The 223,304-nt window shown below is 36.3% G+C and overlaps 6 protein-coding genes across 9 annotated transcripts; 3 read left to right on the plus strand and 3 right to left on the minus strand.

Moving 5' to 3' along the window:
* Positions 1-1,975: 1,975 nt before the first annotated feature.
* On the minus strand, positions 1,976-7,319 carry LOC132559100 (U1 small nuclear ribonucleoprotein C-like). 2 transcript variants are annotated; one of them, XM_060223816.1, is made up of 6 exons: positions 7,232-7,319; positions 5,631-5,673; positions 5,260-5,368; positions 4,245-4,262; positions 3,086-3,223; positions 1,976-2,426 (listed from the first exon to the last, which is right to left on the minus strand). In XM_060223816.1, the coding sequence occupies exons 1-6, from the start codon at positions 7,237-7,239 to the stop codon at positions 2,326-2,328; spliced, it is 417 nt and encodes a 138-aa protein (XP_060079799.1). In that variant the 5' UTR covers positions 7,240-7,319; the 3' UTR covers positions 1,976-2,325. The 2 variants fall into 2 exon arrangements, with proteins under 2 accessions (XP_060079799.1, XP_060079727.1); XM_060223744.1 differs by having other exon boundaries at positions 4,173-4,262.
* Positions 7,320-7,526: 207 nt separating this feature from the next.
* Positions 7,527-36,385, plus strand: LOC132558373 (nuclear pore complex protein Nup160-like). Its single transcript, XM_060222958.1, has 36 exons — positions 7,527-7,617; positions 8,674-8,785; positions 9,395-9,602; positions 10,325-10,553; positions 11,159-11,225; positions 11,606-11,720; positions 12,295-12,367; positions 14,240-14,328; positions 14,963-15,037; positions 15,939-16,036; positions 16,689-16,845; positions 17,175-17,270; positions 17,666-17,770; positions 18,531-18,596; positions 18,972-19,056; positions 19,446-19,611; positions 20,101-20,243; positions 21,974-22,134; positions 22,708-22,841; positions 23,560-23,633; positions 24,445-24,601; positions 25,429-25,584; positions 26,174-26,306; positions 26,662-26,757; positions 27,139-27,233; positions 28,223-28,319; positions 29,398-29,503; positions 30,172-30,335; positions 32,108-32,171; positions 32,733-32,846; positions 33,322-33,448; positions 34,656-34,766; positions 34,912-35,053; positions 35,277-35,414; positions 35,557-35,661; positions 36,014-36,385. Exons 1-36 carry the CDS (start codon positions 7,527-7,529, stop codon positions 36,083-36,085), a joined length of 4,221 nt encoding a protein of 1,406 aa, XP_060078941.1. The 3' UTR covers positions 36,086-36,385.
* A 4,115-nt stretch (positions 36,386-40,500) lies between these two features.
* LOC132557610 (uncharacterized) lies at positions 40,501-48,017 on the minus strand. The gene is made up of 7 exons (XM_060222153.1): positions 47,584-48,017; positions 47,090-47,218; positions 46,372-46,468; positions 45,321-45,542; positions 43,982-44,181; positions 41,115-41,256; positions 40,501-40,530 (listed from the first exon to the last, which is right to left on the minus strand). Exons 1-7 carry the CDS (start codon positions 48,015-48,017, stop codon positions 40,501-40,503), a joined length of 1,254 nt encoding a protein of 417 aa, XP_060078136.1.
* Positions 48,018-49,907: 1,890 nt separating this feature from the next.
* Positions 49,908-58,663, plus strand: LOC132557967 (uncharacterized). The gene is made up of 9 exons (XM_060222525.1): positions 49,908-49,975; positions 51,478-51,581; positions 52,012-52,129; positions 52,832-52,943; positions 53,704-53,901; positions 54,863-54,972; positions 55,926-56,046; positions 56,277-56,388; positions 56,976-58,663. Exons 1-9 carry the CDS (start codon positions 49,908-49,910, stop codon positions 58,661-58,663), a joined length of 2,631 nt encoding a protein of 876 aa, XP_060078508.1.
* Positions 58,664-61,481: 2,818 nt separating this feature from the next.
* LOC132558272 (uncharacterized) lies at positions 61,482-70,702 on the minus strand. Its single transcript, XM_060222849.1, has 4 exons — positions 70,626-70,702; positions 68,530-69,487; positions 67,237-68,213; positions 61,482-65,406 (listed from the first exon to the last, which is right to left on the minus strand). The coding sequence occupies exons 2-4, from the start codon at positions 69,475-69,477 to the stop codon at positions 63,213-63,215; spliced, it is 4,119 nt and encodes a 1,372-aa protein (XP_060078832.1). The 5' UTR covers positions 69,478-69,487; positions 70,626-70,702; the 3' UTR covers positions 61,482-63,212.
* A 309-nt stretch (positions 70,703-71,011) lies between these two features.
* LOC132559270 (uncharacterized) lies at positions 71,012-198,552 on the plus strand. 3 transcript variants are annotated; one of them, XM_060223981.1, is made up of 6 exons: positions 71,012-71,098; positions 72,215-72,382; positions 73,118-74,115; positions 83,606-83,653; positions 85,475-85,522; positions 87,491-88,686. In XM_060223981.1, the coding sequence occupies exons 2-6, from the start codon at positions 72,224-72,226 to the stop codon at positions 88,146-88,148; spliced, it is 1,911 nt and encodes a 636-aa protein (XP_060079964.1). In that variant the 5' UTR covers positions 71,012-71,098; positions 72,215-72,223; the 3' UTR covers positions 88,149-88,686. The 3 variants fall into 3 exon arrangements, with proteins under 3 accessions (XP_060079964.1, XP_060079898.1, XP_060080036.1); XM_060223915.1 differs by lacking the exons at positions 83,606-83,653; positions 85,475-85,522; positions 87,491-88,686 and adding exons at positions 131,049-131,121; positions 197,353-198,552; XM_060224053.1 differs by lacking the exon at positions 85,475-85,522.
* Positions 198,553-223,304: the final 24,752 nt, after the last annotated feature.

A 223,304-nucleotide genomic window follows, 5' to 3' on the forward strand; every position in this document is an offset into this window, starting at 1 on the left:
GGGCGTGTTATTACATAAAGTAGGGTATTTCAGCATTTTCTACCAATTATTTCACCTGATAAAGAAATTCAGCAATAGCAGAATGAAAACGTTTCTCACATACATTGTGGTTTAATATGGAAAGCTGTCCAGGGTAAAACGTGAACGGGAGTCCAGGATTTCCAATTATGATGGGGTGTACTGTGGACAAGGTCAATAAATTCCCTACTATTTTAAAACACTGAAAATTAAAAGTCATAAAAGAGGAGTTGAATGATAAATTCATGACAAGTGAAATATTCCAATGTCACATTAGCCGCTTATCTCAACCTTTTACTACAAAAAAACCAACACGGAGAGCTTTCCGCCGAATTGTATGATAAGCAGAATGATTCTTATTTCCATGGTCGTCAACTGAAGGACAAACACGTAACACAAGATTACAACAGATGCATGTTGATGAAGATTATAGGGGAAGTTTTATGGCCTTCATAGTGATCTTATTGAGAATAATTCGATTTCTTTGTGCGATATGAAGCCGGGCGTTTTTGAAGCTCGTTATTTACCTGTTGGTTTCATTGCTGTATACCTTGTTCTTATTTGAGAACGTGACTTTACTTCTTGGATTGACAAAGATTTACATGGCGGGTGTCGTCGATGAAGCAGAAGACGCTTATACTGCCATGAGTGCATTTTCATGTTGTATTGTACATGGTAGATCGATTTTATTGACGATGCACTTAGACTCTTCAGTTTGCTAAAGTTAAAACCAGGGAAAATAAATCACGCATCCAGACCGAGCATCGACATCATGGATTTGATAGTAACCGAGACGAGACTTTTGACTATCAATATTCCATGTTTCAGTGACGCTTTGGCAGATCTATGGGTAATTCTCTTTATTTCATCATGGCGAATTTATCGAACACTAAAGAATAGAGCAAAATTAGATTCTGTCTCTTTCCACTGAGTGTTGACAAAGCCTGTGGATACAATTTTCGAGCACATGTAAGGTTTGTAAAACACACATCAACAGCATCGTTTTACAATCATTCCAACAAAGGACGCACAAGTGAATAGTACCTTTCAACACGAATCAAGTTCGCGTGTGAAAAACGATAAACAGTATTATATCATTCCGAGAAGCATCCCTATTATGATGGACTTTCCTGTATTTTAAACTACATACTTGATGTGCAACATTCTCAGAAATCAAGTTCTAGGGGTTTTCCATGCCACATCCAGACTCAATGTCTTCACTCTAACAACATTTCTAGTGAATGATCAAACTTAATACAAGGTTCAGTTATAGAAATACTTCAGATGAGTTTTCCATTATTTCAATGTCGAGGTGATTGCCAAGCTTACAAAAGTAAACACAGTTTATGTGCTGGTTTTGGGTCCATGGTGCTGTATTTAGGATGGTACTAAAAATATCAGGGGTTTCTGAAGAAGTAAGCTGACTTTGCTATCTCACAATCAACTATGGAAACTTTCTTTAGTATTTGTCAGTACTGGATTTTAATTTTGTCACTTAACTAAAACTTTCTTTTTGTTTCCAAAATATTTTCTGGAAAATGTCTCAGAATGAAGGACAGAACTCGCTTGTTTCCTGGTAATATTCTTTGGGTGGTGGAATGTTCTAATATATAGGACAATCATCACAAAGTAAATAACACAAGCACAGTAAGATTTACAATTACTTTATTACACACATAACAAAAAATCTTCCTTACAATGAGTAAATTCATGAAATCTTTCTTACAATACATTCATCAACCAAGCTCTTTTTCACACGTTCTCTCACTCTGGCATTCTAACCACAAACAGACACAATCATTTTGCAGAAATACAGACCAACTTTGACACTAGTTTCTAAACTCCAATGATAAAAAGACCACTTATGCCAGATCATTGAAATAAGCAGTAATTTATGATATTACAAATTTCTGCTTTCAGTAAGATTTACAATTACTTTATTACACACATGAGTAAATTCATGAAATCTTTCTTACAATACATTCATCAACCAAGCTCTTTTTCACACGTTCTCTCACTCTGGCATTCTAACCACAAACAGACACAATCATTTTGCAGAAATACAGACCAACTTTGACACTAGTTTCTAAACTCCAATGATAAAAAGACCACTTATGCCAGATCATTGAAATAAGCAGTAATTTATGATATTACAAATTTCTGCTGTAACTTCAAGCTGTAAGTCATGGCAAACCACCATCATCAAAAATGTCTTGAAACTCTAGAAACAAAGACAATTCTCTACTTCTTCATGAATGATCATTCCTGTAAGTTCTTTCTCCCAAATGAGTTTGATAAAGTGGATGTTTATTTTCGTGGCGGCCCCTGAATTAAGGGTCCCGGTCGGATGGCCATGCCCATAGGATGCATTGGAGGTCCCATCATTGGTCCCATGGGTGGTCGCATACCTACAAAACAAAATACATACCATTATACACACAACAAAAGTCAGTTTTTTTCCAACTTGGTTCAGCTGTAATGGTTATGTCCCCATCCTCACTTTTTTCCATACATAACGAGGAACCTCATAAATTAGCTAATATCTTGATACGGAGATAATAATGGATGTCATCATTACAACGCCAAGAGAGATACCTTTATAAAATAGCGTGTATGTGTTACAGATTTAGACTAATTAGGCACAACGGATATACATCTTACAATAAAGACCTGGAATCAGAACCAGATAAAACTTTTCTTAACACTTGTCTCAACAAGCTTTATCCATTTCTTTGTAACCAATAGTTCTATCACAATGCATGATAATGTCACATTGTGTTTTCTTTCATGTTGGAGGTTCTTCTCTACAAGTCAAACCCCATCTGCATACCTACCTTATGCCAATCCCAACACCCCGTAAATGTGGCTACTTACTTCATTCACTTTACTAATGAGAAGTAACAATTCAGCTATGAGTCAGGTTTATAAGTGGAATATGACAATAGCTTCAAATCTCTCAACACATTTTTACCATTCATGTGGCTATTATATCACTGATCTTTGAAAAATTTGTTTCTGTAGCCCAATTTTTTTTACTAAAACAAAGAGAATTATTTCAAGACCATACCTGGCATCATAGGAGGCATAGGACCTCCGTGAGGGGGCCCCATAAGGGGAACTGGACCACCCATGGGGCCTCCCATAGGGCTTGCCATTGGGGGTCCAGCAGCAGCTGGAGCATTCTGTGGTTTGGATGTTTTGTTACCTGAAATTACAATAAGGTTTCATTAAGAAAAGGAACAATAAAGTTCTATACATACATAAACATTTGAGTATTATATTGTTCAACACTCTACCAATACTAATGTCATTATTGTACTGAATCTTTTTTTCAGATCAATACTACGAAAACATTAAAAGTTTGTGAAAGTACATATTCAATATCACAATACTTTTTCCAGATAAATGACACAAGCATAAAAAGTCTTGATTGAAGCAAACCGTATTTTCCGGACTATAACCGCATTTCAATCAGACGTCTGCGGTTTCATTATATGTCCAATTTATTACGTTTCATATCATAACACTAGATCATGTAATTATGTTCTGAGTATGAGTGTTCAGTTAATATGTATGTTTAAATTTTTTCATTTGAAATGAGAAATTAATGACAAACAAAATAACTGAGTAGAAAAGAAGTGACAACTTGAAAGTTTAAATAAGGAAATCAATATAAAAAATAAACAAGGTAAAGAAAAAGATAATAATAGATTTATTCACCTTTGTAGATGTTTCCACTGTAACTGGGCTGGCAAAAATGAAATCTGTTTAACTCAATTTTTTTTAGTTCTTACAGTCTCATATAACACTGCCACTGTACCAGGTAAGCTGCACTAGGTATACATGGCAGGTTGTCACGATGTGGAACCAAATACAAAGTCAACAGTGTCATATAGATACAAAGTCAATCAAAATATTTACCTGACTTTTGTCTACCTGGTACCTTTAATTGTGAAAAATAAAAGAAACCATGTTACCTGTCCGACATCAGTCGGGGGAGGGCTTGAGGGCAAAATGGATATTGTAGGGGTCAAGAGAGTACACCAACGCGCGTTTATATTTGATTCAGTTTTACAAAAAAATTGTCCAAAGAAATTGACACGACAGTAAGCGAGTTATAGCCCGGATAATACGGTGTTCAGTGGGAGATATACCAGATGGGGGTGGGGCCATGGCTCCTCCTGCACCTCCCCCTCCCGACTGGAATGGGTTGGACGCTATCTTACCAGCTTTGAACGCAGCAGCTGAAACAGAGAATTAAAGTCCATTAAAAAGATCTGAATGATTAGTGCTTTCTGGAAAAATCAATAACTTGAAAAAGAAAAATGTAAAATTTACATATCTACCATTAAAAAATGCAAAGTATACTATCTTCCTTTGAAAATGAAGAAAATAATTTCATTCAAAATGTAACAAATCACTAGAAAACTATTAAAAAAGAACTTAGGTTTTGCCATTTCAATTTGAAGTTGGATATAATATACAGTAGATTAAAGAAGTCTTTATTTATAAATAGATAGCCAACCACACTTTATATCAAAAGCCATACTTTCTAACTATATGTAATTTACATAACTAATAAATAAGATTGTCACTTAAAGTCAGATTTCACCATAATATAATTATTCAGGACTAATCCTTTAAATGATATACAAATTTAAAGTTAGATATTTTTTATCTTTACAATATCGGAATGGACAATCCCTAAACTTCAAACTGAACTTCCTCTTTATACCTCCAGTTGATCTTTATTTAACCTCAACACAATAATTACATATCAAAATGTTCATTGAACAACCCAAGTATATGCTTGCTTTGCTGTACCCTTCCTTTGACACCTTATCATATTTTTCACATACTTTTTTTCAAGATCCTCCAGGTAAATATTTCCTTTGTTTTTATTTTGTCCTTGTTCAATTTTTTTTTAGAGTTTGAATTACTATGAAATCCTTCATTTCTGAAGGGATTTATTTTATTTGATTTTGAGAGTAATCTAAATACACAAACTTATATGTCTGTTAAAATTACTATAAAACTTAATGATTTTTAATAATCCACAAGATAAGTGTCCACAAAACTATATTTTTTTAAAAATCAGCAAATTGAGTTTAACAAAAATATAGGATTTGGCAGTCCATGATCTACTGGTATCTCTAGTTATAATTTCAAAACTTAAAACTCTGACAACTTCAACTGGATGAAACTCTAACATTTTCACTAACACAGAAGTAGATGACTTACTTGTATCGTCCACCAGCTTTTGTACCTGCTCCTCTAACCACTTCTGGTAGAATAACCTCACATTTTCTTTGTGTTTTCTTCCATTGCAATGTGTTTTTCTTACTGAAGGCTGTATGAACAGAATTCAGGTAATCAATATTCGAGCAAATATTTAGCTTTAAAATCACAATGTAAATTTAATCATTTTAATTCACCTACAATGATACAACATTCATAGGGTTGGAATTGTGCAACATACATATTGGATCTCAAATGAAATTATAGAATTTACTCACTGGATAATGTATATATCCTGTCACTTATATAGTAAAATAGGCCGATTCATTTGTCTAATGGACCTATATTAAAACATGTACATTCTTTATACTTACTGAGTCATGGGTCAGATATGTATCACAATAATCACAGTAGTATCTGGAAAAAAAGAAAATATGGTATGATAGCTGTAATTAAAGAAACACAAAGCTTTCTTTGTTTTGCCCAGGGTTCAATTTCAAAATTTTGGGGAGTCCCATTACTTATTTGTATAATATATTGTAAATACCAAGCAAAGACTGGGGTTGCAAAAAGATGGATAGTCCAGAAATATCCAGAGTTTCACAATGCTTACTGTCATCACTTTTTTTAAAATTAAGATTATTGGATTTATTGCCCCATGAACAGCCATAATGATTTTGATATGGGGTCTCCTTTAAGTAGCTTCTGGCTCACTGAACAACATGCAACAAGCCATTCAGAGCAATATGAGTAGAGTGTCTTGCCCAAGGACACAGTCATGTCAGCATGGGCCAGTCCATTTCTCACAAGCTTCTTATGAAACACAACTACTATGGGTAGACAACATATAACCCCCCACCTCAGATCTTCATGTGATGCGATGTAAGCAAACACTCTGACAGAGCTATTGTGTCCCCCTCTTACATTAAGAAGCATAGGCCTTTGTCACTTTTGCATTAGTCCAAGATTTCATATGTAAGAGAACTTTTTCAAAAATTTAACATTCAGGATGATTTTTTCTTGAACAACAACAGCACTAGTTCAAACTATTTAGGCATTCCATTAACCTTTTGTATTGGTTTGCAGTTCATGAACTCTGTCAAAACACAAATTTCCATACATATAACAGTACAAATCGAAATCATGCAATACCTCCTTATATTTCAAAGTATATAACTTGAGAACCATGCCTCTAATGTTTTCACTCATCTGTAATTACTAGAGTTAAATCTATGAACATAAAAATCAACAACTATGTATATTGAAATCAGTGTGGTTTCTTGCTATTTTGATAAAACAAAAGCAAAAATGTTTATATACATCATGAATGTCATGAAGAAAAGGAGGTAGTGGGACGGTCTTGCTCATTCAACATTTGGTAGACTGGAATCAAGGGCTAAAATACATTCATGGAGTTAAACTGTTATTCTTCCTAACTGCTTCAATTTTAACCATGCCCTCACTCAGCAGACAGGAGATTTTTAATTTCGAATGCTTCAGATGTCAGTACAGCAATTACTGACATTTTACTTTTGTCATAATAAAATATAAAAGAAGTTTATCAAATTGAATAACCTAATCTTGAACGAAAGCGAATTGATTTCAGTCACATGAACCATCTAACCAAAGCAATTAATGTTTTTAAATATGGGGCGAATCGTCCGACAAATGATATAAAAATTGGCTTTGTGATGTGATGGTCACATAAATGTCTCCATAAGTAGCAAAAAAAAAAAATAAATCAAAATAAAACAGAATTGCAACTTATTACTTGACTAAAAAACGCATATATGAATAAAACAAACTTCCACGACAACTAGGAAAAGAACAATCATAAAAGCTGGGACGAATAATCCTACATCGTCGGTCCTACGACTTTGTGCACGCGTCGACACAACTGTGGAAATGACAGAAATATGCTGGTATTTCTTTATGCAAGGAAACGTAAAATAAAGGATGAGAGTAAGATACTTACTTTGGCATTATAACTGTGCCAATGAGTAAAATATGAAATGCTTAAAAACAGCAAATTGTCACAGATATATTCCTTATTATCTCCATCCACGCCGCAAATGGTAACAGGAAGTCGTCGATAATATATCCTCGCACCAAAGTTTATTTTTATGTGTTTTTGGAAAATATGCTGTTTTAATGTCGTTGTTGTTATTTACCTCTGTCGATAAAATATATCTGAACTAGCTGCATAAAATACATATATCTTTGATGAAGAATAAAATAATTCATCTTCCGGTAGTTTGAGAGTTTGAAAAATGGCGGAAAGCATGAGTGGGAAGTCTTTCCGAGAAGTCGTTGTTCCCTCAAGCCCCTCGTCAAAATGGAAAGAAATTACGGTGAACACTGGTTGGTAACAGTTCATTTTCACGGTTTGATTTCGATCCATTTCTGTCATCAGTCATACTTTGGGAAGTTAAATCCTTCTTTAGATGTCGGGCACTAAAAGTTAAGAACACCGGCCCCTTTATTTACTGATGTTTTCATTCAAGGCATCCAATCGTTAGCATGCAATAGCATTCTATGTCATATTTCATCCTAAGAAAATTCAAGACACCGTCATTCATTGTTGTGTTTAAGTCATCATAACAAATGGTTTCAACAACATGCTGAATCGTTTGCTCTTGTTGGTTAACTAGCCATGACTAGTGAATCAAGGAGTGAAGAAAATTTGGCCTGCTATATCGAGGTATCAATCATTCAGTTATCGTGACGCTATTTCTTTGTGATGTAGTAAAACTGGTTGTTGTAAAGTAAATAAAATTTAAATCATGCCCATTTCATTGATGCAAAAACATCGTTATATTCAGTAAAACTCTTTAAAAAGTATGTCAAATAAATTCAGGAAAGCAGAAATTTTGTCAAAGTATTTTTCATTAGCATTAGCTTTGGGTAGTGCAGAGCACTTACCTTCCATGCATTTCTGCTTCCGAGAGAATCTTTAACCTCTGTTGCATCAATTTCTGTTGTTTAAACGAAATGTCTTGCACATTATAAATCGTTGACCAGGCACCATTGACTTACAATTTTAGGCAAAAACCATAAATGATCAGGATTATAAAGTGGCAACCAAAAATATATTCAGAAAAAAATGAAGAACCATGCATATATGTATAAAACCTAGATTGATGTTGTAACACTAGCTCAGATATGGAAACCCTATAGGTCCTCATAAAGCAGTTTCAATTATTGATTTTCTACAAAATTGTTCAAATAGTCACTGTCCTATCAGATATTCTTGTTCACCTCTCTACAGGAACTTGCTTCAGTCTTTATTCTTTACAGACAACAAAATCTCTTAAGAACACTCATACTGTGGATGAGTCCACATACTGTCAACTCTACCATGAATTAATATATAGGTCCATGAATCAACTCTGAATCATTTAATGTTGACTTTTTAAGGTGCTTCAGCCAGCACACTGCAAGATCTGAAGGTGCCAGACAGTTGTGGTGGCTTCTCTTATCAGGACAGTGGTCTTCCTCAGTCAGCAGTACGGAACCGTTTTATCTATTGGCAAGTATAATTTATTCATTATATAAAGGCAGGATGCCTAAGCCTGACAAAAAAATGTTGCCCTGTAAAATGTGTTAGTGGTATGTGTTTTCACTAAATGTTATGTATGAGGGACATTTTTATATTTCAACGGTAATATAAAAACATCTAAATCTGGCTTATATCTAGGGTTTTTGTTGTTATCATTATTCTTTTTTGTGGTATAATTTTTTTTCATAAAGTTAGTGCTTAAAAGCAAATATAAAGTTTATAAAAAATATTTATCTAAATACCGGTACTGGTGCCTTATTTTATTGAAATATAATGATAAGAAAAACAAAAAGCTAAGAAAAAATTGTTTGTAATTTATCTTAGGAAAACTAAGGTATAAAGTTGCTAACACATTTATCTGTTTTTTCAACAATGTATGAACTTGTTCAATTGTATACCATGAAAATTATTGTTTTTGATAATTTATGCATATGACATGTTTCACACTTTTTTAGGCGATTAAAAAATTATCAATAGCTTTATATAGGGAAAGAGCTGTTATTACAAGTCACATTATCATGATGTTATTTAAGTAATCACTGATAACATGGTCATTACTGGAAAAACTGTCTACTTCAGGAGAACAAGTAATGATGTGCTGGAGTTGGTGGAGCAGAGTCTGGACTTTAACCTCCTGGGGTCTCAAGTGAGATTCAAGTTCCAGGATACTCAGATCTTTGGTGGTGTGACAGTGTGGGAGTCACATGGCAATGTCATCATCCTGGTGTCAACCGTAGCCAGTGTTCACCGCCTCATCTTCCCTCACCCCTCACGTCTGCAGAGAATGGCAAGTCTGATAGAAGATAATTATTGTGTACATTTCAATAATAATCACAATCATTGTGCTGCTGGTCATTCAGTTGACCTTTGTCATTTGGCAATTTTAGCAGTCAAACTACAAATCTTAAGAATAAAAAAAGTTAGACATGTCCCATCAAACTCATGTCAAAACTAATTTTAGGGGGTCAAGAACATACGCTACTAGTTTACTGAATAACCAGGTTGTGTGATAAGAAAGAGAAAGGTTTTGCTGTTTGGAAACACAGTAAAATCATTCCCACTTTAAGGAATTCTTTTTAAATGCTTTGTTTTAAATGGAACTAAAATTACATTTTGGGCAAGGCTTCTATTTTCTTGGCATGTAGGTATGCAAGTAAGCCAAGTTAACAATGATAAAATATTGACCAAAGAACCATTTATTTTTTTCCAGTGAAGACAAAATATCTTTGAATTTTGACTTTGACTTTAACTCAGTATTGGTTTAAGGAGATATTGGTTTAAGGAGATATTTCAACAGAAGAGTTGTCTATATAAATAGTAGTGCCATGTTTTTACATAGCTGCAGGATTTAACATAGGTATTTAAAAAAACTGCATTGTTTGTATGTATAATCGATTAATGATTATTTGACATTTCAGATGGATTAATGAAACATGTCTGCTTTTATACAGATTTATTACATTACTAATAAGGATAGACAGGTAATTTATCATTTGTATATATTTACAGGATATTGGCTGTTCATCAGATCAGGTTGTACAGTCTATTTTCTTTGATGCCTCCCTGATGACTGCAGCTGACTCCAAAAACATGCATATGTTGAATCCAGGGGGCAGTGTGACTTCTCACCTTCATAGTGCTGCCACCTTCCTCAACAGTGATGGAGATGCATTGTTTTCATTTTCAAGTAACACAGGAAACATCCTCCTCATCAAAATGCCACCCCCTCAGGTCCAAGGTACAGTCCTGAAGAAATCATGTTGGTTTTCCCTTGTTGTTTGTAGGTTCTTTGAGAAAAGACTTAAATTTGTCTGGGTTATATGAGTTTCAAGGCTTACTATAAGATTTTGTATGGTATATTGCCATTAGAAGTAAAAATGAAGCTATTTGGGTCATCGATTCACCACTGTGCATGCCTGGTTATCGAAAGAGGAGAATAACAATACACTATTTCAGCAATTTATTCAAAAGTAATGTGTAGCTATGTGATATAATATTATACAAAATAAAGAAATAATACTATACCAGTTAGGAGCGAGTGTTAGCTCAAATCTTGTGTTAAACATATGGAAGATTCAGACTGAAAATAAAAGTATGTAAATGCACCAACCAAAACAAAAACCACTGTGTTGTCAATGTAGTTAAAGATATGTGTTAATCAGTTGTATATCTGAGTCTTTGGAAACATTTTTGATTTTATTTTTAAGTTTTAGAAAAAGAAGAATCACTTGTTTAGGTTCTGATTATCTTAACCATTTTTTTATGGAATGGATTGGTGGGATGAGGAGGAAATCAATTTACTGTATGATAAAGTACATATACTTTGTTTTGTTTGTCTTGAAGGTGTTGTTCAACAGTTTGATCTGCGACAGTCTTCCATGATGCAAAAGTTATTTAGTGGACTTATCAGGTAAATGAATAGTATGTCTATTGTAGAATGAAGTTTGGAAGACATGGGTGACATATATATGTCAACGGTCGTCCTTTACGGTTAAAAGTTAAACTTTTATCCCCTTTTCAGGTCAAAATGCTATGCCCAGGACTTTTCATGAACACTTCTCGAAAAGAATAAAGATTGAATTTGTATATACTTTTGTACTGTAGTTTAAGCAAGATTAAGTTTTACACTTAAAAATTTTAGGGTCATCATTCTAATTTAAATGGTCAAAAGTCAGGTTGGAACACGTTTTGAAAAGGATTTTGTATTTAAGATAAATAATATTGGTGGACACCCAAACCTGCTGTAGTTTGTGTCTGTATGAAGTGCCTTCCAATGTAATTTTCCTACAGGAGTGGACAGGAGGCTACAGATTCCGCTACCAGTATGGTCATACAAATGTTCCGAGGAGATGTCTACATCTTCGCTGTTTGTAGGGACCACAAATTGAGAATATGGTCAACCAAGGTATAAACTCACTATTACTTTATCTTATTATTATTGTGAAAAAATTGATGATTTAGAGATCAATTTTATTTCTTAATTGGTAATTACCACATATATTTTTGATTTTGTTTTATTAAGGATGTATGCCTGTGTATCTTAATACTTACTGACTAAAAGCTTCGTTACATGTATCAGGGTTCCAACTCTTGCTGTTTCAATATAATTTAAATTCAAAATACACAAAGTAATGTAAAGTCAAATATTTTCCAGGGTTAAAATTTCGTAGTTTTACAAAAATGTTCAATTTTTATTGGCACTTAACTGTGTAAATAAATGTAATGCACTAAGTCCACTTGTACTACGGTTGATGTCCTTTATTTTTCCTGTGGACAGACATTTGTGGATTAAAAGTAACCATAAATTCAGTGAAAGTAAAACCCCCACCAAAATTTATACTCTTATATTAACAGGGATTGTGTATATCAATGTTTTGGAAGGTAAATTTCACTTTTCACATTTTCATTGCTGGATCTGTAGCTACTACACATTTGATTAAGATGCATTCATTGCCTGTATCAAACTTGTGTTTTCCTAGACCAGAGAATGTATCCTTGCTTACAACCTGCTAGAATGTTGTCCAGACCTTCAACATGTTCAACCAGTCACAGGTAAGTCTAAGTTAGTGAAGTACCTTACAGGCAAGTCATAGTTAAAGTACCCTACCGGCAGGTCATAGATAGTAAAGTACCCTACAGGCAAGTCATAGTTAGTAAAGTACCCTACAGGCAGGTCATAGTTAGTAAAGTACCCTACAGGCAGGGCATAGTTAGTAAAGTACCCTACAGGCAGGTCATACTTAGTAAAGTACCTTACCACCAGGTCATAGTTAGTAAAGTACCTTACAGGCAGGTCATAGTTAGTAAAGTACCCTACAGGCAGGGCATACTTAGTAAAGTACCCTACAGGCAGGTCATAGTTAGTAAAGTACCCTACAGGCAGGGCATAGTTAGTAAAGTACCCTACAGGCAGGTCATAGTTAGTAAAGTACCCTACCACCAGGTCATTGTTAGTAAAGTACCTTACAGGCAGGCCATAGTTAGTAAAGTACCTTACAGGCAGGTCATAGTTAGTAAAGTACCCTACAGGCAGTTCATATTTAGTAAAGTACCCTACAGGCAGGTCATAGTTATTAATGTACCCTACAGGCAGGTCATAGTTAGTAAAGTACCTTACAGGCAGGTCATAGTTAGTAAAGTACCCTACAGGCAGGTCATAGTTAGTAAAGTATCCTACAGGCAGGTCATAGTTAGTAAAGTATCCTACAGGCAGGTCATAGTTAGTGAAGTACCTTACAGGCAGGTCATAGTTAGTAAAGTACCCTACAGGCAGGTCATAGTTAGTAAAGTATCCTACAGGCAAGTCATAGTTAGTGAAGTACCCTACAGGTAGGTCATAGTTAGTAAAGTACCCTACAGGCAGGTCATAGTTAGTAAAGTACCCTACAGGCAGGTCATAGTTAGTAAAGTATCCTACAGGCAGGTCATAGTTAGTGAAGTACCCTACAGGCAAGTCATAGTTAGTGAAGTACCCTACAGGCAAGTCATAGTTAGTAAAGTATCCTACAGGCAGGTCATAGTTAGTAAAGTACCCTACAGGCAGGTCATAGTTAGTAAAGTACCCTACAGGCAAGTCATAGTTAGTGAAGTACTCTACAGGCAGGTCATAGTTGGTAAAGTATCCTACAGGCAAGTCATAGTTAGTGAAGTACCCTACAGGCAAGTCATAGTTAGTAAAGTACCCTACAGGCAGGTCATAGTTAGTGAAGTACCCTACAGGCAGGTCATAGTTAGTGAAGTACCCTACAGGCAGGTCATAGTTAGTGAAGTACCCTACAGGCAGGTCATAGTTAGTGAAGTATCCTACAGGCAGGTCATAGTTAGTGAAGTACCCTACAGGCAGGTCATAGTTAGTAAAGTATCCTACAGGCAGGTCATAGTTAGTGAAGTACCCTACCGGCAAGTCATAGTTAGTAAAGTACCCTACAGGCAGGTCATAGTTAGTAAAGTACCCTACAGGCAGGTCATAGTTAGTAAAGTATCCTACAGGCAAGTCATAGTTTGTGAAGTACCCTACAGGCAAGTCATAGTTAGTAAAGTACCCTACAGGCAAGTCATAGTTAGTGAAGTACTCTACAGGCAGGTCATAGTTAGTAAAGTATCCTACAGGCAAGTCATAGTTAGTGAAGTACTCTACAGGCAGGTTATGGTAATGAGGCCATTATATTGAGAACATGCAATATTTATTGAGCAATAAGCCACTCCACACCTCCATCCCCTGCTGCGCCCATACTTATTTTTGTTGTATAAGATTTTACTACTGTGCTGCCTTGCAGTAAATACTTAACCCTGCTTTTTTAATCAGAATTTGTATGTTATCTCCTTATGGTTACTTTAGGAGAATACAGTAGTTTCAGAGCACCATGCTTTACAGTATATTAATATATGCATCATAATGATAAAATTCTTTTTCTGTCTTTTCAGGAAGTGGACATACAATAAAGAAAGTTTTGAGTGGTGATGCTATTGATTTAAAGCTTTGTGTGTACTTAAACTTCCCTGACAGAAATCAGGTAAACATTATTTAAACTTCCTTGCAATTAGGTAAACATCAATGATTTAAAGCTCTTTGCACACTTAAACTTCTCTGACAGAAATGAAATAAACATCAAGAATTGTTTTGAGGGAGGGTAAAAACTATTTGTATGTTTTCTATATTAGCACAAAGATAATTTTATCGTAGATATCTGTTGGCACTATATCCATTAATAAGCTTGCTCTTCAATGGATATAGTTGTACATGATAATATGCAAGTCAAGTTCAGATTTCTGTGAAGAAAAGAAATTCAGAGTTATGGCCGTTTAACTGTAAGAATCTTAGTTAGAATTTTCACAAAATGTTCAGACTAATTTTGGAGAGCCCTGCCTAATGCCAGTTGGTATTGATTGAAATATCTGTCGCCAGAAATTCAAGTTTATTTCATGAATCACGAGTTCCCCTTTTAACAAAGTCTCATACAATAAAATGTTTCAAACTTCTCCTTGGTTGCCAATGGGAGTTGCCAATGGGAACAATGTGGTCACTATTTCACATCTACTTTCATATTCATTTATGTGAAGAGAACATGCATATTAAGTGGGTTTTTCAAACACAAATTACGGATTTGTGCCAAGAGCTTGAAATTAATGGGATTTTGTTTATTTCAGTTTTGTTTTGTACAAATCCATATGGTGAATGGTCGCCTGGAGGTTTTCCACAATGCTACAGTGTTTGGCACACCAGTAAGTAGGACTGGATTGTCAGAAAGCAATCCAGAGCTGTGTTCTGCTAATCTGTCTGTAACCAGATAAATCTGTTTTCTGTATTTTATCAACTGAAAATTAAAGCTTGAAACAATTCCAAACACCTGATAACATAAAAAAAATTAGCAAACAAAAAACAGATCATTGAAAGAAAAGATTTCAAAGGGAAGACTTGACTTGGGTGACTTCTTATTGAAATTAATTTTTCAAGTAGATTTATTCTATTTTTGATATCGCATGTCTCCATTAACATGTCTCCATTTAGACATCATTCTAGGTTTTAGTTGCATGCACAGCCTGCAGGAATGTTTATTCATTTATTATGAATGATTACACTGATAAAAAGTGAGACATCTTGTAATAAACAACAATTTTAGAAAAATTTTCATTGAATGGGCTCAAAAATTTGTGAATTCTATATCAGATAATGATGATGACTTTCATGTATTATTAAGTCTCAGACAGATAATTTTTTACTTTAAATTATCACCAAAAGTGAGTTAGGTTATTACGGTATTGAATGCTGAGTGTCTGTTATCAGAAACTTCAAATTATCACCAAAATTGAGTTAGGTTATTACGGTATTGAATGCTGAGTGTCTGTTATCAGAAACTTCAAATTATGACCAAAAGTGAGTTAGGTTATTACGGTATTGAATGCTGAGTGTGCGTTATCAGAAACTTCAGATTATGACCAAAAGTGAGTTAGGTTATTACTGTATTGAATGCTGAGTGTGCGTTATCAGTTTTCTAACTAGCAAACAGTAACAGGAATGTATCAAATCATTTAGCAGGATTCTAGAGAGAAATATTTTATCTGTATTCGATGGAAAGTTGATCACATGTACAGAGTTGGGGATTGAAGTTTATGTTTGTTTTAGGAAGATTTGGTGGATTATTCTGTAACAGAAGAACACCTTTGGACCCTCTGGACCAATCAGACTGGAGAAAGTGTAGCCAGGGTTCGAAACATGACAGGGTAGGTAACTCAAGTAAGACCACTAGGTGACACTACATTGGATAACCTATATACTCATTCACTCATTCTTGTTAAAACATTCAGAATATACAATTAAAATTCAAACAGAAAATATAAGTGTTACCTTATACTATACATCTTTTATTTGGCTGCTAGCACAGGTAAGGCGGGTTCTATTGTTTACTGCCCCCACTGATCTCAAGTCATCCTTTGTGTATGATGTATACCTGGACAGGTGTGTGGATGACCTCAGGCACTAATTAGTGTCATAATGGGGACACTTACTTGAGATTTACTTGAGATTTTGGCTGATCAAAGTTTGATCTTGGCAGAAAAAATAACATAATAACCGATATCTCATGTTGTACTATATCATTATAAACATTTATTTTTATTTAATCTTCAGAGGAAATTTATTAAATGGATTAAACATTATGATAAGTGCACTCCACTGTACCTCTTTTGGCAGATTGTGTCTATAGGAATGCCAGGCAATTTTGCAGACAGTTCATGTCCATTGTTACAAGGCCATGCTGTCTCTGTAGGCAGATAACTCAATAGACAAGTTGTCAACGTTGAAAGTTGATCTCGGTACAGAAGTCATCTAAAAAAATATATACTAATTATACTTATTGAATGTCTTCTCACATAGCCAATTAAGGGGAGATAACTGGAGTGAGGTCATCCTTCAGCCTCAAGAGAATAGCGATATCCTTGTCCCTCGTCATGCTGATCCTCGAGAGGTTTACTTGGCTCGTATCTTCCATCCTCGCCGCTTCAACGTCCAGGACATTAAAAAGGCACTCAATGTAAGTTTTTAGTGATCCATATTAGGGTACCTGGTACTTGTGTTGTCCATCTGTCCCTCTCCAACAGTCACTTGTCATTACGCAAAATGGGTTATCTTTAGTCTTTATATTGATGAAACTTTTTACAGATATGAGGAACTAAAACATCTCTGACAAGTTTGCATTTTAGACAGGATATTTGTAGATCTCAAAGTCAGTCTGTTAACTGCTGTGGACGTTTTCTCTAAATCATTTTAAATTAGTTATTTCCATTCCATTTTAGTGAATGCATTTTTCCAAAAACAGAAAATGCTAAGGAAATTGTATAATACCGACTTTCTGTGTTGTAGGTTTACCGTCGATCAATGGACATGACTGTTACTGGGGAGATGACACTACAAGTGAACACACTCAAGGAGGAGGTCACTTTAGCTGTAGAAGATGCTGTAAGTAAACACATACCCACATACACTGTAGAGAAGTTTCACTGCACATTTCACTCATGTTTATTCATCTGATACAATTGCTGAGATTTGTAGTAAAATGTACACTGGATATCATGTTTTGTGCTGTTTTTTTCCCCAAATATTTTGTCGTTGTTGTTGTGTTTTTTTTTATCTTTTAAGCAAAGAAAGAAAAGCAGAAACCTTTGGCCAGTTATTCAATTTCATCTTGAAAGACTAACAGATCACTCACTTTTATTAAAACAAAACGAAAGCAAACTAGAAAAAAACTGAAAAAAAACACACACAAGAAGAGCAAAGGAAAAAGGAACGAAATAAAATACGGCAAAAAATATGATAAGTAGTCCCCTTCCACTTTTTTTCTTTTTGTGTTATAGATCAGAAATTCTGCAGCATCCAATGAACTTGCAGAAGAGGAATACTACCAGATCCAGCTTGACCAGTGGACAAAATTCCACTCCTGCTGTGTCCAATATCAGGAGGTAACAAAACAGGTTCACAGAGTCACAGTCTAACAGTGGCAAGGGCCAGGATTTTTTATCTGAATAACTTCAAGTGGGATTCTAGGTTTCGCAGATTTGAAAAAAAAAAAAAAGTATAGATATACATACAAATAAACACTGTACACTGTGTTATTTGGCTGTACAAAATATACACATGTTGATTATATAAAAGATACAGGTTGATTGCTCAAAATATATAGCTGAAATCTTCAAAATGCACACAGAAGAAATGTACAAAACACACAGAGAAGAATTATGCCAAAGCTTTGGGTTTGATTATAGTGATAGTGTAGATGCCAAATAGTTTATATAAAAGCAACAAGAAAATACTACCATGACAACAATATTATAATCCAAACTCAAATTCAATAAAACTAGGGCAAAATTTGAACAAAGAAAAGACTTCTGAAGAATATTAGGAGAATAAAATCAATCATTCCGGAAAAGTAAGCATTTTCTGCTTCATCGGCGACACATGCCTTGTAAAGCTAGATCAATCCATGCAGGTAATGTCCCATTCTCATATAAAGTATACAACAATGGAACCAACAGGTACACTAATGAGCATCAAACAGCTGCTTCATCCTTAATAAGGATTCTCCAGAATGGCAAGTAGTATGAATATATCACTCAGACTAAATTATATATCTATCATTTCATGTGTATTTACATGTTTGAATGTTTCCATGTGAAAGATATATTATTATTGATACTTTTCTTGAACTATTTTTCGTTATAGGTTGGAGCCAAGATGAAGGGACTACTAACTGATCCCATCACAGGCTTGGTTTGTCTTATCAAAAAGGTAAAGTAAGGGTCGGGGTTCACATATCTCAAGGGTCAAGGCCATCTTATGGTCTGGGTTAAGATTTCAAAATTTGCATGTTTTTTCCTGGTTGGAGTGCTGGTATAAAGATGTAGGGTTAAACATTTCATCAAGCCAAACATTAAAAATGCTCTTAATTGCATGTAGTATAAAAAATATTCATGAAAATAAATCTTAAAGTGCTCTAGCAAAATAAAAGGGCATTTTATACTATGCATATTGACTACAATTTCTGCTTATTCAAATTTTACCATCTTCATGCATGATTAAGTTCTGAATGATATGAGACAAACTGATGTTTTCAGTTCTTATTAACCTCTCATTGTTATTGAAATGGATGGTTTTATGTTTTAGGGCTGTGTGACCTACATTCGGCCCTGTGATAGAATTGAGGAGCTGTGTTATGGAAGTGGGGAGTGGACAGACCAACAGGAATTAGGTCTGTTTTTCAGCATGGTTAGGGTCTTGTTCTGAACACAATGATTTTATGTAAATATTGACTTTTACAGCCATTGCAAAATAAATCATTTCAACTGGTATTAATTACTTTTGAGGGGTAGGATTTAAGTGTGCACATGGTCTTACTGTGGAAGGAAACCAGTGAACTCATGGGAAACCAACTCGGTCAAGCAGGTGACCCCTACCTTTCCACATCTGTTCTGGGAATTCTCACTGTGCCATCCAACCACACCTAAAGTATTTTAATTGAAGAAATGAATATGTGTTGGAAATTGGATATAAGAGGTTTTTATATTTATATAGTTATGTGATTGAAGTTTAAATATCCTAACTTTTCCACAATATTTGGAAGGTTGTTTTCTAATGTAGATCATGCTCAAAAGTTTGATGTTGAGATGCTGGGTCGGTGTCTAGAGCTGATCAGGTCCAAGGTCACAGACGAGGCAGGGGCACAATTTGACTACTGTCCTACATCTCAGGAGGAGATCCGAACTCTAGCTAATCACATAGTAGAGGAACTCTTCACAGAAGAAGGGTAAGAAATTGCCACAACATTGTCACAGTACTGGAAACTACTGATTTTTCTTTATATACTCTTATGTTATAGCGTTAGCTTCACAAATAGGGCAGGTATATTTATGAATAAATACAACCTTCATAGATAAATACAAACCTCAGTCAATTGAATTTACTAGAATAAATACCCCAAGATATTCATCTTCAGTTATATCTGTTGTAGTGTTCATTATTCTAACATTCAGAAATTTGTATGGAAATTTTTCTGTTTTCTTTTTGTGTTACCTGCTTAACATCATGATAAGTGTTTGTCATAAAAAAACAAAATGGCATGTGATGCATAAAAATTGAACAAAATACAAGATATTTCCAAGGTTACTGCAAAATGTCTCTGTCTTATTGAATTTTTTATTCTTATGCATGCCGTTTTGTTATCTAAACGCCTTATAGCAGTTTGAGATAGTTATGATGAAGTTATGAATCTAATTATGACATTATTTTTAATCAGTTTGCTGAAAGGATCAACATCAATGATGTCACTTGGGGACCAAATCCAGAGAATCATTAACCTGCCGGACTGTATCCAGATTTTACTGGATTCCATGGACCTGACCACACAAGATGATGTAGAAGACACATCCATGGATGACGGTCAGTTGCTTTTCACTCAATATTTCCAATTTCCTTGCTGTGATAGAGAAAGGTTATAAAATGCTTGCTGTGGATATGTCTTACATTTTTTCATGTTCATAAACTACATTGATTTCGAAGTGAAGCTATTTACAAAGACCTACATTTGGTTAGATTTCATATGTAAGATACATTTTTACTGAAGCAGAAGTGGAGGATGCTTTGATTGAACCATAAAATCAGGCAGGAGACTTAAACTTAATCAGTTTAGATAGCATGCTGCAGGACTCCAACACATAGTACAGTAGACTTAAACTTAATCAGTTTAGATAACATGCTGCAGGACTCCAACACATAGTACAGTAGACTTAAACTTAATCAGTTTAGATAACATGCTGCAGGACTCCAACACATAGTACAGTAGACTTAAACTTAATCAGTTTAGATAACATGCTGCAGGACTCCAACACATAGTACAGTAGACTTAAACTTAATAAGTTTAGATAACATGCTACAGGACTCCAACATATAGTACAGTAGACTTAAACTTAATCAGTTTAGATAACATGCTGCAGGACTCCAACATATAGTACAGTAGACTTAAACTTAATCAGTTTAGATAACATGCTGCAGGACTCCAACATATAGTACAGTAGACTTAAACTTAATAAGTTTAGATAACATGCTGCAGGACTCCAACATATAGTACTTAAACTTAATCAGTTTAGATAACATGCTGCAGGACTCCAACATATAGTACAGTATAAACTTAATAAGTTTAGATAACATGCTGCAGGACTCCAACATATAGTACAGTAGACTTAAACTTAATAAGTTTAGATAACATGCTGCAGGACTCCAACATATAGTACACTAGACTTAAACTTAATAAGTTTAGATAGCATGCTGCAGGACTCCAACACATAGTACAGTAGACTTAAACTTAATCAGTTTAGATAGCATGCTGCAGGACTCCAACATATAGTACAGTGCAGGTCTCCAACATATAGTACAGTAGACTTAAACTAACACAATACATATAGTAGACTTAAACTTAATAAGTTTAGATAACATGCTGCAGGACTCCAACATATAGTACAGTAGACTTAAACTTAATCAGTTTAGATAACACAGTCCAACACATAGTACAGTAGACTTAAACTTAATCAGTTTAGATAGCATGCTGCAGGACTCCAACACATAGTACAGTAGACTTAAACTTAATCAGTTTAGATAACATGCTGCAGGACTCCAACACATAGTACAGTAGACTTAAACTTAATCAGTTTAGATAACATGCTGCAGGACTCCAACACATAGTACAGTAGACTTAAACTTAATCAGTTAAGATAGCATGCTGCAGGACTCCAACATATAGTACAGTAGACTTAAACTTAATCAGTTTAGATAACATGCTGCAGGACTCCAACACATAGTACAGTAGACTTGAACTTAATCAGTTTAGATAGCATGCTGCAGGACTCCAACATATAGTACAGTAGACTTGAACTTAATCAGTTTAGAATGCTGCAGGACTCCAACACCTAGACATTGCAACTTTTTGAACTTAATCAGTTTAGATAACATGCTGCAACAAATATAACACAACTTAATCAGTTTAGATAATTGCAATCATGCAGGACTCCAACATATAGTACATCATACATTAAAGTTGGAACAATAAACACAACAAACAATAATTGTACATAAGTGATAACATTTTACAACTGTAGCATATTTTCCTGATACAGGTGAAAGCACAAACCACCAGCTGGCATGTAGTCGGCTTTTCACTAGTGGCACTGCTGTGGAAATCCTCTCAGCCACTCTACAGCAGGTCTCTGTCACAAGGTTATCTGCCCTTAGAGATCTGTTGATCCTACAGGAGGCAGCATGTCAGCTTGGAGATCGGGTAAGTGAATCTTAAGATAGTCATTGTTCTAAGGTAACTCCTGATCCTTTTTTTTTTTTTTTTGAAAGAGAGATTATCTAGTTTCCAACCTATTAATCTGATATTCCTGCTGCTGTACAACTTACACGGGACTGTAATCCTATTTTGGAACATTTTCTTTGGTTGGTAATGTCAATAGAATAAAAGTGCTAATAATCTTTTTTTACTAGAAGGGTATCAAGGAATAAGACGGTGCCTTCGATTTCTTTCTTGAGTGAATATGGTGCTGCTATAATCTTTTTACCATCTCATACAGCCATAAAATTGTGTTTATTCTGTACAATCTCCAGCGCTCCGGACCAAGTCACTGCTAATATGCTTCACACTGGTCATTTGTCTGATGAATCTGTCAGTGGTGTTATCATAATGTCACACTGAAATATCTTCTACTGGTTGTGTTATAAGAACTTCTATCTTCAGGACTGTGATCCTGACTATTTAGATATAAGAGTTTCCTATATTCAGATTAATAACTTGGCTTGGAAAGTTGAATTATGTAGAATTATTTTTTTTTTTGTGTTGTGTTTTGTTTAGGATGGTATTACTCCTGATGTTACTGGCCGTCTACATCACGATTTAATCCCTCACACCCTAACCTTACTCCAGTCCTACATGCTGCTTAAGTGGGTGTCCGAGTCTGTAGCCACACCTAGTCAGACCAGTACCCTGTGAGTATAGACCTGTATATTGTCAGACCAGTACCCTGTAAGTATAGACCTGTATATAGTCAGACCAGTACCCTGTAAGTATAGACCTGTATATAGACAGACCAGTACCCTGTAAGTATAGACCTGTATATAGTCAGACCAGTACCCAGTAGACCTATATATTGTCCGACCAGAACCCTGTAAGTATAGACCTGTATATAGTCAGACCAGTACCCTGTAAGTATAGACCTGTATATAGTCCGACCAGTACCCTGTAAGTATAGACCTGTATATAGTCCGACCAGTACCCTGTAAGTATAGACCTGTATATAGTCAGACCAGTACCCTGGAAGTATAACAGAACCTGTATAAACTGAACTCTACATCAACAATAGACACACTTAGTCAGATGAGTAGCCAGTAACTATTTTGTACAGACATTGGTACCTGTCTTCACTTAACAGCATCAAGACTACCGATGTGGACAGGTGTCTTTTATCACAAGGCACTTGTATTTATATTTATCAATTAAATCCAGAATGAAGTGGGTTTTGTAAAGTTTTGAAATACATTTAAAGAATTTGTCTTTTGAGAAGGAAATCAGTGTTTTTTCATAAGTCCTATAAAGTGAAGTGGGATATGAAAGTGAATTTACAGTGTTGTTGCTAACTGATAACATTTTCTGCTGATTATTAGGATTTTGACCAAGAAATCAATGTGATTGTTGCTTTTTCTACAGAGAATTTAACGTGAGACAGCTAGCGTCTTTAGAGATCAATGATGGATCAGGACTGACAAGTCAGCAGAGAGCCAGTGAGTGATTAACTTGTGATAACATGTCTGTATTATACCTGTTATAGCTTTTACACAATGACCTTTAGCTCACCTTTCTTGATTATTTTATTTGAAGGGCCTTGTTGCCTGGGTATACAAGTAGTGATTGGTAGAAGCCTATCATACTATATTATGCCTTTAATAAATTGAGTGTTTGATAGCATTTCTGCAAGTAGAATTTTAAATTCATGAGGGGTCATTGGTACCAAGGACAAACATCTGTAGCACTTTTAAATTTCATTTAGATAGCAGAAACATCAGATAATAATACCCTAGGCAAGCTACATAATGAATAAGACTGTACCATACATTTTAATTTTCTGCTAGGAGTCCTTCATTGATGTACCAAAAGCATGTAAAACCAGAGGGAAAGTCATGTAACAAACTCTAAACTGAACTAAAGAAATAGAAACTCAAAGCTGTTAGTGTCGAGGGATTCTGTTTCTTAGGTTTTTTTTGAGGATGGATTGAAAACATGAAAAATGGATTTCTGAAAGAATAAAACTGAAAGGAAAAATAATAATCCATTAGATGACTTTCCCAAAAAATGAGTTCCATTTCCTTCAAAGTTTTGTTACACAGAGTTTGAACCTGAGTATTATTGGTGTTTGTTGATTATCATGTTGGTGTATTGGAGGCAAGCGTCATGTTTAACAACTTAATAATCTTCCCTCGGGTTGAGATCCTTCTGTCTCGCCCTAAAGGTGTGAAAGATTCTATTAGACTGTATGATGTTATTGTTTTATGAGAAGACAATAGAATGTTACTGTTTCTATGTTATAATTGCCAGGTCTACAGAATATAGGTTTGGCAGAGCTGTTTATACAGGCTGTGGGTGGCACACAGGCACGACAAATGTTGGCCCAGACCCGACTGATGGAGAATGAGCCCTGTGCTACCTGGACTTTGGGTATCCTAGGCCTCACCAAGTTTGTGTCTAGACTTGTGTATCCTTTCCACTCGCGAAACACTAGATAATTTCTCTGTAGTTTAGTATGTTACAAAAAACCCTGATGTTTCCAATTATTTGTCACAGAGATATTTCATCAAAGTTGCAAAATTTCTGGCTGTTCTTTACTTTAAGAACTCATTTAAATGACTTTAATAACTATTGTTAGCATTGAAATATCTCACCTGTGGTCAGTTTAGACAGGCAAAATTGGTGGGAATACTCCCAGCCAAGCCATCTAAATATAGCACATCATGAAATCCGGAACGGTAAGGTCACTGGCTCATAGATTTTTTACAGAATATTGGGTATATCTTTTCAGTAAAATTTCTGCTGATGTTACAATTTTTATTACTTCATTAGGCTTATTTTCTGGTGATTTTATAATTGTTTCTGTTTGATGGTCTGTTTAACATCTATATTAGACAAACAACATAATTGACTTGGTCATCTTCAAGACCATCATGTCAATTCACCAACTCTAATTTTTAATGAACTTCCTGTAGGTCAGATTTTGTGACTCATTTCCATTGGTCCTGTGCTGTGTTATGCTACTACAGAACAATGCCATATTTTCATAATCTCAACAGATTTCATTCTTATTTACACCCATAGCATCATAACATAAAGTTCTGGTTTACTGTTTACTTAGGAACGAGGGCCTTCATGTGTAATAGATTTCTTTGTGTTCAGCTCCTTCAATCAAAGAGAAAGAGACATAATCCATATTACAGATATTTAAGTCATATGAAGAAATGATAACATCGGATTGTAGAGTTTATATCAAATATGAGATGTGACCTATGATCCTTGACATTACATAAGCTGGCCAATGAGCCCCTACTTTGTGTTCCCAGAGTTCCTTGTAGGGAGTTGTCAATACCTCCAGCTTCAGGAATATGTTCGTCTGCTGAGCTCCTGGTGCGAGTGGCATGTTGCCTCACGCAGATTTATGTTGGGGCTGTGCTACCTACACTTTGAGTAAGTATTCAAGATAATGTTACAATGGATGTAAGTACATGGAGATTACAGACAAAGAGGGGTTCATGATTACAAACAGAGTTATTATTACTTGAGAAGCTTATTCCATTTTGTGTGTCAATTTAGGCAAGTTATATGGATCACTGAGCTTTATTTTTACAACACATGACAAATTTCATATCTTTGGACTAATGAAGTTCTAATTTTGAAAAGATTCCTTGTTAAACATTTTTGGGTGAGTTTGCAATTTAGTTTTTAAACCTAAAAGTCACTGCAACTTACTAGAAAACAAAGGCTAATCAATGACAAAATTCAGATGGTGGTTTCTAGGTACTATACTGAAAGTACTGTGTATTTTATTGTAAATATTTCCAAAACATAGCTTCAGCTCCTGTTGACTGTTAAAAATCAAACTCTATGTAGTGAATATGATTTATTAAAAAAACTTTGCAATTTACACACAAATGACCATGGTTATTTGCATGCCCATGTGTCATTCAAACATGATCCTCTATTTCTTTGCGCTGATTGGTATCATGTATTTTTTTGTTGTGATTAATATCAATAGAATTTTTTCTCTCATTGTCAGTGAACCACAAAAAGCTGGCCAGTGTTTTACTGCAGCAAAGGAAGGTGTGGCCACAGAAACATTCCTGAGACAAAAACTTCTCCAGACAGATGAAACGCACAACAAACGACTGGAGGTTCTTTACTATCTCAAGGTGATGGACACAAATTATTTCTAATAGCCAAAACAGACATGGAACAGATAATAACAATCTAGACAGATTTAATCAAGTTCAACAATTTTCATTTTCTTTATCACTTTTTATGAAGAATTTTAAAATTTTCATAGCTGAAAGCACTTTTTAATTATTGCCTATGTCCCTAGATATGAAAAAATAAAAATAAAAAGAACTTTGCAACCCATTGATTTACTATGAAAAGACAAAGAAATAGAAAAGTGTCTGAAATAGAGTACTATGAATATTTACATTATTTCATTTTTCCCCACTGGAGATCATATGGGTATCAGATATACAACAATATTATACATTTTTGTCTTCTGTACAACAGGTAATAAAGCAGTTTGAGGAATTTGGAGCTCCTGACATGGTTGTCTCCCTTGCCAAGACCGGTATCAGTATTGCAGAGGATGATGATCCAAATGTGGTAAGTAAATAACACAGATTATGACAAATGTTTATTTTTGAGATGGATTTCCAGCTATATTGTCAGACAAATTATGTTTAATGGTATTTATTTTGTTTATACTTAATTCTGTTAGAATTGAGAATATTTTAGGCAGTAACATTTACAAGGATAACACCACTTTACATTGCTTAGGTCTATAGTTAATTTTGAAATATCTGTATGTAATTATTTAAAGGATATGGTATAAAATGTTTAGATAATGAGATAAGGGATAAAACATTAACTCACAAAAATTGTTTAATGTGTTAAGATGTTGATGAAATGTTTTGTGTAAGGGTAAAATAATGTTACAATGTTGTAAAAATTGGCATTTATCCTCTTCATAATCTACTCTTGTAGCCCACTCTTTGGTCAAAGCTATTCAAGTACCAGCTTGAGTTAGGCCACAACATGGAGGCCTATTCAGCCATGATAGCAAACCCTGATCCATCCAGGTAACTTTACACATACATCATACAATCCAATACAAGTGTTTCACAAACCCTGATCCATCAAGCTAACCATTTCTTTACACATACATCATACAATCCAATACAAGTGTTTCACAAACAATTATCCATCCAGGTAACTTTACACATACATCATACAATCCAATACAAGTGTTTCACAAACCCTGATCCAGCCAGGTAACTTTACACAAACATCATACAATCCAATACAAGTGTTTCACAAACCTTGATCCATCCAGGTAACTTTACACATACATCATACAATCCAATACAAGTGTTTCACAAACCATGATCCATCCAGCTAACCATTTCTTTACACATACATCATACAATCCAATACCAGTGTTTCACAAACCATTATCCATCCAGGTAACTTTACACATACATCATACAATCCAATACAAATGTTTCACAAACCCTGATCCATCCAGGTAACTTTACACATACATCATACAATCCAATACAAGTGTTTCACAAACCCAGATCCATCCAGGTAGCTTTACACATACATCATTCAATCCAATACAAGTGTTTCACAAACCATGATCCATCCAGGTAACCATTTCTTTACACATACATCATACAATCCAATACAAGTGTTTCACAAAACCATGTGTATGAAATTCTTCTATCTTTAAAACACAGTAGTTTAACAGTAACAGTATTATGGTCATGTAGTGCAGATTGTATTTTTTTTTGAAAATTGTAACAAAACCAATCTATGATACATACTTTGAAAAAAAAACCCCATTAAAGTTTCATGCTCCAGATGTCATTATGTGAAGGTTGTTGAACATCAAAGCCAGGTTTTCACTATCAGATTGGTGATGTCAGAATAGTGGTCATTACTCTATTTAGGTTGAAAGATGCAGAGCACATGTTAACTTACTGGTAGAATTATGATCAATGCATAACCAGTGAATGTTAAATCCAGGGGAAGTATAGATGTTGATGCTTTGTTTTCTTTTGAACAGGAGAAAAGATTGTCTCAGACAGTTATTGGTGACGTTGTGTGAGAGGGGCGACCTTCAGGCATTGATAAGTTTCCCGTACATTGACCTAGAAGAAGAGGTAAATCTAGAACTTATTCTAATGAACAAAGTAGGACTCAAACAAATGTACAAACTAGGACTCAATCAATTTACAAACTAGGACTCAATCATATCTACAAACTAGGACTCAATCAAATCTACAAACTAGGACTCAATCAATCTAGAAACTAGGACTCAATCAATTTACAAACTAGGACTCAATCAATTTACAAACTAGGACTCAATCAATTTACAAACTAGGACTGAATCAAATCTACAAACTAGGACTCAATCAATTTACAAACTAGGACTCAATCATATCTACAAACTAGGACTCAATCAAATCTACAAACTAGGACTCAATCAATTTACAAACTAGGACTCAATCATATCTACAAACTAGGACTCAATCAAATCTACAAACTAGGACTCAATCAATTTACAAACTAGGACTCAATCATATCTACAAACTAGGACTCAATCAATTTACAAACTAGGACTCAATCAATTTACAAACTAGGACTCAATCATATCTACAAACTAGGACTCAATCAATTTACAAACTAGGACTCAATCAATTTACAAACTAGGACTCAATCATATCTACAAACTAGGACTCAATCAATTTACAAACTAGGACTCAATCAATTTACAAACTAGGACTCAATCAATTTACAAACTAGGACTGAATCAAATCTACAAACTAGGACTCAATCAATTTACAAACTAGGACTCAATCATATCTACAAACTAGGACTCAATCAATTTACAAACTAGGACTCAATCAATTTACAAACTAGGACTCAATCAATTTACAAACTAGGACTGAATCAAATCTACAAACTAGGACTCAATCAATTTACAAACTAGGACTCAAACAAATGTACAAACTAGGACTCAATCATATCTACAAACTAGGACTCAATCAATTTACAAACTAGGACTCAAACAAATGTACAAACTAGGACTCAATCAATTTACAAACTAGGGCTCAATCAAATCTACAAACTAGGACTGAATCAAATCTACAAACTAGGACTCAATCAATTTACAAACTAGGGCTCAATCAAATCTACAATCTACACTATTAATTCGTTGATGTTGGCTTGATTTTGTAGGTTGTGAATATCCTGGAGAGTCGTGCCCGATCTGTAGACCTGCTTACCCATAACTACTACGACCTTTTGTATGCATTCCACATCTTTAGGAACAACTTCAGGAAAGGTACAGCACACTGTAACTCTATATAATAATCTAAACTTGGTTAGTGATATAACCCAGGGGAACAAGATATTAAAATGACAAAAACCCTATTTTGGAGTTCATATCGATATCATTTTTTAAAAAAAATTGTCTAGATTGCCCTCTTAAGGTAGTGGTTTGTGTAAAAGGAATTTTTCAACAAATAAACGTATACTCCCGTAGCTTCTGGTTCATTGTATGCTAGTTGTTATATGCTTCAAGGCTACAAAGAAACCAGTCACAGCTTGTATAGAGTTGGAACTTTATAGATTGGGTGATATCATCAAAGTTATTATCACTGCAACGTCCATACCCTTAGATAAGCCTAGTTAAAATGCTAATACTCCCAATCATAAAACTTGCCCAGGAATAGCTTTCTTTCTTTGAGATTGTGTATCATGTGAGATGGCTATGTCATGATTATTTATCGTGTACCAGATCTGGGGTCTATATTAAGGTCAAGTCACAAAGTCAAAGGTTAAGTGGGTGTAATTTTTGCCCGTACAGTAAATTCTAGATGGCTGATAATTTGACAAAATTTATTGATTGGATATTTCAAGAATATACAATATGAGAAAGTCTTTTATACCTGTTCATACAGAACTGTTGTTTCTATGGAAGTCTTGATGGGACATGTTTGTTTTTCATAGCTGGTCGTGTCATGTATGAACATGGCACAAGACTTGGAAGGGAGGTACCAGGAAAGAGGGGTCTTGAGCGTCAGGCGCAGTGTTACCTAGCAACCATGAATGTGTTGAGGCTCGTAAAACCAGAGTATGCATGGATTGTGAAACCTGTACAGAAACTGAATAGGGTAAATTTGTTTCTCTTTTCTCTCTTCTTTAGGGCTTCTGGTGGAAAGACTTATTATTGTTATGTTTGTTCTTTTTATTATCTTTCTTCTTTCTAAATTTGTGTAGTCTAGATATTTTGTTAAGTAAGTCTAATTAGTATATTGTAGGCATGGATATGAAGATATGTGTGTAACATTTTTAAGTAGGTCATAAATCCAATATGGGCACCATGACATCGTACATTAAAATCTTTAATATAGCCAATTCTCAACAACCGTTGATTGTACAGAGTTTGTGAATTATATTATTTGTAGATAATTTCCATATCTAACTTTTGCCTATGACGTCTGAATACAAAGTATGCCAAAGAAAAAAGCTTGCTGTTAGGTCGAAGGTCACAAATTTAAAACTTTTTCTTTTTTTTTCTTTTGAAATTTTTTAGATCTATATCACTTACATATATTTCACTTAATTGTTATAAGAAATGTTTCCATAAATGTCCTCTTCCAGTTCGTGACACTTTCAACTTCTTCACAAAAACAAAATGGCTGCCATGATGTTATATCCAATTTTACCTCTAATTGCAATATCTCATTGAGTGCTGAATGTAATTCATGCATCTTTGGATATGTACTGTGAGATAAAAATAGTAAACATTTCTAATAAAATATTTTTTGTAAAATATCAACTTCTAGTTTTTGTAGGGGTCAAAAATTCTTCTCAAATTCTATAAGGCCTAGAAACAAGATGTTTCAAATTTGAAATGTTTAGGACATTGCCCGTCAAGTTTGTTAATATTTCAAAGTCACAGTATTCAGTTTTGTCAAAATGTTTGAAATAGTATTTTCTCAATAACCTAGACATGGTGATGAAATTTTGTCAGATGCATACTGTGATCAATTGCTATTGAATGTATTTATGAAATTTTTTTCTGAAAATTCAACTTCCAGTCCTCAATAGGGATCAAAATTGAAAATTCCTTTTTTGGATAAACATTGAAAAACTTCCACAAGGTCTGCAACCTTGATATTTCACATGTACGATGTCAAACTTGTTAGTTATAAGCTTGAATATTATAAGTAACCTTGATCCACTTTTAAGGTCACAGGGGTCAATTTTGTTAAAATCTTTAAATGCCTTTTTTTCAGTAGCTAAGAAGTATGGAGTGATGATGGTTATTTGCACATTACTTTAAATTGCTATTGATAGTAATAAGAAATGTTGTGTCAAATGTCAAATTGTGGTTTTAGGAACGAGTATAGAAAGTTCTTTTTCAGGTAACACAAATAAATAATCTGAAGATTTACAGTCTGTAGTTTAGATATGTGATATATAAATTGCTTGAACAGTTAGCTGTCATGTTTATGGAAACAATTGATCTTTCGGTAACATAATGTGTATCAGTGAAAAGCCATCAAATTATTGGCTGACAATTTCTAGGTTTTTTTTTCGGTTATTTTTTTAACCTTTGGAGAACAGGAGTTTTACTGGGTATTTGTGTGATGAGGGTAATAAAGTACATGGGTACAAATCACTTAAGTAGCATCCTTAAGCATTTCAATGGCTGTGTATGTGAACCTGTACCAACAGACCATAAGAATAATGGATTACAAATTCTGTTTGTTTGTACCCATTTCTTAGCCTTTATCAGATATCAACATGCTCTTATTCAAATCACAATGGTTGTTAGAAAATAATCATCTCTAACTCAAAAGTTCACCTGTCTGTCCCAGATTTTACTGAGAAAAACTGTTCAATTTGAAATGTTACTAACTGAAGCTTTTGTTTTCAGTCAAAATTAGATGACTCTGGAAGTTCACCAAAGCATTTCTTGGATGGTGAGGAAAAACTAGCAGGTATTCTTCACAGCCTTTTGGCCGATTTTATCTTTTTGTCAGATTTTAGTTAATATAAAGTGGATTTCCACATACTGTCAAATCCTGCTGTTTACTCTTAAGCTAGCTTTCATTTCTGTAAAGAGTGTTGTTTGAAAAATGTTTTCACCTGGCTGATTTCATTGCTGGATTTATTCACACTCACAAAAACATTTTTGATTCTTCAGTAACAATGAAGAAAAGTAACAGCTGTGAGGAATGTGTTAAGCTAAGCTATGATTTCTGTTAAATGAATATATGGATATAGTATTTTGATCATTGAGAGAACTAATCAGAGCCCTGTAAGAACAGACATTTGAACTAGAAATGATGATGATGGATGACAGCATAGTAAATTCAAAAAGTTCAGTTTTTTTCCTTTTTTTTAATAGAATAATTTTCAAGAATGTTCAATAATAGTTTAATTTGCCATGTGATGTATGGAGGGGATGGTGGATGTCTTTTCTCATAGAGGATGATACCGACTACTGATAAAACTGTTAAAGGGCCATAACACTGTATTTTATGATGCTTACGTTTCAGCATCCGACCAAAAGATGGAGATAATGGAGCTTAGTGATATAGAGAAGGAGTTCATGTTGGTGGATGCTCGGCTCAGACTCATACAGAAGGACACTGATCCAGCTCTCTCATCAGGTGCCATTAACTGGACTTTATTTAAACCTTCTGATGTCAGACCTCTGTAATGTTTTGATATGATCACCTTGGTTGAACTATTGAAAGACAAAAATGATCTTTGATCCTTTACTTATCAACAGATTTACAAGTTTATTAAAAAAAATGTTGAAAATATTAAATATTTTTCATTTAAGTAAAGATGAATGCTACTGTTAAACTTTAACGAGTAATTATTACCCCTTCATGTGGGGAGCCTAGTATTTTCCTGAAAATGCATCGCACATTGCTGCTGAATGACAATTATCTACAAATTTTATCAATATCTCAGCATTTAAACCTTCAACTTTGATAATTAAATTAAAAATTGCCATAACATGACTAGGAAAAGGTAGAATCACCTGTGATATTCTAACCTAGAACCTCCAGACTCACAAAATAACCAGATCTTGTTTATTTTCATAGAATTTTTGAAATGTAGAATTTTCTTCTTCAGGTCCAACTCCTGGACCAGATGAGATGGTAGGACTTTTGGTAAAGGCAGGAATGTATGACAGAGCAATCACTGTCTGTCAGGTGTTTGATATGAAACTAGTCACAGTCTTTGAAAGTCTTGCACTCAGGTCAGTGTTTATATCATTAGAATAAATTAGCTCACTATGAGTGTTTGAAACAGGTTATATTGGTCACTGTATTTTCCGTATTATAAGCTGCTCCTTTTTTCCTCATGAGTTGGGTGTGCAGCTAATATACCGGTGGACGAAAACAAAATCAGCAGGATGAAACAACAACAAAAAATCCAGGAAGCATACCAGTACAAGAATGTACTGAGCTTTTTTCTTATGAGAATCAACCCTTCGCATGTTTGTGGCTGAAACAGATCGTCTAGAACGGACATTTTCAATCGTATACAAGATGATTTGAAGATTGAGATAAAAATAACATTCTTGTGGTTTTAATTAATCATACCTCTTCATCTGAATCACAATAATATCTTGTGGATTTTTGCAGTCACTTTGAAGCCATAGTGTAAATGATACAGGACTATAAGAATTTGGTCAGCATGCATGTAAGGGCCTTCTTTATATTTAACTGTACAGATATTGATGGAGATATTGTTTAGTAAATTGCATGTGACGTCATGGTCCTATATCTGTTCATAGATAGTCTGTGACGGCATTTGTTTGACTTTCATGCTGTCACAGATTGTCTATAAACAGATATACGGTCATGACGTTACATACGGTTTACTATACAAACTACTAACTGAACAGTTATCACTTCATAAGAAGGGTGTGGCTTATATGTTGATGCGGCTTATAACCCGGAAAATGTGGTTTTCCATTTTAAAATTAATGGTGAGAGCTATAATGTTTACTTTTCCTGTCTACCTATTCATCCTACTGCAAGTCCCTCAGCCAGGACAAGCATTTGTAGTTTGAAAATCATTATGAAATCATGTCACTAGAGCAGTTGAAATATTCCAAATTCTCTCTTTAATATAAAATGAATGAGACTTAAATCCTGAAGGTAATTACTGTCTCTTCAATAAATTATCCATGTGCTTTGTGGAGATATTCTGAAATAAAGCATATGTTATGGCATAATGACCACAGTCAGCAGTCTGTATTTTAGTAAGATACAAGTATATTTTACATCCACTTAAATCAGACCTCATTAGTAATATTATATGTTAGAAAGCTATTTAAAAAGGTCACATGCTCTATAGAGAAGGGGAAAATAGCTCCTCTTATCTTCATCACCAGCTCCATAAATATTCTAATGTCAAAAAAGGATTTCAATTTCAATATGATGTAAACTGTGTGTCAGGTGTGTGAAGCTGTCCCGTAGCAGTTCCTGGGATAACTCTGTTGTGACAGTGACATGGGACTGGTTACAGGAGAACAACTTAGCTCTGTCAAACCTCACCAAGGATACCAGGTACAGTATATGGGTAATCAGTAATAGAATAATTATCCTTTAAGTGATCATCAGGATACATTTTGTCACTTAAATCAAGATATACTACAGTAGCTTGTCATTTTACCAGTAGTGAAGGGAAGATCTTCACCTTCTGTTTCCACAGTGCCACAGACTTAGCTTGGCTACTCCTACAGCACTACTTAGAGACATATGAGGACCACACAGGACAATACCATCGCTGTATAGCAATGAAATTGCTCTCGCAGGCCTTCCCTCTACCAACTTGGCTCATCAACTCTTACAAGGTGATTTATCCCAATGATATCTTAGTGGTAGTATCCTTCGAAATTTCAGCTTTTATTTTCATGGTTTTTAAGACTACAATGAAAGTCAGAAAAATAACTTCAAAACTAATGAAAAAGCAAAACATTATTGAAATATAGTATTTAAATGCATTTATAAAGCATGTGCTGTTGCTGTTGTAACGGACAGGTTTTGTACTGTGGTTTATTGTGCTTGTTATTACAGGGTTTGAACACATCAGAACTACTAAGGGTTTATATTGACTATGACATGCTGGAGGATGCCGTGATTTTAACCATGGAATATATTGATGCAGTCATGGACTCTTTCACCGGACACGGGAGTGAACTTTTTAATTTACGGGTGAGTACTCTTAAGTGAAAAAGTGATAGATATAAATTCAAACAACCTTGGATATAAAATCGTAATTTTTCTTCTTTTTGTGTTTCGCACCATTTTAGCTACAATATTGTTAAACCTACATTATTGTTGCTTTTGTTGACAGGGTTGTCTACAAAATCACACACAGACGGCCTGGTTGCCCTACACATGTATTGACCAGCTGCTAATTGCATTACAGGATCACAAACATGATATCACACATGGAAAGGTAAACGGCAAAAGTCTGCAAAGTTGTTTACAGAATCATTTTACCTGTCATGTCTTCTGATGTAATTGGTGAAAATGCTAGGATAAATTCAAAGCTGAAAGACATCATGCATTTGACAGCTGAATAAGTTTTCATGTGAAGCAATAAGCCCATGGCTAGTAATAAGCTTGTCCTTATTTTACATTTTCAATAAAAATGCCAACAGATGCTATATCATTGTCTTGTAATGAACTCATAAACCGTCTACACAGAATTAAAGGTGATTCTTAAACTCGGATCAGACATGAATCCAGAAGATTGATAGGATATTATAACTGAAGAATGTAACAATCTTATTTCCATCTTGTTTCAGCTGTATGAATCATTACAGAATAAAATGGATACCTACTATAACAAGTTGTCTGAACAAGATTACAATAGCTGACATCGACTCATCTGAATGTGTGTTTGTACTGTCCTAGCTGTCTTCTACAGTCTTCATGTCAAAACAGGACACATCCTCAGTGTCACCATGTGTCAAATTACTCTGAATTAACAGAAATTAATGATGCGGTTTTTGGAACTATCCGATTCACATAAACTAAACATCACAATATCACCGAGGGAAGGCTTCATGTTTTCATGATTAAATATTGAATAAAGGATTTGAAGAATTACACAATATGTCAACTTCAAAATTGATTGCTGCAGAAATTGTGCTGTTTAAGTATGTGTATCAATGCCAAGCAGAAATATTGAATAAATTATATACAATATTACAGCAAAGTTTTGTATGTCATCAATAAATCTGGTTAACAACTGATTTCCCATAGTGTATATTTATACTGAAAGGATAAAGAAACGCAGGGTAATATTTATTCCGATATTTTGAAAACGCGTTCTCCAAATAAAGTAAAACTTTGTGGATTGAGTGATTAGGTCATATTACACCTTGTCATGTATCGAAAATTTAGTCGCGGTACAGTGCGCAGATCTGGTAAATGGAGGAAGGAAACAACAAGAATCTCGTGCACCGTGTTGTTCTGGTCTCATGCAGCGTTGGTCAAGTCACTCTTCATTAGTCTTTATACAGACAAACTGCTTCCCTAAAATTAATTGAGAATTTGATTCGTTTTAAGAATGGCACGACTCACAGAAGTTCAGAGGGGTCAGGCCATTCAGATGCTGATGCAAGGACAGCTGCAAAATCAGGTTGCTAGGCACTTTGGTGTTAATGTTTCCACCATAGAACGTCTTGTAAGACGTCTTCGTGAAACTGGGCGATTGGCCGATCGACCTAGGTCAGGACGTCTGCGCATAATGTCAGGACCGCTATATCGTCGTCTCTAATGTGCGTAATCGCCGCCTTACTGCCGTTGAGAGTGCACTTAATGTTTGTGGAAATCATGGGCGCCCTATAAGTTAAAAAACTGTAAGGAATGGATTACGAGAAGTTGGTGTAAAAGCACGTCGTCCCTACGTAGGTCCACACCTTACCCCTGTTCGACGTCAGCGTCGTATGGCCTGCGTCGCTGCACATGCTCTACGACGGTTTCCACTGAGGCAGTGGAGACAAGTGTTCTTCACAGACGAGTCTCGATTCTGTCTTTATCGATCTGACGGCCGTCAACGTGTCTACCAACGTCAGGGCAAACATTTTATGGACACTTGCGTTGTAGACAGGGATAGGTTTGGGGGCGGTTCAGTAATGGTGTGGGGAGGAATCTCACATGGGTTAAAATCACAATTGGTTGTTATTGATGGCAATTTAACAGCAGCTAAGTATAGAGATGAGATCCTCTGACCCCATGTTATCCCTTTCTTACAGCAGCATAATCTAACCCTCCAGCAGGATAATGCTAGGCCCCACCTAGCAAGGATTTGCCAAGTCTTTCTGGCCAACAACAACATTCAACCACTAGATTAGTCGTCATATAGCCCCGATTTGTCCCCGATCGAGCATCTTTGGGACCAGTTGGATATACAGGTTCGAAAGCGCCAGCCACCCCCTGCTACTCGAGAGCAGTTGACCAGAGCTCTGATTGAAGAGTGGGACAACATCCCCACAAGATGGATTAACGCTCTCATGAACTCTATGACCAGAAGAATAAGGGCCGTGACCACAGCAAACGGCGGACACACGATATTGATGACTCAGTTCAATTTCAATTTCACAATCCTATGGGTCCATTCAATTTAATCGTTAGTACCTCTAAACCAATTGTCAGATGCAAAATACAGACTTTGGAAATTTTTAAGCTTTAATTTATCTGTAAGTATACAAAATTTCATTTTAAATGAAGCCCGATATCATACTTAATTTCTGGTTTAAAGTTCACCCTGCGTTTCTTTATCCTTTTAGTATAGATTACTATAACAACATTATTTATGGTCTCTCGTCATAATTGACATCAATTTTGAAACTTTAAGAAATTAATAAATATAAAAGAAATGTTGATAGAAGTGTGCAGGAAGCTGCCTTGGTGATTAACCCACTTTATTTATGTAAACACTTCCAGGTCCTGCTGATACCAAGAATTAGACAAGGATTTTTGCTGACACATTTTACAAATTTTCTGAGACAAAATTCAGCACTGCCTGATCATGTTTTTGACGAGAGTGTTTCAGATTATAGGTTTATGATAAGAATAAAGATTGGCCTCTTTCTTGCTCATAAAAATGTTTCTGCAAGTCTCTCCGAACTTGATGCAAACATACACGAACAGTACATGCAATGAAATCTTAACACCACAAGAATGACATGGTTATACTCTATTTTGGTTACCTGGTATATTTTGTGAGGGTTTTAGTTTCTCTGGATACGCATCTTCACTAAAATCAGCAAATTCTAAGCATTATCAAAGTACATCAAATATACTCAAGTGTTACCAGTAAGTGGATTTATTTGGTTGTCTTCTAGTATCACCTCAATCGCAGACACCTCATCAGGACTTGATGAAGCCTGTGTGATAAATGTAAACCAGTAGGCAATAGGTCAAAACAAGGTGAAGGGGTCAAAGTCGTATCATTCTTGGCACCAACATCAGAAAAACTTATATGTTTACCAATTTCTCTTTTTTGTGAAATCAATGGACGAATAGATGGGTTAAAGTTATGTCTAGAAATTCCTCTTCCCAACAAATGTTGGGTAGGGGATATAGGAATAGGAAACATGTCATATAGAGGTTTCATTTCTAGATGGATTTTCATGAAACCTCAGAAATTTGTAAAAGACTTATATATCTCAAGAGGTGTTTTAGGGTCAAGGTCACTAACTACTCCAAGAAAATCCATGTCAGCACTACTTCGTTTCTTGAGTGATTTTGATAAAACTTTCACAAACAAAAAGGACTATAATAGCTTGGGCAAGGTCATCATTACTATTTTTAGAAAATCTGTGTCAGCACCTTAGTGGATTCCTTCCTTGAATGATCCTGATCAAACTTCATGCAACTTGCCATCTTTATTGTGCTCAAGTCTAGGCGGAGCCACATGGGGATCTGTATCCTTTGTCATGCCTTCTGTTATTATTTGGCAATGACTTCTGAATAAACTCGTGGTATTTTTGTGAATTTGGATTGATCACAGCAGTGTGTACCAATCTGCTTGTGACTGACATGTCTTGTAAATAGTGTTCGTTGCCAATAACCTGAAATACTGGTAAGTCAAAGAAGGAAAATATAGAAACTAGAAAGCTTCCACACGATATAAAAACCTCTGGTCTTTGGCAGGCTAGGATGTGTTCAGGTGTAGAACCTGATGTTTATAATGATTCTTTGGGGTAAATATAAACCAAATATTTTGAGAAATTCTCAAGATATGACCAACCAGATGGCTGGACCAGGGTGATAACACTTTATGACCCCAGCACCCTTAAAAATGTGGCATGACAATTTTCTTATAATCACTGGAATTTTTCTTTTTACACATTGGCAGCCAAACAATATTTCACAATACTGATTACAGGAAATATATTGCATTGCTATACAATATAAGCTGTGATGGTGAATTTGGTAGTGAATTTACTAACATGCGGAGCTGTAAAACACAAGCGCACACCACATACACAATCCTGCAAAAATATAATCTTACAGATCAGAAATACAGCACTTCCTCATGATAATCTTTATATAATATTTATGGATCAACATACTCAGTATATTGGACAAACATGTATTTTACAAAAGTTATAATCTGAAAAAACATAAAAAGTAATTACTTTGAAATCAGTTACCAGGTATCATAAAATACCACAAATTCTGGAAATGATGCTCAATCCAGAATACCGCTGTGAAGGATTGAAACAGGATCAAGTCACTAAAAAACTTGACTTTTATAACCTTATTATTTTCATGTATCATGAAAATACCAAAATCTATATATTTACAGCTTCTTAGATTTGACACAATTACACAGAAACATTGATTCTTTATCATCTTCAACATTCAAAAACATGTACTCTGTACAATCTTCTGTTCTCACATAAAATTCTTGTTTCAAAACAGTTTGACACATTTTCATACAAAATAACACAGTATCTTCTTCCTTACTTACTGAATACCATGCACACTGGTACCATCATGTTACTTTAAAAATTCAATCAGTGTCTATGTTTTGGTGTCATTAATTTGTTACTTGAGATACTACATATTGTAGTTCGATGTCTTTTAATACACTTTTTGCTAGACACAAAACCAATGAAAAAAAACTGTCAGATATGACATTGGACAGGTATATATCTCAAATTTCAAAAGTATTAAAGCATAGCAAAACATAGCAGTTGTCAGACCAGCATTTTAAAATGTATTGAGTTTCACCAATCTGGACCTGACCAGAAAAATCCACTGATCCACAAATTAATCAATATGGACTGTACTTGATAAGAAATTCCTGCAAACAAAAGGAAAAAAGTGAAATCATTCTGTTCAAATCTGTCAAAAAAGATTTCAGTATTCATCTGATAGAGAAGAAAAACTGAATAAATGTTTAAAAGAATTATGGCCCTTTTATTGTTGATAATCAGAAATAAGAAAGGAAACCGCTTACAAGAGTGATCATCTTTCTGATATGGGATAAGGTTTGTAAAACAGAACAGTTAATGCTCTACCTAAGCTTCTAATACTTTCGCAAATGAGGGATAACGGATACAAAAAAATTGCTTAAAAGCACAGAGATATTATTTAAAGATTTTGCACTTCAACAGCACATGACGTATTTTGAAAGGTTTGGCAATGAAATTAATTCTGGTACCAGTAAGGATCACTTGTATAATCTAATGAGTGAAGTCACAAAAGTAAGCAAAATGCTTCAAGTTAACAACGACAACGGAAAAAACGCAATCATCCATCATAATATATCACATTTGCACTTTATCAGGAAACCTCTTTAAGAGAAGTTGTTGAATGGAACTTAATTCTGTTCACTAAAAGGACAAGTTCATTTACCATTAGCTGAGTATTCCATTGATAATTTACCTTGTCGTGCTTATTTCCAACAAATCCTTTTAAAAAATGGATGTATCTGGCTCCAAACTCAAACACTGTAGCTTTGTCCGTTTTGTCAGACATTCCAGGGACTAGTTTACGCATCACATCACAGGCATCCTTGATTCTTAGTCTACAAATGAAAACAGCAACATCAGTGCTCTTTATTCTTTATATATATAAATACATATTCTGAGAGGAAAAAGAAACGCAATCAGGAATTTCCAGGTCAACTACGGGAAATAGGAAAGGGTTTTAGAATGTAATTATGGTGTAACTGGAAGATAGTTGACCACTCTTTCATCTACGAGAATTTTATTCATGTACGTTAAGCAAACCTTTCAAATTTGACGTTGATTCAAGAGTACCCCACTCAAAATGAAGTGCGTTTTGGACCCATCAGTATCATGTGTGCCCCCTGCAAGCTGCAGTAACTGCACAAACTCTTTTGTGCATTGAATTGATCGGGGTTTTAACCCTCCTCATTGGTATAAGATTCTATTCCTCATCCAACGTCTTATCCTTCTGTCCAACTCGTCCCATTAATGTTCTATTGGGAGAGGTCAGGGCTGTATGGGGACCAGTCTAGGGTGGGAACATTGTTTGCTGCGAGATAACCACGGCAAACCCTCGCTACATGTGGCCGGGTGTTGTCCTGCTGAAACGTCAGTTGACGCTGCTGTACTAGAGGAACAACATGCTGCGCTAGGACTAGATCTCTATTGCGGACAACCGTGAGATTTCCCAGAATAATGACCAGAAGAGTCTTGATACCATGCGCAATCCCTCCCCATACCATGACCGATCATCCTCCAAAGTGGTCATTCTCTATCACGCAACCATCTGCATAGCGCTTGTGGGTACGTCTATAGACATGACGTCGGCCGTCTGCCCGGTAAAGTGAAAACCTGGACTCATTTGAGAACAGGACCCTTCTCCAACATTGCATTGGGAAGCCTCTCACGGAATGACCGTTCAGCCATTGCATTTGTCTGGCACGTCACGACGCATTAAGCTGTGGTCCAACATATGGCCGCCGCGGTCTTAGACCGAAGGCACGCAGTCGAGTACACACTGTCATTGGATCAATTGGAACAAAATGATGCCCAATTGTGTTCCTTGCTGTTTTCGTGGCCGTCAGAAAGCGATTGTGTAGGTGCGAAAGTCACATTGCCCTATCCTGTTGACGCGTCGTCAGACGATGGCGACCGCTTCGGGACGGTCTGCAACCCTTCCGGTGGCATGAAGTCTTTGGATGAGACAGCAAATGTTCGATGGATGGACTCCAAATTGATTAGCGACCTGATTTTGCGAGGTACCTTGCATAAGAAGTGCAATGGAGGCATTCGGACAGTTGTGGATGAAAAATGACCTCTGCAATTACATTAGAGAGAACTTCTCTTTAGCTCGATTGGTTGAGCCCATGATTCCTAGCGGAGGCATTGAGATGAAAAATGACCTCTGTTACATTGGCGCCCATGTAGGGACCCGGGATTAGTACTTAGCCATGCCCCATCGGCATTGCTGTAACCCCTGGAAACTCAAGGACGAGTTATTTCCTGGAGGGGGAGTATGTAACCCTGGTAAAATACTATCCGCAATATACCACTCGGCTAGAGAGAGCTCGAGAACTTCTCCTAGCGGAGGCATTGAGATGAAAAATGACCTCTGTTACATTGGCGCCAATGTAGGGACCCGGGATTAGTACTTAGCCATGCCCCATCGGCATCGCTGTAACCCCTGGAAACTCAAGGACGAGTTATTTCCTGGAGGGGGGGTAACCCTGGTAAAATACTATCCGCAATATACCACTCGGCTAGAGAGAACTTCTCTTTAGCTCGATTGGTTGAGCGTCAGACTAGTAAGCCAGGGGTCCCGAGTTCGATGCCTAGCGGAGGCATTGAGATGAAAAATGACCTCTGTTACATGCTTAAAATGTGGGAAATCAAGACAGATGTCTGAAGATTCGCACACACAGATTTTGAACCAATCCTTTATACTGGTTTCGAGATATTGTGCTTTTGTCTCTTATTCTTTTGTACAAGTGACGTGCGTAGTTTAGTTATGCATCAGTGATCTTAATCCGGTACCATAGGGACCTAACTCAAATGCACACATTTGTCAAGTTTCAAGGGTGTACGTCAAGGATTTAATTTACAATATTAACTTTCTGCTAATTGCGTTTCTTTTTCCTCTCTGTATATATCCAGAAGAAGTTTTTACATGTAATGAAAGGTCTTTTGTGCTTAGCATCTACAAAATTTCAGAAATACTCTGCATAATGGCAATGTAAGTATACAGCTAACAGAACGTGATTAGTATCTGTGATTTGAAAATAGAAATTAATACTGGTTATATACATGTTTAACCATTGATGACTTGAGTAGTATCAGTTAACATTTACAGTATAAATTACATAGCAAAACAAGAACATAATTCTCATTGCACCTCATTTAGTGTGGTCAAAAATCAGATTCAATTAGACTGACTTTTTAATGAGTTGATACTAAAATAGCATATGTACTGTAAATGTTTCACTAAGAAGGAGACTGAGGCAGAGATATAAATTTTCTAAAGAGTATTGTAAGCAGGTTAATAATTCTAGCTTGAACTATATATATATTTATTCATATTTAGTAAATGTTGGAAAGTTTTACTTCAGCTATAACATTAAAATCATTTAAAAATGTTCATCACACTGATGGAATTCTGGGTATAATAAGGACACTGTTATATGTTATATGAAAATCAGGATTCAAGTATTTAATAACAACTTTATTTATTTCTCTGCAAGGACAGCTGAACAAACTCAAAATTATTATCTCTGGACTAGTTACTTCTTTTCCCAATGTGCTCACCTTCTGCGTCTTTCCTTCATATTGTGTTGCTCCCTACTCTCCTCTCCAGGGTTGTTAAATAATGGCAGCTCAAATTGAATGCTGTCGCGGTCTGAGCTCGAGTCCAGAGGAGTTGGTGGACCGTCTGAAGAACAGTTGTTAGAACTGTCCTCATCTTCTCCACTGCTGTTTAATTTCATCACTGGTTTCTTACTGTGGTCCTACAACCATAATCATATATATTCAACCTTTGTCAAACGGTCCCAAAATTAGTACTCAAAATCAATTTTCTATTATTTTGCAAGGACTATGCCTTGTATGGTACATTACAAAATAAACAAATGAAATTGTATACAACTCAATTAACTGCAAGATGCCCAGAGTCTATATTTCAGCATTCATGTCAAACATTTTTGTTTACAACTGCTTTGTTTTACAGTGAAAAATACTTAAAAGGAGAGACTTTTAAAGTTTCCAATCAAACTTTATCAAAATATCATCATCCAAACAGAAGAATGATTTTAATCATTTACCTCCCTCCATTTCCCATATTTGGCCCCACCCTTTTGCCTCAGTGAGATTAAAAAGGTTAGGTTTTTTTGTTTTTTTTTGTAATTGTTTTATTTTCAAGATTTTAAGACATATAAACATATACAGTATTCATATACACACACTCACACCATTACACATCATCCATACTCACACACTCACACCATTACACATCATCCATACTCACACTCGCACCATTACACATCATCCATACTCACATACTTACACCATTACACATCATCCATACTCACACACTCACACCATTACACATTACACATCATCCATACTCACACTCACACCATTACACATTACACATCATCCATACTCACACCATTACACATCATCCATACTCACACACTCATTTTTCTTCTTTGCCTTCATCATCATCATCATCATCATCATCATCATCCAACAAGTAGCAGTTTACAATAATTGGTTATCAACATTTCATCCTCATTGCCAATCAATCATAATAACGTCATTATTCATTATCATCTGTAGATGACAAAGGATTTTAACAAATTTCCACTTGTTCGACCCGACCCATATATTTCCAAGGGGTTAGACCCACTCTTTATTACATCCTGGACATTTATAAGCAGTCTAGATTTTTTGTAAAAAGATGACAGATGGACGATATCAGGCATGATAAAAGTTCACTAGTCCTTGGGCCAAGGAGTTAGTAAATTACTCAAATTGACATTTATACATATAAGACTTACCACGGTTAGATGATCTATCTCTAGACTATTAGACAGATTTTCTGTTGTAGTGTATTGTGAGAAACATAAATATAAATATTTCTACTTACTCGAAGAGTTGGTGTCACAAAAGTAGAGTTGTTTGGGGTATTGACTGTAGGAGTAAGTTGCTGGAACAGTTGAGGTGATGAGCCATCAGGTGGTGCTAAATACAACAGCTGTCCAGTTTTGGGATGGGGTGTGAACAGGCAGTGGTCTGATCCAGTAACTGGGAGAGATTGTAAGGTTCTCTGACTGGTTACAGGAGTGCTTGTAACCAGACTTGTGCCATTCTGAAATCAAGAGCACATGGACAAAGATGAAATAAATTTTCTTTCAGTAAACTACAATGTAGATTTCCAGTGTAATGAAATAAATGTAGCATGAAATATCAAACTTAAATACATCATTGCTCTAAAAACGATATTTTTACCTTTAATTTGATAAACGATCATTTGGTTTCAATTCAAAGTCATTCTAATGACATAATTACATAATGGACTGGCAGTAAAGGAAATGAAGCATATTAAAATATGGCAGCATAAACATGATTGTGGGGTGCAATAAAAATGGCCTTGTCAATAATTTTGAAAAACAATTACACCTTGCAGAGGAATTTGCTAGTATCTGAGAAATAGAAAACTTTTTTAATACAAATCAAATGTAAAGCTATGTTTAAGATAGATTGGGGAAAATGCAAAATGCTTTCTATTTTTATATCTTGTTGAATATCCAGTAATGAAATTAACAACTAACTGTTCGTATTTGACAATATTAACCCCATGACTGATAGTGATTATAAGCCCACCTATGTTGGCTGTATTTTTAGTAAAAATACATAACAAACAAATGACTAAGGTTAAAATAAATCATTATCCTAATACATCTATCCCCTTTCACAAGTCATATGTTATGTGTTGGTTTCCTGGCTTATTGCAAAATGAACTATAGTGTACAATTTTGGGATATGGTTTTATTTTCATATGGGATGCAAAGCGTTAAATCCTTATGGTCTACAGACCACTGGCATACAAAGTTATCCCTTTCAGGATTGGAACATCTTATTTCTTCAGCTTAATTGACAGTTAAACCTTAAAGATTTGCAAACTGAACAATACTAACCTGTGGATGGAGAATTGAACCAGGCAGATGTACTGCAGCGTTTACTGGTGTAGACTGGAGGTTTGCAGTGGCAACTGTGGGCGTCAAACCTACTGACCTTTACCAATGGAAAACACAACTAAACACAGCATCATACCTGCTATCAGAAATGGAATCTTTCCCAAGTCACCTGACCACCTCATAGCATAGCCATATAATTACAGATATAATGATCTTCCAGAGGAAACAAATCAAGATTTTTTTTTAATTTCAATGGGCCTTTGGCAAGCTTAAATGAAAAATTTGTAGTGTTTCATCAATCACATTATGGAAAAAAAATTGGTATACTGTTTATCTTTGGGTGAATGTTACAGAAAATGAATATTTCCCAATCAAATTTGAAGTAATCATTTCTGCTCTATATCTATGATCCGCATTGATACATCACAATGCAGTTTGTGAAGTAATTTTAACATATAAACCTGAAGTCACACTAAGGTATATACATGAAAACGTTACTGTACATTGTACAAATGTATCTGTAATACAGAAAATTCTTTTTCCTTAACTATCAATCTGCAGCTGGGAAGGTAACTGGAAAATCGGATACTTTACCACAGTCCTGTTTCAAAGTAAAATGTTATTTCTGTCATCAAAATTCAAGGAACAACAATTCCAGTTCAACAACAACCATTAAGTTTACACAGACACACAATCAAGGGGCACTTTTATTCCTTACCAAGACATTGGGATATTTGGCTGATTGAGTAGATTGGGAAGTATTGTATAATGGTCATTCACACTGCTTGCACTCACTGGGTCTTCTCTGTCATCAATCTGGTACTGTGGCAAGCCCTTCTCGGTGAAACTGCCAATAAAATACTTCAATTTACTTATTTTATCAGGGAAATAAAATCAATCACTTTTTGGTCATGTTAAATTGTACAAAATATGTTCTGATAGTCACGATAAAATACAACAGATGGAGAAACACGTGGGAGGAAAATATTGAACAAAATATGATTATTTTCTAAACTGTATTTCTGACATAGTTTGCTATTTTTTGTCATGGTTAATCATATATATAAAGGATCTTGTTCTTAAGTTTAAGCCACTTTTTAGGTTTTTATTATCTAAATGTAAACATTTTGAAACATTATAAATTGTCACTATTGACAAAACGAACATGTTTGACTTACAGTGAAACTTTTATAGGTGTAACCTATGTCATACCTTTCTTGTAAGGTTCCATCCATAGCAGAACATAACAATTGTTGTTGTATACCAACTTGTCTGGAAATGTGAGCTAAAAGATTGTCATCGCCCAACGAACTATCCAAGCCTGTAGTGGCTTCTTCGTTCTGAACTGATCTTTTAAGTTTTTCAATGTCTGCTTCCGCCCCCGCTTTGTGGGTACTCCGTTTCTCCATCATCTGTAACTCTTCTTCTGTTACTCTTTTGATGGCGTTGTCGTTGATAATGACATAATATGGTGAATCACAGTCGCCATCTCCTGTTTCTTCATAAACTGTATTTGGAATATCCGCGGTATAAACTATTGGGACCGAAGTACAGCTTGGACTGACGGGCTTTGAACAAATCAAGCCCTGGTCGCCGTCTGGTGGGCAAGCAGACGACCCAAATTCGTCTGTGATTTTGCTACACATTATTACAGTATTACAGAATAAGGAACAGAAATACGAAAAAAAAACAAATATGTTTACTTGTCGTCAGTAGAGGTTACTGCAGTAATAATAACAGATTAAGTTAATAATTAAAGTTAAGCACGTTGATAAGCCTACTGAAGCTACCGACCTAGATGTATTTTTTCAAACTATCCTCCAACACAAGGAAGCCTAAAAATGAAAACGTTCAATTGTTTAAAAACGTACACTGTCACTGACCGTCAAATTGTTCGTGGTAACTTACAAACCGGAAGACAACCAACTGTACAACAGTTCCCTAGTCAGCGGGATTTGTCATCATATGAAGAACGTGAAACTGATTACGAGCTCAGCGCGTTCCGCTAAACTCGTTCAAAAAATCTATAATCTGACGTCATCGTACTGCTTGACGTCATAATTAGAAAATAAGACATGCGCAATATGTCTGATTCGCTAATTGATGTCCATTGATATTTAGCTCTAAAGTTTAAATGCCATTGTAAATTAAGAGGCCAGGAATATATGAATTTCGAAATTAACTATGGCAAATAAATACAATATATGAGTTTTAAGTTAAATAGATCTATCAGCATTTCAAATATTAGACATTTATCAATGTGAAAATGTAGGAATGACTGATTTATGGGTGAAAATAGAATTGTTGAAAACATTGTAATTGTTGATATTTCATGGAAATAGGTACCCGAGCGCAGGCAGCTATATGATCCTTAGAACAAAGGGTGGTAATCTCCAGTCTTTTATGTTTATCTTTCTTCCGAAGAGGTTTTCCCCCCATATTATTGCGAAGCTTACTCCTAATTATCTTTTAAATGGAAACATTCGTGTGTTGGTATCATAGAAATAAAGCACAACAACATTTAATTACTTTAAACCTGTCATGAAAGTTTTTTTCCTCTTTGATTGAGAGCTGTGTATTTTGTTCACTGTTTTGTCAATGTTTAATTTCCTTTTCACAGCTAAAGTAATGAAGAATGATGGTCAAATTAACACAAGGAGTAAAGAAGAGAAATGTCACGGCCTTTAGTTTCATTTTAGTTCATGAGCTTAGTCAACAAACCTTAACTCATTCATGCATACTTGTAAGCCAACATGCACCATCGCTTCCATGCGTAATTCACAATATCAGTACGAATTGTATACATTAAGCTAACTGTAAAAGATCTACGCCTTTACATTTTTCTTTCTTTAATAGATAGACACTTATGATGAACAAAAACAATTGTTCTTTAATGTATCACCCAACGAAAGTTTTTTTAAATCAATTTCCCATAGATGTTGTCAAATACAATGTTTATAAGGTGCATTTGCCCGCCTAGATTTTGACTTTTCTTTCGATCACTTTGGATTTTCCTCGGTCGCCTTCTAGACTTCAAAATTTATATCCTTATTATCCTTGAAGACCCTGCTGTATCTAACTCTGTCTTTCCACCTTTTATCAGTTTGTTGTAGATCATCTATAAACTTATATTCGCTTAAATGACATATTTTCCCTCCTCGTTCTCTCGCTCACACACACATAAAAATGTATATATGAAACCATGTCATCTTGTTTATACAAATTGTAAAATTTCTATTGGGGAATGGCTTCATATAAGTTTGAAAACTTATGGCCATTCCTTTTGTGTATATTGATACAAATAAAATATGTTTAAATCAAACTCTAAATGTAAGAGTTATCTGTCCCTAGCCTGTCTTTCCCCGAAAGACGGCAGTTTGCTTGGCAACAGAATGGTGTTATTCTATTGGTTAAAAACTATCACGTGATCACAAAGTTAGGTTGCGCGCGCCTATACAATCAGTCTTTTCCTGACAACGAAAGTTGTAAGTGACTGTGACTCTAGATCGTATCCATAAATATCAATACACGTCATCATGTTGCCGCAGCATTGCAAAATATTGCTGAGGCATGAAGTACAGAAGCATTTCGAATCTGGTAGAGAGTAAGTTTGAGCATTTAATGTATACAGATGATTTACAATCAGCTAATCGTAGTTTTTGCTGGCATAGATCATTGAAATGACTGGACCTTACACATTTCTCAAATGTTTTAATGTTTAAATTTCAATACTTTTTTATTTGTTAAGTGCACAATGAAATTGCCGTGCTTGTACTCTAAGATCATTTGAAGGAAATCAATTAGTTAAAGTACTTAAATATCCATCATAAAACAGCTGTTATTTGTGTTGTGTAGTCTGCGAAACGGACTTAATGTAAATGACTTGGCATTCAGATTTAGTATATCAACCGTAGTCCCCAAATTTTGACAGTTTTGATAGAACATCGTTATCAAAACAATTATTGATAGAGGATAATCATGGCATACACTACAAGTTTGTTTTCGGCGCCATGTTTACTAGGTTTTGCCCTATCCTATGTCACGTGACGGAGTGGGCGGAGCCATGCTATCATTTGTGAATCCATGTATGAGGGCTAATTGATAAGTTCTGAGAATCATATTTAAGGGTTTGACTCGACTCTATTTCAACATAATCTCCTTCAGTACCTATACACTTTTTCAAGCGATGTTTAAGAGCATTAAGCCACTGTTAAAGAAGTCCTTTTCTTTACTGTTCAGAAAGTCCTCCGCTGTTTTTAACGTTACCTGACAGAAAGTGGGTACTCGGAATGTTATTTTCAATTCGGGAAATAGATGAAAGTCTTCTAGAGTGAGATCAGGCGAATAAGGCAAATGCTCAATCAATTCAAAGCCTTAATCAGTAATGGAAGCCATGGCAATGGCAGACTTGTGAACGGGAGCATTGTCTGGTGGAATGATACATCTTTAATGACTTTTCTGCGATGCTTGAGTTTAAAATTTTCTCATAACTGCCTAAGAAGTGATGCATAATATGTGCATTGATTGTTTGTCCTTTTTGCTGATAATCTACTATCAGAATACTATCAGCATCCCTGAAAACCAAGGCCATAACCAGCTGGTAGTCTTTGCCTTCTTTGGCAGGCTGAACTAGAGAGCTTCCATTGCTTAAACTGTTATTTGGCCTCTGGGGTGAATGATGAACTAAAGTTTTATCTATAGTCACATAACATCTGCAGTTAGCAGAATGTGTCTCTTAAAGGTTCATATAAGCATGTGACAAAGTCTGCCTTGTGTGCTTCAGTCTTAATGGTATCCAATGGGTCTGCCATACTTAAATTCCACCATCCACCTTTTCACTGTAACATATGAATGGATATCATTCCCTAGTGTTTCTACCATATCAGTATGGATATCCTTGTTTAACCAAACCAAATGACACCAGTCTTTGGGTACACAGTCTTAAATAATCAGGGCATAGTAGAGCTGAAAATGGACACCCCTGCATAACTTCTTCAATACAAGGCTCACAACTTATTAAACAGCCCTCATATATATACATCTCTGGTATTATTGATCAAAGATATGTTAGTTACTGGTTAACACTTGTTGTTTTACTGTCTACAGAGTGATAGAGGTAGTAGTGAAGGTTCTTCAGATGCACATTAAGTCCCTTAAAATGCAATCAAAGGAAATGGCTGATGCAGATGGAAGGCTGAAAAGAGTTGGAGGTACTTCTGTTTTGTTTTTCTTAATTTTTTTTTTTGTGTGTGTTTTGTTTGATTGCTGTTGTTTGTTAAAATAAAATGTAATTAAATGTTTTCATGAAACTATGTAGCATCTTCTGTATAAAACACATTTATCTATATATTGATGATATAATTTAAATCATATTTGATCCCATTTGCAGTGTTGTGATAAGTTTGTTTGTAATTTTGTGAAAAGCCTCAGGAATCCTTATACTTTAACAGATTTAAAATAACATTAAAGTTGTCAATCTTATGTTGAGACTATAGTAATATGTGGTAACATGAAATATGGAATTTGTCACACTTCACTGAATCAATGTCGAAGCAGCATAACTAAATGACTTATACACTGCTATAAGATTGGTAAATGTATGGCACACATATTCTTCAAATCATATGATTTTTTCATCAGGTAAGAATGAGGATCTTGAGCAACTTTTGATGACACTAGCTTCTCTACATGGAGACAACAGTGTTTCATTAAAGGATCTCCATAAAAGGATGGATTCACAAATCACCTCGCTGAATAGGTACAAATCATTTCACTGAAAAGATCCTTAAATCAGTAAGTAGGGAAAGTATGATTACATGAGATATAATTATTCAATATATTTAAGGAGAGAGAGAAATTTGAAAAAAAATCAATTGGTGGAAAGTTATCATAAAAGTGATTCTTAAGTAATCCTAGCAAAGGTGGATCATAAAGATTGAATCATAAACTGATTCTTACGTAATCCTGGCAAAGGTGGATCATAAAGATTGAATCATAACCTGATTCTTAAGTAATCCTAGCAAAGGTTTATCATAAAGATTGAATCATAACCTGATTCTTAAGTAATCCTAGCAAAGGTGGATCATAAAGATTGAATCATAACCTGATTCTTAAGTAATCCCAGCAAAGGTGGATCATAAAGATTGAATCATAAACTGATTCTTAAGTAATCCTAGCAAAGGTTTATCATAAAGATTGAATCATAAACTGATTCTTAAGTAATCCTAGCAAAGGTGGATCATAAAGATTGAATCATAAACTGATTCTTAAGTAATCCTAGCAAAGGTTTATCATAAAGATTGAATCATAACCTGATTCTTAAGTAATCCTAGCAAAGGTTTATCATAAAGATTGAATCATAAGCCTTGTTTATCTTTGATCAGCTACCAGCATGTGATGTATGTGTAGTTTTACTGATAACTAAGAAGAGTTATTTTATGTGTTTCATTTGTTTTAAAAGGTTGCTGATTGATCCTTCAACAAAGCAATCAGAGTTGTTTATTTTGGACCAAATTGACAAACTAACAAATGAACATTCTCAAGCGATGGTCAAGTTCTCCAAACTACATAAGGTGCGTTTGAAAAGGATAATTTTCTATCACTGCTGTAAGAATAACAGAAAGTGGTTGATGGTCTTTTTTTCTCATTTTCAACTGTTTGACGTAATGTTGTGTATAAAGACATCCTCTCTACGGCAAACTATTTTCACAGCAACAGTTGCTTACCAGATGTTTTGCAGTCAGTAAATTACTGATAAATTTTAGTTATGATCTAGTTAAGATGACTATGAAACTTCAGCTACTATTCAGCATTTAAACTTTCATTTTTTTCATAGAATCATGGTATGCTAGGACTGCAGCACACAAGTTCACAGTGTTGAAATGACAAAAAAAAAGTTGTGCCACTTTGTGTTAAAACATTCAAAGCATTACTGTATTACAGGAAATATCCAGAATGATTAAAAATTTCATGGGTAGTGTATCATACAAAAATTATAATAGAACATGGTTGTGACTATTAGTGCTGATATAAAGAGCTGCTGACCTGTCATTCATACTTGTTTAATTTTTGTACCAATAGCTTGTTATAGGCAATACTTTATTGTGTTCAAGAATGTTGATGCATCAGACACTGGCATATTTTGAGCTACAGCTCATTTCTCAAACTTTTGGATCAACATTGACAAATGTGATTTGAGTTTATAATTAAACTGAATAAAATTGTGTCATTAATTTCATTATTCACAGATAAACAATGGTTATTATTGAAAATAGCTGTTGATTTTGGGAACTTATCTGTAGAGAATTTATTCTTGCTATAACAACATTTTAGGTGTTCAACAAGAAAAAACGTATGATGCATAAAGTCCAGCAACAAATTGATAGCTGTTCATACAACGGTTCAGAGAGTATGAGCATTTCTGAACTGGAAATGAAATTGGAGCACTTCAAGGCGGAGACTCAGGCTGCTGGACAAAAGTACCGCCATGCACTGGATACTGAACTCAAAACCAGAAAGGAGTTCATCAAGGTTAGATTAAGTATAATGAAAACATTACTTTTCAGTGACATTTTATGATAAAATCACAGCCTGATGTGTCACAGTGAGAGGCTACACAGCTAGTTTGTGTTAAAATGTTGAACAAAACCATCAAACTGCATACTACAATATCTGATAGCCTTATTTAAGAATAGATAGAGAACTTTCAACCTGTTAATTCATTAAAAAAGGTTTTGACGTACAAAATATATAGAAACATACTGAAAGTGATAAATAATTCAAATAAACTAAACAAAAATATGTATAAATGATTTTGAAACATGTTACCATAAACTTCTTGAAGTGGTAAAATTTTATCTAGTCAGGATAAGAGTACATCTGATTTACTGTTTACGTGATGTCTGGTCTAAGGCAATTAGGAATCTTCGTAACTTTCCACAAACCAGAAAATATCTTGTGTTTTACACATAAGGTGCTAAAGCTTCCCTGTAAGGTTTAAGGGCATGAAACATTTCTAATATGGAAATTAAAAAAAAAATCCCTATATACCGGCCCATTTTTCCAGGCAAAAACAGGAAACTTATGCTTATGAAAAATGGTGTGTAAACCACTTGAGAAAAGCCTTATAACACAGGTAGTTTAAAGTGATAGGCACATATATATCAATAAATGTATGTCATATATTTTTGATTGAAGTGTGGTTGTTTTCAGGAAGTGCCTTTTCAAAAGCCTGTTAAAAAAAATTTGACGAGATGTAACATGATATGTTGTTGTCCTTCCGTATGTTCATCATAATTTTTATTTGTCTGGAAATCTTCTCAACAGTTTTCAATTGGTCTTTTTCAAACTAGGTAGGCTTTATCACCATGGCAGTGTTTCCAGCTTGACATATTGACTTAATTCATGTTGCCGTTTCCTTGTTTCCTTTTCATGCCCGGAGTACACTTGTGCCTTTTCTTACAAATGTTGTTTCATGTTTGTTATTTGATAGAATGTGGAAGAATTAGAAAGCCTTTTTGTGAAACATGAAGAGAAGCGTCTGTTAACCCTCGTGGATTGCATTGGGAAGTATTCTACACTTCTGACGGCATACAACCCTAGGTAAGCTTCATTCTGTGATACCATCATCTTACCTTATTTTGAAGTACTGGATTTTTGGAAGATGGTGATTTCTGTAATGTTACTGATGTTCATTGACATAACTTTATCAAAATTCATTAATCTCTTTATAACACCCATATGTATGACATCCTGCCATTTCTTTGCTTTACCTACAACACACATAGAATTTTAGACTCCAGTTTCCTTTTTAATCATTTTACTTGTCAATTTAACTGCCTTTACAAATACCTTAACTTTCATATTGATCCTGCAATAATAAAATGGAACAACACACTGTTTCAAAGTTGGCAGGTTTACTTATTACAGAGTAATAATTGATCATATGTTGTCATTTCTGTTGATAGAACATTAAATGTGGGTAAAAACACCAGAAATGGATTTATTGCTGGATAAATAAACTATGTGTTCATGCACCCAACATAGAAGACTTTTGGAGGGAGGGGGCAAATTGTTTTTTATCTGTCTGTTTAAGGATTTCAAATGGATAAATTTTTATTTGAATCATCAAAATTTGGTATGTTGTTTTTATATGAATAAGATATCTGATGATTTTGATATTGGTAGAAATCTATGAAATTTGCCACTAACAGAACTTTAAAAAATAGATGATTTGTTTATTCCCATCTAATAACTTTAATTTTTACTATCAGAATTGAACCTTATTTTGTATTTCTATATGTCAGTGTGATCTCATATGAGTCACTGATTCAAATCCATCAATATTTGCCAGAACTTTGGGAATGAATCTTGTTTATATTCAATCTCTTTATCTAATTTGTTCTCTTTCTTTCTCTCCATCCTGTATCCTGTCACCATGCTTTTGTGTACCTGTCTGTGTTATGCCTGTTGTAACCTTCTACTGTCAATGCTGTTTACTATTGACTCCATCTGGCTTGTCTGACTGCAACCCTGTGTCACTGCTGTGTCTACAGAGATAAGACATATGCCATCCTGACAGACCTGACTCAACTGTGCATGGTTTATAGTCCAGATGAACAGATTCAGAAATTTCTGGCTCAAGGATGTATGGAACTCTCTTTCCCTGTTCCACAGGTGCTTTCCCTTACTTGCTTTTTTATCTCCTGTTCCCTCTAGTCTTCATTAATTTGTTTCTATTTTACTAGCTCATACCTTTTCCTTTTGTGATGTCTTCATTCCTTTTTACCACACATTGGTTTCTTATTTTGTAAGTCTGAGTTGAGTTGATTTTCTTTGTTAAATCTGATTGTAAAACATCCAAGTAATTGCAGAAATCTTTCATGCAGACTTTGAAGGAAATTGAGTCCAAAGAAGGTCTCCACTACATGGGACAAGTTAACATGAAATTGAACCTGGAACCTGATGGTTTTAGTGTTCCTCCTTCAGAACAGCTCACTAGGATTTCTGATACTTCAGGTATGTGCCTGCCATCTATATACTGTACTTAATAACAAAAGTGATGGTGTGTAGGTCTGAGCAATGTAAAGACCTAGTATAACATGACAACAGAGTTAAGATTAATTCTTAATTAAGTTTATACTTGAACCTTTCTGCCGATGCAGAAAGTTTGAAAATAAATATATCAATAACTCAAAAGTTTACTATTTTTTTAGTTGAAATATGAATTTACATTATGCATTATTCTATTTGGTAAAAGAAACCAACAAAATGCTTCTATTTGACTTCATCTTTTATAACAACTAATACAGGAATCACTTTTCCACACCCATAAGAAAACTAATATTGAAATGAAAATATTTCAAAACTGTACCAAGGGCCATAACTATGTATATAATGAGGCATGACACTATGCCTTCACAAGATATGAAGCATAAGAAGTCAGTTGTATTTGGTACAATAGAAAAGGAGATAAAAATTTAAATCACAGAAACAATTCCATACCATATGATGTGATAGAAGACTCATGTATCATTATCAACAAATTTACATAATTTTCATCAAATGAAATGTTGAAATTCATTCTGAATACTCTTTTAATTCAGGCAATGCCAACAGAAGTCTGAATGAGAGTAATGGTGACAGAAACAGGGGTAGATACAGCCAGGACATTGATAGAAAGGTTTCAGGTCTTCCTGTGAATACTTTCTATGGGAATGACACTGTTAAGAATGGTGAATCAACCATACATCCCAATAAATATATTCCAAATGATATGGTTCCAGAAGAGTTCAGCAGAATGACACCAAGGAATGCCCCAGATTTACCTTTGATACCAAAGCCACACTTGTGTGCAGACACTCCCATCAAAACATCCCCAAGAAATACAAATAACTTGGAGGGACTTCCCCGTATTGCATGTCCAGAAGCTGCAATGCAAAGAATTTTGTCCAGAGATGAAAAGAGACCAATCCAGTTTTCAGAATGTGACACCATGCAGGAAGAAAACATGTTACCTAAACTGCCAAGGTCCATGATTGGAACCCCCGAGAAGACAAATTCACATTACAAAGAGTCTATTAACCAATCTCCTAACGAGCCAAAACATAATGAGGATAAGAAATTGCCAAATTCAGTGATAGCAATCGGTAATAAGGCTGCTCAGACATCAAAGTCAAGAAATGCTTCCTCATCATCTCATCCTATTGTGAGGGCAAAATTGAGAATGGAAGGCAATGTATTGCCTAAGATGCCAACCTTAGGAAAAAATGTTATGTCTTCTGTCAAGGGAATGAGTGAACAAGACAATTCAGGGGATCTGCCACCATGGTTAAAGTCTAAGACTTCCTTTCTGCCCCAGCTGTCAATGGCCAGTAAAGACGGTGTGGAGAGCTCTAATCATCAGTCTGATAATGTGGTAAATAGTGAAGCTACTAGATTGCCTATTCTGCACAAGTCTGAACCTAATACATGTACTGCCACTGCTACTCCTTTGTCATATGCAAAAGCTGACAGTCAGGGTGTCAATCCTTCAGAACCCAACCGGAAAGATGGCTTTTCCATCTTGCCATCAAAACCAAAAGTGTTGATTGACACTGGAAATTCTCAGTCTCTCACGGTCAGACCTACAACAAAGAATGCTACTTCAGATATTCTGAGGTCTCGCCACAGAGTCAGTGTAGTCAAGCAGAGTGGTTACTTGGACAGTGGCATTGCAGCTGGATTCCGTGGGAGTGCAAACAACAGAGATTTTAAATCCCAGCAAGAAATGGTCAGTGGTCAACAGGGACATCAAGGGATGGTGAACACTGCTGTAGGATCACACAGTGTGGTTAGTACTCTTCAGGGATCACACAGAATGATTGATGTTCCTTATAGATCACACAGATTGCAAAATACTCCTCAGGGACCACAAGGAATGGTCATGGCCCCTCTGGGACCACGAGGAAAGGCTGATGGATCCCCAAATATAACCCAAGACTCAAATTGTAATCCAGCAATACAACCCCAGAGAGCTTGTGCTGGTGCCGCTACCAACAGCCGGGTGAAAAAAGAACACCTTCCAGAGGGCAATCTGTCTTATACCGAAGGTAGTAGGAAAGAGAAGTGTACAGAACCAGTCAACTTTAGCAATGCAGATCGCCTCCTCAGTAAATATGATGTAAGAAACCTTGGGATCGGGGACAATGATGAAGAGGAAGAAGACATTTGTAAAAAGGCAGATCGTTTGTTGGCCATGCATGATATCAGGAATATTTGTTCAGAGGATAGTCTCATAGAGAAGGAGATATAAAAACATTTAGCTTTAGAGACTTTAAAATATGTGAAATTTTTATACCTTCAAATGGAAAGCAAAACCTAATACTTCAAGAAGAAGGGAAAAAAAAACATATGCAGAGGTTAATCAAAACATTTGAGGGCTAGGATCCAGGACCATTGTGAATTGTTATAAACATTTTAAGGCATTATAAGATTAGTAGTATCACTTTATCGATATAGTCAAGTCAAGTCCAGAGGTCCAAGAAAGGGTTGCTTCAGAAGTTGGGCAATTCATCAGGTGAATATTGATGTTATTGGAGGTGTTGTCTGTTAGTATTGAAATGAAGTTTCTACATTAAGATGTGGAAGTAATTCAAGATCGGAAATTTAATTCAAAGGGTTGCTTCAAAATGTTGACAGTTTTCTATCTATGCTGCTTCGCAGTTGGTCACAGTAGATTTGTAGTGACTGGAGATGATGTTACAGTAGATTGGTAGTGACTGGAGATGGTGTCACAATAGATTGGTAGTGACTGGAGATGGTGTCACAATAGATTGGTGGTAACTGGAGATGGTGTCACAGTAGACTAGTAGTGACTGGAGATAGAGTCACAGCAGACTGGTAGTGACTGGAGATTGAGTCACAGTAGATTGGTAGTGACTGGAGATGGTGTCACAATAGATTGGTAGTGACTGGAGATTGTGTCACTGTAGATTGGTAGTAACTGGAGATGGTGTCACAATTGATTGGTAGTGACTGGAGATGGTGCCACAATAGATTGGTGGTGACTGGAGATTGAGTCACACCAGACTGGTAGTGACTGGAGATTGAGCCACAGTAGATTGGAAGTGACTGGATATGTTGTTACAGTAGATTGGTAGTGACTGGAGATAGAGTCACAGCAGACTGGTAGTGACTGGAGATGGTGTCACAATAGATTGGTAGTGGCTGGTGATGATGTCACAGTAGATTGGTTGTGACTGGAGATGGTGTTACAATAGGTTGGTAGTGACTGGAGATGGTGTCACAGTAGATTGGTAGTGACTGGAGATGGTGTCACAATAGATTGATAGTGACTGGAGATTGAGTCACACTAGACTGGTAGTGACTGAAGATTGAGTCACAGTAGATTGGAAGTGACTGGAGAGAGAGTCACAATAGACTGATAGTGACTGGAGATTGAGTCACACTAGACTGGTAGTGACAGGAGACCAAGTCACAGTAGATTGGAAGTGACTGGAGAGAGAGTCACAGTAGATTGGTAGTGACTGGAGATTTTGTCACAGTAGATTGGTAGTGACCTGAGATGGTGTCACAGTAGACTAGTAGTGACTGGAGATAGATTCACAGGAGATTGGTAGTGACTGAAGATGGTGTCACAATAGATTGGTAGTGACTGGAGATGGTGTCACAATAGATTGGTAGTGACTGGTGATGGTGTCACAATAGATTGGTAGTGACTGGTGATGGTGTCACAATAGATTGGTAGTGACTGGAGATGGTGTCACAATAGATTGGTAGTGACTGGAGATGGTGTCACAATAGATTGGTAGTGACTGGTGATGGTGTCACAATAGATTGGTAGTGACTGGTGATGGTGTCACAATAGATTGGTAGTGACTGGAGATGGTGTCACAATAGATTGGTAGTGACTGGAGATGGTGTCACAATAGATTGGTAGTGACTGGTGATGGTGTCACAATAGATTGGTAGTGACTGGTGATGGTGTCACAATAGATTGGTAGTGACTGGAGATGGTGTCACAATAGATTGGTAGTGACTGGAGATGGTGTCACAATAGATTGGTAGTGACTGGTGATGGTGTCACAATAGATTGGTAGTGACTGGTGATGGTGTCACAATAGATTGGTAGTGACTGGTGATTGTGTCACAATAGATTGGTAGTGACTGGAGATGGTGTCACAATAGATTGGTAGTGACTGGTGATGGTGTCACAATAGATTGGTAGTGACTGGTGATGGTGTCACAATAGATTGGTAGTGACTGGTGATGGTGTCACAATAGATTGGTAGTGACTGGAGATGGTGTCACAATAGATTGGTAGTGACTGGTGATGGTGTCACAATAGATTGGTAGTGACTGGTGATGGTGTCACAATAGATTGGTAGTGACTGGTGATGGTGTCACAATAGATTGGTAGTGACTGGAGATGGTGTCACAATAGATTGGTAGTGACTGGAGATGGTGTCACAATAGATTGGTAGTGACTGGAGATGGTGTTACAGTAGATTGGTAGTGACTGGAGATGGTGTCACAATAGATTGGTAGTGACTGGTGATGGTGTCACAGTAGATTGGTAGTGACTGGAGATGGTGTTACAGTAGATTGGTAGTGACTGGAGATATTTGGCTAATGATTTATGATATCTAATGATATGATTAATGATTATGTACATGTACATGTGAAATTTGCAGATTAACTATCTATCAGAATTTATTTAACATGATGAATAAATAAATTGCTTTATAAGAATTAGAAAGTACTTGTTTCAGAAGGTCAAGTAATATTTGAAGTACTAGATTAAGGCAGCTTACTGATGAAGATTTAAATCCTAGAGAGGATAGGTATGATTATATGTCAATTGTATTGTATTTTTTATATTAGTTTAATTAGGCATTAAAATGTGAAATCACCTCTCTGGTTGTGGTTTTCCTGATTTTAAAGGAATGTACTGATTATAGTAGTAACGGAATGCCACTTTTTAGGTCCATTTTTCCTCCTTCAAATTCAGGCAAGGTTTTAAAAACAGAACAAATGTCCAATTTTAACATATTTTATATCATTTGTAATTGGATTCTTATTCATACATAAGTGAAATTGACAAACAAAATTATATTGGCACACAAACACAATATCAATTCATCACCCAACACATTGTTACCCAGGAATAGGTCTTTAGGTAATGAATGATGATGCGTAATTGGAACATTTTAAACCTGAGGGCAAGGGGTTTTGTAGATTACAACCAAGATTTGTGGAGTTTTTATATCTCAGCTTAGTTTTCCTTTTCTCCATGACACATATATATGAATATCAATTATTATTCAGTGATTAAAATTATTTCAGTAACATTCTTTGCATTACTTTAGTCCATGTCATTAGACAACCTTAAGTCTGACCCTTGGGATATATAAAAGGAGTTGCAATCTCAAATAAAGTTATCACGGTTTGAATCCTGTCATCCATATCATCAGGCTATATTATCAATCATTTGTATATCATTTCAATTTCTGTCAAATATTGCTTAATTATCGCTTGTGCAAAGAGGAAACACAATATCTTATTATTGGGATACAAGACAGCAGAATATCAGTACTTAATATAGTGCCACATCATCAAATACCAAATATGTCTTTGCTTTTGAACAATCTCTGCCACAGTGGATAACAGTTACTGCAATACATTGTGAGAGAGATTGGTCTTTTATGTCCTCAATTAAACTATATATCCAGTTCCATAATTTCCTCTATTTACAACGAAGCACTTCAACAGTTTTTATTTAATATGTAATTATAAAGTTTCTTGTACAATACAAAATATTTCATCTAGGTTATATCGAGTAAGACCATCAACAAAAGTGTGAAAGCATTTTGTATTCTCACTTTTTATCAAAAACATGTACTCAACTTCCAAATCATTTACTTCTATGAACACATTACTTCCAACTCAAAGTTGTTGGTTGGCTTGTTACTGGACCTCAAGGGGCTAACACATGGCCACTGACTCAAAATATGGAGTGGGCTTATTACTGGTTTGTAGTTGGATAGATACCATAGTGCAAATAAAGGATATGCAACAGTATGTAATTTGGACAGAATAATTCTAGTTTAATGTTACTTTTAGTGGTCTTTGATATCCGCAAACAAACATATCCAGTTCTATAATCAGTGGTACTTGAGAAACTAGCCATCTCGATAGTTTTTCAGATCTGAAATTCAGGTACAGGTTAGAGTTATAAAAATTAAATGTAGAATATGTGATAACATCTTTATCTAATGCTCAAAATGAACACTGAAAGATAACCTGTTGAAGGGTTCTGGTATGAAAATACACCTTAATTTTTCCATAATATTTTTTCAAACATCATTAGTAAACAGAATACTAGTATTTCATGTTTATCCTTGGGGCACAATGCAACTTCAATTTGACTGGACTGTCAATATTTGTGACAATCAGACCATGAAAGTAACAAAGAAATTAAACAAGGTGGAAGTTGACTCAAGTGTGTCTTTCAGTTATTTCTAATTTTCCAAATGATATACAAAAACAAAAATTCTAATGTTTGACACAAATTCTTTATGCAACATAAGTGGCAAAATCTCTGACACATTTAAAACAGAAGACAAGTTTAAGTGACACAACAAAGAACACTGATCTGCATTGAATTGACTGGGACTTTTTCCATCAGAAAAATTTTGCATTTCAGCTACATATAAAATAAAACAGGAAGCAGAAGTTTACCTTATTGTCACGAGTCTATACTGGAAACTGGTAACTGAGCATGTTGGAATTAATAGTTTCCACTTTAGACAATAAATTAGGGAGCAGAACACCAAGCGAGATCAAAAGTTGTTGAATGGTTGGTGATAATACTGGTACAGTGTGTTATCACTGTAGCCCTGTGAGGGTTGAGGAGTAGGCGAATCGGGCAGTCCCTGGGCTTGGGTTGTGGGTAGACCATGGGTATTAGAAGGACTCTGAACTAACTGACCCTGAGACTCAGTATTAGTATTCTGAGAGTTCACCACATATGTTGTCAGTGGAATTTCAGAAGTAACAGGTAAAGCAACCTGTTGGTATGATTCAAGAGACGTTGACACAGAGGTTTGCCCTTCATGTTTTGGTTGTATGGTATCCTTGGCCCTGTCCTGCATGTTGAGAGCCTGTTGGACAAGTGTGACTGGTGGTCGCTCTGCCATCAACAGGGCCTGAGAATCCTGAATGCGCACCTGTCTCTCTGGAACCTGTCCATGGGAATCAGTTTCCATGGCAACTGCTGTCCCTGTGTGAATCTGAATGTGAACTTGTTGACTTACATCAATCATGAGCCGCGGAGATACATTTTGAAGCTCTGTGGTAGAATGTCCTGAATTTTCGTGCACAGATGCATTTTTATCTGGGGTTATAATTAGCTGATCCTGTTGTACCATCTCGTTGGCTGGTCGCTCCACATACATGATCTGGTCGTGACTTTGACGTCGGTTAGTAGAAAGGTTGAGTTGTTCTTGGTCTGTGATTAGAACCTGCTCAGAAGTGATACTTGTGTCCTGGAGCAAGCCTTGGGAATCTTGTACCAATATGTGGGCCTCTTGGCCTCTTGGATCTTGTGTAATTTGGCCATCTGCTGTACTCAGAAGCTGGACTGTGCTTTGTCCTCCATGGTGTGTCTGTACCAGAAAGTGTCCTGCCAGTTGCTCACTACCTTGCACTGGCTGAAGTAACACTGGAATCTGTGCTGTCTGAGCATCTTGTCCTTCAACACCAGCAGTTGTCTGACTTTGTTGTAACTCTCCTGTCACCAATTGCTGGCCATTGTATGACTGCAATATAATGTGTCGATTAGTAAGGTTTTCATCCGTGTAGATAAGCTGACTAGCCTGGCCCTGTTGATTGGCTACAAGGATGTTGCTCAGATTGGAAAATGTATCCTCCCGCTGAGATGACTTGGTGACATCACTATCTATCACACTTGTTGGCAGATGCATTCCCACATGCTCCTCCACTGGCCTCTTGTCAGCAACATTAAGTAGGTTGGTTTCTTCCGTCTGAAGATTAGTATTTGCAATGAGTTCTTGGGGCAGACTCTGCATTTCATATGCCTTACTAAGCGTCTTAATCTGGTACATCATACACTTAATATCTTGTGAATCGTATTTGTGTTTGTTGGTGAGATGGAGTCTCATGTTCCCACGAGTGGTGCTCTTGTAGTCGCAGTCAGGGCAGTGAAACGGTTTTTCTCCGGTATGTATACGATGATGTACCATTAGCTGTGTTTTTGTCTTAAATGACTTTTCACAATCAGTACAATCATGTTTCCTAACAGAATTGTGACGATGAAACACATGGCTATTGAGACATGTTCGACTTTTAAAACCTTGACCACACTTTTCACAAATAAATGGTGTTTGTTCACGGTGTATGAGTTTGTGGTCTTTCAGCTGAAACTTTGTAAAACATTCCTTTCCACAAATGTCACATGTGAATGGTTTCCAGCCTTTCGGTAGTGGAATGCCATGTCTAAAGTACTTGTGATAATGGATGTAATAGAAGTTTGGCTCTTTGGTCTCATACCCACAAATATCACAAACCCTTGGGGATTTTTCAAACTTACGTATTGTAATATAGCTCAAAACGTCATCTGGGGAAATTTCATGTGTGTTTATCAAATGAGTAATGCTTCGTTTAGGAAATACAAATTCATTTCCACAGAGTTTACACTTAAATTGACGTTCACTCTCTGGGATGAGTTCTGCATTTCTGTCCAGCTCAGCGATTGCACTTGTAACCACACTCTTGAGAATAGTACCAAACGACTGCTTTTTCCTCTTCTTCTTTATTTTCTTAGACACAGGTTTCTTTTTGGCTGTTAATTCAGGTGTCAAAGATGCTGACATATCTAATACTGACAAGTCTAATTTACATTCCATGTCTTGAAGTATTTTATCCTCTTCAGATTTGGCAAACTCTCTGGCTCTTTTCTTTGGGGGTGGTCTCAATGGAATATCTTGTTTAGGTGCTGGAGGAACTGGTGTTTTCCTACAAAAAATTGATATTGCTTAAGTTTTGTGGAATATTATCTTTAGATTTTTTTAAGATCATCTATTTGAAAAATGGACTACATATAGATCAATCATAGGGAATTTAAAGATTATAAAGGTCTGACACACTTCAAATTTTTTCTGCTCTACAATTACTATATCATACATTATATATATATATATTAATGAAACAGTAATTCTGACAGAACATCAATGGTAACCCTGACAACAAAAGACTACCACTAGTAATTATAAGGAAAATCCTAGCAATAGCTAACAAGAGGCCCATGGGCCTTAACGGTCATCTGACAAAAAGCAAGCCAAACCTAGAAAGTGGGTTGAGGTCATTCATTTGAACAAACTTGGTAGCCTCTCCTCCAAGCATCTTACAGGCCCAATATCAGCACTCATGGACTTTTGCTTGTTGAGAAGAAGTCGTTTGTATATTTTAACATATTTGACCCCTATGACCTTGAAAGTGGGTTGAGGTCATTCATTTGAATAAACTTGGTAGCCTTTCCTCCCAGCATGCTACAGACCCAATATCGGCACTCATAGACTTTTGCTTATTGAGATGAAGTCCTTTGTATATTTTAACATATTTGACCCCTGTGACCTTGAAAGTGGGCCAAGGTCATTCATTTGAACAAACTTTGTAGGGCTCCATGCCAGCATGCTATGGGCCAAGTATTAGCCCCCTAGGCCTTCTAGTATTTGAGAAGAAGTTATTTAAAGATTTTGACATATTTGACCCCTGCGACCTTGAAAGTTGTTCAAGGTCATTCATTTAAATAAACTTGGTAGCCTTTCCTCCCAGCATGCTACAGACCCAATATCGGCACTCATAGACTTTTGCTTATTGAGATGAAGTCCTTTGTATATTTTAACATATTTGACCCCTGTGACCTTGAAAGTGGGCCAAGGTCATTCATTTGAACAAACTTTGTAGGGCTCCATGCCAGCATGCTATGGGCCAAGTATTAGCCCCCTAGGCCTTCTAGTATTTGAGAAGAAGTTATTTAAAGATTTTGACATATTTGACCCCTGTGACCTTGAAAGTTATTCAAGGTCATTCATTTAAACAAACTTGATAGCCCTTCATCCCAGCATGCCACAGGCACAATATCAGCAATCTGAGCCTTTTGGTTATTGAGAAGAAGTTGTTTAAAGATTTTAACATATTTGACCCCTGTGACCTTTAAAGTGGGTCAAGGTCATTCATTTGAACAAACTTGGTAGTCCTTCATCCCAGCATGTCACAGGCCCAATATCTACACTCTGAGCCTTTTGGTTAATGAGAAGAAGTTGTTTAAAGATTTTAACATATTTGACCCCTGTGACCTTTAAAGTGGGTCAAGGTCATTCATTTGAACAAACTTGGTAGAGCTCCATGCCAGTATCCTCTGTGCCAAGTATTAGCCCCCTAGACCTTCTAGTATTTGAGAAGAAGTCGTTTGAATGAAAAGTTTACGGACCGCGCACGGCGGACGGCGCACGGCGGACAACGACGGACGAAGCATGATGACTATAGGTCATCGGACCCTTCGGGTCAGATGACCTAAAAATCCACAGCCAATCAACAAAAGCATGAAGTAAAAACATTGATAAAACAATTTGGCTGTTAAATAGTTTCAAAAGATATTTCTGACAAATAATTCACATCTTAACAAAGTTGGAATGATGAATGGTTTGAAAATCTTGCCACGACAAATCCAACACTTTGCTGTTATGCATTAGACTGAAGCAATGTTTTAAAGAGGAAATCTGATAAGCTTACAACATTAAATATCCTGGATTATGGTGAATGAAGCAGACTTTCTGTACTTACTTTTGTCGTCCTTTTTTAGACTGCAATTTCTTGAGGCTTTTAGATGCCTGTTTTAGTTGTTTGAACTTTCCAGTAGTACTGTCCTCTTGGTAATCCTCATCACTGTCATCTGTTTCCTCATCTTCTTCATCACCATCCTCATTCTCATCTTTTCCCATATCTTTGTCCACTTCGAACGTTTTGCTGACCAGATCTGTATGTTTGCCTGGGCTTGGTAGTTTGGTAGGTGAGATGTCTTTGACTTCTCTCTGTGGTACAGCTACTTCCTTATCCTCCATTGGATACATTCCTGGTTTCCCTTGATATGTTGTGGCCCCTCCACTCTCATCTGTCTCTGTAACCTGTTTGAACACTTTTGCAGCAGATGCTGCTCGAGTGCCATAAAGATGTGATACCTTGTGAACAGGTGTCTCTATTGGAGGTGACACAATTTCCTCTTGTTTCAGTTTTGTGGGTTTTTTTGGTGTTTTCTTACTGGAGTTTTTCCCTTTAGTACACACAAGTTTTGGCTGTAAAGGTAATGCTGGTGGTTTTTGTTGAGAAACCATATTACTTTCAGTGATTTCTGTTTTTTCTGTCACCTCTGAGACTTCTGTTTCCACCATATTTTCCTCCACACTGAGCTTGAGGTGCCGCTTTTTCAGAGCAACAGGTGATGATCTTGGCTCAGTGGCAGATACACTGATATCTTCCTCCATAACATTAAGCAACGACTCGTTCAGGTTAAAGCAGTCAATGAAATCCTCACAAATGTTGTACAGGTGTTCCAATTTAAACAGATTAGCCACACGTGCAAATTGTGACACATTGTCAGTTGTAAGAGTGATCTTGCCATCGTACAGGTAGTGAACAAGCTGTGAAGCTACCTGTAGGGGAATGCCCATTGGGAGTTCAACACGCAGTGAAGTACTGGGTGTAGTTTTAGACACCTTGGACAGCAGAAAAGGACTGGCTGCAATAAGCACCATCTTGTGTACCTGTTACAAAATAAGGTATCAAAGTTAAAACAAAATGTGCATAAGGTTTCTGGAATATTCATAATACTTATAGCTTTATGTTTCTGTGACCCCATTACAATGAATATACTTGTTCTCAAAGGTCTGAGTTTTTCCTTATGATTACCTAAATACTTCAAACTAAATTGAAAACAAGATCTGAATGCAAGGTCTTACATATGACATAAGTTCAGCAGCTCTGACTACTTTATGCACATACAGCGAATTTTTGTCAGAAACTTTCAAATTTTTCAACCTCACTTCAAATCTTTCTTATCAAAAACTTTTCTAATCTTACCCTGATTTCCTTATTGCCAGCTAGAATGACTGCATCACAGAACATTCCCTCTTTAAGGAGACCAAACATCTTTCCCATGAGTTCGCGTGGCAGATTTCTTTCGGTGTAGTCTTTGGCTGCTGATTTAAGACTACCATCATCCCCACGCTCCACCTCGACACCCTCAGACTTACTTCCTCCTCCTGTGTGTTGAGGTAGACGATGAGTTAAATCTGGAGCTTGTTGACCTGGTAAGGAAGCACCTCTAGCTACGCTGGCAACCATCATGTTGTCATGGGAACCTGGTATCAGAGTGGCACCCTTTGAGCCAGGAGGAATATTGTTTAAATCATTGTGGGAAGAAAGACTAGCAGAGTTCTGTTGTGTGATGGAACTGTTGATAGATCCAGTTCCATCTTCCATGTAAAAGTGCACAGGGGCATTACGCTGTGTCACAGCTGGATGGCCAGACAGTAACATATTTCCATGTCTTGGAGAGTGAATTGTCTGTCTCTGTGCTCCATGTCCCTCCACCCTCATACCATCCTCACATGATGTGTGAAGTCCCATATTGCTAATTCTAATGCTTTCTTCACCCGCTCGAGGTCCCAAAGTATTTGTCCGTATGCCTTCATCACCTGAGCGCTGAGTCATATTCATTATATTTCCCACCATAAGACTTTCTTCGCCTGGGCGTGGCACAACATTGCCATTCCTCATGACGTCATCACTTGGGTGCTGACCAACACTGCCAGACCACAGTGACTCTTCCTCAGAATGAGGTCCCAATGGTCCTGTTCTGGACTCATCGGACATCCGGCTGGGCATGGCTTGGGAATAGGACTGCTCCATCACTCCATGAAGCATATTATAGTTTTCCTGGAGATGAATTGCAGTGTTGTATCCCTGACTAGAGTTTCCTATCCCCACTCCAGGGGCCTCAACCCCATGGCTGGTAGGCGTGTCCATTTCTTTTATACTGCAAAATGCAAATAAGAGATAAATCGAAGATGGCAACCTGATGCATTGACAGTACAATTTCCCATGATCCGTCTCTAAACTGGGCAAGTACTTTATTTAGGGACCCGGGCATAAAATAAGCTTACAATTATTATAAGAGATTTAGCTAGTGTCACATGGCAAATATTATCAACAACAAATTAAATTTCTAAATCAAACAGATGGCTACCTCATAGCCATTTGTTTTTCTTTCTGTTCAGCCTCAAAACCAGCATGCACAATATAATGAACAAAAGAGTACAATGCCCCTGTCAGTTACTTGTACAATCTTGCAGTCTCAAAATTCTCGATCAACATATGTGTACAACTACAGACTGAGGGGTACCTTCAAATGAAATAAAAAGATAGGAGAGACAGATGGGACAGGGGATTTTGCATCAACATCTAATTTCATTTGATATACTGTACTTTGCTTTAGCCAATTTTGAGTTTTCTAACCCACATCTTAGACTTTCACAGATCATGTTTAAACCCAGAGGGGTAAAAGTTAAATTTTCATTCACACATTCCTTAATTAGCAGAACTTATTAATATGTACATGTTATACATACAGACCCATATCAGAATTTTAGGCCTAGGACTCGTTGATTGAACCTCATCTCTATGTTTTAATCTATTTTGTACAGGCCTATTAAAATATTCTGAGAAACTTAATCATAACAAGAAATATACTATATAACAAATGACTGATTAAATGTATGAAATTTAGTACGGACTACAGTTTAGTGACCTTGAGAATTGACCCAGTTTTTCTCCAGAACGAAATTATGTTTCGTATCATATAAGTACTTTGTCTGCCAGGCAGGAATCACAACACTCCTCTAAATACTAATAGACTTCTCAAAGTAACTGAAGTTAGGTTCATAAACACTTAACAGATAAGTATGATCTCATGTAACACCATAATTTACACATTTGATAAATATGAGATGCATTTCTTGTCCCAAATCGACAAAATGGCTTCGTTCATGTGCAATGCAATCTTCTTTCTCTCGGACCAAGCACCAAGTGCACGACAATATACCGGGAAAAAGACCGAAATTATGGGTGACAACACATTTTGTGTCATGCGTGAAACATTTTCGATACAGACTTACCCATAAGAATTCACATGAAACTGATAATCTGTTCATATACAAATATATTCCACGAGAAAAATCGCCTTCTTGAAATGAAGGAAGGATTTGTGTTCATTTGCATATTTCGTATTAAAAAGGAGATTTCGAATTTCATTGGCCGATAATTTTAGTATCGGGGACCGGCTATTTATAAGATATAGTGAAACTCCGATATATAAGTTGTGCTAAATACAATTGTTTCAGTCGCAAACACATATAAAAATATTTGAAGACAATCGAATGATGTCGCAACTATGATATTGAAATTTCATTTTGAATTACCCGTCAAATAAAATTTAGGATAATGACGATTTTCCAAATATTCACAATAATGTCTCCTGAATCTGCGGAACAAAGAAGCAAGATGGCCGACTGACCATGTTCCAAGGATGAAGGAGAAGAGATTTGAGCGTTTGAAGCGCTAACACTCTTATTCAAATAACTGCAAGAAGGCATGCATTTTCAATTTAATATTCTTAATATAATGACAATAGTTGTACTTTGGAAGAATAGTAAATTTTACTCCTTCAATGCTTATTTTCTTGCCCATCTTGCTTTACGCGCCGGAACCGAGATCACCAGTACCTATGTCGATGCTGGGGTTCTTGTTTGTTTCCGGATCATCATCAAACTATGACCAGTAAGACATATTGTCAAGACCAGAACACCATATGCTTCAGGTATTGAAGAGGCATGGAGGCCATCAGCTGGTGGCCGAAAAACTGCAATCCATTTCGAAAAATGCAGTTCAATAGTGCTTACCAGTGATTTCGCCTGTCTAGATAGAAACATAAAGAAAAAGATCAAATACTAGATGGTAACTATCAAACAAGTTCTCAGTGGAGCCCCAATATACAAAACAACTGCCGCAAAGCAAAAAACACATCCAGTGTTAGAAATATGCTTCAAGGATTTGACTGGCATAACCTTAAAGACACAAACTTCTTAAGGGATACAAGAGTTATCATGATGTACAAATTCACATACAGCATGGTTGCCATCAGAAAACATAAATTTCATGTCCAAAAAAGTGGTCAAACTTTTTCACACATTTTCTGATTTGGGGTACCAAATTCATTGCAAGAACTGGTTTTTTCCTGTTCCTTTTTCCCAAATACTGTCTGACTGGATCAGACCTGTGTTTTATACCACTGCCAACTTATCCCTTCTTATACAAAGTTTTGCACACCTCTTTAGTTCTCTAGTTTAGATCTTGATAGGGTCTTCATAATGTTGAAGTTCAGGTAAAAAAATCAATAGAAGTAGAGAGACACTTCTGTAAACATTAGGCAGAGTGGATGTGTGTGGTCATATAAGAAAAAGTCACCTTTACATGCTGGTGTTAATTTCACTGAACTGTTGGAATTTCAGTTGAAGCTCATGGATGGATCTGCGGTGCAATTTTCACACATTTGCAGAGACAGACCAATATCAGATATTGAAATGCATATATCTGACATGATGCTTATGACTTAGCATCCTTGACATATTTTATATGGACATGCATAACATTATCAGTTACTTGATGTTAATATATCCTAATGATTTTTTTCTGCTTTCATTGTTAGGTTTAGACCATGGCCTCTGACGGTGGGAGTCTAACCAACTCTCCAATGCTGGAACAAGTATTTGTCAACCCCGACCACTCGAGCCAGGTTCTGTACCAACTGTCAGAACTGTGGCGGGACAAGAAACTCTGTGATGCCACCATTGAAGTTGGCCCAGTCAAGGTTTATGTATGTATTGACAGTTTGACTTGAAAAAATTTCCTAGTTTTCCTTAGTGATTGTTTCTGGCCCTTCTTGACACACGTCCTTGTGTGACCATGATATTTATTAAAACCCTGTGAAAATAAAACATAGAAAAATCACTTTGTCCATAAACATTAGCTACATTATTTTTCCTGCTTCAGAGGAACTTTGGCAGTTTTTCAATTAAGAGTAAAATCCTACATATTTCTTGCATGGATTTCCTATAGTGTAACAATTGAATATCCAGTTTGTATTTTGAAATTAAGATGAAGTCTGTGTTCCAGGATGTGAATTATAAATCAGATCATTTTAATAATTTGGTATTTTATTGTGATTTGATATTTAAAATTACCTGAATATGATGTTTCAAATTCGTGCAAGGGAAGATAAGCCTTAGTTTTTCTGGCCACTATGAAAGAGTGAGATGTATTCCTCTGGTGTCCACCATGATGTTCAGAGCTATTTGAAAAAATTGTGATTTTTTTTTTATTTTAAGGTTTAGTATACATTCTGTAAGTCGAGGATACTTTGAATTTAATCTTCATTTTTATTAATGTCAAGAAGTCATATTTGGCTCATCTCAGACAATAGAGTCCTAAATCAACCAATTGATATTTTTTAAATCACAGGAAGTACTGGCCAGACCCACCAAACACAGTGATTAGGAATACCAAGGTTCAAAGATTTTGAATTGCATGAACATGCCATTTTGTGTTGCAGGTTCACCGTCTTGTGTTGTTGGCTGCCTGTCCATACCTGTTGACAGTGGGTGGACAACATGAGGTATCCATTTTGGAAGTGAAGCTGCCAATGACAGTGGGCCTGGAAGGCTTAAACGTCTTCCTCACCTACTTGTATGATGGGGTCTTGCATCTCACTTCAGCAAATCTCCGATCTGTTGAAAAACTGACCAAGATCCTTAAGGTGACTAGTATCCAGAAATTCTGTCAGGAATTCCGTGATTCTAATAAAGAAACAGGTACTGCTGATAAACTAGCAACAGACTACAGTCTTAAAATGACAAACTCTAGCTTACAGATCATATTTTCAGAAATCCAAAATGAATTGAAACGCGAAAATATAGAACAAGAAACAGAAACACCAAGTAAACGACCAAGAATGAACTTGGACAAATTATCAGCAGCATTACAAAAAAAGACTAGTCAGTCTGATTCTGTTAAAGACAATGGTAGAGGTCACTCTGTTTCCAATGTGTCATTATCCGGACCCAGTGAGAGCCAGAGTGACAAAAAAGAAGTCACTTCAGATCCTCTTGTGATGCATGTGAAGGAGGAGCCAATGTCTGACTATGAGGATGAGGATGACGCCAGTTACAGTGAAGATACAAGTGAATCCCTCGGCTACAGTGGAACGACAGACTTTGTGAGGCAGGCACCTTATGACACTCGACCATTTCCTGATGAAACGTCTGTAACCAGTGGAAATAAAATGATTGTTGCCATTCCACCTCCCCCATCATTACAGAAACGTCCTTCACTTCGACAAAAATCATTCCCGCCCAGTGCTCAGCACGTCTCACAGACTAGTGAAACAGTTTCAGGTTTACCCAGTGAAAATGTGAACTCAGGGGAGTTGGGGGCTTCAGATGAAGGCAATGTAGATGCAACCAAGGTGCTCAAAAACATTGTTAAGTCTATGCCTGAGATGGCGATGAATCTAGGGACATCGTCAGAAATTGGAGAAGATAACAAGCCAAGGTAGGGTTGATGTACAAATTTGTTGCCATCTACATACACAATCTGATGTGCTACATATCAGTCATGTTAATTTTCACATCAGCAACTATTTGCTTCCATCCAGGGATCTCTGGTACATCAGTTAGTCCTTGTTTAAAGTATGATGGAAAAGGAAACATTGAAATTAGTTCTGAAGGCCAAAGATTCCTAAAATGATGTTCACTATGGTAATCAAAGTCCACATTCTTTATATTAGTAAATTGCAATTAGCTTCACTTTATTCTGCCATACTGAGTTCAGTTAAAGATTTTATTGGTTTAAAATCATCTAAATGATATTGAGATGCTAATTGGTTTTAGAATGTAGTTTAATGGTAATTTACTAGATCTTTAACAAGAACTATTCTGTATGGCAGCAGTATTGTCATCTTTGATGTGAAGGATAACCTGATGTTTGTGTATTGACCAGATTGACCTACATATACAGATTGATATCAGTTAAAAATAAACATAGTTAAGGATGAGTTTCCAGGATTTTTCAGTGTTTTAAAGTATTGTTCATATTTATTTGTTATTGTTATGCATGAAAAGAATTGCATACAAACACTACAGTATTAAAAGAGGAAATAATCACATGACTTTTCATTAGGATATTCCACACTGACAGATTGTGCTTACTGTTGAGTGACACAGGTTCTGATACATTAATTTGTCTGTTTTTGAGGTATGGGTTTTATCATTCCTTGTCATTAATATTTTAATAACATCCCAATCCATGCTTTCCTTTTTATCAGTTACATCTAGTGAATGAGAAGCACTTAGAACATTATAGTTAAAAATGAATTTGATTATTTATGTAACTATACATTATATTACAGGGGGGGTAACTTCTAACATAGCTATGATTTTTAATAGTTATAAATGATACTCTTTGTTGTATTGGACACTCATAGAACTGTAGAATTTTCCTTCACTGAATGTAATTCAATCTTCTAACTTTTTTTTGATGTCTTAACAGGTACTATTTATAACCTTTAAAATATCATTTTTGATTGGTGACAACAGTGCAGTAAGTCTGGTGGGAACTTGTCCTTAACATGAAGTGCATACATGTACCTGTATTAAAAAATACTTTTAAAGCAAAGGCTGTTTTTACCAAAACTACGCAATGAAATATTTTGAAAAAAATCACTATCTTTTTATATGATTGAAAAACTGCCATCTTTCTTAGATGGTTTATTTTGGTACATGTGATGGAATTTCTTTGACTAAGTTTGTCTTGACCATAAAATGTTTTTGATCCTGAAACCTAACTGATATCAATCTGACAACATCGATCTCTTTCAATCTACACAGGTATAAGGAAAAGTTGTACTGATATTGATGGATACATTAAGTTATATGAACACAGTCAATATTGTAAATCATTTAATTTTTGTGGTTTTCTACAACTTCATAAATGTTTTGTTTTGAATGTTTAATCTATAAAAATATCAAATATTTACAAAATAATTCAATAGATAATACAAGGAGTTTGTCTAAATTTATACAACTAATGATTACCAGAAATCTTAAGTGATTTACAGTAGACTTCACTCATCATTGCAGCAGGGACTGTGTTATAGAGGTAGGTGCATCATAGAACACAGCTCTCTTATTGTACAAGCACACTTTTATTAAGGACAAATAAGATGGCTGACCTTCACCTCCAGTCCCTATGCATGCTGACCTTCACCTCCAAAAAATCGCTGTTGATTTTGAATTTTATCTATTCTTTGATTTATTCTTAAAGTACATTCTGTGGTTTTTCAAAGTCTGATCACTATTTTGAAGGACACTAGGTAGTTTATTGTCACATTTGTTGAAAAATATTGAATGTTTCTTTTTTCTGTTAAATGTATTTAGACATTCAGGGGAGGAAAAACAACAAAAAAACAAGGGATGCTTATTTGAAATTAATATTCTAATACATTTATACTTTTGACATCTCAACAAAAATAAGGTTTCAGGAAAATGTTATTATTCTGTTATAGAAAGATCCGTTTTCTATCATATGCACAAGAATATCCACTGTGTACTCTTGTAAAGAGCACGTGGTGATTACAAGTAAATGATGAAACCATTAAATATATAACATATCTGTGAAAGTGTGGGTAGCTCATCCAACCAAAAATAGGCTGGTTGCCATAGTTATGAAATCATTACTTTTTTCTTGTGTGACACTTTTTCATATAATGATTGTTTTCTAAAAATGATTATATGCTGAATACGTGAAATCATATATGATTTGTAAAGGTGCTGAAAATGATACCTCCACAAGACATCATATGGTGAGGATGTGTCATTTGTTGTCTCGGTGGATGTGATGACAATTAAATCAGTGAATTTACAATATATACGCTAGCTACTAGCTCCAATACTTCACCTATATGGTTGTGTAGAGATTGTGATAATATTGGTGATGATGACAGGTTCTACTTTAAACTATTACCTAACAATATCTGTGATGATGACAGGTTCTACTTTAAACTATTACCTAACAATATCTGTGATGATGACAAGTTCTACTTTAAACTATTACCTAACAATATCTGTGATGATGACAAGTTCTACTTTAAACTATTACCTAACAATATCTGTGATGATGACAAGTTCTACTTTAAACTAGACGATAAGGTAATTGTATGATTAAGACATTGATGATGATTGACTTGACAAGATATCTGACCATGTACTGAAAATGGTGTCACAATTTGTTTTTGTGACGAAAAAATAACTGCTGATGAGCTAGTTTATAAAATTTATATCTGGATAAGACATTAACAAAATAAAATTATATTGCTTAAATGTTAAAATACTCTATATTTTCAAGTCACTTTGGAAAAGAATGGATTTCTGTCAAGGTTTTTAATTAAAAAAAAAAAAAGACTTATGAAAGAAAATCTAGAGTTATCTTTCTTGTGACAGAAAAAGTGGTATGTATCTGTTCAGTGAATGTATATTTATATATATGGAATCCTATCACAAATGTTTAATATATGTGTGGGTTTGTGTGTGCTGAAATATGAAGACCATCATGACATTTTCAGGAGAAGTTGAACATTGGTTAAATTACTTTTCAAGATCTGTATGTGGGCATGCCAGAAAGTAAATATGCCATTGTATGTAAGATTTTGTCAAGTTAGGAAAAAATTAAACTATTGAAGAAAAACATATGTGATTAGGAATTAAAGACCAGCAGCATCAAAGATTTTGGTGAACATCAGCTAATCCTGCTGCTATCAGGTCCCAGGAATACACTGTTGACTGAGGTATGGGTTCACCTTGGTAAGGCATTTTGTGATATGTTAAAAGTAGATCACTCTGATCTACAATTGGATCTTTGACCTACATCCAAAAAAAACTCTTTCTCCCACACAAACCTGTCCCTTGAGCTTCATACTTGGGGATATGGGTTCAACTTAGTGAGGCCGCATGTTGTTTATCAAAAGTAGGTCACTCTGACAGACATTTCAACCCTTGACTGAATTCAAAGAAAGAGGTTGTCTGGACTCCATTTCCTTCACTTTTTGTCACTTAAACTTAATACTTTTGGCGTGGGTCAGCCAAAAGTAGGTCACTGACACCGTTTGACCTTTGACCTACATTAAAGAAATGTTTATGTGAGCCTGCATTACTGGTCACTCTAACTTCTTACTGTGGTATGAGTTACTTCTGGTACAAGTTTATTTGTATTGAAGAAAAATGATACTTGCTTTTCCAATAAAATGGATATTATTGAATTACTCCACATTTATACCATATACTGTAAAAACCCATGTAATGTCCGCACTTTTTTTCACCGAAAATGAATCCAAAAAAGGGGGTGCGGACATTACAGAGATATAGAGGAAATGACACTTTTTTCCTTCCGACAATTCATATCATATCTCCTTGAATTGTGTTCTTAAAAGCCAAGCATACCTGATATTATCGTTCTATGGTTTTTCCTATGATGTTTCCTCAACCAAACATGATTATTTATGATTATTTATTATAGTTTCCATGGTTAATTCCTTCCATTTTCTCGTTACAGGTTCGTATTGTGTCGTCCTTCGTAATAGGAAGCCATTTTGTTTGACTTTGTCACATGAATAAAGTTAGAGTTATTCCCCTTTCCCCATTGAAAAACCATACCCATGAGCATATACAAAATAACACAACATTTTCATTCTACATTTTATTTACAAAATAACAATAAATAACATGTACAAGAATAAAATAAATAATCAGACGTTTTATTGATTATGGATCGTTTATCAGAAAGTCTTAATACATAGCAGGCCGTTTTAATCGCGTTTCTCGAAACCCCAGAAGTCATCGTCGTCGTCACTGTGGAAGAACTCCTCGGCGTTGAAGTTGTCTTCCTCTGTCTGGTCGTTGTAATACATGGCGTTCTCGTCGTCTGATGGTGTGTCAGTAGGGTCAGTGGCGCCGTGGGTCATGGGCGGGTCATGTTACTGTATAGTTATCGTTAATTGGCTAATCACACGCTGTCACTCACTCACACTCGAGGTGAGGAGACGACCCAAGCTGTTTATAACACTGCTGGGCTAACCCTTATCAAAACACCACTTATCGAAATGAGGACTTGTCATACTGGTAAGCTTACTGTACCATTATGGAGAATAACTGTTATAAACAATTAAGTGAATTCTTGAATAGTACCTGTATGTTATACACAATGCGACATGCTATCGGCCATTACGACATTAGCGTACGTGAAATGAAATCGGCAGCTTCAATTTGCATTTTTTACCCGCGGACATTACATGGAAAGTGGGTTTTTTCCCCAGATTTTTGTGTCAAAAAAGGGGTGCGGACATTACACAGATGCGGACATTACGTGGGTTTTTACGGTATATGGTATATTTTGATATAAGATGAATATGTCAAACATAGAGTGTCTAGAATTTTTGTTCCTGTACAGATTCATTATCTATACTGTGAATCCATGGCCTATAAATTCTAATTCAGTTTTAGAAACTGTAATTTGTCTGGTTTTTGTTATCATAAATGTAGTTCTAACTTAGCCATCCTCAGGTTACTTGTTTGGTAGGAACTCAATCCAATATGTATACAGTACTGTTTGTGTGGGAATTTTTTCCCAGAGTAGTATATGTGCTAATATCTATCATGGCAAATCGATCCTGAGATAGCATCCTGTAGCTAGTCTTGCAAAATGTGGTGATTATAATTTTCCCGAGTGTGATCACGTTTTTTCCAAGAAGGTTGACCTTTGGAGACATGATTTCCTTAATAATTTTGTCACGAGTTGGAAGGGTACAAATGCCAAAAAAAAAGTGTTTGTTTATAAACAAGGTTTAGGATACCATACAGACAAAAAAGTGTTTGTTTATAAACAAGGTTTAGGATACCATACAGATAAAAAAGTATGTTTGAAGAGAAACTGTGAGTCTGGTCCAGAATTGAAGTGTCAAAACTGCAAAAATGTATTTAAAACACAAAGAAAACTTAAAACAACATGAGAAAATCCATGGTGAACATGCTTGTCATATTTGTGGGAAAACATTCATTTTGAAAAATAAGTTTAAAAGACATGTTAAGCTGTGTGTTTAATGATATGATGTCAATAACACATCGTACACATCAGAAGCAGTGTATTCAGATACATGTATGATATGTCAATAACACATTTACTGTACACATCAGAAGCTGTGTATTCAGATACATGGATGATATGTCAATAACACATTTACTGTACACATCAGAAGCTGTGTATTCAGATACATGAATGATATGTCAATAAGACATTTACTGTACACATCAGAAGCTGTGTATTCAGATACATGTATGATATGTCAATAACACATTTACTGTACACATCAGAAGCAGTGTATTCAGATACATGTATGATATGTCAATAACACATTTACTGTACACATCAGAAGCTGTGTATTCAGATACATGTATGATATGCCAATAACACATTTACTGTACACATCAGAAGCAGTGTATTCAGATACATGTATGATATGTCAATAACACATTTACTGTACACATCAGAAGCTGTGTATTCAGATACATGTATGATATGTCAATAACACATTTACTGTACACATCAGTAGCTGTGTATTCAGATACATGTATGATATGTCAACAACACATTTACTGTACACATCAGTAGCTGTGTATTCAGATACATGTATGATATGCCAATAACACATTTACTGTACACATCAGAAGCAGTGTATTCAGATACATGTATGATATGTCAATAACACATTTACTGTACACATCAGTAGCGGTGTATTCAGATACATGGATGATATGTTAATAACACATTTACTGTACACATCAGAAGCAGTGTATTCAGATACATGGATAATATGTTAATAACACATTTACTGTACACATCAGTAGCGGTGTATTCAGATACATGTATGATATGTCAATAACACATTTACTGTACACACCAGAAAAATAAAATGGCTGACAGGTGGCCATCTTGGATTTTGCCTATGAAATTTCATTATTACTATTTCTTGAGAAATAGAAATTGGATCTTTTTCTTTTTCCTGTGTGTTGATTTCCTTGGGTTCCCTAGTGTGCCTTTTCCTTTTTTTGGACTGATCATATAAACCAAATGGCTGACAGACAGCCTGTTGAATTTTGATGAGAAGGACTGAATTGACCTTTCCCAAATTTTAGATTTAAATCCCTTTGGTCACTACTTGTGCTATTTTTGATTTGAGGACTGATCAAAAAGCAGAATCGCTGACTGGCAGTCATTTTGAAATATGACTATAAAATTGTGATAGTGCCCTATCATCTGTGGACTCTAGATCTGTTCGCTCATGAATGAATACCAATTGACCAAATATCTTAACAGTGGAATGGTATTCAAATATTTGATGTGATATTTACCTCCCTTTAATCCCGTGGTTAGAATTATGGAGAAACATAGGCACTGGGTATGGAAGCATTTCCAGCTGAATTCTGACAAATCTAAAGCTGAATGTAAGCTTTGCTCGTCAGACAACGTAACGTTCGGTTTAGTATAAAATCACATTTATAAAGCAACAATTCTGATATGAATAAAATGCAAAACACATGAATGATAAGATATAAATATGTTTCTAACATGAAAGAGTAAACAAATGTGAAAGTCTGCTATTTTTTATTACCTAACTGTTGTCATGTGCTGGGCCATGTTTACGTATATATGGTGCATAGTAACAGCTGGAAACAAGAATCCCAAAAATTCACATCAACTGATTGGTTCTGAAAACGGAATTTTAAATAACCTATATATTCTTCCTTTTTATGGTAAGGTTTCCTACGAGTTACTCCTGGTGTGTTGGATTCTAAAGAGTAATTTACATCAGTGTCATTTAAACGATTAAGTACTAACTACGTCATACCTAGTTGCAATCGCTCAGTTGACAAAAGAAAATTTTTCCCATGTAGTCAATTGCTGTACTTCTTTGTTGTAGCATTTTGCTAGTATATATATGAATGTATGGCATTGACTCTGAATGTCAGGACATTGTTTGTTTTCTAAAAAAACAAAGTGATTGAAAAGCATGTCTGATGATTTGTGGGAGTCCACTAATATTATTCTATGTGCTATTTATTTTTGATGATTTAGATGATATGTGATTCACATTTAGATTAATATGCCCTCTTATGGAAGATTTTGTTATCCCCCATCCCACTAAAAGGCTAATGCAAAAGAACAAACATATTAATGCATTCAACACCAGCAGTAGTGTCAGCTATATTCTGTTCTATCAGGTGTCAAGGATAAACCTATTTCCCTCACAAGCCAACTGACCCCAGACATTTCTGATATTTAGTAATCATTCACATTTTGGTAAGTGTAACTATGGGTCGACTTATTGATGCATTGCTCTAGCTCTGCACATGACAGCAATTGGTCGATAGCATATTTTCAAGTTGTTAACTATTGCAATAGATTTTTAGTGCTATTTTTTTTTAACTTGATAAAAATACTACTTGAAAGCAAGATTTTTCACTGGGTTATTTCCAAATAGCTTATTTATTGACTTAGGGACTATTATTGAGTCACTTGTCTGTTGCAATAATATTGTAGTAATAATGATAGTTATTTTACTATTGCAACACTATCATGATAGTTTTTGGCTTCACCCCTTATTTTGATGTGCTGTAAGTTGAAGCCCAAATTAATCTACCATGAGTGGTAAACCACCTTCAGGGCTCTCACACCCCATTTTGGGGCTGGGGCACAGGGCCCCTAGAATTGGGAAAAATAGCTGCGTTTTCCTTAGAATTTGGAAAACTTGGGGTCTAAATTGGGAAAAAAAGATACTATTTTGCATTGGGAATGTGGTCGAATATTGGCCCCAAATCTGGCAGATCAAGAGCCCTGAGCCCTGCAAGAACTCAATTTATTATATATGCAATACCAATTCTGTTTTTAACATTTCAAAGTGATTTGTGGAGAATGTGGTAATAAATACCATGACAGGTTGGCCCTGAAAATAAGTTATACTTGCATTAACATGGTGTTTTTGACTGTCCTGAGTGTGATCAGGTTTTTTCATTAAGGCTGAATTCCTTACACATCATTTCTCAATCCACAAGCACGAACAATACAAATGAGATAAATGCCATAAAGTGTTCAGATACAAAACAAGTTTAAGATATTATACAGTAATAAAATGTGGCCCACATTTTGAACTTTTAATTTAAGTAAAAAAAAAAAGTTTGTGCTGTGGGACACTACCTCCTATAGTTCAAGTTTCAGGAGCATCATACTTTGGGTATTGATATGTCAAGTAGCACGGAGATTATAATGAATGTTGATGAATATATGTCTTCTATAGAGATATGGAAAGCTGATGAACATGAGTTTTGTACAGAAATATGCTCATGGAACTTTGATATAGAAATATTTAAGTAATTTGTAAGGGCGTGTATAGTCTTTTTTTGGCCACTTGTCTTGGTGTTTAGCATAATGAACAACAAATGTTTCGCTGTTGTTTAATCTTAGAATGACCCCTGACTTTTATAAGCTAACATTTATACAAATGAATTATCTGATCTATTTTCATACTGTCTAGTTGACTGTTGCATTGGCTGCTGGTAACTGCTTGAATAGCCTGACACTTCAGTGTGAAATTGTGTCAAATAATGATAAAGATTTCCTTGTATGAAGTGTTTGGTCAGGTTTAACGGAGCTTGTCTTTGTGTTAATGAAAATTAATCGTCATTTTAAGCAGGTTCTATCTGCAAAGCATTTTCTGTTTAATCAAATGAATTGATGACAGTTGAACCATTCCATAGCTATAGCTGTGACTGTGATTGTCTATGATCTATTGGTGGTTCGACTTATACGAAAAATGACAAATAACAGTTAGGATTCGGAGCAGAGTTGAATATAAGTTAACCATATTCTGCCCTACCTTGTTGACGTTTTCCCTTTGAACTCTGGTTGATGACAAACTTTTGCTTTCTCCGGTCACCAGGTCCCCGCGGACGACGCTGACTCTGAACCAGAGGATAGAAGTAATCAGGTAGGGATCAGCTCAATTGAGATGTATACTTGTACTTCAGGCCAGTGTTTCTAAATACTGTAGGTCAATATTAATAGAAGTATAAGGTCATTGTTACTAGATACTGTAGGTCATTGTTACTAGATACTGTAGGTCTATGTTCCTAGATACTGTAGGTCATTGTTTCTATATACTGTAGGTCATTGTTACTAGATACTGTAGGTGTATGTTACTAGACACTGTAGGTCTATGATACTAGATACTGTAGGTCATTGATACTAGATACTGTAGGTCATTGTTACTAGATACTGTAGGTCATTGTTTCTATATACCGTAGGTCATTGTTACTGGATACTGTAGGTCATTGTTACTAGATACTATAGGTCATTGTTACTAGATACTGTAGGTCATTATTACTAGATACTGTTACTAAATACTGTAGGTCAATATTAATAGAAATATAAGGTCATTGTTACTAGATACTGTAGGTCATTGTTACTAGATACTGTAGGTCTATGTTCCTAGATACTGTAGGTTATTGTTACTAGATACTGTAGGTCTATGTTACCAGATACTGTAGGTCATTTTTACTAGATACTGTAGGTCTATGTTACTGGACACTGTAGGTCTATGTTACTAGATACTGTAGGTCATTGTTACTAGATACTGTAGGTCTTTGTTACTAGATACTGACGGTCATTGTTACAAGATATTGTAGGTCATTGTCACTAGATACTGTAGGTCATTGTTACAAGATATTGTAGGTCATTGTTACTAGATACTGTTGGTCATTGTTACTAGATACTGTATTACTATGTTACTAGATACTGTAGGTCTATGTTACTAGACACTGTAGGTCATTGTTACATACTGTAGGTCATTGTTACTAGACACTGTAGGTCTATGTTACTAGATACTGTAGGTCATTGTTACATACTGTAGGTCTATGTTACTAGACACTGTAGGTCATTGTTACATACTGTAGGTCATTGTTACTAGACACTGTAGGTCTATGTTACTAGATACTGTAGGTCATTGTTACATACTGTAGGTCTATGTTACTAGACACTGTAGGTCATTGTTACATACTGTAGGTCATTATTACTAGACACTGTAGGTCTATGTTACAAGATACTGTAAGTCATTGTTACATACTGTAGGTCTATGTTACTAGACACTGTAGGTCATTGCTACTAGATACTATAGGTTTATGTTACTAGATACTGTAGGTCATTGATTCTAGGAACTGTAGGTCATTGTTTCTGGATACTGTAGGTCATGGTTACTAGATACTGTAGGTCATTGTTACTAGATATTGTAGGTCATTGATTCTAGGTACTGTAGGTCATTGTTACATACTGTAGGTCTATGTTACTAGACACTGTAGGTCATTGTTACTAGATACTATAGGTATATGTTACTAGATACTGTAGGTCATTGTTACATACTGTAGGTCATTGTTACTAGATACTATAGGTTTATGTTACTAGATACTGTAGGTCATTGTTACATACTGTAGGTCTATGTTACTAGATACTGTAGGTCATTGATACATACTGTAGGTCTATGTTACTAGATACTGTAGGTCATTGATACATACTGTATGTCTGTTACTAGATACTGTAGGTCTATGTTACTATATACCGTATGTCATTGTTACTAGATACTGTAGGTCTATGTTACTATATACTGTAGGTCATTGTAACTAGATACTGTAGGTCATTGTTACTAGATACTGTAGGTCATTGATTCTAGGTACTGTAGGTCTATGTTACTAGATACTTTGATGTTTCCCTTTTGAACTCTGGTTGATGACGAACTTTTGCTTTCTCCGGTCACCAGGTATCCGCGGACGACGCTGACTATGAACCAAAGGATAGAAGTAGTCAGGTAGGGATCAGCTCAATTGAGATGTATACTTGTACTTTAGGTCAGTGTTTCTAAATACTGTAGGTCTATGTTACTAGATACTGTTACTAAATACTGCAGGTCAATATTAATAGAAAGATTAGGTCATTGTTACTAGATACTGTAGGATACTGTAGGTCTATGTGACTAGATACTGTAGGTCATTGTTACTAGATACTTTAGGTCATTGTTACAAGATACTGTAGGTCATTGTTACTAGATACTGTAGGTCTATGTTCCTAGATACTTTAGGTCATTGTTACAAGATATTGTAGGTCATTGTTACTAGATACTGTAGGTCGGTCAATGTTACTAGATACTGTAGGTCATTTTTACTAGATACTGTAGGTCATTGTTTCTAGATACTGTAGATCATTGTTACTAGATACTGTAGGTCATTTTAACTAGATACTTTACGTCATTGTTACTAGATACTGTAGGTCTATGTTACCAGATACTGTAGATCATTGTTACTAGATACTGTAGGTCATTGTTACCAGGCACTGTAGGTCATTGTTTCTGGATACTGTAGGTCTATGTTACTAGATAATGTAGGTTTATGTTACTACATACTGTAGGTCTATGTTACCAGATACTGTAGGTCATTGTTACAAGATACTGTAGGTCATTGTTACTAGATACTGTAGGTCATTGTTTCTATATACCGTAGGTCATTGTTACCAGATATTGTAGGTCATTTTCACTAGATACTGTAGGTCATTGTTACAAGATATTGTAGGTCATTGTTACTAGATACTGTAGGTCGGTCAATGTTACTAGATACTGTAGGTCATTTTTACTTGATACTGTAGGTCATTGTTACTAGATACTGTAGGTCATTGTTACTAGATACTGTAGGTCGGTCAATGTTACTAGATACTGTAGGTCATTTTTACTAAATACTGTAGGTCAATGTTTCTAGATACTGTAGATCATTGTTACTAAATACTGTAGGTCATTGTTACTAGATATTGTAGGTCATTGTTACTATATACTCTAGGTTATTGTTACTAGATACTGTAGGTCATTGTTACAAGATATTGTAGGTCATTGTTACTAGATACTGTAGGTCATTGTTACTAGATATTGTAGGAGTATGTTAATAGATACTGTAGGTCTTTGTTTCTGGATACTGTAGGTCTATGTTACTAGATAATGTAGGTTTATGTTACTAGATACTGTAGGTCTATGTTACTAGATAATGTAGGTTTATGTTACTAGATACTGTAGGTCATTGTTACTAGATACTGTAGGTCTATGTTACTAGGCACTGTAAATCATTGTTACTAGGCACTGTAAATCATTGTTACTAGATACTGTATGACTATGTTACTTGATACTGTAGGACTATGTTACTAGGTACTGTACGACTATGTTACTAGATACTGTAAGTCTATGTTTCTAGATATTTTTAAGTCTATGTTACTAAATAATGTAGGTCTATGTTACTTGATGCTGTATAGGTCAGTGTTACTAGATTCTGAATATTCATTATGTTTGTTTTCATCTTTTTTATTCCTTTGATTGGCTTTCCTTTGTTAGAACATAATAGTGACATGTATGGTTAGCATTTTGATACATCATAATTTTTGTTAAAAAGTGAAAATTTAAATGGTTTTGTTTGAGTTAACATTTTCATAAATTACAACTAGTTGTTTTCATTGCATGAAGACACCACATATCAAAGTTCTGAAAGAAATGGTTCAATTGAAAATATGAAATGGAAAGAAATCAAATATTGGTTAAGGAATACTGTAAATTATAGGGCTGATATTGTTCAATGAAGAAATATGGAAAAAACAGAAACTAACAAACGAGATTATAGTCAGACTTTAAAATTTCACTTGGGAAAAGAAAAACTTTGGTTTTATTTGATAATCCTGGAATGACCATTAAATATGGTGTTGGTATATATTTATCTGCTTTTTTGTCATTCCTGATCTCTTACAGACTATCAGAAAATGGCTACAGTTCCCGCATGCTAGCTAAGCACTTCCAAGTTGGTCGCACACAGATCCTCAGAATTCTCAAATATAAGGAGAAGTTATTGGAAGTGTATGAGATAACTCCAAACAAGGACCAGTGGAAACGTATTGGGCGGCGGACGGAATATGAGGACATTAACAATCGCCTGTGGAGCTGGGTGCAGCAACTGATGGCATCATCTGCTAGTATCCGTATCTCGGGTCCGCTTCTCCGAGAAAAAGCACTGGAGATTGCTAAAGAGACCAAAAACACAGAGTTCAAGGCATCCAATGGCTGGCTGTCATCTTTCTTAAAAAGGAATAGCCTCCATTTAGACAGCCGCTTCAAGTGTCAAAATATTGAGCCGTCAACATCTAAACCCTCCACTCACCACAAACATTCTACTGTTGATCCTGCGGATTTAAAAGATACATTCCAAACAGATGGTTCTTCAAAGGACTTCTCTGGAAATATCTCAGCATATGATTGTTCCCCTGGATCTTTTGAAGAGTTCTCACAAAGCTTTTCTAAAAACGATGTCGCCATCAATGATTCAGTAACACATAATACTCCCACAGAGGACTTCCCTGTAGAACGAAACGATTTCATCTATGATAATTCAGTGAATGACTGCTCCCTCTGACATGAGGATACTGATGATTGATCTATTTCTGCTGAAAGTTGTTTATAATACTGGCTCAAAGTCAAAAGAACTTTATGTATTGGCTGTGATATGTTAAACATTTGTTGGTTGTTAGTGTCCATTGAAGGTAGAATAATGACAGATGCACTCTAAATGAACATGGAATAGTAATTCATCTTTCTGTCAGACAGGTAAAGAATGTCTGCTTACATAGATATATTTACAGTTGCGTTGTATGTTGTTTAGATGAATGGGCTGCGATGATCGAGTGTTTAAGGCGTCTCGCCATCTTTATCACTAGCCTCCCCCCCACCTCTGGGTTGTGGGTTCGCGACCTATGTAAGGCAGTCACCAGGTATTAGCTGCAGGTCAGTGGTTTTTCTACCGGAACTCTGGATCCTGAAGTGACCCTGGTTGTTCGTAGGACGTAAAGCAACAATAAGCCATCTCTAGATGAAGCTTGTCATTGCCTGTATTTATATCAATGATAAAGGTACATGGCTATTAGGTTTGTGCGAGAGTATGTGATCATTTTTTGTATGTGAATGTGAAATGTTCATTTAAATGTGAAGGTACATCTAGATGTAATTTTACAAGATATCAATTAATTGAAATAAGTAAATAAAAACATGAATCATTTACTTTTGAAACAATTTTGTTGTTGTAAGTGTTGTCAAAGACAGCTAAGGTATTGCCAGCTAATGGTTCTACTCAGTATTGAACTCAGTGTTGTTCTAATAAGCTACGTACCAGATAACTTGTTTATTCAGTGTTTTAGGAACTGTCCTCGGTTACTTTCTTCTGTATCTACATCCAAATTTATTTACAATAGTGTAACTACATATTTCACTTGGTAGATTAAGTTACCCAAACTTAGAAATGCTAAGAATAAACAATCTTAAGTTGATCTGTCTTATACTCACTCAGGGACATTATCAAATGATAATGAATGAGATTATTGTGATATTACTGTATACATTAAACTTTCTCAGTAGTTCAACTTTTACCCTTTTGTCAATCTTTCAATTGAAATTGAAATAAGTGTTTTTTATGTATTTTGTGGGAATTTAAAATGATTAAAAAATGAACAGTTTTACTCGAGGTGATAAAAATACCCTAGGTAAATGATAATCTGGAAAGAACAGAGAGCAACCGAGGATTACTTTACAAATGGAGTTGGAAACCATGTTTTCTTCAATAAATGAGAACGATATAATCATGATAATGTAAACGGATTTAAATGATCAGATCAGGTCTTATCCACAGATGAATTTTTTGATGACATGATGTTAGCAAACATGATATCAATACAAAATACTCATCTATAGTCAATTATTGTATAAACTCAATGATACCAACATTAACAGTTCAAACTTGTGAATTTGTGGTTTAACTTCTCCCGGAAAATGGTATGTGCAAGAACCATAAAGATGATCATCATATACTTGAATGCTTAGGAAATTCAATATGAAGTGTAAAATACAGAAAAACTCCAGTTTTTGGACTTCATTGGCTGCTGGTATTTGGGAAAATTGTAAAAACAAATTGGTACTGTCAGAGTTTCTATAAATATCCCCTGTAAGTTTGGTGTAATAAAGATGCGTTAATGAAGCCTGAAGTGATTATCATTCATCCTCTGAGGTTTCAATACCTCCATGATAGCTTGGTGTTTTGACTAGGGCATGGTCATCCCACAGTCTTTAAAAGTAGTGTCTATGGCATTGCTGGATAATTCACTAGTGAAAAAAGTGATCTTTTTTCATAACAGATTGCCTAAAAATTTTGTTGTAAGCAGGTCTTGTTTTAATGCAATTTGATTAAAAATGAATAAATAAAATCATAGTATGGTCATGAAAAGAAATGTTTAGTATGTTTTATTCTAGTGAAACAAGGATTATTTCACTTTTTCAAATCATTTTGATGTATTGGCATATTTATGGTATACTTAAAACTTGATATGGAAGTTACTTGAAAAAGGCTGAATTCTGAAGTGAATAAGGAAACATCAGTTTTATTACTGATATTGAAATGTGCTTAAAAGTGATAGAAACAGAATATAAATACATGACAGTCTGCTTAAAAACTTGTGAATGTTTTTCAGAAACAGAAAGTCTTGTCAAGATGGGACTTCCACTAATAAGTTTTGTATGGTGCATAAATGGCCCTTTCTAAAATTGCATTGCAATATTCAAGATGGCCACCATGACTGCCATCCTGAAATTCTTCCTATCATAATCACTGCCTACCCCCTACAATGAATTTAATGGTCTACAATTGATCTCAACTGTGGATTTAAGTCCACTGCTACAAAATAGACCAAGGATTCCATAACTTTTGAATATTTCATTTTCACTAGTTCCCTTGATCCAGGAAACAGAAGTTGCACCAAGCCAGGACCTTAATTAATGAGTTGTGTATGGTCCAAAGCTAATGATACTGACTCCTGTTCAAATTTGTGTTACTGTCAACTTGACTTCCAAGGCTGCTTCTGAACTGGAGTTGTATGAGACAGATCTTTGTGTGTGGTTTATAAATAGTAGCCCTAACTGAATTTGTGATATCTCGCTGATTCCAAAAGGCAGAAACTCGTACCTTCATTTCTTCTGAATAGAAATTTGTATGGAGACAGGACTTTAACTTGTTCTAAAGCATTTAAATAACAAGCAAAGTTATATACATAACATTAGAAAAAAATGCCTTCGAAAAGTTATTAACCTCTATAATTAACAGCAGGCTGACTAAATTAGCAAATGAAATGTTATGTTAGAGGTAATGTGTTGGCCCCCTGAGACCTTTCAAAAATGTGTTTCATTTGTAAACAAAGAGTGCAAATGAGTCTGAATGACTTTTACTATTCAGCAAATGGACGAAAGTGTCAAGTCAGCTGTCAAGTTGTCTGGACACATTTTCATCCTAATAACACTCTGATGCTGCAGGCAGTCTGGGGGACAGTTGATGTTTCTTTCATTCTGCACCTTATTACAGGCATTAGAGGAAAGATGGCTGTACTTGTGGTGATTTTGTGCAAGAGCAGGTGTTCGTTGGTTGTTAACCAGAATTTTGATAGTCAGGTTCTACTGTGATAAATTGTTTTATTCTCAAAGAAGCAAATGGAATATTTAAGTATTAATGCAATGATAAAAAGTAACACTTCTTGAATAGGTGTTCACCATGGATTCATGTGTAAAATTTCTCTGAAATGAAGAAGTGCCACTAGTACTCTGACCGGAATGACCTCTTTTGTTAATGTGTAATTGTATGAGGAACATATATTTAAGTTTAGTTGTCTTACCATAGTTCTCAGAAAAGTAACATTTTCTCACACCTATAGACATTCTTACATTCTTAATATTTCATTCAACATCTCACAATATTTTTAATTATGTAAAACAATAATTTGATTTGTATATTTCAAATTTACAATACATGTGTTTTGCTAATTTTGTTATTGTAGAATTTTTTTTTTTTTTTTTTGAAAGTCACAGCCATATTATTGTCAAATATTGTATTGCTGAGACAAACGGGGGTAAATTTCACATATTGTATTCGAAAGTTAGAAAACATTGAAGCTGTAGTTGTGACTTAATGTTGAGACCGTCTCCTTTCCTTTCTAGTTTTGGGGATGAGGACTGGGCAATGTACATGGTGCGCCCTCAGGCTCAGAAGAAGAAAACTCGCATGGAGCTGCCACTGGAAAAGAAAATTGAACTGATCCGAGAATATAAAAAATCACCCAAGCCACGTCAAAAAGCCTTCGCCATGAAGTACGGACTTGGACGCTCGACAGTTTCAGATATCCTTAAGAAATCTGATTTCTACATGAAGCAGTATGAGGAAAATGCCGATTTGAATAAGCGCCGGTTCCACAACTCATGTAAGTTTGAACAACTTAATCGCTTCATGTGGAGCTGGTATCTTGAGGCTCGAGCACGTGGGATCCCTGTGTCGGGCACACTCATACAGGAACGCTCTCTAAAGTATGCACACGAGCTCAGAATGCCAGATTTCAAGGCATCCAATGGTTGGCTGCAGAGCTGGAAGTCCCGCTACTCAATCAAATCCTTCAAAGTGTCAAACAATGATACGGTCAGATCACGAGTGGACTTTGTACCAAACAATCCACAGGATGACAGTGCTAGGATAGAAGTGGTGCCACATGTATTGGATATGCCTGCTACAGGTGTGGCACCACCAATGCCTCCAGGAATTGCCTCCACTATGAGCCCTGGGGCCCAGGACTGTAGTAAGATTGGACTAATGCCAGCCAATCTCCTGTACCACAAGCCATCAGGATTGTCAGATGGAGAAAAATCTGAGGGAAAAACAGGAGGTAGTCAAGATGATATATTGCCACAGAAAACAGATATTGGGGTTGATAGTGAAGATGAAAAGGAAGAGGATACTGACGACACTGATACAGAGGATAGCGAACCAAGGAGTCAAGAAACTGTGTTAAAACAAGATTTAACAAACGAAGACTACAATACACCAGCAAGGAGCACAGATATTGCCTCTAGGGCCCAGTATCCTCCCCCAACATCAGCTAGCTATCAAACACAACAGGCACCCAGTAGTTATTTATCAAATACTGTAAAAGCCTATCAGTCAGCATATAAAGAATACCCTGGAACTCAAAGTACAGATTACCACATATCACCCAGCGAGTTTGATTTACATGCAAAACACTACTTAGAGAAAAATTTTCAATCCCCCCGTACTGATTTCCAACTGCAGACATCTTTTGATCCCCAAGGAAAAGCATACAACCTAGGTGGTCCAACAAATTCTCAGTCGCAGCACTTTAAAGTACAGTCCTCTGGCTTTGACAGTCCAGGGCAGCAGTCCTCGCCAGGTTATATAGCTCCCAATACGACCAACTATCACACACCTCACCATTTCAGTGTACAACCCTCAGAGTTTGAATCTCAGCACAAGGATCCGTGTGATTGAAACCCAATCACTACCTGTAAATCAATATTGTGTTACATGCATTTTGTGTAAAACTAATGACTATTTAATTCAAAAGGCCAAGTGATTTGTTTTTTTTACAAATAAGTAACATGTATACATGAACAAATAACAAATCCAAGGACATAATTAATGACTGAATATTAACATGTTGAACAAGGAAATGGGTCAAAATTTGAAATGGGACAAATTCCTTTTTGTAATACTTAAAAGGAAATGTACTGAACATATATATCATATTTATCATTTTAGATTTTGTTACATTTTTTTAATCTAATATTTATGACTTTTTGATAATGACTTTTAAATGACATGAAATGTGAATTTCAATAATTATACAGAGGTCCACTTTGTGTTAAGTGCTGGCACAACAAGGACCTAATTTTGCTTGGCCTTAGCCATTCTTTTGACATTTACTATACAATCATCATTTTATTGTTATTGAAGGTGCAAGAAGGGAAGGAATTAAACTGGTTTTGATATGGTAAAATAATTATTTTTCTTGGGGGATCATTTTTCATTTGATTTGTTGGTAATCCAGAATTTATGTCCACGAAATGATGGATAAAAGTTACCATGAATTGTAGTACAATTGGAGTTCTCCAAACCAACCATGCATGGGACATAAATATTTAGCCAGTGTAGGGAGGTTTTGGTTTGTAGAAGTTAAACCAGTAGACCATTTGGACTCGGATATAATTGAACCAAATCCGTTTTGTACATTACATTAACCTTTCTGTTCGCATTCAGCATTTACACAGCACATGCCAAACTGAATACAGAAGATACAAAAGAGCTTTATAGAGTAAAAATATATTGGTAGAAAGGTAAAACAGTGATAGTTGTATACTTGCAACAGAAAGAAATCTGTGCGTTGTCCAGCGATCTTGGAAGTAACGTTACATGCAGCCCAGTTAGCTCCTGTCCAATGGTCGGCTTGTCTGAAAGTGTTACCAGCTACAATACTGTAATATATTTGATGAATATGTGTTTTTGTTGATCAGTATAAAAGCTTATTTTCTAAAACAACACTTGATTTTTATTCTGTATGTGTTGAAACATCATTATTACCCAGGATTTAGATGTGTAACTGCAGCTTTCTAAGTCAGCACCAGTACTTCATGTTATCTGTATATTGCTGTAGCTGTTTCTCACTTCGGTGAAACAATGGACTTATTCGATATGGTTTCAGTTTTTCATAGGAGATAGTTATACCTTATGTTAATATTAATGGTTCTGATCAGGGTAGGTATTGTGTACAAAGCCTACCCGTGACAGGCATACTTGCTAGAGGTAAAGCCTGTGTCACCACAGTTCTTGATTTCATGGTCCGCTGGCCGGAACTTGGGTCTTGATTGTTCAGGTAAGGTTGGTTTTCAGAAGTGATTTTCAGTATATTTCAATCATTTGGGACACAAAATTGGTTTGGTTTTCAGAATTGAGTGGGATCAGTATTGGGAAGGTTTTCTATAATAAAGAGAAAGTCATTCTGTACATGGCCAGTTCATTCAATTTCAAGAGATGATCAGTTTTGAGGAGTTTGAGGAAGTAACACTGTACTAGCCACAAATTCAAGCCATCAAACTTGGCATGCAGAGTCCTAAGGTTGGTTTATATATACACGTTTTATATTGATAATGAAATAGTATTTTACTTTAATTTTGAGGAATCTATTTTCTAGCTCTAGGATGTAGCTAGACATCAGAATGCATGCACAGGTCTGTACTCCTCGTGGCTGGCCTGAACCACTGAAGAGACCAGTTTGTTATTTGATATCTCGATGATGAAGTGTTGGTTGTACATGCTATTTAGTCGTTAATGAGATCTTAAGATATCTTAATTCCAATTTTAATAGTTCAGAAACTTGTCTCTTCACTTTTGAAGTGTGTCTCCTTCTTTGCAGTGCACTAGTTAAAATGAAAGTTTTGTTCTTAATGAAGCAAATTAATTGCCATTTTTTAAAAGTTTGCATATAGTGTTGCCCTTATGTCAGCTTGTCCTGTTCTTAATTAGTGTTAAATCCTGTGAATCTCTCATCAGATTGGGTTAAATTTCTTAACCTTTTCACATTAAGGTGGTCATCAGTGAGGCTAAAGGGTCAGAAGTCACATCGTGAATGGGAGAGTGGGTGTTTCTGTCATATCAGTTATATTTTCTATTGATTTTATTCTTTTTGTCACACATTAAATTTCCACCTCCTGTCCTATGTTTTAATTTATTATCACTGTTAAATGTGTACCTGGTCTGGAGGGGACACATTAAAGTGACAATAGATCACCCAATATATTTATATACCAACTTTTTGGCCCCAACATTCTCATCCAGTTATCTAAAATTTTCTTTTTTCAAATGCTATTAAGATAGAGCAGAAATAAATGTTGGAATGTTCACAAAGGAAATGTTATTCCATTGACTCTAATGGAGGTCTTTCATCATATAAATTTAAACACTATCACCTAAAATCAGTTTACAAAATTTCTAACAATTCAAATCTTAAATTGTTTTTGATCCTGACTGAGGATTTTCACCTTTTTTTTGTTTTTGATCCTGACTGAGGATTTTCACCTTTTTTTTGTTTTTGATCCTGACTGAGGATTTTCACCTTTTTTTTGTTTTTAATCCTGACTGAGGATTTTCACCTTTTTCTGTTGTACTTGTTGTGTTGTTCATGTTGTTATATATTGAATGAATAAAGAAAATGAAACATTTTGGTATGGAGAGGACAATATTGGAAATGGAGAAGGGGACATATCTGGCTATGAAATTGACACTGATATAATGTACAAGAGGTTCCAGGTTCAGTCTTAAGTGGAAACATTTCAAAATATGTAACCTAAGATATATTTGAAAATGTTTTTCACTGTCAACCATTTCTGTTTTCTTTAGAAAACTAAGTTCTTTTCTAAGATAGAATATGTCACCTTTTAATGTCACCAAGGTGATATCCCAACTGATTCCTGCTGATTTTATAGACGGATTTGGCTGGCTCATTTTGAAGAGGATTATTCTAGTAGTTTAGCCTAAGAGGTCCGAGGATTGGTCCCTATCAGAGGCATTAAGAATGAAAGATGACCTCTGTTGCATATAAAATACAACAAATTTTATTTCATATTTTCAGATTTTCTGCCTTGGAAACACCAATCATTGATGAGGAATCCCATTTTCTCTGTAGCATTTGTGGTACTACATTCCAGACACGGAGTGGTTTAAGGAAACACAAACTGGCCAAACACCAGGACAGGAAATCTCTGGCATTTTCCTGTCATATGTGCAGTGATACATTTCCTGACAATAGCAAATTAACAGCCCACCAGAAAGTCAAACATGGTGGACAGGGCTATACATGTGGTATTTGTAAAAATCACTACAGCAGACGAGATAATCTGAAACGTCACCTTGCAACACATTCAAGTTTGATTCAGACTTTCCAATGTACTATGTGTTCATCTTCTTTTAAGAGAGAAGATTATCTGAAAGACCATATTCAGTCAAAACATCATTCTCTAAGCAGATATACATGCAAGAAGTGTCCCATGATGTTTAAGTGGAGGGCTGGCCTTCTGCGCCATGTCGTCACTAAACATCAGGACCAGAACTAACTTCTTTCTAGTACACCTGAAGGTCACGACACAGTGTTTCAGTCCCTGTTGTATTGATTCCTATGTCACTGTGATACACCTGAAGGTCACGACACAGTGTTTCAGTCCCTGGTGTATTGATTCCTACGTCACTGTGATACACCTGAAGGTCACAATACAGTGTTTCAGTCCCTGGTGAATTGATTCCTACGTCACTGTGATACACCTAAAGGTCACAATACAGTGTTTCAGTCCCTGGTGAATTGATTCCTACGTCACTGTGATACACCTAAAGGTCACAATACAGTGTTTCAGTCCCTGGTGTATTGATTCCTATGTCACTGTGATACACCTGAAGGTCACGACACAGTGTTTCAGTCCCTGGTGTATTGATTCCTACGTCACTGTGATACACCTGAATATCACGACACAGTGTTTCAGTCCCTGGTGAATTGATTCCTACGTCACTGTGATACACCTGAATATCACGACACAGTGTTTCAGTCCCTGGTGAATTGACTCCTACTTCTCTAATACACCTAAAGGTCACAATATAGTGTTTCAGTCCCTGGTGAATTGATGCCTACGTCTCTGTGATACACCTAAAGGTTACGACACAGTGTTTCAGTCCCCGGTGTATTGACTCCTACTTCTCTAATACACCTAAAGGTCACGATACAGTGTTTCAGTCCCCGGTGTATTGACCTCTACTTCTCTGTGATACACCTAAAGGTCACGACACAGTGTTTCAGTCCCTGGTGAATTGACCCCTACTTCTCTAATACACCTAAAGGTCACAATACAGTGTTTCAGTCCCTGGTGAATTGATTCCTACTTCTCTGTGATGCACCTAAAGGTCACGACACAGTGTTTCAGTCCCTGGTGAATTGACCCCAACTTCTCTGTGATACCCCTAAAGGTCACGACACAGTGTTTCAGTCCCTGGTGAATTGACCCCTACTTCTCTAATACACCTAAAGGTCACGACACAGTGTTTCAGTCCCTGGTGAATTGACTCCTATGTCACTGTGATACACCTAAAGGTTACGACACAGTGTTTCAGTCCCCGGTGTATTGACCTCTACTTCTCTGTGATACACCTGAATATCACGACACAGTGTTTCAGTCCCTGGTGAATTGACTCCTACTTCTCTGTGATACACCTAAAGGTCACAATACAGTGTTTCAGTCCCTGGTGAATTGATGCCTACGTCTCTGTGATACACCTGAAGGTCACGACACAGTTTTTCAGTCCCTGGTATATTGATTCCTATGTCACTGTGATACACCTAAAGGTTACGACACAGTGTTTCAGTCCCCGGTGTATTGACTCCTACTTCTCTAATACACCTAAAGGTCACGATACAGTGTTTCAGTCCCCGGTGTATTGACCTCTACTTCTCTGTGATACACCTAAAGGTCACGACACACAGTCCCTGGTGTGTTACTTCTCTAATACACCTAAAGGTCACAATACAGTGTTTCAGTCCCTGGTGAATTGACTCCTATGTCACTGTGATACACCTAAAGGTTACGACACAGTGTTTCAGTCCCCGGTGTATTGACTCCTACTTCTCTAATACACCTAAAGGTCACGATACAGTGTTTTGTATTGACCTCTACTTCTCTGTGATACACCTAAAGGTCACGACACAGTGTTTCAGTCCCTGGTGAATTGACTTACTTCTCTAATACACCTAAAGGTCACAATACAGTGTTTCAGTCCCAGGTGAATTGAGTACTACTTCTCTGTGATACACCTAAAGGTCACGACACAGTGTTTCAGTCCCTGGTGAATTGACCCCAACTTCTCTGTGATACCCCTAAAGGTCACGACACAGTGTTTCAGTCCCTGGTGAATTGACCCCTACTTCTCTAATACACCTAAAGGTCACAATACAGTGTTTCAGTCCCTGGTGAATTGATTCCTACTTCTCTGTGATGCACCTAAAGGTCACGACACAGTGTTTCAGTCCCTGGTGAATTGACCCCAACTTCTCTGTGATACCCCTAAAGGTCACGACACAGTGTTTCAGTCCCTGGTGAATTGACCCCTACTTCTCTAATACACCTAAAGGTCACGACACAGTGTTTCAGTCCCTGGTGAATTGACCCCTACTTCTCTAATACACCTAAAGGTCACGACACAGTGTTTCAGTCCCTGGTGAATTGACTCCTACTTCTCTAATACACCTAAAGGTCACGACACAGTGTTTCAGTCCCTGGTGAATTGACTCCTACTTCTCTAATACACCTAAAGGTCACGACACAGTGTTTCAGTCCCTGGTGAATTGACTCCTACTTCTCTAATACACCTAAAGGTCACGACACAGTGTTTCAGTCCCTGGTGAATTGATTCCTACGAGTCTGTGATACACCTAAAGGTCACAACACAGTGTTTCAGTCCCTGGTATATTGATTCCTACGAGTCTGTGATACACCTAAAGGTCACAACACAGTGTTTCAGTCCCTGGTGAATTGATGCCTACGAGTCTGTGATACACCTGAAGGTCACGACACAGTTTTTCAGTCTCTGGTGAGTTGACTCCTACTTCTCTGTGATACACCTAAAGGTCATGACACAGTGTTTCAGTCCCCGGTGTATTGACTCCTACTTCTCTAATACACCTCAAGGTCACGACACAGTGTTTCAGTCCCCGGTGTATTGACTTCTACTTCTCTTATACACCTAAAGGTCATGACACAGTGTTTCAGTCCTGGTGTATTGACCCCTACTTCTCTAATACACCTAAAGGTCACGACACAGTGTTTCAGTCCCCGGTGTATTGACTTCTACTTCTCTTATACACCTAAAGGTCATGACACAGTGTTTCAGTCCCCGGTGTATTGACTTCTACTTCTCTTATACACCTAAAGGTCATGACACAGTGTTTCAGTCCTGGTGTATTGACCCCTACTTCTCTAATACACCTAAAGGTCACGACACAGTGTTTCAGTCCTGATGTATTGACTCCTACTTTTGGGGACTGAAGAACTGTGAGGTGACTTCATTTGTTACCAATAAGCTTCAACATTCTTTTGTCCTCATCTCTCAATTTAATCAACCTGACCAGAGTGCATACTCCAAAATCTCGTTACTTGTCCAATTATTAGGGTAGCAAAATTCAGCATCCTTTGCCTGAAATGTTTCCTATGATCAAACAAGTTTTAGCTGACAGCAGTGTTTTATTTTGATTGTAAAGTCAGTATAGTTATGTTGTTTCTGTGAAAAATCTTTACAAGTCTTTATGTTCTATTGGATTGTGAAAGAAGATGTTTTATATTATGGAATCTTCTGGGGGAAATTTCTGACGGCGTTTATTGTGACTAGCAAGATAAAATCAGGATGCTTTGTGGTATTAAAAGAACTGATGTCACCATAACTAATGGTTTTATAGTCACTATAGTAATCAGAATATAGAACCACACTGCCTTTTACACCTTTTAATTTACACATTAATGATACGTTTCCTGTTCCGTCATGTCATGATATTTTGTGAGCTAGGATATCTAGCTGGTATGAATGGCACAAGAGAACAATGCAACGTGTCTCTTCCATATCATAATTCAATTTGTCCTCTCCAAACCAGAATTCCTACCTACCGAGTTGTGTGCTCTCGTTTACACAAGTACAAAAGGCTGGGTCCCCAGAGTTGACATATTATCCTTTCAATATTTACACAAACATGATAAGAAATTGTTTTAAAATATGCTAGAGCTATAAAAAGCGATAACATGTTTTCTTTAAAGTTTATTTGATATTTACACAGAAACTGTACGTTATTTAATTCATTGGGTTTCCGATGAAAAAAATCACTATTTTTTGCTTTGAAATACTTTCCAGTATTCACGTTCTGATGTCAGTAAAAGCTTATCGACAATGGTTTCCAGGATTTGTTATCAGTTGTCTCAAACACAGAGATAAATTATTGATATCTAGAAGCATTCCTCACACTTGCAGACAATATAAGACAGTGTTATAGAACAAATTTAAACGATGTGGATAGCTGAGCATTCAAGGGAGATAACTGTATCTATATTATGTGTACTGGGCAGCAGGATTACCTTTCTAGCTGGCCTAGGCCACATGTTATGATTGTGGTATTAGTGGCAGAGCAAGTCTCCGGCACTTGTTTTTATCTGTATCATTCATAATGTGTATTGTACTGCTCATTTTCACATGTATACAAAGTACAGATGTTTATCCGAGCGCATTAAAGCTTTCTAGATTGTGAGAATTGTGTTCTGTTTTTTTAACTCAAAGTTGATATCTAATGCTGTCAATAAGTCTGATCTCACAAGTGATCTAGACTGCTGACACTCAAAGCTCCAAGATTTAAGTGTACATATACATTTATCTCATTGTCACTATAAACGAGCATGTAATTTTAACTTACTGTTTGAAAACAAAACATGTACAAGAGTTTTTGAGACCAGCCTCTGGCAACATATCTATATTGTCAGTAGTTTATCAGAAAATATGACCAACAGACCCAGTGGGCATGTTTTACCTCTAGATACTTATCAACGGTATTACTGACTGAATCAAAATGATATAAAAAATGCAGATTCAGATGAAGAAATGATTGTGAAAAATCATTATATTTTGAGTAATTGTACCGTTATACAAATCTACGTTTGGTTACCTCCAATACATATTACATATACAAGTGCCAAACGTAATGAGGAGAAATCATTCAGTGCTTATCATGGGGTCCAACCTATTTGGTATGCATCATGTATAATTTGGTTTCCACACATGGATGTGATTGTCCAGCTTCGTGCACGAATGGTGATTAAAACATCAGTGATTTCTCTAGTCCTGATTATTAGGTTATAACAATTAACTGATTTGGATTTGAAATTTCTGTTTTTCTCAAATATGCCACAAATCTATTGTATTGTTTATAATTTTTTGTTATTGAAACACAAGGTTTTGACTCAGAAAACAATGCTTTAGATGATAAATATTGGCTAGTACATCATGTATAGTCAGTATGATGAACAGCACTAATATCCATATCTAGTCCTCTTACATTGTGTATCCATACAAGTTCACAAGTGTTTGGTATTCACAGTCAATTGTACAACCAGAACTGGTGCAATGTATTTCCTAGGAATTCCCTTAGAGTGCATTCAATTCTAAATCGTAAACTTAATAATTGAAGGTGGATTGTACCTTTGCTTAGTGTTGCAGCTTGTACACAGAAGAGTTCCAACTAAATGCCAGTGATCTGATGCTAGTGGTTTTCCTCTGTAGTCTGTCTCTATGTTTTAATAAGATTATGTACCCTGACAATGCCAGTGATCTGATGCTAGTGGTTTTCCTCTGTAGTCTGTCTCTATGTTTTAATAAGATTATGTACCCTGACAATGCCAGTGGTCTGATGCTAGTGGTTTTCCTCTGTAGTCTGTCTCTATGTTTTAATAAGATTATGTACCCTGACAATGCCAGTGATCTGATGCTAGTGGTTTTCCTCTGTAGTCTGTCTCTAAGTTTTACTAAGGTTATGTACCCTGACAATGCCAGTGATCTGATGCTAGTGGTTTTCCTCTGTAGAGTAAAGTCTGTCTCTATGTTTTACTAAGGTTATGTACCCTGACAATGCCAGTGATCTGATGCTAGTGGTTTTCCTCTGTAGCCTGTCTCTAAGTTTTACTAAGGTTATGTACCCTGACAATGCCAGTGATCTGATGCTAGTGGTTTTCCTCTGTAGTCTGTCTCTATGTTTTAATAAGATTATGTACCCTGACAATGCCAGTGGTCTGATGCTAGTGGTTTTCCTCTGTAGTCTGTCTCTATGTTTTAATAAGATTATGTACCCTGACAATGCCAGTGATCTGATGCTAGTGGTTTTCCTCTGTAGAGTAAAGTCTGTCTCTATGTTTTAATAAGGTTATGTACCCTGACAATGCCAGTGATCTGATGCTAGTGGTTTTCCTCTGTAGAGTAAAGTCTGTCTCTATGTTTTACTAAGGTTATGTACCCTGACAATGCCAGTGGTCTGATGCTAGTGGTTTTCCTCTGTAGTCTGTCTCTATGTTTTACTAAGATTATGTACCCTGACAATGCCAGTGATCTGATGCTAGTGGTTTTCCTCTGTAGTCTGTCTCTATGTTTTAATAAGGTTATGTACCCTGACAATGCCAGTGGTCTGATGCTAGTGGTTTTCCTCTGTAGTCTGTCTCTATGTTTTAATAAGGTTATGTACCCTGACAATGCCAGTGATCTGATGCTAGTGGTTTTCCTCTGTAGCCTGTCTCTAAGTTTTACTAAGGTTATGTACCCTGACAATGCCAGTGATCTGATGCTAGTGGTTTTCCTCTGTAGTCTGTCTCTATGTTTTACTAAGATTATGTACCCTGACAATGCCAGTGGTCTGATGCTAGTGGTTTTCCTCTGTAGTCTGTCTCTATGTTTTAATAAGGTTATGTACCCTGACAATGCCAGTGATCTGATGCTAGTGGTTTTCCTCTGTAGTCTGTCTCTATGTTTTAATAAGATTATGTACCCTGACAATGCCAGTGGTCTGATGCTAGTGGTTTTCCTCTGTAGCCTGTCTCTATGTTTTACTAAGGTTATGTACCCTGACAATGCCAGTGATCTGATGCTAGTGGTTTTCCTCTGTAGCCTGTCTCTAAGTTTTACTAAGGTTATGTACCCTGACAATGCCAGTGATCTGATGCTAGTGGTTTTCCTCTGTAGCCTGTCTCTATGTTTTAATAAGATTATGTACCCTGACAATGCCAGTGATCTGATGCTAGTGGTTTTCCTCTGTAGTCTGTCTCTATGTTTTACTAAGATTATGTACCCTGACAATGCCAGTGATCTGATGCTAGTGGTTTACCTCTGTAGTCTGTCTCTATGTTTTACTAAGGTTATGTACCCTGACAATGCCAGTGGTCTGATGCTAGTGGTTTTCCTCTGTAGTCTGTCTCTAAGTTTTACTAAGGTTATGTACCCTGACAATGCCAGTGATCTGATGCTAGTGGTTTTCCTCTGTAGTCTGTCTCTATGTTTTAATAAGGTTATGTACCCTGACAATGCCAGTGGTCTGATGCTAGTGGTTTTCCTCTGTAGAGTAAAGTCTGTCTCTATGTTTTAATAAGGTCATGTACCCTGACAATGCCAGTGATCTGATGCTAGTGGTTTTCCTCTGTAGCCTGTCTCTATGTTTTACTAAGGTTATGTACCCTGACAATGCCAGTGATCTGATGCTAGTGGTTTACCTCTGTAGTCTGTCTCTAAGTTTTACTAAGGTTATGTACCCTGACAATGCCAGTGATCTGATGCTAGTGGTTTTCCTCTGTAGTCTGTCTCTATGTTTTACTAAGGTTATGTACCCTGACAATGCCAGTGGTCTGATGCTAGTGGTTTTCCTCTGTAGAGTAAAGTCTGTCTCTATGTTTTAATAAGGTTATGTACCCTGACAATGCCAGTGATCTGATGCTAGTGGTTTTCCTCTGTAGAGTAAAGTCTGTCTCTATGTTTTACTAAGGTTATGTACCCTGACAATGCCAGTGATCTGATGCTAGTGGTTTTCCTCTGTAGTCTGTCTCTATGTTTTACTAAGGTTATGTACCCTGACAATGCCAGTGATCTGATGCTAGTGGTTTTCCTCTGTAGCCTGTCTCTAAGTTTTACTAAGGTTATGTACCCTGACAATGCCAGTGATCTGATGCTAGTGGTTTTCCTCTGAAGTCTCAGAGAGAGAGGGGGGGGGGGGGGGGGGGGGGGGGGGGGGGGGGCTTAAGAAAAGATAACAAGAGGTAGTGTTGGGGTGGGGGGCTTAAGAAAAGATAACAAGGGGTAGTGTTGGGTGGGTCGTGGGGATTGGGGCTTAAGTAAAGATAACTTAAGGGGTATTGTTGGGTGGTGGGGGGATGGGGGCTTAAGAAAAGATAACTTATCTTGACACCAAGTGTTGGTATTATATGTTTTCGAGAAATATTTGGATGTATGCAAATTTAATTTTTTGCTTATAGTTGTGAAAGAGCAATAAGGACATGAAAATTTCCAGTCTTTTCTGAAAGGGGTATTCCCCAAAACTTAGATTGATTATTGCCCATGTAACAGTTAGTGAAGATCTGATGTGTGTGGTTCAATGCTTTCTACCCATGATGGAACTTGTGGTTGTGTCCTTAGGCAGGACACTTAAACTGCTCTGAATGGAATTTGACAGGTTCTTGGATGTTTCTCAGGGAGATAGACAGCAGACATTACAAGCAGATCACACCTCAAAATAAGCAGGCTGTTTATGGGACAATAAACCAAGCAAAGGCAGCAAGGGATGTTACAGCCTCAGTTTAACATCTGATAAAGATTTCAAATGGTTTGATAAAGTAATGAGAAACTTTTGGATTTACTGGTTTTATACTGATGGTGAACTGACCTTACTCATGGTTGTCATGGTATGGTCCTCGAACAGAAGCAGTAATTGATGTAGGGAACTTTGGGTAAAAAATGCTGTGTTGTGTGACTGATCCATCAACAATAAGAATAAATATGGATGCATGTTTATTGCAGGCTATGCTTGTATGTGAAATTGCACACCATACCTACTAAATAGCCTCCCTACATATTTACAACACTTGTGTTTAAAGCAAAAGCAGATTCTAATTGGTCGGAGGTTTTACAGGCGAAAATTATGTATAGCCTCATGTTTTGACGGCAGTTTCCTTTTAAATGATTTTTAACGGATTTCAAACTATCATCAATACAACAATTTCCATCAGTTGTTGATGTGCTTGATGTTTGAGTATCATGTCCGTCTCTTACATTAGGCCATTGTTTCTGTGATTTGACACTAACTCAGATAAGCGTTTATTATTGTATATTTTGGAACATTCATGTTCCGCTTGAAGAAAATGTCATTAGAATAGAAGTTTTTATTACACAACCAGTAGAAGATTTGAGTGTGACATTTTGATGACTACTCTGTTCCCGTCATCTGACATGACTGTTGTGAAACATATTTGTACAGATGTAAGGAATGTACTACATGGTAGGGCAATGCCAATGGCTGATGTAACCAACCTTTATATCATGAAGGTCTCTGTTACAAGGCAGGCAATAAAACAATCTGAAGATGATCTTCTTTGCTTTGACGTCATGAAAAAGCTGAAAAGTGCAAACCTGTGGAATAAGGTTCTTCAAACACAACCAGTAGAAGATATTATTTAAGTGTGACATTTCAATGGTAACACTGTCACCTTTATCAGACAAATGACCAGTTTGAAGCATGTTAGCACAGATGTATGGAATGTACACTAGTTAGGTGTTGTTTTTGTGAACACTGCATATGTCTGGGCTAATACACTTCACACTGATCGTTTATCAGACAAAGGTGACTGTATTGTCATCTAAACATCATACATTTTATACTTTGCATTGCTAAAATTATTCATTAATTTTTCATCAACGTATTTTATTGTACAATGATAATATCTTTGTACATATTTCATTTTTAAAATCTATTAAAAATTTCATAATATTGCTGAGATCTGTGTAACTGGTATGTTTTATCCTCAGTTACAGTATGTACTACACAATCTTATTGTCTACTATTGTACATTACTAGATATGAAACCCTTTAGTCCAAATGTTGAACACTTAAGGTATAAATTGATTAAATGTAAAATTGAGACTGTTAAATGTGTTATGATGTAGGAGGCTATATGTGAACAATCAGACTTGTGTAAGCCAAGTTTTCATATATTATTTAAAGTATGTTTGTGTCCAATATGTGTACAATTGAACAAGGAATAACACCTTTTTCATCCTGCAATAAACTGAGGTGGCCAACATACAAAATTCTAACCCAATCTTGGGGATGGGCATATTAAGAAATAGTGAAATAGCATTGACTTTCCTTTTGAAAGGAATATACTGAATAGTTTGATTTTTGTGGGGGGTATTAGAATTGGAACCGGTGTCCATGCATACAAGCATAACAGATATTTTCTGAGATGCGATTCACTGTAAAAATATTAAGTGGATATTTCATTTCACACTGTCTTTGTTGACCACGAATAGAATGAAATTAAACCCTCTACAAATATTACCAACTGTTCAGTATATGGATTTACCAGGTATTGTCATACTGATGGATATAATGGTAGAAAGATCTGCACATATGTAACAAGTTAGCTCCACCTATTAAGATCTTACAGAAATACACATATATATTATGGAGAAGGTTTTGAAATGACACAATTAGGCAGGTAACACAAATGTTTGGTCTTCCATTACAGCTCAACACTGACCATTCAGGCGCTAAAGAGAAAGAGAAATGACTTATCTCTAGCACAGAAGCATGAGATTATCACCTTGCTAGATCAAAAGCTTTCACAAGCAGAAATCTCCATCCGACTTAAGTGTGCTGCTTCAACAATTTCCAGGATTGCTTCCAAAAAAGAGGAGATTCGCACTCTGTTTAAAACAAACCTCAACACTGGACGAAAACGTCAGCGGACAGGGTCAGCAAAAGACATTGAGGCAGCACTCACTACATGGTTCAACAATGCAAAATCTAGAGGTGTTCCTATCAATGGGCCAATAATAATGGAAAAAGCCAAAGAGATCAGCATACAATTGAACTATGACAACTTCAATGCATCTTCAGGCTGGCTATATCGTTGGAAGGTCAGAAACTGTGTTAGTTGGAAACGACAGGCTAAAGAAAAGAAAATCGCTGATACCCAAGTCACTGGCCATACCATGGAGGATGACTCTTCTGTGAGGACATGTTCAGATAAAATGCCACGAACTGTATCACTGTTAACAAACATGAACTCTACTAACAAACACAACTCCACAAAACTTTCCACCCTTGGTGTAACAGAAGTGGTGGAAAGTGATGATAGCATGCAAGATTGATAGGATTTATTATTACACCCAGAAGGAAAAGTAATCTAGATATCCCTGCCTTTAAAACATGTCATTTTTGTTATCAACAAAAAGACAAAAGCGCCTTCTAAATATTTGCTGAATACTGCTCAAGTCTTTTTCAACATACAGACTCGGAGAGAAACATCTGTATTTATCTTGAAGGAAGCCCAGAGACCAACTCAAATGTAATTCTGACTAAAATTTAGGAGAGTGGGCTTATTAAGTTGTCTTAATAAATAGCAGTATGATGGATGACCAGCTTTGGGGTAATTGCTGAATAAAATACGGTAAATCTACACCATTGATTCTGACAGAATTCATTATTGATGTTTATCAGTGGGTTTTCAGTAACAAAATCAAATTCAAACTACATGTATAGTGCTATTTTGTTTTTAGACAAATTTTTTTGGATCTTTTAAGTAAAATTTATGGTAGGAGGGAAGGTAGGGAGTGACCTATCCAACCGGGTTTTCTTTAGATACTCGGGTTTTCCTCGGGTACTTGGGGTTTTCCTCAGGTACTCTGGGTTTTCCTTAGATACTCGGGTTTTCCTCAGGTACTTGGGGTTTTCCTTGGGTACTCTGGGTTTTCCTTGGATACTCAGGTTTTCCTCAGGTACTCGAGGTTTCCTCAGGTACTCAGTGTTTTCTTCGGATACTTTGGGTTTTCCTTGGATACTCTGGGTTTTCCTTGGATACTCAGGTTTTCTTCAGGTATGCAGGGTTTTCCTCAGGTACTTGAGTTCTCCTCTGGTACTCTGGGTTTTCCTTGGATACTCAGGTTTTCCTCAGGTACCCGGGGTTTTCCTTGGATACTCAAGTTTTCCTCAAGTACTCAGGGTTTTCCTCGGGTACTTGGGGTTTCCTTGGCTTCTCAGGTTTACCTCAGGTACTTGGGTTTTCCTTAGATACTCAGGTTTTCCTCAGGTACTCAGGGTCTTCCTCAGGCACTCTGGTTTTCCTTAGATACTCGGGTTTTCCTTAGATACTCGGATTTTCCTCAGGTACTCAGGTTTTCCTCAGGTACTCAGGATCTTCCTCAGGTACTCAGGTTTTCCTCAGGTACTCAGGGTCTTCCTCAGGTACTCTGGTTTTCCTTAGATACTCTGGTTTTCCTCAGATACTCAGGTTTTCCTCAGGTACTCAGGGTTTTCCTCAGGTACTCAGGTTTTCCTTGGGTACTCAGGGTTTTCCTTGAGGACTCAGGTTTTCCTTTGGCACTCAGGGTTTTCCTCAGGTACTCAGGGATTCCTAGGGTACTCAGGTTTTCCTCAGGTACTCAGGGATTCCTAGGGTACTCGGGTTTTCTTCGGGTACTCGGATTTTCCTCAGGTACTTGGGGTTTTCCTTTGGTACTCAGGTTTTCCTCAGGTACTTGGGGTTTTCCTTTGATACTCGGGTTTTCCTAGGTTACGCGGGTTTCCTTATGCAATAAAACCCCTCACATGCATACATCGGGCCCAACTAGACTGATTAGTATAAGTTGCAAGAATTTGTCTCACAATTGTTGTAAAATGTATAGAGATTTCCAAATATTCCCTAAACATATTACCTGTTTGATTCAAAATCAGGAGGTGGGCTTAATTATTACAGGATAACAAAATCACTTGTTGTCATTTGTATTAAGCAGCGATAGATTTGATGGGCTTTTTACTAGGCATGGACTTATTGCCAGATAAATATGGTACTCTAAGTTGTCCTGGGGTAATGCACTGGTTATGTTCAAATGAAAAACCAACAATTTATTATGATGGGGGCTGACAGATCTATTTCAGGTGTAGTGATTTGTGATGATAAGATTTTAATTTCAAACCTACACAAAATTGTCAAGGATATGATGAAGTTGGTTCGATCATGTAACAAAAAGAGTATAAATATAGACATTAATTTCACTTTCATTGTCACTGGAGGCATTTTCCATCATGTCACCTAATACAAATAGATGTGTAAAGAGAAAAAGAAATAAGAAGGAAATATTTGTGAAGTAATTTGTTAGAGGCTGTGTTGAGAGTGACAAGCCTGGGAAGTATTTCTTCACATCATATATAATACATTATTTGTAGTATTCGCTTAATCTTCATTAAAAACTTGGATTAAAATTACCAGTATGTGTGAAGGCCAACTGACTTATTATAGGTGAATATATAGTATTTAAAACAGATATTTATAACATTACATATATAACATATATCCTTTTATATTTTGGGTATTTAATAGTACATCTGATTAAGGTCAAACCTAATACTACTGTGAAGGTCATAATCTTTTACTAGTTTGGCTATTTTCATGGATGGATCAAAATTATAAAAAAAATATAAAAATGAAATTAAAAGATTTAACTATATTTTTTTTCATAATTTCTTTGAAAAGTAACTTTTTTTTATTCAAGATTTTTATAAAACTGTGAAATAACAATTTTTACAGTACTTGTAAGTTGTAAACTACCAATATCTAGCGTTAAAAGGCGATACTGAAGTTATACATTCCACTGTTATTTGATTTAGTATGTACTCATTACCATCTCATGACTATAAATGTAGGTATTTAATGTATATTTGATTAAAAAATGAGTTAATTATATTGCCCATAAGTCAGAATGTACATTGATTTCAAAAGGTTCATCTTTCCTATTCGTAGCCTGAGGAGCAGGCTGTTTATATTATAGGGTATTATTTATGAAATATCAACTTTTGGTTTCACAACTATTTCTTACTGTCTCCATGTTGATATAGTGATATTTGTACTTTATAACTTTTATCCTAGAATATGAAAAAAATTAATAACATGAAGATGCCATTCCATAATATAGGTAATGTTTTTACTGTATTTGACTGGATAAGTGTGCAATGTACTTCAATAATTACCAAAACACAAAAGAAGAGTATTTAATAAAACAGTTAAACCACCTACAGGGATTATTTCCACATAAACATGCAGCTTTTTGGTGGAAGAAAACATAATTCATGCTTAAAAAAAAATCTGCATAAGGTTTGAAAATTAAAGAAAAAAAATTAAAAAGAAAAAAAAAAATCATTCATAATACTACTGACCCATTGTAAGGCAAGGTGTCAAAATGACTTATATGGGCTGGCAGTTCTTATGGTTCGTAAATTCTTTATCCTGTCTTTCAGACAAAAAGATGGGGTTACACTTATAAGGACTGGTACACTTATAGGGTCAACTACAGTACTTTTGATATGGACATGGTCAATTTCCGTTTATGCTCGTACAATTTTAAAGCTCAATGTTTTGTTTGTATGGTCTAACAATTTCTATGCAATTAGTAATAAATGTGATCAGCCTATGTGGCTTTACATGATATGTGAAGCAGAACCTGAACCTATGGGGGATAGATAGGGCATTGTTAAGGGAAAGAGGGAAATATTTAAAGGATAAATGGGGAAGTGTTTGATGGAAAGATGGAAAACAGTTTACGAGATAGATGGGGAAGTGTTTCAGGAAGAGATAAGGAAGTGTTGAAGGAATACTTGGGGAAGTGTTTAAGGGAGAAATGAGGAAGTGTTTAAGGGAAAAATGAGGAAGTGTTTAAGGAAGTGTTTAAGGGAGAAATGAGGAAGTGTTTAAGGGAGAAATGAGGAAGTGTTTAAGGGAAAAATGAGGAAGTGTTTAAGGGAGAAATGAGGAAGTGTTTAAGGAAGTGTTTAAGGGAGAAATGAGGAAGTGTTTAAGGTAAAATGAGGAAGTGTTTAAGGGAGAAATGAGGAAGTGTAGAAGGGAAAAATGAGGAAGTGTTTAAGGGAAAAATGAGAAAGTGTTTAAGGGAGAAATGAGGAAGTGTTTAAGGGAAAAATGAGGAAGTGTTTAAGGAAGTGTTTAAGGGAGAAATGAGGAAGTGTTTAAGGGAGAAATGAGGAAGTGTTTAAGGGAAAAATGAGGAAGAGTTTAAGGGAAAAATGAGAAAGTGTTTAAGGTAGAAATGAGGAAGTGTTTAAGGAAGTGTTTAAGGGAGAAATGAGGAAGTGTTTAAGGGAGAAATGAGGAAGTGTTTAAGGAAGTGTTTAAGGGAAAATGAGGAAGTGTTTAAGGGAGAAATGAGGAAGTGTTTAAGGAAGTGTTTAAGGGAGAAATGAGGAAGTGTTTAAGGTAAAATGAGGAAGTGTTTCAGGGAGAAATGAGGAAGTGTAGAAGGGAAAAATGAGGAAGTGTTTAAGGGAGAAATGAGGAAGTGTTTAAGGGAGAAATGAGGAAGTGTTTAAGGAAGTGTTTAAGGGAAAATGAGGAAGTGTTTAAGGGAGAAATGAGGAAGTGAAAGTGTTTAAGGGAGAAATGAGGAAGTGTTTAAGGTAAAATGAGGAAGTGTTTCAGGGAGAAATGAGGAAGTGTAGAAGGGAAAAATGAGGAAGTGTTTAAGGGAAAAATGAGAAAGTGTTTAAGGGAGAAATGAGGAAGTGTTTAAGGAAGTGTTTAAGGGAGAAATGAGGAAGTGTTTAAGGAAGTGTTTAAGGGAAAAATGAGGAAGTGTTTAAGGGAGAAATGAAGAAGTGTAGAAGGGATATATTAGTCAGTATAAATATATACTTATGAACTACTGATCCAGAGTTTGACAGTCTCCAGGAATTAATATTTTGGTTCGTTTATTTCCCCATAAAACACAATAAATAATTACATATTGCATAAATATCATTGAAATGCATTCTATAATGCATAACTGTCCCCAAAATTTCATATGTTGTAGTAATTGAAATATAATTGTCAATTTTGTTAAAATCTGGTCTCTTTAACTGGCAAAATTGTCATCAAAATGTATGTTTTTTCTTTTTCTTTTTCAACTTTAATGAGACAATTATCCATTTTTTCAATTTCTATGAAGACTTTGACCTAAATACATTAAAAAAAATAGATAAAAATCGTACCTTGCCATACTTTTTTTCAAATTACTGTTGTGAAATGACAGTGTAGTTTAAGTACAGTCCCGAGGATTCTGGGTAATTACACCTGGGAGGCCTTGTACTTCTCCATTACTTGTGTTCAGCTCTTGGTTATCGTGTGACAATACAGATGTTTCTACCCATTGATATGTCTGCCAGTGTTGCAATATAACAATACCTAGTCACTCGTTTACACCACTTGACTTAACAACAGTACACCTGATTTTTGCTTAAAAAGTACAAAAATGGCCTAACCTCAGTTCTTCAGTCTGTTTCAGGATAGAGGTGGAGTGTTAAAGGGTAACTGGGGAAGTGTTTCAGGATAGAGGTGGAGTGTTAAAGGGTAACTGGGGAAGTGTTTCAGGATAGAGGTGGGGTGTTAAAGGGTAACTGGGGAAGTGTTTCAGGATAGAGGTGGGGTGTTTAAGGTTAACTGGGGAAGTGTTTCAGGATATAGGTGGGGTGTTAAAGGGTAACTGGGGAAGTGTTTCAGGATAGAGGTGGGGTGTTTAAGGTTAACTGGGGAAGTGTTTCAGGATATCGGTGGGGTGTTAAAGGGTAACTGGGGAAGTGTTTCAGGATAGAGGTGGGGTGTTTAAGGTTAACTGGGGAAGTGTTTCAGGATAGAGGTGGGGTGTTAAAGGGTAACTGGGGAAGTGTTTCAGGATAGAGGTGGGGTGTTAAAGGGTAACTGGGGAAGTGTTTCAGGATAGAGGTGGGGTGTTAAAAGGTAACTGGGGAAGTGTTTCAGGATAGAGGTGGGGTGTTAAAGGGTAACTGGGGAAGTGTTTCAGGATAGAGGTGGGGTGTTAAAGGGTAACTGGGGAAGTGTTTCAGGATAGAGGTGGGGTGTTAAAGGGTAACTGGGGAAGTGTTTCAGGATATAGGTGGGGTGTTAAAGGGTAACTGGGGAAATATTTCAAGTATAAAGGAGGGGGTTTTTAAGAGATAGATGGGGAACTTTTTAAGCGGTCATTGGTGAATGTTAAAGGGATAGATGAGGGACTTTCCTGATTTAGGGATAGAAGGAGAAGTTTTATGGATAAGATGGGAAAGTGTTTTGAAAATTAGATAGAGTTTACTTTGTAAATATGTATTACATAATAAAGGATATTTTTATGATGTAAAAGCAAATCTGTCTTGTTTCTTTTAAACCCAAGGCATAGATAATATGACATGTTTAGTGTATGTCTGCTTCAGTATGAGAGATCAACATTTTGGAATTATGACACTCCATTACCATTTTTTATCTTGGAATTGACCAGGGGACCAGCATATCAGTGGATTGACTTAGTACAGGACAGGTTTCCTGTGAAACTGTAGTGATTTGTAAGTCTTCACAACAGCATGTATACCGGGTAAATGTGCTAATCACCAGGCATGGACTAATTCTCATAAAGATGTGGAGATATGATTATCATAAGGTAACCAGTAACATATGTTTCTTACCAGATCAAAACATTTAATCCATCTATGAAACCAAGAACTCAGAAAAAATATTTCTGTAGAGTTCATAACAAACTGAAAGTGGACAAAAGATGGTTTAGTCTGTACAAATGTGTTATCAACCGAGACATAAAATGTCACGGGAACGGACATAAGGTCACAGGGTCACTGGGACGGACATAAAGTCACAGGGTCACTGGGATGGACATAAGGTCACAGGGTCACTGTTTCATAGCACTTTATTTCACAGATTATTTAGTAGTCATGAAATCCAATATTGCTGTAAAGTTTTCAAGATTTTATCAATTTTATGGATTTACGAATTCATGAATACAGACTACCCACAAATCATCATCAATACGATCAAATGAGAAAAGATTGATTTTAGGATATAAAACAGTAATCACAATAAATAATAAATGGAGTGATCTGTTCACAAGTTTTAAAAAGATGGAGACAGTGTATCATGTTATGACAAATTACTTTAAAAATTCAACTGTACTCTAGCAATGATTACACTATGTATCATTAATCTCTGATAGATTAATTCTATAAAAAATCACATCGTCTGTGTCGATTATAAAAAGTATGAAAACCAAATCTGTTTCTTACTATTGTGTGAGAACATTTATGCTGATATAAGAAAAATCAGACACAAACATGCAACAAACTGGACAAAGGAACGAGATTGTATTATTTATATTGTGCAATGTGACAGAGTCATGATTGGATCACCAAGCCATCATTATGTTATTGAAAACTTCAAGGATGAAGGATAACCACTTTTGGCTACAACTGAAGAAAAATATTAAGTAATTTTTTTTTCAATGGTATGTTTACCACCATGATGTCATTTGGGATATTTATAGAAAGATCTGACAATTTGCCTTGGCAGTTTTCCCAAACATCAGCACCCATTTAATCAAAACACAGTCTGTTTCAGTGGTTAATTACACTTCTAATTAATAAGTGTTTATAAGTATAGCCTTTGCATGTGCGATTTTCCTGAACAAGGTTAACACATTTTCTGGTTTGAAGTATAAATTCTGGTATCATTGTCAGAGCTTGTTAATGACCATAGATAAATATTTTGTATTGGTACATTGTCATTGAAAAACTTGACATGAAGAAACAATTTTAGATATAAAACTTTTTGTTTTTTGTCAAAAAATGATCAAATTTAGATAATGTCACCTTATGGACTGTGAACCAGTATCATAATATTTATCAATGTTTTTTCATAGTTTAGTGAGGAGTTTTTTCCCTTGGACCATCTGCACTGAATGGTACCAGCACGTTGGTTGTAGGCAAATGAGATGTGACTTTTTGGCCGTCCTGGTTGTGACCTTGGACGGGGGGCACTTTATTCTGATATTGCTCTTGCTGGCACTTGATGTACTTTCTGCATGATGCTCAGTCAGATATCCACCAACTGTCAGGAGGAAACTTGCCTCAAGGTGATCAACCCTCATGGCTGGTCATGAGACCATAAGCCCATCAAACAAAATAATGAGTGTACCACTTGACTCGGACAAAATGACAGATTTTGTTGATTTTTGGTCTATTTTGTGAAAAACAGGAAATTGTGGTTAATTTTGAGAACTGACAAGAATAATCATCTTGTTCACTACTTCTTATGTCAATAACTATCTTAAGAAGCAATGTTATTTAAATACATTAAGCATGTGTTGTTCTTTTCTGGTGTAAGTCTGCCATTTTAGTAAGTCAAAGCAGGAAGGTAACAAAAATAGTTACTTAGAATTCTTTTATTGGTGCTTTTGAAAAATCCATTCATGGGTGGTCAGATGTTACTATGGTAAAATACTTGCCTCTCTCCTTAGAGGTCAGGGGTTTGATTACCCAAGCAGACATGGCAGACATTAGGTCACCTGCCAAACCACGTGGTTTTTCACAGGTTTCCTCTCACAGAAAGACCCCTTGTCAATCCTTTCCTGAAAATTAAATGAAAAACAACAAAATACCTAAAGACAAATTGATTTCTGTTTATAAATTTCATCTTGAGGACTTTTCATTAGTAGAGGTCCTTGTTGCCCACAAGGTATTAATCTACAATAACTCAACAGATAGGTGGTTGCACTGAATGACTTCAATGTTTTACCTTTTGTGTGTTTGTGTTGATTTATATATATTTATTGATGGGAATCAATACCCAAGTCTCATCAAACAGTTAACAAGTAACAATTGTAAATATGAAATATGTCCAAACATTACATTACCAATTGAGTACCAGTTTGTGATCAGCTTCAGTGTTCTCTGGTCAGATGATGTGTGAAATACCTTTAAACAACACATCTTCATGGATTTGAAAAATAAACTATTTACTCAAGTTTATCAAAATCTAAGTGACATTAAGAATTATCAGATTTCTGATTAATTGAGGCATTTTTTGTTATTTTTAATTATGCCCACCATTTTAATAAAATGTCTGTTTTTCTTCTATTGTTTATGATAATAGCACTGCTCTCAAATGCAGGTGTAGTGATTGTCTCCCTTCCTATATATGTTACCTTGAAAATGATATTGTTCATTAAACCCTAAACAGATTTCCTGCAATTATAAGGTTGTAATCCTGAAACCAAAGTGAAATGTAGTTTTGACATTAACATGAAAATCTTTACACAATACCATACAATACTAATTTACACTAGATTCTAATTGATAAGATGGAATGGTCTACACTGTGTTTGGGTACTGGTTGTATACACTACCCTTGCTGTAGTGATTGCTGTAACCAGGGATGGTCTACAGAGTGTTTGGTTACTGGTTGTATACATTACCCTGGCTGTAGTGATTGCTGTAACCAGGGATGGTCTACAGGGTGTTTGGGTACTGGTTGTATACAATACCCTCTGACTGTAGTGATTGCTGTAACCAGAGATGGTACAATGTTTGGTTACTGGTTGTATACACTACCCTGGCTGTAGTGATTGCTGTAACCAGGGATGGTCTACAGAGTGTTTGGGTACTGGTTGTATACACTACCCTGGCTGTAGTGATTGCTGTAACCAGGGATGGTCTACAGGGTGTTTGGTTACTGGTTGTATACACTACCCTGGCTGTAGTGATTGCTGTAACCAGGGATGGTCTACAGAGTGTTTGGGTACTGGTTGTATACACTACCCTGGCTGTAGTGATTGCTGTAACCAGGGATGGTACAATGTTTGGATATTGGTTGTATACACTACCCTGGCTGTAGTGATTGCTGTAACCAGGGATGGTCTACACTGTGTTTGGGTACTGGTTGTATACACTACCCTGGCTGTAGTGATTGCTGTAACCAGGGATGGTCTACAGAGTGTTTGGGTACTGGTTGTATACACCACCCTGGCTGTAGTGATTGCTTAACCAGGGATGGTCTACAGAGTGTTTGGATACTGGTTGTATACACTAACCTGGCTGTAGTGATTGCTGTAACCAGAGATGGTATACACTACTGGTTGTAGTGAGTGTTTGGGTACTGGTTGTATACACCACCCTGGCTGTAGTGATTGCTTAACCAGGGATGGTCTACAGAGTGTTTGGATACTGGTTGTATACACTAACCTGGCTGTAGTGATTGCTGTAACCAGAGATGGTACACTGTGTTTGGGTACTGGTTGTATACACTACCCTGGCTGTAGTGATTGCTGTAACCAGGGATGGTCTACAGAGTGTTTGGGTACTGGTTGTATACACTACCCTGGCTGTAGTGATTGCTGTAACCAGGGATGGTACATTGTTTGGATACTGGTTGTATACACTACCCTGGCTGTAGTGATTGCTGTAACCAGGGATGGTCTACAGAGTGTTTGGGTACTGGTTGTATACACTACCATGCCTGTAGTGATTGCTGTAACCAGGGATGGTCTACAGGGTGTTTATACTGGTTGTATACACTACCCTGGCTGTAGTGATTGCTGTAACCAGGGATGGTCTACAGGGTGTTTGGGTACTGGTTGTATACACTACCCTGGCTGTAGTGATTGCTGTAACCAGGGATGGTCTACAGAGTGTTTGGGTACTGGTTGTATACACTACCCTGGCTGTAGTGATTGCTGTAACCAGGGATGGTCTACAGAGTGTTTGGGTACTGGTTGTATACACTACCCTGGCTGTAGTGATTGCTGTAACCAGGAATGGTTTATAGAGTGTTTTGGTACTGGTTGTATACACTACCCTGGCTGTAGTGATTGATGTAACCAGGGATGGTCTACAGAGCGTTTGGGTACTGGTTGTATACACTACCCTGGCTGTAGTGATTGCTGTAACCAGGGATGGTCTACAGGGTGTTTGGTTACTGGTTGTATACACTACCCTGGCTGTAGTGATTGCTGTAACCAGGGATGGTCTACAGGGTGTTTGGTTACTGGTTGTATACACTACCCTGGCTGTAGTGATTGCTGTAACCAGGGATGGTCTACAGAGTGTTTGGGTACTGGTTGTATATACTACCCTGGCTGTAGTGATTGCTGTAACCAGGGATGGTCTACAGAGTGTTTGGGCACTGGTTGTATATACTGCCATGGCTGTAGTGATTGCTGTAACCAGGGATGATCTATTGCTGTAACCAGGGATGGTACAATGTTTGGATATTGGTTGTATACACTACCCTGGCTGTAGTGATTGCTGTAACCAGGGATGGTCTACAGAGTGTTTGGGTACTGGTTGTATACACTACCCTGGCTGTAGTGATTGCTGTAACCAGGGATGGTCTACAGGGTGTTTGGTTACTGGTTGTATACACTACCCTGGCTGTAGTGATTGCTGTAACCAGGGATGGTCTACAGAGTGTTTGGGTACTGGTTGTATACACTACCCTGGCTGTAGTGATTGCTGTAACCAGGGATGGTACATTGTTTGGATATTGGTTGTATACACTACCCTGGCTGTAGTGATTGCTGTAACCAAGGAATGGTCTACAGGGTGTTTGGGTACTGGTTGTATACACTACCCTGGCTGTAGTGATTGCTGTAACAAGGGATGGTCTACAGAGTGTTTGGGTACTGGTTGTATACACCACCCTGGCTGTAGTGATTGCTTAACCAGGGATGGTCTACAGAGTGTTTAGATACTGGTTGTATACACTAACCTGGCTGTAGTGATTGCTGTAACCAGGGATGGTCTACGGAGTGTTTGGGTACTGGTTGTATACACCACCCTGGTTGTAGTGATTGCTTAACCAGGGATGGTCTGCAGAGTGTTTGGATACTGGTTGTATACACTAACCTGGCTGTAGTGATTGCTGTAACCAGAGATGGTACACTGTGTTTGGGTACTGGTTGTATACACTACCTTGGCTGTAGTGATTGCTGTAACAAGGGATGGTCTACAGAGTGTTTGGGTACTGGTTGTATACACTACCCTGGCTGTAGTGATTGCTGTAACCAGGGATGGTACATTGTTTGGATACTGGTTGTATACACTACCCTGGCTGTAGTGATTGATGTAACCAGGGATGGTCTACAGAGCGTTTGGGTACTGGTTGTATACACTACCATGCCTGTAGTGATTGCTGTAACCAGGGATGGTCTACAGGGTGTTTGGTTACTGGTTGTATACACTACCCTGGCTGTAGTGATTGCTGTAACCAGGGATGGTCTACAGGGTGTTTGGGTACTGGTTGTATACACTGCCCTGGCTGTAGTGATTGCTGTAACCAGGGATGGTCTACAGAGTGTTTGGGCACTGGTTGTATACACTACCCTGGCTGTAATGATTGCTGTAACCAGGGATGGTCTACAGAGTGTTTGGGTACTGGTTGTATACACTACCCTGGCTGTAGTGATTGCTGTAACCAGGAATGGTTTATAGAGTGTTTTGGTACTGGTTGTATACACTACCCTGGCTGTAGTGATTGATGTAACCAGGGATGGTCTACAGAGTGTTTGGGTACTGGTTGTATACACTACCCTGGCTGTAGTGATTGCTGTAACCAGGGATGGTCTACAGGGTGTTTGGTTACTGGTTGTATACACTACCCTGGCTGTAGTGATTGCTGTAACCAGGGATGGTCTACAGGGTGTTTGGTTACTGGTTGTATACACTACCCTGGCTGTAGTGATTGCTGTAACCAGGGATGGTCTACAGGGTGTTTGGGTACTGGTTGTATATACTACCCTGGCTGTAGTGATTGCTGTAACCAGGGATGGTCTACAGAGTGTTTGGGCAGTGGTTGTATATACTGCCATGGCTGTAGTGATTGCTGTAACCAGGGATGATCTACAGAGTGTTTGGGCACTGGTTGTATACACTACCCTGGCTGTAATGATTGCTGTAACCAGGGATGGTCTACAGAGTGTTTGGGTACTGGTTGTATACACTACCCTGGCTGTAGTGATTGCTGTAACCAGGGATGGTCTACAGGGGTTTTGGTACTGGTTGTATACACTACCCTGGCTGTAGTGATTGATGTAACCAGGGATGGTCTACAGAGCGTTTGGGTACTGGTTGTATACACTACCCTGGTTGTAGTGATTTCTGTAACCAGGGATGGTCTACAGAGTGTTTGGGTACTGGTTGTATACACTACCCTGGTTGTAGTGATTGCTGTAACCAGGGATAGTGTTTTGGTAATGGTTGTTGGGAGATATCTTATGGTTTAAAGGACTTCAGTGTTTATTAGGTTTAACGGACATGACATTTGCTGTGATCTTGGTTTGAATTTCCAATTATGTCATCTTAATGTTAACATTTCTGGAAAGAAATGTTTGGTACTTCGATCAGAATCTCTCTTGATATTGATTTCTATTCTCAATTACTTCATCAACTTTAGTACGTAGAACAGAATTTCTCATCATCCTGGTTTCAATTCCCAATTATCACATCAACTTTTTGTAAAGAAATGTTTCATGTTTAGAAAAGAATTTGCTCATAAAAGGCAAATAGAATGAAGTGTTCTGATGGCTAGAAACAAAAGTGAAATCAATCAGAGATCAGTCAAGCATTGTTCTATTAGAACACATCATTTGTCAGTGATTCTGCCTAAGATAATTTTTTGGCAGTGATGGTCAATATATGGTATTAATGGTCATATTATAGCTAATATAAAGAGATAACTGGTAATACAGTAAACACATCACTACATCTAAATGTTGGTAATTGAATTATTTCAGCTTTTCAAAATTTACAACTGAATTTTTCACAACTCACAAATCTCCCCATGAAAATTTCATATCTAAAAAACTACAAATACTTCAATCTGAAAAGATTTAAACATCTATCTTTGTAGTCAATACAGCTGGCAGTAGATTGTTTAATGAGCTTTGTAGTTAACACAGCTGGCAGTAGATTGTTAAATGAGCTTTGTAGTTAACACAGCTGGCAGTAGATTGTTTAATGAGCTTTGTAGTTAACACAGCTGGCAGTAGATTGTTAAATGAGCTTTGTAGTTAACACAGCTGGCAGTAGATTGTTTAATGAGCTTTGTAGTCAATACAGCTGGCAGTAGATTGTTTAATGAGCTTTGTAGTCAATACAGCTGGCAGTAGATTGTTTAATGAGCTTTGTAGTCAATACAGCTGGCAGTAGATTGTTTAATGAGTTTTGTAGTTAACACAGCTGGCAGTAGATTGTTCAATTAGCTTTGTAGTTAACACAGCTGGCAGTAGATTGTTTAATGAGCTTTGTAGTCAATACAGCTGGCAGTAGATTGTTTAATGAGTTTTGTAGTTAACACAACTGGCAGTAGATTGTTCAATTAGCTTTGTAGTTAACACAGCTGGCAGTAGATTGTTCAATTAGCTTTGTAGTTAATACAGCTGGCAGTAGATTGTTTAATGAGTTTTGTAGTTAACACAGCTGGCAGTAGATTGTTCAATTAGCTTTGTAGTTAACACAGCTGGCAGTAGATTGTTCAATTAGCTTTGTAGTTAATACAGCTGGCAGTAGATTGTTTAATGAGCTTTGTAGTCAATACAGCTGGCAGTAGATTGTTAAATGAGCTTTGTGGTTAACACAGCTGGCAGTAGATTGTTCAATGAGCTTTGTAGTTAACACAGCTGGCAGTAGATTGTTTAATGAGCTTTGTAGTCAATACAGCTGGCAGTAGATTGTTTAATGAGTTTTGTAGTTAACACAGCTGGCAGTAGATTGTTCAATTAGCTTTGTAGTTAACACAGCTGGCAGTAGATTGTTTAATGAGCTTTGTAGTCAATACAGCTGGCAGTAGATTGTTTAATGTGTTTTATAATCAATACAGCTGGCAGTAGATTGTTCAATGAGCTTTGTAGTTAACACAGCTGGCAGTAGATTGTTTAATGAGCTTTGTAGTCAATACAGCTGGCAGTAGATTGTTTAATGAGTTTTGTAGTTAACACAGCTGGCAGTAGATTGTTTAATGAGCTTTGTAGTTAACACAGCTGGCAGTAGATTGTTTAATGAGCTTTGTAGTCAATACAGCTGGCAGTAGATTGTTAAATGAGCTTTGTGGTTAACACAGCTGGCAGTAGATTGTTTAATGAGCTTTGTAGTCAATACAGCTGGCAGTAGATTGTTTAATGAGTTTTGTAGTTAACACAGCTGGCAGTAGATTGTTCAATTAGCTTTGTAGTTAACACAGCTGGCAGTAGATTGTTTAATGTGTTTTATAGTCAATACAGCTGGCAGTGGATTGTTAAATGAGCTTTGTAGTTAACACAGCTGGCAGTAGATTGTTTAATGAGCTTTGTAGTTAACACAGCTGGCAGTAGATTGTTTAATGAGCTTTGTAGTTAACACAGCTGGCAGTAGATTGTTTAATGAGCTTTGTGGTTAACACAGCTGGCAGTAGATTGTTTAATGAGCTTTGTAGTTAACACAGCTGGCAGTGGATTGTTTAATGAGCTTTGTAGTTAACACAGCTGGCAGTAGATTGTTTAATGAGCTTTGTAGTCAATACAGCTGGCAGTAGATTGTTTAATGAGTTTTGTAGTTAACACAGCTGGCAGTAGATTGTTTAATGAGTTTTGTACACAGCTGGCAGTAGATTGTTAAATGAGCTTTGTGGTTAACACAGCTGGCAGTAGATTGTTAAATGAGCTTTGTGGTTAACACAGCTGGCAGTAGATTGTTTAATGTGTTTTATAGTCAATACAGCTGGCAGTAGATTGTTTAATGAGCTTTGTAGTTAACACAGCTGGCAGTAGATTGTTTAATGAGCTTTGTAGTTAACACAGCTGGCAGTAGATTGTTTAATGTGTTTTATAGTCAATACAGCTGGCAGTAGATTGTTTAATGAGCTTTGTAGTCAATACAGCTGGCAGTAGATTGTTTAATGAGCTTTGTAGTTAACACAGCTGGCAGTAGATTGTTTAATGTGTTTTATAGTCAATACAGCTGGCAGTGGATTGTTTAATGAGCTTTGTAGTTAACACAGCTGGCAGTAGATTGTTTAATGAGCTTTGTAGTTAACACAGCTGGCAGTAGATTGTTAAATGAGCTTTGTGGTTAACACAGCTGGCAGTAGATTGTTCAATGAGCTTTGTAGTTAACACAGCTGGCAGTAGATTGTTTAATGAGCTTTGTAGTCAATACAGCTGGCAGTAGATTGTTTAATGAGCTTTGTAGTTAACACAGCTGGCAGTAGATTGTTTAATGTGTTTTATAGTCAATACAGCTGGCAGTAGATTGTTTAATGAGCTTTGTAGTTAACACAGCTGGCAGTAGATTGTTTAATGAGCTTTGTAGTTAACACAGCTGGCAGTAGATTGTTTAATGTGTTTTATAGTCAATACAGCTGGCAGTAGATTGTTTAATGAGCTTTGTAGTCAATACAGCTGGCAGTAGATTGTTTAATGTGTTTTATAGTCAATACAGCTGGCAGTGGATTGTTTAATGAGCTTTGTAGTTAACACAGCTGGCAGTAGATTGTTTAATGAGCTTTGTAGTCAATACAGCTGGCAGTGGATTGTTTAATGAGCTTTGTAGTTAACACAGCTGGCAGTAGATTGTTTAATGAGCTTTGTAGTCAATACAGCTGGCAGTAGATTGTTTATTGAGCTTTGTAGTTAACACAGCTGGAAGTGGATTGTTTAATGAGCTTTGTAGTTAACACAGCTGGCAGTGGAATGTTAAATGAGCTTTGTAGTTAACACAGCTGGCAGTAGATTGTTTAATGAGCTTTGTAGTTAACACAGCTGGCAGTAGATTGTTTAATGAGCTTTGTAGTCAATACAGCTGACAGTAGATTGTTTAATGAGCCAGAACTCATAACCTCTTTCTACTATGGGGCAAAATAATAACATTCTCTGTTTCAGCTAGGGGGCACAACTTATGACCTTCTCTTACAGCTAGGGGGCACAACTCATGACCTTATCTTTCAGCTAGGAGGAATAACTCATGACCTTCTCTTATAGCTATTGGACAGAACTCATGACCTTATCTTTCAGATAGGGGACAGAACTCATGACCTTCTCTTACAGCTAGGGGAAATAACTCATGACCTCTTATAGCTAGGGGGAATAACTCATGACCTTCTCTTATAGCTAGGGTCACAACTCATGACCTTATCTTTTAGCTATTGCACAGAACTCATGACCTTCTCTTATAGCTAGGGGGAATAACTCATGACCTTCTCTTATAGCTAGGGTCACAACTCATGACCTTATCTTTTAGCTATTGCACAGAACTCATGACCTTCTCTTATAGCTAGGGGGCTTAACTCTTGACCTTCTCTTTCACCTAGGGGACAGAACTCATGACCTTCTCTTTCAGCTAGGGGGCACAACTGATGACCTTCTCTTTCAGCTATGGGGCACAACTCATGACTTTTCTATTTTTAGAGACACTCAATACTAGAGCCAAAACAATCTTCTGTGAAGTGAGCCTTTGGAAAAGAAAAGGGCTACCAAGAATGAAAAGAATGTAAAAATTAAAATTTAGTCACTTTGTTTGATCACGAAATAAGGACAGCAAACAACAGAATATTTACATATATGTACCTTAGATTTAGTGTCCAATTTAGAGTACTTGCATAAAAGTTCCTACTGGCAAAAATGGTTTTTTCTGTGTCTGTTCCTCTGTAAGTTTTGGTTGGTTATCTTTGGTTCCTGTTCATCAGTAAGTTTTGGTTAAGGTTTCGATTATGGTGAGTTTTTTTTTTAATTGTAAACCATTTACTGAATAATGCTGATATTTCACATAGATGTGGGAGGAAGGGGATTCACATAGATGTGGGAGGGAGGGGATTCACATAGATGTGGGAGGAAGGGGATTCACATAGATGTGGGAGGAAGGGGATTCACATAGATGTGGGAGGAAGGGGATTCACATAGATGTGGGAGGAAGGGGATTCACATAGATGTGGGAGGAATGGGATTCACATAGATGTGGGAGGAAGGGGATTCACATAGATGTGGGAGGAAGGGGATTCACATAGATGTGGGAGGAAGGGGATTCACATAGATATGGGAGGAAGGGGATTCACATAGATGTGGGAGGAAGGGGATTCACATAGATGTGGGAGGAAGGGGATTCACATAGATATGGGAGGGAGGGGATTCACATAGATGTGGGAGGGAGGGGATTCACATAGATGTGGGAGGGAGGGGATTCACATAGATGTGGGAGGAAGGGGATTCACATAGATGTGGGAGGAATGGGATTCACATAGATGTGGGAGGGAGGGGATTCACATAGATGTGGGAGGAAGAGAATTCACATAGATGTGGGAGGGAGGGGATTCACATAGATGTGGGAGGAAGGGGATTCACATAGATGTGGGAGGAAGGGGATTCACATAGATGTGGGAGGGAGGGGATTCACATAGATGTGGGAGGAATGGGATTCACATAAATGTGGGAGGGAGGGGATTCACATAGATGTGGGAGGAAGAGAATTCACATAGATGTGGGAGGGAGGGGATTCACATAGATATGGGAGAAAGGGGATTCACATAAGATGTGGGAGGAATGGGATTCACATAGATGTGGGAGGAAGGGGATTCACATAGATGTGGGAGGCAGGATATTCACATAGATGTGGGAGGGAGGGGATTCACATAGATGTGGGAGGAATGGGATTCACATAGATGTGGGAGGAAGGGGATTCACATAGATGTGGGAGGAAGGGGATTCAGATAGATGTGGGAGGAATGGGATTCACATATATGTGGGAGGAAGGGGATTCACATAAGATGTGGGAGGAAGGGGAATTACATACGATGTGGGAGGAAGGGGATTCACATAGACATGGGAGAGAGGGTATTCACATAGATGTGGGAGGAAGGGTATTCACATAGATGTGGGAGAGAGGGGATTCACATAGATGTGGGAGGAAGGGGATTCACATAGATGTGGGAGGGAGGGGATTCACATAGATGTGGGAGGAAGGGGATTCACATAGATGTGGGAGGGAGGGGATTAACATAGATGTGGGAGGAAGGGGATTCACATAAGATGTGGGAGGAAGGGGAATTACATACGATGTGGGAGGAAGGGGATTCACATAGATGTGGAAGGGAGGGGATTCACATAGATGTGGGAGGAAGGGGATTCACATAGATGTGGGAGGAAGGGGATTCACATAGATGTGGGACGGATGGGATTCACATAGATGTGGGAGGAAGGGGATTCACATAGATATGGGAGGAAGGGGATTCAGATAGACGTGGGAGGAATGGGATTCACATAGATGTGGGAGGAATGGGATTCACATAGATGTGGAAGGGAGGGGATTCACATAGATGTGGGAGGAAGGGGATTCACATAGATGTGGGAGGAATGGGATTCACATAGATGTGGGAGGAATGGGATTCACATAGATGTGGGAGGGAGGGGATTCACATAGATGTGGGAGGAAGGGGATTCACATAGATGTGGGAGGAAGGGGATTCACATAGATGTGGGAGGAATGGGATTCACATAGATGTGGGAGGAAGGGGATTCACATAGATGTGGGAGGGAGGGGATTCACATAGATGTGGGAGGAAGGGGATTCACATAAGATGTGGGAGGAAGGGGATTCACATAGATGTGGGAGAGAGGGGATTCACATAGATGTGGGAGGAAGGGGATTCACATAGATGTGGGAGGAAGGGGATTCACATAGATGTGGGAGGAAGGGGATTCACATAGATGTGGGAGGAAGGGGATTCACATAGATGTGGGAGGAAGGGGATTCACATAGATGTGGGAGGGAGGGGATTCACATAGATGTGGGAGGAAGGGGATTCACATAGATGTGGGAGGAAGGGGATTCACATAAGATGTGGGAGGAAGGGGATTCACATAGATGTGGGAGAAAGGGGATTCACATAGATGTGGGAGGAAGGGGATTCACATAGATGTGGGAGGAAGGGGATTCACATAGATGTGGGACGGATGGGATTCACATAGATGTGGGAGGAAGGGGATTCACATAGATGTGGGAGGAAGGGGATTCATTGATTTTAGGCATTTTTGTTTCTTCTTTTTCATCAAAATCTTCTTCTTAAAGTTTCCTAATTGGTCGCTGTTTATTTAATAATATCCTAAGTATGCTGACACAAAGCGATTCTGTAGTCTGTAGCAATACTAGATGTAAAGGAGACTTGGTTAATGATTCAACATAGCTGTGATTCAATATTTCACAAGATTCTACTGCTGTAAAGGAGACTTGGTTCCAAGATGTAAAACTGTCAGAAGGGAATCCAAATTAAACTGTCAGAAAGAATCGCAAATATCTGTCAGAAAGTTTCCAAATATAAATTGGTAACTGTCAGAAAGATCCAAATATGCTGTTAGCAAATATCTGTAATCCAAATATAAACTGTCTGAAAGAATCCAAATATATCACTGTCAGAAAGATGTCCAAATATAAAACTGTCAGAAAGAATCCAAATATAAACCTGTCAGAAAGAATCCAAATATAAACCTGTCAGAAAGAATCCAAATACAAAACTGTCAGAAAGAATCCAAATATAAACCTGTCAGAAAGAATCCAAATATAAACCTGTCAGAAAGAATCCAAATATAAACCTGTCAGAAAGAATCCAAATATAAACCTGTCAGAAAGAATCCAAATATAAACCTGTCAGAAAGAATCCAAATATAAACCTGTCAGAAAGAATCCAAATATAAAACTGTCAGAAAGAATCCAAATATAAACCTGTCAGAAAGAATCCAAATATAAACCTGTCAGAAAGAATCCAAATATAAACCTGTCAGAAAGAATCCAAATATAAAACTGTCAGAAAGAATCCAAATATAAACCTGTCAGAAAGAATCCAAATATAAACCTGTCAGAAAGAATCCAAATATAAAACTGTCAGAAAGAATCCAAATATAAAACTGTCAGAAAGAATCCAAATATAAACCTGTCAGAAAGAATCCAAATATAAACCTGTCAGAAAGAATCCAAATATAAAACTGTCAGAAAGAATCCAAATATAAAATCCTGTCAGAAAGAATCCAGATATAAACCTGTCAGAAAGAATCCAAATATAAACCTGTCAGAAAGAATCCAAATATAAACCTGTCAGAAAGAATCCAAATATAAAACTGTCAGAAAGAATCCAAATATAAACCTGTCAGAAAGAATCCAAATATAAAACTGTCAGAAAGAATCCAAATATAAAACTGTCAGAAAGAATCCAAATATAAACCTGTCAGAAAGAATCCAAATATAAACCTGTCAGAAAGAATCCAAATATAAACCTGTCAGAAAGAATCCAAATATAAACCTGTCAGAAAGAATCCAAATATAAACCTGTCAGAAAGAATCCAAATATAAACCTGTCAGAAAGAATCCAAATATAAAACTGTCAGAAAGAATCCAAATATAAACCTGTCAGAAAGAATCCAAATATAAACCTGTCAGAAAGAATCCAAATATAAACCTGTCAGAAAGAATCCAAATATAAATCCAAATATAAAACTGTCAGAAAGAATCCAAATATAAACCTGTCAGAAAGAATCCAAATATAAACCTGTCAGAAAGAATCCAAATATAAAACTGTCAGAAAGAATCCAAATATAAACCTGTCAGAAAGAATCCAAATATAAACCTGTCAGAAAGAATCCAAATATAAACCTGTCAGAAAGAATCCAAATATAAACCTGTCAGAAAGAATCCAAATATAAACCTGTCAGAAAGAATCCAAATATAAACCTGTCAGAAAGAATCCAAATATAAACCTGTCAGAAAGAATCCAAATATAAACCTGTCAGAAAGAATCCAAATATAAACCTGTCAGAAAGAATCCAAATATAAACCTGTCAGAAAGAATCCAAATATAAATATAAACCTGTCAGAAAGAATCCAAATATAAACCTGTCAGAAAGAATCCAAATATAAACCTGTCAGAAAGAATCCAAATATAAAACTGTCAGAAAGAATCCAAATATAAACCTGTCAGAAAGAATCCAAATATAAACCTGTCAGAAAGAATCCAAATATAAAACTGTCAGAAAGAATCCAAATATAAACCTGTCAGAAAGAATCCAAATATAAACCTGTCAGAAAGAATCCAAATATAAACCTGTCAGAAAGAATCCCTGTCAGAAAAATCCAAATATAAAACTGTCAGAAAGAATCCAAATATAAACCTGTCAGAAAGAATCCAAATATAAAACTGTCAGAAAGAATCCAAATACCTGTCAGAAAAATCCTAAAACTGTCAGAAAGAATCCAAATATAAACCTGTCAGAAAGAATCCAAATATAAACCTGTCAGAAAGAATCCAAATATAAAACTGTCAGAAAGAATCCAAATATAAAACTGTCAGAAAGAATCCAAATATAAACCTGTCAGAAAGAATCCAAATATAAAACTGTCAGAAAGAATCCAAATATAAACCTGTCAGAAAGAATCCAAATATAAACCTGTCAGAAAGAATCCAAATATAAACCTGTCAGAAAGAATCCAAATGCAAACCTGTCAGAAAGAATCCAAATATAAACCTGTCAGAAAGAATCCAAATATAAACCTGTCAGAAAGAATCCAAATATAAAACTGTCAGAAAGAATCCAAATATAAACCTGTCAGAAAGAATCCAAATATAAACCTGTCAGAAAGAATCCAAATATAAAACTGTCAGAAAGAATCCAAATACAAAACTGTCAGAAAGAATCCAAATATAAACCTGTCAGAAAGAATCCAAATATAAACCTGTCAGAAAGAATCCAAATATAAACTGTCAGAAAGAATCCAAAGAAAGAATCCAAATATAAACCTGTCAGAAAGAATCCAAATATAAGACCTGTCAGAAAGAATCCAAATATAAACCTGTCAGAAAGAATCCAAATATAAACCTGTCAGAAAGAATCCAAATATAAACCTGTCAGAAAGAATCCAAATATAAACCTGTCAGAAAGAATCCAAATATAAACCTGTCAGAAAGAATCCAAATATAAACCTGTCAGAAAGAATCCAAATATAAACCTGTCAGAAAGAATCCAAATATAAACCTGTCAGAAAGAATCCAAATATAAACCTGTCAGAAAGAATCCAAATACAAAACTGTCAGAAAGAATCCAAATATAAACCTGTCAGAAAGAATCCAAACTGTCAAATATAAACCTGTCAGAAAGAATCCAAATATATAAATCCCTGTCAGAAAGAATCCAAATATAAACCTGTCAGAAAGAATCCAAATATAAACCTGTCAGAAAGAATCCAAATACAAAATAAACCTGTCAGAAAGAATCCAAATATAAACCTGTCAGAAAGAATCCAAATATAAGACTGTCAGAAAGAATCCAAATATAAAACTGTCAGAAAGAATCCAAATATAAAACTGTCAGAAAGAATCCAAATATAAACCTGTCAGAAAGAATCCAAATGCAATGAATGGCATTATAGTTTCACTTATTTGATAATGTTTATTTGATGGGTATGTTGTGCTTTTAATGTGGCTACCTCACTGAACAAGTGACTTATGCATGCTATCAAGAACTATTTGGGTAAATTATCTTTCTCATGAACATAACCCTGTCAGCACTGACCTGTCTACTTCTAAGCTTCCTGAGAAACATAGACCGCTATGAGTAGGGAGCATTGAATCCCATACCTCAGGACCTGAGGTTATATCTGCTCACACTTTACCAACTAAAAGCTGCCAAGGACCCCTCATTGAAATAGTTTTGACTATTATTTATCATCGGTAGTGTCATGTGTTTTATTGTTTAAACCATTGTTGTATCTATTTTCATCTTAATTACTTTTTTATGTTTCAGAATGTACTTGAGGCTGAATGATGATGAAGGACCAAGCCAATCTACTTCCCCACTCACTGGCCAGGCCAATCAGGTAAGACTTTCTTTTATATGTAAGCTATCTGCTGGTGCAATCGGGTCATGAGCAGCAGAAATACAAGGTCACAGAACAACAGGAAAATCCTGACAAAGGTATCACAGTGTGAGCCTGTCATGTGAAGGTTCTGAGAGTAAAAGTGGTAAAGCTTAGAGCTCTAGCAAATAAAACAACAATGGATTTAGCTATTGTTGTATATATTGAAGACTTCATGAGCTACACATGAAATTTTGTGTTTCTTACAAGACCACCATTGCATAAGCAGTTAAATACACAGATGTGGCTAGAGCAGAGAGTTCCTACAGTATTTGCTGCCAATTCAGGAACCAGATACAGACAATGTGGGCTTTAGCTCATCTCAGAGTCAACTTATGACTACAGATGTGTGATTCCATTGACAGTCACAGGTGTTTGATTCCATTGGTAATTACAGGTGTGAGATTTCACTGATAATTAAAGGTGTGACATTTCACTGATAATTACAGGTGTCAGATTCCACTTGTAATTACAGGTGTCAGATTCCACTTGTAATTACAGGTGTCAGATTCCACTTGTAATAACAGTTGTAAAATTCTACTGATAATTACAGGTGTCAAAATCATGTGATAATTACAGGTGTCAGATTCCAGTGATAATTACAGGTGTCGAAATCCAGTGATAATTACAGGTGTCAGATTCTAGTGATAATTACAGGTGTCAAAATCCAGTGATAATTACAGGTGTCAAAATCCAGTGATAATTACAGGTGTCAAAATCCAGTGATAATTACAGGTGTCAAAATCCAGTGATAATTACAGGTGTCAAAATCCAGTGATAATTACAGGTGTCAGATTCTAGTGATAATTACAGGTGTCAAAATCCAGTGATAATTACAGGTGTCAAAATCCAGTGATAATTACAGGTGTCAGATTCTAGTGATAATTACAGGTGTCAAAATCCAGTGATAATTACAGGTGTCAAAATCCTGTGATAATTACATGTGTCAGATTCTAGTGATAATTACAGGTGTCAAAATCCAGTGATAATTACAGGTGTCAGATTCCAGTGATAATTACAGGTGTCAAAATCCAGTGATAATTACAGGTGTCAGATTCTAGTGATAATTACAGGTGTCAAAATCCAGTGATAATTACAGGTGTCAAAATCCAGTGATAATTACAGGTGTCAGATTCCAGTGATAATTACAGGTGTCAGATTCCAGTGACAATTACAGGTGTCAGATTCTAGTGATAATTACAGGTGTCAAAATTCAGTGATAATTACAGGTGTCAAAATCCAGTGATAATTACAGGTGTCAAAATCCTATGATAATTACAGGTGTCAGATTCCAGTGATAATTACAGGTGTCAGATTCTAGTGATAATTACAGGTGTCAAAATCCAGTGATAATTACAGGTGTCAGATTCCAGTGATAATTACAGGTGTCAGATTCTAGTGATAATTACAGGTGTCAAAATCCTATGATAATTACAGGTGTCAGATTCCAGTGATAATTACAGGTGTCAGATTCTAGTGATAATTACAGGTGTCAAAATCCTATGATAATTACAGGTGTCAGATTCCAGTGATAATTACAGGTGTCAAAATCCAGTGATAATTACAGGTGTCAAAATCCTATGATAATTACAGGTGTCAGATTCCAGTGATAATTACAGGTGTCAAAATCCTATGATAATTATAGGCGTCAAAATCCAGTGATAATTACAGGTGTCCTATATATACACCAGAGAAACATTGCAAACATCCATCTCTAACTACATACACCAGAGAAACAGTGCAAACATCCATCTCTACTACATACACCAGAGAAACACTGCAAACATCCATCTCTACTACATACACCAGAGAAACAGTGCAAACATCCATCTCTACTACATACACCAGAGAAACAGTGCAAACATCCATCTCTACTACATACACCAGAGAAACAGTGCAAACATCCATCTCTACTACATACACCAGAGAAACAGTGCAAACATCCAACATCCATCATCCATCTCTACTACATACACCAGAGAAACAGTGCAAACATCCATCTCTACTACATACACCAGAGAAACAGTGCAAACATCCATCTCTACTACATACACCAGAGAAACAGTGCAAACATCCATCTCTACTACATACACCAGAGAAATACTGCAAACATCCATCTCATCTCTACTACATACACCATAGAAACAGTGCAAACATCCATCTCTACTACATACACCAGAGAAACAGTGCAAACATCCATCTCTACTACATACACCAGAGAAACACTGCAAACATCCATCCATCTCTACTACATACACCAGAGAAACACTGCAAACATCCATCTCTACTACATACACCAGAGAAACACTGCAAACATCCATCTCATCTCTACTACATACACCAGAGAAACACTGCAAACATCCATCTCTACTACATACACCAGAGAAACACTGCAAACATCCATCTCTACTACATACACCAGAGAAACACTGCAAACATCCATCTCTACTACATACACCAGAGAAACACTGCAAACATCCATCTCTACTACATACACCAGAGAAACACTGCATACACCAGAGAAAACATCCATCTCTACTACATACACCAGAGAAACACTGCAAACATCCATCTCTACTACATACACCAGAGAAATACTGCAAACATCCATCTCTACTACATACACCAGAGAAACAGTGCAAACATCCATCTCTACTACATACACCAGAGAAACAGTGCAAACATCCATCTCTACTACATACACCAGAGAAAACAAACATCCATCTCTACTACATACACCAGAGAAACAGTGCAAACATCCATCTCTACTACATACACCAGAGAAACAGTGCAAACATCCATCTCTACTACATACACCAGAGAAACAGTGCAAACATCCATCTCTACTACATACACCAGAGAAACACTGCAAACATCCATCTCTACTACATACACCAGAGAAACAGTGCAAACATCCATCTCTCCATCTCTACTACATACACCAGAGAAACAATGCAAACATCCATCTCTACTACATACACCAGAGAAACAGTGCAAACATCCATCTCTACTACATACACCAGAGAAATACTGCAAACATCCATCTCTACTACATACACCAGAGAAACAGTGCAAACATCCATCTCATCTCTACTACATACACCAGAGAAATACTGCAAACATCCATCTCTACTACATACACCAGAGAAACACTGCAAACATCCATCTCTACTACATACACCAGAGAAACTCTGCAAACATCCATCTCTACTACATACACCAGAGAAACACTGCAAACATCCATCTCTACTACATACACCAGAGAAACACTGCAAACATCCATCTCTACTACATACACCAGAGAAAAACTGCAAACATCCATCTCTACTACATACACCAGAGAAACACTGCAAACATCCATCTCTACTACATACACCAGAGAAACACTGCAAACATCCATCTCTACTACATACACCAGAGAAACAGTGCAAACATCCATCTCTACTACATACACCAGAGAAACACTGCAAACATCCATCTCTACTACATACACCAGAGAAACACTGCAAACATCCATCTCTACTACATACACCAGAGAAACAGTGCAAACATCCATCTCTACTATATACACCAGAGAAACACTGCAAACATCCATCTCTACTACATACACCAGAGAAACAGTGCAAACATCCATCTCTACTACATACACCAGAGAAACAGTGCAAACATCCATCTCTACTACATACACCAGAGAAACAGTGACACCAGAGAAACACTGCAAACATCCATCTCTACTACATACACCAGAGAAACACTGCAAACATCCATCTCTACTACATACACCAGAGAAATAGTGCAAACATCCATCTCTACTACATACACCAGAGAAACACTGCAAACATCCATCTCATCTCTACTACATACACCAGAGAAACACTGCAAACATCCATCTCTACTACATACACCAGAGAAACACTGCAAACATCCATCTCTACTACATACACCAGAGAAACACTGCAAACATCCATCTCTACTACATACACCAGAGAAACACTGCAAACATCCATCTCTACTACATACACCAGAGAAACACTGCAAACATCAATCTCTACTACATACACCAGAGAAACACTGCAAACATCCATCTCTACTACATACACCAGAGAAACAGTGCAAACATCCATCTCTACTACATACACCAGAGAAACACTGCAAACATCCATCTCTACTACATACACCAGAGAAACAGTGCAAACATCCATCTCTACTACATACACCAGAGAAACACTGCAAACATCCATCTCTACTACATACACCAGAGAAACACTGCAAACATCCATCTCTACTACATACACCAGAGAAACAGTGCAAACATCCATCTCATCTCTACTACATACACCAGAGAAACACTGCAAACATCCATCTCTACTACATACACCAGAGAAACAGTGCAAACATCCATCTCTACTACATGCAACACATCTCACATACACCAGAGAAACACTGCAAACATCCATCTCTACTACATACACCAGAGAAACACTGCAAACATCCATCTCTACTACATACACCAGAGAAACACTGCAAACATCCATCTCTACTACATACACCAGAGAAACACTGCAAACATCCATCTCTACTACATACACCAGAGAAACACTGCAAACATCCATCTCTACTACATACACCAGAGAAACACTGAAAACATCCATCTCTACTACATACACCAGAGAAACAGTGCAAACATCCATCTCTACTACATACACCAGAGAAACACTGCAAACATCCATCTCTACTACATACACCAGAGAAACACTGCAAACATCCATCTCTACTACATACACCAGAGAAATACTGCAAACATCCATCTCATCTCTACTACATACACCAGAGAAACAGTAACAGAAACACTGCAAACATCCATCTCTACTACATACACCAGAGAAACACTGCAAACATCCATCTCTACTACATACACCAGAGAAACACTGCAAACATCCATCTCTACTACATACACCAGAGAAACATACACCAGTGCAAACATCCATCTCATACATCTACTCCACATACATACACCAGAGAAACACTGCAAACATCCATCTCTACTACATACACCAGAGAAACAGTGCAAACATCCATCTCATCTCTACTACATACACCAGAGAAACAGTGCAAACATCCATCTCTACTACATACACCAGAGAAACACTGCAAACATCCATCTCTACTACATACACCAGAGAAACACTGCAAACATCCACTACATACACCAGAGAAACACTGCAAACATAGTCTCTACTACATACACCAGAGAAACACCTGAGAAAACATCCATCTCTACTACATACACCAGAGAAACACTGCAAACATCCATCTCTACTACATACACCAGAGAAACACTGCAAACATCCATCTCTACTACATACACCAGAGAAACACTGCAAACATCCATCTCTACTACATACACCAGAGAAATACTGCAAACATCCATCTCTACTACATACACCAGAGAAACACTGCAAACATCCATCTCTACTACATACACCAGAGAAATACTGCAAACATCCATCTCTACTACATACACCAGAGAAACACTGCAAACATCCATCTCTACTACATACACCAGAGAAATACTGCAAACATCCATCTCTACTACATACACCAGAGAAACAGTGCAAACATCCATCTCTACTACATACACCAGAGAAATACTGCAAACATCCATCTCTACTACATACACCAGAGAAACACTGCAAACATCCATCTCTACTACATACACCAGAGAAACACTGCAAACATCCATCTCTACTACATACACCAGAGAAACAGTGCAAACATCCACCTCTCTACTACATACAGTCCAGAGAAACACTGCAAACATCCATCTCTACTACATACACCAGAGAAATACTGCAAACATCCATCTCTACTACATACACCAGAGAAACAGTGCAAACATCCATCTCTACTACATACACCAGAGAAACACTGCAAACATCCATCTCTACTACATACACCAGAGAAACACTGCAAACATCCATCTCTACTACATACACCAGAGAAACACTGCAAACATCCATCTCTACTACAGTAATACACCAGAGAAACACTGCAAACATTTCTTTCTACTAATGTCACACAAGTTATCCAAAATAAGAGATTAAACCAAATTATAAAGCCGAGTGGCTGAGATAGCTCAGTCAGAGTCAAAATTACTGTTCACAGGATGATAAATCCAGCTAATCATACAGCTGAGTGGTCGAGATAGCTCAGTCAGAGTCAAAATTACTGTTCACAGGATGATAAATCCAGCAAATCTTACAGCTGAGTGGCCGAGATAGCTCAGTCAGAGTCAAAATTACTGTTCACAGGATGATAAATCCAGCTAATCATACTGCTGAGTGGCCGAGATAGCTCAGTTAGAGTCAAAATACAGCAAAGAACAAATAAATATCACACAGCTCTTTTATGATTTTTGAGGATTTTTGTAACACTAATGGTCTAAGGCACTACAAAAACATTCCAAAATACTGATATTATACTAACCCTTAGCAACGCTGTCATCATAATGATGGAGTTGAGTTTGCTGTCACCGGCTCACTCTAACATTTTTAATGACCTAATTGCGGAAATTCTTCATTATTTATCCATGACTGATAATTTCAAGTACTATTTTATTCGCAATATCTGGTGTGAAAAACGGCTGTAATTTTTAACAACAAAAATAAGAATGCTGGTGCTGACATGAAGAACGACCCGGCCCCGACATTCATGAAGCTGTTGTATTCCAAGGTGAGACGTCTTATATTTGTTTCTAGTTAGTAACCCGGCACATTACCTCGACCATGTAAAAGTTTATTAGTCTACACTGGTACCTTAGGGGACAGTTTTCAATTGCATGTCATCCATGATTGTCATACATTAAAAAAAGACAGCTCAGATAAGTGGAATAGTCTGCTATCATAAACCTTGACATTCCTATAAGTGATTTCATTACAGAGTGTAGATACATCAATATCTGTGGCATCAATTGTTTCAGAAATCTGTGTAGGAATTTATCTAGTTATCTATACGGACTAACAGAATCTTCCACCCCATTGAAGATGAGATAGGTCTCACCCTGTGAAGGAAGGTTACTAAGTTGGCAAACATGAGACTTGCCAAGTATTTGCAATTTAATAATCTTTACCCTATGATTGAGATCTGCTATCTCACTCCAAAGAGGTTGAATATTAATTTACTTTTACCTTGCTGTCCTTCATGTTATCTCTATTCTTGGCATTATAAGTGTAACATCATTGTTATGAAAGGGGAATTCCCGTTTCTCAAACCCAGAGTGAGACAAAGAAATCTCACAGCAGTAAACATGTGGATACATTTGTCCAGGGTAAGACATTATGGTCATTTTCTGTCCAAATTATCTGTCAGCATTTGATTTCTGCAAAGTAAGTTGATACCTGGAAATAACATTGTACATATATGATAAATTATTGATCAAACTCCATATGATGTACTTATTACAAAGACTTAAGTAAAAAGTTGTGTCCAACTTTGGTTTACAGCTTCCATACAATAACTTATCAATCTATAACTATTTTGAAACTGGTTTATTTTACAATTCTCAATGCCATTTAGTTCCTGATACACACTATTTGAAATTACGTCAGAACGATACTTACTGTTTGGGTTACATTGGAGACGAAAGTGTGTTTTTTGCCTTTTATAGCTTACAAGTTATCAAAATTCCCTGTATGTTTGTAGTTGGCTATTTCCTTTCAAATTTTTTATCAGTTGTGGTAGAAGTTGTTTAATAATGGGTCATCTGATAGAACGTCATAAGGTTCTGGTTTCATCAACTTATATCCTGTCGGTTAACATTACCGTTGTAATGTAAGCACTTCTGGAGACCTTTGTCCCAGCTATGTGGGATGTTTTCATTGTGTGCTTCTCCAACTATTTCACATCTATGTCCCAGCTATGTGGGATGTTTTCACTGTGTGCTTCTCCAACTATTTCACTTCTGGGGAGCTATGTGGGATGTTTTCACTGTGTGCTTCTCCAACTATTTCACTTCTGGAGACCTTTGTCCCAGCTATGTGGGATGTTTTCACTGTGTGCTTCTCCAACTATTTCACTTCTGGGGACCTTTGTCCTGGCTATGTGGGATGTTTTCACTGTGTGCTTCTCCAACTATTTCACTTCTGGAGACCTTTGTCCCAGCTATGTGGGATGTTTTCACTGTGTGCTTCTCCAACTATTTCACTTCTGGGGACCTTTGTCCTGGCTATGTGGGATGTTTTCACTGTGTGTGCTTTGTCCTGGCCATGTGGGATGTTTTCAACCTTTGTTCTGGCCATATGGGATGTTTTCACTTTGTGCTTCTCCAACTATTTCACTTCTGGAGACCTTTGTCCTGGCTATGTGGGATGTTTTCAGTGTGTGGTTCTCCAACTATTTCACTTCTGGAGACCTTTGTCCTGGCCATGTGGGATGTTTTCACTGTGTGCTTCTCCAACTATTTCACTTCTGGAGACCTTTGTCCTGGCCATGTGGGATGTTTTCACTGTGTGCTTCTCCAACTATTTCACTTCTGGAGACCTTTGTCCTGGCTATGTGGGATGTTTTCACTGTGTGCTTCTCCAACTATATCACTTTTGGAGACCTTTGTCCCAGCTATGTGGGATGTTTTCACTTTGTGCTTCTCCAACTATTTCACTTCTGGAGACCTTTGTCGGATAAAGTATTCTTTAAGTTATATTGATATGTTTAATGTTCCCCATTATGCATGAATAAAGGGTACAAACTCCCCTCCTCAACCACTCTCCTCTGTAAATACATTTTTAGTAGCACACAGTTTCAAAAGGCAAGGGGGAACACTAGTTTTTCTCCACAACTAATAAGTAATTCAAAAGTTGTCCAAGGTGAGTGCATCATAGTTCTGACATAAGTTGTAATTGGTGCAAATTTTGACCCCGACATAATACTGACAGCGAGTATGGCTCTGATGTAATCTAAATGAAACATATTGGCTTACCCTCTTGCTTATATCATTACAAAATTTTTTTAATCTGAAGCATAAAATATTGAAATATTCAAACTGTTATCTAATTTAGGTACTGATGTTCAAGAGAACTGAAAGCAAATTAATGGGGTTGAAGCTTTCTATAAATAGTCTTTGTGAGCTTCGGGTGATACACATGCATTTGAAAGCATTATTTGATTTTCTTCATATGATAGATAGCCTGAAGTTTTTTATAAATAAACCAAAATGATGGCTTGGTGATCTGATTGAGGTACTTTATAGATAAAATTGATTTACTTGTGTAATGAAGTTTTTAGAAAGTACCCTTTACCGTACTTTAAAGGAAGAACTTTTGATGAACTTTATACTTTTGTTGTCTTTGGATACTTCACAAGTTTTGTTTTTAGAGCCTTAAAAGGGACTCTAAGGGATTCATGACAGGTGCACCTTTCTGTCCTTTCCATATTCAAAGATGAAGTATAATAATGACCATTAGTTAAAGTCACAATCATAACCATTGGTAGGTTAGATGGAATATGACAGAGGCTGTGTGACTTTTTCTGTATCAACAATATGGCTATATATTAAGCAGATTTTACACTTAGGTATAAAAGAAATTATTTTCTTGATATTTGAAACAGTCAGGAATTCTGTCCTATTTTTGCAGAACCTTGATGTGTATTCTAAATATAACATATCACAAAGCATCATTGCACAGTCATGTAATGTTACTGACTTTTATCTGTATACTTTGAAATTCTTTGATTTTCTTTGTCCTTTAGCAGAGGTGATATTTGTAAACACGATTATTACACCAGTCAGCATTTCACAATTTTACTGGGTATTCTTTTTTATGCAATAAGCAACTGAAAATTATTCAAATTGTTATCAAATATCTTGATGCAAACATATTATTTGACTTTACATGTGCTTCAAATATCTCAAGATGCATAATAGATATTTGTAGGAACATTTTCAATTTAAGATTCTTGTAGAAAAACTGAAAGATTTTGTTAAAGAAATTAAAAGATTTCATTTACATTTCTGGAATATAACACTTCCCTAAATTTCCTGTTAAAACAAAGATGACAGTTAGGCAACAAGGTTTATCTTTATTAATAAATTATTTTGGAGGGGAATTTATGCATGAAATATTGTATTATTGTTTGGAATTAGGTGTTGATATAACCCAAGGTTCACAGCAAAAACAAAGCATAATTAAACACATGAACTCCAATTTAATTGATCGTGCTGAGACATACGTTTTTGGTAAATGAAAACTAGAAAAACAATACTGTTTGAATTTTAGATAAAAATAGCAACGAGGAATGATGTGTAACCTAAATGTGACCAACAAAAATGGAAAAATGCATTTTACTATTTTGGTGAATTTGGATAGGTGGTTTAAATGAGTTATATCCAAATGCATTCTAGTAGAAAATCTTGGATCTGTGCCATGTTTTATTTCTAAGAGATCCTCAAAATTTGTACCTTGAGCAGCATCCTCTGAAACACAGTTGTTTACCTGGCTTCAAATGCAGTTTTTGTACACAACCTACAAGTGTACTAACTTCAAGGCACCAGAGCAACTATTCAGTGTGATAACACTTAAATCCTATCCTCAAAAATTGGAACAAGCCTGCACTGATACCAAAAAACTGAAAAATAAAACTGGACTAAAATATTTGAAGTGTTTATACTTTCATTCCTCAATTTATGATTAAATATTGATCATTTCTATATCAGTGTCTATAGCATTGATGGTAAGAGCATATTAGGCATATTCTCATGGGGTCAAGTAACTTCATCGTCCATCGTGCATCAATTTGCCATTTTCCACTTCTTCTTAATAACCATAAGGCCCAGGGTATTGTTTTTAGTCCTGTAGCATGATGGGGTGAAGGGCTACCAAGATTGTTAAAATGAATGACCTTGATTTACTTAAAAGGTCACAGGGATCAAATATGTTAAATATGACAAATGTGTAAAAATCTTCAAATGACTTCTATTCAATAACCAATAGGCCAGAGTGCTGATAATCAGCCCATAGCATGCTGTAATGAAGAGTTAACAACTTTGTTAATGTGATTGACTTTTTCTCTTTTTAAAGGTCACAGGAAATAAATGTGTTAAAGTTTTCAAACGACTACTTAATAACAAAAAGGTTCAGGCTGTTGACATTAGTTCTTTGATATAAGTGGATGAAGGGCTACCAATTCATTGAAATAATTGACCTTGACCTGTATCTAAGATCTCTCGAGTTAAGTGAGTGGAGATCTTAAAATTTCTTTTTCAACAAACAATACGTTTGAAGTAAAAGCATTTATGTAGTAGTATGTATAAAGAATATGATTTCCAGTTTGCAGAAAATGTTTTTATGAACCAACACTGTCTTCTTTGTAAGTTGTAGATTAGTTGAGTAATCTATTTTAGGCCACTTTCATATGTAGGTCTTTAAAGTCAGATGACTGTTAAGGCCTGTGGACTTCTTGTTCGTTATTCTGTTGTTTTTGTATTCAATGCACATTTTATATTCTATTTGGGAATGTCATTAAATTATCTATATTCGTATGCATTGCAATGATTACTGGCCAAAACCAAACTTCTTATCTCAAGGGATTATGAATGCAGCTGATGTTAAACTCACCACTTTAAGGATGTACAAGTTCTATATTTAGACATGGTGATTCCAAATGCACATTTACCTGTCATCATTAGTCATATATTTTTAGATTTACCAGACAATGAACTGAAACTATTACAGTAAAGTGTTTATTTCGTTCAAACCTGATTATTTCTTACAAAGCTAACTTGGTGTGAAGTAGTAAAAAATCTCTTAAACTAAATATTACACAAGTGAATCATAGAAATAAGCAACATTTGTATGTGATTATCTTCCAAGAGCACCTGTCCTTTTCTCAGAAAAAATTCATGGAATTCACCAAAAGGGCCAAAAGTTGGGGAAACAAGGATACATTTTTAGCTGAAGACATTGTAAATTATGTAAAAAAAAAAGATGTTTATAAAAATTCTTTGATATATCATAATATTAATCAAAATCTTGAGCTTCAAACACAGGTGACTGAAAACCTAAATATTGAACAGGTACGTAAAAGTAAATGGACTAAATATATCATGTTTCAAATAGCACTCTTCTCCCAATGTTACCATAAAAATCAAGGAAATAGAGACACAGCCACCTTAAACAGGCCACTAATTTGATGTCTAGCATCTTCTGTTTGATATTTGATTGGGCGAGACATTTTCAACCTATTTCCGTTCTGATTGGCTTGAGAAGAAAGTTTTCAATATTTTCACTTGTTTCTTATTATTTTCCAACCAGTTCATGATTGATGTACTAGTACATCTCATTGATCTGATATCTATACCTGATAGTATTGAATTGTAGAAAATTCATCAATTCAAGATATATCTGGAAAAAATTGGCATTTGAGTGTTCATATACGAAATAATCTATTGTAAAGGGATTTCATTGTTCACTACCTTTAAAGATAAAATGAAATAGATGAAAAAAGATACCTTTGAAATTAATCAACTTCTGAAAAAACAAATTGTCCATTTCATAACTTCAGTGAAAGATATGACCTCTTTGCTTCTGTTAAAACTGAAAATTTGTTGCATTAGAAATAAAAGCTTGACAGTTGTTGAGTTATACAATTGTCAAAATTCAGATTAAGTTTTCATCTCACCCCTTAAACAGCCATGGTTTACTGACAATGAACAAAAGTCTGTCTGCTGGAGTATCTAGACCTATTTAGCTTTTGATAATAGCCGTTGATAGTTTTATGGTTTTTGTAATTATCTCATCATGTTGACCGATCCTTTGAATTAATTAGAAAATATAATTACTTTGTAATATCTGTCATCAATTTCAGTTAGATATTCAACTGCCAGTTGTCAGAGAACTTAATGTCATTGAGTGTAAACCTAGGCAGTATACACTACTCCACATAACCTTAAACTGTCCTGATACCTCGTCTTACAAGGAAGGTGGATCATGTGAGAAACCTAGGCAGTATACACTACTCCACGTAACCTTAAACTGTTCTGCTACCTCGTCTTACAAGGAAGGTGGATCATGTGAGAAACCTAGGCAGTATACACTACTCCACGTAACCTTAAACTGTTCTGATACCTCGTCTTACAAGGGGTGTGGATCATGTGAGAAACCTAGGCAGTATACACTACTCCACGTAACCTTAAACTGTTCTGATACCTCGTCTAACGAGGAAGGTGGATAGATAAACATATCATGTGAGACTGATCTTATTGTTATGTTTCTTATAACCACAAACTCCCAATTAGAAATATTTTCTGTTTCGATAATCAGCTGGCACTTTCTTTATTTCATGACTTTAAATCCAAATTTGAAGAGATAATTGAATTTCATTACCTATCCATATCTACCTGCTGTGGCCTTTTTGATGAAATGTAGACTTTTCAGAGAAACATGTAAATGAAATCTTTTGTTGATGTCACTTCAGATATTTGACACAGGAAATCATAATCATTGAACACCAGACACTCAGAAACCTGAGAATTGACCATAACACATCACTGTTCTAAACCACATCAGATACTTGACTCTTCATCCAATAAAAACCCATGACATTGAATTTTGACCACACATCAAATTTAGACACTAGTCTCCTCAGCTCCTAGAAGCTCAACTTTATAGAATTGAAATCTTCATTTCTGTGAAACAAAAACTGAGAGATTTGACTTGACTTCTCCTAGAACTCAAACGTATGACTCCACTCCTCCAAACACTAAGACATGTGATGTGACTCCATAACACCTAGATCTCAGATATATGACTCCACTACTCCAAACACTAAGACATGTGATGTGACTCCATAACACCTAGATCTCAGATATATGACTCCACTCCTCCAAACACTAAGACATGTGATGTGACTCCATAACACCTAGATCTCAGATATATGACTCCACTCCTCCAAACACTAAGACATGTGATGTGACTCCATAACACCTAGATCTCAGATATATGACTCCACTCCTCCAAACACTAAGACATGTGATGTGACTCCATAACACCTAGATCTCAGATATATGACTCCACTCCTCCAAACACTAAGACATGTGATGTGACTCCATAACACCTAGATCTCAGATATATGACTCCACTCCTCCAAACACTAAGACATGTGATGTGACTCCATAACACCTAGATCTCAGATATATGACTCCACTCCTCCAAACACTAAGACATGTGATGTGACTCCATAACACCTAGATCTCAGATATATGACTCCACTCCTCCAAACACTAAGACATGTGATGTGACTCCATAACACCTAGATCTCAGATATATGACTCCACTCCTCCAAACACTAAGACATGTGATGTGACTCCATAACACCTAGATCTCAGATATATGACTCCACTCCTCCAAACACTAAGACATGTGATGTGACTCCATAACACCTAGATCTCAGATATATGACTCCACTCCTCCAAACACTAAGACATGTGATGTGACTCCATAACACCTAGATCTCAGATATATGACTCCACTCCTCCAAACACTAAGACATGTGATGTGACTCCATAACACCTAGATCTCAGATATATGACTCCACTACTCCAAACACTAAGACATGTGATGTGACTCCATAACACCTAGATCTCAGATATATGACTCCACTACTCCAAAGCTCCTAGAACCCAGGCATTTGACTCCATGATCCCTAGAACTAAGACATGTGAGTCTACTACAACTAGAACTAAGACATGTCTCGACTACAACTAGAACTAAGACATGTGACTCTACTACTACAAACACTAAGACATGTGATGTGACTAAGACATGTGACTCTACTACAACATGTGACTACTACAACTACTACAACTAGAACTAAGACATGTGACTCTACTACAACTAGAACTAAGACATGTGACTCTACTACAACTAGAACTAAGACATGTCTCTACTACAACTAGAACTAAGACATGTGACTACTACAACTAGAACTAAGACATGTGATGACTACAACTAAAACTAAGACATGTGACTACTACAACTAGAACTAAGACATGTGACTACTACAACTAGAACTAAGACATGTGACTCTACTACAACTAGAACTAAGACATGTGACTACAACTACAACTAAGACATGTGACTACTACAACTAGAACTAAGACATGTGATGACTACAACTAGAACTAAGACATGTGACTACTACAACTAGAACTAAGACATGTGACTCTACTACAACTAGAACTAAAACATGTGACTCTACTACAACTAGAACTAAGACATGTGACTACTACAACTAGAACTAAGACATGTGACGACTACAACTAGAACTAAGACATGTGACTCTACTACAACTAGAACTAAGACATGTGACTCTACTACAACTAGAACTAAGACATGTGACTCTTCTACAACTAGAACTAAGACATGTGATGACTACAACTAGAACTAAGACATGTCTCTACTACAACTAGAACTAAAACATGTGACTACTACAACTAGAACTAAGACATGTGACTCTACTACAACTAGAACTAAGACATGTCTCTACTACAACTAGAACTAAGACATGTCTCTACTACAACTAGAACTAAGACATGTGACTCTACTACAACTAGAACTAAAACATGTGACTACTACAACTAGAACTAAGACATGTGACGACTACAACTAGAACTAAGACATGTGACTACTACAACTAGAACTAAGACATGTGACTCTACTACAACTAGAACTAAGACATGTGACTACTACAACTAGAACTAAGACATGTGACGACTACAACTAGAACTAAGACATATGTCTCTACTACAACTAGAATTAAGACATGTGACTACTACAACTAGAACTAAGACATGTGACTCTACTACAACTAGAACTAAGACATAAGACTCTACTACAACTAGAACTAAGACATGTGACGACTACAACTAGAACTAAGACATGTGACGACTACAACTAGAACTAAGACATGTGACTACTACAACTAGAACTAAGACATGTGACTCTACTACAACTAGAACTAAGACATGTGACTACTACAACTAGAACTAAGACATGTGACTCTACTACAACTAGAACTAAGACATGTGACGACTACAACTAGAACTAAGACATGTGACTACTACAACTAGAACTAAGACATGTGACTCTACTACAACTAGAACTAAGACATAAGACTCTACTACAACTAGAACTAAAACATGTGACTACTACAACTAGAACTAAGACATGTGACAACTACAACTAGAACTAAGACTTATGTCTCTACTACAACTAGAATTAAGACATGTGACTACTACAACTAGAACTAAGACATGTGACTCTACTACAACTAGAACTAAGACATAAGACTCTACTACAACTAGAACTAAGACATGTGACTCTACTAAAACTAGAACTAAGACATGTGACTATTACAACTAGAACTAAGACATGTGACTCTACTACAACTAGAACTAAGACATGTGACTCTACTACAACTAGAACTAAGACATGTGACTACTACAACTAGAACTAAGACATGTGACTCTACTACAACTAGAACTAAGACATGTGACTCTACTACAACTAGAACTAAGACATGTGACTACTACAACCAGAACTAAGACATGTGACTACTACAACTAGAACTAAGACATGTGATGACTACAACTAGAACTAAGACATGTGACTACTACAACTAGAACTAAGACATGTGACTACTACAACTAGAACTAAGACATGTGACTACTACAACTAGAACTAAGACATGTGACTATTACAACTAGAACTAAGACATGTGACTCTACTACAACTAGAACTAAGACATGTGACTACTACAACTAGAACTAAGACATGTGACTCTACTACAACTAGAACTAAGACATGTGACTACTACAACCAGAACTAAGACATGTGACTACTACAACTAGAACTAAGACATGTGATGACTACAACTAGAACTAAGACATGTGACTACTACAACTAGAACTAAGACATGTGACGACTACAACTAGAACTAAGACATGTCTCTACTACAACTAGAACTAAAACATGTGACTGCTACAACTAGAACTAAGACATGTGACGACTACAACTAGAACTAGAACATGTGACAACTACAACTAGAACTAAGACATGTGACTACTACAACTAGAACTAAGACATGTGACTACTACAACTAGAACTAAGATATGTGACTCTACTACAATTAGAAATAAAACGTGACTACTACAACTAGAACTAAGACATGTGTCTCTACTACAACTAGAACTAAGACATGTGTCTCTACTAAAACTAGAACTAAGACATATGTCTCTACTAAAACTAGAACTAAGACATGTGACTATTACAACTAGAACTAAGACATGTGACTCTACTACAACTAGAACTAAGACATGTGACTCTACTACAACTAGAACTAAGACATGTGACTACTACAACTAGAACTAAGAGTCTACTACTACAACTAGAACTAAGACATGTGACTCTTCTACAACTAGAACTAAGACATGTGACTACTACAACTAGAACTAAGACATGTGACTCTTCTACAACTAGAACTAAGACATGTGAGTCTACTACAACTAGAACTTAGACATGTGACTCATCTACAACTACAACAGGGACGTATAATACATATGATACATCCCTGCTGATACCCTTAGAACTTAGATATTTGACTCCACCTCTCTTAAAACATTATATTTGCATATCTATTGCACATTTGAATAAGTAAAATTCATTGATTTGTTTTTAAGTATTCATAAAGTTATTTTGAAAATGTCAAGACGTTCAATTAAATTACTAGTTAGCATGATACTAGAGTATATTGGCCTTCTTTGGGTGCATGTTAGTCATGTTTGCAATGACTGTGATGCTTTGATATCAAATCTTCTTGTTGGAACCTGTGAATGCCAAAGTTTTGATAAAAAATATCATATCAAATGTGTTTATTTTTTTTATTATATCATATTGATGTTATAAAATAATATTGCTACATTTATCACATTGGAATATGATAATTTATTGATATTAAATGATATGTGTTTGATTTGTTGATAACAGATTTCTTTAATATTTTTTCATCAAAAGTGGAAAAACAGAAACACTTTTCATCTGGATTGGATGACACCAGAAATCAGAAAAGGTCAAGGTCATTTGAACATTAATGTAGACAAGAAGAAGCAGGATAGTTGTAGGTTAGGCAGTAGACAAGTCCAAACGGAGGAACAGGGTCACATGGAGTGTGATAAAGACAGAAGAAATCAAGTCAAGATTCATTTCAGATTTTTTCAGCCTTGCCAACTCAATTGTCAGTTTGGAAATGATCAGCTTGACCAGTGTGAAAACCGATGTAAAGCTGTTTGTGAAACTAGAACAGATCAAAGTCAAATGGAGTCAGAAATGAGAAAACAAAACAGTGAACAAGAACAAAGTAATGAACAAAAACAAAACAGTGAACAAAATAGAACAAAAGGGAGCCGAGATGTTGAACCTGAACAGGAACTGACAGAATTACGGCAAGATCTGGACCAGATATCTACATCACTGTCATTGGAGCAGATGAGTGTTTTGTCAGACCTGATTGACACAGATGCCTCAAATCTAGTGATAAGTGAGGTCCATAGCATTGGTAAGTACTGTATATATATTATGTTTACCTACTTGGTTATGTCACTTAATAAGCCTATAAATACCATGTCAGGCCAGTTAAATTCTTGCATTTACATTTCCAACATATTTTATTGTCAGATGCAGCTTCTGAAATTTCATCAAAACTGAAAAATGTTATTTATTAACAAGAGTCATTGTATTTCTCAAACAGCCATTTAGATGGTATACTGTGTGGTGGTTGAGAGAATAGGACACTCGCCTTCTATGTAATGACTACTGTTGTGATGTTAAAATGACACAAATTGGTTGTCATGTACATTTCTCAAAATTTCACTGATTGGTAGTTTGTTTGTAAAGTATATTGCTGTGAAAATTTTAATTCTGTTTTTGAGAAAATTGCTGACTAATTGTTTCCACCCTGGGAAGATTACAATATGGTCTGTTTCTACCTTATTGACTAGAGAGTACATTTCAAGGTGAATGTGACCTTTAGTGATTTTCAGTTCATTTTAATTTCAAATTTCATGGTTTGTTTTCTTCAATATGACAAAGTTGAGAGAAGACTCTAGTTATATGCCCTGTGGTGTGTTGCCATCCAAATCTAGTTCAATGGTAAAGATCAGTATTGAAATATTGCAAGTCTTACTCCATCAACCACACTTACATGTCTAAGGTTTTATTAGTATGCAACAGTTTGTGTTATGATCTTCAGACAAAATCTGATCTAAACTTGATAGTTGATTGACCTAGTTTTAGACTTACATATTAAAGCTCACCTGCCTGAAGGCAAACTTAAGTGTATGTCATTGTGTGGCAGCTGGTGTCATGCCTTCTCTCTTAATTAGTTTTTCTCAATAACAAAAAGGCTCAGAAAAGCACTGGATGAAGTACTTTATTTTTTCAAATGAACGATTTTTGCCCTCTTCCAAGGTCATATGTGGTCAAATATATGAACATTTTAATACAAATTCTGAAATTTTTAGTGTTCATTGGTCAAAGTTAGAGATCACTTTTGACCAAATTCAGAAAAAAACTTGTGTACTCAATATTTCATGAACCCCTGATAGTTATTGAAGTGCCACCTTTAGAATGGTTATTGAAGTGCCACCTTTAGGATGGTACTTGTAGTGCCACCTTTAGGATGGTTATTGTAGTGCCACCTTTAGGATGGTTATTGTAGTGCCACCTTTAAAATGGTTATTGAAGTGCCACCTTTATGATGGTACTTGTAGTGCCACCTTAGGATGGTTATTGTAGTGCCACCTTTAAGATGGTTATTGAAGTGCCACCTTTAGGATGGTACTTTTAGTGCCACCTTTAGGATGGTTATTATAGTGCCACCTTTAGGATGGTTATTGTAGTGCCACCTTTAGGATGGTACTTGTAGTGCCACCTTTAGGATGGTTATTGAAGTGCCACCTTTAGATGGTACTTGTAATGTCACCTGTAGGATGGTTATTGTAGTGCCATCTTTAGGATGGTACTTGTAGTGCCACCTTTAGGATGGTTATTGAAGTGCCACCTTTAGATGGTACTTGTAGTGCCACCTGTAGGATGGTTATTGTAGTGCCATCTTTAGGATGGTTACTGTAGTGCCACCTTTAGGATGGTTATTGTAGTGCCACCTTTAGGATGGTTATTGTAGTGCCACCTTTAGGATGGTTATTGTAGTGCCATCTTTAGGATGGTTATTGTATTATTTTATTTGGCATTTGGTATTTGGATGGATGTCAATATATAATGGATGTCAGTATATAATGGATGTCAGTATATAATGGATGTCAGTATAGGATGGATGTCAATATATAATGGATATCAGCATAGGATGGATGTCAGTTTATAATGGATGTCAATATAGGATGGATGTCAGTATATAATGGATGTCAGTATAGGATGGATGTCCGTATATAATGGATGTTAGTATAGGATAGATGTAAATATATAATGGATGTCAGTATATAATGGTTGTCAGTATAGGATAGATGTCAGTATAGGATGGATGTCAGTATAGGATAGATGTCAATATAGGATGGATGTCAGTATAGGATGGATGTCAGTATATAATGGTTGTCAGTATAGGATGGATGTCAGTATAGGATAGATGTCATTATATATAGTATGATAATGGATGTCAGTATAGGATGGATGTCATATATATAGGATAGATGTCAGGGTATAGGATGGATGTCATGGATGTATAGGATGGATGTCATGTCAATATAGGATGGATGTCAGTATATAATGGTTGTCAGTATAGGATGGATGTCAATATATAATGGTTGTCAGTATAGGATGGATGTCAATATATAATGGATGTCAGTATATAATGGTTGTCAGTATAGGATAGATGTCATTATAGGGTGGATGTCAGTATAGGATGGATGTCAGTATAGGATGGATGTCAGTATAGGATAGATGTCATTATAGGGTGGATGTCAGTATAGGATAGATGTCAATATAGGATGGATGTCAGTATAGTATATAATGGTTGTATATAGTATATAATGGATGTGTCAGTATAGGATAGGATAGATGTCAATATAGGATGGATGTCAGTATATAATGGTTGTCAGTATAGGATGGATGTCGGTATATAATGGATGTCAGTATAGGATGGATGTCAGTATATAATGGATGTCAGTATAGGATGGATGTCAGTATATAATGGATGTCAGTATAGGATGGATGTCATGTCAGTATAGGATGGATGTCATTATATAATGGATGTCAGTATAGGATGGATGTCAGTATATAATGGATGTCAGTATAGGATGGATGTCAGTATAGGATAGATGTCAATATAGGATGGATGTCAGTATATAATGGTTGTCAGTATAGGATGGATGTCAATATATAATGGATGTCAGTATAGGATGGATGTCATTATATAATGGATGTCAGTATAGGATGGATGTCAGTATGGGATATGCTCAGTCTTAAGCCATTCAATCACTCCACTCAAACCAAAGGCACAGATCAAATATAAAAAGGTATACGACTGCTTCGATACTGCTTGAATATGCCTTGTAGGTCTTGATGATAAAAAATTTACTGAATATTGGGAATTTAAAGTGAGCTATGGGATATTTGATATTTTTTGTTGCATTTTACAAAATCTTTCCAATATCAAGATTTGTGCTGTAGGATATTGAAACATCTCAATATGTTTATGTCATAGTGTTGATGATATCACAAACATTGAAGCATGCATTTCCTATCATAAATATTTCTGTAAATGTTATTTAAACACTTACCATTAAAATTTCAGCAAACCAGACGTTTGAAGACTACACTAAGGTTTCAGCTACCCAGAAATGTGTAAAATCTAGTCACACTTCGTATCACAAGGTATGTGTAAAATCTAGTCACACTTCGCATCACAAGGTATGTGTAGATTTTTAGTCCACCATATCAAAGGGCGGGCTGTTCAAATTGCCCTTTGTCCATGATCTGCCTGCCTGTCTGTCTGGTGTCTGTAAATAATTTTCATCACTGTTTCTTCAAAGTGTTGGATGGATCTTTCTCAAATTTCATATGTAGGTTCCACTCGGTCCCTAGCTGTGCCGTTTAATTTTGGGACAGATCAGAAAAACAAAATGGTTGACAGCCAGCCATCTTGGATTTTTACATTGAGATTTCTTATACGCCGCCTGAGACGGTCGTATATTGGCGTCATCTTCTCCGTCTGTCCGTCGGTATGTCTATTTCTTGTGAATGCAACTCCTCCTAAACTAATCATCAGATTTTCACGAAACTTGCTCAATGTCACTACTACAATGGGTAGATGTGCACGAAGGGGCGATTTTATGGTTCATTGATTTTTGTAAGATTTATGCCATTTTATCTTGATATTTTGTGGCGGTGTATATTGTGTCCATAGCTCTCTTGTAACACTATTACTTAGGAAGGACAAGAGGGATCTCTCTTGTAACACTATTACTTAGGAAGGACAAGAGGGATCTCTCTTGTAACACTATTACTTTGGAAGGACAAGAGGGATCTCTCTTGTAACACTATTACTTAGGAAGGACAAGAGGGATCTCTCTTGTAACACTATTACTTAGGAAGGACAAGAGGGATCTCTCTTGTAACACTATTACTTAGGAAGGACACGAGGGATCTCTCTTGTAACACTATTACTTAGAAAGGACAAGAGGGATCTCTCTTGTAACACTATTACTTTGGAAGGACAAGAGGGATCTCTCTTGAATTTCATATTTAGGTTTCTCTTTGTCCCCATTGTAGAGGTTTGATTTTGGAACTGATCAGAAAAAGAAAATGGACACCAGGAGGTCAAATTGGATTACAACAATGAAAAGTTTTTTCTCCAAAGGAATGGTCAAATTTCATTTAATTAAGAGTAAAAACAGGGGAGAGAAAAGAAGAAAAAGTATTAAGCTTTTTAAAGAACAAATAAAAATCAAACAATGGTGGAGCTAATTGAAATATCCCTCTGAAATATCTTGTTATCATTTCCCAACTGTACTCATGTCTTGTTTTTTTTCTTCTTTTACAGACAAGTTTTGAATCCAATATGGCTGCCCTCACTTCTAATTCTTTTAAGAAAGGTGAGTTTAATGAAGCTTCATATATAAACTTGGCTATAAGTCATGAAAGCACTATTTTAATGTTCAATTGAAATCTACTGTTCATTCGTGAAAGGCTACATGAAGCTCCTTCTTAACTTGAGTGAGTTTCATGGAATTTGTCAAATAATCACTTGCATTTATATCAACCATAATTACATTCAGAAAAAAATTAGGGCAAATCAACAAAGTACTTCCTTAATAGGCTCAAAATGACTGGATTTAGGGACATGTAAATTTTAACCAGTAAAAAATCATTCCAATTTTTTCCAACAACAGATTTTATGAGAGGTAATTCCTGAAGAACTAGGAAACTTCCTTATAACACAGCTGTCACTGACATAATAACAGATGATATCTGTCCCCCATAGCAAAGATGCTTTTTTTAAATGTAACTTCAATTTCCACAAAAGTCATTTATAAATGCTATCCAGATCCAAAGTTTTGAGTTTGACAATGACAGAAAAATGTGAAACAATTCTATTAATTACTTATCCTTAATGAGTGATGAGTAAAACTATGAATGTGAACAAAGATAAATATAATACACTGCTGAGTGTAAGATAATACATTACTGAGCGTAATATAATACACTACTGAGTGCAATATAATACACTACTGAGTGTAATATAATACACTACTGAGTGCAATATAATACACTACTGAGTGTAATATAATACACTACTGAGTGTAATATAATACACTACTGAGTGTAATATAATACACTACTGGTTGTAATATAATACACTACTGAGTGTAATATAATACACTGTAATATAATACACTACCAAGTGTAATACAATACACTACTGAGTGTAATATAATACACTACTGAGTGTAATATAATACACTGTAATATAATACACTACCAAGTGTAATACAATACACTACTGAGTGCAATATAATACACTACTGAGTGTAATATAATACACTACTGAGTGTAATATAATACACTGTAATATAATACACTACCGAGTGTAATACAGTACACTACTGAGTGCAATATAATACACTACTGAGTGTAACATAATACATTACTGAGTGTAATATAATACACTACTGAGTGTAATATAATACACTGTAATATAATACACTGTAATATAATACATTACTGAGTGTAACATAATACACTGCTGGGTGCAATATAATACACTATGGAGTGTAATATAATACACTACTGGGTGTAATATAATACACTACTGAGTGTAATATAATACACTACTGGGTGTAATATAATACACTATGGAGTGTAATATAATACACTACTGAGTGTAATATAATACACTACTGATTGTAATATAATACACTACTGGGTGTAATATAATACACTATGGAGTGTAATATAATACATTACTGAGTGTAATATAATACACTACTGGGTGTAATATAATACACTACCGAGTGTAATATAATAAACTACTGATTGTAATATAATACACTATTGAGTGTACATGAAATACTGTATTTTCTTTTTTTTTTTTTGGTGGCTTAATTTTCGTGGTTTTGTAAAATATTTCTATTTCATAGACACTTGATTTCATCTGAATCATCCTAGCTCAGTAGATAGTATAATTATACTTATTTTAACAATTATTGACATAAATGAGTGGATTAAGAGTACCCAATGAAAATTGATCCCCTACAAAATTCATGATTTTTTGCAGTTGTTAAACACCTACTTTAGCAAATGTTTATTTTTTTCTTCTTTTCTAGTTTCAGTGATGCAGTGTAAATCTGAAAGAGGAAAACGAGTTTACGATAAAAGACATGCATGTGTCTATTGCAACAAAATGTGTTCAAAGATCTCTGAACATCTGAAAAATAAGCATTCATCTGAAAAAGAGGTGAAAGACATTTTATCTCAAAGAAAAGGAGAAAATGAACGGAAGGTAGCATGGAAAAAGCTAAGAAATGAGGGAAATTTTTACCATAACTTGACGGTGTTGGCCGATAGAAGTGGTAATATGATTGTCGACAGGCGGCCAAAAGACGTTAAAGATTCACACAAATTCCTACCTTGTCAACACTGTCTTGGATTTTTTCTCTCCGAAATGTTGTGGCGGCATGAGAAGGAGTGCCCCATAAAAAATAAGAATAGCTCAAATGATAAAAAGAAAAATCAGAAGTATTTGGAAATTTTCTCCTCACTGGAAACTTTGACAAGAGATCAGATAAACAATATGCTCAGGAGAGAGAGAAACAGTTTGGGAGAAAGCTAGAAAATAACCCTAAAATAGAAAAGATGAGCAAAGAAAAACATAGTTAAGGAAAAATACAAATATAATACAGGAAAACAGAAAGCAGTGTTTATAACAGACAGAGGATCTGTGTTAAGTTTACTTCTACAGCGTATATAGGATTTGAGTTTTGACTTTTTATACCACTCACTTTGTAGAGGGGAAGTACAATATCAGGTTATCACTTCTATACATCTGTCTGTACATCGTCTGTACATCTGTCTGTGTATCTCTCTGTACATCTGTCTGTGCATCTGTACATCTGTCTGTACATCGTCTGTACATCTGTCTGTGTATCTCTCTGTACATCTGTCTGTACATCTGTCTGTACATCGTCTGTACATCTGTCTGTGTATCTCTCTGTACATCTGTCTGTACATCTGTCTTTGCATCTCTCTGTACATCCGTCTGTACATCCATCTGTACATCTATCTGTACATCTGTCTGTACATCTGTCTGTACATCCATCTGTACATCTGTCTATACATCCGCCTGTACATCTGTCTGTACATCCATCTGTACATCTGTCTGTACATCTGTACATCTGTCTACATCTGTCTGTACATCTGTCTGTACATCTGTCTATACATCCGCCTGTACAACTGTCTGTACATGCGTTTGTACATCTGTCTGTACATCTGTTTGTACATCTGTCTCTATGTCTGTTTGTGTATCTCTCTGTACATCTGTCTGTACATCCATCTGTACATCTGTCTGTACATCTGTTTGTACATCTGTCTCTACGTCTGTTTGTGTAAGGCTTATGTACAAAACTTCTCCTGGGCTGATTTAGTTCATATTTACACCATAGCAAAATTAAATGACAGATCAATTTTAATCTTGTATTGCCTCCAACTTATTGTCATTATTTGTATAACCTCATAAATGTCACTGGTTCAGCTGATTTACTGGTACTAGAGAAATGTTCACCATTAGTTCTATAGCCTATGTTTCCTCTACAAGACGCCTTGGCTATGAAACGATTATAAATCAAATATTAAAAAAATTCTGAAGGAAGTAGAACTTGTTGACAATTTGTTTGTATTTGACAAAGATTATTGTATCATTTCATGAAGTTTCCTTCAGCGATAACTGGTTTCTGTCTCTAGCTGAGGGTCAAAGGTGACATACATATAGAATCTTAAATGAATTTTCAAGTCATACAAGACAATATTAAACCACTCTTAATAGTCTTTACTTTGGCAAGCATATGAAATGAAGACTAATTTATTATTTTTTTTGCACATAACTTAAAAGAGTAACATTTTAACAGGTTTTAGAATCAAAATCCCATGGATAAGAACAAATGGAAGCCGACATTTTTTGCACCATTTTCAATTAATGATGTAACATCATTGTCCATGTTATGATGTCATAAGCAATTTTCTGACTAGGGCAGCCAATGAAAATGCTCTAGGGTACATAACACTGATGATATACACACTAAATGGGCAAATTCACTGGCTAATAGGCTGATTATGTGTAGATATAACTAATTTATAAAATGTATTGAACATTGTTAAGTTAATTATACCCCTGCAATGTTATTTAAGAAATGTTTTGACCAATAGGAGTATGTCCATTCCAATTTCATGTCATCGTTCTTCTGATTTATTTCTTGACTGATATTCATTTAATTAAGTTGATACTATGACCTAATTTACGAATATCTCTGATGACGTAGTATGTCAAGTTCAAAGGTCAAGTTTACTGTTACTTTTCACAGAAAAATATCTTCAGGTGATAACTACCTTCTCATTTTACCAAACTTGCTGTATGTATATGTGTCTTTAGAATGAAGTTTAGAGTGTTCGAAGTTGTGGCTGGATATTAAGTATACAGAGCTATTGCTCCAGATTTTACAAAGGATAGTTACAAATTCTTTAAATGATGAAATACATTATCATGGATACTGTCTTATCTTGTGAATGTGAAATACTTTCAACATTCACAAATGTAATACAGTTACAAGGTGAAGTGATTCTGTTGACAGAAGTATGCCAGGGCTTACACACCTCTTTCTGCCTTTGTCACATTTGATGTGTGTGAGTGACTGTTATGTAAATCAAGTATTCCCCTGTGTGCCAGCAGTGGAACATCAGTACAGTTAACAGTGAAACACTGTGACACTCAGGATCTCTATACAACTGACAGGAGTGTCACTATGCATGGTCTGATCTTGGCAACAAAACTCGGGATCAATGTTCTTTGAAAGAGATCAGCGATACTGTAAAGCAGCTATTATTTCCTGGTTATGCTAAGTGAAGATACCAACTTATACTACTACTTCTAGCTTAATTGTAATCCATGTTTGATGGTCAGCACTGATCACCACATTTTTTATTGTCTGTGACAATTAGATTTACCTATATCAGTTTCTCACCTCTGACCAGTATTTGTTGGCCTAGAGATTGTGTTTCTCAGAATCTGTCTACAGTTTCTCACCTCTGACCAGTATTTGTTGGCCTAGAGATTGTGTTTCTCAGAATCTGTCTACAGTTTCTCACCTCTGACCAGTATTTGTTGGCCTAGAGATTGTGTTTCTCAGAATCTGTCTACAGTTTCTCACCTCTGACCAGTATTTGTTGGCCTAGAGATTGTGTTTCTCAGAATCTGTCTATACAGTTTCTTTAATCTGAAACACCAATAGGAGTGAGGAATCACTTCTTTAATTCAGAAAGTTGTTTTGACCCCAAGGTACTTGGGAGCTTAGGATTAAAAGGGTAGTTAGACAATTCTTTACTTCAAAATGCTACTCTTCCTTAATGCTTGCATAGGTTTCATTCAAATTTTGTCTGTAGGGGTGGTTAATTAATTTAAGTTTAGAAAGTTGATTTGACCCTGAGGGAGTTGGGGGCGGGATTCCAAAAGGGGTAGTTGCTTTGAAATGCTACATACTGTTTCCTAATGCCTCAGTAAATTCCAAGCAAATTTGGTCTGTAGCATTATTGCTGTTATTACTTCTGGAATTCAGAGAGTAGATTTGATCCCTACTGACCTGGAGGCAGGACCAGAAATGGGGAAGTTTGTCAATATTTGGTCCTAAATACTACCCCTTCGTAAAACCTTGATAGATTTCAACCAGATTTGGCTTGAGACATTATTAGAGAGTGTCAGTGATATCAAACTTGCATGAAGGAACCCTGATATTATCCTGACCAAATCTTATTTTTCGCTTAGGTCCAAAATCCAACATAAATTATCTTGAACAAATAGTCTGAACTAAGTCTCAAATTTCATTTACACTGATAAGAAATATTTGGCGTTTGATTTGTTAAGAAAAGAAAGTGATAATTTGTTGTTATTTTTCAGTCTGATCAACATGATAACTGCAGCAGTGATTTTGTAATACAATTAGGAACATAACCTACCATTTATTTGTTCCTGATTTTTCCGAGGAATGTTCAAAATTTGAATTTGTCATATTTGTCAGATCACCATGTGGTTTGTCCATCCATTCTTCATTTGTCATATGACCGTTAAGGGCCATGGCTGTCTTGTTGATTTTTTATTTTTGGGACTGATAAAAATATTGAAAAACTAAATGGCTGAAATTCCACATCATTCAGAGGACAGAAGGGAAAAGAAGGAAAAAGATCTAAAAAGAACAAATAAAGATCAAAATAATAGTGGAAGCCAAGATCTCTCCATGATCTCAAACTTGTGTGTGTTGGTTATTTCATCCTCTTCCTGAAAATATCCTGATTTTATCGAAGTCATATACATGTGTTGATGTGTAGCTATCATTGTTGGAGATGTTGATCTTTATTCAGATTCAGTATTTCTCGGAAGTTCTATTTAGCTGATATTGTTCATCGCACTTTACAGGAATCACAGTTTGTTAATAACAGGTTTTCTGTCGCTGTGAAACTTCCAATCGTGAGGTGTTTTTCTCACTTAAGCCTACAGGAATTATATTTACTTATAAAGGCTGAGGTAAGATGTGGTAGCACCTGATTGACAGTAATACTGTTAATGCTGTGGTATAAAATTGTCAGTAATTTCGACCACTCCCGATGATCAACCACTCCTGATAATGGAATTAAGTTAAATGTATAACCTACACCAGCTCGTCAATCCCGGTAATATGATAGCTAAAAATGTCAAGTTCATGGGTGCTACATTTGCTGCTTTTGGTTATATTACACAATAACTTTTCGCAATTGTAAATCAAAAAAACATTTATTGTATTTGAAATTGTACATCTGTCGGAAAATATGGGAATGAAATAGCATTATGGGTAATTAAATGTCATAGCTTCAAACGAATTTGTGATGAAATAGGATTGGTGTTAAACAAAAAAAAAATCAATATCTAGGGTTGGTTTTATATTTAGGTCCTCAAAAGAGGTGTCACCAACACCAGCCTCTAGTTATTTGTTCATAGCTTATCAGAATCAAATCATAAAGAGTACGTTTTAGGGTTATCAAGGAAAAAAGACTTAATAACCAATTCTGTTGTATAGTTATGTCTGTATGTAGCAAGATGTTGGTCTTTGTAATGTTTGAACATTATTTTGACCAGATTAATTCCCAAATTGATTTTGAAATCTGTAAACACTGATCATAAGGTAAGAAATATAGAGTGAAATCAGTTGAGTTGGCATCACTGGTCATGTATCTTGAAAATCTCTCAATGTGTTTACAATTACGTGTAAAATTATTGTTTTTGCTTTGATTTTAGATTTGTGGCATTGTCAGGCTTTCTCTAGATTAACAAGAAGCCTTAATATATAATAACACTGAGTATTGTAACAGGAAAAGTGTTGAAGTAGCCATCAACAAGACAACAATTTGGGTCTAGAAAGCTAGAATTACATTTTACATCAAATTTATCTCATTTGTCAAATTCAAGTTATGATATTTTCCCTGAGAAATCATTCCATTTACCTATTTACATAAGTAAGGGTATGAATGATTTTGTTTTTATTATCTTTTTAAATCTCCTTCATTGTCACTGCCTTAAGTGAAATAATGATCGAAATGTTTTATCAATGCCTGTATATACTTTGATGTATTGATAAACTAGGTGTGTAAAAACCTGGTGGGTTTGCCTGTGTACAAACTCGGTGGTTATGTTCCTCACTGGCAGATCTAGAATATTCTGAATTTTGAATTTTGGAAGGGATGTCCATTTTTTTGTTTTTCTTGTCAATAACAAATAGGTAATGTGATCAAGACCAATCGCTCCTGTGTCAGTCACAGCTGTGTTATAATGGGTACAATATCCTGTCAGTCACAGCTGTGTTATAATGGGTACAATATCCTGTCAGTCACAGCTGTGTTACAATGGGTACAATATCCTGTCAGTCACAGCTGTTACAATGGGTACAATATCCTGTCAGTCACTGCTGTGTTATAATGGGTACAATATCCTGTCAGTCACATCTGTGTTATAATGGGTACAATATCCTGTCAGTCACAGCTGTGTTATAATGGGTACAATATCCTGTGTCAGTCACAGCTGTGTTACAATGGGTACAATATCCTGTCAGTCACAGCTGTGTTATAATGGGTACAATATCCTGTCAGTCACAGCTGTGTTATAATGGGTACAATATCCTGTCAGTCACAGCTGTGGTATAATGGGTACAATATCCTGTCAGTCACAGCTGTGTTATAATGGGTACAATATCCTGTCAGTCACAGCTGTGTTACAATGGGTACAATATCCTGTCAGTCACAGCTGTGTTATAATGGGTACAATATCCTGTCAGTTACAGCTGTGTTACAATGGGTACAATATCCTGTCAGTCACAGCTGTGTTACAATGGGTACAATATCCTGTCAGTCACAGCTGTGTTATAATGGGTACAATATCCTGTCAGTTACAGCTGTGTTACAATGGGTACAATATCCTGTCAGTCACAGCTGTGTTACAATGGTTATGATATTTGAAAATTGCAATAATCATTCTCTCAAGACTTCAACATGGATTATTACTTTTTAGATAACCTGAGACAAAGTGTCATGGTGATCTATTCCAATATCTGACGTGGTGCATCCATAAACAAGTTAACACTTTCAACTTCTTTTCAAAAACCCCTGATCCAATTTCAATGAAATTTTGCAGAAACCTTTCCTGGCCTAAGATGAACCAAAATTGTGAATTGTACAGTCCCCAACATCCAGGGGCCATAGGGGAGGTATCAAATGTGGCTAAAAGGAGTCAGATTGACTTAAATTTCAAAAATCTTCTTTTCAAGGCCCAGATATGGTAGAATCAAATACTATTCATGAATGGAAGCATGTTAAGGTGCTTTACCAAAATTGTGAATTTCATGGCCCCAGGGTCTCACATTTCCCCATGGGGAGGGGTAAAGCTTACTATAATTTTTATAGGAAAACGAGATTTTTGAGTATAATTTGTTGAATTTTCATTGGAAATATTTCAGACTTGGTAAGAATTATGAATGAAGGATGATGGCTTAATGGTATGCCCATTTTGATCCTGACTGACCCCCAGGGGCTGAGGGGTGGGGCTAAAAGGAGTCAAACTTAAATTTCAAAAATCTTCTTCTCAAGGCCCAGATATGGTAGAATCAAATGCTCTTCATGAATGGAAGCTTAAATTACCAAAATGAGTCTCACATTTTTTCCTAGGGAGGAATAATTTTTTAGACTTTATTGTAATTTTCATAGAAAAATAGTATTTTTGAGTATATCATTGGTTATTTCCCAGGTATTTATCAGTAAAGGATGACAGTTTTGATGGAATTCATGTATTGACACTGTCTATATACAATTTCTGTTTAATGACACCTGATATCCTTTAACCTTTAGATTCAATATTGCTTCTCTCAGGTGACCATCTTGTTATAATTACAAATGTAAGTAATATTCCCAGATGAAGAAGTGGCCACCTAGCAACAGTCATATACATTACAGTGTTCAGCATGCATACAATCTCTATGAGATAAGCAAACATTATACTAAAAACTGACCTTAAAGATGAGGTGTTCCTGAAATCATTCAGATTGGGATTTATGTCAAACAAAAACTGCCTAGGTATTGCTGTGGTTTGTTTCCCCAAGATGTTATAAGATAGCAAACAGGAAAATAGGATCATTAACATATGTCCTTAAAACTAGTTTACTGCCAAATTTAAAACTGTCGCTTTTTTTGTTTATGGAGAATGAATTTAATTACATGTAAATATTGTTTTATATTCCACATCATGTAAATTGTAACACTTTGGAATACAAATGTACTACTTTGATAAAAGTCCAAACTCTGCCTACTCATATGTGTATCACTGAACAATTGTTGGTCACAAAGCACCTTCATGTAGTTGATAAATATATAGTTAAACTCTATTATCTCAAAGTTGTTAATGTCATCAAAACACTGCGACTTATCTGGGTATTCAAAATTGCTTTGTAGCCTTCTAAAACAAACAAAAATGAGACTCTTTAGGTCATTGAATTACTGACATGTATGGCAATTTCTAGGTACTGAATGATGAGAATAACAATGCACATTTTAAGCAATTTACTCAAAGTTTATTTGAAGTTCTTTGATCGTAACATATGATACAATATTACTAATAAAGAAATGATATCATTACACTTATTCATGCAAAGTTAAGCTCAGGGGATAGAGGTTTCAAACCAGAAATAAACTATGGAAACACACTCCTGATAAAGAGTTACTGCATCAGAGTGTCCATGTCATTGAATGTATCTTCTGAGAACTACATGTCATACAAAAGCAATCAACATCATCAGTAAAATGGGACACTTCAGAATATGATGCTCGACTCCTCTTCAGTATTGGCTTCGCGATGGTGATTGATGAATTGTCCTTTATCTATTGATATCAAAGCCATAAACGCACGTGTAAAACCTCAGCGCCAGACTGTGATTTCAACTGTGCAGATAAGTTTCGCATGACCACGCACTGTGACCCATATTTCCATGTCACATGGTCATGAGCTTCGAAGGTCAATAAATGGCTTTCTGTATGTACCATTTTACAATTATTCACAATTAATAAAATAATGAACAATGTTTTTTATTGCAACAATAGCCATACGGATTTTCTCTTCACAGATTAAAGTGGTACTGAGGCATAGGTTGTCCTATGATAGCAATGTACTGTGACACAGTCTGTCTAAACACTTGGTCAGGACTTCAATGACCAGAATTTAGAAATTCACACTGAGAGATACTTTTAAGTAGAATTTTGATTTCTGGGACCAAATTTCTACTTCGAATTATCAGAGATTTCTAGTGTTCTGAACTTGTGTTTCCCGAGTGTTGATTACTTAGATAAGATTTTGGCAGGACTGAGGAAGTAAATTGAGGCATCAAATTTTTTCAATTGATGAAGTTCAAGTGTACATATATGTTGTATAATATAGCAGGGGTGCAACACCATATTATACACATATCTGTTACCAAATTGTGGCACTCTTAGTCCAAATTATTCTGGTGTTCTATCAATGTTTTATATTGATCTGGACTCAATGCATTTTTCTTATGCTCATTTTGACAGGAAATTTTGAATCATATTGTTGTCTATCTGATTTATTTTGGTCACCTTGCCTTGAAATTACTGTACTTTTCCAACAATAATTCCATGTCAGTAATTAGGACATCCGTATCTATTTAGTCTTCTATCAGTTGTCAATAAATGCTATTTTATTGTCTTGTTAACCCAACCCTAAATAATTTGCTTTAGCTGATGAAAATTTTAATGCACACTGAGTTATTAATCAGTCAAAATACAGTAGTTTTATAATTATTAATCCAAATATAATGATACTTAGGAAAGATTAATTTGTTAGTTTCAAACATATTGCTATTCTTATCTATCAAAATTTGAATTTGGTAACAAATCTATCAAAATTTGGTCTTGACATTCAAATCTATCAAAATTTGATTTTGATATTCTCCACAAATCTTTCCAGCTGTTCTATTGGCAAAGTATGAAAGCTTAAAGACATTTTGTCAAACATTTATAGCATTCATCAACATTCAATACTGACAAAAGCATGGTATCTTAACTTTGGACTTAGAGTGAAATACCTATCCTAGTTGTCATGTTATTATCAATTGTAAGTTTGTTGAATTCAGCATGCTACGTTTTAATTAATACACAGTACTTGACGTTGTTCTTAAATTATCAGACATATCGCAATATTTATTGAATTTTGGGGCTATTGCTCCCCCTCCCCCTCCCCCTCTCCCCCTCCCCCTCCCCCCCTCACCCTCACCCTCCCCCTCCCTTCCCCCTCACCCTCCCCCTCCCCCTCCCCCTCTCCCTCACCCTCCCCCTTCCCAACCTAGATTTTGACATTTCTTTTGATCACTTTAGATTTTCCTTTATCACCGCCTGGATTTCAAAATTGAGGCCGTTAGCATCACTGACAAGTGATGGAAGAATAAATCAATAAATCAGCTGTATGATGCAGTTTAATACTCTACAGTTGTATTCAATAGTGCTATTTACTTGTATGTCTTTTCTCTTGTCGTTATAACTGCAGAGACTAAGAAATGTGACCCTCCCAGTGTGCATGAATAATTTGTGTCCTGATTTCAGACCTAGTCAACTGGCAAGATTTAAAAAAAAAGTTGACATATCTTTCTGTTAAAAGGGAAAACATAGATCTTAGCTGTCACTTTAGATAAAGATTCCTTGGTTGTTATGTCACAAACCATCCTGTAATAAATAAATTAAGAAATAAGAGAAAAAAAAAAAAAAAAACAATATCAGTAATTATGCAAAAGGAATGATTGATGATAAACTGAAAAAACAATCAATCATTTTCGGATGACATAGGCAGAATTAGACAGTGAGATGGCTGATGTAAATAAGATGTTGAGAATTGAGACAGATATGTTTATATGGACTGAAGGATTCAAAACAAGATCTACAAGACAAAAACTACAAGGACATCTGACATCTCACACCATAAAACAAGGACATCTGACATCTCACTCCAAAAAACAAGGACATCTGACATCTCACTTCATAAAACAAGGACATCTGACATCTCACTCCATAAAACAAGGACATCTGACATCTTACTTCATAAAACAAGGACATCTCACCCCATAAAACAAGGACATCTGACATCTCACTCCACAAAACAAGGACATCTGACATCTCGCTCCATAAAACAAGGACATCTGACATCTCACTCCATAACACAAGGACATCTGACATCTCACTCCATAAAACAAGGACATCTGACATCTCACTCCATAAAACAAGGACATCTGACATCTCACTCCATAAAACAAGGACATTTGACATCTCACACCATAAAACAAGGACATCTGACATCTCACTCCATAAAACAAGGACATCTGACATCTCACTTCATAAAACAAGGACATCTCACCCCATAAAACAAGGACATCTGACATCTCACTCCAGAACACAAGGACATCTGACATCTCACTCCATAAAACAAGGACATCTGACATCTCACTCCATAAAACAAGGACATCTGACATCTCACACCATAAAACAAGGACATTTGACATCTCACACCATAAAACAAGGACATCTGACATCTCACACCATAAAACAAGGACATTTGACATCTCACACCATAAAACAAGGACATCTGACATCTCACACCATAAAACAAGGACATCTCACACCATAAAACAAGGACATCTGACACTCACTCCATAAAACAAGGACATCTGACATCTCACTCCATAAAACAAGGACATCTGACATCTCACACCATAAAACAAGGACATCTGACATCTCACTCCATAAAACAAGGACATCTGACATCTCACTCCATAAAACAAGGACATCTGACATCTCACTCCATAAAACAAGGACATCTGACATCTCACTCCAGAACACAAGGACATCTGACATCTCACTCCATAAAACAAGGACATCTGACATCTCACACCATAAAACAAGGACATCTGACATCTCACACCATAAAACAAGGACATTTGACATCTCACACCATAAAACAAGGACATCTGACACTCACTCCATAAAACAAGGACATCTGACACTCACTCCATAAAACAAGGACATCTGACATCTCACTCCATAAAACAAGGACATTTGACATCTCACTCCATAAAACAAGGACATCTGACACTCACTCCATGATACAAGAACTACAAAGATACCTGATATTTCCTTTCTAAATGTAATGTTATTATGGTGTCAGTATACTAAACCACTGGAACTGTAGCTTCCTGATAGCTGGAATTTTCCTGTGATTTACCAGTGATCCCTGCGAGCAGTTATATGCTGTAAACAATACTGCCGTCTTTCAGACAGTGTAAACCTTGCATGCATACTGTTGCTATGAGACAATCAAGTATTATCCTAAAAACTTCACAAAATTGACAGACTAGGTGTTCATGAAAATATTGAGATTGAGATTTGTGTTAATAATGAAACAGCATTGATCTGGTTTGCAGAGAATTCTCTGAGGCGGGAGAATTTTGCTGAACACACAGAATTATAAGGTCATTGATATCTCTTCTTAGAGGTCTATCTAAAAGTTGGCTATAAGTAAGTATCAGTGACAGGAAGGGTCATCTTCAGAAATAATCAATATCTTTAGGAACATCATAGATATGATCACATGTTTCGTGTCTATATTTGTGAAAATGATTGACAAGACGTCAGGTAAAAATATTCTCCACCTAAACCAACTTGACAAAAGAAGTAGATAATATACTGTTATTACTTGACGACCAGTTCTGCCAATAATGTTTCATCAGGGCATAGTTACAACAGATTTTAACTCCTGAAGTACCCTTAAAGGGATACCCTTATCATGTGGCATTATGTTGTGATAGGGGCGGTAACTTGGAATCAGTACAACTGATGATATGTTGTTTATTTTCTGCACTGCTATTGTAGATGACATCGGTATTTGCAGTTACATGATAACCATTTTCACCTGTTTCGGTTTGTTCATGACATGTAGGAAGTCATGATAATGGAGAAATATGCGGTTGTTTGAAGAAGAAAGACAAATAATAATTTGTCCTGGTTGAAATTATTTTTTCACAATTGCAAACACATTGAAAAAATTTATTACATTTTCTGTTTTTGTTATGTTGGAGGAGTTAGTGAATAAGCTTTGAGGATCAAGATCCTTTTCTAAATCTTCATCTGTTATTGGCTTTATAGGAGAAACTAATTCTTTTTCTTTAGCCTTTCCGCTGTCAGGGTTTAGGTAGTATTTCCACTTCTATGCACAACAACCTCCACTTAAAGACAAAAATATGTCCCATAAAAGGCTCTGCATGCATGTAAAATAACAGATTTCATTTTTGAGCACTTTAAGATTAACTAGATGAAAACAGAAAATAGCACGCCTAAATTTTGAATTTTAAGAATTTTTGTTTTGTGCAATAACTCCTGGGACTTATCAACAATCTTTGATGTTTAAAAATTTCATAGAAGATGTAATATACCATTTTATCATGGCTCAATGTATAGAGAATTGATGGGCAGATTATGTGAGCTGTCAGCTGTACATCACCATTTTTCTTGAAATTACTACTCGTCATGAACATCTCAACAGATTTGCACCAAATCTGGTCACAGTTATTGATAGGGAACTAGTTTTGTATGAGTAGTGGGTTTCGTTTGCCTGGGACCTGAGGCATGGCACTCAAAGGGGAAATTTAGGGAATTATTTCTTAATATTTCTTCTTCTGTAGGAATGATTGGATTTTATCCAAACATTGTCAAGCTTTTTAGGTCGCCTGAGCCGAAGGCTCATGGTGACCTATTGCCATCATGATTTGTCTGTGGTGGTGCGTTGTTAACTTTTCACATATTCAACTTCTTCTCAAGAACCACTGAATGGATTTTGACCAAACTTGGCACAAAGCATCCCCGTGGAAAGCCGCTTCAAGTTTGTGAAGAAAAAGGGCATGGCCGCAATAGGGGTCCCAGGAGGGAGAAAAAGGGGTAAAACTAGGTAAATCTTTAAAAATCTTCTTCTCATGAACCAACAGTCAGATTAAGTTCATATTTGATATTTAGGGTCCTTATGGCATGGTCTACAAAGTTCACGAATGAAAAAAAAATCGGGTCTAAAACGGCCCCACAAGGGGGCGCTCAAAAGGGTCAAAAATTCAACTTTGACCCATTTCAACCAAATTTTGTAGAAAGCATCCCTTAGTGAAGGACATATGAAATTATGTTGAAAAAAGTGATAATGTCCCCTTTGGTGCCCATAAGGGGTGTAAAAGGGTCCATATGTAAAAACCTTCTTTAAATGACTTCTTCTCAAGAACCATTGGATGGATTTTGACCAAACTTGGCACAAAGCATCCCCATGGGAAGCCGCTTCAACTTTGCGAAGAAAAAGGGCGTGGCCCCAATAGGGACCCCAGGAGGGGGAGAAAGGGGAAACTCGATATGAATGTTCTACACAAGGTCCTGGCAAGTGTTTTAACTTTTTGGAGCGATTCAAAATCCAAGATGGCCACCCTGGCCTCTGTTTGGCTAAGACATTATGGACTTCCTCTCAAGAACCATTGGGTGGGTCATAATCAAACTTGGTACAGATGTTTTACACATGGTCCTGCACAAGTGTTGTTACATTTTTGCAACATGTTAAAATCCCCAGATTATTGACATATATTCCTCAGGTGACCATTAAGGCCCCTTTGGCCTCTTGTTTAGATGAAGGTACTTAGTTTTGTGTAAAGGTCTCGCCCTGCTGAGAGTTGTGTGGCATGGCCCAATAGGCCTAGTGTAGATAAATGTTATTTTTCAATATATCTTCTTCAGTTGACATGAAAGTAATTTGACCAAATATTATTTCAAATATTTTTGGATGAAGGGGACTTGATTTGATGTAAATCAAGGGTATGCAGAATAAGAGATTAGAATTTGAAGCCATTAGTTATGGATGAAGATACTTTGCTGTACATCAACATGTCTGAGTTTCTGCCATGTTTGTCCACCCTGTTGCATTTTGGTGCCATTTTTGATATTTTCCATATCAAAGCATAGTAGAGAAATATCTCTGTCCTTTACTGGCAAGACTGGGAGAACAATAGTTTTCCTTTCCATCCATTTGTCAGTGCTCATGTGGCTTCATATCTTACAGAATTGTTTGGTCAATGTCAAAGTTACTGTTTTTTAGGAAATCATTGTCAGTCCTCTAGCCAGTTTATTTCTTTAGAGATCCTCATCGCACTTCAAACACTTATCAAGCATCAAAATATTTTGAACAAATGTGAGTTTCACTGATGTTGGTTTTTAGGTCAAGGTCACCAGTACTATTTATCCGTCAGCACTATAGAGGCTTCATTCCTTATGGGATTTTGATCAAACCTCACTTACAAATGACCATAATGTCAAGGTCATTTACTTCTTTAGAAAATCATTGTTACTGCTCTAGTAGCTTCACTCTCTTACGAATTCTAGTAAAAATTCACAACTTTTTTTATACACTAAAATGTCTTGAATAAGTATGTGTGTCAGGATTCAAGGTCAAGGTCATCACTTTTTTAAAGAAAATTGTTATCAGCGCTCTAGCAGTTTGATTCCTTACAAGATTCTGATCAAACCTCACACACTTTTTTCTCAATGGCATTAAAGTATAGATTACAAGTACCTTTTACAAAAATCTGCTAAGTATGAAACAATCTGACAAAAGTCTTAGAAAATCACGGAAAGGGAAAAAAAAAAAAAAAAAATATGAACTTTTTAAACGCAATGCCAAGATCTTCATTTTTCCTTTTTCAGATATTTGTTTCTGATTTTCTTACATTTTGATATAAGGCAATGTTTCATGATATCAAACAAAAATATCTGCTTTAAGAACAAGAAAGTCTTGATCTAAGCACATTGTCTTGTTCTAGTGCTGTCAACCTGAAATAGTGTGACATATGTTCCAATTTGATGATAGCAGACAACAAATAGAATTACCAAATTATCAATATTCTGAAACAGTAAGAAAACACCAAGAACAAGGATGTTTTGTTAAAGATATTGTCCCCTACTGAAGCACTGCTGTCAACCTAAAATAATAGGACATATGCTCACACTTGTAGATAGCAGAAGAAAACAAAAAATAAATATCAATATTCAGTAAAGCAAGAGATCTTGTCAATAAAAGTATTGTTAAAACTCGCAAAATGAACGCAGAGAAAATAAGAGAAAACAAAGACGTTAGAAACATCCCTTGAGGAGGGCAATAATCTCTGAAATGAATGCTTTAGAGACACTGATAGAAAACACATAGACAGAAGACCAAACAGGAAAGAAAGGAAAAGATAGCAGGACATTTTTTTTTTAATTTTGTCTTATAGGTCTCAGTAGCTTTTTAACTGAACTCCTCACCAATACAGTAACTGGAACAATGACGGTATCTATAGGTCTCAGTAGCTTTTTAACTGAACTCCTCACCAATACAGTAACTGGAACAATGACACCAAAACAGTAACTGGAACAATGACGGTATCTATAGGTCTCAGTAGCTTTTTAACTGAACTCCTCACCAATACAGTAACTGGAACAATGACGGTATCTATAGGTCTCAGTAGCTTTTTAACTGAACTCCTCACCAATACAGTAACTGGAACAATGGCATCAACAATTTCCTTTAGACAACTTCTTCACATTAACCAAAGGACCAAATGCTTCGATATTCGAGTGGTATGTGGTATGAAGCTGGGCAAAGTTTGTAATTGGGCCTCTTGTATTGCTTAATATTCTATGAACAGCTAAGGTCATTTGCGGAAGGCCTCTCGATGTATACGAGGTGGGTGCTTTGTTGCATTCCTTTGTTTTTTGGAAGCTGTAATATATTTGTGTAAGCCTCCTTGTGATGAATGTGAAACTGAATCTGATCTTATAGTGCTGCCACACTGAAGTATACGTCCAAACACCCCCAACAGGCCACCCATCCCAGTCATATTATACTGACAAACACCCATGGACACTTGGGTAATCTCCACTTAGACTGCTTGTAAAAACATGCAAAGTGCATCTGCATCAATCATGAAAAAATGTTTAGAACATGCCACCTATCCCAGTCAAACCAGTTGTTACACTACCACACTGAAGTATACTTCCAAACATCCCCAACAGGCCACCCATCCCAGTCAAACCACTTGTTACACTGCCACACTGAAGTATACTTCCAAACACCCCCAACAGGACACCCATCCTAGTCATATTATACTGACTAACACCCCCAACAGGCCACCCATCCCAGTCAAACCAGTTGTTACACTACCATACTGAAGTATACTTCCAAACACCCCCAACAGGCCACCCATCCCAGTCATATTATACTGACAAACACCCCCAACAGGCCACCCATCCCAGTCAAACCAGTTGTTACACTACCACACTGAAGTATACTTCCAAACATCCCCAACAGGACACCCATCCCAGTCATATTATACTGACTAACACCCCCAACAGGCCACCCATCCCATTCAAACCAGTTGTTACACTACCACACTGAAGTATACGTCCAAACACCCCCAACAGGCCACCCATCCCAGTCAAACCAGTTGTTACACTACCACACTGAAGTATACTTCCAAACATCCCCAACATGACACCCATCCCAGTCATATTATACTGACAAACACCCCCAACAGGCCAGCCATCCCAGTCAAACCAGTTGTTACACTACCACACTGAAGTATACGTCCAAACACCCCCAACAGGCCACCCATCCCAGTTATATTATACTGACAAACACCCCCAACAGGACACCATCCCATTCACATTATACTGGCAATGGGCAAACCAGTTGTTACACTGCCACAATGCTCAACAATAGCTATCATTTTCAAGACTCTGGTATATCTCAGCCTGAAGACAGAACTCAGAGCCTTCCTCACGGGGTCGAACACTTAACTAAAAGTGGAAAGTTAACCAATTAGAGTAAACTCCCTTTGGAGGTATGACTATATTTTAACATACGTTATCCACATATTTCTGTATAAATTAAATGTAATATTTAATACTCTCGTCTAGTAAGAGATTTCTGTACTTTTAGTAAGCTCTAATTACTTACATTCTAACGACAATAAAACTATAAGTTTAAGGTCATAGATTGACAGAACTCTTAATTTCAGTTTCATCCTGACAGCACCATTGCACCACAATCAAAACTATGATCACCTGCTCCATTTTCTGATTGGCATTTGGGAGCAATGAGTAAGACTGATGTTTCCCTGTGGCAAATTAGTTCTTTCATATGATTGTAATGGAACGTTTTAGACGTGTTCCATATGACACAGGATGTCCTCATCATGCAGGTGGACTACTTGGCAAAAAAAAAAAAAAAAAAACACACAGAACATGGACACTTGGGTAATCTCCACTTAGACTGCTTGTAAAAACATGCAAAGTGCATCTGCATCAATCATGAAAAAATGTTTAGAATGATTTTGTCAATTGTCAGCAGGGAACCATTCCAATGAAAGGAGGTTCTTGAAAACAATGGAGTATGGAAGGTCTTAGCTGTGGATGGTTAAATTCTGATTAACAGACAAATTAAAAAGAAGACTTTGCCTTGTTTGTAGATTTTACTTTCAAACCATCATATGATTATGAGCAAAAACGAAGAAAGAAGAGAAAAAAGGTGAAACAAACTTATAAGGCACCACAACACATCATAATGCTGGTGGATGTTGTGGAGATCCAACTTTAATATTTCGTCAAAAAAAATTGTATCTTCCGTATTATTATCAAAAGTTAAGAATTTACTGCCCCTAACATAAGCAAATAAATTTCTTGGTCATTTCATTAATCATTTCAGGGTAATTTTTACAATTTACACATAGCCTTTAGTACCAACAAGGGGCCCCATGGTGAATAAGAATACTTTCGTGAAGAACAGAATAAGACTGTCAGAATTTTATCTCATATTAGATTCATGCTAACTGTACACTTTACAGTTTTTTTGATTTATAAAACAATGAGGTCTGAGGTGCGTGATTCGACACTCCCTTTTGTGGTCCTATGTCCTGACCTCACCCAGCCTTTTGACAATTGGTCCACAAATGAGATCCTTGTGACCTTTTTTTGACCTTTTGACCTTTTCCCTCACATACATATTCCTTTATTTGTTATATTTTCAATGTATCTGTTTTAAGCAATTTTTTTTCAATCCTTGAATCATTTAGGTCTTACACAACAGGTGTGTGACAGGTAAAATTATTGTTGTACTTATTGTTAGCCTTGTACAGATTTGGAGCAACCTTACCAAAATACCATGGATTCATATTGTACGGATTTGGAGCAACCTTACCAAAATACCATGGATTCATATTGTACGGATTTGGAGCAACCTTACCAAAATACCATGGATTCATATTGTACGGATTTGGAGCAACCTTACCAAAATACCATGGATTCATATTGTACGGATTTGGAGCAACCTTACCAAAATACCATGGATTCATATTGTACGGATTTGGAGCAACCTTACCAAAATACCATGGATTCATATTGTACGGATTTGGAGCAACCTTACCAAAATACCATGGATTCATATTGTACGGATTTGGAGCAACCTTACCAAAATACCATGGATTCATATTGTCAAATGTACTAAACAATGACAAAAGGTTTCCAAGTTTCCTCGTTGTTCTTCAAACGTTTGTTGATTGTGTTTTGTAGGAATCTCTCGATTGTAGTTGCCAACATTTTTATTAAAATCAGTCAGGTGTGAAATTTAACTCAATATTTGCTCACTTGTATTTCGTAAAATGCTTTATGCACTATCTCAGAACCTTTTCAGTTGAAAAATCCTCATGTGATTTTAAATTATATAGATTAATGTAATGCTGCATCTGTCAAAAGAAGAGAGGGAAAGTGTTATTGGCATGCTTCAGGTTCATGTAACACAACATGAGGTTGCAAGACAGCAAGAAAGTAGCCACAAGACGGTATATCATTTATGGCTACAATTTGATTCAATTGCTTCATCATGTGACTGTCCAATAAGCAACCAGTAACCTTTTGAAGACCATCTTATACTGCTGCAGCATCTTCTGGATCGGTTTCTTCCTGCAACAGTTACAGCAGGCTATGCTTCGTCGATAGATAACCAGCCATCCATAGTAAGCTGAAATGTCACTGAATGTGTGCGACACTGACACGGCCCCATCCTCAGTCAAGTTTTTTCTTTGATGGTCAATGGAGGGAGGCAGCAAGTATGGCGACACAAGGAACACTTTGCAGACTGCTACGTAGCCCATTCTTACAGATTTGGTGGGAGTAGTGTTATGATTTGGGGCAGCATATCCAGTCAAAATAAAACCAGTCTTTGTCTCTGGAAATTTAAAAGCAATTTGGTATCAGGCCTAACTTTTAGCACTCATCACCATTCCATTATTAGAGTGTCAAGGAGTTGGTCTAGTTTGTATCATCCCACGATACTCACATGATTAGGACATTTTAACAGCAGAACAATCTCAAAATTTTTGTTAAGGAAAAGAAAGAGATGATTTGTTGTTATTTTTCAGTCTGATCAAAATTTCAACATGGTAATTACAATAGCCATTTTGTTTCATGATTATGCAAATGTTTTCCATGAACAGAACCTACCATTTATGTGTTTCTGATACTTTCAAAGAATGTTCAAAATTTGATTTCATCAGATATGTCAGACCACCATCAGCAAATTCTGTGGTTTGTCCGTCCATTCCTGAATTATTAAATGACCATTAAGGGTCACGACCGTCTTATTTATTTGTTAAGTATATAACAGTTGTAGTCGACAGCCAATCGGCGTTTATCATATTGATCGGGAGAGGTGTTTGTTTTGAACCCACTTCACCTTATTTACACAGCTTTTCTGACATTGAGTAAAAATTTTTCTGTCATTTAGTCCATCTACAATGCCTTGATCATTGCCTAGTTTGATCAGTATCAAATGGAGCTACCTGTCAAAGAAACGGGTGTTGACACAATGCTAGTGTGATTTCCTGCCTGGTTTCTGGTGTCATGTGATAATTTGTTTCTTTTGTCATGTTTGCCACAGGCCTCTCTGTAAACTACGTGATGTAAATACACTAAATTTGGCACAATCATATTTAAGTGTATTATCACTTTTTGGCAAAGATAAATTTGTACATCCAGAATAATTACACTGTAAGCAATTGTAGAAACACCAATTAGCACATTTATATTTTCTGGCAATACTTTCACGGTAGAAAGCGCTGTAAAAACAGCATATGCTGTGTTCTTTGAGAATGAAAAATCCAACTGTGCACTTGGCTTTCATCAATGTCACTCGGATTTTAAAAATGTTGACTGTGAGAGAATCTTTGACTGAAGTAGATCAGACATACGCAGTGAAATATTGGTAAATACATACCCCAGTTTAATTTAGTGTCTGTTTGATCAGTGCTGTGAGAGAGAAATGACAGCTGCATGCTTGCCAATTACAACGGTGACCTAAATGGAATGGTTACTGGTTACATGTACCTTTCATATGTTTAACAGAGGGAGGCAATTTTCACCAAGTTTAAGTATTGTGATGCCTTAGAAGGGAATTCTATAACCAGTGTTTCATGTTTTTACAGTATTTAGTTGTGTTTCCAACAATAGCTTTGTGAAGACTACTACTGTTTCACATTTAATAAAAATAAGACTGACATCACTACTGATTTATAATTGAGTTCACAAAATAGATTTCTTAGAAAAAAGAAAAATACAATAACAACAACATTCTCTCATTTATTATGCATACATGTTGTATAATCTGCTTTGTGTTTTGAAAGAGATGATATGTCATAATATGTGACCGGGGTTAAGTTTCACTTGAAATAGTTGGCTTCTGAGAAAGGTAATGACATATTCAGGGATAATTATTGACATCAAAAGACAGGTTATATAATGAGGCTAATACTACTGGGGATGGGCTTATTACAGGATACTAAGGGGCCAACACATAACTTTTGACTCAAAGTTAGGGTTGTACTTAATACAGGACTACAGCAGGCTAACACATAACCTCTGACTTAAAGTCTGGGGATGAACTTGTTAAAGGACCTCAGGGGACCATGGCATTACCTCTGATTCAGTCAGGGATGGGCTTATTATAGAACACCAGGGGACAAACACATTACTTCAGATGTTGGGGTGTGGATCTATTACAGAACATTGAAGTAGTGTTTTCATTAAAATGCTACTGAACAGCAATAAATGTGGTAGGGGTTATTGACAGGCATGGGGTTATTAACAGGCATGGGGTTATTGACAGGCAATGGGGTTATTGACAGGCTTGAAGTTATTGACAGGTAATTGGGTCATTGACAGCTATTGGGTTATTGACAGGCTATGGGGCGATTTACAAGCATGAGGTTATTGACAGGCAATGGGTTATTGACAGGCATGAGGTTACTGACATGCATGGGGTTATTGACAGGCAATGGGTTATTGACAGGCATGAGGTTATTGACAGGCATGAGGTTATTGACAGCTATGGGGTTATTGACAAGCAATGGGTTATTGACAGGCAATGTGTTATTGACAGGCAATGGGTTATTGACAGGTATGGGCTTATTGCTGAGAAAAATATGGTATTGGTATATTTTATTGAGATATATTAGCTGATCTCCTTGCTCTCTGTTTAGACCACACACGATCCTTCTTTGATCCCAGGAATAAAGGCCCCGATCAAACGCTTCAGATCTGTCACAGTTGAGGATATCCAACAGTTTGAGATGCCTTATCAGAAAGACACCACCAGAAAAAACACAAGATGGGCAGTTAAAATTTTGCAAGGTTGTGAAATTATTAAATCTCCATGAAATTTTAATTTCATTTTCCATTTTTTGTTTTTTGGCCTACCATTACCAACAAATATCAGTATTAATCAGCACCATCTGTGATCATTCTCTCTATCCTTAAACAATCCCTAATGTAACCATTCCTTGAGATTTGCTGGATGGATCTTTCCCAGATTTCAAATAGGTAGATGATAGAGTAAACAAAAAGGCCAAAATGTTGCCATCTTGGATTTGATGGTTAAAGTTTATCATTGCTATTTCTTAAGATGAACTGGACCACAGAATAATCAGTGGAAGATTAGAGTGTGACTTTTTGATGACTTCATGGTCAACTTCATCAGACAAATGACCAGTGTGGAGCGTACAAGCACTGACGTACATAGTGTAGGAGATAGTACCATAATCCTATGTACACTAAGGTTGAAAATTGTGTGACGAGATGGAAAACAGATGATAGACCAAAAGTATGCTTTGTTCAACATTTGATGATAGATAGATGAGCAAGAGTCTGTGGCCCCCATCATCCCTATTTAGTACTGGCATGCTACAACATATCCAAATGGCTTCCTTAACCAGCCTGGTCATTTGTTTGATGAGTGTAAAACGTGAAAACATCCAGTTTATTTAGAAGCAATGAAGTTAATACAATGGTGGGCGCCAACATCCATCTTGAATCTTTTATTGCTATCAGGGAGCGTATGCCAACAAATGTCTAGAGGGTATGATCAGGGAGCGTATGAGAACGGGGTCCGCAAAACCCACTGCCCACAAAGAAATCATAGGAATATTTGATCTGCAGAAAATCTCTCAATATTTCAACCATGCTGAAACTTCACCCATAATATTACGTCAGTGTGTTTGGTACAATGTGTCCATTCATTTTCTCACAAAGGGTCTTGACTTTTACAGTCAACTGAGCCTCCAGTCATTTGAATACAATAATGACGATGAAGGTCATGAGTTTGTGTCGTTGGCACCAGAAATGATGCAAACATGCGCAATACATGGTAAGGATTCACTGATGGATAAACGCATGTATGCAACTGATGATGCCAACTGTCCCGTCAAAATGTTGAAAATCCTCATCTCCAGAACTGAACCAAAAGCATCAACACTCTTTAACCAGTTGTTAAAGGACTGCTTGTATGATTCTTCACAACATTCCTTGTGGTATGCAGCAAAATCTCTCAGCAAGAGGACATTTGTATCATTTATGCCTGATATTTGCCAAGGGGCCAACTGCTCCAAGCGTTACACCCCTCACTCTTTAAGGGCAACAGTCATACAGGCACTGAACGAGGCAGGGTTCCATATACAGGGTCTCAAGTCTGGAATCAGAAGTGAAGTTTTGGTTCAGAAATATGGAAGACAGAGCTCAGCATATCAGAAATCTCTGAGTGAAACCCTTTCATCAATTATTGATGGTGTGTCACCGTTCTCACTTAGAGCCCACAGACAACTGTCTCAGGCACAACCAGCCAAAATACAGTTGTCCCAGACACAACCAGCCAAGATTTAGTTGTCTCAGGCACATCCAGCCAAGATTCAGTTGTCTAAGGCACAACCAGCCAAAATTCAGTTGTCTCAGGCACAACCAGCCAAAATACAGTTGTCCCAGACACAACCAGTCAAGATTCTGTTGTCTCAGGCACAACCAGTCAAGATTCAGTTGTCCTAGGCACAACCAGCCAAGATTCAGTTGTCCTAGGCACAACCAGCCAAGATTCAGTTGTCTCAGGCACAACCAGCCAAGATTTAGTTGTCTCAGGCACAACCAGCCAAGATTCAGTTGTCTCAGGCACAACCAGCCAAGATTCAGTTGTCCCAGGCACAACCAGCCAGGATTCAGTTGTCCCAGATACAACCAGCCAAGATTCAGTTGTCCCAGACACAACCAGCCAAGATTCAGTTGTCCCAGGCACAACCAGCCAAGATTCAGTTGTCCCAGGCACAACCAGCCAAAATTCAGTTGTCCCAGGCACAACCAGCCAAGATTTAGTTGTCTAAGGCACAACCAGCCAAGATTCAGTTGTCCCAGGCACAACCAGCCAAGATTCAGTTGTCCCAGGCACAACCAGCCAAAATACAGTTGTCTCAGGCACAACCAGCCAAAATACAGTTGTCCCAGGCACAACCAGCCAAGATTTAGTTGTCTCAGGCACAACCAGCCAAGATTCAGTTGTCTCAGGCACAACCAGCCAAGATTCAGTTGTCCCAGGCACAACCAGCCAGGATTCAGTTGTCCCAGATACAACCAGCCAAGATTCAGTTGTCCCAGACACAACCAGCCAAGATTCAGTTGTCCCAGGCACAACCAGCCAAGATTCAGTTGTCCCAGGCACAACCAGCCAAAATTCAGTTGTCCCAGGCACAACCAGCCAAGATTTAGTTGTCTAAGGCACAACCAGCCAAGATTCAGTTGTCCCAGGCACAACCAGCCAAGATTCAGTTGTCCCAGGCACAACCAGCCAAAATACAGTTGTCTCAGGCACAACCAGCCAAAATACAGTTGTCTAAGGCACAACCAGCCAAGATTCAGTTGTCTCAGGCACAACCAGTGAAGATTCAGTTGTCCCAGGCACAACCAGCCAAAATTCAGTTGTCCCAGGTACAACCAGCCAAAATACAGTTGTCCCAGGCACAACCAGCCAAGATTCGGTTGTCCCAGACACAACCAGCCAAGATTCGGTTGTCCCAGACACAACCAGCCAAGATTCGGTTGTCCCAGACACAACCAGCCAAAATACAGTTGTCCCACGCACAACCAGCCAAGATTCAGTTGTCCCAGGCACAACCAGCCAAAATACAGTTGTCCCAGGCACAACCAGCCAAAATTCAGTTGTCCCAGGCACAACCAGCCAAGATTCAGTTGTCCCAGGCACAACCAGCCAAAATACAACTGTTTGCCATCTCTGCTTCATCAAATACACCTATCATTAAGCTAGAACTAGACCAGATATTTCATTAGTTATTCCCAACAAACTATAAACCAAATCAGATAGTTTAAATGTGAAATTTCTTTCAGCTTATTTCATCAGTGAATTTTTTTTTTCAATCAATTCTAGCTGCCAAAAGAAAGTGACATTGAGCTTATTGTTGTGTTTGTTGTGACATTAAGCTACATGTTGTGTTTGTTGTAACATTGAGCTATCTCCATGTTGTGTTTCAAGTGACATTGAGCTCCATGTTGTATTTTTAGTGACATTGAGCTCCATGTTGTGTTTCTTGTAACATTGAGCTCCATGTTGTGTTTCTTGTGACATTGAGCTCCATGTTGTGTTTCTGGTGACATTGAGCTCCATGTTGTGTTTCTTGTGACATTGAGCTCCATGTTGTGTTTCTAGTGACATTGAGCTCCATGTTGTTTTGTTGTGACATTGAATTCTGTGTTGTGTTTGTTGTAACATTGAGCTCCATGTTGTGTTTGTTGTGATATTGAGCTCCATGTTGTGTTTCTAGTGACATTGAGCTCCATGTTGTGTTTCTAGTGACATTGAGCTCCATATTGTGTTTCTTGTGACATTGAGCTCCATGTTGTGTTTCTTGTGACATTGAGCTCCATGTTGTGTTTCTGGTGACTTTGAGCTCCATGTTGTGTTTGTTGTGACATTGAGCTCCATGATGTGTTTCTGGTGACGTTGAGCTCCATGTTGTGTTTCTAGCGATGTTGAGGTCCATGTTCTGTTTCTAGTGACATTGAGCTCCATGTTGTGTTTCTTGTGACATTGAGCTCCATGTTGTGTTTCTTGTGACATTGAGCTCCATGTTGTGTTTGTTGTGACATTGAGCTCCATGATGTGTTTCTGGTGACGTTGAGCTCCATGTTGTGTTTCTAGCGATGTTGAGGTCCATGTTCTGTTTCTAGTGACATTGAGCTCCATGTTGTGTTTCTTGTGACATTGAGCTCCATGTTGTGTTTCTTGTGACATTGAGCTCCATGTTGTGTTTGTTGTGACATTGAGCTCCATGTTGTGTTTCTGGTGACGTTGAGCTCCATGTTGTGTTTCTAGCGATGTTGAGGTCCATGTTCTGTTTCTAGTGACATTGAGCTCCATGTTGTGTTTCTAGCGATGTTGAGGTCCATGTTCTGTTTCTAGTGACATTGAGCTCCATGTTGTGTTTCTTGTGACATTGAGCTCCATGTTGTGTTTCTGGTGACTTTGAGCTCCATGTTGTGTTTCTTGTGACGTTGAGCTCCATGTTGTGTTTCTAGTGACATTGAGCTCCATGTTGTGTTTCTAGTGACATTGAGCTCCATGTTGTGTTTCTAGTGACATTGAGCTCCATGTTGTGTTTCTAGTGACATTGAGCTCCATGTTGTGTTTCGAGCGATGTTGAGGTCCATGTTCTGTTTCTAGTGACATCGAGCTCCATGTTGTAATTTTTCAATGATATTGAGCATTTCATCTGTTTCCAGTAATATTGACAGTATGCTTTAAGTTTCATTTTAAACCAAATTTTGACATTAAAAAGAAGAAAATTATTGCAAATATTTCATAATCTTTACTTAATACAAAACACTCTATTGTTTTGAAATACTAATTAAAATGTTGTCAGATGAGGCTGGGAATGTACATTGCTCAAAATACAAGTTTTTTGTACTCTTCATGAAATGCATGGACTGCAGCAATATTTTCATTTTTTATATTTTTTTTTAATGCTCTGGTTCATGTTGTTGAAATCTATATGTTAATTCAGTATTCTCAAGAATGATTGGTTAGTCAGGTCAAATTTTCATATTTCCTTTTTGAAACTTGTTTCCTCCATGAAATAGCTCTGTGTCTAATGTTGTGCAAGTTGACATTTGTATGTAGATTACATCAGGTTATGTGATTTCTGTACAATTTCAGAATTAGGGCCGCACGTGGGTCACTAACACTATGGACTAGGGGATTTATAAAAAGATAAAATTTCAACAGTTTTCAAATAGAGCTAGCTGTATGATATTGTAAATTACTTCATTTTTCCCTATGAAAATTTGTAGTGTGTGTATGAGAGGATTTTTAACCTTGTCTGAGTTCGTCTGTTCTAATCGAGGATTCAGACAGGGTACAATTCCTATATCGATGATAAAACATTTCACCAAGTTAGATTTTGAAATTACACTGTAAAACGTATCTGTGTACATTTGTATATACAGGACAGCCTTTCCTTATCTCACAAGAAGTTATCAGACCTGTGTTTATTGATTTTGTTTGTACTGCTGATCACTCAACTTTATGTCTTCAGTATGTAAGCATTGTATATACTGTCCTTGACAGGAAGAAAAGTATAATAGAGGTTGTCAATCCATCCGGTGAAAGGTTTTGATATTTCCATTGTTCTTGTCCTTCATTTTTCTACAAATCTCTTTAAAAACATGGAGGGCTTTTTAATCATGATACGACAGTCTTTAGGTTAGAAAATCTTGCAATATAAGAATTTCCTTCACATTACGTATGATTTGCATGACGGTGGATGCATTTTGTTCTGTCCTGTGGTATTCTTGTTTACAGAGTAATGGGTATAACTCTTAATTTGTAGCCGATACCTATAAATTTGTATATAGACCACAAAGAAGAGTTTAGTAAAAGTCAACACTGTATTTACATTAAGTAATGTAAAATATTGACATCTAAAACTTCCCTGAAAAGACAATCCAAGCTACATACTGGTAAAACATTCTCATTTAAAGCTTCCCTGAAAAGACACTCCAAGCTACATACGGGTAAAACACTCTCATCTAAAGCTTCCCTGAGAAGACACTCTGAGTACGGGTAAAACATTGTAATATAAAACTTCTCTGAGAAGACACTCTGAGTACGGGTAAAACATTGTAATATAAAAACTTCCCTGAGAAGACACTCTGAGTACGGGTAAAACATTGTAATCTAAAACTTCCCTGAGAAGACACTCTGAGTACGGGTAAAACATTGTAATATAAAAACTTCCCTGAGAAGACACTCTGAGTACGGGTAAAACATTGTAATCTAAAACTTCCCTGAAAAGACACTCTGAGTACTGGTAAGATATTGTAATCTAAAACTTCCCTGAGAAGACACTCTGAGTACGGGTAAAACATTGTAATCTAAAACTTCCCTGAAAAGACACTCTGAGTACTGGTAAAATATTGTAATCTAAAACTTCCCTGAGAAGACACTCTGAGTACTGGTAAAACATTGTAATCTAAAACTTCCCTGAGAAGGCACTCTGAGTACGGGTAAAACATTGTCATCTAAAACTTCCCTGAGAAGACACTCTGAGTACGGGTAAAACATTGTCATCTAAAACTTCCCTGAGAAGACACTGTGAGTACGGGCAAAACATTGTCATCTAAAGCTTCCCTGAGAAGACACTCTGAGTACTGGTAAAACATTGTAATCTAAAACTTCCCTGAAAAGACACTCTGAGTACTGGTAAAACATTGTAATATAAAAACTTCCCTGAGAAGACACTCTGAGTACGGGTAAAACATTGTCATCTAAAACTTCCCTGAGAAGACACTCTGAGTACTGGTAAAACATTGTAATCTAAAACTTCCCTGAAAAGACACTCTGAGTACGGGTAAAACATTGTAATCTAAAACTTCCCTGAGAAGACACTCTGAGTACTGGTAAAACATTGTAATCTAAAACTTCCCTGAGAAGACACTCTGAGTACTGGTAAAACATCGTAATCTAAAACTTCCCTGAGAAGACACTCTGAGTACGGGTAAAACATTGTCATCTAAAGCTTCCCTGAGAAGACACTCTGAGTACGGGTAAAACATTGTAATCTAAAACTTCTCTGAGAAGGCACTCTGAGTACGGGTAAAACATTGTAATATAAAACTTCCCTGAGAAGACACTCTGAGTACGGGAAAAAACATTGTAATCTAAAACTTCCCTGAAAAGACACTCTGAGTACTGGTAAAACATCGTAATCTAAAACTTCCCTGAGAAGACACTCTGAGTACGGGTAAAACATTGTCATCTAAAATTTCCCTGAGAAGACACTCTAAGTACGGGTAAAACATTGTAATATAAAAACTTCCCTGAGGAGGCACTCTGAGTACGGGTAAAACATTGTAATATTAAAACTTCCCTGAGAAGACACTCTGAGTACGGGTAAAATATTGTAATCTAAAGCTTCCCTGAGAAGACACTCTGAGTACTGGTAAAACATTGTAATATAAAGACTTCCCTGAAAAGACACTCTGAGTACGGGTAAAACATTGTCATCTAAAACTTCCCTGAGAAGACACTCTGAGTACGGGCAAAACATTGTCATCTAAAGCTTCCCTGAGAAGACACTCTGAGTACGGGTAAAACATTGTAATCTAAAACATCCCTGAGAAGGCACTCTGAGTACGGGCAAAACATTGTCATCTAGAACTTCCCTGAGAAGGCACTCTGAGTACTGGTAAAATATTGTAATCTAAAACTTCCCTGAGAAGGCACTCTGAGTACGGGTAAAACATTGTCATCTAAAATTTCCCTGAGAAGACACTCTAAGTACGGGTAAAACATTGTAATATAAAAACTTCCCTGAGTAGGCACTCTGAGTACGGGTAAAACATTGTAATATTAAAACTTCCCTGAGAAGACACTCTGAGTACGGGTAAAATATTGTAATCTAAAGCTTCCCTGAGAAGACACTCTGAGTACTGGTAAAACATTGTAATATAAAGACTTCCCTGAAAAGACACTCTGAGTACGGGTAAAACATTGTCATCTAAAACTTCCCTGAGAAGACACTCTGAGTACGGGCAAAACATTGTCATCTAAAGCTTCCCTGAGAAGACACTCTGAGTACGGGTAAAACATTGTAATCTAAAACATCCCTGAGAAGGCACTCTGAGTACGGGCAAAACATTGTCATCTAGAACTTCCCTGAGAAGGCACTCTGAGTACTGGTAAAATATTGTAATCTAAAACTTCCCTGAGAAGGCACTCTGAGTACGGGTAAAACATTGTAATCTAAAACTTCCCTGAAAAGACACTCTGAGTACGGGTAAAACATTGTAATCTAAAACTTCCCTGAGAAGACACTCCTAAAAAGAGGTACTGAGTAGATATCTCTCAAAGGAGGCCTTCTGGCGGCCATGACCGATATTTTTTATTTCTTGTGTAGGAATTCCTTGGGGTTAGGCGGTCATGATATGACATAAAATTAAGGTCAGATCTGAGCCATTCGTTAGTTATGGGGGGGGTAAAGTGGGGGTAAAATTCATAAACAGCTCCATTATGACAAACCTACATTATATTTTTGGATTTTTTCTTCTTAATTTTCATGTAATAATCCATATCAAAACATTCATTAGTAAAATTGATTGAAAAAAATATTCCATTGTTGAAAAGTAGGTCATGGTAATTAAGCTCATTAATTGCGAATTATATTAAAGATGAACTTAGTTTTCTGCCTTAATGTACATAAAAACAATACCTTTATCATGTACCATGTTTTAATAAGAAATATTTTTGCATACTTTAAAGAAAACAAAGAAGAGGCGGTGCTTTGAATTTTAGTTCGACAACTTTGACCATATGTCTGTATCTAGTGGTTTTACCGAAGTATTAACACAGAAATGGCTAATGAAAGATATCAATCTTAACCTCTAGTGTTGCATTTCACTCCACTATACATACAATGGTCGTACACATAGTTAGGTACTCATTGTCACTGTCAGACTCAGACCAGTCCTCAATCATCATTGCGTCATCAGCACAGCTGAGGTAGCTTGATGAGGCAGTTGGGTGTGCTATCCTAGGCTGGTGTCGCTCATAAGAAAGGTACCAGAGAACAGATGCAATATGGGCACAGCAGCCCACTACCCTGGCACCAACCTTACACTGGCAATACCAACCAGATATAGGAGTCAAACCAGGGGAATACTCAATCCACAGGTTGTACAGTTTCGAAGCAACATGTCTGGAACGAATCTGAACTTTAATTAAGCCAGGCTTTTCCCTGCATGCCATTAATTCATACTGGCCATCTTCAGACAAGTGCTCCATGGTATATGACTTTGCCTGCTTCAACTGATATACTCCCATGGTAAGATCTCTCAACTCCGGTTCTGTCAGCTGAGGAAAGTCAGGCAAACTGGCCTCATCAAGCTTGACCCATATGGCTCTTTTCCTAGCCAAACCTTCTTTTTCAACTTGAATTTGCAATTTATTGGGACATTTTGACAGAGCCAACATTCGCTCAGCAATGATGAGGTCATTGGGAGAATCAGAGGCAAGTGGGGGGCGAAAAGCATTACAAATTGCACACACAATTCTCACAAAATCACCTACAACTGGAATGAGAGTGTTGGGCAAAACATGTCCCAAGGTCTTCCACTGCTTAATCCGCCCATTTGCCGACTCCACGTATTAATTGTATATATAAGGGTATATGAACTGTCTGAGACAAGGTGCACATGTATACTCACCGGTAGACACAAAGATCCTTAACAAGGTATATGTCAGGGGATGGCATTATATCCCGCCATTTTAGCTTAAAGCTCAACCAGCCGTACCAAACTGGTTTAAATATCTCTACATTTATCAAGCAATTTATTTTAAACAGTTCTTAATGCAGTACAATTTAACATTTATTTATTAGATATTTATTATCTAATATAATTACATAAGACAACTCTGATATCAACCAAAAGTTGTCAAAAGTGTGAACCCGCCCCCTCCCATTAATTAATTCTCCATTTTCTATAAAGTATTCAAAAATAAATCTTACTAAAGCATGACACATGATGAAGGTATTGTTTTTATGTGCATTAAGGCAGAAAATTAAGTTCATCTTTAATATAATTAGCAATTAATGAGCTTAATTACCATGACCTACTTTTCAACAATGGAATATTTTTTTCAATCAATTTTACTAATGAATGTTTTGATATGGATTATTACATGAAAATTAAGAAGAAAAAATCCAAAAATATAATGTAGGTTTGTCATAATGGAGCTGTTTATGAATTTTACCCCCCACTTTACCCCCCCATAACTAATGAATGGCTCAGATCTGACCTTAATTTTATGTCATATCATGACCGCCTAACCCCAAGGAATTCCTACACAAGAAATAAAAAATATCGGTCATGGCCGCCAGAAGGCCCAAATTGGCACTCCTCCTTTCACAGGTAGGTGCTCAATTTACAACTGTTTGACTGGTTGTCTGTTTGATTTTGGTACTGATAAGAAAAAGAATATGGTCAACAGGTGGCCATCTTGGACTTTGATTTTAAATGCTTGTTATCACTACTTCTTGAAAGAAAAGACTGTATAGATATTTCTTTAATTTCTTTTATAAATTCCTCTTTGTCCTTAGTTGTGTTTGTTTGAGTTTCGGACTGATCAAGAAAACGAAATGGTCGACAAGCAGCTACATTTGTATCTTAGATTTTCGCCAAGTAAAGATTGTTATTCCAATTTCTTTAGAAGTACTCAATGGATCTCTATCAAATTTCATATATATTCCCTTTGGTCTCTACTTGTGCCTGTTTGATTTTTTTTTGGACTGATCAAAAAAATGAAATGGCTCCCAGGCAGCCATCTTGGATTTGGCAGGTAAAGATTATCTCTATTTCTGCAAAGGAATGTTCAAATGTCTTATCAGTAAGAGAAATACAGAGAAGAGAAAAGAAAGAAGGGAAAAGATCCAACTTTCAAAGGGCATATAAAGATCAAACAATGATGGGTGCCAAGATCCATCTGGGATCTCTTATTTCTGAGAAAATTTGAACAGTCTTTTCTGTTTAGCTTTCTCTTAATAGCCACATCGTATGAACTTGCTTGAAATTTTTTTTATCACCTGAGTGTAGGCTTTTTTTTTTTTTTTTTAAATGTCTCTTGCATTACTCTGCCAATGCTATACCCAAGATGTTTTGTTGGCAGAATGCAAGACTCCTTGTCTCTGTGATACTGCCTTGCTGGAAGGCTGCACAGAACCAGTTGGTCCTCATTCAGATTTACACCCATTGATGCTTCTGTAACAAACCTTCGTGGTGTTTTCAATTAACTGTCTGGATTTATCTAGCATGTGAGACCTACAGAGACACTAACTAAGGTTGGAATGTAACTTTCTTTGATGGGTTTGAATACATAGGCAGGAGAAGCCAACTGTTTTTTGTACAGCCAAACTCCCAACTGATCAAATGTTGGAGGTGTTTCTCATTTGATGCAACTTTAGTTTTATATCAATGTCTATTAGCATGCTTCCAAATATCACAAACAGGATCCCACTGAATATCTACAAAGTGGGGGAGACGAGTGAAGTTTATGTTTCTCAAGAATCATTTTCTCTTCTTAACTAGACGTTTCATGTGGTTGCTTGCTGGTACACACGCTTACTGGTATACCCACTTACTGGTATACCCACTCACTGGTATACCAATTTACCCACTTACTGGTATACTTACTAACTGGTATACCCACTTACTGGTATACACACTTACTGGTATACCCACTTACTGGTATACACACTCACTGGTATACATACTTGCTGGTATACACACTTACTGGTATACCCACTCACTGGTATACACACTTACCCACTTACTGGTTTACCCACTTACTGGTATACCCACTTACACACTTACTGGTATACCCACTTACTGATATACACACTTACTGGTATACACACTTACTGGTTTACCCACTTACTGGTATACCCACTTACTGGTATACCCACTTACTGGTATACATACTTACTGGTTTACCCACTTACTGGTTTACCCACTTACTGGTATACACACTTACTGGTTTACCCACTTACTGGTATACCCACTTACTGGTATACACACTTACTGGTATACACACTTACTGGTTTACCTACTTACTGGTATACCCACTTACTGGTATACACACTTACTGGTATACCCACTTACTGGTATACCCACTTACACACTTACTGGTATACACACTTACTGGTATACCCACTTACTGGTATACACACTTACTGGTATACATACTTACTGGTTTACCCACTTACTGGTATACCCACTTACTGGTATACCCACTTACACACTCACTGGTATACACACTTACTGGTATACCCACTTACTGGTATACACACTTACTGGTATACACACTTACTGGTACACACACTTACTGGTATACACACTTACTGGTATACACACTTACTGGTATACACACTTACACACTTACTGGTATACACACTTACTGGTATACACACTTACTGGTATACACACTTACACACTTACTGGTATACACACTTACACACTTACTGGTATACCCACTTACTGGTATACATACTTACTGGTATACACACTTACTGGTATACCCACTTACTGGTATACACACTTACTGGTATACACACTTACTGGTATACACACTTACTGGTATACCCACTTACGGGTATACACACTTACTGGTATACCCACTTACTGGTATACACACTTACTGGAATACACACTTACTGGTATACACACTTACACACTTACTGGTATACACACTTACTGGTATACCCACTTACTGGTATACACACTTACACACTTACTATACACACTTACTGGTATACACACTTACTGGTATACACACATTGTTTGATTCCTTATCACCTAATCACTCTCATCAATTCTGTTGCATCAACATTATTATTTGATAACATTCATTTTTCTACTTCTGAAAAGTGTTTGGTGGTTTGTAGAAACTGGAAATATGAATGCTGTCTTTGTTGGTTGTAAGCCCCAGTGTAATATCTGTTTTATAAACTCTATCTTCTGCATTCAGCCATTACCCTTTCTATTGTAGAAATTTTAGGTGAACAAGTACATCTGATCGAAGCAACTGTTCAATGAACTGTCAGTAGGTAGCCAGGTCATTTTGATCTCTTCAGCCGTAGTGACAATTTTTTTCTTCCAATGACCTGAGGCCTTTGAAATGGGAAACACAAATTCTGAATATCCCATTTTGAACTAATTGTTATTGCTTTTTACTCAGATATGTCTAGACATTCCCAAGCCAGCAGCACCTGGACTGTGCAAAACATGATGGTAGAGACAGAGATAAAAGTCCAAACATTAAATCATAAACCTGGTGGAAGAAAAAACACCACTTACACTGATATTTTAGATTGTCTTTCAATGTATCATAAAGGTGATCCAACGAGGTGATATGTATTGTTTATCACGTCTTGGACAAGATCAAATACCATCCTATACACATATTATAAATTTTCTTGGTGAAAATGAAATCATTTATGCTATAATACAGCTCTATCTAGCAATATTGACAAGAAAGCGGGTTTTTTTTTAGAGACCCTATGTCCACATAAAAATTGGCTCCGACTGGTCAATCTTTGTCAACAGCTCTGAACTGACCATACATAATTCAACCACATGTATGGGTGTAAAAGAACCCTCCAAACATTTGCTGCAGTCTGTGCTTTTAATGACAAGTACAAAGAAATCATAATGTAAAAACAACTTGATATCTTATGCCATTTGTCAGGAGAGAATGTCATGATATCCAGAATTAATATTTGATGTGGTTTTTTTTGGAAGTAAAAACCTAGAAATGAACTTTCTGATGCACCAAACTGACTTGCTTATTACATGAATTGTTTGAAAACAAAAGAAAATCATTATTAATAATGTTTTTGTTTTAAGCACATTGACTTTTCTTCACTTTTGTTTGTTTATTCTTTGAAATTGATAACCTGCTATCATCAAGTATTGCAAACACGATGTCATTTTTACAGTAGATGTGTTCAAATTCATGTTGTTTAGTTTTACCTGTTATATCATACAGGTATAAAGTTACACCTGTTGTTTAGTTTTACCTGTTACATCATACAGGTATAAAGTTACACCTGTTGTTTAGTTTTACCTGTTATATCATACAGGTATAAAGTTACACCTGTTGTTTAGTTTTACCTGTTATATCATACAGGTATAAAGTTACACCTGTTGTTTAGTTTTACCTGTTATATCATACTGGTATAAGGTTACACCGGTTGTTTAGTTTTACCTGTTATATCATACAGGTATAAAGTTACACCTGTTGTTTAGTTTTACCTGTTATATCATACAAAGTTACACCGGTTGTTTAGTTTTACCTGTTATATCATACAGGTATAAAGTTACACCTGTTGTTTAGTTTTACCTGTTATATCATACTGGTATAAGGTTACACCTGTTGTTTAGTTTTACCTGTTATATCATACAGGTATAAAGTTACACTTGTTGTTTAGTTTTACCTGTTATATCATACTGGTATAAGGTTACACCTGTTGTTTAGTTTTACCTGTTATATCATACAGGTATAAAGTTACACTTGTTGTTTAGTTTTACCTGTTATATCATACAGGTATAAAGTTACACTTGTTGTTTAGTTTTACCTGTTATATCATACAGGTATAAAGTTACACCTGTTGTTTAGTTTTACCTGTTATATCATACTGGTATAAGGTTACACCGGTTGTTTAGTTTTACCTGGTATTTCATAAGGTATAAAGTTACACCTGTTGTTTAGTTTTACCTGTTATATCATACTGGTATAAGGTTACACCGGTTGTTTAGTTTTACCTGGTATTTCATACAGGTATAAAGTTACACCTGTTGTTTAGTTTTACCTGTTATATCATACAGGTATAAAGTTACACTTGTTGTTTATGTAATTATCAATAGGGAGTCTGAGTAGTTCTCAGTCCTTGTTATATGAGATATCTTCAGCACTCTTTTATAGTGAAGAGATGATGTTATTATTGTTTGGCTTGTAAAGGAAAAATTGTTGGATGTTTTGTTGAAATTCTGTTTTTATAGAAACTGTTTATATCTTGTTCTTGATTGTTAAAACTCATTAAATATTAATAACATGTTGTGAAGTGTTATTATTTATCTTGCCAGTTGTTGAGAAAAGGAGATATACAGATCAGCATATTTATAGCTTACTTTAACATGTTTCCTTTCTGAACCCCTGAATAAATTTCAGCCAAATTACGTGGAATCAATCCCATGATAGTGTGAGTTTTAATCAGGTAATGAAGGAACTATTGTGTGAGCAATAAGGAGTAGAAACCATAAACAATCTTATTGTGTAATGATTCTTGTTGTAACACATAGTTTTTATGTCCCTAAAGCTTATAAAAAGAAAACAATTTTGAGTCACAACAGTAAAAACTTCCTGACATGGAATGCTACAGTATTTGTAACAAGAAATTATATTGAGCTATGTTCAAGGGCATAGATCTCAAATTCATAAAAAAAGAAAAGAAAATCAATGACATCTCCAAGGGCAATAAAATGCATAAGGTCATACTGTCAGTATTTTGGCATGAAAACAGGATACAGGTATAATGAAATATTACGTGACTAATCTTTTGTGTATTTTTTTTACAATTTGTCTCTTTTTACATGTGATTCAAAGCTGTGACCTTCAAATTATTCAGAGTGTGGATATTTAAGCAAAACATAATTAGAAAAATTAAAGTTCAGGTAAAAGGGAAAAGATAAGTATAAATATATATCTTAGGCATCGAACTTCATAGGATTACTGGGTCACAGTGTAGTCACTCGTAGAGAGTTGTTTTGCTGTGTATATATATATATATATATATCTTAGGCATCGAACTTCATAGGATTACTGGGTCACAGTGTAGTCACTCATAGAGAGTTGTTTTGCTGTATATATATATATATATATATATATCTTAGGCATCGAACTTCATAGGATTACTGGGTCACAGTGTAGTCACTCGTAGAGAGTTGTTTTGCTGTATATATATAAATATATATATATCTTAGGCATCGAACTTCATAGGATTACTGGGTCACAGTGTAGTCACTCATAGAGAGTTGTTTTGCTGTATATATATATATATATATATATCTTAGGCATCGAACTTCATAGGATTACTGGGTCACAGTGTAGTCACTCATAGAGAGTTGTTTTGCTGTGTGTATATATATATATCTTAGGCATCGAACTTCATAGGATTACTGGGTCACAGTGTAGTCACTCGTAGAGAGTTGTTTTGCTGTATATATATATATATATATATATATATATATATATATATATATATATATCTTAGGCATAGAACTTTAGGATTACTTGCAGTGTATATATATGTATATATATATATCTTAGGCATCGAACTTCATAGGATTACTGGGTCACAGTGTAGTCACTCGTAGAGAGTTGTTTTGCTGTATATATATATATATATATATATCTTAGGCATCGAACTTCATAGGATTACTGGGTCACAGTGTAGTCACTCGTAGAGAGTTGTTTTGCTGTATATATATATATATATATATATCTTAGGCATCAAACTTCATAGGATTACTGGGTCACAGTGTAGTCACTCGTAGAGAGTTGTTTTGCTGTATATATATATATATATATATATCAGGCATATACTCGTAGAGAGTTGTTTTGCTGTATATATATATATATATATAGGCATCAAACTTCATAGGATTACTGGGTCACAGTGTAGTCACTCGTAGAGAGTTGTTTTGCTGTATATATATATATATATCTTAGGCATCAAACTTCATAGGATTACTGGGTCACAGTGTAGTCACTCGTAGAGAGTTGTTTTGCTGTATATATATATATATATCTCAGGCATCAAACTTCATAGGATTACTGGGTCACAGTGTAGTCACTCGTAGAGAGTTGTTTTGCTGTATATATATATATATATATATCTTAGGCATCAAACTTCATAGGATTACTGGGTCACAGTGTAGTCACTCGTAGAGAGTTGTTTTGCTGTATATATATATATATATATATATATCTCTTAGGCATCGAACTCCATAGGATTACTGGGTCACAGTGTAGTCACTCATAGAGAGTTGTTTTGCTGTATATATATATATATATATATATATATATATATATATCTTAGGCATTGAACTTCATAGGATTACTGGGTCACAGTTTAGTCACTCGTAGAAAGTTGTTTTGAAGAAGAGCAGACAAATAAGAAAAAGCTAATTACAGGAAAATTGTGAACAGAAGAGCAATAAGTACAGCATGCCTACAAGAAGCTATTACCCTAATCTTCTAGTAAGTACTAACGACTTTGGAAGTTTTTTTCCCAAGGGTAGAACATCGACAATGTGCTCCATGATAACGGCTTAAGTAAGAGAAATTCATGAGTACTCTAACCTTTTAAATTTTTTTTTTTGCTCCTTTCTGCTTTTCCTTTTTTAAGTTTATGGTACTTCAGTGGCATTGTTGTTACAAGCGTGTCTTAAAGTCACAGTGAGACACAATGGCAGGAGTTGGTAAGGCAATCAGAGCTTTCCACCTTATCACTCATTTGATGAGGAAACCAGCCATCGTAATACAGCCTTAGAGTTGTTATATAAAATGCTGTCACAACGTAATTACCTTATTCAGTATTTCTTGAAAGATTTTTATTTGTAATGTCAACACGCCTTTTAAGTCAACAATTTTATCCCTGTAGGCCATAAGATGTTTAAACATTACTGCATCATGACTTTTTTGTGATAACAATGGTATCCGTGTAGACGATGAATTCTTCTCAATATCTAAATGTAACTTCACCACGACTTTAAAAGAGATAACAATTTTATCCGTGTAGGCAATGAATTCTTCTCAACATCTAAATGTAACTTCACCACGACTTTAAAAAAGATAAATGTGGCATGGATTTCCAAATCATGGTTCCTATATATGTATTATAGTATCCAAATAAATATATGTATAAATAATATGGATTTGTGTCCATATTTGGGCTGGATACAGAAAACGGCTGTATTTTAGAATGTACATTAAAACAACAAAATTCCTTTCGGATTAACTTAAATATCACATTTGTAAATATAAATAACAGTTTTAAAATAGGAATTTTATTTATCATAATGAATAAGTTTATTTACAAAAAATTATAGAATTGCTAATCTGTTGAATTTTGGAACAATATTTCTGTGCAGAGCAATTATTTAGATATACACCATCAGACAAAATTCAGTGCAACTGTCAATGCCAATTAAACATTAAGCATTGAACAAAAATACCGTTGAAGTTTTAATAGTCCTAATTTTTAAAAATATGTTGCAGGATAGATAGAATGCATCATCAATGTTTTCAAATATAAGCTACATTTTGGTTTTGGATAGAAAGACAAGAGTATCGCATCAATTTTATGTATCTTCAGCCTCGCCAAAGTTCATCTTATAGTTTAAGACACTGAACACGTAACATGTAAGGAGTCCTAGAATTGTAGATATATGATCTCTTAAACACTGTTGAAGGTGAGATCACCTAGTCTCATTGAAGGTCATTTAGGGTGTGAAATAGGGGGAGGCCAAGGGAAGGAGGATTCCAAATAAATTGGCAAACAGGAGTCTTGCTGTGTGTTTGCAATTTACCGGTAATTATCTTTTCCCAAGAGATAAGATCCCTGTATCTCACAGAGAAGGGGATGAATTGTTTTTCTCTTACCTGCTAGCCTATGTATGTGTTTTTGTTGTGCCAATGCTTCATGACATCATAGATATAATAGAGGAATACCCCCCATCTCAGCCCCTGGTTGACACAAGCAAATCTCACATTGGTAAAATTTTCACCGAATTTGGTCAGAAGAATCCATGGGGAAAGGCTCTCCATTTTGTATCAATGGTGGGTAAGACCAATCAAGGGCCTTAGTGGTGGGGTCTAACCAGGGAAAAACAGCAAATTCATTGAAATTCTTCTTTTGTGGTATGCCTGGATTCTTTTACAATTTGGTCTGAAACATTCTTTGGTGAAGAAGACTCAATTTTGTATAAGGTAGGGTAAATAGAGCAGATCTTTAAAATCCTTCTGTAGAATTCTGTCCCAATTTGGTCTAAAGCATTCTTTATTGAAGGAGACTTTTATATAAATGGATTTACTGATCTCTTGTGAGCAGAAATGGAATGAAAGTGGGAGGCAATTGGGAAATAGATATGAACTTTAAGATTTCCTTTTCTTACAGTTTGTGTAAAGCAATTTCAGCCAAACAAAGCCAGTTGAGCAATACAGGCCTAATAGGCATACAACTAAGCTATGATAAGCTGTTTAACATTGTTGACTATTTTCTAATATCCATATTTATTTCTGCCTCAGGTCCAGTTCACAATCAGCATGGGAAGCTCTGAGAATACGACATCACAGACATTCCCGATCTCAATGACATGCAACATGTCTTACAATCCTCAGCAATCCCGCAGTTCAAAGTCCTCACTGAAATGTCTATCCCCTCACGCAAGGGTCCAACATTACAGAGACAAGCTGAAGGAGGATCCTGAAGCATGGGTTAACTACAAGAAAAAGGAGGCTGAGAGAAAAAGAGAAGCCCGTAAGAAAATGACTGATGATCAGAGAAGACGAGCAAGCGAAATGGCCAAACTCAGACGGAAAAGAAGACTTTTGAATCTTGCTCTGGCTGGTCTCGGAGCACAGGCGGCTGACCAAGCAGCTAGTCTGGTAAAGTCTGCAAATATGATGCCACTAAGTCCAACTCAAGCAGAATATAAGGACATGTCAAGGATGAGGTCGTATGAAGGTCTGGGTTCGAGCTCAGGGATACCAACATCTGATAGTGAGACAGGGAAGACTACACCAATGCCTAGCTCCAGTGACCAACAGAGTTCAGATATGATACAGCAAATGATTCCTCATGGACTGGTCAGCCAACCAGTGATGGAAACATTGCTCAAAGAGCGCCAACGAGAGTTTTGGCGGGAAGAGAAAAGAAAGTACCGTGCAAGGATGAGTGAACAGAAGCGTCAACAAGTTCGACAACATGACGCAGACTACAAGAGGTCCAGGCGTCAGCTCATGAAGGAATCAGCAGAATATTGGAGCGGAGCAATGGAAGAGGATAGTAATAATGGAAACTACATAAAACAGGAGCCAGTTTGGACTGACGATGAAGAGGATCAGGGGTATTCCTTCCCCTCCTATAGCTACTTTCAGGGAAACAGCAGTTCAAAAGATCCCAGGGATGAAAGGTTTGGAGTGAAAAGTTCCACTGGTCAAGAAAATAGTGAATATCCTGACTACAATGAGCAGGAAGATGGAGACGGAAGTTAGCCAAAGGATTTCTAACAAACATGTTCTACCACGTGATGGACATGAGGGATTCTAGATTAAGAAATATTGGACAATGAAATGGAATGATTCTTATCAAAGTAGTGCCTTTATCTGATGATGAAACATTAGGGTCCTTTCAGGGGAAACATCATCATTTTCATCAGATGACCTGAAAGAACATCTTCATCAGATGACCTGAAAGAACATCTTCATCAGATGACCTGAAAGAACATCTTCATCAGATGACCTGAAAGATCATCTTCATCAGATGACCTGAAAGAACATCTTCATCAAATGACCTGAAAGATCATCTTCATCAGATGACCTGAAAGAACATCTTCATCAGATGACCTGAAAGAACATCTTCATCAGATGACCTGAAAGATCATCTTCATCAGATGACCTGAAAGAACATCTTCATCAGATGACCTGAAAGAACATCTTCATCAGATGACCTGAAAGAACATCTTCATCAGATGACCTGAAAGAACATCTTCATCAGATGACCTGAAAGATCATCTTCATCAGATGACCTGAAAGAACATCTTCATCAGATGACCTGAAAGAACATCTTCATCAGATGACCTGAAAGAACATCTTCATCAGATGACCTGAAAGATCATCTTCATCAGATGACCTGAAAGAACATCTTCATCAGATGACCTGAAAGAACATCTTCATCAGATGACCTGAAAGAACATCTTCATCAGATGACCTGAAAGATCATCTTCATCAGATGACCTGAAAGAACATCTTCATCAGATGACCTGAAAGAACATCTTCATCAGATGACCTGAAAGATCATCTTCATCAGATGACCTGAAAGAACATCTTCATCAAATGACCTGAAAGATCATCTTCATCAGATGACCTGAAAGAACATCTTCATCAGATGACCTGAAAGAACATCTTCATCAGATGACCTGAAAGAACATCTTCATCAAATGACCTGAAAGATCATCTTCATCAGATGACCTGAAAGAACATCTTCATCAGATGACCTGAAAGAACATCTTCATCAGATGACCTGAAAGAACATCTTCATCAGATGACCTGAAAGAACATCTTCATCAGATGACCTGAAAGATCATCTTCATCAGATGACCTGAAAGAACATCTTCATCAGATGACCTGAAAGAACATCTTCATCAGATGACCTGAAAGAACATCTTCATCAGATGACCTGAAAGATCATCTTCATCAGATGACCTGAAAGAACATCTTCATCAAATGACCTGAAAGATCATCTTCATCAGATGACCTGAAAGAACATCTTCATCAGATGACCTGAAAGAACATCTTCATCAGATGACCTGAAAGAACATCTTCATCAAATGACCTGAAAGATCATCTTCATCAGATGACCTGAAAGAACATCTTCATCAGATGACCTGAAAGAACATCTTCATCAGATGACCTGAAAGAACATCTTCATCAAATGACCTGAAAGAACATCTTCATCAGATGACCTGAAAGAACATCTTCATCAGATGACCTGAAAGATCATCTTCATCAAATGACCTGAAAGATCATCTTCATCAAATGACCTGAAAGATCATCTTCATGAGTTGGAGCTGGGAAGCTATAGTACTGGTATCAGGGACCCCAGAGAAGAAGATTTTAATCTCACGTTTGACATGATAACTGAGGAAAGTCATTTTTTGACTGTGACCAGAGGAATAAAATGGAACATTTAAAATCTTGTTTTATCTATCCATACCCCACTATTATCTGATGGTGGGTTATTCAAATCGCCTTATGACTGCAGTTCATTGTCTGTCTTTAAGCAACCTTTGATATCGCGACTTCATGAGAAGTATCTGATCTTCCTCAAATTTTACCTGTAGGTCTGGTTTCCCTTAATGGTTGACAAATTGTGCCCTTTCTGTTTTAGGATGGATCAGAAAATACCAAATGACTGACAGGCAGCCATGTTAGATTTTGTCAATGAAAGTTTGTTATTGCTATTTCTTGAGAAATCTCTAATGGACCATTCTCTCAAATTTGAACTGTAGGTTCTTTATATTTCATAGTTGTTACTTTCTATTTGGGGATTGATCTGAAAAATGTAATGGCTGACAGGTTGCCATCTTTGATTTTAAATATGAAAGTTTGTTGTCTCTATTTTCTGAGAGGTTCTATATTAAAAACAAATTGGTTGCCAGGTGGCCATCATGTTTTTAGAGAATATTAAAGTTTGTTATCACTGGACTTTTTCCCCCTTCAGAGTGTTTGTTAGAATGGTCATGAATTCATTTGTAGGTTTAGCTTGTCCTTTCATTTTGCTCCAGATGGATATTTGTTGAAAATTTTAGAATTTAGTTTCTGGTGCCATTGATGGTACTGCAAAAAAAGAGCAGACCGGAGGATAGAAGAAAACAGAAGATGATCCAACTTTTAAAGAACTAATAAAGATCATACAATGGTCCCAGGATCCCTGTGGAATCTCGTGTCCAGAACGATCAATTGGCTTATACAGTAGTATAGATTAATGCTGGGATTCTTCTCTGAGTACGGTAGGGGGACAGAAAAGGGAAAAGATAGACGAATTTACATATTTCTACATCAGCAGCAGCAAAAAGATTTTAACTAGATTTAGTCTGGCACATCCATTAACCAACAAGATGAGAATATAATTCCACGGTGTTCTACAAAAAATACATGGTAAGACAGCTTCTCCAACTTTTTCAATATGGATACATAGATTTTAATCAACATTGTGATGAGAAGGACCTATAGGGAAATTATAACTCAAGACAAATTTAAGATAATAAAGGGATAAAGCTTAAGTTAACATTTAATTTGACCTCCTATTTCACTCTTCCCCGGTATGTTGGTGCAGTCATTACTGAAATGTTGTGACAGCTTTGTATGTATAACATCAGGTGTTACATGCGTTACGTTCTAACCTTCTCTGTTGTGACAGCTTTGTATGTATGATAACATCAGGTGTAGGGTAACATTTGTTACATTCTAACCTTCTCTGTTGTGACAGCTTTGTAGATATGATAACATCAGGTGTAGGGTAACATTTGTTACGTTCTAACCTTCTCTGTTGTGACAGCTTTGTATGTATAACATCAGGTGTTACATTTGCTATGTTCTAACCTTCTCTGTTGTGACAGCTTTGTAGTTATGATAACATCAGGTGTTACATTTGTTATGTTCTAACCTTCTCTCTATGTTTATAAACAGTAGAAATGTTGTGTACTATATACTCCATGTAGGTAGCTGTAATTTTAATGAGAGTTATGACACCTGTATCTGTGTTTTGTCAATAATGTTACAATATTTTGAATGATTATTGTTGTAATAGTGTTGTCTTTGTCCAGTAATTAACTTGTATAATCAGAAAATATGAATGAAATAATGAACTGTGAGTGATTCATACAATTGTAACATCTTTATCTGGTGATGAACTGTGAGTGATTCATACAACATCTTTATCTGGTGATGAACTGTGAGTGATTCATACAACATCTTTATCTGGTGATGAACTGTGAGTGATTTGTACAACATCTTTATCTGATGATGAACTGTGAGTGATTCATACAACATCTTTATCTGGTAATGAATTGTGAGTGATTCATACAACATCTTTATCTGGTGATGAACTGTGAGTGATTCATACTATTGTAACATCTTTATCTGGTGATGAACTGTGAGTGATTCATACAACATCTTTATCTGGTGATGAACTGTGAGTGATTCATACAACATCTTTATCTGGTGATGAACTGTGAGTGATTCATACAACATCTTTATCTGGTGATGAACTGTGAGTGATTCATACAACATCTTTATCTGGTGATGAACTGTGAGTGATTCATACAACATCTTTATCTGGTGATGAACTGTGAGTGATTCATACTATTGTAACATCTTTATCTGGTGATGAACTGTGAGTGATTCATACAATTGTAACATCTTTATCTGGTGATGAACTGTGAGTGATTCATACAACATCTTTATCTGGTGATGAACTGTGAGTGATTCATACAATTGTAATATCTTTATCTGGTGATGAACTGTGAGTGATTCATACAACATCTTTATCTGGTGATGAACTGTGAGTGATTCATACAACATCTTTATCTGGTGATGAACTGTGAGTGATTCATACAATTGTAACATCTTTATCTGGTGATGAACTGTGAGTGATTCATACAACATCTTTATCTGGTGATGAACTGTGAGTGATTCATACAACATCTTTATCTGATGATGAACTGTGAGTGATTCATACAATTGTAACATCTTTATCTGGTGATGAACTGTGAGTGATTCATACAACATCTTTATCTGGTAATGAACTGTGAGTGATTCATACAATTGTAACATCTTTATCTGGTGATGAACTGTGAGTGATTCATACAACATCTTTATCTGGTGATGAACTGTGAGTGATTCATACAACATCTTTATCTGGTGATGAACTGTGAGTGATTCATACAACATCTTTATCTGGTGATGAACTGTGAGTTTATCTGGTGATGAACTGTGAGTGATTCATTTGTAAAAAATTGATTGTCATGATTTAAGTCCTTTGTTAATTAAATAATAACCACCAGCAATTTCTAATTGTTTTGTTCATTTAAAGTACAAGCTTTTTGGGGAGAGTTTTATAATAAAATTTCCATCTAAGTAAATTATTTACTGGAAAGAAAACTAGATGAATTATCAAGGAAATAGGAAATTGTCTGGATGATCTAGCTGGGGAGAAATGTTATCGGATGGAGGTGATGACTTTCTGCTGGGAGGGATGGTGACTGCAGACTATTTGCTGAGAAGGATGGTGACTGCAGATTATTTGCTGAGAGGGATGGTGACTGAAGATTTTCTGCTGGGAGAGATGTGGAATAAACTATCAGGCTTGATTGTTTGGGATGTACTGTTTCTGGAGTCTCCTTGTAATTCTTTCTTTTGTTCATATTTTGCCCCCGTTTCATCAAATATGAGTTTAAATTAAGAAGCTGTTGACATGGCAGTATTTTATAACTTGCTTGTTTTTGGTAAAGAAAACCAGAACCAGTACCCTGTCAACCCTGATGTAAGATGTGATTCCTGTAAAGTCATATTATAATAGGATATTGGTTATTTTCATTTCAGATTTTTATGGAATTATGTATATTTTGTGGTCAATTTGGTTTACAAACATTAAAAATTATGATTTTAGTTTTAGTTGTGTGGTGATCATTGTATCTTTGTTGGATTTTCATTCAAATGAAGTTTTCATTTTTGATTTGCTTTCATTAAAACATCTGATACCAAAACCCTGATTTTAATATGCTTTTCATTTCATTTATGTATTGTTCAAGTAAATTAGTTTTGCTTTCTGTCAATTGAATTTGACATTTTTAATTTGATTTTAAGCTTGCCAGGCCCAAAGGGCCAAGTGACCTATAGGGATACCATGACAGCCATCCACTGTCCCTTGCCTGTTAACTTTCACTCTATATTGCAACTATTCATGAATGACTGAGCAGATCTTAATCAAAGTTGGTCTGAAGCATCCTTGGGGATACAGAACCAATATTGTGTAAATGGTGAGTGTGGCACCCCTGGGCCTGAGGGACAGGTCCCAATATGGAAAATCAATCAATTTCTTTAAAATTTTGTTTATTAGGAATGGCAGGATATTGTCCAAAATTGGCCTAAAGTATGCTTGGGTGGAGGAAAATCAGTTTTGTGTAAACGATGGGTCTAAGCACCCTTTAGCAAGAGGGGCAGGGCTCAATAGGGAAAACCTATCAATTTCTTTAAAATCTATCTTGTTCTTCATGATTTGCAGAATATTGCCAAGATTTTGTTCTGGAACATAATTGGGTGAAGGGAAATCAGTTTTGTATAAACAGTGGGTCTCTGTCCCCTGGGGCCAAGGGGGTACCAACAGGGAAAGTGTGTGAATTTGTTTAAAACCTATCTTGTTCTTCAGGAATTGCAGGATATAGTCTAAAATTGAAGCGTGTTTGGGTGAAGGGAAATCAGTTTTGTTTAAACGGTTGGTCTCTGCCAGTTTCTGTAGAATTTATCTTGTTTTTCAGCAATTGCTGGATATTGTCCATATTTGATCTGAAGCATGCTTGGATGAAGGGAAATCAGTTTTGTGTAAAGCATGGATTTCGCCCCCCCCTGGGGCCAGATGGGCGGGGCCAAACAGGGAAAATCTAACCACCAAGTAAATAAAGTTTATTTTCTTATCATTCCTTTGTACCATCAACAATTCATTTGGATCTTTGGTTCTTTGAAACAGTTAAGATCCCCACTGAATAACTATAGTATTGCTGAGCATCTGAAGAAAAACACAATCATAACTGATAATTTGTCCTGGGATCTGGTCCCACCCCAGGACAGATTCTATCTTTGAAGCCATTGGAATTATCATCCCATAACTCAATATAGCATTGCTGGACATCAACAGATTAACAACTGATCTCTGTCCCCACCCCTAGGGAATTTGAAGCTGTATCTGTGGGGTGAGGCTCATCAGGGGAAATATTTTCCTTCTAGAGAAATGTTTTGCATTATTGATTTAAATATCCAGGTGAGCAATACAGATCCTCTGGGCCTCTTGTTAATGTCTTAAAATGGAAACCTTAAGGAAATATGTGCTTTATTTGAATGGCATAGTATACATACAGTGCTGCTGGCTAGGAAAGCCTCCACTATTCTGTCAAATTCACTCATATCAATTCCAACACTGTGTGGCTATTATTTGCTACATTTAAAATTGGTCAGAAAATTGAAAAAATGAAATTTAAAACTGTATTATACCACAGACATAAATCTATATTTAAGTCTGTGGTTATACCGGTGTAGAATGGGGAAATTAACTGGGGTCAAAATTCCATCATGGTGAAATAAAGCCACTTTATATTTTGTTTTCAATTAATGTTTCTTCACTTCATTTAGCATTTCACTATTTTCCTATTAATCAACTATTTTTCACACTATACCGAGGGGGGGGGGGGGCAGTTCACTTTACCATGGGGGGGGGGGGGGGGGGGGGTGGGGGAGCGCAGTTCACTTTACCATTGGGCTAAATATCAGATATGATTTTGAGTGTCACATCATTGGTTTATCAGGTTGCCTGAGAAGAAGCCTTTTGTTCTGTGTAGTCTGTTGTAAACAATTGATATATTTTTACTTCTTCTTAATAGCCAAAAGGCTCAGAGTACTGGTATTTAGGCTGTGGCATACTAGGATGAAGGGCTACAAAGTTGCTCAGATGAATAACCTTGACACAGTTTCAAGGTCACTTGGGTCAAATGTTATGAAATATTTAAATATTTTTTTCTCAATAACTTAAAAACTGAGAGTGCTGATATTGAGTCAGTATAATGCTGGGATGAAGTGCTACCAAGTTTGTTTATATTATTGAACTTGACATACTTTCAAGATCACAGGTGTCAAATATGTCAAACTCTTGAAATGACTTCTCAATAACCAAAAGGCCCTGAGTGCTGATGTTGGGCCTGTAGCATGATGGGATGAAGGATTTCCAATTTGTTGAAATGAATTACCTTGATCTACTTTCAATGATGTAGGTGACAAACATATTTAAATATTTGAATGACTTCTCAAAACACAAAAGGCATAGCATGCTGATATTGACCCTGTAGCTTTATGGGATGAAGTGCTACAATATTTGTTCATATTGTTGACCTTGACCCACTCTCAATGTCACATGTATCAAATATGTCCAAATGTTTAAGTAACTTTTTCTCAATAACCAAAAGGCCCAGTGTGCTGATATTTGGCCTGCAGCATCCTGGCACGAAAGCTGCCATTTGTAATCAAATGAATGACCTTGACCTTCATCCAATGTAATAGGTGTCAAATATGCTAAACTACAACAACAGAGTGTTATCAGTTCCATTTCATTGAAAATAAAATCTTCAAATCTAGAAACAATAAGGACTTTGTAAGTATGCATATATCAGTTTTGTTCTGTCTGCCCCAGTGCTTGGACTGATGGACAAATTCTACAAATGTCCAAAGACCTTAAGACTTCAGTTGACCATTAAGGCCCATGGGCCTCTTGTTTTATATACAAAAATAGCCATCAATCACCTACCGTAAATGACCTTGAACCTGGTTTGTACTCCTACTGTAAAAGGCTAGAAGCAAAGCTATAAAATATGTTTACACAAAGCAATCGAAGTCGTGTGTGCTACTGAGGATAACGAGTCAAGTCTGCAGTCATTAAATTGCTGTAAAAATCTTCTGTAACACTTTAATTAAATTATAAGATGATAACTCTAGTCGGAGGCCTAGGATAACACAAATAATATGTAGCATTACGACTGAGGCTTTTACACAACAGGAAATATTAAAAAGTCATTTGTATCAGTTTCATTTCTTTCCGTACAAGAGAGAGACATTATTTGGAAATTAATATCGACAGTTTCCATGACAACTTGTTGTCAGGTCATTTTGGCTAAATCATATAAATGCTCATCGCTGTTTGAAATGGGGTTATCTTGACTGGTATTGATATTCATATAGACATCAGGAACCTAATTGTAATAAGTAATTAGCAACAGAATCAATTTTTTTGTATTGTTTATTTAGTTTTTTGTTTTTGTTTTGTTTAATTTTTTATTTATTTATTTTTTTGGGGGTGGGGGGTGGGGGGGGTGGGTAATCAAAGAACAATTCCTGTATTGTGCAATAAGCATTGTTTTGTTGGAGACATAAGTATATCGCTACAGAAGGCAGAATGTAAACAATTTGATACAGTATCCCGCTTAACTGTCATTATAGATTTTCATAGCTTGTTTTCTCCATCGGCAATAACAGTTTCTAAGATGCGTTAAAATTACGAAATTACGCTTTTAGAACAGCTGATCATATCCTAGAGGTTCTTTGATGAAATATTTCTAAATATTTTTCTTTCACTGGCAGACAAAAAAAAGATCTGAATTTGATTTGCAATTCATTGTATTTTTTATATTTCTTCAGCTTCATTGACGACACAAGTCATGTGAGGTTTGGTCTCATTCTTCCTGTACCAAGTTTCAGTGTGAATGTTCACACTTTGCCCTAGTTTTACCAAACTTTGGTTTGAGTTGAGATTCTGCTGACATATCGGTATTTTCTTTGTTTCCTTTCTATATGTTTGTTGTATACACTTTAAACGCTGTGTGTCTACTGTTGTTACCTGTTCCGATTAACTCTTTATTACTAGTAAATTCTGCTTCGTACGAAAACAAATATAGGTCAGGTCTATGAGTGTGACGATCCTGTTGGCAGATCTTACGATACAACTTATCGAAAGGAAACATATCCTTACACTTCAGTGTATTTCATCTTCGCTATAAACGTGCTTTTCTCACAGTATCTTGCAGTATAATTAGTGTGTACTAGTGACAGATCTAGTGGTGCAAAACATCCTTAGTTTTTTCTCGTGAGCGGATGTTCAAGAATTTCCGATTTTTTTCAAAATCCACATCTCGTTATTTCCATTGTCGGAGTATACTTACAGTGTTATAAGGAAGTCTTTATACTGTTTGATTAAACTTTCGTGTCTAAGGTGTGTTTCTACATACACAAGAGAAATTTTGCCATGACAGAATTCTGTATTAATTCACTTTATATTGAATCATTTTAAAGAAATCTTCGAAGCTTGGAAAGATAAATATATTTATTGAAAAAAATCAATAAAGACGCTAAAAAAATCACTATATGACATTTCATGAAATAGAATTACATCTTTCTTAGATTTATTGTCCGTGGCACTGACAGGAAGAAGATATGAAATAAATAGTAATGTATTTTACAATCAACTCTTTCTTGTCACTCGAAACATAAGAGTATGTTGTCTGAGCTGATCTAGTTCATTACAAGACACCAATTTATCAGAGGAAACGGTATGAAAACTGATATGTTAATGACTCAAAATACGGTAGATTCAAATCGCATGTATTTCCTGTGTTCTCTTCGTGTTATCGATTGATAAATCTTTCACTGTAAATCCCGCTAATGATTTGGAATCGGAAACACACGATGATCCTGTCTGACATGAAAAACTAATAAAAGGCTGTATGAACAATGAAATATTGTCGGAGGAATCAAGTTCTATTCAAAGATTTTTTTCTCGAATCAAGGCGTACATTCGAGTTTGACAACTCTGCGAAAGCGAATAAGAAAAATTGACACATAACTGAACACACAACAATGCGTATTTCTATTTAATGGTGTTTGGTTTAAACATTTCTTCGGTATGAATTCACAAGGGCTTTAAATGTCACAGAGTACTATTGTGGGGTTCAATTTTCTTGGTTTTTCAAAAGTACTATTACGTGGATACTAGATTTCGTGGATAAATAGAGGTCAACGACTCTACTCACATTAATTGTAACAGATCACGGACCATAACTTCGTGGATATATGTTGAAATCATCATTACGTCTGTTAGATTTATTTATACATTTAAAAAAAACTTCTGATTATCCACAAGACCTAAAACTTTGCTATTTGGATGGTAGGTGTCTGGGATAAAGACCGATCAATTTTGCTAAAAGAAATGGCCTTGACCTTTATATAAGGTCACTAGGATCATTTACCGTTCAAACAGCTGTTATTTAATGATTAAAAGGCTGAGTATTCTGATATTTGGTTGGTAGGTTCCTGGGATGAATGTCAATTATATTAAATGATATTGTAAACACTAATACGAGATGGGCGGTGCCGGCCCATTGTTTGCTTGAAATCTACATTTTGTGATGGCGAGATGACGTCAGGATTTGATTTCTAGCGTCAATGATTTCTTGCGATTTTCATTGCCAGTGTGCTTCTAATGAGTATAACTCTGGAAATCTGTGGAAGAATTCAATCAGATTTTACATGCATTATAAACACAAATCAAAGATTTGACATATTGAAATTCTGACTTGTTAGATCACTTTTCTGGATTTTAGGTCCCAAAAATTAAAAATTCAGTGTATTCTAAAGTTTAGAACATTTTCAAATAAAGGATTTAAGCATTTTTTTTTTCAAAATTCACATTTTCTGTTTGCAATGCAGTTTTTTAACCCGTAAAATCAAAATTTTAAACATGGCATATTTGGATTACTTCAGTTTCGCTAGATAAAAAGATTGCCTCAAAAATAATCAAGAAGACCTGTTATACGTGAAAAAATACGACAAATCAGCGAAAATGAAAGATTCCTGTTACACATTTACTGACACCTGTAGCGGTAAAACAAGTGCAACAGAAATAAAGAAAATACCGACATGTCAGCACAATCTTAACTAAACCCAAATTCGAATGAACTATGGATACTACAGAAAAAGTTAACGAAAAGCAACATTTTATTTAATTAGTTTCTATTAACTAACCTTTTAAAAATATTCACCAGATCCAAATTTGAATTTTAGAAAATCTTGGCCATCTGACTATACATCCTTATTTTAGTTCATATGCGGCACCTACCTCATCCCTTAATTGTATGTTAAAGTGATTTCTCATGTGTTTCGTTGCATAACCATTTGCTAAACCCAGAGTGCCGTGCTGTCAGACATTTGCTGAGCTTCTGCATCAGGCCGAGTGGCTGGTTACCAGATATGATATACAGTCTTCTAATGGAACTTCTACTTAGAGACCTTAGAACAGCCTACGGATATGTCTTTAGAGATACAAGCTGTATGTTACGTGTTTACCGTACACTACAAAATATCGTAAATACCTCTATACTAAATGGTAATCTTATTGTGTCACACCTACTGTAAAACTTTTTTTTTATATATATATAAAGTCTTATTTTTCGTTTTCGTTGATGTCGTGTGTACTCTGAATCTGCGAATTAATGACGTCATGAATTACATAATTTATTGGTATTTTTTATTATTTAGTATTTTATTTAGTATAAATGGATATCATGAGTTGTATTCATTCGTGAAATAAAGTGCCACGTAACCATGGAATTTTAGTCCCTCGGGGGGAAAATGATATAAAGTAACTCATTAAACTTTAGTGTGATCGTGGTAACCAAAATATCCTTATCATGTTTTCCGATAGAATGATGTGTTCTCTCCTTACCAACCTAATGAACATGCATATACTGTTGGTCTGATGGCAGATAACCTTGACCTTGCAAGCATATCATTGAACATTTCTGCTAATTTCTCTCTGTACCGATTTGATAAAATCTATATTTACTACGCTACATCGAATTCTAAGTTAGGAAAATGATTTAATTACGGGGCTAGCACACGTCTCTGCCTAGGTTTTTTATATTTAGTTCGGTTAACTCTGATTTGCTAGATCAGCTTACTTCTAGTTTTCTAAATTAAGGCCCTCAGCATCAATGGAATTTTTGAGAACAGGCAACAAAGATGTTGCCACTTACAGACACATATATTATGACTTTTCGGTGGTTAGCTTACCATGTTTAAGCTAATCACGACAACATATATACTACATCGGCAGCTTACCCTGGTCGTTTCTTAGAACGAAAACTTCAGGAATAGATTTCCTCTACGTGGTGATTACGATTTCTCATTCCTAGGCAGTAACAGACCTGCTTCCCCATTTTACTGTGTATACATGTTGTACAGTGTTGATATATATATCACGACTGTTGTGAAAGGTCCTTACGACTGACAAACTTACAACACAGAGATCCGAGGGATGCAAATGGGAAAAGAGTATGTGGAAGGTTTAGATGGAGGCCGTCATGATAGCAATGGTAAATATTCTAACATTTTTGATGGAGGCCGTCATGATAGCAATGGTAAATGTTCCAACATTTTTGTACGAAGTTATACTCGTTTGTTGGTCGTTTAGTAGGACTTCCTTATAAATATGGCACTTGTTTGGGAATGTGACATTCCTTTCTTGATTTACACAACATTTACATGGATGGTGCCGTCATTGAAGCAGTGAGCGCTAACACTGCTGGAACACTTTGTGGGGATGGAGGAGAGCTCTGTTTATTTTACAAGTACATTCAACCATAATGTCGTCAATTTATTTTGACAAATCTGACAACATGACTTGCATACAATATGTTAACCCATGAGGTAAGATACTATTTTTTCGATGGTAATACGTGTACATTTTTATATTAATTAATCATTGTGTTTGTTTCATCGATATTACTGAATCTAGTTACATCAGCAACTATGGTCGTTACCAACTGCAATTCAAGACACAAATTGATATTTTTATATATAAAAAAGAACAGTCGACAAAAAGCTGAAGAATAAAATGACACTGGATCTGCATTCTGTCGCGCATGTCCCCTACCTACATTCATCATGGTTGCGTTTGTATGATTCAGCGCGTAATGGCCTTGTATCACACAAAGAAAAAAAAAATCAAACTAATCCATATATATGTCAAGTCGACCATCAACAGTGTAGGGGTTCCTGGGAATACCATTATCATACATATTATAGTCTGCAGTTTACTTGGGGTAAATACAGCCAGAGGTGACAATGGTCTGACCAGATCGATACTACCGAACTTCAGCTGACGAGCAAAACAAATCAGAATTCACTCTTCATCATTTCTTCGTCACTTCCATTTCTGTATAAAAGAACTTGATGAATGTTGTTGATCTCAGATATCCAACCTGACAATGTGATAAATTGTTGATTACATTGCCTTGTGGCGACTACCATGTTTAAAGACTCAACCTCCGCGTCAGTAAGTAGTCTCGTTGCCATTCTGTTACAAATTCTTAACTTCAACAGAAGCAAAAAATCTTATCACCTTTGTATCATTGCCGATAATTAAAAGAACAAAATATTTTTTCTTTTCTTTAGTGTTTTCACAGAAAAGTCGATTTTGTGGAAAATAGTCATTTGCTAAATTGTAAGTTGTCAACGGATTTCGTGAACTTGTTGCGACGCAAGTGCGGAAACGAGATAACAGTGTTAATTAATGAGTCACGTTTAAATCAGTTAGTGAGAAAACACGAGCTTTACGACAGCACAGTTTGGAACAATTTGAAGAACATTATTTTTGAGGTTGTCAAACACAAATCAGGCAAAAACAACAGAGAAAACACCGACGTGTCAACAGAGCTTAATCCAAAACCAACTTCATTGAAACGTTTTAGTAAAATCTTCATGTTCATTTAACAACACATGTGATAAAGATAAGTGAAAACTCCTTGACTCAGTCTACACTGGAAATGGATCAAACTCATTGACTCAGTCTACACTGGAAATGGATAAAATTCATTGACTCAGTCTGTACTGGAAATAGATGAAACTTATTGACTCAGTCTGTACTAGAAATTGATCAAACTCATTGACTAAGTCTGTAGGAACTTGATCAAACTCATTGACTCAGTCTGTACCGGAAATGGATAAAACTCATTGACTAAGTCTGCAGTGGAAATAAATAAAACTCAATGACTCAATATGTACTGGAAGTGTATAAATCTCACTGACTCAGTCTGTACTGAAAATGGATGAAACTCATAGACTAAGTCTACAGTGGAAATAGATAAAACTCATTGACTCTGTCTACAATGGAAATGGATACAACTCATTGACTCAGTTTGTACTGGAAATGAATAAAACTCATTGACTCATTCTGTACTGAAAATGGATAAAACTCCTTGACTCTGTCTAAACTGGAAATGGATAAAACTCATTGACTAAGTCTGCAGTGGAAATAAATAAAACTTATTGACTCATTCTACACTGGAAATGGATAAAATTCATTGACTCAGTCTATACTGGAAATGAATAAAACTCATTGACACAGTCTATTTTGGAAATGGATAAAACTCATTGACTAAGTCTGTAGTGGAAATAGATAAAACTCATTGACTCAGTCTGTACCGGAAATGGATAAAACTCATTGACTAAGTCTGCAGTGGAAATAAATAAAACTCAATGACTCAATATGTACTGGAAGTGTATAAAACTCATTGACTCATTCTGTACTGAAAATGGATGAAACTCATTGACTAAGTCTACAGTGGAAATAGATAAAACTCATTGACTCTGTCTACAATGGAAATGGATAAAACTCATTGACTCATTCTGTACTGAAAATGGATAAAACTCATTGACTAAGTCTACAGTGGAAATAGATAAAACTCATTGACTCAGTCTACACTGGAAAAGGATAAAACTCCTTGACTCTGTCTACACTGGAAATGGATAAAACTCATTAACCCAGTCTGTAACGGAAATGGATAAAACTCATTGACTAAGTCTGCAGTGGAAATAAATAAAACTCAATGACTCAATATGTACTGGAAGTGTATAAAACTCATTGACTCATTCTGTACTGAAAATGGATAAAACTCATTGACTCATTCTGTACTGGAAAAGGATCAAACTCATTGACTCAGTCTGTACCGGAAATGGATCAAACTCATTGACTAAGTCTACAGTGGAAACAGATAAAACTCATTGACTCAATATGTACTGGAAATGTATAAAACTCATTGACTCAGTCTATTATGGAAATTGATTAAACTCATTGACTTAGTCTACACTGGAAAAAGATAAAACTCATTGACTCAGTCTGTACTAGAAATGGATGAAATTAATTGACTCAGTCTGTACCAGAAAGTCTACAGTGGAAATAGATAAAACTCATTGACTCTGTCTATACTGGAAATGGATAAAACTCATTGACTCAGTCTACACTGGAAGTGGATAAAACTCATTGACTCAGTCTACACTGGAAATGGATAAAACTCATTGACTCAGTCTATATTGGAAACGGATGAAAATACTAAACAAGATTATATAAAACAGCTTTGACCTCTATACATAACGTAAGAAATCACAATTATACAATAACATAGTGAGCATGTGACATTTTACCTACCTATCTCTCTTATCATCACAATGAAAGTAATGACTATAGGGGAAATCAACCAAAGACCTTGCTGTCTGAAGCATTATTACAGGTTATCATTACAGGAAAATATAGCACGAAAGAAGATCGGAGAGTAGGTAAATGTGGTCCAGGTAGATTACATATAAATAACAAACTATGTATATGTGACTACTTCATTAAAATGTATGAATTATCTCACTGAAAGTATATCAGAATCGGGGATTTTCTGTCGTGTCTTGTACCGAGAGGACATTTGGAGAGATAAACATAGCTTAACTGCTCCCATTACGGTACTTGAGAGCTTGGTATTTCTACTTCTTTCCTGACTTTTCTGTGCTTTGTTTTCCAGTCTTGGCGTTCCTCTTCACACCCGTCCTCATATAATCCTAGCTTTTGCGAAAACATTCAACAAAACTTGAGAAAAAATAACCTGAATCCTTACACTGAACAGTTTAATAACACTCTGAGGAACAATATCCGTGAAAAGACATGCAGTTTTCCTACACACACAATCAGGAAGATCACAGAGCTGTAACACCACTTCTAACTCTTTCTTAGTCTCCAGCTTTGCAGTTGGGAGGGGTGACATTTCTCTTTTTTGAAATTAAGAGTAAAGAATCTTGTTGTGACCCCCAACCTTTAAACCATCCTTAATGTACCTCCTCACACACTTCAAACAACCCTTAATGTACCTCCTCAAACACTTTAAACAACTCTTAATGCACCTCCTCCAACACTTCACCCTAGCGTTAGTTTACCCTCTACAACACTTCAAACCATCCTTAATGTACCTCCTCCAACACTTCAAACAACCCTTAATGTACCTCCTCCAACACTTCAAACAACCCTTTATTGTACCTCCTTAAACGCATCAAACAACCCTTAATGTACCTTCTCCAACATTTCACCCTAGCGTTAGTTTACCCTCTACAACACTTCAAACCATCCTTAATGTACCTCCTCCAACACTTCAAACAACCCTTAATGTACCTCCTTAAACGCTTCAAACAACCCTTAATGTACCTCCTCCAACACTTCACCCTAGCGTTAGTTTACCCTCTACAACACTTCAAACCAACATTAATGTACCTCCTCCAACACTTCAAACCAACATTAATGTACCTCCTCCAACACTTCACCCTAGCGTAATTTTACCCTCTACAACACTTCAAACCATTCTTAATGTACCTCCTCCAACACTTCAAACAACCCTTTATTGTACCTCCCCCAACACTTCAAACCAACATTAATGTACCTCCTCCAACGCTTCAAACAACCCTTAATGTACCTCCTCCAACACTTCAAACCAACATTAATGTACCTCCAACACTTCAAACCAACATTAATGTACCTCCTCCAACACTTCACCCTAGCGTAATTTTACCCTCTACAACACTTCAAACCATCCTTAATGTACCTCCTCCAACACTTCAAACAACCCTTTATTGTACCTCCTCCAACACTTCAAACCAACATTAATGTACCTCCTCCAACGCTTCAAACAACCCTTAATGTACCTCCTCCAACACTTCAAACCAACATTAATGTACCTCCTCCAACACTTCAAACCAACTTTAATGTACCTCCTCCAACACTTCACCCTAGCGTAATTTTACCCTCTACAACACTTCAAACCATCCTTAATGTACCTCCTCCAACACTTCAAACAACCCTTTATTGTACCTCCTCCAACACTTCAAACCAACATTAATGTACCTCCTCCAACGCTTAAAACAACCCTTAATGTACCTCCTCCAACACTTCAAACCAACATTAATGCACCTCCTCCAACACTTCAAACAACCCTTTATTTTACCTCCTCCAACACTTCAAACCAACATTAATGTACCTCCTCCAACACTTCAAACCAACATTAATGTACCTCCTCCAACACTTCAAACAACCCTTTATTGTACCTCCTCCAACACTTCAAACCAACATTAATGTACCTCCTCCAACACTTCAAACCAACATTAATGTACCTCCTCCAACACTTCACCCTAGCGTTAGTTTACCCTCTACAACACTCCAAACCATCCTTAATGTACCTCCTCCAAAACTTCAAGCAACATTAATGTACCTCCTCCAACACTTCAAACAACCTTTTATTGTACCTCCTCCAACACTTCAAACCAACATTAATGTACCTCCTCCAACACTTCAAACCAACATTAATGTACCTCCTCCAACACTTCAAACCAACATTAATGTACCTCCTCCAACACTTCAAACCAACATTAATGTATCTCCTCCAACACTTCACCCTAGCATTAGTTTACCATCTACAACACATCAAACAACATTAATGTACCTCCTCCAACACTTCAAACCGACATTAATGTACCTCCTCCAACAATTCAAACCAACATTAATGTACCTCCTCCAACACTTCAAACCAACATTAATGTACCACCTCCAACACTTCAAACCAACATTAATGTACCTCCTCCAACACTTCAAACCAACATTAATGTACCTCCTCCAACACTTCAAACCAACATTAATGTACCTCCTCCAACACTTCACCCTAGCGTTAGTTTACCCTCTACAACACTCCAAACCATCCTTAATGTACCTCCTCCAAAACTTCAAACCAACATTAATGTACCTCCTCCAACAATTCAAACCAACATTAATGTACCTCCTCCAACACTTCAAACCAACATTAATGTACCTCCTCCAACACTTCAAACCAACATTAATGTACCTCCTCCAACACTTCAAACCAACATTAATGTACCTCCTCCAACACTTCAAACCAACATTAATGTACCTCCTCCAACACTTCAAACCAACATTAATGTACCTCCTCCAACACTTCAAACCAACATTAATGTACCTCCTCCAACACTTCAAACCAACATTAATGTACCTCCTCCAACACTTCAAACCAACATTAATGTATCTCCTCCAACACTTCACCCTAGCGTTAGTTTACCATCTACAACACTTCAAACAACATTAATGTACCTCCTCCAACACTTCAAACCAACATTAATGTACCTCCTCCAACACTTCAAACCAACATTAATGTACCTCCTCCAACACTTCAAACCAACATTAATGTATCTCCTCCAACACTTCACCCTAGCGTTAGTTTACCATCTACAACACTTCAAACAACATTAATGTACCTCCTCCAACACTTCAAACCAACATTAATGTACCTCCTCCAACACTTCAAACCAACATTAATGTACCTCCTCCAACAATTCAAACCAACATTAATGTACATCCTCCAACACTTCAAACAACATTAATGTACCTCCTCCAACACTTCAAACCAACATTAATGTACCTCCTCCGACACTTCAAACCAACATTAATGTACCTCCTCAAACAATTCAAACCAACATTAATGTACCTCCTCCAACACTTCAAACCAACATTAATGTACCACCTCCAACACTTCAAACCAACATTAATGTACCTCCTCCAACACTTCAAACCAACATTAATGTACCTCCTCCAACACTTCAAACCAACATTAATGTACCACCTCCAACACTTCAAACCAATATTTATGTACCTCCTCCAACACTTCAAACCAACATTAATGTACCTCCTGCAACACTTCAAACCAACATTAATGTACCTCCTCCAACACTTCAAACAACCCTTAATGTACCTCCTCCAACACTTCAAACAACATTAATGTACCTCCGCCAACGCTTGAAACAACCCTTAATATACCTCTTCCAACACTTCAAGCAACATTAATGTACCCCCACCAACGCTTCAAACAACCCTTAATGTACCTCCTCCAACACTTCAAACCAACATTAATGTACCTCCTCCAACACTTCAAACCAACATTAATGTACCTCCTCCAACACTTCACCCTAGCGTTAGTTTACCCTCTACAACACCTCAAACCATCATTAATGTACCTCCTCCAACACTTCAAACAACCCTTTATTGTACCTCCTCCAACACTTCAAACCAACATTAATGTACCTCCTCCATCACTTCACCCTAGCGTTGGTTTACCCTATACAACACTTCAAACAACCCTTAATGTACCTCCGCCAACACTTCAAATAACCCTTAATGTACCCCCTTCAACACTTCACCCTAGCATTAGTTTACCCTCTACAACACTTCAAACAACCCTTAATGTACCTCCTCCAACACTTCAAACCAACATTAATGTACCTCTCCTAACACTTCAAACCATCCTTAATGTACCTCCTCCAACACTTCAAACAACCCTTAATGTACCTCCGCCAACACTTCAAACCAACATTAATGTACTCTTCCAACACTTCAAACCATCCTTAATGTACCTCCTCCAACACTTCAAACAACCCTTAATGTACCTCCGCCAACACTTCAAACCAACATTAATGTACTCCTCCAACACTTCAAACCATCCTTAATGACAACCTCTCCACCACAACACTTCAATCAACCTTAAATGTACCCCTTCCTTTATATATATGAAGACGATGTCACAGCTTCCACTTCTTCTAGAGACACCAGGGGTAGAAAAGAGTGACAGTCTTAACACTGGATATTAATTTTCAGATATTTCGCTAGTAAAACGGTCATTTTTTTTATCCATGCATACTGATGCACACTTTGTAACAGAAAAAAGGGTCACCATAATTAGAACGTGAGAAATTGTTCTTTCGCGGAGATAAGAATAATTGCTTACCTGACCGACTTTGAAGTGTAACATCAGTCTTTTCTGTCGCACTGAATGTGGCAGTTTAGAAAATACAGATAAGCCAAAAATTCCAAGCGGAACTATCAAATCGGAAAAATATCGCATACTGAATATTGCTAAAAAGAACCGATCATATTGTATAGATACAATATGTATATTTATCACTGTATTTCAGATATGGATATAAAGGCTTAAAGCCTGCGTCCATAAATTTGTCATTAAATGCCATTAAATATATTAGCCTTTAATACATAAGTTAAAGAGACAAAAATGTTTTAAACTATCTTGATATTTCATTCTTGTTTAATGGAACACCTCTGTCATAACGTTTTGGTAAATCTGTGATACAGGTGTGTATTTCATTCTTGTTTAATGGAACACCTCTGTCATAACGTTTTGGTAAATCTGTGATACAGGTGTATATTTCATTCTTGTTTAATGGAACACCTCTGTCATAACGTTTTGGTAAATCTGTGATACAGGTGTATATTTCGGTTGGTCCTACTACAATATACACAGTTAATTTCATCAAAGATTCAAAAGTTATCAAATATGTGATGTGATTTTCCTTATTTTCTTGATCCTGTGGAGAAAAAGAAAGAAAGCGAGAGAAAATCCAATGTTTGATTTTATGTCACATTTCCCTTGCTACAAAACTGATAATTGCCATAAAAAAAGACCAGTCAAACAAAAATAAGAGCTGTCGTAGTAAGTTTGAGGGGTAGTTTTCAGTAAAATTGACCAGACTATTTTAGGCTAAACGTACTCACTACGCATAGCCTATTGCGACGGCTTTTCAGACAAAACTTACCGATCCTGGCCTTCTCATTGGCTAAAATATCGAAAAGAGTTAGAGTCCTCTAGTGGCAATTTTCTGCGTAAATAATGCCGCGATCTTTCAAATCGCTATTTTAAAAGCATCCAAAATTAGTTTATTTTTTTAATAACAACACGATTAGTGTATATTTCAGTGTGGTTGAACTATTGATAACTTTTGAAGAATATCTTTTATGGAATTCTCGACATGACGTAAGCGCACAGAGCACCGTACGTGCGAGTTGGCGCCATGATAAGAATCTAGTCTGGGGGCTTGATTTGAATTATCAACTAACAGCACTTATAAACAAACAAAACTTACAAACAGAACATCAATTTTGATTTAATCCTTGTCGTTGTGGCAAGATCGTCGTAATATATAACATCACTTTACCTCATTAGACATCACAAAATTGGACTGTTCGTCCCACGCGCACACCCGCCGATATGACACTTTTTCAGGTTTTTGAAGATAAAAAGTTTGCGCTTCGTAGGCAAGGTACATTTGGTGCTCATGATTTATGAATACTTTATATTTTTTGTCTTTTAGTTTTATTTGATGAAGGTTGCTTGTGCTGATTTTTCAAGGTTTGTTAATGTATATCAAAGTTCCTTGATATGAAAATATTCCTTCAAACAAAGCGCGTATAAAAAACCCCCCCAAAATATTCATGTTTATAATTATCAATGAACTAGAACGAAATATTTCCATAACAAATTTATTCATTTAGTGTGTCATGGTGACATTATCTAATGCATTGGAGATCAGAAATAGTAGTATCAAAAGTGAAAAAATTGTAAATGTTGTATATATATGGAAGTCTGGTTTAATCTCAAAGAACTATGTCTTTATAGACATAATTACTGGAAGAAAAGTCTAACCATGATACTTCAAGGAAGATAGGCATGTAAATACATTTAATGTAATTACTTACACTTTAATCTATCTGAAATGCTCTGTACACCTTATCTACTTTCGATTTGTCTAAGTCCTCATATTGATAGGATAGTAATTGCAACATCTTGGGTATTTCAAAGGTTTTATTTAGTCAACTTCATCATAGAGCTATTTATCATTTGGCTTGTTGGCGATAAATATATGGTTGTGTGTATTTTGTTATTTTTATTTTTTTTTTTAACTATTTTGATTTGTTCACATTCTTGTCGTCAAATTTGAAATAAGAATTAAAGAAAATATAAAATCGCTTAAAATTAAGAAAAATAGCCTCTGGTTCTCTTATTTTAGTAATTTTTGCATTCCAAAGTGTAGGAGTATGGGGAAAGTAATATAGCTTAGTGGTTATTTGTGGACATTTTTCAATACGTTTAGCCTTTCAGTACTTTCAGTACTTTGATTATAGATAGTGCTGTGTTGGATGCTCTCGATATCCTCATTACAGGCTTACTGTGTATTATCCGGTCCACCGGTCCATGTGTACCGACAGGTGGAAGGTTATCGGTTCGCGCGCACTAGTAGATTATCGGTTTATAGGTACTGGTTTTGTAAGAGTTACAGATAAATGCACAGTTGTATAACAGTGACATAGTAATCTGTGGATGTCTAAGCCCTGACCTGGCTACTTTACCCTATAAATAGGTCTTTAGATGCACGTATATAATTTGTAAAGTATGTCTATCAGTTCCAGATTGTTTACATCAGTAACTTGTTTCAAAGAACCAGTAGTCGGTAACTTTATCTCAACCTGGTCACAGGTACGCGTTCTTTTTATCACCACTAGGTCGGTTGATGTGGGGCAGCGTGATGTGATTGTAGCAGAGCATTTGTCTCTGTTCCGTATCGAAGATTACTTGGCCCGAAATATTTCAATATCAACCACGCGTGACCAGATGTCATAAAAGGTAATTTCTTTAAAATAAGTCCGCTATGATTCAAGATGCTGTTTTTTTTCCCCAAAAAATTGACAAGAGTGGAATATCCAGCTTCCGTTACATAAATATGATAAAGTAATTATTGATTTTTTTCTCCAATGGAAAAAAATGAACCAGGTCTGAATAAGTTGTTAATTATGATCACGTGATATCGCAGTCCATTAAAATATTTATAGATTTTCTTACGTCACAGAATAAACACATTAGATATTTGCAACGTTGGAAAATGATAGTACCTCGGATTCTGATGTGGTAAATGGACGGACACTGGAGATAATGACTTGTTACGCTTTGCGATGAATCACGTGACAAGACATCGTTCCTTTCTTTATTTTAACAGTGGTGACTTTGAAGACGAATTTCGCAGTATGCGGTATGCAGATTTTAACAGTGGTGACATTGAAGACAAATTTCGCAGTATGCGGTATGCAGATTTTAACAGTGGTGACATTGAAGACGAATTTCGCAGTATGCGGTATGCAGATTTTAACAGTGGTGACATTGAAGACAAATTTCGCAGTATGCGGTATGCAGATTTAAAGAAACTTATGATAAATCATCATATTAAACCAGACATACTTATTATTTTCCAACTTGTGAAATCTATAAATGATAATAAGATAAAATACGCATACAGGTTTGCTGTCATTATTGTTTAAATAGTTGATATATCTGTAACTACCCCAACCACAAAAAGTATTTAAGAAAAAAACCCTCTCATACAGCATACAGTATTTCAATAATATATGCAAACGACCGTTTAACGATACCGCGAGACTTCAGAGAGAGTAGGGGGATGGGGCTGTTGTAGAGGGTGGTTGGATTGCTCTGTTTTTGAAACTTGCGTTCAGTCCGCAAACAGCTGAACACTATAATAGAATAAAAATTTTTGCTCCACATGACTTTCGTAAACTTTTGTAACACATTCATGAAAATACGCGAGGTATTTGGTCGGTGGATTTGTAAGTTACAGTTGTAGATAGTTCCAAAGTAGATCGGAACCACGAGTAGACTGACCCAACAGGTTGACAGCTAATCGAGTGTGTGTAAAACTGACACAGAGGATTGACTTGTTGTACGCCTGCAAATGTTTTAAGATGATCACTTTGTCGGTCTGACATTGTAGGAATATCGCCCGCTCATCCTATTAAACTGTTAAAGTCTTAGCCGATGATTCTTTTCTCCGGAATCTCTCTAGATATATTTAGAATAAAACAGAACCCATTTAGATTGGTTTCCGTCTCTTCCGACTTTCATCATAACGCTATCGATTTAATAATGAACTTATTCGAGGTGACCAACTGACATACAGATACTTTTAGCATTGGTAACGTCAAATCAGATTTTAGTACACTCTTAGTAAGAACATTACACTTTTTCATGATCCTCATTTCGATAAGAAATGAAGGGTTTGCTGTGTTTTGCACCTTTCATCAAAACCAACAGAAAGCATTGAAATTCCTAAGTTATCGATATTTAACCACATGTTCTCTTCCACAAACAAATTATACTGATGAATGAAGTGTTATATTTTACACTCTATTCTGCCTCACATGTACAGCTTTATATAGCAATTTAAACACGCAAAAGATATTGCGCTGAAATCTATTTTATATTGTCGGAATATGCTACTGCCGGTCAACACTTTCAACCTATTATCAAATACCTAGAAATTTGCGTCTGGTATTGTGTGCTGTGTACAACTTTTAACTGTTTCAGTTATTAAACGTTATGTACAATGCATTTTACTATCACCAATCTGTATGAAATCGTAGTTCAGAAAAAAATATA

Source organism: Ylistrum balloti, unplaced genomic scaffold (assembly GCF_031769215.1).
Source record: "Ylistrum balloti isolate Yb309-2 unplaced genomic scaffold, AGI_CSIRO_Ybal_v1 Utg369568, whole genome shotgun sequence".
NCBI lineage: Eukaryota > Metazoa > Mollusca > Bivalvia > Pectinida > Pectinidae > Ylistrum > Ylistrum balloti.

Coding starts and splice junctions, on each gene's coding strand:
- LOC132557967 (XM_060222525.1), top strand. CDS start 49,908: ATGTTGCCGCAGCATTGCAAAATATTGCTGAGGCATGAAGTACAGAAG. Junction 54,973..55,925: donor CTGACGGCATACAACCCTAG/GTAAGCTTCATT, acceptor CTGTGTCTACAG/AGATAAGACATATGCCATCC. Junction 56,389..56,975: donor TAGGATTTCTGATACTTCAG/GTATGTGCCTGC, acceptor CTTTTAATTCAG/GCAATGCCAACAGAAGTCTG.
- LOC132559270 (XM_060223915.1), top strand. CDS start 72,224: ATGGCCTCTGACGGTGGGAGTCTAACCAACTCTCCAATGCTGGAACAA. Junction 72,383..73,117: donor TTGGCCCAGTCAAGGTTTAT/GTATGTATTGAC, acceptor TTTGTGTTGCAG/GTTCACCGTCTTGTGTTGTT. Junction 131,122..197,352: donor TCACTGGCCAGGCCAATCAG/GTAAGACTTTCT, acceptor TTTCTGCCTCAG/GTCCAGTTCACAATCAGCAT.
- LOC132557610 (XM_060222153.1), bottom strand. CDS start 48,017: ATGTGTAGCAAAATCACAGACGAATTTGGGTCGTCTGCTTGCCCACCA. Junction 47,219..47,583: donor GATGGAACCTTACAAGAAAG/GTATGACATAGG, acceptor TTTTATTGGCAG/TTTCACCGAGAAGGGCTTGC. Junction 45,543..46,371: donor GTTCAATTCTCCATCCACAG/GTTAGTATTGTT, acceptor TCTTGATTTCAG/AATGGCACAAGTCTGGTTAC.
- LOC132558373 (XM_060222958.1), top strand. CDS start 7,527: ATGGCGGAAAGCATGAGTGGGAAGTCTTTCCGAGAAGTCGTTGTTCCC. Junction 14,329..14,962: donor ACTTCCCTGACAGAAATCAG/GTAAACATTATT, acceptor TGTTTATTTCAG/TTTTGTTTTGTACAAATCCA. Junction 35,054..35,276: donor GGCTCATCAACTCTTACAAG/GTGATTTATCCC, acceptor TTGTTATTACAG/GGTTTGAACACATCAGAACT.
- LOC132558272 (XM_060222849.1), bottom strand. CDS start 69,477: ATGGACACGCCTACCAGCCATGGGGTTGAGGCCCCTGGAGTGGGGATA. Junction 68,214..68,529: donor CTGGCAATAAGGAAATCAGG/GTAAGATTAGAA, acceptor ATTTTGTAACAG/GTACACAAGATGGTGCTTAT. Junction 65,407..67,236: donor TCTAAAAAAGGACGACAAAA/GTAAGTACAGAA, acceptor AATTTTTTGTAG/GAAAACACCAGTTCCTCCAG.
- LOC132559100 (XM_060223744.1), bottom strand. Junction 4,263..5,259: donor AAAGCTGGTGGACGATACAA/GTAAGTCATCTA, acceptor TCTCTGTTTCAG/CTGCTGCGTTCAAAGCTGGT. Junction 2,427..3,085: donor TATGCCTCCTATGATGCCAG/GTATGGTCTTGA, acceptor TTTGTTTTGTAG/GTATGCGACCACCCATGGGA.